Source organism: Populus alba, chromosome 10, assembly GCF_005239225.2.
Source record: "Populus alba chromosome 10, ASM523922v2, whole genome shotgun sequence".
Lineage (NCBI taxonomy): Eukaryota > Viridiplantae > Streptophyta > Magnoliopsida > Malpighiales > Salicaceae > Populus > Populus alba.
In genome coordinates, this window is record NC_133293.1 from 18,723,448 (window position 1) to 18,990,146 (window position 266,699).

At 34.4% G+C, this 266,699-nt stretch overlaps 25 protein-coding genes, 3 long non-coding RNA genes and 1 other non-coding gene across 49 annotated transcripts; 10 read left to right on the forward strand and 19 right to left on the reverse strand.

Annotated features, from left to right (window-relative positions):
• Nucleotides 1-21,510: 21,510 nt before the first annotated feature.
• LOC118059699 (uncharacterized) lies at nucleotides 21,511-24,211 on the reverse strand. Of its 2 annotated transcripts, XR_012170950.1 has the most exons (6): nucleotides 23,647-24,211; nucleotides 23,250-23,369; nucleotides 22,985-23,121; nucleotides 22,825-22,861; nucleotides 22,668-22,736; nucleotides 21,511-21,767 (listed from the first exon to the last, which is right to left on the reverse strand). It is a non-coding gene; the product is annotated as an uncharacterized lncRNA (long non-coding RNA). The 2 variants fall into 2 exon arrangements; XR_004689350.2 differs by having other exon boundaries at nucleotides 22,985-23,369.
• Nucleotides 24,207-25,784, forward strand: LOC140956017 (uncharacterized). The gene is made up of 3 exons (XR_012170951.1): nucleotides 24,207-24,717; nucleotides 25,204-25,291; nucleotides 25,464-25,784. It is a non-coding gene; the product is annotated as an uncharacterized lncRNA (long non-coding RNA).
• Nucleotides 25,785-41,844: 16,060 nt separating this feature from the next.
• Nucleotides 41,845-47,036, forward strand: LOC118059700 (actin-related protein 5). 3 transcript variants are annotated; one of them, XM_035072636.2, is made up of 12 exons: nucleotides 41,845-42,131; nucleotides 42,247-42,317; nucleotides 42,415-42,539; nucleotides 42,753-42,797; nucleotides 43,507-43,609; nucleotides 43,740-43,849; nucleotides 44,355-44,464; nucleotides 44,554-44,644; nucleotides 44,729-45,160; nucleotides 45,398-45,525; nucleotides 45,830-46,169; nucleotides 46,294-47,036. In XM_035072636.2, the coding sequence occupies exons 1-12, from the start codon at nucleotides 42,031-42,033 to the stop codon at nucleotides 46,798-46,800; spliced, it is 2,163 nt and encodes a 720-aa protein (XP_034928527.1). In that variant the 5' UTR covers nucleotides 41,845-42,030; the 3' UTR covers nucleotides 46,801-47,036. The 3 variants fall into 3 exon arrangements, with proteins under 3 accessions (XP_034928527.1, XP_073268176.1, XP_034928528.1); XM_073412075.1 differs by lacking the exon at nucleotides 41,845-42,131 and having other exon boundaries at nucleotides 43,563-43,609; XM_035072637.2 differs by lacking the exons at nucleotides 41,845-42,131; nucleotides 42,247-42,317 and having other exon boundaries at nucleotides 42,447-42,539; nucleotides 43,502-43,609.
• A 621-nt stretch (nucleotides 47,037-47,657) lies between these two features.
• On the forward strand, nucleotides 47,658-51,297 carry LOC118059701 (protein FIZZY-RELATED 3). The gene is made up of 10 exons (XM_035072638.2): nucleotides 47,658-48,452; nucleotides 48,621-48,743; nucleotides 48,900-49,004; nucleotides 49,092-49,271; nucleotides 49,400-49,462; nucleotides 50,063-50,257; nucleotides 50,377-50,478; nucleotides 50,584-50,646; nucleotides 50,779-50,847; nucleotides 50,948-51,297. The coding sequence occupies exons 1-10, from the start codon at nucleotides 47,949-47,951 to the stop codon at nucleotides 50,999-51,001; spliced, it is 1,458 nt and encodes a 485-aa protein (XP_034928529.1). The 5' UTR covers nucleotides 47,658-47,948; the 3' UTR covers nucleotides 51,002-51,297.
• Nucleotides 51,298-51,361: 64 nt separating this feature from the next.
• On the reverse strand, nucleotides 51,362-53,764 carry LOC118059702 (uncharacterized). 4 transcript variants are annotated; one of them, XM_035072642.2, is made up of 6 exons: nucleotides 53,625-53,764; nucleotides 53,419-53,505; nucleotides 53,231-53,293; nucleotides 52,987-53,067; nucleotides 51,780-52,035; nucleotides 51,362-51,690 (listed from the first exon to the last, which is right to left on the reverse strand). In XM_035072642.2, exons 1-6 carry the CDS (start codon nucleotides 53,700-53,702, stop codon nucleotides 51,578-51,580), a joined length of 678 nt encoding a protein of 225 aa, XP_034928533.1. In that variant the 5' UTR covers nucleotides 53,703-53,764; the 3' UTR covers nucleotides 51,362-51,577. The 4 variants fall into 4 exon arrangements, with proteins under 4 accessions (XP_034928533.1, XP_034928532.1, XP_034928531.1 ...); XM_035072641.2 differs by having other exon boundaries at nucleotides 51,780-52,038; XM_035072640.2 differs by having other exon boundaries at nucleotides 52,966-53,067.
• Nucleotides 53,765-56,348: 2,584 nt separating this feature from the next.
• On the reverse strand, nucleotides 56,349-59,785 carry LOC118059704 (scarecrow-like protein 9). Its single transcript, XM_035072643.2, has 2 exons — nucleotides 56,895-59,785; nucleotides 56,349-56,770 (listed from the first exon to the last, which is right to left on the reverse strand). Exon 1 carries the CDS (start codon nucleotides 59,204-59,206, stop codon nucleotides 56,993-56,995), a length of 2,214 nt encoding a protein of 737 aa, XP_034928534.1. The 5' UTR covers nucleotides 59,207-59,785; the 3' UTR covers nucleotides 56,349-56,770; nucleotides 56,895-56,992.
• A 3,295-nt stretch (nucleotides 59,786-63,080) lies between these two features.
• On the reverse strand, nucleotides 63,081-68,608 carry LOC118059705 (telomere repeat-binding protein 3). Of its 4 annotated transcripts, XR_004689351.2 has the most exons (11): nucleotides 68,333-68,608; nucleotides 67,188-67,333; nucleotides 66,253-67,096; nucleotides 65,921-66,136; nucleotides 65,751-65,819; nucleotides 65,576-65,655; nucleotides 65,034-65,275; nucleotides 64,498-64,815; nucleotides 64,349-64,412; nucleotides 63,601-63,960; nucleotides 63,081-63,360 (listed from the first exon to the last, which is right to left on the reverse strand). XR_004689351.2 is itself a non-coding variant. In XM_035072645.2 (10 exons), exons 2-10 carry the CDS (start codon nucleotides 67,266-67,268, stop codon nucleotides 63,745-63,747), a joined length of 2,124 nt encoding a protein of 707 aa, XP_034928536.1. In that variant the 5' UTR covers nucleotides 67,269-67,333; nucleotides 68,333-68,608; the 3' UTR covers nucleotides 63,488-63,744. The 4 variants fall into 4 exon arrangements, 3 of the variants coding, with proteins under 3 accessions (XP_034928536.1, XP_034928535.1, XP_034928537.1); XM_035072645.2 differs by lacking the exon at nucleotides 63,081-63,360 and having other exon boundaries at nucleotides 63,488-63,960; nucleotides 65,751-65,813; XM_035072644.2 differs by lacking the exon at nucleotides 63,081-63,360 and having other exon boundaries at nucleotides 63,488-63,960.
• Nucleotides 68,609-85,124: 16,516 nt separating this feature from the next.
• LOC118059706 (expansin-A4) lies at nucleotides 85,125-86,805 on the forward strand. Its single transcript, XM_035072647.2, has 3 exons — nucleotides 85,125-85,353; nucleotides 85,660-85,978; nucleotides 86,212-86,805. The coding sequence occupies exons 1-3, from the start codon at nucleotides 85,206-85,208 to the stop codon at nucleotides 86,519-86,521; spliced, it is 777 nt and encodes a 258-aa protein (XP_034928538.1). The 5' UTR covers nucleotides 85,125-85,205; the 3' UTR covers nucleotides 86,522-86,805.
• A 2,824-nt stretch (nucleotides 86,806-89,629) lies between these two features.
• On the reverse strand, nucleotides 89,630-89,771 carry LOC118060239 (small nucleolar RNA snoR143). The gene has a single exon (XR_004689409.1). It is a non-coding gene; the product is annotated as a small nucleolar RNA snoR143 (small nucleolar RNA).
• Nucleotides 89,772-93,700: 3,929 nt separating this feature from the next.
• Nucleotides 93,701-100,155, reverse strand: LOC118059707 (protein INVOLVED IN DE NOVO 2). Of its 2 annotated transcripts, none has more exons than XM_035072648.2 (8): nucleotides 99,998-100,155; nucleotides 98,008-99,280; nucleotides 97,624-97,805; nucleotides 96,710-96,799; nucleotides 96,316-96,603; nucleotides 95,546-95,755; nucleotides 94,699-94,934; nucleotides 93,701-94,297 (listed from the first exon to the last, which is right to left on the reverse strand). In XM_035072648.2, the coding sequence occupies exons 2-7, from the start codon at nucleotides 99,245-99,247 to the stop codon at nucleotides 94,701-94,703; spliced, it is 2,244 nt and encodes a 747-aa protein (XP_034928539.1). In that variant the 5' UTR covers nucleotides 99,248-99,280; nucleotides 99,998-100,155; the 3' UTR covers nucleotides 93,701-94,297; nucleotides 94,699-94,700. The 2 variants fall into 2 exon arrangements, with proteins under 2 accessions (XP_034928539.1, XP_073268126.1); XM_073412025.1 differs by lacking the exon at nucleotides 93,701-94,297 and adding an exon at nucleotides 95,194-95,281 and having other exon boundaries at nucleotides 94,698-94,934.
• Nucleotides 100,156-108,883: 8,728 nt separating this feature from the next.
• LOC118059709 (AP3-complex subunit beta-A) lies at nucleotides 108,884-117,781 on the forward strand. Of its 3 annotated transcripts, none has more exons than XM_035072649.2 (11): nucleotides 108,884-109,301; nucleotides 109,910-109,986; nucleotides 110,124-110,373; nucleotides 110,552-111,178; nucleotides 111,991-112,164; nucleotides 112,998-113,124; nucleotides 113,200-113,309; nucleotides 113,900-114,100; nucleotides 114,380-115,341; nucleotides 116,156-116,422; nucleotides 117,149-117,781. In XM_035072649.2, the coding sequence occupies exons 1-11, from the start codon at nucleotides 109,086-109,088 to the stop codon at nucleotides 117,495-117,497; spliced, it is 3,360 nt and encodes a 1,119-aa protein (XP_034928540.1). In that variant the 5' UTR covers nucleotides 108,884-109,085; the 3' UTR covers nucleotides 117,498-117,781. The 3 variants fall into 3 exon arrangements, with proteins under 3 accessions (XP_034928540.1, XP_034928541.1, XP_034928542.1); XM_035072650.2 differs by having other exon boundaries at nucleotides 109,162-109,301; nucleotides 109,900-109,986; XM_035072651.2 differs by having other exon boundaries at nucleotides 109,162-109,301; nucleotides 109,900-110,373.
• A 100-nt stretch (nucleotides 117,782-117,881) lies between these two features.
• On the reverse strand, nucleotides 117,882-121,705 carry LOC118059710 (uncharacterized). Of its 2 annotated transcripts, XM_035072652.2 has the most exons (10): nucleotides 121,164-121,703; nucleotides 120,988-121,060; nucleotides 120,746-120,862; nucleotides 120,341-120,668; nucleotides 119,783-120,194; nucleotides 119,587-119,686; nucleotides 119,438-119,497; nucleotides 119,180-119,263; nucleotides 118,737-118,844; nucleotides 117,882-118,630 (listed from the first exon to the last, which is right to left on the reverse strand). In XM_035072652.2, exons 1-10 carry the CDS (start codon nucleotides 121,190-121,192, stop codon nucleotides 118,322-118,324), a joined length of 1,620 nt encoding a protein of 539 aa, XP_034928543.1. In that variant the 5' UTR covers nucleotides 121,193-121,703; the 3' UTR covers nucleotides 117,882-118,321. The 2 variants fall into 2 exon arrangements, with proteins under 2 accessions (XP_034928543.1, XP_073267965.1); XM_073411864.1 differs by having other exon boundaries at nucleotides 119,587-120,194; nucleotides 121,164-121,705.
• A 257-nt stretch (nucleotides 121,706-121,962) lies between these two features.
• Nucleotides 121,963-125,000, reverse strand: LOC118059711 (16 kDa phloem protein 1). 2 transcript variants are annotated; one of them, XM_035072655.2, is made up of 5 exons: nucleotides 124,834-124,998; nucleotides 124,083-124,148; nucleotides 123,355-123,493; nucleotides 122,784-122,919; nucleotides 121,963-122,335 (listed from the first exon to the last, which is right to left on the reverse strand). In XM_035072655.2, exons 1-5 carry the CDS (start codon nucleotides 124,898-124,900, stop codon nucleotides 122,279-122,281), a joined length of 465 nt encoding a protein of 154 aa, XP_034928546.1. In that variant the 5' UTR covers nucleotides 124,901-124,998; the 3' UTR covers nucleotides 121,963-122,278. The 2 variants fall into 2 exon arrangements, with proteins under 2 accessions (XP_034928546.1, XP_034928547.1); XM_035072656.2 differs by lacking the exon at nucleotides 121,963-122,335 and adding an exon at nucleotides 122,384-122,705 and having other exon boundaries at nucleotides 124,834-125,000.
• Nucleotides 125,001-127,853: 2,853 nt separating this feature from the next.
• Nucleotides 127,854-130,674, reverse strand: LOC118059712 (16 kDa phloem protein 1). Its single transcript, XM_035072657.2, has 5 exons — nucleotides 130,492-130,674; nucleotides 129,726-129,791; nucleotides 128,786-128,924; nucleotides 128,222-128,357; nucleotides 127,854-128,053 (listed from the first exon to the last, which is right to left on the reverse strand). The coding sequence occupies exons 1-5, from the start codon at nucleotides 130,586-130,588 to the stop codon at nucleotides 127,997-127,999; spliced, it is 495 nt and encodes a 164-aa protein (XP_034928548.1). The 5' UTR covers nucleotides 130,589-130,674; the 3' UTR covers nucleotides 127,854-127,996.
• Nucleotides 130,675-133,307: 2,633 nt separating this feature from the next.
• LOC118059714 (serine/arginine-rich SC35-like splicing factor SCL30) lies at nucleotides 133,308-137,633 on the reverse strand. Of its 7 annotated transcripts, none has more exons than XM_035072660.2 (9): nucleotides 137,415-137,587; nucleotides 137,021-137,066; nucleotides 136,760-136,930; nucleotides 136,595-136,672; nucleotides 135,184-135,348; nucleotides 135,052-135,089; nucleotides 134,300-134,372; nucleotides 134,029-134,211; nucleotides 133,308-133,653 (listed from the first exon to the last, which is right to left on the reverse strand). In XM_035072660.2, coding segments are annotated over exons 2-9 (831 nt in total). In that variant the 5' UTR covers nucleotides 137,023-137,066; nucleotides 137,415-137,587; the 3' UTR covers nucleotides 133,308-133,532. The 7 variants fall into 7 exon arrangements, with proteins under 7 accessions (XP_034928551.1, XP_034928555.1, XP_034928550.1 ...); XM_035072664.2 differs by having other exon boundaries at nucleotides 137,013-137,066; XM_035072659.2 differs by having other exon boundaries at nucleotides 137,484-137,581.
• Nucleotides 137,634-140,176: 2,543 nt separating this feature from the next.
• On the reverse strand, nucleotides 140,177-144,516 carry LOC118059766 (uncharacterized). The gene is made up of 7 exons (XM_073412026.1): nucleotides 143,530-144,516; nucleotides 143,256-143,331; nucleotides 142,342-143,161; nucleotides 142,078-142,181; nucleotides 141,332-141,471; nucleotides 141,105-141,240; nucleotides 140,177-140,995 (listed from the first exon to the last, which is right to left on the reverse strand). The coding sequence occupies exons 4-7, from the start codon at nucleotides 142,137-142,139 to the stop codon at nucleotides 140,971-140,973; spliced, it is 363 nt and encodes a 120-aa protein (XP_073268127.1). The 5' UTR covers nucleotides 142,140-142,181; nucleotides 142,342-143,161; nucleotides 143,256-143,331; nucleotides 143,530-144,516; the 3' UTR covers nucleotides 140,177-140,970.
• Nucleotides 144,517-144,657: 141 nt separating this feature from the next.
• LOC118059716 (receptor-like cytoplasmic kinase 176) lies at nucleotides 144,658-147,491 on the reverse strand. The gene is made up of 6 exons (XM_035072666.2): nucleotides 146,992-147,491; nucleotides 146,383-146,708; nucleotides 145,959-146,094; nucleotides 145,704-145,846; nucleotides 145,484-145,607; nucleotides 144,658-145,295 (listed from the first exon to the last, which is right to left on the reverse strand). The coding sequence occupies exons 1-6, from the start codon at nucleotides 147,041-147,043 to the stop codon at nucleotides 144,829-144,831; spliced, it is 1,248 nt and encodes a 415-aa protein (XP_034928557.1). The 5' UTR covers nucleotides 147,044-147,491; the 3' UTR covers nucleotides 144,658-144,828.
• A 5,636-nt stretch (nucleotides 147,492-153,127) lies between these two features.
• Nucleotides 153,128-156,422, reverse strand: LOC118059717 (triosephosphate isomerase, cytosolic). The gene is made up of 9 exons (XM_035072669.2): nucleotides 156,262-156,422; nucleotides 156,052-156,127; nucleotides 155,744-155,867; nucleotides 155,524-155,608; nucleotides 155,248-155,380; nucleotides 154,628-154,722; nucleotides 154,162-154,240; nucleotides 153,470-153,552; nucleotides 153,128-153,371 (listed from the first exon to the last, which is right to left on the reverse strand). Exons 1-9 carry the CDS (start codon nucleotides 156,298-156,300, stop codon nucleotides 153,321-153,323), a joined length of 765 nt encoding a protein of 254 aa, XP_034928560.1. The 5' UTR covers nucleotides 156,301-156,422; the 3' UTR covers nucleotides 153,128-153,320.
• Nucleotides 156,423-164,360: 7,938 nt separating this feature from the next.
• Nucleotides 164,361-168,268, forward strand: LOC118059718 (DNA replication complex GINS protein PSF2). The gene is made up of 8 exons (XM_035072670.2): nucleotides 164,361-164,531; nucleotides 164,606-164,680; nucleotides 164,811-164,925; nucleotides 165,098-165,194; nucleotides 165,275-165,305; nucleotides 165,386-165,472; nucleotides 166,286-166,438; nucleotides 166,709-168,268. The coding sequence occupies exons 1-8, from the start codon at nucleotides 164,484-164,486 to the stop codon at nucleotides 166,727-166,729; spliced, it is 627 nt and encodes a 208-aa protein (XP_034928561.1). The 5' UTR covers nucleotides 164,361-164,483; the 3' UTR covers nucleotides 166,730-168,268.
• A 7,160-nt stretch (nucleotides 168,269-175,428) lies between these two features.
• Nucleotides 175,429-178,788, forward strand: LOC118059719 (uncharacterized). The gene is made up of 3 exons (XM_035072671.2): nucleotides 175,429-176,033; nucleotides 177,052-177,268; nucleotides 177,799-178,788. The coding sequence occupies exons 1-3, from the start codon at nucleotides 175,821-175,823 to the stop codon at nucleotides 178,287-178,289; spliced, it is 921 nt and encodes a 306-aa protein (XP_034928562.1). The 5' UTR covers nucleotides 175,429-175,820; the 3' UTR covers nucleotides 178,290-178,788.
• A 2,255-nt stretch (nucleotides 178,789-181,043) lies between these two features.
• Nucleotides 181,044-183,725, forward strand: LOC118059720 (glucan endo-1,3-beta-glucosidase). Its single transcript, XM_035072672.2, has 3 exons — nucleotides 181,044-181,570; nucleotides 181,964-182,550; nucleotides 183,278-183,725. Exons 1-3 carry the CDS (start codon nucleotides 181,106-181,108, stop codon nucleotides 183,501-183,503), a joined length of 1,278 nt encoding a protein of 425 aa, XP_034928563.1. The 5' UTR covers nucleotides 181,044-181,105; the 3' UTR covers nucleotides 183,504-183,725.
• A 3,902-nt stretch (nucleotides 183,726-187,627) lies between these two features.
• LOC118059721 (uncharacterized) lies at nucleotides 187,628-188,862 on the forward strand. Its single transcript, XM_035072673.2, has one exon. It carries the CDS (start codon nucleotides 187,801-187,803, stop codon nucleotides 188,473-188,475), a length of 675 nt encoding a protein of 224 aa, XP_034928564.1. The 5' UTR covers nucleotides 187,628-187,800; the 3' UTR covers nucleotides 188,476-188,862.
• A 3,066-nt stretch (nucleotides 188,863-191,928) lies between these two features.
• LOC118059723 (uncharacterized) lies at nucleotides 191,929-195,850 on the forward strand. Its single transcript, XM_035072675.2, has 10 exons — nucleotides 191,929-192,201; nucleotides 192,302-192,350; nucleotides 192,999-193,105; nucleotides 193,604-193,649; nucleotides 194,036-194,170; nucleotides 194,304-194,393; nucleotides 194,510-194,641; nucleotides 194,751-194,834; nucleotides 194,990-195,054; nucleotides 195,333-195,850. The coding sequence occupies exons 1-10, from the start codon at nucleotides 192,089-192,091 to the stop codon at nucleotides 195,517-195,519; spliced, it is 1,008 nt and encodes a 335-aa protein (XP_034928566.1). The 5' UTR covers nucleotides 191,929-192,088; the 3' UTR covers nucleotides 195,520-195,850.
• A 2,666-nt stretch (nucleotides 195,851-198,516) lies between these two features.
• LOC118059724 (uncharacterized) lies at nucleotides 198,517-199,724 on the reverse strand. The gene is made up of 2 exons (XR_004689354.2): nucleotides 198,987-199,724; nucleotides 198,517-198,880 (listed from the first exon to the last, which is right to left on the reverse strand). It is a non-coding gene; the product is annotated as an uncharacterized lncRNA (long non-coding RNA).
• A 705-nt stretch (nucleotides 199,725-200,429) lies between these two features.
• Nucleotides 200,430-203,566, reverse strand: LOC118059722 (actin-1). Its single transcript, XM_035072674.2, has 5 exons — nucleotides 203,407-203,566; nucleotides 202,455-202,524; nucleotides 201,777-202,170; nucleotides 200,814-201,427; nucleotides 200,430-200,709 (listed from the first exon to the last, which is right to left on the reverse strand). The coding sequence occupies exons 2-5, from the start codon at nucleotides 202,512-202,514 to the stop codon at nucleotides 200,644-200,646; spliced, it is 1,134 nt and encodes a 377-aa protein (XP_034928565.1). The 5' UTR covers nucleotides 202,515-202,524; nucleotides 203,407-203,566; the 3' UTR covers nucleotides 200,430-200,643.
• Nucleotides 203,567-205,175: 1,609 nt separating this feature from the next.
• Nucleotides 205,176-208,315, reverse strand: LOC118059725 (very-long-chain enoyl-CoA reductase). Its single transcript, XM_035072676.2, has 5 exons — nucleotides 208,265-208,315; nucleotides 207,981-208,072; nucleotides 207,819-207,858; nucleotides 206,172-206,926; nucleotides 205,176-205,498 (listed from the first exon to the last, which is right to left on the reverse strand). The coding sequence occupies exons 2-5, from the start codon at nucleotides 208,047-208,049 to the stop codon at nucleotides 205,430-205,432; spliced, it is 933 nt and encodes a 310-aa protein (XP_034928567.1). The 5' UTR covers nucleotides 208,050-208,072; nucleotides 208,265-208,315; the 3' UTR covers nucleotides 205,176-205,429.
• Nucleotides 208,316-213,395: 5,080 nt separating this feature from the next.
• LOC118059726 (KIN17-like protein) lies at nucleotides 213,396-215,003 on the reverse strand. Its single transcript, XM_035072677.2, has 2 exons — nucleotides 214,885-215,003; nucleotides 213,396-214,801 (listed from the first exon to the last, which is right to left on the reverse strand). The coding sequence occupies exon 2, from the start codon at nucleotides 214,746-214,748 to the stop codon at nucleotides 213,543-213,545; it is 1,206 nt and encodes a 401-aa protein (XP_034928568.1). The 5' UTR covers nucleotides 214,749-214,801; nucleotides 214,885-215,003; the 3' UTR covers nucleotides 213,396-213,542.
• A 12,191-nt stretch (nucleotides 215,004-227,194) lies between these two features.
• On the reverse strand, nucleotides 227,195-228,919 carry LOC118059729 (CASP-like protein 4D1). The gene is made up of 3 exons (XM_035072681.2): nucleotides 228,695-228,919; nucleotides 228,377-228,515; nucleotides 227,195-227,750 (listed from the first exon to the last, which is right to left on the reverse strand). The coding sequence occupies exons 1-3, from the start codon at nucleotides 228,862-228,864 to the stop codon at nucleotides 227,553-227,555; spliced, it is 507 nt and encodes a 168-aa protein (XP_034928572.1). The 5' UTR covers nucleotides 228,865-228,919; the 3' UTR covers nucleotides 227,195-227,552.
• A 10,167-nt stretch (nucleotides 228,920-239,086) lies between these two features.
• LOC118059730 (dof zinc finger protein DOF3.6) lies at nucleotides 239,087-241,039 on the reverse strand. The gene is made up of 2 exons (XM_035072682.2): nucleotides 240,705-241,039; nucleotides 239,087-240,517 (listed from the first exon to the last, which is right to left on the reverse strand). Exons 1-2 carry the CDS (start codon nucleotides 240,753-240,755, stop codon nucleotides 239,555-239,557), a joined length of 1,014 nt encoding a protein of 337 aa, XP_034928573.1. The 5' UTR covers nucleotides 240,756-241,039; the 3' UTR covers nucleotides 239,087-239,554.
• Nucleotides 241,040-266,699: the final 25,660 nt, after the last annotated feature.

A 266,699-nucleotide genomic window follows, 5' to 3' on the forward strand; every position in this document is an offset into this window, starting at 1 on the left:
ATATATTAAACCCAAAAAACTTGGATTTGACAATCAACTAAACCCAAGAAAACATGAATTTAGCAAACATGAGAGATCCAAATAACTTGGGCTAATGGTCAGCCATGCTCAATGCAGCATGGGTCTTGCAAACTTAGATTTGTCAAAAATATTAGATCCAAAAAACTTGGGCTTGACTGACATACAGGCCTAAGAAAACACAAGTCTAACAAATATGCTAAACCCAAAGCATTTTGATTCAACCATTACCATGCTTTAAGACTATATGATTGATTCTAGACAATCTCTTAAAATAAAAATATTGAATACATGATAAATTTCCATGCCTCTTTATCTATAATAATCATTCATATTAATGTAATGATTTTTCTATACTCATGAGTATATACAGGGTCTCTTAAGAGACCTACCATACTTATTGCCTCATTAATATATGTAAAGGTTATTTTGTGTCTCGTTAATGTTGTCTAAAGTAGATGACTTTTCAATCATTCCCTTTTATTAAAACGACAAGGTTCAAGGGGTTATATATATATATATATTCCTTGAACCATCCAAGTAAGGGTTAATAATTTTTTTTATCTTGCAAATTAAAATCGTATAGATTTTAGAGTATTGACCAACTTAAAACTTAAGAAAAAAAAACATATTTGTTCCCTGAATTTAAGACTCTGTCAAGTCATTTGTTGCCTTAAGATATTTATTGCATTTATCATATATACTAACTTTAACATCGATGGGTCTTTAAGTTTCATCGATTGGAAATGTTTTTTCAGATGTTTAAACTTTTACTACAAGCATGGAATTCCTAAGAACAAAGAGAAGAAATCCAAATACTTGAACATATTGATTAACCATTATCCCAAACACTAAATAACATGTTATTTATATATCTTGAATTTTGGGACATAACCAGTTTGGCTAGAGTTCCATATTTTCTAAAACTTTTTTAAGACCATATATTTTGGAAAAATAATGGTTTCATTTTGGGGTGTTTGGTTTTCCATGCCACGAACCATAGTTATTTATATATCTTGAATTTTGGACATAACCAGTTTGGCTAGAATTCCACATTTTCTAAAACTTTTTTAAGACCATATATTTCAGAAAAATAATGGTTTCATTTTGGGGTGTTTGGTTTTCCATGTCACGAACCATAGCTCAAACTAAATAGAGCCCGCTCTACGTAGTAGGTTGGTTCATTTTTTTTTCAGCGTAAAAAAAATACTAACGTGATGCAAGTGTTTCTTAAAAAATTAAAAAAAAAATCTGAAAGTCAGATCGTTGACTTGACTGTATTTAATAAGCTCAACTATTTTAAATAATACGAATAAAAAAAGCAACAACAATAAACAAATCAACAAAAAGAATTAACAGCATAAAAAAATGCTATGAAACTCAATTATAAAACAATTTAATATTGAAGGGAAAATTGAAAAAAATTACAAATATATATATAAAAGTAAAATAAGGTTAACCCTGCAACCCTGGGCATGATATTAGTATAACCCCATATAAATAAAAGTGGAAAAAAAAAGCACAAAAACTAATTCCTAATAAATTAAATGTTGAAAAAAAAATCAATTTAAAAAAAAAACCTAAAAAATAACTAAAATCAACATGTGACCAACCCTAGAGAAGGTAAACCCTAAAAATAGCACAACAAAATTAAGGGATGGAATTGAATAAAATATACAAAAAAGGATTCAAACACAAAATAAATATCAATAAAAATATTAGGGACTAAATTTGACATAAAAATAACTTGAAATCAAATGTTGAGTGATGAAACTTAAAAAACAATTCAATTAGGAAAGAAAATATACATAAAAAAATAGAGACCAAGCTTCATATATATATATAAAAAAAATAGAATCAAATAACAAGGGATGAAATTAAAAATAAAAAATGAAAGGACACCTTTATATTTTGGCAAGGAGAAGGGAGAGAGAAAAGTCCATCAGAGCCCAACCATTGCTCCGTTGTTTACCAACAAAAAGATCATGACGAGACCCTTCAAACACTGCCCTCGAGGGCTGCATTTGGACGCGGGATGACGCTACACCCATCAAATTTTTTTTAAAAAATAATATTTATATTTGTCAAAATACTAAATTGCTTCTTGGTAAATTTGATAATAACTAAAAACCAATTTGAAAATACAAAAAATACCCTAAATGCAAGCTGACAAGATATGTTTTTAAAGATAGTATAGTCCTTCCACTGTGATTTTAAATATAGAAAGACCGAATTACTCATGTTAGCCTTTTAAAAAACTTTGTTTGTAAAGGTATTATAATCCTTACACTATACATTAAAAGATAAGAATATTGGATTATTTCCCAGTCAACTTTTTAAAAAATTTGTTCTTAAAAGTAATATTATACAATGTATTTAAAATATAAAAACACTGAATTGTCCCCAATAAATATCACAACAGCTAATGGCTCTTATATATATATATAAAAAACCAATTACCCTTAATTTGTTTTTTTGTTAAAATGATAAAATAATAATCACATTATTACGGTGAAAATATTATGTATTTGGAGACACATTTAATTCTTAGTTTTTTGTTTTCGGTGGTAATAAATAAATGCCTTGTATATCCTAAAATAATCGCGCTTTCTAATCACCAAAAAAGGGGCATGGCCTTGGTAATATCATTATCAAGTGGCTGGGGGGGAGGGACCTCCGAGGAAAAGGAAGATAAGATTTTCCGAAATGATAGCACTTAAAATTAAAGATGGTCAAACTGTAAGTGATAGGTGATTACGCAGTCCAAAATGCAATGTATTAGTCACAGAGAAAGTGGTCCAAGATCCCAAAAACCCAGAAACTCCATTGTTGGAGCGTGATATCTGCATACCATGCCCATGTCCTCGGAGCTGAGGAACTCGAGGGAGGGGCCCCTCCCTTCAATAATTGCTCGAGCCTCCACCTCCTACCTATCCCAATCCAAGACCACGCCACTCATCCCATAAAACAACAGCCCCCAATTGGGACCCACCCAACGCCATAACGCTGTTGGGATCGCGTTTCCGAATAGCGCCGTCCAATAGAAGAGCTCCACTTTGTGTAATATTTATTTCCGGCCGCTTGATCAGACTACTCACCCTTGCGTGTCCATGATGTGACCGTTGAGCGAACAGGGACCTGGAGCGCTGCTTTTGCTGCGGGGGCTTTTGAAAAACCAGCGGGTCACGGATCGGGAATGGGCCCACCATCAGTTTAGCTGTTCTTGATAGCCCACACAAAGAAACGTTTTTTGTGGCTTCTTACATGCTTCTCCCCGAAATTAACAGTGGAGCGCGCCCACAGTTGTTGCCTTGAAATATTTTTAGTGCATGGGGATGTGCTGCTCGGTAATGTGGCAAGGTACGTGAGTACATGAGGATGTGTCTGCTTGGTAATGTGTTAAGGTATAGCAGTTGTCTTTTGTTTTCATTATAATTTTAAAAGAATTTATACTATAGAAAAACTATAATTTATAAAATAAAAATTTAACCTGTCACACCGCTGCTGCAGACGCTAAAACTTTTCTTCTGGTTCATCTCCGTCTAGTCAATAAAGATATATATAATTAGGATGGAAATCAGTGCTCCCTTTCACCGATGAATGATGATCTGCAGCTGGAAAAAATAATTGCTTTTGAGTACCAAACAACCGCCTTTTATAAAGAAATAACAGAAACATCGATTTTTAAAAATATCTTATCAAAACAATAAAAAATACACATACATGAAATTATAGTTTATGTGCGATATTTTAAAATATGCTTCAGCAGATTGAGTGCCGATCTTTGACACATCTTTATAAGACAGACATACAAAGTTTGTCGATGATGATGCATGGTATAAAACAGCTTCCTAAAATTCATTTAATACACTGAATTCTGGCTTGATCAACGGTTTTATAGAGCTTTGATTGAAATGCTGAAGATAAAAAAAAATTAAAAAAAATCTATGAACACCCACATTCCTTTAGTATAAACTCAATCCTCTATTTTTATTTTTATTTTTTGTTCATCAGAGACTCCCAAAGAACATGGACCGTTGGGACAAACGGTGCGGCTAATTCTTCCTTGTTATTCTATGATCGAGAAAACATATGATTACTTTCACTTGAAAAAGGCCAATGGATCCACGGCCAACCATGCTATACTATTTTTGAATAGCAAAACGTGAAAAGAAAAGGTGAAATAAATAGTAGTGATTTTTAAAATATACTTTACGCCGAAAAGAAAAGGCTTGGGAAATTTAATTGAGGCTACTGTGGATTATAGATATGGACCTGGTCAAGAGAAGGATAAAGTGGAAAGTTTGCTGAGAGAGCTCGCAAGTCTCGCATTGTGGCTAAGGGAATCAATATGCAATCATAAATGGGGATTTTGTGTGTCCCAGAGAGATTGATTCTTAACATTTTCCACGTTCGAGTACAAAATTCGATCTACTATTACCACAGCTGTCAAGTAAATTTTGTTCCAAGAATCAAGTGAAGATCATAAATGATGACTTGGATTGACCATGTTAGAGAGGTGTGGGAAATTAATTTATATTTGCTACACTTGAGGAGAAATATGCACACTAAACATTTACTTGTAAAATATTTTTTAATCTCCAAATACTCAGTAATGTTTTTGTATGATAGTAAATTATTTAAGATGGACACAAGTTAATTCAAATATCTATAATAATAATAGTAGTAGTAATAATAATAGTAATAATAAGAACAACAATAACAAAGATGGTAATATATGGAATAGAAAATAAACCAACGTTACGCATGAAAAACCCATCAAGATTCATATGACCCAGATAAAAGTGGGCGAGGATTTGCGGGTTGACCTTGTTCCAGGAGCTATCATGTCCAGATCACCTCTCCACTAATTAATTAAGATAAGGAAGGAGACCCTCTTATCCTTGTTTTCTTTTTGTTCTTGATGTCTCCCTTGGCACGCCAAGCTAAATTACAATGATTAATATCGAAATCTTAATTTGTTTGGAAGATATGCTTGTTTGATTGCGTAGAAAGTGCGTGTAAAGAAGAAAAAATTAGGAGGAAAGTAAAGTTTTTGTTTGACCCTAATGAACAAGCAAGACCAGGGAAAGAAGAGAAAATGGAAAGTAATAGAAAAATAAAGACACCTCTAATAGCCAAACTATCAATTATCAACCCATGAATTCAAACTAAAAAGACAGTGAACATGATGTATTCCGATTTGGGATTTCCGGCGCACCACCACACTTTCTTTCTTCTTACGTTTTTATTTTCACCCCTCTATTTACTGTAGCACTAATATAATTTTATTTGATGTGGTATTTTTAATTAATTCTTCTAATCAATATCAAGAAATAAAAATAGTGCTTCGTTATTATTGTAACAGGAATAGTAGATGGCACAAAAATGTTTACGCAAATCAGTGAAAACATTTTAATTTCTTGTTGCAAACTCAGGATCAAGGCGGTATCATAACCCAGTAAACTATAGATTATAATGCTGAAATGTAAGCAAATATTACATTTCACGCATAAGGTCCCGTTTAAACCTAATTAGTAAGATCATTTACCGTGAATTAGGCACGTGCACTGAGGTCAATTATCATCATCCAAACGGCGTCGGTCGAAGAAAGGTGAGAGACATTTGCTACGTGAACTGCGAACCCATGGGTAGATCAATCGGGGCATAGTCAGCAATGAAGCCAGCTTTCTATTTCCAACGCAGCAACTACTGCCCTGCTGTTGCTACGTAAATCAGCATGCTATACTCGGTACTATAATGGAAAAATCATGTAATTTCCGATCTGTATTACACGCCAAAAAGTTTAAAATTCTTAATTGCGTGCTTCCTTATTTTAGAATTTGAAGCTCTATGATTCCCGAAGGTTTCCATTTTATAACTAGTAGCAGTCAGAACCCATGATGTAAACACCACACTGCACAGCCACGGTATCAGGTATCAGCCGACAGGGGAGGGGAGCCCAGCTGTAAATGATCTCCATAGACAGAATTACCCCCATACTACTTGCTAATTTACCACTCACATGCCTCAGAGATTTACCCCCCTACCTCTATTACTGATGTTCACGTGAAAAGTACAAGAACAACCCTGAACAGGATAAGTAGTCAAAGTGGTCCTTGCCCCGGTCAGTGGCTCAAGAATGCAGGATATTATCGTCATTTGGAGAATTATACTGGACATTGAGATTCGCGCCCATTAACTTCCCTAGCTATGCTATGACAAGGAAACCCTATTTAGTAGAAATGACGATGCATAAACAGTGCTAAGTGCAATCTTTAATTTCTTCAAAATCAAGCTTTATTGACTGCCATGGCAGTTAATGTGGAAAAATAATTGAAGAAAAAGGCATCTCTTTTGCGCTCTTTTTGGGCCATTGAAGGACCTAAGAAAGATACTCGCTCCCCCCACTTGATCCATCTTCTCACTGAGATGACTCTACTAATTTCTTTAATTCTCAACATCCATGATGGTGATACATTAAAAATTAAAAAAAGTGAAGTAAAAATAGTAACTGATGCGGCCAAGCACACCGGATCCACAATTCCACAGAGACACACCTGCAATAGCTGCTGCAATGGTTGAATGGAATCTCTGTCTCTCTCACAAAGTCCAGAGAGAGAGAAGAAACTAGAGTGAGGTGAGATCCCACCCTCCACTTCAATCATTAAGACAAAGAGAAAATAGATAATGGACATGGAACAATAGTGAGAATTACGCATGGATGAACTCTCTATCATATTAATCTCTAACACTGAAACTAGCAGTAACATCAAGAAACCATCTCCTTCTAAGGAGTTTCCAGATTCCAAAAAAAACAAAACCAAAAAGCAAAAGAATGCAAAAAAAAAAAAAGAAGGCTAAAAAATCTTTTTATACATGTATATATATCTTGCCCTTCCTCTTCCTCTTGGATGCCAAGAAAATGCCTTGAAAATGGGTTTTTATTGAAGCAAAACCCAAGAAACCATCTCATTGAATGAAGGAGATATAAAGTTAAGAGTCCAAAAAAGGAGAGAAACTTCGACCAATGTTTCTCTCACTAGATCCCTTTGTCTTTCCTTTCTTTCTCTTCCCAAACTCTTTAAGCATCACTATAGTCTCTCCAGCAAATAAGCATCGTCACACACCTCCTCACGATGTAGAACCTAGCTCTTTGTTCTTTAACAAGCCTTGCACACTTTCTTGTAAAAGAACATCTCCTTTGAGATGAATCCTTCATCAGAGAAGAAGTTGAGGATCTGCTTCTTGATGACCCCTCTTTCTTGGACAATTTCCACTTGTCATCAAAGTAGAATTGTTGTGGTTCACTTGCACTATGAGTGAGAGTAATAGCCATGACAATTAACCAAAAAATTACTTCTCGAGAATACTTAAAATTCTCAATTCCCTCTTTCAACGGGTTTCTAAGCAAGAACAGAGAGAGAGAGAGAGAGAGAGAGAGAGAGAGAACGAGTCACAGGAAGTTAAAACAAAACAGTGAGTTTCTTGGAGTATTGAGACCGCGTCACTGAGGCAGGTTAGTGGGTTAGGGGCTCCTATTTATAATAAATTAAGAGTGAATAAAAAGGGTTGCAAATGGGTGTGCAGCGGGTATCACCCGGGCCTTCTTTGCCTCGGGAGGCCCACCATGTAATTTTTTTTATTGTTTAATTATTTTATATAAAATCCATTTGTATTTTAATGAGGTTGGTTCCCAATACACACGTCATGGGACATGGAAGGGAGAGAGAGGGTGAAGGAAATTTAATGCAGGAAATCTCACTGATCTGTGTGGGGCTGTAAGCCTGTAACTGTAATTTTCTTAGTAATTAGAAAAAGGCATTTTTTTTTCCCTTGGTGTGAGGAAAAAAAAAAAAAAAAAAAAACTTTTGCCTCGGTGTACATCGTGAATGCGCCTGATTTTCACTTGTATTTTTTCCGTGAATTGTATATGAAATTTAGACAATCCATAATTTGTGTTTTTCCCTACAAAGACAGTGTTTTGTTCATGTCGCCTCGAATTTTTTTATTTTTGGTGCGTCTATGCAGTTATCATCTCAATCTTGTTTTATGATGGCATTTTGTGTTTGTGCTGCTTTAAGAGCCCTGCGAAGGAGGTAAAAATTGGGGATGCATAAATCAGCTGAGAGGAGCATGTACCAGGAAGTATTTATTTTTAATTTTAATATTGATATGGGATTAATACATTCATAAATAATCATTAATACATTCATAAAATATAAATTCTAGCAAATTTCTCTGCTTTCAACTGAGTCGATCGAATAAATAGACATGATTTTACGGAGCACGATTCACAAATTGAAAAACATGCAATCGATGGCCTTCCGGCGATTTCTGACATGCCTATCATCTACAGACCATCAATAAAAAGAAAATGGTATCTTGCACGCAATGAAATCTACAAGGAGGGGAGGTTATGTTTTCTAAAATGCTCTCTAAATTGTTGTTTATTTGAGTAAAATATTAAACTATTTTTTTAATATGTTTTTTTTATAATTTTATATATTGATGTTAAAAATAAAAATATTATTTTAATATATTTGGAATAAAAGAATAGTTTTAAAAAATAATGCAGCACGTTACCGAACCTTGTAACGAATTTTCTTAAAAACCGGCCAGGAATGCAAATTTCGAGGTTACAGGCATCCATAGCTTCGGTTACTATAATCCAAGCCTATTCAACAACTAAAAGGCGCTCAATTTGCATGATGTCATCCATTTTATAGCCTTTTCAATGGATTGGTTTACAGCTGCAGTGCTTTCATATCAAAAATCAGAACACAAAAATTATATATATATATATATATATAAAGAAAAAAAGAAAAAAAATTGAAAAGGCACCTAGTTAGTATTTAGCAGTCTAAAGTCTAAACTTTAAATTGTAAACTTTAAAAGCTCTCGAAAGGCCCTACAGGGCTTAATTCGTCGCTTCCAATTCGATAACCCTTTTTTTTTGTTTTGTTTTTTTTTGGCATGCCGCTCTTTTAACTTTTCAGAGAGGGGTGTGATATTTTTGTCTTTTTTCCACGCTTTTGGGTTGGTAAACAGTCCATTTTTTTAGGTGGTGATTGATATTTAAATTAATAATGTTTCTGAAAATATTATTTTAATATTATATTTTTTAAATAAAAAAACACTTTAAAAAACAATATATTTCACACTTGAAGACATAATCTTAAAACAAACTTGGCTAGGTTCTATGCAGTGATGTAATAAAACCCAGTACAAGTTATATTTTATCTCAATTATAGTTTTAAAAATATTTATTTAATAAATACCTATCATTGTTTTACATTGATCTCACTAAGAATATATCTAAAATTATGATACATTGTGTTTTTTAACTCATCTATTAGGATTTTATTAATAATATCTCAAAAAATCCTCAGTATTTACCTACAATAATAGTAGTAACAGTAATAATAATAATAAAGATATAAAAAAATAAAATACATCTATTTTTTTTCTCCTTTTTCGTGTTTTTTTTATATTTTTAAGAGTATTTTGTTTTATCAATTATAGGAAAAGGGTGAAGAATAAAAAAGACTTGTAAGGATTTTTTTCGTGTCATTTTTTCACCAGAACATCCAAGATTCAAGTATTCACTTTATTTAAAATAGAAATGAAGAATTGTTTATTCAAAGTATTTGTTTTCCCAGGTATATTTTACAATCTAGCCCTCTCACGAAGGTGGACGTATGGTAAAAGAAAAGGAAAAAGTGAAGCAGTCCAGATTTTATCTTCTTAGAAAAAGGACAAAAGATCTTCTTGATTTTCACCACAAGATCCAGAAATTCACAGGTGGCAACTCATCGTAGAACGAACTTGAAGTGGTGTCGAGTACAGAAAGAGAGTAAAGATTTTTCTGAGTACTCTAATGAGTATGCATGGATTGTTAAATTTGACTCTAGTCGAGACTGACAGAGGAGTGCAGTTTCTATACTTACCTGAGTGCACGAACCCACCGACCACGCACCCAAAACCACCTAAACAACACGGAGCATACTCCGACGTCCCACTAGTTTACTCGCACTCCAGTTCTTTTTTCATTATATATAATTATGTCTTCGAGTACAATATCACAGAGATTTTGATGTTTTATATTAGATAGAGTAATTGATTTTTTGTTATAGAATTCTTAATTAGAGTCACGGAGCAGTTATGAAATATGAAATTTAAACTTAATAAAATACGACATTAATTTTTTTGTACGGACGTATTAGTTCAAATGTTGGACCAGAGTGCAATGAGTGAGCAAACTCCACAATCAATAAAAATTCCGGAAGTTTTTTTTTTATTTGCATTTTACTAGTGATGAAAGCATTGGGCACCATGACAAGGTGGTTTTTTTTTTTTTTTTTTTTCTAATATTCCAAAATTTGAATTTCAGCATTTTTACTGGAATCGAGGACCCAGAATGTGCACGCAACTTCATAGATATAGATGTGTAGAATGTAGATATAGAATAGCCAAAATTTCAGCCTTGACTTTCTTTTTCTCTGTTTTGTTTTTTGTTTTTAATCTAATAGTTCAATCTAATAGGCACAACTACATCTTGGATGTTGATAAAGACTCGAGGGATACTGATAAATCCTTATTTAATAAGTCTAAAAAACCCCTAAAAAAACCACATTCCTTAGACCCAACCACGGAAAAGACCTAACCTTTATTGAGCTCAACCAAGGGAATGACTCAACTTTTTTGGGCTCGACTCAAGAAAAGAGCTCAGTTCAATGGGCACAACTACATCTTGAATCCTATTCTCCCTACAATCTAAAGATATATAAAAGTTATCTAAGAGCTCATCATGTTTCAATTTATATCGATGTCGTGTAAGGGATGAAGTATAAAAATTCTCTAAGGACCAATAATCGTACTTCTATTAATGCATGTAGCTATCTTTGTCAGCCTTTTCTAATATAATATATATTTTAAGGATATTTTTCATTAACATTGATATTTATATGAGAAATGTTTTTCTATAATATTAGTATATATATATATATATCAGAAATATTTTTCAACAATAAAATCATTAATACAACACTATGTTTTAGCCTTTCATCTTCGCTTCCGGCTATCTTGGTTAGAAAAAACAATTTAAATTATCAAAACTAGTAAATTAATTAATTAGCCAAATCATAAATCTTGGACCCAGATTACTTGGATTTCACGGGACTGAATCGAAATGCAATCCCGGGGACTTTCTAGAATTCTGCAAGAGTTAACTGACGAAATAAATACAAAATCTTCATGCCCATGGAACCAGTTAGTGAAATGATTATGTGGGTCAGTGGATGTGACCGTACACAGTAACTGAGCCAACATGCTCTTCACTTTGGGTAACCTAGTGCAGGAAATCAGCTCCAATCTACAAAGACATGACGAAGAAGGGCTCATGACCCAGTGTCTGATGGCTGCGTGCTTTCTATTTCAAGCTCAATGATCTGTACAAATACAAATGGTGGCCCCAATTGTTCCATGGCTTTATCATGCGTGGCTACGGCCGTAAAGATAAAAAAATAATGCATCAAGGACCATCCATGAAATATGACAGAAAGCACATTTGCAATTTTAGCGAAAGTGTACCTTATATTTAATGTTAAGAGAACAAAGTTATGATTTTTTTCTTCTTGAAATGCCTGAATTCGTTTAATTTCAAGCTTCATTATAGTCTTCAGTTTCTTTTAATTTATTTTGATAATTATCCAAAACTTACTAAAACAATAAAATAAAAGGAATGCTTAAAATATATTGGGCACTTCATTTGTGTAAAATATACAGGAAGACTTGAATTTAAAAAATACCAATTTAGTATCAAGTATATGCAGTAGAGGGAAGCATTATTCTTCTTGAATCGCGTCATCTCGTAGGCTGGCGTGATCACATGGTGCACATGATGTCGATAGAGCCTAGAGGCCAGCTTTTTATAGATTGTTTACGCACCGTATGGTAATTTAGTTAGGCTAAACTATACTCCAATCCCCTTATTTGTGTTATATTCAGTTTCAGTTTCCATAGTTTTTTAAAAAGTTCAATATGACCCTTTTCCATTAAATAACCAACCACGATTTGTGGTGGGATTTTGAATTTTCTTGATTTTCTTTGGACATATAAGGGTTTCTATAAAAAAGTATTACATGTATGATGTTGAAAGTCTTTTTGAAGTATTGAGGTTACTCGTGCCTCTTTGCACAGGTGTTGATCGGCACTACGGAAGCTTTGTGTCTCGGGTCACAGGGATCAAAAGCCCTTATCGACCCTTCTTTTTCGGTCAAACGTCAACGTCTATACACGAGCGACAAGGAGAGAGAGAATCTGGTGCGTACACGTGTAAATAAGGTAGAAGGTGATTTCCTAGGCAATTTGTTTTTGGGCATTGTGAACAGAAAGAAAAACTAAAAAGGTTCATTGAATGGAAATTAGTTTGATAAATTTTGGATGTTGTCCGGTCAATGGTTCCAACATTTTTTTAAAAAATGATCACATGTCAGTCATATAGCAAGAATTCTAGTACGGGAGTCATGATAAATTGATCCAATTGCATTTGAAATTCGAGAATTGTTTGAAGTTTGAACTGAATTATGATTTAATATGTGATTATATCTTTGTAGTGTAGGTTTATATGCATTTTTAAAAAAATTAATTTTTTTTACTGTTTTTAAATCGTTTTGATACTCTTAATATTAAAAATAATTTTTAAAATAATAAAAAAATTATTTTAATATATTTTTAAATGAAAAACACTTTAAATCATAATCATAATCACAATCAAACATACTCTTATTCCTTGAATGTTATTTTACTAATGGTAAAAACATATTTGAATTAGCTATATATTAAAATTAAGTTAATTCTAGATCGAGATATAAGTAAATCATTAGAACTAAAATATATATAAAAGCAGTATTTAGCAGATCAATTACATGCTCACTTTCATATGATTTAGGAATTGGGATCCACTTGTAAAATGTAAACACCATATATCTTTCCCTTGCATGCATGAATGTGAGAGAGACCGTTGCCTTAGAAGAACTGAATAATCTCTCAGACTTGAAGTCCTTCTCATTGGTTTTGAAATAAATCATTAACCTGGGTAAGTTGACATTCAGACAACCCTTAGATTTTCTTCCTGTGACATTTCTTGTATAAATCAGCTCTTTCTATGCAGTCTTGAGGGTCAGGTTGGAGACAAATTTAAATACAATAGTGGAAGAGATTCCTATGTCAACAACTTGTTGAAAATTAATCTCTAAAGAGTAAATCGTACATTTGAGGACATTAAATGGCCACCTTAAGAAATGCAATGAGCATTTCGAGGATCCTAATGTGCCCGTGTTAATTCTTCAGCTTAAAGTTGCAGTTTGTCCCAATCGAATGTACCTGTTTGGATAAGAACATACATATGGACTGGTTTAGTTGGTGTTCTCACTAATATATAGGTTCGGTTAAGTGCATCTAGACAAACAATTATAACTGGAGGAGTTCGGTTTCAGTTTCAGGCGAAATCGTTGAATTAACGGTGAATAAAAATTCAAGGTCATCTTGGACAAGCTGAAAAACCGATCCAACCCATGCCTCTGTTACAATCCTGGGACTATCTTTGGATGTACAGACAAGAAATTTTCATTGCTTCCTACAATTCCGACGTATGTGTTTTGCTCATTTATTCATTGCAATTTTATTGGAGAAGTTCCTAAAATGAAAATCCCGAAATGTAAATTCTTGCTTACAGATATGAAACTAAAAAGTTATTTAGCCTTTAAGATAATTGTTAATTAATTTATAATTTTTATTTGTGTCAGATCTAAATTTTTTAGGAGTTTTGATTGATTATTAAGTCTAAATTTTTAAATTTAAAATGTTCAAATCTCTAAATACTTTAGATTTGACATAATTACAAAACCTATTTTATTTAAAAAGATTTTTATAAATAAAAGTCTTAACAAAAAAATATAAAAATTAACTCATCACAGTGTATTACTAAAATGGAGCACAGTCTTATTCTTGTTTATAACGAAACCTTGACTAAATCCCATGAATCAGAATTTGAAGAGAATTGAAAGTACATAGTAGTCTTTTATTTACTGTTGCACTTTGCTTCATCCCAGATTTTATGCTACTAATTGTTTTTTTTCTTAATTAATCAGAAGTGTTTATTGTTAGTTTGCATGTACCTTGACTAATTCTATAAATTTTAAAGTTAATAATTATGTAAGCTTACAATAATCTTGAAATTTATGGAACTCGAAATTAATAATTTTTAAAAAAATAAATTTAAAATCTGATCAATTAAAAATACCTTCTTAAAATTACTATTGTCTTTGATCAACTGGGAGCTTCACCACCGAACTCCCAATTAATCCCTTTTTCCTCGGTGGATGCACTATCAAATGTCGAGACTGCGTATTGAGCTGCGTTCTCAACTTTTTGTGAATACATTGCGAAAATTAAGGACCAGCTCTGACGAGGAAGGCAATGTTCATGGGTGCACATTTACCCTGAAAATACTCATCATCAGTTTTTTCCACATAAATTCCTATGGTGTCATTATTTTTCTTGCGATGATTAGTTGATGTTTCTTTTTCTTGATAAAAATGATTAGGTGAGTTGAGCAGTCAAAGCTCTCCTCAACTACAAAATGGATGCCAGCATGCTAAAGAATTCAGTTTGTGACAACGCATGAAATTGGAAACGGCTAAAATAAGGAAGGAATAGTTTAGCCTCTTGGGATCATGAGGAGGCTAATCAACTAACCAATCAGAGCCTCTTGTCCTTCTCGGTCGTGCCCTTTAATGGTTTCCAAATCAAGGTTTGAGAATTGGGACCACTAACAATGCTTTTGACTTTGCTCGGGCAAGCTCGGGCATGATTTATCTTCCTCTTTCTGGATATGTTTTCTTTGGACTCTCTTTCTAAACAATAGTTGACTGTTCCCCTTGTGACTTCTTTTATCATCGTGCAGGAGTGTCTTCACCTCTGAAGTTACAGTAATGTTCTAAAAGCAAAGGTAAAAAAAAGAGGAACAAACTCGGGTATCAGCTTTAATGTGCTGCGTTTCAAGTCGTGTAATTCCATAAAAACTTCGAATTTTAAGTCAGTGGACAAACAGTCTTCCTGCACAACTTTTCCGTTTTGTCATTTGTTTAATCAAAGCGGGATTAGAATCTCACATGCCTCCATGACAGTATAGCCTGCAAATTGGTAATCAAACCTCTTGTTATGTATTGGCACTAAGCACTTGGCCGTGAATGTCAAAGTTAGTTCACACAACATCTACTTTGCAAAGCTGCAATAAGATAAAAAAAAAATTTGCAGAACTTTTCCAGGCCTTGATCAAAATAATTTTTGTCCCAATTTGGTCAAATCCTTGTGAGTCAATTTGAAAGAGAGGGTCATTAAGGGAACATTAAACACCATTACCCATGTCTTTGTTCAAAGGAAATTGTTTTTATTATCGTTCCTGTCGGAGTCTTCGTGACGTAGAATATGATATTTGGAGCAACACAGTTGTTTTAGACAATGAATGCTGCCTGTATTTTTTAAATTTAGGTGTCATACTTGATTGATTTTCTAATCAGATGATTAATATGGATAATGATCGGAGGAGATTTCCTGCCCCTTTGAACTTTTTTCTATTGATGATGATGGCCTTGGAACTTGGAAACAATTATCTTTCTCAAGTTATGCCTATCTGATACGAATATTGTTAATCGAACTGCTTCTGCTGATGTTCAACACAGCAAAACATTGGCTATGCCAGTCATTAGGTTTCAACTTTTATTTTCTGTTCCAACTGAATGTATGAATTAAATCGTATGTTTGATTACCACAAGTACCAAACAACGTTCTTGTTTCCGACAAATGAGAAACCAAGAAAAAATATACTTGACTTCCACTCAAATGGATCTTCAGTATAGTCCCTGGAGAATCTTGCTCACAATAATAACTGAGATCAATGATTAGTCTATCTGCAAACCCAATAGGAATCTCTTTTCATGCAGCTTGCTTATAAAAAGACCTGGGCTGCTGCCTTGCATTAAAAATGGAAAAGAATACAGTGGGCTCTTCATCGATGCCGATGAAAATCTATCACCAACTCCACTGCTGGAAATTAAAACATTTCTTTTTGAAAATGCTATATGAAACAAAATTGCAAAAGCAGGAGCAGCTCCCTTAAAGCATGCCATGTTCTAAGGACAGGATGCATTCACTCTAAACTTATCAACCCTTCTCCCCCCATTGGTTTCCATGGCATCTTTATTTTCTTTGTGATTATCTGACTTGACCCGAAAAAATTCTTCTCAAATGTAAATTGCTGTACCATACAAGCACAGAATTAATTTTCTCATTCTGCACATGAACTCGTACGTCAAAATTAAGAAATGAAGAGAAGGAATCTGGGATCATGGAGTAGTTAATGTTTCTGTCTTAATATAGCTTAATTAAGTTCTGTAGTTGATTGAGAACTTTGTCCTACTCGGTCGCATCCTTGGCTATTGATTTTGAATTTATTGTTTCGTCATCTAGCTAGGATAATAACATTGCTGCTTATAGTCTATCCTTCTTACTAACCCTGCATTGTCAAAGTCTTCTTTGTTGTTATTTTAACTTGAAACATATTGGTATTGTTAAATTACAGTTTGGTGGGTGCTCTTACTGATTGAGATGATAATATCACATGCATCCACGAGGACTACATTGTTTAAATCTTCAAAGTAGAGCCTATTTGATGTCAAAGTAGAGGCTTCGGTACTTGCCCTATCCTTTTCCAAAATAAATTTAAGTTTCTCATTGCTATAAGAATCTAGATGCACAAGGAAGATAACTCGGAGGGAGACAAAAATCAAGCAGGATGATTCGATGCATTCCGAGCCTCCTATTTCTGATATTCTATTCAGATATAGTTATTCTCCTTGATTGTGCTAGCAGAGGACAGTCAATATAAGTATATATTAACTTCATTTCTGTCTAATCACAGATTTTTCCCCATCTGGTCAATTCAACACATTGTTTGTTTTATGATGAATATATCTGTCACATGATCACATAACCTTCAAAATAACTAATGGCTTTGTTTACCGATGATTATGTGCAAACCTTGAAAGATTGCCTGCTACACTTACTCGGACCTCTTACGACTAGATATATATAGCGGGGTGAGGATAACGGCTTCCATTATGTTTTAAAAAAAACCACTTAGATGTAAATTTTTAATTGCAGACCAAATCTACCAGAACATGATGTGAAGCCACGGAAGATGCATGATCTATATGATATAATTTGTGGTTATGGAAATATATAGATTTTGTAATCTGATTGATATACAATGGCGATCGGTTGAGATTTTGTCCTCCTGCATTTTTACAAAGAAAGTATGAAATTTGTGAAGAGAAAGAAATATATTTCTTGATGTTTTCCTTTCTAATTTAATTTTTTGCCGACTGATCTTATTGTGGCATTTCAATGTTGTAAGTTGCAGAAGGCTGAGTAGATAATCAGTAGAAAAGAAAAAAATTGAAAAACAATTGATCTTTACTGTAATCTAAACAATCAAAGAAGACCAAGTTTTATGACTGCTAACATTTTCTTGCAAGCAATGACAGATTGAAGGCATCTACGGTACCTCTCAGAAACAACAAGCATGGACATTTATGCATGCGATCTGGTCATATACCTGCATGCATTCGAGCCACTGTGTCCCAGTTAAATGAATCAGTTGGATGAGAATGCCTTGTTTGGTCTAGCAAGCTGATGCTCTTACAATTTATAACTAGGTTTGTTGCTTTTAGACAAGTTATCTTCCTCAGCAAAACAATCTGCTTTTGTTCCCATGGAAAAAGCAATGTTCTTGCTGCTAGCTACAAATCCCAGTCCTTCTACAGACAGGCAGATTTTGCTTGCGGTAGAAGTATCAAACCAATAAACAGGAAGATCTTCTCGCTTCATATACAGTAACGATTTTGTTCGTTACTTCATTCTTACTCAAATAGATCATATCTTCAAGGACAGCAACTCCTCTATAAGTTTCTTACTTGAATGTTCAGACCAATTCTTACAGATTAGCTATGTTTGTGGTTTTTTTTTTTTTTTTTTTAACTGAATATGAAGGCTTTCTTCCACAGAAAAATCAACTCTAGTCTGATAAAATGAAAACCACAATCAAGGACTAATGGTGGAATGGGAGTTGAAATTAAAGAACAATTAGTAATTGTGTGATTTTCGATTTCAATGCATTTCCAATCATGGGTTCCATATAAGTAACAGCATTTTTATAACTATAATGAACTGATCGTTGCAAAGTAGGGGCAACTCCCTTAAAGCTTGCTTGCCATGTCTAAAGATAGGAAGCACTCCAAAAATATTCATCCTTTTTTATTCTTTTTTTTTTGGTGAGGTCTTTGATTTAATTACTCTCTCCTGGCAAATTTTTTTAGTTTTGGTTTGTGATTAATTAGCTGATAACTTGACTAGTCAAAATTCTCTCAGATGCTGCATATACAATAGCATGCAAGCACGATTTGTTTTTTTTTTTTTTGTGTGTGGCATTTAAAGCTCATCTACCACATGGAAAACAAAACCAAAATAAATTTATAAAGGAGAGAAAGCATCTAGGATCATGGGATATTGGTCAATCTGTTCTCTTAAGCAAGCTAACTTGTAATCTATACTTGATTAACCTACATTTTGAAGTCTTATTCTATTCTTTTGGTTCCAAATTTATATATGGTTTTGTCCGACACTAACTTTAATGTTCACGAGCACTAGTCTAAATTTCATCTTTTTTTTCCCTGCTCATCGAAAGCATTGAAATTGAAAAAAATAAATAAATTCAGAAACTGAACACTAGTCTAAATTTATTTAACAATGTAATCTTTTAGCTAATTGAACAATGATCGTGTCCGATTTTCTTACGGGAAGACTTAACTCAATCTTTTTTTGTCTTTGAACATGTGGGATAAGAATACCACAGGCGCATGTGATCTGCTTGATGCAATGACGTTATGTACCGCATAATTTTATAGCAGAGAGAGAATCGTTATGGGAACATGAGACATCATTCCCCGTATCTTTGTTCAAATCAATTTCTCTTTTTTTCATGTTTTTCCTGGCTGTCTGAACCGAAATGTGTTAAAAATATGGCGTGGAGGAACAAGAAATCGTCCGGGATGATTCGGAGCAAACTAAATTATCACTGCATATTTATTGCTTGATTTCGTGATCTTACTATTGATTACGATTAAGAATTCAGGATTTTGTTCTCCTTTGTCAGACAATCTTGTACAAAGATCATGGATTTAACTTTGAAAACAAACATCATGTCAAGATGCTTTTATATCTTATCTCCAGAAAAAGAAAAAAAAGAAAAAAAAAAAAGAGATATTTTGTATCTAACTCGAGCCACAAAATAAAGGGAAAAAATAAAGTTAAAGAAAAGCAACCAAAAATTATTGGGTTAATTTGTCACTTGACCAAATAAAAGCGAGATTATTTCAGGTAGGCCCATTAAACGCTGCCTAGAATTATTGTTGGGCCGTGTGGCGCTCTATCAAAAAGTCTATAAAGCCTCAGAGACCATTGAGCTGCCAGAAGCTCAACAAGGATGCGACCGCCGAGAAACGCCAGAAATCCTATAAATCATGCCCCAATTGGGTTTCTCTGATTCTTTATTTTTATTTTTATTTTTTTATGAATGTAATCGAAGTTCGACTTATTCGAGAGTAGGAATAATTTGAGAAACCTATTTGGAACATGATTTTTCAGAATCATGGCATTAATCCAGCAATTAACCACTAATATATGTAAATAAAGATATTTTTATATATAAAAAAGGACAATGAAAAGAAAGAAACGTCCCCAGTTCTCCAATACGCAGCCCTCTGAATAGAAAAAACAATTTCAAAACATCACGGTATAAGGACAAAAATGGTTTGTTACTTGACGATTTAACATTTCTGATAATTAAAAACATATTTTAATCTGGAGGTGCATTGAGAGATATACATTTTTTGAAGGTTTAGATTTAGCGAAATTGTTCACTTAATTATTATTTTTTTCTTAGAATGACCTAATCAATAGCTTCATTCGTTATTTTGTGTAAAATTCGGTGCATGCAATTAATTATATTATATTCGTTACCGCATGTTTTAGTTTAGTTACAACTAGTTTTCAATTCAACATTGAATTCCCCGAATCTAATTTCATACCTCGCCCTAATTTAAATTTAACTATGTTAAGAATTGTTCTAACCTATCTTTTATCTGATGCATGTCTAAGAATAATTTGAATGGCTGATTAAATTGATTCAAGTTTTGTGGTTTAAATTGTAAAATCTGTGAGTTAGATTATGAACTTTATTGGGTTTAAAAATTTATATTTTAAAAGATTTTATATTTAATGACATGATAAGAAAAATAAACACTTATAAAAATTAAGTATCAACTAAATACCAAGATATATGTTTAAAACTGTGATTATTTTATTGAAAAATATAAAATCAAATTATGAAAAATCAATTCAAAATTAATAAAGTAAAATGATAAAATTGAAAGTAAAAAAAAAATTAAAAGGTAGAATTTTTTACAAAAGAAAAAAAATGTTTTTTTTTTAAATAAGGTAATTTACTGTTTGTATAACACTAAATAAATACTAAAGCACTGTAATGTTTTCCATTTCTTTTAGTGGAGAGAATAATAAAAGAAGTGTTGAATTATGGAAAATTTAACTGTACTGCTTTATTTCTCGTAACTTCCCTGAAAATCTTGTAACAACGTGGAAGCCATAATTTTTCATCAACTTTGTACTAAAATGGTTCTGCGTGTTCGGAACGGGCTTCCCTCGAGTTTTAGTTTCCTCCATTTTCTTCGATCAGTTAATTAGGTTAATGATGTCTCATATAAAAACACAACAACACAACTAATAATTAGCATAACCTCTTTTGATTCATCTTCTTAATGTTTCCTCTCTAGTTTTTTTTTGTTTTTTTTTTCCGGATCAATATACACGTAAATTGAAAATAATGTTTTTCTTAAATGATTCTAGTGACACATTCTTCGTATTAGAATCATACATTCAGAAGATTTAAATAAGTTTAGCTTTCAAGTTTGAACCTAGAAATCTAAGAAAAAATCTCCGTCAATCCTTCGAGATTTCTCTTTTCCTTATCACAACATTAATTCCATTTTGAAATTTCGAATTCGTCCATGCTGCTTCGAATATTTCTGCGTTTTCTTTTCTCTTTTTCAAACAATTATTAGACATTTGCTTGTTATCAATTACGCTCAAATTGACATAAAAAAGACAGATTTTCCACCATTTTTAACTGCTAGCTAAGAACAAAATAATGATGATAGTAACTGAATATTTATTAAAATCTATCCATGTATATTGAATTAACATGATGTTATCTGCTATGATATTGAGCGGATGCTATCCGACTCACCAGTTTCAAGCCAATTGCTGTAATGCAAATGCAAGAAGAACAAGAAATTCATCTTATGAAGGTAAACATTGCAAATAACATCATTTGACTTGAATCTCATGCAAATTACAAAAAAATCAGCTAAATATTAGGGTTTACTAATTTTGTTGTTTATTCTTTCAGATAACACATCAGGCTCAATCCAAACCCTTGTTATAAACAAAGTCAATGCGCGAATTCAAGTGTCACTGGGCGTTCAACTAGATGATCTTGAGTTATTGACTATCACTCAAACATTCCGCAGCCGAAGCACTTCACTGCACACCTAGAACACAGGATTGTCCAACGTTAAAAACAGAACACCCTAAATTGTCCAAAAACATAGGTAGCATCAAATATAAAGCAATCCAAATACAATACAAACTTTCTGAGATTAATTGTTCCAATTCCATGCATGGCTTTAGTTAAAATATTTGTATGCTCAGCTGCATAGTGGAACTAATTTGAAAAGTAATCGGTACTTGCAAGAAGATTTATGACAATTAAGATATTTGATGTATACAGAATTGGTACATCAGGAATGATGTCATCGAGATCCATCACTCACAAAATCACTTACAATAACATGGTTCCTTTCAAGATTGATCATCAGATAACACAGGTTTCTTACGATGAATCGATCGAATATGCAACATATACATGAGATTAAAAGCCTTGAGTACAGTGGATAAATATATATACAAGGAAGACAATTGCAACCAAAATACTGGAAAGAGAACAAAAGGAGAAGGATTTATGTGGAGTAGAAGAATTTAAGACAATATTGAAATGTTTATAGAAACAGTTGTTTCGGTAAAAAAAAAAAAAAAAGGGTTCTGGTACCGATTAAAAGCCTACAGGGGAAAGTGGATAATCCACTTCATCATCTAGCTCCTACTATAGAACTACAATCAATGCTGCAAATTCTTTCTTTACAGCCAGATCGATCAACTCAAAATAATTCCCATTATTACATATGGCATGAGCAATTTCCTGAGTAGTGTACATATCAGATTACTTGAGCACCTCCACAAAATATTATACAGCCAATTGGTTTATCTTTTGCACATACATTAACTATTTACGGCAAAAACAAAAATCAAATCTCAATCTAATTAAGGTATATCTGATTCCCATGGTATCTAGAATATTTATTTTGCTTTAGAAAGAAAAACAAATATAGTACCTTGTGAAAACTCGTATGGGTGTAGTAGTATATAACAAGTAGTCTATCAAGCTAGGCACAGGCTATTATCTGAAAGAACAAACAACAAAATTAGTAAACCCTAATAAATAGCTTAAAATTAAAACGGATATTTTCTTGAATATTTTATCACACACACCCCGAAATTTTGAGAAATCAGAAGATCTTCCCTGAACCTGGAAAAACAAAACATAGTTTCCAAGAACATGGTTAGAAGAACACACGGTAATTCCTTCTTTTAATGCTCAAATGTACAGCTACAATATTGGTGATAAGAAACTGAAAGGCAAAATACATACGAAAATTCACGTCATCAAGCTAGAGATTTCCATGAAGAGGCAACGAAACAATCAAAACTCCACAAATTAATCTACATGTACAAAAGAGCAACAAAATGATTGTATGTGTGACTTGGTGTATTCAAGCACATCATATCCTGGGAATAATTAAAAGCTTTGTCAGTAATTTGAACACTTGCAAATATTATACACTGCTGGGAATGATGATCAAGATCTAAAGAAAGGACGATAAGAGAAGAAACATATATAGAGAGAACAAAAGAACCTCCATGTATTCAAGAAATAAAAGAGGCCCACGATGTCTAACGATGTACAGGTTCATACCGAAGTACAGACATACTTAATAAGATCAGATCAAGTGGTGGTGGCAGTACCAAAAAATCACCTGAAAAAAGTAAGTCAGATAAAAGCACTCAAAAGGAATCATCACAACAAATTCAAATCTCTTCAGTGATGAACACAGAGATTTACACCCTATTACCAAAACCCTGGTGCAAGTTCGGGTTAAACAACACAAAACCCTAACAGGTATCAATGACTGAAAATAGCCACAACAAATTAAGTAGTGAACCGAAACATAAGCTCCGAGAATGCTGTTTAATAATTTAACTGAGTAAGAAAAAAGGTATATATTTCAATTTCAAAGTATTTAGTAAGTTTACCTTCATCTTTGGGAGCCGGTAAAGTTGGAGAAAAGGAGATAAATAAGCCATTTATTGCCGCTGCAGCATCATCAAGATTCCCAATTCAAAGGGCTATTGGGTTGAAAAAAAGGGACCACCAAAAGCCACCATCATCACCACACACTAGCCCTAATAAAGCTTGTGAATCTTGATGATGCTCCATAGGCAAACAGTGACTGGTTTCGTTAATTTCTTTTAGATCTTCGCAACCATCATCATCATCACCTCACTATCCCCATGCAAAAGAGATGACAAAACAAATGGGAAAGACCAGAGTAGAGAGCTATTTGGCTAATTAGGACTTTTTTCTCTCCTACCTTTATTTTTCTTTAACAAAGGTAACCCTAATCCAAACCCTAAATCTATCCAATGAGGGGAAAGTGAAGGGAAAAAAAGCATACGAACGATAAATTAAAAAAAGCTTTAAAAGTTTAAGCCCATGTCCAGGAGTGGGAAATAAGTTAGACCCACTTGGTACAAAAAGCTATTACTGGCGCCTGTTCTTAAGCACAAACCGACAAGTGCTAAAGAAAGATTAAGAGAACACGGAGAAGTATTTACTCAACATCATAAAAAGCCTCAAGAAAAAGACTCAATGGGAAGACAAGGGAAGGAAAGGAGAAGATGGTTGAGTGCTGAAACACTGAAGGGTGTTAGGGGTATAAATAGTCTTAGTGGAGGCTCACTAGCTAGGGTTACCATGGGGAATGAATACTAGAGGTGCGATGATTATTTGGTTGGATTTTTAGGGCGGGTTGTTGGTGTGCCCACAACAGTTATCCATCGTAATCCACGGTACCAAATATACCAAAATCTTTAAACCTCACTGACCAAGTCATTCTTTCTTTTATGATCAAAGGAACAATAGCCACTTTGAGAATGAGAAAATGAACTTCTGACCGCCAGTAATGGTAGATGTTGATAAAGGTTGCGTCTTCTACAAGCATTTTCAAGTGGGCGGCATGGGGGGTGGAATTGACAAGGCCATGACCAGTCCTCGCATATCAAGTGACCCGGGAAGGTGGAGAAGGGGGTCTCCTAGGGTTTCAGGTTCCTTGTTTTGATCCCTCACTTGCTATTTTTGGCCCTTTTGAAGCTTTTCTCCGTGACTAAGTCTTGCAAAGTTTATGCCCACTTTTGTTTTTTGTTTTTTTTTTTAAGTTCTATCTATCTACAGTCTAATTTATCCAACAGGCCAAGAGCACTTAACTAGATACGTAAAGTAATACTTGTTTCTCTAGTGCTCATTTCATCGACATATATATATATATACCCCCCTCTTTCAGGCTCCGCTTCATCATTGAGATTCAGTGTTTTCGTGGGTTATATAATTTAATTTGTACTCCCCTTTTCATGTCTGTATATCTTAATTCCTTTTTTTTTTTATGAATATATATATATATACACACACACATATACATATACATATATATATGTATACACACACACACTTACATGGTTTTTTAAGTAAAAATATGGACGAGATGCTTGTAAGTTCTGATCTTTCTGTGCATCTACATGCATATGTAACTTAAGATTTGCAGATTTGCTCCAGCCTCCAGCTGATATAATGTTCAAGTAGACGTGGAGTGATCACTGCCGTGTATATTGTGATAGACGAATGGTATGCTTCCAGTTCCTTTTCTCATGGTAATTATTTCTTGTTTGAAGGGCTTGTCCATACATTTCCTCTATGTGCCCTCTAGCTTCAGGGATATGGGGTCATCGTGGAATTATTGAATTTCAGTAGGCCCCTCAAAGTACATTAATTAATTTACTTTCGCATTGATTTGCAGTCGACCGGAGTATCCTAGTCTTTCGTGAAATTATTCCCCTATCCACCGGCCTCTTTCTCACTGGAATTTTCATGTGATTTCTACCGATCAGGTGTTTCTATTTGAAAGGCCTGTCCAGGATATTTCTGTTTCTATTCAATTACCACTTATTCAGAATTCTCAGTTTCCATTCACACGGTACGGTACGTGTTCTCGGTTCCAGGGCCTCCACCACCTAGCTAGATTGTGCAGATTTCCTTCGAGCCAATACTTCAGACATTTTTGTGCAATGTACGTTTATTTAAGCATATATATGTACTAGTCAGATATCAAATTAGTAAAAAAAAATATGCGTGAAATCTTTGTCTTCGTTCATTAAAGTTTTTGAAACAATAATTTTTATTTTAAAAAAATTAATGATTTTTAATTAGAAATCATTTGATGATAAAATCAATGATTTTTAATAAGAAATTATAATAAATAAGAGAATGAGTTTTAAATTATTAAAAACAATAATATCTATTTTTAATCATGATAAATATTATGTAAAATAAAAGTATAAAAATAGAGATTTATCTACCCCGCATTATATATGATAAATACCAAGTGGAATGAATTTAAGAAGATCATTTCATGGGAAATTTTTTATGTTCATTGTATGTATATCGTTCTTGGCTTCCACTTTGCATACCAACTTGCGCACAATTTCTAAACTTACGTCTCTTTCCGAGGGACCCGAATTGTAATGTTCTAGATTTCTTTCGCTTACGATGCAGCAAGTATCACCATCATCGTCAACAAAATCACAATGTGAATGGTGACTTGTATAATTACGGGTTTGAATCTAAGCTTTGAGACATTACCTAGGATAATGAAGAAAGCCATTTTCAATTTAATGATAATTAGTTGCTCTGTAGGGTTTGCTTTGTCATTGGCATGGCTAACCAAAACAAAACATAATATTACAGCAGCAATAATAATTGTATGTTTGAATTTTGTGAGAAATTGTAAGAAAATTAACTTTTTTTCAATTTTTTTCTTAAATGAAAATCATTAAATTGCCATCCATGTGTAATGATAAGCTATAATCCAATTATTTTTTCTGAACAATTCAGCTTATCCAATTAGGCCTGCAAAGTACCAAGTGATTTGATTGGATAACTTTCACCTTATCATCCATTAAACTTGCATTGGTGAGGAGAGAGGATATATTGGCATGTTGATTGGGTAAATTATTATTATTATTAGCTTGGGTATCCGAGCTAGTTTGTGTACATCTCGACTAATCTCATGAGCCCAAAAGTTAACGATTATGTAAAGCTCCAATGATCCTAAAACTTGTAATACTCGGCCTGGTAATCTCTATGAAACAAACTTAAAACCTAACTAGTTAAGCTACACCCCTTAATGTTGTTTATATTGTTGGTTTACATGATAATATAATAATGACTAGCTAGTGGAAAAGATAATTTATAGCGTGAATGTAATTATGTATTCTTATTATTATGGTGTCCTGGTATATTTTTTATTGGTTTATAATAATTGTTGACTCATAGATTTGTATATTTTTTTTTGTTATTATTTTTCTTTTTATATTGTAATGCAACTTGTTGTTTATAAAAAAATACTAGCCGTGTCATATTTTCTTCCCGATCTTGATTATTATCAAAACATGAATTCTCAGGAATATGATATAATCAACATTATTTGTAAAAGACCAACTATATATGCACGTGAGTTCCTTTTTTTCTCGGTTATAAACCTCTATAGGTATTTACTAGAGCTTATAACAAGTGTGTATTAATTGATATTATACGGTAGAGTATTGTTTTAAAAGTATATTTAATTTTAAAATATTTAATACTTTTTCCTACCAAATATTCTTTCAAAGCGCATCCACGTTCAGGCTGAATGGCAATGTCAAAGAGCCTCCTCCTACAATACATGGCTGTGTGGTACATTGGTAGTTAAGAGGGTTCTCCCTGGGCCTTTATGTCCAAAGAAGACCATCAACGCTAGGAATTAAAAAAAACACCTGAGAAAGAGAGAAAGGACTTGATGACTGATGTGACAATGTTGATGTTGCTGCCTGGCGTACGGTGTCTTAAAAACAGAGAGGAACCAGTGTTGAACACAGTGAAAGTGGAGCAGTTTACCCATATTGCTCAATGCCAACTAGCAAGCATCCTCCTCGTACGTACAAACTCCTGCCTTCTCTTTCTCGTTTTTGTTCCTGCTTTGTCGACCCTCTATGTCGAAGCAGTGTTTTGCCCTCCTTGATCCAATAATTATTGTTGCTATATAAATGTTTAGCAGCATTTCTACAAATTCTAGCGACGCTCTCTCCTTGAATTGTGTTTGTTTTCATGGTTCTACAATGTTGTAAAATGTTTTGTTTTTTTAAAAAAATTATTTTTTTATTATTTATACATCATTTTTATATATTAATGTCAAAAAATTAATTTTTAAAAATAAAAAAATATATATTTTCAAATAAATAACAACTTCTTATCACAATTTCAAATATACTTAACATATGTTATGTTGGGAGATGTTATGGGGTGAGGTTAAGTTTTTTTTAGTGGGATTCATAAAAAAAAACATCAAAAAGCATTTATTTGTAGTTTTAGTAGGATGTTTGGGCCATGATTCAACTAGAGTTTTCAAAAAAATTAAATTTTTTTATGTTGTAAATTAATTTTTTTTGGTATTTTTAAATTATTTTAATATATGAGTGTAAAAAATAAGATTTAAAAATAAAAATAAATTATTATTTTAAATAAAAAATACCTGTATAACTTTTTCAAGTATCCTCGTAATAAGATGAGAGTTGTGCTTAAATAGGTCATAGATATAAATAATAATAAAAGAAAACATAAACCCACCTCACCTGACTTCCAAATACTACATATTTTCCTCCGCGGACCCCTTTTCCATCATGCTATTAAATATTCAATTTTTTTCTATCATGTCCTTATTTAAATTTTTATTTTAAACAGTTATAGAGAGAGAGAGGTCACAAGTTCAAAATTTTAATTTCTAACGAGGGATATAAAGTTCATGGCTTAAAAAAATCGACTGATGATAGTTGATAGGAGATGGAATTGGACATGAGATGGATCTTTATCAGTACTCAACCACTATAGCCTGGTTGATGTTTTATTTTGCAAGATTTTTTTTAACTATGATGCATTTGTTTCCATGCGCGCTTTTGGATTTGTGCCTTTCTTAGGCTCTATTACTCTTGCCTATCAGAGAATTGATTACTTCATAAATTACAGGGACTTAAATGTATATACTGTAGAAAAAATAAAAAATAAAATCATAGGCTAGCTTGGATTTTTCATTCAAGTTCAAATGCCGAAAAATATGGGATGTGTTTAGAGGATCTTGGAGTTTACTTCGTTAGATAGTTTTGGATAAATCTACAAGTGATACATGTATTAAAAAGATAAGTTTATAACCCAATATATAATTTAAGTTAAAATTAGATTAATTCTTGTACATGTAAACTAAATGTAGAAATAAATGTCCACACTTCTCTTCAAACACATATAACTCCAATTGTTCATATATTAACCATTATTAATCTAATATTTTTTATTTTATTTTTTTTATAAATAATTGATTGATTTATTAATGGAACATTCATTTAGATAATAACAGAGAGAAACACAATGAATTTTTTTAAAAAAATTAGAAACAAGTCTAATTACAATATATTATCTATTTTTAAAAAAATACATTCTTTTCTTGTTATTTTTTTATATTTTTAAATAAAATAAATTTTAAAAAAACATGGTATGAATGAAAAGGATTAAGTTATAAATAGATTTAAAACACAATAACTGACTAATTAGTTAATTCATTTTGCAAAAACGAAATAGACTGATTTAATTTTATCTATGTCTTTAAACTCTGTATAGCTGGAGAACTTGATAACATTTTCCCTGGAAATAAAATGACAAATATAATTATCGTCACTAGTGGTCAATCTTTACTTGCGAAGAACCAGTATATAAATATCCTTGTTTAGGTAGCTGTAACTATATGCAGGCTTCTAGAGACGAAGTACAACTTATTAATCAAATATCAGCTGCATGCAGGCTTTAAATCATGCAGCCCATGAATCTCGCAGAAAACTGGAAGGAGAATGCATCAGCCATAGCAGATGCTATATCTAGGGATAGGTTAGTTTTTTTATTTTTTGGTTTGCTTAGGATTTGATTGTTAGTTATTGTTCAGAGTTTTTGGATTTATGTGTAAATTAGGGTTAATTATTTTTCAAAAAGTAGCTCTTTTTCAAAAAATAATAATTAGAAAAGTATCCCAGGTTAAAAAAATATTTGAGAAATAACATATTCAATGCCTTGTAGAAAACAAAGCAACAATTTAAGAGGTCACACAATTGAATACAACTTAACCTGTTAAAATATATATTTTTATTTTTATTTTAATTTATAATTTTAAATGATATGTATCGTCGACAAATCAAAATAATTAATTTATTAATGTCATTTCAATAGAATTATTTGACTTGTCGGATTAATTAATCATTATAATAATTATCAATTAAAAAAATTAGTTACGGTCAAATTAAAATTCAATGGGATTCCTTAATTACTTAATAGGTTAGCTTTAGTTGTAGTGAATTTAAATTTCAATAGGGTTACAAACTTAATAGGGTAATTAATAATCATGAATATAATTTTAAAATAAAAATGATGTTATTAAATCTGTTGTTTTGACAAGTTAGAAAATAGATAAATATTGAGAATAAAAAACATATAAAATAATTTTTTTATCTAGTATATCGGTAATGTGCTGGTAAATAATTTTATCTCGGAAATATAGTGATCAAATTTAAGTTTATATTTATATGATATAAAACTGATTAGAAATATAGATAAATATTAAGAATTAAAAAAAAAGATAAAATAAATTTTTATCACGTGAGAAAATATTTTTACCTATAAAAGGTAAAAATAAAATTTAGATTTATCTGGTAATTAAATCACTAATTTTAATAAAACAATTAAAGATTAAAAAAACTAATGAATTTAATAATGATCTAGGTTTAATTTATCTGCGAAATAGTTTTCCTGACTCAAATTTTCACAGGTAACGTACAGTCAGTGTATATATAAGCAAAATGATTTCCAGATACAAATTACTAGAGGCTAATGACAAAAATTAAGTTTTTAATTAAGCTCTCAAGCTTATTTCAAAATCATGACTACAAAATTTTTTTTTCTTTAAATTTGTTCTAGTCATTGGGTCTTGGTTCCGAAGTCCTTCAATATTTTTTTTTTTATGTAATGGCTATATTTGTAAATCTTTGTTTCAATTAAAATATATTTTATTATTATTAAGTTATTCTTGTTATAGGGTTACTTGTCATTACAAAGCCTATTAATTTTTATAATATATATTTTCTATTCAATACTAGTTAAATTTGATGATTTTTTTAATCATGTGAAATACAATTTGATAAATATTTAATAAATATTATTTATTTTATCTTTATATCGAGACTATTATTTATTTTTAATAAATAAATAAATATTATCTTTATAACAATTTTTTAATTAATTTTGAACTGCATTATTTTTTTTTTTTACTGGTTTAGTTTTTTTAAAAAAAAAACCCTTGAAAAAAAATAGTTTCGCTAACGTGCGGTTCATATACTGGCATTAATTATATTACTGTTTGTAAAAGCAAAAAATACGATATTCGAATAATATCAATATAAGTAACAGGTTGTCACTACAGATCCAGAATTTTTGGGTAGTCGTGAAACTCTCGCCAACAAAATCACATCCTTCATCGACAGATGAGAAAGATTGGATTTACTTACACGAGTATCTGAGAGATTTAGACAGCAACCAGGAGCTGTGGGGTTTTTGCTCATCCAGGTAAAAGGCCTCGTGTATCAACTTGCCCATTTAGGTCGTCTTTATATTACTTGCAGAACTCGTGCATTAATTATGTGGCTGTATGTAGTAAGAAACGGTTTCAGCTTTCAATTCTGGCATTCGATTTGATGGCGCTGGTTTGAGAGCAAGCTCTGCTTCTAGCTGCCAAAGATGATGCGGGAAGCCATGCATGCATCTCAGCTATTCTATGATAGTGATTGCGCTTCTAATTTAATTTAAATTTACTCTGCTCTCGCCTCCCAGCAGTGGAAGTGACCATTTTCTATCGTGTTGTGACATGATGGCGTTAAATCATCCTCGTCAAAGGAAATGTCTTGTGGAGTAACAGGTTCCTCGGACGATCCATGTATATCTCTCGGTCGCTGCTAACGAGAGAGAATGGAGACGTCCACCAAACCTGAACTGGTTAGCATTAAAGCAAATAGTTTTCTTCCTTGGATGTGACTAGATTGGTTGATGCATGATGGACCTGTATTTAGCGTGATTTTGTTATTCTCCGGATAATATTGATTCTTAAGAGTGTTTTTTATTGGGAATTTATTAAAATATCAATTTGATATTTTAAACATATTTTTAAAAAACACAGTACTTACAAACTCACTTTTAAAGATTAGTTCCCCATCGCTCGTTGATATTATCACATGCATCAAGTTCATTCGCATCCATATCCCAATTTTAATATACTCACCGCGAGAGAACTCATGTAATGTAATTTATTTACTGTGTGTTTCTTGCAATCAAGCAAAATTAGGAGGACAAAAGTATTGAACTACACTAACTAGACAAGACAGATAGTTATCATGCCCATTGCTTAAATACATCCTAGATTATTGCTTGTTTGGTATTATGTTTTCAACTCTATTTAGATGCAATTCAAAAATGTACTTTGTTTTGAAAAAATATAAAATTAATGTTATTTCTAGTGTTTTATAATTATTTTGATATTTTATATATAAAAAAAAATCAAGAAAAAAAATATTTTAAAGCTTTTTTAAATAAAAAAACATATTGCATTACAATACTAGACAACTTTTTCATTTAAGTTTTGGTAAGCATGGACCGGAACAAAACAACACGCTATATACTGACATAATACCATTATCCCGTCTCATGTATATAAACATTTAAATGTTAGTCTAATTATTTGTAAATTCTAGAAATAATTAATTTTTTTATGAATTATAAGAAATAATTTTAATTATCTTTAATTTGAAATACTTTTTTATATATAATTTAAAAGTTAATGTATTTTTAAGGTGCAAACTTTAAGTTTTCTTTTTATTGTCCCCACTTGTATTTCTGTCATTTGAGTGCATGAATATTTAAATGACGTTTGGTTAATGTCACGGAACAAAAGAAACAGAGACAATAAAAACAAAATTATGTATGGTAATGATATATAAAATAAAATGATTGTTTCTATATCTTGTTTGCTATGGTGGACATGATAGAATAAAATATCAAAAATTTTATTATATCATTAACATGTATTGTTTTTAAAATTACATATTTAATTTTTTTATTTTTTATTTTAGTTTATATTGAGTGTTGAAATTAATAATATTATAATAACCTTAGTTATAAAATCAAAACTAACTTGTCAGGTTGACCTAGACCTAAACTGGTCTGAGTTTAAGAAAGAATAAATGAAATCATATATCATATCTTGTTCTGTCTTATACATGTACCAAACAGATCTTTAAATATTGATAATATTGAGGGATGTAGTTCAATTGGTTATGTTATAAGTTTGCTCCTTAAAAATCACCAGTTCGAGTCTCACAGATCTTAAAGCCACTGGAAGCTTACATGGTCGTTAACTTCAGAGTATGTGGAATTAGTCGAGATGCGTGCAAGCTAGCCTAGATATCCACATTAATAAAAAAATATATATATATTAATGTATGTAAAGACCAAGTAAATGTATTAATTAACTTCAAGCATCTATTCTGGCATAATTACCATAATAGAAAAAAAAAATAATTTAATTAAAGACAAGAAGGTTCGCCTATGTGTGTCTAAAGAAAATTTAAGAAGTGAGACATGTATTTACGGGTAGGTGACGTGGTCCAAACCATCTTCGCAGAAATACCAAGCCATTAGGTTGTCGGGTCTATAATTTCTTACATGGGTATTAAAAAAAAGTCATTGGTAGTATTCATTTATTTTAATTGGTTGGAATTTTTATCAATACCTTTTTTCAATCATTCTTCTTGTTTAGTATAACATATTTATTTGGTAGGGTTTTAATTTAATATGGATTATTTTTTTTTGGTCAAAGAAGAAAAGAATTTAGTGTTGTCAGAGTGAAAGTAACTCAGAGTTTTGGGCCAGGGAATGGTAGAGCACTCGTGTATTCAAAGAGGCATCGTTTTTTTATGATAGTCCTTTTGCGTGCTAAGGCGTGCTAAGTAGGAGTTTGTTATTGAATTTTGTTTAGACAGTGATGTAGTGTGAGAATATAGAGTAATAACTAGAAAACCATGTCAATGTAATCTGTTTTTTTAATCCTGGGATTTTTTTAAAGTGATTATTAAATGATCAAAATTAGAGGTAATTTAATTCGAATTCAATAGATATTATATCAATATAATTATGAATAATTATTGAATAAGTTAGCCAAATCATATTAAATTATTTTATCTATAAATATAAATTAATATCCTCTCATACTTGTTAACACGTGATCTATAATGTATGTCAAATCTTAATCTTTCAACTCAAATCAATAACCAACATTGACAGATGACCTTTTTCAATTTTGAAGTAAAACCCAACTTATATAATTAATTAACTATGTTGTAGGTTATGTTAAATTTTTCCTTGAATATAAAATAAGTATTTAAATATTGTTAATGGTTTTTTAATAAAAAAAAAAATTAAACCATGTAGAGGTTAACTTGATGTAATATAGTTGACTTTACAGTTAAAAAAAACTTAGATGACCCGTAAAAACCTAGTTTGACTTAAAACAATTTCAAGATAAATTATTTTTTTAATATTAAAATAACAACATATTAGATTAATCTGGGTCAATAAGTCAAGTCCACAACCCAGCTTATAGGATTACAATAATTTCATGTAAAACAATTCAAAACAAATTATAAAGCTTGATTTCCAATCAACTTAATGTTGAATGATGAGATAGAAAAAAATAAATAAAAAAAAAACCTAAAAAACAACCTGAGTTAACCTGTTAAACCTACAGAACATTAAAAACAACCTGAATCAATTTACCAAACTCGTGACTTGAGTTATAAAACCTTGTAAAAAAAAAAAAACATGATTTAACTCGGATACTCCAGTCACAAGATTGAGATAACCTTTTAAATATTAAATCAAAACAAATTGTGAAGCTTAATTCTTAATCGACTCTGCCGGATCCAATGTTAAACAATGACAATTGTAAAAAATCTAGTTAAAAAAAAAAAGTCAAGTCAACGTGAGTTAACTCGTTAAGCATTATTCATGAGCATAAAGCTGAAATAACCTAATGAAAAACAAACTAGAATAAATCATGAAATTTAATTTTCAATCAAACACTATTAAATGATCAAATTAGAAGAAAAAAATCAAATAAAAAAAGAAATAAACTAAGTTAATTGGGTTAACCTGCCAAACTTGCGACTCGAGTAATGAGATAGGGACAACCTAATAAAAAAATAAATTCAATGTTGAATGATCTGTGACCTAATTCATGATACTGAGATAACATTCTTGAAAGAAAATTAAAAAAATAACTTGATTTAGCTAGGGTTAAAATTTCAAAACTTGCATGCAACCCTTATTATAGGACCAATATATTCTCACACAAAGCAAATCAAAATATATTATGAAACTCAATTCTCAATCGATTCAATGTTGAATGATGAAATTAAAAAAATTAATTGAAAAAAAAAACATAAAAAGTGATCATAGTCAATTCAGGTTAACCTGTTATGTATTATTCTTAGGTCATAAGGACAAAATAACAATAGAAAGCAAACAAAACAAATCATGAAATATGATTCTCAATTAATTCAATATTAAAAGATAAAATTAAAAATAATTTTATTAAAAAAAATTAAATTAACCGGGTTAGTCTGTCAAACTTGCGACTCATGTCATAAGAGTGAGATAACTCGATAAAAAATAAATTTAATATTAAGTGATTTAAAAAAAATCAATTGAAAAAAATCATATAAAAAAAAAACTAATAAATAGTATTTTATAAGAAAGAGTAAATAAAAATCCCTCAACTTTTTTTTTTTGTTTTGTTAATATTAATGTTGATATTGATGCTATTTATCATTCGAATGGAAGGGTAGATAGTCTTTTATCTCGTGGGAACTTTGGACTCGAAAGTCATTGGGTTGGGTTGCGAAAATGACAGTGTTGCCCGTGGCTATGGACCACTAGAGAAGTTAAGTATGGGCCTAGAACCTAGAGCTGCCTGCATGAGAGTCTCGAGTGGCGGCTCCACCATTTCTAGGTGGGCCAATGATCTCGATAGAGTCGGAGGACCAATAATAGACCTTCCAAGAAAAATCAAACAAGGAGGAGAAGAAGTATCGACTATCGAGTTTATATTTTATACAGGGACACCAAAATGGTCTCAATTTGAAATACTATAATTACACAGCAAGCATCAGACATTTTTTTAAAAAAAAATTCTACTCAATTGTCTGTACCAATTCTAACTCCACAGACAAATATATATCATATTGAAAAGAAGAAGAAAAACATTTCCCCATTCAAATTTACGAACCACAAATCACTCGAGCATTCACAATGAGTGCTTGAGGTAAAAAAGACTGGATGGACTATAATTTTTTTTATAAACAGAAGAAAAAATGAGTAAGAGAATGCTTTTTCCTCGTTGAAATTGATTTTTTTTTCTTGAACTGAAACAGAAGATGATGTTCTAGAGTCGTATCATGGTACAACCTATCAATTTATTTATAAATGGGAGTACAGATTACAATTTGCGGTCCCTAGAAGAAGGAACTAGACCCAGGAACCACCTGAAGATGCATGGTATCCGATGCCGTCGTACAAGAAATACGAGCTCCGAACCAAAGAATCCGCTACACACTCGTACACTGGACACCATTGCAACAGGTACCCTTTAATCAATGAGGCTCGCCTCATGCAAGGTACAATAATTGAACCCAGCGACAGACAAATGTCACAACCTTTGAAATTTCTAAACCTCTCTAGTTATTCCTTCCATGGATCAAGGGCGCCAGCTTTGAGGGAAAAAAATAGCATCATTTCTGGATACTGGGAAACATCGCTGTAAGTTCACGGCTAATTAACATTTATGTAATTGAAACCAGTTACAGAAATTGTTACAATTGCTTCAGTGCTTGATTATCAGCAGTGTCAGACAGATATGTTCAAGAAATGCATTGATATATGGAGCTTAAAGACGGGTTTGGTATTCCTTGCTAGTCGATGAACCTCAAACAAACAAGTCCTGTGGAAATGATGAGCTCGGTGGAAAAACTAGATAGGTTCTCCTCGGATTCCTGTTTAAGAGTTTCTATTTACGTTGATGTAGTTATTGAGATGGTGGTTCTGCTACCTTCATTAATTTCTGATAGAATATTGGCAGTGAAGGGAGTATTCATGATAGTGGCAGTATAACGGTGGTGGTGAAGTAGGATGGAGCCATTGCGCTAGCGGTAATTAACTGCGACGGTGTAGATAGGTCAACAGCCAATCTTTCAGCAAACTTTTGATTCTGAAAAAATGTAAGCAGAACAAGGCCTTGTTTTGAAAATGTCGAATGTTATTATAGTGGCCAGCCTATTGATCCAAGCACAAGAGTACTACTGTAGTCAGGGCCCAATAATACCTGCCTGAGATAGGTAATGAGTTGGGGCATGGGGATAGCAGTTTAGCTCGGCCTCGAAGCCATTCAAGGGCCTATCCTTGATGGAGGTGAACTTCCACTTTCACCTAGACAAGAAGACCATAAGGATTGAGGAGCATCATCAATCCTCGAGTGACTTACAGCAGTGGCTTTGCTATTGAGAGCTACCATGTAAGAACACTTGACTTCACAGGGGAGAAAAAATAACCAGTTGAAGCATGACATTATCACACATATTCAACGGCAAAACATATATGATTTACACTTGAACCGATCAATCATTGCCAGGTGGTTAGGTCATTCACAAGGGACTCCATTTTAATGTGTTGTACAGTTGTTGCCTTGTCTATCGATGTATGTTTAAACCTTTTCCCAGTGCCCAGAGTCATCCACTCTCCAGGAGAGCAGGTTGGACTTAGACCTGAATTTCTTCTCAGCAGAAATGGGCACAAAGATGCTTGATATAATATTTACTCGTAAATGGAATTGGATTTCTGACTTGGTGCTACCCAATGTCCTGCCTAGCTGCTGCTCCGCAAATTGCTTCACGCAATATACAGGCTAGTGACTCAGAAGGGTTAAGCTTAACTGGTCTTTTGAACCCCAACCTTGCCAAATGACACGAAGAATTATGTTGCTGCGTGGGAGGGCCACGCCTCCCTCCAAATATTACTTAGCCCCCCTATTATATTCTACTTACTTCCCTTCCTACCTCTGTCAAAGGAGCAAAAACTTTCCTTCCTCTACCAACAACGTGATAATCTGGATTTATTGACACCGCATTCGAAAATTCATAAAAAAATCTGGCCCGAGCAGAAAAAATGCTACTGCTATATCTTTTGCTGATCCTTTATGGAGTAGTTCCTAATTGTGATGATTCCCGGTGGACAAGTAAACACATAAGACTTGTGATATGGAACTAGTCTAAATCCAATGCTAGTGGATATTCCCACCTTTTTATAACCTTAAAACCAGCTCAGACATGGATAGATAATCAATCGAAACATTCATTGATTTCCATCCCACAAAAAAAGAAAAAAAAAAAAAGAAATACAGTAACACATCCAGAAAAAAACAACATAGCGTGAGTGAAGAGGAACCATTATATATAGCAAGAGTGATAGACATCCATCGTATGAAAGTTTAAGAACCTGAGAAACAGAGTGCAAGAATAGAACATGTTTCTAATTACTAGCCTAGCTAGCTACAATCCTGCTTACAAACAAGTAGTTTTCCTTCTAGGGACTGGTAGTTTATCTTCAACTAGAAAAGATGATGTAATCCAAGGATCTCAACATACTACAAGTATACAAAACAAGTTACGTAATTAAAAAATAAAAGCCACCTTACTTCACAGTTGTTGCACACAGGTAGCTAGCTGGTCAAGCACAAGCTTCCCTTCTTGGTGCGATATTCAGTAAGATTGCTTCAAGATCGGGAGGCTGGAAATATCCTTCCTTTGGAGGGTTCCTTCTTTGCTTCGCATAACAGGGTTTCTTCTTGGGTGGTGGCGGGCACACCAGAGCCGCTGGTATCTGATATTCGCTGCGTCTTGGTGTCCTGCATCCTTCATCAACTTCCATGATTAGTTCAAACAAGATTGAATTCGTAATCGAAGTGAAACTTTGTTTTACTGAGCTGTTTGTGGTCTGAATCTGGAGTCTAGACTGGTTCCGCTACTGCAGTTTTGGGTAAGCATGCCTGCCTGTCCTTTTTTAAGAGGCTAAAACAGCGCGCCAGCTTGCTAAGGACGGTGTGCTGTTTTAAGTTTTAACCTTTTTATTTTTGTAGTTTAAAAATATTATTTTAATATATTTAAAAATCAATTACTAGCATATATATACCCATAGCTTGCACGAACCCAGGTCCTAAAAGACCCAACATTTTTTGCTTACATACCATGTCCCGATTGTTTTTTTCCTTGGAGCTAGATAGGTTACAATGATTCGAAAATCCACATGAAGGAAGGTAGTTGCTTTTTTAATTACAAGATCGACTCAACAATATTTATTAATTTGACTTTGATGTATATGGAAACAAATATAAATATTGTATTGCTTGTAATAATTTTTATATTGTTATGTTATCACAGTACCAGATTTTTTAGATTTTAAAACTAGAATTTCAATAATTTTATTTTTTTTTTCAAAGTTTTAATGTTGAGGTCTTATGATGCAAAATTTTTTTGCTTGCATTGGAAGCTTCGTGGAAATATGATTTGTTTATTTAAAATGATGATGCGCTCCTTCGTTTCTAGAATGTTCAACTTTGTTGGGCGCGGCGCGAGAAGGGTCAAGGAATTGATGGATTTAAATCTGGACCGCACCTTTGGTCTTTTTATATGTAGCAGGGACTGAGGTTATGGGCTTGGTAGGCCAGGCAGGTACCTGGGCCCATGAGGGGAGTTTATTATGGTGGGCATAAGGTAGGTGCGTGTACACTGAGCATTGGTATTTCACCGTGTCATTTTCGTAGAAAACGTCACCTGCATGGGCATACGCTCTGAAGGAATGTTGGTGTTATTAATTTTTAAAATGTATTTTATTTAAAAATATATTAAAATAATATATTTTTTTAATTTTTTTATATTACATGTCAAAATGATCTAAAATATATATAAAAAAATTAAAACAAAAAAATAAAAAATTAATTAATTTTTTAAAAAATATATTTTTAAAATGCAAAAATAATCAAGTAGTTGTTTTAAAAAATTGGTTTAAGAAAAACACTATTAGTTGTATCCTTAAAAAAATACGTATTTAATTAAAATTATTGTGGGGTAACCTTTTACATGCAAAAATAAATTAAAAGCATGTATTTATCAATAAAAAAACATATTGTTTAACTTTTACATGACAAATGTTTGAAATGCTATTATTTATGGAGCACGATATAAAAAGTAGAAGTTATTTGAGTACCAAAATAATTTTTTTAAGTGGTTGGAGAAAAAAAAAGCTATCAAAATACTAAATTATGCCTAAAAAAAGAGTGACATAAAAGTTGAATTCAAATGTTGTTGGAATCTTCAAGTTTTAGGCCGTGTCATAGTAGCTCTTGTTTTTTATCTAATCACAGGTAAATAATAATTGTTTGGTTACAAGATAACTTAAATTTTTTTATATCAAACACATATATAATTGTTTCAAACCTTGATTTTATAGAAGTTAAAATTAACATGTTTTTCATGGAGATTTGTTTTTTATTTATCTTACATGCAAAAAATCATTTCACAGTAGTTTTAACTAAATTCATATTTTTTAAAACCTAAAATTATTTTTAAAAAACCCATTTTAAAAACTTTTTTAAACTTCAACTACAAAAAATAAAAATAAAAAACACACTTTTAATTCTTGAGTTGTTACCTAATCATGGACCTGCTTTTTTTAACCCACTTCCAGAGAGCTGTGATCGCAAGCAATCAGGTGCTTATACTTGGGCTAGAATAGTAATTAAGTATCTTGTACTAAGCCCATTAAAATATACCTCATAATTTATTTTTGATTTGATTTTTATTAATAAATTAAAGATGGTACTTAATAAGTCAATTTGTGTTAACTTTGTATTTTCTTGTTCTATTTTTTTAATTATATTTTTTATTCAATATTAGATTTAAAATGGACGATTAAGAATTAAGCTTCATGAATTAATTTTTATTTGTTCCATGTGGAGTTATTTCAATTTCATAATTAGAGTTATAAATTTGATAGGTTAACTAGGGTTAAATCAAATTATTTGTTTATTTTATTTTTATGAGGTTATTTCAATCTCGTAATCCATATAACAAGTTCAACAAAATTACTCAAGTTGTTTTTTATATTATTTTTAATTTTATATTTTAATATTAGATTGATCCAAAATTAAACTTCATAATTTATTTTTATTTAATTTTTATGAGGTTATTTTACCAAAACCTAACACAATATATATATATATATATATATATATATATATATATATATATATATATATATATATATATATATTGACGAGTATGTGATCTAGTGGAGACCTAAAGAAACATTCAATTATCTCATTTCCTATAAATATAAAATCAAGAGAGCCGGGGGCGCGGGGGGGGAATCAGCTTGCGTGGCATTCCTTAAACTAGACGTAAAAACACTCCAAATCTGATTGAAGCCAACATGTCCAGAGCCTACGCGAGCAAGGAAATCAGTGCATCGATTACCAGGGTGGTTCATAGATATATCGGGTGATGCTTTGATATATAATTGAATTTAATCCAACTTCTAATATTATATAAAATATAAATCCGATCAATTCAATAAAAAAAAAAAGATCGAACGGATATATTAAACTGAGCTTAAATTGCTGTGAATATTACAAATATTTACATGATAAATAAATTAATCCTCTTATTATTGCAATTATATAAGATCCCTAAAATACATACCGAGGATAATGATATTATCTATTAAGTGGGTGTTAGATGTTTGAAATTTCTGAAGATTTTATTTTGAGATCAGTGTTTTCTGGATATATATATATGATTTTTTAACCGGTTCAGGTAATTTTTTCTCCTGACCAAATAGCCATGGCTCATCCATATTGTATCAATTTTATCATCCCCCCTCCTGAAAAACCACATCAGTCCTCGTCTTTTAGAGAGGAAACCGGTTCTGGTCAAAACCGTGTGGTTTGCCTTCCCAACCAAACCGGTTCATGTCTGCCTGCTACTTCTTTTTGCTACTTATCATGAACTAAACACAGAAACGGAAAGCATAGAAGAAGCTTCAAAACCCCCCAAAAAAACCACTTGCAGTGCGAGAATAAAAAAATGCCTTTTGTTTCCCAGATAAAAAGACAAACAGATTACAATCTCTACTCTTCAACTACTCCTATAGTAATCGACAATGGTGCCTCCAATTTTCGTATTGGGTAATTACAAAAAGAAAAAAAAACAAAAACCCTAGCTCTTATCACACCGAATACATTAATACTAGTTTTTTTTTTAGATTTCTGCTCTAATTTTGTGATTTTGTGGTTGAAACAGATGGGCGGGGGAGAACGATCCTCGAGTTATTTTCCGTAACATTGTTCAAAGACCACGCCACAAAACCACTGGTAAATTACGAATGAACCTCTTTTTTTTTTTTCTAGAAATATATATATTTTTAATTTGTTTTTGTTTTTGTTGTTGCTGGTGATGGTGGTGGTGTAGGTGAAACGGTTAGTATTGTTGGGGATCATGATACTACATTGTTGAAGTACTTCGATTGCAGTCGGTCGGGGCCTCGCTCCGCTTTCGATAGCAATGTTGTTTATCAGTTCGAGATTATGGAATATGTAAGCAGCTACTCAGTAGCACTATTTGGGTTGTCGAATTTTATTTACACTAAACAAATTGTTAAATAATATCTCATTGTTTTTTAACCTTTATGGCAAGCACCAGAGAGTTTATTAAAAATCTTACAGGGTAAAGACGTATGGTTTGCTAATTTATCCGCTTAAATATGTCAGGGGTGGGCTTTACTAATAATCCAATGTTTTGTTCTGTAGATTCTTGACTTTGGTTTCGATCGTCTGGGAGCAAATGGATCAGAGGTATAATCAGGAAGTTGTTTGATTAGAGGGATTAATTTTTTCAGGCTTCTACAATGAATTGCATATAGTTTGTGCATTACTCGGTCTGTTTTGAGAAGTATTCTGTTCTGCTCAGCTGCCTAAATTCAGGTTGGCAGCAGCTAGTCACATGTAGTCATCTGTGATTTCTTTGATTCTTATTGGTTGTCAGCACTTTGTTTCTCTCTCTCTTTCTAATCTTAATTATCCACAATGAAATGTGTGGCTTGCATGCTCGATCCTGGTTTGGGTGAGGGAATATGTCTGCCATTGGTATGGATAGTTTATTTTATATTGTGAATCACTTTTTTTTGAACTTCTTTTCTGGTTTTAAGGAGCTAGGGCAGGACTTGATTAGAGTCCCTCTCCCTCTTACTATGCAGAGGAGACCGCGGCACTAGTCTAAACACCCATTGGTCACTTTTTTAAGTCGACTTCAATGGAGTTGAGTGCGCCACACCATCCTGAGTCAATTGTGAGAGTTTGAGATGATATCTGACATGTATAATATAAACTTCACGGCAGAAGCATTTGAAATGACTTATTCAGATGTACTTGGTGTTACCACAGTGCATGCATGGCAATTAATGCTTTAGAGTTCTGAGCAATTTATATATGCCTTTTCTGTCAGATTAATCAATGCATTCTCAAGACTGTTTCTTAATTTTTTGTTCATTTGAGCTCAGAACAGATTGATCATCCTGTCCTGATCACAGAATGCATACTCAACCCTGTTCAATCTCGCAGTAAAATGGCGGAGCTGCTTTTTGAAACTTACGGAGTTCCATCTGTAGGTCGGATATAGACTTTTGACTGTCCGTCATTAGAAAACTTTCCAGCTCCTTAAAGGAAATGTTTTTAACTCTCATTCCATGTGCATGACTATTCTAATTAACCTGGATTATTTTTGTTCTTTCATCACAGCGTTTGGTGTTGATGCTGCATTCAGCTATAAGTATAATCAACAGAATGGGATTTGTGATAAAGATGGGCTTGCTATTTGTCCAGGATTTACAACAACTCACGTTATTCCGGTATTGCTTAGTTGGAATATATTTTATCATAATTTATTTGTATTTGCTATTTGAGTACATAAAACAGCTTTGCAAGGTTGCTGGTGCACTGCAGTTATAAATTGTTTAGTCTTAAGTTTTGGCTTGGGATTCTTTTTTAAGTGTCAATAATATGGAGGCTGGTAATGCATATCAAGATTGAATGGAACTGGAAGTAGAAATCTCTCTCTCTCTCTCACACACACACACACACAGACCTACAGTGTTTGTGTCATTGCATTAATATGAGCTGCATATGTTTCTGTTGAAAGATGTATATTTATTTCTAACTGCTGCTGTTTCAGTATTTCTTTACCATAAACAGTATCACTAAAGATGCTTTGTCAGACATCTTTCCATTCATTGTATCAATGTTCGTTTGAATCCCAAGTATTTCCAATGTTCTGGTCCCCATGATTCAATCTAACCCCCTATTTCTAATTGCTTTAAATTAATGGCATAACATGAGGTGTGTTTCTGTTCACAGTTTATTGATGGAGAGCCTGTTTATAAAGGGTGCTCCCGAACTAATATTGGTGGATACCATGTCACCGATTACTTGAAGCAGCTCCTTTCACTTAAATACCCTCATCACATGTGAGTAATGTCCATCTGGACTCTGCTTCAATCTAATCAGTGCAGTTTATAATCCTTTTATGCTATGTTTTCCTTTGTGCATGCAATAGGGCTCGGTTTACATGGGAGAAGGTTGAAGACCTGAAGATGGAGCATTGTTATATTGCCACAGACTATGCTTCAGAAGCTCGATTGTTTCAGGCAAACTCAATCTACATCATCTTTTGTTTCTTCCTGTTTTCTTTTTGAGATGGATAGCAGTTAACTTTTGTAGTTATGTGACAGAAAGGGACCAAGGAAGCTGAAGAAAAAACGAGGTGTTGGCAGCTCCCTTGGGTTCCACCACCAGTTGAGGAGCCTCCATCAGAAGAAGAGATTGCCAGAAAGGCAGCTATAAAGGAAAGACAAGGTCAACGGTTGCGAGAAATGGCTGAGGCCAAAAGGTCAACGAGGATAAATGAGCTAGAGAACCAGTTGCGTGGCTTGGAATTCCTTTTGCAGCAGCTGGAACAAGTGGAAGAGAGTGAAATTCCATATTTCCTGAAAGATACTGGCTATGTTTCCAGGCAAGAAATAGAAACTGCTCTTGCCAAAGCAACGCAGTCATTACGAAAAGTAAAGGGTGAGCCAAAGGGTGAACAGGCTGAAGTTGAAGAAAAGACTGATGAAAAGTATCCTCTTGTCAATATTCCTGATAACATGCTGACCCAAGATCAGGTATGCCTCTATACCAATTGGTTGATCATATGCTTTTCTGTTGTGAAGTTTCTATCTCTGTTGTTTGTAGAATAGAGGTAAAAAATGACTTCTCATATCATTGTTGCGTCTCATATTCTTGCAAAAGTAACCTCATGCTTTCAATCAGCTTGATATAAGTGATTACATTTGTCTTGATGGTTTAGTGATTGTTAGCTTTTCTCCATACATTCACTCTTTGATCGCCTTTCTTTACAGCTAAGAGAAAAGAGAAGACAGATGTTCCTTAAAACCACATCTGATGGCCGCCAACGAGCTAAACAGAAACGTGTTGAAGAGGACCTGGAACGAGAAAGGAAAAATCAGCTAGATGAACAAAAACGCTTGTATGTACCTAGCCTCTTGAATTGCTTCTTTAATTTAGTTCAGCTTAGCTTTTAAGGAGAAAGTATTTAGGTTTGGTTTTATTGTTAAGCAAACAAGAGAAGGGAAATGGGAAAACTGGATCTGGATTCAAACTTGATGCATGGTTTTTATGTGCAATTTGCTCACTTAACTGCATGACTAGCACTTTGAATTCCATAAAACCAATTTTTGTTTCACATTTTGTAGATTTTAGTGATACTAGCTGATTTGCTACCTGCCCATGTACCTTCTCTCGGTATTGATTATTTTGTTCTTTCTATGTAGAGAGAACCCAGAGCTTTATCTAGGAGAAATGCGTACTAAATACAAAGAACTTTGTGAGAAAGTTGAGCAGCGAAAACGACTCAAGACAAATGGGAACCACTCAAATGGAAATGGTATGTCTGGTGGTGTTGGTCGCGGTGAGAGATTGAATGCTGCCCAAAGAGAAAGGATGCGCCTCTTAACAACAGCAGCTTTTGACCGAGGGAAGGGTGAGGATAATTTTGGTGCCAAAGATGAAGATTGGCAACTTTACAAACTGATGAGCAAAGATAACGATGATGATGATGAGGGGCCAGATGAGGATGAAACAGAGCTTGCCCGTGTATCTTCCAGGCTTCAGGTAAGATTTATTTATTCTGGTATATGGACCAGCTGCTTCATTGTTCTTACTTCTCACGTCCTGTTCTTGATGATTCAACTCTTGTACGGGGAATTGCATAACTTATTGATTATTGACATGGCAGGAGATAGACCCAACATTTGTTCCCAAGCCAGAACCAGGGCCCTCACAATCAGCTGCTGACATGCCACGGTCTCGTCCTCTTACCAAGGAAGATTTCCAAATTCTGCTCGGGGTTGAAAGGTTCCGATGCCCTGAAATTCTGTTTCATCCCAACTTAGTTGGAATCGACCAGGCAGGCCTAGATGAGATGGCTGGGGTCTCAATGAGGAGGCTATCATCCAAGGACCAAGTCTTGGAGGAAAGACTGACCAATTCAATTCTTATGACTGGTGGAAGCTGCCTTTACCCTGGTCTGAGTGAGCGCTTAGAAGCTGGAATCCGAATGATTAGGCCATGTGGGTCACCCATAAATGTGGTCAGAGCACTCGATCCTGTTCTTGACGCTTGGCGTGGGGCTTCTCTTTATGCTGCTGCAGTTCAATTCCCACAACAGACATTTAGTAGAATGGATTACTTTGAGAAGGGTGAAGATTGGCTTCGCGGATACCAATTTCAATACACTTTATAATCATTTTCTCACACTCGCGTACTTGAATCTTCATATGAGATGGCTGCAAATAGATCCCCATTTGAACAAATTATTGGACCTTGGCAGTTCATTCCATCTTTTGTTTCTGCCACTGCTAAACAATGACAACGCTTTTGATTTTATTTTTTTAGCTAGTTCTATATTTGCTCTGCCATGAACTCAAGTCTTTAACTTTGATATTTCAGTTATCAACTCAAACCTTCATATTATCTCCAGTGGAATTGTTTGCCCAGATTGTCTTCTAGCTCGGCCTTTCAAGGGAAAACAGTTTTTGTTTTCTTTATACTTACCGTAGATGCGGGCTGGATTCTTTTACCAGTGATAGCAGTCAAGCTTCCATCCTAGATCGGTTCGATTAAAAATTCCAGAGAGGATCAGTGGTTTGGGCCTTGGAGGCTTTGTGGCATTGCAGTTTATATTTTGATCTTTAAACGCACCCAGCCTTCTCTCTTGATGTTAATTCTTCCCTTGAAAAAATTGATGACATTATTTACAAGAATAAGATTTTATACTGTTGCAAAGATATCACAAAATTAATGTAATTTTAATTTTACTCCAAAGATTTATCTCATTCTATATTAAATTGATTTCATACAAGGGAGAGGAATTTACTATAGCTTTTTACTAGCATTTTTGATATTGTAGGTTTTAAAAATGTCTTTTTTAAAAAAAGTATATTAAAAAAATATATATATATTTTTTAATATCAGCACAAACACTTAAAAAAATTATTTTTAAACAATTATTTTTAAAAAATACTTTTAAAATAAAAAACAAATAAATTTTTATTTCAAACAAGAGAGTACAAATACAGCTCTAATAAAAATGAGCTCGACTCTAACAATTGACCGTTGGAATCTTTCACCATACACATTAATAAATAAAAGAACTTCAAACCCCCAAAAAACCCTTTTCTTTACCAACTCCGCTCCTATCATCCCCTACCCAAATTCGACCGTTGCAAATCTTCTTCCACGCAAAAGAACCCTGAAACAAAAACCCTCCATTGAAAAGCCCTCTCTTTCCTTCCACAGGGAGAGGCCTTTTCAATAATCTTCACTGCTCATCAACAAAATCTAAAGAGAAAGAATACCATAGCTCAAGATTATCGAAAACATCAAGCAAATATGGATTCTACACCAAGAAGAAAGAGTGGCCTCAACCTCCCATCTGGGATGAATGAGACTTCCTTAAGACTAGAGACCTTTTCTTCTTCAAGTTCTTTTAGAGCAGTCACATGCGTATCATCACCAAGAGCAATATCAAGCTTATCTTCACCCTCAAAAACCTCTTCTTGTAGTGATAGATTCATACCTTGCAGATCATCTTCAAGGCTACAAACTTTTGGGCTCATAGAGAAAGGATCTCCTGTTAAAGAAGGAGGCAATGAGGCGTATGCAAGGTTGTTGAAATCTGAGCTTTTTGGGTCTGATTTTGGTTCCTTTTCTTCTCCTGCAGGTGGTCAAGGAGGGCTGGGTAGTCCCAGCAAGAATATGTTGAGGTTCAAGACTGATCATTCAGGCCCTAATTCGCCGTATTCTCCTTCAATCTTGGGACATGATAGTGGGATTTCTAGTGAGTCTTCTACTACTCCTAAGCCACCAAGAAAAGTCCCCAAGACACCCCATAAGGTAAGTACAGAGTTTTTTTTTTTTTTTCCAGTTTTTGATTGGTTTTTCAGAGAATCGTGGATAAAGAAGATTATTTTGAATCCCTTTTGTTTTAATTGCTTTCGATAAAAAAATATTGAAGATTCAGTCCAAGAAATGGTAAATCATTGAAGGTTAATTTTGCTGCAGGTTTTGGATGCCCCATCACTTCAAGATGACTTCTATTTGAATCTTGTGGATTGGTCCTCACAGAATGTACTCGCAGTTGGGTTGGGAACTTGTGTCTATTTATGGACTGCATCAAATAGTAAAGTAAGTTTGACATTTCAAGGTTCTTAGCATGTTGACAACCCCAATAATTTACTTAATCCAATGGAAGATTGTCTATTAAGTAATCTTTAGATGCGATTTGCTATTTAAAATGGAGGCGACCATGTGTTTCAACCTTTTTTGTTATCTTGTTCTCAGGTGACCAGGCTGTGTGATTTAGGGCCTAATGACAGTGTATGCTCCGTGCAATGGACCCGGGAAGGCTCATACATATCAATTGGCACACATCTTGGTCAAGTTCAGGTAGCTCTAGCTGTCTAATTAGTCCCAAATCTTGCATTATTACGCAATTCATTTCGATTGATGATCTATTGTCAATGCTTTTTATAGGTGTGGGATGGAACACAGTGCAAGAGGGTCCGAACCATGGGCGGGCATCAAACAAGAACAAGTGTCTTGGCTTGGAACTCTAGGACACTAGCATCAGGAAGCAGGGACCGCAACATACTTCAGCATGATCTTCGAGTTTCTAGTGATCATGTTAGCAAACTTGTTGGTCACAAATCTGAGGTAGAGTCGACTTGCATAAATGGTTCAGCTCAACAATTCCTGACTTCACACCCCCAAATTATATGGACTAAAATTACTTGCACAAATGGGAGTAAGAAGCCCTTCTAAATTCTTGTCACTTTATCCAGGTATGCGGCTTAAAATGGTCTCATGATGACAGAGAACTTGCATCAGGTGGAAATGATAACCAGGTAAAAGATAGCTTCATTTTTCTTGCTCACAATCTAAATTTGTTTTCATTTCCTCATTAACTAACAAATATTCTAGTGGTCAGGGCTGTCAGCGTATCAGATTTGTTTAATAAATAGATTCGGATAGAAATTTTATGAATTCAAATCAAGTTTTCCAATTGTTAATCCGGATCTAGATCCTATCGGATTCGGATATCTGTCTCATTTAAAATCATGCTTTGATGTAAAATGAGTTTCAAGTACAGTACATTGATAAAGTATGTTATGATCCTATACAGCATGTTATTTCTTTTTTAAAAAATCAAAATATCTCACTAAATGATTCTAATAAAAATTTATATTAAAGTTCAAACCTTATTTAAATTAGGCAAGAAGTACAACAAAGCTAAATGAGAAAATAATAAAAATCCTAATGTTTTTCCAAAAAAATCGAAATAGATAAAAATTCAGATTGTATCAAGACATAAGAAATTAGAAACATAAGCATAATAATGAATCGGATTCAGGTCATTGACGACAGCCCTACCAGTGGTTAGTCCCTTTTTGTTTGAGTGTGTATTAATGTGCATCTCATCAAATCAATGTCCTGTTGGTGATCAGCTCTTGGTATGGAACCAGCACTCGCAGCTACCAGTTTTGACATTGACAGAACACACAGCTGCTGTCAAGGCCATTGCTTGGTCACCCCACCAGAGTGGTCTCCTTGCATCTGGAGGTGGAACTGCTGATCGATGTATTCGCTTTTGGAACACCACCAATGGTCATCAGTTAAACCATGTTGACACAGGGAGCCAGGTTTAGTTATTCTCTTCACTCTGTTTCATTTTCACTAGATTATGGAACCAACTTTCGTAGAACAAATTTGCAGTTTCCTAAAGCCCTCTTCTTACTGATTTTTTACTGGCTGACTGCAGGTCTGCAATCTAGCCTGGAGCAAGAATGTTAATGAACTGGTCAGCACTCATGGGTACTCCCAGAATCAAATCATGGTGTGGAAATATCCATCGTTATCCAAGGTATTAGCTAGAGCTATTAGTTAATTCTTTGTAGTTAATGGGCGCTCTAGTTCAAGATTTGCAAGATTCATCCTGTTAACAATCCGTTTTCGGTTTGTGGTATAGGTTGCAACTCTAGTTGGTCACAGTATGCGAGTCCTCTATCTTGCCATGTCTCCTGATGGTCAGGTACTGCAATATCTCCTCCATTTCTAAACATTACTTTTCAATTTTGTTTCTTTATTCATGAGTACACTAGCAATTACAATTTTTGAAATATCGAATAAATTTGTAATGTCTAAAACTCTGTTCATCATGTAGACAATAGTAACTGGAGCAGGGGATGAGACGTTGCGGTTTTGGAATGTCTTTCCATCTATGAAAACGCAGGTAAGCAAGAGTGGTAGCAGAATCCATTTTACAGGTTGTTGTAACCTGCCTGCCTGCATCTGTATTAAGCATTTCTCCTTTACCCCTTTTGTGGTTGCAGACACCAGTGAAAGATACAGGACTTTGGTCATTAGGAAGAACCCAGATTCGGTGACAGCACCACGCAAATCTTAAGCTAAATTATATTATATTGTAAATGCATATACTCAAATTCCAGAGGATGCCACTACGACGTGCAGGAAGGAGTTTAACCTCTTCCTTTTCTGCCCGAGTTTGTTGATTGGTTTGCTAAATTATACTGCTGAGTTCGAACAGGATTTGTATAGTGTATTTGTTTTTTTTCCCCTCCCACACACCTAAATAGATTACAGTGTTGTGACGTCATTCTGAAAAAGAAAAGATCGTATAAAGCAATTCTTACAAGTCTCAATTTTATGGTTTTTTTCTTCCTGTTGTCTCTCATTTTAGTGTTTGAAATTGATTAAATCAAACTTAATAGCAAAAACAGAAACACTGTTAACGAAGAAGAAAAGTTTTTATGTGTATGGATCGTGGTAGAGTTCCACTTTTCCTTTCACCAGCAAAAGCTCTCGATTCACTTTTCCTGTGTTAAACCAAGAAACAAGAGAATAGAGTTCCACTTTTCCTTTCACCAGCAAGCTCTCGATTCTGTTTTCCTGTGTTAAAACCAAGAAACAAGAGAAAAATCGCCTAACAAAGAAAAGCCTGCCTAAGACCGTAGACCTAGACAAATCAAATAAATCTCTCTAGATGATGACCTCGTGGCCTTGGGCCTCAACCATGAAGCCTTTCTGAAGAGTGGCTTGCAAATCCGGCTAAATTCTGCAAGGCAAACAGTTAAATGTAAGTAAGAAATGTACTGATACCACATCTACTGGTATCTGATCTCTGCTCCATAAACATATTCCCACCTTTGTTATCCTCACTCTCTAGAAGCTTAATTACTAGGTGTCCACCTGGTTGCAATATACCATTATCATCTGCAGTGCACACAGCATCATTTAACAGCCTGTCTGTTCTAATATCCTCATCAAGATGAGCTGTTGCTGCTCGACCTACAGCCAGACCAAGTGCTTGCATTCCTAACTCCGCAGATAAAGCTGCATCTCTAGTTGTGATACCAGAAACCAAGGGACACATGTCTGAGAGTACCACGGAAAAACCCTTCTGCTGCATGACACACAAATCAAACCCAAATCAGTAGATCTGCAAAGACAGACAAGATACATGGAGAAAAGTTTTGCTTTCAGAGAAACCAAGGTAACCCATCAAGTTGAAATTCAGGACAATTCATCCTGTTAATAATGGAGATAAAAATGGCCAATAAGAATGCTGTCTATCACATCATAAGTTTTAGATTAAAAAAATGTGTATATAAGGGTCCATGAACATGTTTATTACATGGAGAAAAGTTTTGCTTTCAGAGAAACCACATCAAGTTGAAATTCAGGACAATTCACTGTTAAAATGGAGATAAAAATGGCTCATAAGAATGATGTTTATCACGTCATAAGTTTTAGATAAAAACAAATGTGTATATAAGGGTCCACAAACATGTTTATCACATGGAGAAAAGTTTTGCTTTCAGAGAAACCAAGGTAAACCATCAAGTTGAAATTCAGGACAATTCACTCTGTTAATAATGTAGATAAAAATGGCTCATAAGAATGATGTTTATCACATCATAAGTTTTAGAATAAAAAAAGTGTGTATATAAGGGTGCATAGAACATAGATTAGGACCTCGTGGAACCTTCAAACTTTTAGAAGGTTAGGAACCGGTTCAGGGTGCGATGGTAAGCCTTATTTCTTAAGAGCATCAAGAGTTCACTGGAGCTTAATGGAAGTTAATTAATTCCCTTTGTTGTTTTCAAATCACCTACCTCGAGATGATCATACATACGAAAACAAATAGCGCAGCTCATTGCATCTATTTTGTAAATGATTCTAAGAATAAATCCTAGTTCATAAGAGCAAACCAGATAAGCATTCTAAAAACAAATTAATAAAAAAGAGGTGGTAGCAATTCATATAGAGAGGAAAGAGGTAAAAAACTTGACAAAGATGTGAAAATTAATATACATAATTAAAGTAGTACCCGAGGAGAGAGTGCCCTAACTTGGTTTTTGGGAAGTTTCATAACATCAGCACAAACAGTTTGAACCCTTGAATCACAGTAAAGAGGAGGGACTTTCACCTTCTGTTCTGCATATCCCCACATTTAAAATCAATCAAACGTGGTATGGTATAATTCACTTATCAAAGAAGCTCAACTTTAATCTCTTCAATTCCAAAAAAATAACAGTTTCAACACAATGACCAAAATAAAAACCTGAAATACAAAGAGCAAGTGAAGAACACACCTTGTGATCAATACCCACAACAGCCCCACCATTCTTTAGAGGACCCAAGCTCTGGCAAGCAACCTGCAATGATATTGTATGTTATATAAAAACACCAAGAACAACCTTAAATGAACAAAAAAACATAGATGTTGTCCAAAACCCACAAAAGAAATATTGAAATAACACTAAAAAGAAAGAGACGAGACCTGGAGCCAAGCACCAGGAGCACAACCAAGGTCAAGAACATAGGAACCTGGGGTTATCAACTTGTGTTGTTTTTGTATCTGAAGAAGCTGATTTTTTAATTTTTTTTGCAACAACAAGCAAGAAATTGTGTGCAAGTGAATTAGAAGAGAAAAGTGAGATTTAAAAGAAATGAATGGAGTGTTAAGTTTGGTAAGAAGGTTCAAACCTTGAAAGCAGAACGAGCAACATATCCAAGGCGTTGAGCTTCTCTGTAGAAGAAATCTGGTGTTCCTGCTCCACTCATTTTTCTCTCCAAAACCCTGGTTTGCTTTTGGAGGCAGACAAGGGTTTTTGTCAATTATTACTTAGAAATAAAATTTTAAACTCATAGAAAAAATAATATATCCATTTTATGGGCTTTGTTATCAGAACCAGTTGTCCGACGCAGGGGTAGTAGACTCCTCCTATATGTTTGGGCTCCCAGCCCACCTTTATACATTGGACAGGTCCACTGGGCCTTTTTGTTTTTTGATTTTAATAATTAAAATATTAATTTAAGATTGTATATGAGGTTGTTTTTTAAAATATTAAAAAAATATTTTTTATTTTTTAAAAAAATAATTCTTGATATCAACTTATTAAAAAAATTAAAAATTATATATAAAAATTTTTTAAATAAAAAAATTTAAATTTTTAAAAAACACAAATGTGTTCCCAAACGTTCCTTCTGAAAAAAGTGAATGTATTATGATGCTTTTTAACATGGCTTTGGAACCAATTTCTCGTTTCATAAAGGATAAGAATATATTTTTTATCCTTAAAGATGCAAAGTGAATGTATTTTTTTTTCCATCAAGGATAACATGCCTTTACTTAGGCTCCGTTTGTTTGCAGGAAAGTGATTTCCTTTTGGAAAGTGAATTCCAGGGAAAATAAATTCCTGGAAAGTGAATTCCGGGAAAGTATTTTCCGATGTTTGGTAGTGCTGGAAAACACTTTCCAGTGTTTGTGTATGGAAAATGAACTGGAAAAGAATTAATTTTTTTTTTCAAATTTATCTAACACTTACAATTGTCATAAGATCTTTTTATTTTTATCAACATGAAAAGAATGTTTAATTGAACTTTGATTTAATAAAAAAATTAAACTCTTTGCATTTTAATTCGCTGCTACCAGCGAATTATAATTCAATGCTACAGTAGCAGTGAATCGCTGCTACTGTAGCAGTGAATTATAAATTATTTTCGGACACAGAGAGAGAATTATTTTCGGACACAGAGAGAGAAGAAGATGTGTTTTATCAATAAAGGAAAGTGTTTTCCTTTTGATAAGCAAAGGAAAACACTTTCCTGCGGGTGAAAGTAATTTCCTTGTTGACCGGAAAGTTAAGGAATTAACTTTCCTTTGACTAACTTTCCGGATGGTTGACAAACGTTGGAAAATGAGGAAACTGAATTCCTGGAATTCAGTTTCCGTGAAACAAACAAGGCATTAAAGATGCATCGAATCGAGTTCTCATCAAAAGAACAAAAAAGATGTACTGAATTGTAATTAAAATCTTAGAATTCTTCTCCATCCTGCAAAACTACTCTGTTCCATTCCAAATTAAGGAATTTGAACCTGAACTTCTAGTGGCTTGGCATTCCAACATTTTTATACCCGAGCCTTTAGTTTTTTGTTGAGTGGACAATAACCACGACGGGCTTATATCATAAGCAAAGAACACTTTAAAATCCATACAGGAGTAAGACCCACATATCTTCTTGATATATTATCATGTTATTATTAATAATATAGATGTCTAGACAGACTTTAATACACCTCGATTAATCTAATGAGTCATGAAATTAATAACTTATACAAATCTTTACTGACTCTGGGGTTTATGAGACTTGAACCGATAATCTCTAAAAAATAAATTTAAAATTTGATCAATTAAGATATACTTCTCATGTATCAAATTGTTTCTTAAAAGATAACAACTATGTGCATCATCGATCGTGCATGTCTTACAATGTGCATTTTAGATTGCCGTAATGCGTCTCTTCATGTTGAAATGCATGAGATCAAGTAAACCCAAGATTTAGTAAATACATTCTATTATTCTCATTTATCATGTCTTTAATAACATGAAATGGATGAATGGAACAATAATGCTGGGTTTACTTCGATGTCCTTGTTATCTAGGTGGTGGTCTAGTGGTAAGAGCATCAAGCAAAATATGATAGCCACTGGAGGCTTCCATGGTCGTTAACTTCAAGATTAGTCGAAAACATCCATGTTAAACTAAAAAAAAAAATACCGTGTATGAAGTCAAAACTTCCTTAATATACTGATGAAACTTCCCGAAGTAGAAGATCTCTGCATAAATACTAGAAAAATCAGATTAAGAAATTCATTTTAACAGTTGACCTTCCATCCATTGAGTGGAGTAAACCCTTTTTCTTCTGTTTTTCGATTAGATTTATCTCCAATCATTCTCGTTTCCTACCCTTCCACATCAAACTCATGTAAACTTCTCTGACAAGCAAGTGGTTTTCACTTGTGAATTGCAATAACAAACAGGGTGGTGCTTTACTTCAACCCTACACCACTCCTCTTCGTGATAGCATAAAAAACTACGAATGCCTCGAAAATGGAACAATGTGAATGCAAATTGGCTGTAGTTGAAGGTGACATTTGATTGGGTCAACTGATAGATGTGTACTGATTCAACTAGATAGAAAACGACTGCCAAGCAGCAGACAACGATGCATGCATTTTTAACTTAGGTGCTGATTTTATGCTGTAGAACTTTAATTAAAGATATGCTCAAATATCTGGGAAACGGGAAGGCATGAGTTAATCGGAGCCATTTCACAAGACTTTTGCTAAATTAGGCTAACATGGATCTGGTCAGATGAATCAGTATGCATTTCTGTAGATGATGGGTAAAACTGCAATACAACATCTTATACAACAAAAACCAAGAACAGGAGTATTCTTGGTAGCAATTTCATTATTATATTTAGTAGTGTGAAAATGCCACACTTAAGAAGATAATATGCACAGGGATCACTTATAACTACAGAACCAAGATTGCTGCTTGAACAAAAAAAATGTCCAAGTACAAGAAGAACCTGGGCAGTAACGCACAGACATTATCTTCTTCGACTGCAGAGACTCCTCAAAATCATCATGATTTCCACAACCCACTAGCGCTAACTTGAACATCATCACTGATTACAGATATCTTTCATTTAATTATGACACTTAACTATAGTTCAGGTGGTTTTTTGTTAAGTTTTGCCCTTTTTGTACACATCCACCAAGATATAGACCATTCTCACTTGTCATATAAGTTATGTCAGCCAAAACTCTACTCCCACCATCCCTGCCGGCAAATAAGTAAAATCATTATCAATTTCTTTTCAAGTTCACTTCCAGTCCTGAGTGACTAATGGCGAGGTGATAAAAAGAAAGATGAGATTCTGTTTTTAATGGGAAAATGCCAGAACCTTAATTAACAAAGTTGATAGGCACAAGGGCACTATGTCAGCGACATGGAGGAGATTCGTGCCACCCTTCCTGTCCACAAGTAAATCTCAAAGCGTGATTAAGAATCAGGCTTCCAAGAAGAGAGTGCATAAACAATCCGACCCTTCCACCCTTGGAGCAACCACCGGCTATCTTCATCGATTACAAAATCCTTGTGATGGAGAGCTTGCACCCTCTCCTTTGCTGTAGTAAAAATCTCCCGATTCACAGGGAGCTGCCTGAACCCAGCCCTTTGAATCCGCATTTTCCACTGCTTGTATGTCTCTGGCCTCTCGATCCTCTCTGCACCCTCACATGCAATGACATTCATTGCCTCCCACCCAAAAATGTCTCTCTCAAAAAGAACCCTCTCTGGAACCTCACGAGGCACATTAGCCTCCAGCATATCAAACAAAGTAGAGAAGTGGAAGAGGGCCTCTCGAAAGCGTGTGATAAAGAATGGAGCACTGTAGGCTCCATTCACAACTCCATGTATGAAAACATCTGGATTCATTTTCCTGATCAAATTGAGAACAGTATCTCTAGGACTCTCCACCACCACAGTCTCATCAAGCAAGTTTCTTAATCTAAACAGAGAGTTCACAACAAGCACCTCATTTCTATCAATCTTGAGGTCCTCAATTTGAATGGTGTCCCACTTTTGTGCTATAGCATTGAACTCGAATGGAACCTTGAAAGTATTCGCATAATTTTCTAAGCGGCGTCCTGTCTCCTCTACCCTTTCTGCTGGTCGGAAACCTGGATTTGGGAGATCAATCCCGGTAATCCGCAGCTTGGGAGGTCCTCCAGGTCTGGATGAGAGACGCTGAAGAAGGCTGGGCCATTGGAAACCATACATAATTCCGAAATCAACAATGTGAACCCTCGTTGCATTCTCAGCTATATTCTTAATTGTTATATTTGAGAAGAAATTAGACAGCTTCCTAAATGGACAAGCAGTAAGTACCATATGGTAAGTTTTCAAAACATCGGCAGCTGATGTCGGCCTGGAAATAAGTGCTTTGTAAATCTGGGTTCCTGAGCCAGCCAGACGTGCCTCGAGACCATCAGCAAAAACATTGGCTAGTCTCTGCATTGCATCCCCTGTTGGTGGAGCATTCTGTCTGATTTGCTTCAGCAGGTCAATTGCACCCCTCCGGTTATCTGCTGCAACAGCCTCTGCACAAAGGGTCAAGAGAGTTCTCAAATCCACCACATTCCTCTTACCTCCCTGCCTCTTAGCTCGAGCTTTTCCTCCTTTTGCTTGTCCATTCTGCTGCACAATCTTGCTTTCCCCATTATGCAAGGCCGCTTGAATGGAAGATTCATCTCTTCCACAGTTGAGCAATACCATGTCAAAATCTGCTGGACTTGCAGTTGATTCAGAATAAACTGCAGACTGCTTGTTACTCCTAAATCCCTCTACAGCCAACTCCTCAAGATGAGGACTCTTCTTTCTCCTCAAACCATCCGTGTAGTTCACATTTTCATTCTTTTCCTCTGTCATAGCTAACACATCCTTGGCATCTTCCTTTGGGTCTTTTAGAAACAGACCATTACTCTCCAAATCAGTGAACAGATCGCCGTTTACAATGAACTTATTCGCCTCCTCAAACCCTTTCTTAAACTGCATAACAGACTCACTCTCCCTAGATATCTCAGCAACCATATTAGGACCCTCTGGAGAGTCAACATATCCATCAACAGTAACAGTACTGTTACCTGAACTATAGGATGACCGGGAAGCAAACTGAGAAGCACGTCTCGAGAACTTGTACCCCCCAAGATCAACCAAGTTACTGCCACTACTGCGGCTTGTACTGCTTGTATAATTACTGCAATTCAAATCATGATTTTTATCTGGGCTTTCACGCGTTTGATCAAAACGAGGTACCTGGTATTTGGGTGAAGAAGGATACTTCTTCCCAATAAGCTCATACAATGATTTCTCCGCAGCAAGAAGTGCCGCTGAAGATTCTTGAAACATGCATGTCTTGTCCTCCATTTCCTCTTCCATAAGCATCTGGCTAATATATTTCAGAACCACATCACTGAAATCAAAATCTTCATAAGAATCTACCTCTTGACTCATGCTTGGAGACACAGCTGGCTGATTTAGTGTTGAATCAGGCCGCAGATGAGGAATATTTACATAGTTTTGGTTGACACAGTTGTTTTCCGACTTGAACACATTAACAAGATTCTGATCCAATAAAACAATTTGGCTTTCATTGCTAAGTTTCAATTCATTTACAGAACCATATAAACTTCTTATGGGTTGATCCATGATCATCAACACCTCAAAAATTTCCCAACTTCCAGCGCACTCCAAAAAGCTAGATGTTTCAGCCCGCAGAAACAATAACACCGCGCGCCAAAAGGCCAAAATATAATTATTCAGTTTATATTCTCAAAATAAACAGCTGCCCCGTAAGTAATAGCCGTCACTAAGTACGGAAGTCTAGATTTTTATACCCTAATACCACCAGAAGTACACACATAAATGGTTGAACAATCAAGAAAACACAAAAAAAAAAATGCAGGCAGCGTAGAAATCATCAAAGCTTTACTCCATAAGAAAAGGATGCTTTTCTGATCCTCAAAACAAAAGCTTTGAAATCAATCAGCACGGCTTTTAAATTCTTGGAGAAAAGAAATAATGAATAAATAGAAAAAAGTAGCTGAACATAGCCAAAAAGAGAGATAAAAAGTTCCAGTCTTGCAAAACTAAAAGACCAAAGAGAAAGCTAAGAAAGCGAAAAGTCCTAACGGTGGTGATGATAAGTTGGCTGTGGTTTGGTTTGGAACAATCTAAACCAACCATAAGCCTGGCCTTTTTTATTCTTCAGCCCGTTCACTGTGACTCGTATACTAATTTTTTTTTTTCCAGCCAGTAATTTCTTGTTTTTATCAAAGACTTGTTTTGATTAAAATGCTTGTCATCGTGTACTGTATCTTTTTCTTGCAAAGAAATTGGTAAATAGACTAATCATATATTAAGTAATATTTTATAACATGTGGGGAAAGTGGGGAAAGTATGTAGTATTTTTTTTTCTTTTTTTTTAATTTTTTTTAATTTTAAACTAGTTGGAGAATTTAGTTTTATAATTTTTTTTTAAATATTATAAATTGCTATAGTATTTTTTTTCTTTTTTTTTTAAAAATGATATATTGAACTGGTTGAGAATTTTGCTTCATAATTTTTTTCTTTAAAACAATGTGAATTGCTATAATGTTTCCCCATATAATTTTTGTTTTGCTACAATATTTCCCCTTATGTTTTTTTCCTAAAATTATCTTTGTTGACTTTTTTTTTAATATTGAGTTGTTTGAGAATTTAACTTCCCCCACATGTTTTTTTATTTTTTTATTTTTTTTCCAAAACTATCTTTTTCTTTTTCATAATTATTTTTGTTGATTTTTTTTTTTAATATTGAGTTGATTGAGAATTTATCTTTGTAGTTTTTTTTTCTTTAAAACACTATGAATTGCTATAGTATTTTTCACATGATTTTTTTTTTCATTATTTTTTTTTTAGAATAGTCTTTGTCGATTTTATATTTTCCATATTGAATCGATTGAGAATTTAACTTTTTATTTTTTTCTTTAAAATATTGTGGATTGCTACTTTTTTCTGTTATGATTTTTTTCAAAATTGTCTTTATTATTTTTAATATCGAGCTGGTTAAAAATTACAACTGTAGATTTTCTCATTAAACATTATAGATTACTACAATATTTTTTTATATAAGGTTTTTTTTCCTTTTTTTTTTTTTTATTATGATTTTTTAAAAAATTATCTTTATCGATTTTTTTAATATTAAGTTGGTTAAAAATTTAATTTTGTAGTTTTTCTCTAAAAACATTGTGAATTGCAATAGTTTTTCTCTATATAATTTTTTTATAATTTTTTATATAAATTCACAACAACATACAATCCGCATCATCACACCAGCATGACAACTAGTTGTTTAGTAAAGCTTGTTTGATCCCGGTTAAATTAAAGCGTGTTTGGTCTATGTTTTTCTCATTTTTAATGTTTTAAGGTAAGGTTATACAAGTTTTTACATGATTATTTGAAGAACAGCTTTAACTCCATTATTTAACTTCGATTTAATGATACTGGTATCGATACATGACAAATAATATTACGTAATTGCAATTGAGTGGTTGTGATTGCAAATTTTTTATTAGCTCTGGTTAAAAAAAAACTTATTAATTAAATTGTTTTCCAGTTTTTTCTTGAAAAGTAGCAGCAGCCTTCAAGGTGTAGGTGCGTATGCTTGAAAAGTACTTCTCTTTTTCCATTTTTCTTCTTTATTCTGCCAATTGATTATTTTTCCGAGAACAAGAAAATTAGAAAATGTTTTTCACCTACGACCCTTTTATATATATATATATATATATATAGGAAAACAATGGTTGGCAGCTCAGACTCGAGCTTGTTTTCTTTGATACAGGCCTGTCAACAGATTCCTGCGTGTGAATAGTGCACACTTAAAGTTCTCCTTGTCCTTCTCTTCGTATTTGGTATCTGGTAGCAGACCGGATGAAGGGCACCGGGCGCCGGGCCGTCGGCAAGGCATGGAGCCGGAGACCATAACAGCATGAAACACTTTTACGCCTGAAAATGATTGATGAAAGGGACACCGATATCAACCAACAGTTTCCCTTACATTTGGTAGTTGTTATTAGTTAATAATAAATCACAGTTTAATTTTGTTTTAAAAAGGAAAACTGCCTCTAGCAGATTCCTTTTGTCGTCACATTTTTTATATTTCTTCACCTATCATTGACTCGTGGGTTCACCGTATCTAAATATTGGCGTTTTATAGGAGAGAAAATGACATAACAATTATAGAAAATTGAAAGAAGTATCTAACTAAGAAATGTCTAGAGCATATAAGACCTAATTGATAAAATTATTTGATTTGGAACTCAATTGATAATTTTACATGCTAAGGGTAATTTGACCTTTACACGCAGATAATTATAGAGAAACAATTTAAATAAATTAGAAAAAGAAGATGGTAGCGGGGAAAAAAAGAGACCAGCAGAGAAAAATTGACGGGACAAAAATGTATGGCATGGTTAGCTGGGTCGGTCTTTTTTCAAGGTGATACAGTCACGTGCCCAGTCTTCAATCTCTTTATCTCTAAGATAAACCAGAAAACTCGAAGAATACTCTTAACTATTTTCTTTTTTTTTAAAAAAAAAAGGTAATAAAAAGATCTCTCGCATGTTGGGCTATGCAAGTTCGATTCGATTCATGCTTAGGGCTCTCAATTCTTATCGAATCCAAAATAAAGAGAGCTTGATTAGTGGTGCGCTCGGGGGATGAAAACTCAGCTGCAGCATTATGAGGTTTGGCATCGGTTTGGATAAAAGATAGATATTATTTTTTATATGAAAATAAATTAAAATAAATTATTTTAAATATAGCATATCAAAATAATTAAAAAAAACCACTACAAAAATTAATTTAAAACTTTTTTAAAAAATAACTGGACCGTAATATCTAATAAAACCTTAATGCATGGATAGCCCTATAAATTATTTACAAATTACAATGGGCTTGTTTAGATAAAATGGCCTGGCATTGTAGAAAACTTTGCAACCAGTGGCCATCTGGCCCGATGATAAAAACTTTTTTTAAAAGAAAATTTAGGTGGATATGATTTTACTTTTCCGTGTGAAATATACGACGGAAGTCTACAAACCTTTTATTTGGAAGAGAGAGAAATTTCATTATTCTAGAAGAACCTTTTAGCCATAATCAAGATTATAATGTGATGATCTACATAGTATTTTATATAATATGCATATATTCATAAATATCTTTATAAATAACTAAGATGTTTATATAACATATATTAAAATTTAGATATTTTTTAAGATATTTATTTTAAAAATATCTATATTCAAGAGCATAAAAAAAAGTTAGATAATTAAAGTTCATCTCTATCTCGAGACAATACAACATTCAATACAGAGACCACCGATATTATTCACTTGATCCAGATCCAGATTCCTAGCCTTTATATCATTAAAATAGGACATGGTCGTACAATAAATTAATTTATCTAATGGGAAACATAGAAATATAAAAAAGTGGCAAATAAAAAAAGAAGAGAAGAAAAGTACAAACAGCCAGATTGGACTATCAAGTATCAAGACGCAGCATGTGACGTACACGTGCCTTTGAAGCAGTTGTTATCATTATATTATCCATTTACATACTAGCCGTTGGTTGCCCTTTAAACATTTAAATATTAGATACTTTGACGGCACGAAACCTGTCAGTTGGAGTTAGGCCGCCTCTTCGGAGGCAAAGCCTTTGATTAATTCTTGGTGCATAAAAGTTGTTCGTTGTCACATGGAGGTGGCGTGCGGGGACACAAAAGTAGATGCTTCACTCTCTGGATCAACTTAAACTTATCTTCGAAGCTGAAAAAAAATGATTTGCTGAAAAAGTGTATTCGAAGAATAGAGAGAGAGAGAGAGAGAGAGAGAGAACAATATCAAGAAAATTCACCAGAAGCAACACAACAGCCATCACAAGAAAGCAACAAAAGACAAGAAATAACTCCTTTGAATTTTTATGTTCTTCCAAATTTGAAAAGAAAAGAATTACAGAAAATAAATCAATGAACGCAAGAAAAAACACTGTAGATTCTGTTAGAGTACCTTTATTCCATCAAATCATTTACAAATGCCAACCTCTCAGAGTTTGGAAAGGTGGCAATGAATCAACTGAGTATGAAACTACTACATAATTTTGAATAATTTGTACATCTCCTGTTCGTGTTAACATGTTTCCTTCTTTGTATATCATATTGACTGGATATCTTCAACTCCATTTCTAACAGCGTGAGCGTCAGTAATCTTCAGTGTAGCAGTCTGATTCTTGCTATGTTGCTTAGCTTGATGTTGGGACCAGTAAGCATGTGCAGCCAACACCCTGTCCAAGAGCTCCTGGGGCACGGGCTCACCCCTTCTTTGCTGAGGGGCAATCTGCGCTGTGTGAACCAATGTCTTCCATTTATCCTGCACAAACCCAGCAGGGCCACCACTATAAGCTACCAACAAAAAGTTGCGATACTGATAATCACAAACCTTCGTGGATGCAACACCTCCTCAGAGGCATTATTTTTAGTACTTGGGAATTAGGATTGATCAGGGAGGGTGTTCTACTTATAATAACTAGGTGGGGGAGGGATTGGACAGCCTGAAAGACCACAACCTATTTACAAAGTTCCAAGAAGGAAAGTTCGCATGGCTGTACAGCCTGCCTCCATAAATGAAACCCAATCACATCACATTCTCAATTCTCAACCCAAAACCCCATTGACACCGTTCATTTAAGGAAATATTACATCTAATCCTACGAAATGATAGTATCAATTTCATATGGAAAACTAAACAAAATCCTTACCTTCAAATCCACATAAGTCCGATGGTCTGCATCTTCAAAAGAACACAATTTAACATCACGCCACCTGCATATGAGAATATTGTTTAACTTCAAAAATGTATGCACAACACACCTTGATCAGAGGTCCAGCAAATAGAATAGCACCATACCTTCCAGTTCCTAGTTCCTCAACTGCATGCACTAGTGCTTCTACTTCTGACACAGAGAATGGTCTCCTGGTTCGACGCTGTACAAGTTCAGATCGCTTAGATTTCTGGTTTAAAGGAACCATAGCAAGTTCCTCAGCATTCACCGGTGGAACTGCAACCAGAGCTCTGGAATCCAACAGTGTATTGTCAGTTACTATGTCAGCATGGAAGGAAACTGATTCACGATTACTTTCAATATTGGTGTCCAAATTAGTCAGTGGGGGAGGATCAGGTAAGGCGTCAGAAACTCCTGAATCTACAATAGGAGTGGCTGGCGACCTGGAAATAAAGTAAAAAACAAATTACTTAGTGTAGCAAGCCTAATATAATGATAGATTGGTTTACTATTTGCTCAACTCAAAGTAAATAGCAGCACCAAAATAAATTGTATTTTGTAAGACAAGGAAGCACTATACAAATGCCAATACCTGGGAATGGTAGCTCATCATTAATTGCCCATCAACACAAATTCAATACAAAAAACACATTTCAATTACCTCGATATAAGTTGAGATGTGTCACATGGTAATAGTGCTGGAGGATCTTCAGTGCACAAAGGTGGGGAAACTTGCACAGGAGTAGGCTCCAATGAGAAACCCAGAGTATCAAGATTCTCATTAGAAGCGATGCCAGTCTGCAATAGGGTTCTATTGTCATCCCTAACCTTCTTTCCATGAAGAAGTACCCCAACTCGTAAACCACCTCCAAGTATAGCACTTACAGCCTCCACTACAGTTCGCTATGGAGAGTCACATAGGAACAAAATACAACATCAGGAACTCAGCAAGACATTAGCAATACTTTAGCCCAGAAAACTTGCTTAAAATTTCCAATGCCAATAAATAACATAATTACAGCATGTATATATACAAATGATATTCATCAAGACATCATCTAAGGCAATAATCCTAATGTATGGCAAAAGAAAATAAAAACCAAAATGGAGTGGCAATTCTGAAAACATTCTAGATGCACGTAACATGTACATATGATAAGTGAACACTCGCAGACAAAATGGAAGACTGCAAATCTATTATACCTTCAGGGAACCAACAGTTGCACTTTCTGGTACCTCAATCAAAAGCTCTGGAACTCTAAAGGACTTAATACTGAACTTCACTGTGCAAAAGAATGAAACACGCATAAGAACCTCTGGATACCAGGAAAATAGAATAATAAGTCATTATACATCAATTCCAAACTAACTCTAATACCTTGAGAATCCTTGGAGTGGAAGGATGCTTGATGACCTATAACAGAAGATGATACCCCATTAGCTGCATCTAATAACTACAACTATTTAGGAAAACTCCAGGGCAGCAGAAACCAGGAAAGTCGAGAAAAAACATGGTTAATATTAGTAACAAGGGAGAAAATGACCAACCGTGAAACATTATGGAAGCACCATTCTTGTCTCCAGTCATATTCTTATCAGGTGAATTGCAAACACTTTCACTGCTGAACCCTCCATCAGAAGTCACAACTACACTATGATCAGTAAACTTCCTCCTCTTATAAAAGGTGTTAAGTTGATACCTTTCACGACTGTAACATAATTTCCTCTTGAGATAGTGAGACTTCACCCCCCCTTCTAAAAATGCTGAATGACAAACTTCAATATCAGAATACATTTATCTCCATCCAGATATGCAAATATACAATAATCAAAGAGAGATATAGAGCATGATATAAACAAGCTACCACATTGCCGCTTACCAGGTTTGGAAAATTCACAATCCTTCAATTTTGGAGCTACTTTCCAGTATTTGGAAGTCAGCAATTTCCTTATTCTTCGATCACCAATTCGTTGTGGAGGCCTAAAAGCCTTTGACTTTGTTAAAGGTTTATTACACCTAGTAAAGTTTTCATCATCATCTCTAATACCTAATTTAGTACCATTCCTGTGCCTTGGAATAGAAGCACTAGGAACAGGGTCCCTGCATGATGGCAATTCAACATTGTTGACTGAATTGATCAATGCAGGAAATTTCATGCACATTTCCATGGGATCATTTGAACTGCAGGGATCAACAATCAAACCTCTGGTATCTAGCCTGTCACACCTTTTCTGTCTACTTAATCCATTGTCCACATAACCATCACAAGACATCCTAGAATCAGAAGAGCCCTCAACTTTACCAGGGATATTTTCACATGCACTCTTACTTTTGCAAATCACAGACTTCAAATCAGCACCACCATTCTTTGAGGAATTGGAATTCGTGATCATTGAAGAGCGCTCCAGAAATAAATTGCTCTCGGCATGTGGAAATTCATTTAGAAGGCACTTTTGATCACTGTTTGGCGAGGAAAACTGAGTAAAAAGAGCACTTTCTCCACAACTTCCATGATCAAGGCATTCTGCTTTCAATGGTCTATCATCATCTTGCTCAAATTTCACACCACCACCACCACCAATTATAGGTTGATCATTTGCTTCAGATGCATTACTGGAAGCTGAACTTTCACTCTCCTGCAATAGCTTGCCTGCTAGGGAAGCAAGCAATTCAAATGCACATATTTGACTATCCTCAACTTTCATCTTATTCAACCCCCTCCCCTGGAACCAATAACCAAGACACAATGGTTAAAAGAGTGGTTGTCATGAATGGCAAAGGCTAGGCAAACCTTAAACTGCAATAAATACATACTCTAGCTGATCTCGGAGCCCTTGGAACTGGGGGCATATGAAAGCCATTGAAACCATAATATTGTCTCTTCTTCACCACCATATCTTAAGCATGCATGGCAATCAGGGTTCATCAAACAAAAAGCATCACTGCTCAGATCCGCTTATCTGTCAGAAAATCCAGGAAAAATAAAAGGAGATGACTCAATTAGAAAATCCATATTGCAAGAGTAAAAAAATAAAAGAAAAGAAAAACACTCTTGTTCCTGAACAAAATGTTGTAACTATAAGATTCTGACATCAAAATTTAACAAAAAAAAACAATTGCATTGCACATTTAGTTTTGGTTACTCACAGAAACACATACTAACAAAGTCACCCCTTCAAAATGATTAAATCAAAAATTGTTATAGCTAAACCACCAGTGACCACCAAAAACAGAGATCCATATTACCAATGTTTCATAACACGCAGAGAATAAAAAGTATATATTCAAGAAGAAAAAATAATGCACATTGCAGACATGGGTCTATACTTTACATCGAATTGATCTTCGGTTTTTTTTTTTTTGCAGGGATCAACAGTGATCTAAATTAAAAAATGAAAAAAAAAAATTCTTCTCCGCTGGAATTATCATACTAACGGTATGATCCCAAAAAACCCAAGTAGCGATCAATCACAGTAGTATAAAATTAAAACATGGGCAGCAATCATCTACACGAAATTAGGTCTTAGGAATAAGAATCCGTCGTCCTAATTCCAAATCCAGAGCTGGAATTCAATTTCCATAAAACCCTCCCATAAAAACAATTATCCATAAATCCCAAATCCTCCATCAATTTGCAAAGTTAAAACCCTTCAAAATCTAATTATAAATCGTAGTAGATTTTATTTGTAAAAACACTGAAAATAGAACTGTATCTAAATTCCTTAAGCCACAAACACCACTGCCGTGATCTTGAATTCTGCAGAATCCCAATTCCCAGAAAAACTCATTTCCACCTTATCTAACCAAACCTAACTTCCACGATTAGACCCCGATCTCGAAAAAAAAATCTCACTAAAACCCAAACCCCTTAAATTTCACCGTGTGATCAGATTCAACTTTCTCAGACACAATTCAAAAGAAAAACAGAGAATTCAGAGGAAATCCAATTCTTCACTCACCTTGTATTATAAACAACGATCGATCTTCGTGTTAGAAACCTCTACAGTTATGTACAGATTGAATAAAAAATGAAAAAACAAAACGAAAACTCGCTGTAGAATTTCACAAATCCCGAGATCGGAGAATTCAAGAAACCCAGAAAACAATGTCACCCGAAAAACTATTCAATTGAATTCAAATCTCTCTCTTTCTCTAGATTCTTTCTCTCTGGTTTTCTATTCTCTCTCTCTCTAAGAAATGGCAAGGCAATAAACCACCAAAAAACAGTGGCATAAACCTCCCCCCTTATATCCCTTTATAAAAATTTTACCACAAAACCGGACCAACAAGTTAATTTACGGGCAATAGGAGGTCATCCACATAAACTCTTCTCTCTCCGTGAATTTTTCAAGCCATCATGGGTTTTGCTACACGTGGCGATGCTCTAAATCATGTCGTGAGTTTTAATTTTTTTGGGGATAAGGAAATGAAAGAGTTTTGCCATGTGGGTAGTTATTAAAGTTTGATGTGGGCACTCTTTTTTTCTTTATTGGTACACTTATCATGTGGGCCTACTGTATTTTAGGCCCACGTGCTTGAATTTGTGGTTCATGTATCTTTACCATCACCACCGAGACGAGGGTGTTTAAAAATATAATTATGATTAATTTTTAAAATATTTTTTATTAAAATAATATTTTTAAAAAAAAATTATTTTTAATATCAACATATTAAAATAATTTTAAAATACATTAACATATTAAAATAATTTGAAAATACAAAAAATTATTAATTTAAAATAAATAAAAAATAAAATAAAATAAATTTTTTTTACTGTTTTTAAAATATAAAAAAAAATACATCGTCATGCTTGCAATGCTTGAAAATTTACTGCAATTAAATTTGCTTAATCAATACTGAGGGTTTCAATGTGCTCGTAAAGGCATTCCATTAATTATCTGTGAAGATTGACTGTACATGGGACATTCAATTCATGAGCGTGCAAGAATAGTTATATTAATAATTAAGATAATTAAAATATTATTATATTATTTGAAACTTTAAATTTCATTTCAGAAACGCGATTTGTACAATTAACACTGCAGAGAAGGTTAGGCTATGGCTAATTGAGTCATGTGGCTATTAAAAAAAATCGGAAACTGTCATTTATTCCTTGTAATAAAAATAAAGCATCCAAATGAGGGAGCTGTCTGTCTAATCATTTCCATGCTCACGGGCTTGCGCTCAAGAATTGGAAAGCTAATGTTTTTCCTGCCTCCCCGTGGCATTATATAAATCCAGCCAAACGAGACCCATTACTACCGAATGATCGCATCATTTCCCTGTCCGAGGATTTTCTTTCCTCCTTTCCTTTTTGGCCCTTTGCAGTGGATTTCCTCCTCGTTTGAAAACAATCGTGCATGCATTATCACTGTGGACGGTCTGTGTTAACTCGGACTGTTGTCTTTGTTAAATTTGTTGTAAAAAAGTTTACTGGTGAGTATATAATACTCAAGTTAATGAAACAATAATATTGATTGAATTTGAATAAAAAAATGAAAATAAATCATGAAATTTAAAATCATCATCATAACTAAGTATCATCATTTTATTAATATTGGTATTTTAGCAATTCTCGGGTTAATTAGTTAATGTATTGATGATGTCTTAAAAAATCCATATAACTTAAAAGCCAGGTTGGATTTTTTAATAAATGGCTAATTTTTTAATTATAACAATATGATCTATTATTCCCAGTCAGAGTGACTGGTAGCTTATGCCTGAAGCCTAGTAGGCCAAGATAACTAGTAGCCGATACATGCAAAATATCATCTTTTGTAAATATTAAGACTCTTAAATGTTTAAGTAAATATATTTTTTAGATAAAAAAAAATATAATAATATTTTAGAAATACAAACTCTCAAAATATATATGCTAGAAGTATTAAAAATAAATAGATTTTGAATTTTTTACTTTGGTGGTTTAAGAAGTATTTATAATACTCGAACCTTGTTATTTTGCTATAGTTGACGAGTTAAAGAGTCCTTCCACTCTTAAAATTAATTTTATAGTGAGCCATGTTCGATTTATTTTATCTGGCTAAGGAATAGAGATTTGGTGAGTCATGAGAGATTTTAATATACTTAATGATGTTGATGGAGTATAGACTTGTTTAATTAAGTTTATTTGATCAGAAATAATTTCTTTAAGATGTTTATAAAATACATGGAGCTGTTCAAGTATTATATATAAATTTGTTGGCCTAATTAATCTGAGAACATGCTGGGCTTGGACAAATATAAAGAGTTTGACCATGATCAGGTACAGTGTCAAATAATTTGAAAAACTTGTTCATGAATGTTTTTCTTAATATGATATTTTTAAAAAATACATATAACAATTTACTGATAACATCTTGGTTAATCGATAACAGTTGCAAAAGCATGGAAGTTGGAGTGATTACTATTCTTTAACCAGTAAATCCATCCTCGAAAAATTACACGATGATGGTGGAGGATCGGCCATCTCTGGATTCGAGAACAGACAACTTTGCCAGGGATGAATTTCCTATGACACAAATAGCATCGCTAATTAAGCTGGTCAACGTGGATTAATAGCGTGTTTGGTAGTGTAATAGCGGTTGCTTTTCAAATAATTTTTCGTACTGAAATACATATTGATGATATTTTTTTATTTTTTAAAAATTATTTTTGACATCAGCACATCAAAACGATCCAAAAAGTACAAACCGCACTTAATTTTAATAAAAATAAAATTTTAAAATTTTACAAAATATAGGTAGAAATGCAGCCCTAAACACTACCTAAGTGTGTGATTGCTCAACTCGTACCAAAAATAAAGCGGGCCGTTTGGTACTGCGGTCCAAACGGCTTTTTGCACAATTTCAATTTTTTTTTTTTTTTTTTTTTTGCTAAAATTGAGTTCGGTTTGTATTTTCTAGATCGTTTTGATGTGCTGATATCAAAAATGATTTTTAAAAAAATAAAAAATATTATTGGCATACTTTTTGGCACGAAAAGCTATTTGAAAAGCAACAGCTACCACACTCCCAAACACCCTCAACGCACGCTGCCTTCATTAAACGTCTTCTAATTAACCTCCCCCTCGCCCCAGCCATACCTACGTCCATTGATTTCTAAAAAATACTACATATATACACACGATATTTTCCCTCCTTGTTGAATTGTCAAGAAAAATGACCACCTTTTTATACAAGCTTGATTAAAAAATAAGTCTGGTCTCCTTTGTTGCGATTCAAGATTTGTATCTTAGAGAATGTTACAGTTTTTGTGGAAATAAATCGATCGAGATGTGACAAAGGAAGCAATGAAAAAAGAATTTTAGTCTTAACATGTAAGCTAATGAGAAAAGAATAGTTATTTTCAATTAATATTATGAAATACACAACAATATTAAAATTAATATTATGATTTTTGTGTGAAATAATCGATTAAATAATAAAATCGAATTCAATCGATCGATTGATTGAGAGTGAGGATTGAAGTTTGATTATGTTGCGCTTCAAAAACATGACATAGTCAAACTATGCTCTTTTGCAAAATATTTTTAAAATTATATTAATTTTTTATTTTTTAAAATTCATTAAGCTGAAAAAAAAAAAACTTAAAAAATCTTTTAATACCATCAACTTTCATTGACTCCCACACAACTCCCTAAAAACTATATCCAAATCAAGGCCCGTATGATTACAATGATTCCACAATTTCGTGGAGTCCATGGTTTAACTCACACTAAGAACACAATTTCGTGTGGTACATGGTTTAACTCACACTAAGAATAAATGAACTAGTCATTGATATAAAACAAATTGACAGGTATCAAATTCAAAATGATTAGGGAATAGGTTGATTTATTAGATAATTAATTAATTTTTTAATTTAAATTATTTTTAAAATCGAGGTATTTAATAGTTTTATATAAAAAGAATAAATGATTAGTAATTTGTAGTAGGTAATGTTTGATAAGCTAAATCCTAATAGTTAGTATTTATAAAATATTTTTTTGATATATTTTAAACTCAGGATACAAAACATGAGTTTAGTGATTCTTCTTGTTAAATCTATTTTAAAGAATTTTTAGAGTACATTTTACTTGTAACAGGAGAACTAACCAGCGTGATTTTAATTATTTCAGTAGTTTTCATTAGTTTATACTTTGCAGGTAACCACGATCTCAGCAAATGCAATGGCAACAAACGATGAGTCAGTGAATACTGACGGCGTCAGCTGGGAGAAAAGTATAGCGAAGGGTAAGTCCCACACGCCTCTTTCATTTCCATTTTTTCTTCAATGTCCAATCCGCAGGACAGCAGAATTATATGTTATTGTTATTATTAAAGGGATAAATGAGAGTGATATTATAAATGGTTCAATGATGGTTTGGTAATGAGATGAGAAATGTTTTTTAATTAAAAATATATAAAAAATATTAGTTTTTTGAATTTTTATTTTTAATATCAGCATATTAAAATTATAAAAAACATAAAATAATATTTTTAAATTTTTTTAATAAATAAAAATAATTTATTAAAAGAAACTTATATAAAAAAAAAAAAACAGTTTAAAACACTTTTCCGAACTACCTCTAGTAGCTGATCAAGTGAATTTGTCAAGGGGATAGTGATTTTGTCGATCCACCCACTTATAATGGTACACCTCAACTAAGCGGAAATGCAATTGTTTGAGAGACGTGCCGTTGCAAAGAAAAGATGCGGAAAATCATCACTCTCATTTAAGATTCAATTCTTCCGAGTTTACGTGGAAAACATTTCTTACTATAAATAAAATAATTTAAATGTAAATAGTTTACTTGACTCTCAACGGGAAAAAAAGTCATTTTAGAGAATATTTTAAATTATTTGATTCTTTTAGAATTTCCTGACATAAAATTACTTTCTTGATTCTTTAAATTATCTGAGGATCCATTATCCTTCTTTTTTTGCCCAAAATTCTTTGAAAAAATTCAATTAATTAACTAAATAAAATCAAGCCCTTTAAGAGTTTTGACTATACAAAATTGGGTTCAAGAAAAAATACAAGCCTAGTAGTTTTAATTTTCTTAAATACGCAGAAAATTCTGTTTGTTCAAATTATTTTAAAACATCGCTTTTTTATGCATGGTGGCAATCAAAAACCTAGAGAACATCGAAGCGAGTGGACCAAAGAGGCTTTACCGATTTATCCCGTCAAAATGGGGTCCGCCTTATAAGTGTTTGTGTCTGACACGGACTTGTATTGCCGGTTTTCTAGGGTCAAGAAGGTAAGTTTCTCACACGTGCCAGTATTTTTCGGATCAAGGAAGAAAGCTTGGGGGTTGGGGCTCTGGTTTAGTTGGGATTTTTGGTTATCTGATTGGATAATGGTTTGTGTGGAAATTGTGTGCCCGTGGTTAACGGGATCGTGTCAGTTCGAAAAACGAGTCCTCGTTCTTTTTTCTTGGTGAGAGGCCTGAGAGTTTCGAGCCAGACAGAAACGATAATCCTTCTCATCTCCAAAACTCATCTATCATTTTTATAACCTTTAAAAAGAAATTTAAGTTTTAACCGGTAAGCTATCCGATGTCTCTCAATCCGTAATGTCCACGTAAAATGAGTTTCGTATCAATTGTATGTCAATAAATTTATCCACGCAACATGTTAATTGCATTAGGGATTTTGAAATTATTTAGTTTCGTGTTATCATAATATATATTTTTTGTTTGAAAAAATATTAAAAAATTATTTTTAATATTAATATATACATGAAACGATGTAAAATTTTATGAAAAAAATATATTAACATGTTTTTTTTTAAAATATATTATGAAAAAAATTTCATAATAATATGAAAAAATAAAAAATAAAAAATTTTAAGTTAATTTTAAAAATATTTTTAAAATACAAAAATAAACATGCTTTTTTTTTTTTTCTCTTCAATATAGTAGCTTATGCATTCCATAGCTTGTGCATTCCACAAATACCTGTATTATGGTCAGGCCTTATTCAATTTCAATAATCTGCGCGGGTTTCGGTTTTATAAAAAGAAAAGTAAAATAACATGTATAGCTCAGATCGAATATAAATCTTACAAAATTATTATAATCCATGATCATCGAAGATTAATGTAAATCAGAGTTCCTATAACAACAACTATTGAAAATTAAGGTTGTTCGCAGATTAAATAATAGTTCATAAGATCTATCTAGTTATTCGATTGTTGCGATAAATACACGGAAAAGGAAATGTAACTGTATAGGGTCATTTCTCACATATATATATATATATATATATATATATATATATATTTTTTTTTTTTTTGTTAAGTGACCTTGTTGCGAGATATATGCGCATATATACATATGTGATTTTTTTTAGGGACCCTTTTTGTAAATTAAATGGATCTAGATCTACCATGAAGGAAATTGTTTTGCTTGCACAAGTTAATGAGAATAATCGGGTACAACTGCAACAACTCTGTGTTGTTTATTCTAAAAAAAACGTACGGGATAAAGACATGGATCTTCCACTACAAGGGAATCTCCTGTAAGATATACCCTACCAGCCATGGAAAAGACATCCGGTGTGGCCGGGACCATCTCCCACGACCAAGTCTGGATTTAGGGTAATTAAGAATTTTAACAATAGTTACATAATAGTTTTAGAAAAGTAAAATGTGTTATAAAATATCGGAAAATATTACAGTTTAAACGTAATTATTATTAAAAATAATGGTTGTTTTAAAAATTCATATCTCTTTTAATTTAATTAAAATGTATAAAAAATAAATGCTAAATTTTATGAAGATTTAATGGTTAATAAATGAGATTCAAGATTCAATGATCAACAAAGAATAAAACATCCAAGATATACTGCTATGTCTTTGACACACCCAGTACTATTAAAAAGATTTCAAAAAGATAATTCTAACTATATATTAAAGTACTACAAGACATGAACATAATGTTTTAGAAGTTAATTTAAGATTAATTATGATCTAATTTAGTATTCTTCTAATATATTGTTAGAATCGTTCTAACAAGATATTTATAGCTGCATTGAGTGTGATTCATTTTTTTTTCTTCCCTCATTTCTTTTTTCCATCTATCTTATTTTTTATTTTTTTGATTACTAAATCTTGGATCTTGAATCTTCATAAATTTTGTAGTTAATTTTTATTTAAGTTAATTAATTTATAAAAAAAAATTGTTTTGAAACATTCATTAAACAATTTCTATTTAAAATAATAGCTGTATATAAAAATAATATTTTGAAATATTATTGTGTATAAAATGTGTTATTTTTCTAATACTTTTTCAATCACTGTCATTGTCCCAAAACTTTTAGCCACGCTATTTGTTTTTTTTTTAAAAAAAAAACCTGGACTCATGTGTCCAGTGGCGGAGGGAGGGGGGCTGGCAGGGGCCCCGACCCCTGCAAAGAAATGCCCCTCCCTTATAATATATTTATAATTTTAATAAAAATATATGAAATGTTTTCTTAGCCCCCTAATTTATACCTTGGCCCTCCCTAACTTTTTTTTCTTGTTCCGCCCCTGCATGTGTCCGTAAATTAAGATCTAAGCCAAGACTAGATGAGCCAATACATGATAGCGGTTACCATAGACATTCACATGATACATTATTCACAGACAAGGAGAGTCCACGTGATTTTAAAGAGGCTAGCTACAACTACATGTGATGCGTGGTGGATACAGCATGTCTACGTTAGGCCAGCTAGCTGTCTGACAAGAGAGACTAGCAAAGGGAGAAAGCCATAGGGTGGCTTTGACAAAGGTAGTTGTAAAAATGGGAGGCCGACAGATTCACCCAGTTAGATATTACAGGACAAACATATCTTATAAAATAAGATATCTACTTATCCAAAGTCTGAGGGTTTAGGTTAGTTAATTGTAAATGTCAATTATGAGATAAGTTTGTCTCAAATACTTGTAACTTTCAAGTATTTTATTACAAAACAGGCTATTGCCCGTGTCATTCCGAGATGAAAGTGCATAGTAGAATCAGATCTGAGGTTGCCCAGCTTGTCATAAAAAACTATGCATCTTGTTTTCTTTAAAAGCTATCAAGTTCCTGTTCTTCAATGGGAGCAGCGATCCAGTTTATTAACCTGTTGCATTTCCAATTTAGCTGTGTGGGCTTGGTTATGTTCTTGCAGGGTATTTTATGACGTGTTTTTTTTTTTTTTTGCATTACTATATTGGAAATATTTCACAGCATAAAAGGATGATTAATTTAATGCATTTCTAATTACAATGCATACTGCATAAGAATTTCCGAATGCGTTATCAGCTACCCCCCAATGGTTGCGATGTCGAATTTTCATCAAATATATTTTAGTGTGTTTTAAAAATTATTTTATCCTGAAAAAAAAAAATTTAGTATTTTTTTGATAATTATGATATGTTAATATAAAAAATAAAATTAAAATTAAAAAATTATTCTAATATATTTCCAAATAAAAAATAATTTTAAAAAACAGGAGTATAAAACATTATAATAAGGAATATGTTTAATATAATTTAATTAGGAAAAGAATATAAATTTTGCACAAAAACAGGATGAAGCATCAGCTCAGGGCCTGTTTGCTATTTGTGGATTTTACTCGACCAAAATGATTGGATTAGGTTGGCATTACGTGAGAGGCCCTTTGTTTCATTGACGAATGTTAGCCCACCATCAGCATCACCGTGTTGCTTCCAACTGAGCTGCCTCGCTAGCTTGGGCCTCGGGGCCTCTTTGCGAGGCTCTTTGCATTGTTTGACAAATCCACCGTCTCGTTTACCTTTTTACGGCAATACATCCATGTCTAGGTTTTTGCTTCGTGGTACTTAGTTTTCCAGGCTCGAATTCTTTTCTGATTAGGGCTGGAAGTTGGGATTTCGTGAGATATTTGACCACCACCACTGTTCATCAACTCTACCAACTCGCGGCCCTAAAACATGTTAGACCTAGGTGGAATATGGATTTTAGAGGTTTTTTTAATGAAAAAGCATGACCCAATTCTACTGCAAATTATTTTTTTGGGTGGGTAAGGCTAAGTTAAATTAATAGTTGCTTGTTTATATTTCATATAGCATAAAAAAAGCGACGGATATTTTTTCATAATTTTATTTTTTTTGTTTATTTTTTTTAAAATTAGTATAGAAAACAAACATCGTTATAAAAAATAGTGATTTTTCATGTTGTCTTTCTGAAACAATGATAATTATCATTTTTAATATGTTTTGAATGTTTGATGATTAATCATATAAGATGTATATTTGTTAAAAATTTAATGACAAATAAATCGAAATAGACTTATATAAGACCGGGTTTTTTTCTTTAAAAAAACTAGGCCTAACTGTAGATTGACATTAAAAAATAACAAGGAGCCAATGGTTTGATAATTTGTCGTTCTACGATTATATTATCTTTAATTAATCATGCCTGGCTTCAAATTGATGATGGTTCTTCAATGTATATTTAAAAAATAATTCTTTGTTGTTTTCAAAGTAGCTATTTTTTTAAAAAAAACTATATAAAATAGCACTGACATTTAAAACAATTCATCACTGGATTTTTTTTTTACCTTCTTTTAATTATTTAATTGGATTTTTTGGTTGATATAGATAATTGATTGCATGGTTATTTTTTACATTTATTTAAGGTCAAATATATTCATGAAATATATTTAAACTTAAAAAATAAAAATTCATGTAATATTTAAAATTATAATTTACAAATTAAATTACGCAATTGGTTGGATTTTCAAAATTAATTAAGATATTAAAACAAATTTAATATGTTTGACCTTTGTGGAAAATGAAACTGGTAGAGGCTTGAATTGATTGACTTTATGTATTGAATAGTGTCGAAGAACGGCCCATCAAGTCTCATTTTATTGCTTGATCTCATCTCTACAGAATCCGAGGCCATTACGAACAAGTAGTCTCAACTCTCTAGGAAGATTCAATAATTAAACACAAACTTATAGCAGAAAATAATGGATACTCAACACTCCGCATGCCATTTTTTATTTGCATATGAATAAGTGTACATTCTTCAGGTCAGAAATTTCAAAGCACAACTGTTCTAAATTAGCCACGAGTCACGACGACTGGTTTTATTTCGATCTGCATTCAAGGCCAGGGTACCGGTTTAGTTTGAACTTGAACAATATCTTCTAGGTTTAGGAATTGAATCAATAATGCTCATGACAACTGCTATTTAATGTTCATTATAGTACAAGCCTGTTCCGATCGTGCTCGACATTAATGGAATGGTTACAGTAGTTTTCTCAATCCTTCACCTGTAATTTATCCTCTGAAAAGATGAATTAAAGAAAAAGATGCTTTAAATTCCCAACTTGTGTGTACACAGGGCTTGGCTTCTCTCTGTCTTTCCCTTTTTAAGGACTAATGATGTGTGGTTGCCTCTTGCGAGGAAAGGAAGGCATTTTGCAAGCTCTAGGAATCATGTGTTCTGTCTTGAGCAAAACGCTTGCCCATGTTGCCTCTGCAATTATCTGTTCTGCGCGGAGTAGCCCTAGCTAGGACTCGGTGAACTGTCTAGTAATACGAAATCTTAAATAGCTCATCAGAAACCTATCTCGTTTTACTATTGAAAACTAGACATGGGAGACCAGAAGAGAAAAGAAAAAACCACGATTTTCGATTTCAAAGATTTCTTGAAGGAGCGATTCAAGAACGAATCATATGGGATATTAAAAAAAAAATCAAGGGCATGGATGTTGTATGTTAATATTATATTATTACTCATCATTGTTGTTTAAATCTTCTCAAATGGTGGCAATCAAAGACAGTATAAATTCTGTCCAAATGACTGCCCTTTGACAGTAGCCGTAAACATAATGAAATGATATCAGATGAAGAATTAATTGGACTCCAACCGTATAGACGAAGTTCATTAAACTGAATTACACTCACGAGCAGAAGCAACAATAAAAAAGAATGGCCCATCAACCATAATTGTTCAAAATTTCCTTCATTTAGAGCACTGACACGGTTGGTTCTGCTTGTCCTTCCATTACCATTTTAGGTAAAGCTCCCATTCTGGTGCCGCAGCAATTCAACATCCCGGTTATATATCAAATAATAGTTACTGAACGTTGGCAGGTTGATAAACTTGAAACTTGAATACCTAAATTGCCTCTCAACTTACTGGATGGAACTACATGCTCGGAGAAGATGTGTAGAACTTTAGCTGCTCTGCGTCAGAGCTACAAGCATCCCACTGTCCCAGGAACACTGATGGAGTTGACTCAAATGGGGTCGGGCTAATGGCTACCCGCAAAAACGTGTATGATAAATTTGCATGGAATAATATGTCACAGAGACTGCGGTTTCTCGCATCATCATTTCAATAATTACGGTGCCAAAAACACCAAATTCAAATTGCAAAAGAGGAGGATGCGATTTCATTTCCTGCAGATTAAAGAAAGTATATGTTTCGAGTCCTTGACCATACACCAATTATGCTAAAATGCATGGCCCAGATCACTAAAGGCCCTTCCATTCACGTGCTGCTTGTAGAAATGATTCGGTTGGACCTCTTGCCATCGCTGATGGTGGTTATGTTAGTTGGTTTGGCAGCTACTCTTCCCTGAACATTAAAGCAGCGAAGCACCCATATAGTTGAGAGTCAAATGTAAAAGCCATGAGGGCCCTCGTAGGAGGCAGGCAGAGAATTAAAGCATGACATGTAGGGGCCATATGAAGGGAAAGAAAAAGGAAGGGAAGAAAAGAAAAGTCGATGGTTAGTGGCGGTGCTCGCTAGAGAAACTCGAGATATGATTCCACGCTTGCTTGCTCGGCAGACTTGGAACATTTTTAGGGATTGCGTAAAGCTCAATGGAGGATTGCTTATAGGTACGAGGGTTCTTCTTAACAGGAGACATGAAAGGTAAAAATGGTCCCTTGGTCCGATAAAATGGTCCGACAAAGAGCAGGCAAGTTTTCTAGAAGTTGCAAGCATGGGCGATTAGATAGTAGATTGTGCCAAGATAATTGACCTGATGGTAGTTATGCAATGATCTTTGAAGCTTTTGTACAGAGCCTATTAGTGACCAATCGATCAGTTTGTAATTCACAGGACTCCGTTTTGAAGTGTTTGTAAAATCATGAGTGCTGTCCAGGTTTTTTAAAAAAGGATGTTGATCGCTTGGCCTGGGTAGTGATTGTATACTAATCAGTTAATTTAATATAATAAAATAAAGTCTGAGTTTTAATTTTTAATTTTTTTTTATATAAAGTTAATTATATAATGCAAATAATATCAAGTAGTTGGTACTAATAGGCTTTTTAAAATTGTGGTATAGAGTATTTTTTAAAATATTTTTTTATTGAAAGTATATTTAAATATTTTTTATAATTTTTTTTAATAAAATAAAAGAGAGAAAAGGAAGTAAAGTGAGGAAGACATCCAACAAATTATAAGATATATGCGATAAAGTGTATGAGATATTTATAAAAAGATTCTTAATTATTCTCGTACTAATAGAGAGAGTAGTTGTAATTTTTATATTACTTGACAAAATATATACTTTTATAATTGCTTTTGAATGTAGCCAAAATTGGATGAAATATGAAATTTTTTCTGTGATTAATTTTTTATTTTATCCTATTCTCTTGAGTATGTGTATTATTATTTTGCATGGTGGGATGTTAACACATTAAAATTATTAAAAAATATTAAAAATATATTTATTTAATAGTTTTTCTAAATTAAAAATATTCTTGAAAAACAATTAAAAAAAATATGTGCCAAACACCTCCTCAGTCAGGCTTGTATCACGAGAGAGATTTTTAGTACAATTTATAGATATAAGTTATCGTATCACAAAAGCAAGGTAGCATGGTTATTCTCATTTCTTTAATTCTTCCATTGTAATTACACTTCAATCCTCCCGACATAAAAGAGATTTAAATACACTTTCTCGCAGCAGTGTTATTGACATAAATATCTTCATTCCTTCAAGAATGTAAATACTTTATTATTCTTAGAATAAAGAGGTGAAAACTATCTTAAGATTATAATTAATCCTCAAAGAACTTGGAGATAATAAATTCAAATGATGAAGGATTAACGAAGCAATTCTCAAAACAATGACCATCCTAAATTAAAATATAAATCCAAGAGTTTATACTGGTCGTGTAAGCTATAAAGGTCAACGGGAGTTTTAAGTTGTTAATAATCAAGAGATTATTAAGTCTCATCGAGAATATAAAAATATAAAAGCTTACATAGATAGGAATTGGTAATTAATAAATTAACCTGAAAGGGCTATATAAATCTAAACTACCAGGTTTATATATATTAAGCAATAAAGTATGCGGATTTATGTAGATACAGTACTTGCGTATAGATAAAATAAAGGCGTTAAATTGCACAGCAGAAAAGGCGATAAGTAAATTATGTGAAGGGTAGATCTTGTGATGGGTAATTGCGAGAAAAATACATCATAAAGTTATACAAAAACAGCAGTAAATCTGATATAAAGTGAAGCATATGATTAATTTAAAAATATATTTAAAAATAATATTATTTTTAATTTTTAAAATTATTTTTAATACCAGCCTTATCAAAACGATTTAAAAAATACCAGAAAAATATTAAGTTGAAGCAAATAAAAATTATTAAAAAATTTCATATTTTTTTTAAAAATATTTTTTAAAATATAAAAACAAACATAATTTAAATTATAAAAAAATATATATAAAAAAGAACTAGAAGGATGGAACTCGAGAAAGTTGTATTAAAATCATGCAACTCTAATTTAAATACCGGGCATTAAATCCATTATAACGACTAAATAAGAAAACCTCACGCTAGAAAAGTTGTAGTAACTTCTGTAATAATTTTGATCACAAGATCTCCCAAGTTCAAAAGGGTAGAATTAATATCTATCATGCTTGTGAAAATTGCCTTTTCAAGTATGGTCGTGCCACCTGTTAGCTTCCGATTGAACAATTTTCTCACACGTGTAGGGTTTGACATTATGATTAGCACGGTCACCACGTTTTTTAAAAAATTATTATTTTTGTTAAAAATTAATTTTTATATATGTATTGAATTGTTTTGAAGTGCTGATTTTAAAAATAATTTTTAAAATAAAAAAATATTATTATAATATATTTTAGTATGAAAAATATTTTTAAAAAATAATCACAACTATATTTTAAATAGACAAAACATGAACAGAAAAAATTTTCGTTTCTTCTTCTTTTCCTTGTTTGGGCTGGGGAGGATCAGGGAGTTTAAGGGGAATGAGATTTCACTGAAAATAAGGTTTTTTTAAAATGTTCAAGAAATATTTTTTTTATATTTATATAAATCTGATAAGTAAAGTCTTGAATAATCATTTTTATAAGGCGATAAATATATTCTATTTATTTCTGAGTTCTTTTATTCAATGAAGGCCACCGGCTCGTGACGTGGGGCATATATTACTCTATTGAATGCTAATTATGTCCGCCAGACCCTCTTTAATTATAAATACCAAACCTCAAATGAAAGCATTGAATCGCTGAGAGGCTAGTGATTATACCAAAAACCTGCTTAAATTGCTTCCAAACTTGTAATTAATTGTCCCATGCTTTTCTTTGTAATCGATCTAGCTAATGATATATACTAGTCGTATATTTCACTTCAAAAAGATCAAATCAATTGGTATTTATAATCCCATGCCAAATGAAAAGTAATCAATAACAACTTGCCTCGCCTCCGCCACTAACCGCTAGCTAGTGGAAAAAAAAGTTACAGCAAGATTATCCATTCGAAAAGAACAATATCTTCAAGATTCGCAAATTTCTCAATGCACACGTAGGAGTTCCTTTTAACGCCTTCGTCCACAGGGTACTGGCTTTAGATCAGCAAGTAACCTGAGAAATGCTACAAGAAGCATTCTTTTTTCAAGAAAAAAGAAATGCTTCTGATAACAATGGGGTTTAACTGGGTCGGTTGAAAACAACATTGTAGTAGAAATTAGCTAGTTAGGGTGACATAAATGAAGATGTTGGGTGGAGAGGTGAAGTACTGGTGGGCAATTTCACATGCAATGAGTTGGGGTCTCGTTGCATGAGCTAATACAATTTAATCTTGCTAGGTAGAGGGTGTTACGGGTGACAGGTCGGTGTGTGTTGTTGAACAAGAGCTTAATTATTTCGATGACGTGGTGGATCTTCTAAGATTTGGTTGATATGATCAGATTGGACATGGAGTTTGCGTCATCACCCAGCATCCTTAATGCCAGACCTGTAAAGCACACCGTCCTAACAGTTCTTAAGGTCTCGCTGGTTGGATTTAGTACGTATCTGATGTTAGGTGGATGGATTGCTTGCTGCATCCTAAACTTATTGCAGTTTTTCATTTTTTTAGACATTTTTCTTAAACTTGAACGTTTGAGGTTCCAATTACTTCAAAAGATTTGCACGAGACGGTATATCAATCACGTTGCCTTTACTTAAATCTCTCCTTTAATGATAAAGATGATGATGACCTGTCTAAACTGGAAAGGGGAAGGATTTATTCAAGTGGAAATACTATAATAGTCAGAGTTTTAAGAAATCAAAATTACTGAAAGGGATCAGCATGGCAAATCAATCAACCTGCTTTCCTACTGGGTGCGGGCTGGAAAAACAAGGCAACTCCGGTAAAAGTTGACTCCAACGTAGAAAAATACGAACACCGTGACCAAGAAGACCCAACGTAGAGGCGGAGTCCAACTAGCGTACGGCTAATGCACGCCGTAATACGTGGACCGATAAATCCGGGTATCTGGGTCCCACCTCCCTCCAACTACGGCCCTTCGAGACTTGCCTTTTCTGTGAAAATCTTCAATGAGGCGGGTGCGGTATCCTTCAAGGTTTACAGGCATCGCTTTATTTTGATGTTGCCAGTGGATAAGAACTGCATAGAGGAAAAGAAGGAACCGCTACCCTTTCTCTCGTCATTCTTGACTAGTTTTAATTGCTTTTTATGGTATCCTCTGTATTCATGATAAATAGAGAAGATGATGGCTTGCACCAGCCCTTTAAATTCTGTGCTTACGATTCCTAATGCAACGTTCTTCAACTTCACACGGCTGTTTACGGGTCATTTTCACATCAAGCTCTTGCATGATTAACAAATGAGCAGAGCTTTAGCTTTCAACGTGAATCAAAAAACACTACTTGAAAGTAATCTTACATGATTCCTAATGCAACGTTCTTCAACTTCACACGTAATTGTTTTTCGAGATTTCTATTCTACACACAGTACTTAAAAGTACGGTGTGCAGAGTTTCCACATTACACGCTTGATTTGTAGTCTAAAGCAGCACGCGCTTAATCTGGAGTATCATGTTACATTCAATGATCCGTAAAAGTTTGTAGCCCCACTGTTTCCTCCAGATTCAAGCCCATCAATCCCTTCCGTCCGAAATTTCAATGGAGGGAAAAATCAGAAGTCAGAAAAAGACAATAAAGTTAGCAATTTTTAGACAAAACTGTAATCAATGGCACAAATTTGAAATGAAGCAAAGCGGTTTCATACCAGCCTTGATGGTTGATCCTCTTGAGTCTCGTGTCCTTCATCGGCACCCCACCAAATGCCCTCACCGTTTTCAACCAAAATACCACGAGGGTGTTTTTGTAAACAAACTAAAGTAGTTGAAATTTGACGGACGTTGAGAAGGGCAACTTGATGCCAAATCAAGCACTAATTAACGGTGATTATAATTTGGTTTCTCTTTTTTGACAATGCATGCTTTTTGCCTCCATAAATAGCAGTCCCCTCCCCGCCTTCTCCTCACACTCCCCCCGTCCCAAATCCCCATCTCTAGAAGCCTCTGCATAGTCTAGCGACAGGTGGAAGCAATGGCTATTAGGGCTACCGTTTGTGTTGCGTCTTTGGTGCTGTTTTTGACTCTTGTCGATGCAAGAATTCCTGGTGTTTACACTGGAGGAGCCTGGCAGAGCGCGCACGCTACTTTTTACGGTGGCAGTGATGCCTCTGGAACTATGGGTACTGTCATCTTGAACCGTTCATGCTAAGTAGTTAGCTTCTTGAATTTTTGATATGTTCGTGAGTTGTTTCTACATTTTGTATGGCCCCTCCCATGTTTTCTTCTTGCATTTCCCATGACAGAACCATAAACACAGAGCAAGCCCACACCTTTCCCTGCTTTTTAACAGCACTGAACTCTGTTTTAACCAAAATCAGATTTCAAAGGCATTTAAACGCAATTAGCACACGCCAGTACCACACATTGCAATGAATATTAAAATTCCATTTTAAGGAAATTAATTGATCTTATTTCTTGTTGTTCAGGCGGTGCTTGTGGATACGGCAACTTGTACAGCCAAGGCTATGGCTTGAATACCGCAGCACTAAGCACAGCCCTGTTCAACAATGGCCTTAGTTGTGGTGCTTGTTTTGAAATAAAGTGCGGTAATGACCCACAATGGTGCCACTCTGGTAGCCCGTCAATTTTAATCACAGCAACAAACTTTTGCCCTCCTAATTATGCATTGCCCAGTGACAATGGTGGTTGGTGCAATCCTCCTCGTCCTCACTTCGATCTCGCTATGCCTATGTTCCTCAAGATCGCGGAGTATCGTGCTGGCATCGTTCCTGTCTCTTACCGCCGGTAAACATACAACCTATCTATCAGTTTAGTTCAAATAAATCTGTCTGGACTCTAGACTATAAAATGTCATTGCATGATTTCCTATGCTAGTATGGAATGACTGGTCTTTCAAGATTTCTAAGCGTGCAATCTTCTGAAACTTCTGATCAACTGTATTTTCTGAAGAGATCGGATAGAGTATCTACTTTGTCCCCACCTCCAAATTACTAAAATGCCATCTGTTTCTTTTGTAGGGTGCCGTGTAGAAAACGAGGGGGGATCAGGTTCCAAATCAACGGTCACCGTTACTTCAACTTGGTTTTGATCACCAACGTTGCAGGTGCGGGAGATATTGTGAAAGTGAGCGTGAAGGGATCAAAGACTGGATGGATGAGCATGAGTCGTAACTGGGGTCAAAACTGGCAGTCAAACTCAGTTTTGGTTGGTCAGTCATTATCTTTCAGGGTCACCGGCAGTGATAGACGCACCTCTACTTCATGGAACGTTGTTCCTTCAAGCTGGCAATTTAGTCAAACTTTCGTTGGAAAGAATTTTAGGGTTTAATTTAAATTTCCCACTTCATATTTCGCGTTTTTTTTTTCCGTGCCTTTTCTTTCCCAGGTGAAAAAAGTGAATGAGAAAAGCGTGTCGGTGGTGGCGGTGAAAGGGAGAGGTTTTACTTTTTTTTTAAAGGGTGGTTGTTTTGTTAATGGGTAAAAAAAAAGGTGAAAAAGTGACTGTAGTAAGGTAGGAAGCCGAGGTGGCTGCAAGGATGAATGTAGCCCGCCGCTTTTGTTTACCATGTGATAAATTTATATCTATATATATACATACAAGAATCTTGTTTCTTTGTTTTCCGAAAGTAATCTTAGACGTTCAAATTTTATAATATGGTTTATTTTGAGCTGTTACATTTCCTGCAAGAGTCGATAAAAGTTGCGGCACGCAATTGAGCTCATTTGATAAAAGTAATTTGATGGTAGTATTGGCACAGCCTTCTTGTCTATAATGAGCACAGATTTCCCCCCCCCCCCTTTTTTTTTAATCTGACAAAATGAGTATATTGACCTTCTGAGTTCTGAAGTAATAATCTATTACTAAAAAGTTAGATACCTATCCTACGCTTTATGTGAGAGAGCAAAAGGAATCATTGTCTTCGCTTTGCTTTCCCTTTGGTTGCTGAGAAAATGATGTCAAAAGAAAGAAAAAACCAGTAAAGATTAGAACCTGTGGTTATTGATCACAGTTGAAGTATATTAACCAAGTCAAGCTGAAACTATTCCATAAAAAGGTGGTCACAGTTGAGGATAAGAATTTAAAGGCTACTGCCCTTCTTTTTTCTTTGAAAGGCTATAGCTAATCCTTGGTTTTTTTGGTGGATCGCCGTGATTGGGGGCTCTCATTTTATCCTTTTCGATTCATTTGGCTGTCACTTTGAATTGTAGCCAACAATAATCAATCGTTGTGGCTTCGGATGTGAAACTATTATCCTCTTATTTCCCCGAATAAAAAACCTGTAGAAATTATCTTGACGAGGTCTTTCTTCCAAGGCTGTACAGACAACGTTAGCATGTCTTTGCATCATCTGCAGGAAGACATTGTGCTACTCCTTCTCGATTAAAATAATGTATAAAGTGACAGCCTTAATAAAATAGACACACTCTCCCGACGGCGCTCTAGACATTCAATAAGTTGATGATAAAAGGTCAAAAAGATAGAAGAGGTTAGGTTAGTCATTTGATTGTGAGAGAAAAAGTGACCGGGCTGTGCCATTTGCAATTCCCAAATATTAAACATCAATTTTTCTTTTTTAACAGTTTTGGGATGAGCGGAGAAAGTTTTTCTCATTGAAACCGCATTAAGGAGAACGAAACTGTTGAATTTGAGAAGAAAAGATGCAAGACTACAAGGGGCGCCAAAGCTGGCTCTAGCCTCGAAGGATCTCGAAGGATGGTAAAAACATGAATGATTTCTTTCCTTCGGTGGTGATGAGTGAGGTGACAAACAAGTCAAAGATTCTATTCTGGTTAATAATATTATCTTACACTGATGTCTGTCTTCATTCTTCGCGCGAATACGAGAAAGTAAAAAAAGAAACCATAAACAATAGGACAGCTTTTACTTTGATGACAAAATGGATAAAGACGACTGGGGTGTTATGAATTGGCCCAGGATTAATTTTCTTGTTCTTGTTGTTAGTACACAGCCCTGGTCATCAAACAGGCAGGCCTAACAGATTTAACCCACTTCTTTTTTACAAAGGTTTCGAGTTTTTCGTAGATGACTTGAACAAGTAAGATCCACGTTTGCAAGATGCTACAAATCCTTCTTTGCCTTCCACTTTCCAGGAGAGCCCATTCCATTTTCACTTTTGTTTGAAGGTAAGCCAAGTGTAAGCAATTTATGTAGCAGTTGTGAATCTTTGGCTTTACTGTTGCATTTTTCCTAGCTAATTCTGAGTCCCCTGCTCACCTCTTTCTTCTTGACCTTCGTTCTCATGAAGGAGCAGTAGTGAATCTTTTGCTTAACTGTTGCATTCCCAGCTAATTCCAAGTCCCCTGCTCACCTTTCTTCTTGACCTTCGTTCTCATGCAGGAGCGCCCATATCCGTCATTTTAGTCCGTGCAAGTCGGAGTGGGATTTCCCTCCAGGAAGGTGGGAGTCGTTAATGTGAAATATTGCTAAGCCAATAAAGAAACCGGGTTTGGACCATTGTAGTGGAATTACGAATAAACTCAATTAAAACAATAGAACCACGATGGAGGTTCACAAATCAATAACGTTTTAGCATATTGTCACTGATAAGGCAAGCATCAGGATTACAGACGAAGACTTTCAGGTTCACAAATCACAACGAAAATTACAAATGAGTATGATCGAATGAACTCGCTTAGATTTTAAAGGGAGCTTCTTGTTACGAAACACAGCAATGCATTTATACTGGTATGGTATTTCTTCATGTGTGGAGCAGTTTTGTCCAGGAATTGTATGTGGCTACATCGTCCTTTATATGTCCAAAAGACGTCCATTTGTCGGGGAAACCTTCAAATGTTCTTAAATTCTCGACCAAAGTTTCTTCTAGTATCATTTCGACTGTTGAAAGGGCTTTTGCTCTGCATCAAATTCTCAATCTTAAAAGTTGCATTTGGAGGCAACGGACCTCTAGTTTTCAATAGTGTTGGAAAATGCCTATCAAGAATTTATGAACCACGTGGCAACACAACAAACCTAATGTAGCCGATGCCCACAACCATGTACACAATAAAATCCAGGAAAACGCTCTATTAGATTACATGTAGCTATGTGCATAAAAACATAATACTCAAACGATCTGAGGTATGCGTCTCCAAATTTTCTCAATGAAAGAAATTTAGCACACTAAATGAATGTACCAAAATCAAGTTGGGTCAATGATCCTGTGCTTATGGTATGCCTTCAAGATGCAAAAGGCCCTTCAGAAACAACTTTTTTTTAAGATGCAAAATTCCACCCATGTTTTATCATAAATCTTACTACATGCGATAAAAAAAATGATTAGATACTAAAAAACAAAACAAAACCAGTATTTCATCCGCATCTGCTCGGATTTAATTAATATCTTGGGTTGTATGGATTTAGGGGCTCCCGACGATTAACCAACAAAGAAACCAACATTAAAACCATCAAAGTAAGAAATGTGAGATGGAATCAGTAGACAAACGGGATTAACAGCCCGTCATCTGTGGATATCATCCCTACGGTTGTCTGGCCGCTGCCTAATTACCTCACCAGTTTCCAAAAAGCAAAATTTTTTGCTCTTGAAAAGAAAGTGAAGTAACAAGGCTTTCTCTATTGCACGGTTGTTAAATGAGAAAACTAACAAAAAATGCTTCCCCATAACTGAAACAACACATGCCTATATAAAAAAAAGTCGTCTGATAAAATCAAATCAATGCAGAAGCTAAAATATAATATAAATTCGACATGCGGGCTCATATCAAGTGTAAAAATTAAAAGATCTGTCATTGTGGAAAACCCAGGAAGAAAGAATGGCTAAAAAGGAGGAAAAGGAGACAAACTAAAGAGAAACCAAAGCCTGACTCTCAGAGCGGCGGCTTCTTCTTCTTTTGTGCTTAGCTATTTCCATCTTTTTTTAACCTTCAAATCCGAACGCGTTTTGTTGAAGATCCCACTTAAGCCCTCTCTCATTATAATCATAACCCATACATGCTTATAAATAGACCTGTCGATTCAAAAAAATTGAATTCTTAACCCTAGGGTTTTGCCACAGTTGCTTTCGGTGTCGGCTAGAGATGGGAAATGGCGTGAGATGGGATAGGCATTTTCCTTTTTTCAGTTTTTTATAGCTGCAAGTCCGGTACCTAGGGTTTCACAAAGCTTAAAGCCCGCTGTTTATGTTTTACAACTACGGTTGTATGGGCTTTGGGCCCTTTTCTGATGTTTTGTAACTGAGGTTGTGTGGGCTTTTGGCCCGACTTCCTACTCTTGGATGAGGAGCCAACCGATATACAACAGCCCCGGATCATGGCTCGAGAAGGTGGCAAAACAAATCAGGCTTGCTGCGAAGCACTGTTTCCCACCTTACAATCTTGAGTTACAATCAAAACGAGGTGACATGAATTTGGTGCTGTCTAGAATTACGTTCTAAACAGGTGTTTGATAATTATTATTTTTATTTAAAATTATATTTTTTATATATATTTGAATTGTTTTGATTAATATATTACTATAGAAAATATTTTTTTAATATATTTTTAAAATAAAAATACTTCAAAAAAAACTATCAAATACATGTAAAAAATACATCAGAGGATGCATCCGATTATGGATTGCTAACCTAAAACCTAATCAAGAAGACTCTGGTCTCCATGTGCCAAAGGTGAGATAAGCATATTCTCACAGTGAAAACCTACGAGGAAACGGGGAAGATGATAACCGAGATACATGACCAATTTCTTTCTCTGTTCAGCAGATTTCTATGAGGATCCGGTCACGTGGGACTAACGTGGTTACATTGGAATCTATGATGCTGAATTCTGAAGGAAAATGTGAAGCACTGCTAGAATACAGATGATTTAGCTGGTCGTAGACATAAAAGTGTTACTCCATCTAGATAGTTTCAAAGCTGTTTTTTAATACATGAAACAAGCTGTAAAAACCATTTTTTACCTCTGTCGATATCTTTAGATATTATCCGCAGCAAAGATAGCGTCTTTTTGGAAGTGACTGCCCATGCAATGGCCAACAAAGAAGCAGCTGATGCAGCGACCACATCTATAGCCGTTTTACCCTTTCATTTGTGCAGAAGAAGTTTTCGCAACATGATCACCTGCAAGCAGTATCGATTTATCTTTGACTAATTAGTGACGGATTACCGAAAGGAACCAGTTTAATTTTGGCTATCCGCAGTTGAAAGGAAACTGCCAACAGTTTAATCCATTGTCTCACTGTTTGAATGTAAGAAGATAATCTTGTCGATTAGCTTTGCAATGAGCTAGAAAATAGATTGTGCTTTAGAATTAGAAGTGTTAATTGAAACGTATATACTTACAACAGAAGAACAGGTAAAAACATCTGTACTTTCTTTTACGTTTATGACTCTTCATTTGCTTGATCACATACTGGATGATTTCTTTCATGGTGGCTCTCCTTTCTTCACTTTAAGTTCCAGACTTCAGGGACTGCATACCCCTCACTTGGATTGTACGTACTCGTTCAATTCCAGTAATGCATTTGTTAAGATAGCGTTCGACTTCTCCATATTAACGAAGATGTTCTGCAGCCTTATTAAAATTGGCAAATATAAGGGCAAGAAACGCAGACAAAGATGAAAAGTCATACCCTGATGGATTCTTTGCGACCATCCTGCAGCTCTTTGTTCCTCATAGACTCCTTAGCTATCAAAGTGTGATCAAGGCTTTCCATATATTGCAAATGCATCTTCCTTTTCCTTTAAATCTTTTCTCAGAGCATCAATCTCAGTATATGAATAGCTTGAACTCTCTATTGAATTCTGAGTCTGCAAGGTTTCTTTCAGCTGCATTGTCAGAGTTCAAGTAAAAACTCTTTGAGATTTGAAATAAAGCAACAGTAGGAAATGCACGAGGGGTTTAACCATCTCTGAGGTACTTTAAGACCCGGCCCGGTGGTCTGCCCGGTCCAAGAATTCCGGGTTTTGACCGGGTCTCAAAATTTATTTTTTAATTTTTTTTTTAAAAAAATCAAAACGACGTCGTTTTAGCAAAAAAAAAAAACAAAAGTATAAAATCAAGCGGGTTTGAAACATGAGATGATTTCAACGGAACTAATAAAAAACCCCTTCAAATCTCGGAGAAAATCACATGCACCACCACATCATGGTGACCTTCCCCACACCATTCACCTTTCCTTTTTAGTCCCTGATCCGGCTAAAATTAAATCGAAGTTTTATTTAAGTTTTAGTTTGTTTTCTGAAGCTTATAATGTTTTGAATTATTATATTTAAATTTTATTTTATCAAATCAAGTATAAAATAAATGTCAGATTTATTTCCTTACACTAAAAAACTCTATATTAAGTAAACCAAAATAAAATACAAAGTTCAACTTTAAATCAACTTAACGAAAAGATATCAGTTTTAAAAAAAAAAATAGTGAAAAAAAAGAAGAGAAAACTCACAACGCAATATTAAAATCCACAATACACTGTGAGTGAAAGGTTATAGTTATTTCACAAGCTATTTTTTATTTATTTTTTAATTAATTTTCTATTTAACAGGAGAATAATTTTTGGAGGTGTAAAGCGTGTTTTGCGTGCCAATTCAATCCATATTTGTCATATCATTTTACAAAACATTTTACGTTTAATGAGATGGTATCATGCCATTTTGGCCCACCTGCTAGCTCATGCTCATTACTTTCATGATATTCTATTATATAGTTTTTTTTTCTAATTAATTGTACTAAAAAAATATCAAGAAAACTTAACTATCTCATATTTATTGATAAATTAAATGTGCATTTGTGATATTAGCGGCATGGGTTTGGTTTAAAGATTCATGGATGGTGAGTAAATAAAAAAATATATACTTGTAAATTCCTTTGAGAGTATACTGAAATAAGCAAATTTTGTTTTTGTAAAATTTATGTTATGCCGAAGTTGACTTGCCTGTAAACCCGAGACCTGTCCGCATGTTTGCCTGGGAGAGTGCATAAAAAATTATTTTTTTTATTTTTTTAAAATTTATTTTTAACAATCAATCTAAAATCATAAAAATTAAAAATTAAAAATTTTAAAAATGCCAAACCATCGGACTGCGCTCCGTGCTGTCTAGAGGCCGGCCAACCCTGTTTCACGCCTCTGGTCTTATTGCAAATTTATGCAAGCAGCGAGATCGATCATGGAAATTTTTTAACTATAGAAGCCGTAGAGGAGCATTTTGAACTCTAATATTCTAGAGGTAAAATACAGTTTGGACTTGTTCACATTTACTGTAAACAAAAGTAATTCAAAACCCCAGGCCCAACCAACTACAGCTGCCCATATAAATTTTTTAGTACAAGAAATAATTACTAATTAACAGACAAGAGCTTGTGTTCATGTTTTACTGCTCTTAATTAAGATGAACTTCGGGTAATCTTTAAGCATTTGACAGAGAATGAAAAATTGCATGTAAATTATCCAGATTTACCTTTGCAGAGATTTCTGGGTTCAAGCATACTTCTACACGTGTTCTTGTCTCGTGACCAAGTTTGATCTCATGTATAAAATGATAAATAAAACTCAATTTGAATAATCTCAGCTAAATCATAATTCAAACATTCTAAATTGGCCAAATTGATGAAAAGACAATTTGCAATGATGACTGCTCGTGGTCATTATGCTAAGAAATTATTGCCCATTAAAGAGTTCTTAAAATACAATTTCAGCAATCAAAGGATGTCTGCTGTTTTGCTGCATCTGCAGGAACAAAACTCACAAGCACATACACGGTTAGAAGAATGTGACCACTACTATCCTGCCTTCAGAAAACTGTAAGGTGCATGCCTTACAGCAAACACTGAGGGAATGGACAACTGAAAATGCACATTCTACTTTTTGAAGACCAGGAGGGTCAAACTTAAGACAACATCTTTATGAAAATTGTCTGACACCAATTTCGCATGTTAGCACATGACAATTTATTCCGAGTAAGACATCCAATGAGAGCGGAAAACCAAGTTCAATATGTTACACAGAATAGGTATCTCGTACCTTAAACCAGCCAATCACTTGGCAGATTGATTTATTTCCTGGTTTCCGGATAACAGGTCTTCCAGTTTTGGGCTCGTCACTCCATCTCGGCAGTTGATTAGTTCTTTCCTGTACATACCAACAATGTTTCTAGAATAAAACTAATGCCAAAATAGGAAGCTAAGAAAAAAGTATCATGACCATTGCGTTCAAACCCTATTAATGACCTTTAGGGGTGCCTAATCATTAAAGCTAGATAACTGAGACAAATGCAGCATGCACAACTGGTTTGAATTTTTAAATGGTTACCCACGTCTTTGCTTGTAGTTTTTATTTAAACAAAAAGATAGATGATTTTCAATCAATGAGCATTCCTGCAGGATGAGCTCTGAAAAACATCTCATTCTCTAAATGCCAAATTCCAGTGCTTCCTCTTTTCCTCAGATGCATTACAATCAACATGAGAGTTGAGACAACAAGGACATTATTCAGTTGAGACAGAAGTGAAACATGAAACAGAATGTACCAACCTTCAACCTTCCCTCTTGCGCTTAAATGCTTTCCATCTGCTCAATAAAAATGAGACTCCCTCTCCCAGGGTAGCCTTCTTCCCTTCTTTGTAGTTCCACAACTCTGAGATAATATATCTGCCACTGGGGTTGTATTCATTTACCTGAATTAAGGATGTCGTCACAGACATGCAAGCTTCATCACCCATCTCATCCCTCAGGCGGCTTAATTTTTCATCTTCTTCATCAATTATTTCCTGCACCAACAATTAAAATTTAGCCATTCATTGTGAAAGGAAGCAACCATCAAGGTGCAGCATACTTGGCGAAGGGATGGGAAAAACCACAATGAGAAAGAAAATAGAAAATATCAGAATAAAATTATTAGAACATAAATTCAATTCTTCAAATGTAAATACTACAAGGAAACTTTTTAGCATCTCTTGGATTTCTTGATATTTAAAATAGTTTGACAAATCAAATTGACCCGATTAACACATTGTCATGGCCGCTTACTTTTAAGACAGAAAGCAGACATTCATACACCATTCAAGAAAAGTGCAAGCTCGTCATAGATGGTGAAGGAAAAATTCAGAGGAAAATTCTGAAACGAGACCACATTGAAAGAAAATCTGTTCAACAAAGAGGAAACTCAATTGCTGAAATTAGATTAGTCCTAGCTCACTATATAGAAGTATTCAAAAGGGAAATGGTGCCAAGTTGTAGAGAATGTAAACTGTAGGCCCACAAGAAATATATCCTACTATGCTTGCCAAGCTTGTTTCTTGCATTGGAAACATAAAATGCATCGAAATATGCAACATTGCTCAATATGTAGCACAAATAAATGCCAATTAGGAAGACACACCTGATGTTTCCCATCAACCATAACAACTTTGAAAGGATGCCAATCTGGATCTTTAAGATATTCCTCCCACAATGAGCAAATTTCTGAAGCTCTATCCTCTGCTTCTTCATTGTTATATTTTCTCTTCATTGCTTCAAGGAATGGTTTACTATCAAGTTCTCCCATTCTCTTTACACCAATATGAGCTCGATTTGATATTTCTTTCAAGCCCTGCCAAAAAGGGGATTGGTGATATCTAACAGCCAAGAGATAGGAACAAGTACAATGAATGAGAGAGCTTCAAAAAATATCCGCTAGGCATTTAAATAATGAGTAGAATTGTGTACTCAACATGCTGGAAAATAGAAATTGCTCATAATGAGTAACATTTTGCATTGTCAGATGATGAAGTTCGATATTAACTGAAACAAATCAAATTAGAAAGAAATGAACCAATGCCAGCAACCAAACAGTTCCAATCCTTAATTGATAATTAAACAACTCATCATCATCATGGATTTTTAGCACTACCAACCACATGAGGGAAGACAGGAATATTCTTGACCACTCCATTCCATCCCAGGATATTTCAGCATCTACAATCCCCTAAACAACTATATGGGTTGAGTAGCGTCATCATAATGAAATGGAATATGAACCCCACCAAATTATGTTGTCACAGCTGAGAACAAAATATTCCTAGATGTATGATTGTGAAAATACCTTGTCTTCTCAGTTAAGAATGAAAAGTCATGGACTTAAGTAAACTTGGAAGAGTAGAAACTACTAACATTAATTAGTTCTTTGCGGGCATCCTGAAGCTCGTCATTGCTCTTGCGTTCCCTTACAATAAGAGTTTGGTTAAGAGCTTCTAAATCATTGAGTTCTCCTTCCTTTTCTCTCAAATTCTTTATTATCGCATCCATCTTTCTCAGAACTTCTACATCACCATCATCCTCCATGTGCTTCATCACATTTAAGGCGCCTCTGAGCCGCTCTATTTCCAACTCCAGTGCTTGTTTTGCATCCAGTTGCTTTTCCAATCTAATGATTCTATTGTGAAGTTCCTCTTTTTGTCTCTGAATGGCATCAAAAATCAAAGACATAACTTCAACATGCCGTGTTATCAACATTGATAAAGATATGCTCTGCTATTTATTAAAGTACACAAAAGAATAAACCAACCTTCTGATCTTCAGCTAGTTTTAAGACATCCTCATCAGCCTTTTGTTGCTCCAAAGAAGCTAACTCAAGTGAGCTGTTTCTAACTGCATTCTGAAATAACAAAAAAAAAGGCAGAGATGGCAAACTTGTCGAATATTTGAGCAGATAATATCATAAGAAACACTTCAACTGATGCTAAAATAACAAATATAGTTACTGTGTGAAACAGCCTGTTGTAATAAATTACACCAGAGAATGCATGATACGTTTGGACTATTAAGCTAGGGATCTAAGTACATTAACATAATCAGAAATGCCACTCGAACAAACAAGAGATAGGGAAACACTATGCACAGAGTCCATCTAGTAGAGTTGCAGAAAACAATTGTTTGAAAATCATACCTTGTGAGTGGAAAGGAAAAGATTTATTTTTCTCTAAAGCATTTATTGAACAGAGACAATGGATAGAACCATGGAATCCCAAAAATATGACCCCTTGAGGAAAAAGGATATAATCAACTCCAACTCCAAAGCATGCAAAATTATTTAGAAAACAGCGAGGATGCTTCAATCAATCAGCACTAAAGAAAACTGTATCTGAAGTAACAGGTTGAGGTGAACTCTAGTATAAAAAGCGATTAGTTTTCAAATTTTTTGGTGGGGCCAGGACTTTAGTTGACTGTGACAGCATGTTTTTCCATTCAAGCTTTGATAATATCATTAACAGAATGCAGTGTAAGCAAGATTGATCATTTTATATGCTCTTCCTCTTCAACGAAACGATGAAATCAGGTCCGCAATAATAAATAGTTGACACCATTTACCTTCTATTTTCTACTATTTATGATTTTAAGTTATTGGTTTCACCTCTTCACATGCCAGAACATGAGAATATGCATACAAGAGTCATTCCACTCAAGCACCAAGGAACGCACCTTTTCAATCTCTTCAGAAAGAATTCGTCTGTCACTTTCATTTTTGGCTTCACGCTTCTCCAATTCTGATCCACGCATCTCAAGCTCTTTTTTGTGAGATTCTAGTTGCAACTTAATCTTTTCATGGTCATTCAATATCTTCTGAAAGTGATCCCTTGCACCCGTTTGAATTTTTCTTATCTCTGCAAATGATCATATGCATGCAGCATGAATCAATTTGTATACAGCAGCATGGTACCGGAAAGAAATAAGCAACTATTTCCTGCGGATTGTGCACACGAACGAGTGTAACAGCTTAAAACCTAAATTATTAATCAAGAAAAGGTTGTATTACTTTTTACAAAGTAGAGAAAATATTGCCTTAAGTGGTATAACAGAACACACCTTCATTATAAGCATGAAGAAGCTTCTCTTTTTCTTGAACCAACTTGTTGAGGGAGGCTGAAGTCTCAGAACATCTCAACTCCATCTCTTTCAAGTACCTATTCTTGGTCTCAATAACATTTGTGAGATTGAATACAAGCTTGTCCTGTTTTCGGGCTTCTTCCTCTATGAGATCAGAAATTGTTCTAACGTCACCAATTTTTCTTAGGTGTTCTCCAATAATATTGTTCGAATTATAATCATCAGAACGTGCAACCCAACAATAGATACCAGATTTTTCCCCACTATTAGCAAACCATTCCTTTTTCCCTTGTTGATCTGCCTCATAAGCCTTTTCAAATGAAATGGCATTGTGCAAACCAGGCCAGTCTTTGTTGAATTCCACAACGGCAGTCCCTGAATGACCACGAAAATTCCACAGAGGATGAACTCTTGTCGGGTTAAACCCTCTACTTTTCAACTCATCCCTGAATTTAGACCCACTTTCTCCAACAAATCGCCCATCCTCAGCCCTCCTAGTAGGTAGGTTAACTGCAATACCTGTCCAGGGCCACACAAACTTGTCGTTCTGACTGCAACTACTAAGATTTTCAGTCTTGCCTGCTGGTTTTGATGAACTGCCTGCAGCTGCTAGATCCTTTTCCAAGTACTTAACTAATGCGAGGTGATCAGCCTTCTCCTTGGCAGTCCTTTTCTCTGACAAACTCTTTCCCACCCCAGTAGCATGCTGGAGGAGGTCCTGGTATGCGTAATCACGCTTTCTCTTCTTGGTGGGGCAGTACGGACAAGTAAAAGTCTCATCTGAAATTTTCACTTGATGATTTCCATTCTTCAGTTCTTCATAAGATTTATCTTCACAGTTATCCGTTTCAGATTGGCTTACATCCATTTTCTCCACATGGCTACAATCACTATGAGGACCAGTCTCACCCACAGGTTTTGATGTTCTGCCTGCAGCTGTTAAATCCTTTTCCAAATACTTCACCAGTGCCAGGTGATTAGCCTTCTCCTTGGTACTTCTTTTCTCGGACCTACTCTTGCCTACCCCCGAAGCATGCTGCAAGAGGTCCTTGTAAAGGTACCTTTTCTTCTGGGGGCAGAAGGGGCAAGCAAAAGTCTCATCAGAAATTTTCACTCGGAGCTTCCCGTCCTTCAGTTCTTCATATGCTTCATTTTCATACTCATCCATTTCAGAATCAGATCCGCTTGCATCAATCTCCTCGTCTGAACTGTGATCCATTGAGCTTCGCACTTGGATGTATCAAGGGAGTACCTGGGGTGCAGGGAAATGTTAAGAAATACCCATGATGTGAATAGAATCTTTTTCTTACTCTTTAACAGCAGAAATCTGGACAAAGATACATAACGATATCATAAATATCATCAACATATGCCCAAGCAGAAATTCAAAAGCCCAAATGTAAAATGAGTGGAAAAAAAATATATACATGCAAGACATCATATGGCAAGATGTCAATTTGTCAAATAACTTTTAATAAAAAATTGTAAAGGTCAAATAATCACAGAAATTACTAGTAATTAAACTCCGTTTGCTTAACAGGGAAAAAAATGTGAAAAATAAAAAACATAAAGTAAAGCACTAAAAATTAGATACAGACAGGAAATAAATGGCAAAGCGCATTTTATTTCCTTAAATTCCAAACAACTTTCTCTTATACATAAACTTTCTTAGGAACCAAACAGAGCTCGGGATAAAACAACGCAGGCTAAAACAGTTTTTTAAGGACACGGAATATATAACAACTGTATCTCAATCACCGTGAATAAAACATAAAACATGGATAATCAGCAGATCAGTGAAAAGAAACTCTGGGATTGATATTTAAAAAAAAAAAACACTAGTAAACACTGAAACCAAATCAAACACCGAAATGATAACACATTTATGGTGCTTGTGAAAAAAATTGTAAAGAATTAAGTCAGAGTGAACGCTGAGAAAATAACGTAATGGAAGCTGGGGAACCATTACCTATGCAAGATCAGAGCTCGAAATGGTGAGATTTTGTGAGTTTTTAGTTAAATTCCACGAACGATGAGTGTTTTCAAGGAGATGGATTTGGGTTTTTGAGTGGAGCTTTTTAGGAAGAAATGACAAGTGTGTGTTTCGGTTAGGACTTGAGTTTCGTCCTAGCGCGAGTGGAGTTTGTCTGTTAAGGCGCGTGATGAGGGCAGATATGGGAAAGCGAGTTTTTTTCTTCTTTTTTTCCTTTTTTTTTTTTTTTTTTTTTTTCCTTTTAATAGTGTTAGTTAGTGAGTTGGGTTAATTAGTGGACCATACATTTTATTTTTTTTATTTTTCTCGGAATTATACTGTGAATTGGATTAGGAAGTGACACGGTTATTAGAACTAGCTTCGGTCTTAGGTTTGTCAGTAAATTTTAAAAAAATATTCATATATTTAATTGAGTCAGTTAAATTTTATCAATTCAGTCCAGATTTATCTGTGTCAGTCACCAATCTAATTTAAAATAAAATTCAATTCAAATTACATTTTAAATCGATCTTAACCATGCAAATAACAGGATTTAATAGATGATGAATGGACAATTTCGTTTTATGATCATAGCAGTCTTTGTTATGTTATTGTTTACTTTCGAGGTTGGGTGAGAAAAATATAGTGTGAATATTATTAAGTTTTTAGCATCATGGCAAGAGAATTCCCGGTTTGGTTGCTACTGAGATGCTGACGTACACTAAAATAACGGGAAGAAAATATTTAAGTGTTGTTAACTTTTTAAAAAAAAAATTACATATATATATATATATATATGAATGCAGCTTGTATAAATTAACAGGTTTAACTAAACAACTGATAAAAATATAATTTGATTTCAAAAAAAAAATTAAAGTGATATTTTTTAAAAAAATATTAAGACGCCAACATATAAGATTAATTTGAATTAGCATATCAATTTCACAACTTAGATTACAAGACCATAATAACCCTGTATAAAACAATTTAAAATAAATTATGAAATTCAATTTTCAATTACTTAATACTAAATAATAAAATTAAAAAGAAAAAAGGAGTTAATCTACCATATTTATAACCTGATTAATGAGACTATAATAATCTCATAAAAAGTAAATTGAAAAAAATATAGGGTTTAATTTTTAATCAATTAATTATTGAAGTATGAAATTGAAAAACAAATTAATAAAAAAAATGACATCAAAAATATCCCGGATCAATTTGAATTAACCCATCAGACTCATAATTTAAATCATAAGACTAGGATAAACTCATATAGACCAAACCAAAAAAATAATTCAGGTCAATCTGGTTATCTCACCGAACCCACAACTTGGGTTATGAAACTGAGATACCTCCTATAAAACAAATCAAAATAAAATTATGAAGTACAATCTTCAATCAACTGATTGTCGAATAACTAAATTGGAAAAACTATCAAGTCTAAAAAAAACAAAAACAACATAGTAAAATGATCAGAGTCGAACCAATGTTAACCTACAAAACTTGTAATTCGAGTCATGAAAGCATGATAATCTAATAAAATATAAATAAAAATAAATCACAAGACTCAGTTCACAATCAACACAATATTGACGGATGAAATCGAAAAAAAATATTAGTTTTTAAAAAATAAAATAATTGAGTTGATCAAGTTAACTTGCTAAACTCGTAATACAAATCATAAAATCAAGATAACTATAAAAAAAAAAATCGTAAACAAATAACAAAGTTTAATTTATAATAAATTAAATATCAAATAATAAAATAAAAAAAAAAACATGTATTTTTTTTTCTAAGAAGAACTCTTTTATGATAAGTAGTGCTTTGTAAAGTGGTGAATAGTAAAATCACTTGCTCTTGTCTAAATTCTAACCGTGGTTGATGCAATGGGGTTGTGTTTAAATGAATGATGGATTTCAGGCAGTACTGGAAGAGATGGATATGCAATCTAGATATGCTAATCATGAACCTGGTGAATTATCCATTGATTTTATGTGATTTTTACCACTAGCTTTTTCTCGTTAAAATATTTAATTAAATTTAATCTATTTACCTGTTAACTTGACACTGTAGAAATATAAAACGTCAAAGCGGTTCATGTTTTTAAAATTCAATACATTAACTTACCTTGCTGGGTAAATTCAGTCTGGAAAATACCATTTTGCAATTATGCAACCTATAAGTTCTTTAGTAAGTCGATTGATGCCTTAATGAGATGAATGCTCGTTTTATTTGAAATTAGTATTTTTAGATATGATGCAGGGTTCTACGTGTGCTGAATGTTTTTGCGCTAGTTTAGGTCCAATTTGTTTTTATATTTCAAAAGCGTTTTTGAAAAAAATTGAATTTTTTATTTTAAATTAATAATTTTTTTTATATTTCAAATTATCTTTGATGTGCTGATTTCAATAATAATTTTTAAATAATGGGACAAGTCTAGATTTGAAAGAAGGTCCGCCAAACCAGAATAACAACTCATAATGATCATGATTCTTCATCTGACCATTGAATTGAGCTTGAATATTCACAGGAGTTTTTGGAGGTCATTCTTCTTATAACAGCTATTTGTCTCACTATGCGAACCGTTATATCTTTAGATATTAAAAATCTCATCAAGGCCCTTGATTTTGACAATTTAAAAATTTTCCTTGTTATTTTCAAAATTGATTGACTAGTTTCACTAACTATTATGAACTAATTGACTAATTGAGGTAGATGACTAGAGTTTGACCATGTTGTGCTTCTTAAGAACATGGTAAAACTATGTTATTTCACCAATTTTTTTTTATTCTATGTCAATTAACTGTTTTTTTTAATTTATTGTGCTAATTGCTCAATTTATCCCTGTATGTCAGGAAACATACTCTTAAATATTGTGGCATTCTCGGCTTTTTTTATGCATGATTTTTTAAAATGATATAAAATGAGTATATTTTAATTTTAACACATTTAAATTAAAAACATGCTAAATAAGGTCATATTGATAATAATAAAATAAAAACAACAAAAACAAAAAAGTGGAAGTAGCACCACTTCTTTTGAAAGTCCTTTTGATTTCAACATGTTTAGCATTGTAGTAATGATTTTTTTTAATGTGATTTTTTGTTTAAAAATATATTTTTTATTTCTTAAATTTATTTTCAATATTAGAACATCAAAATGAAAAAAAAACACTAAAAAATAATTTTTTTATTTAAAAAACAACATTTCTGCTACAAAAATAAACAAGTTCTCATAATTTTGAGGTTTTTTTCCTCACGGAAGTGACCCGTATCGGAGTTGAAGTCTAGGGTATCCTCACAAACGGAGTTGACCGAAAACAAACATTTCATATTTCTAAAACAAAATACAAAGCAATCAAGGTTAATTATATATAAACATGTAATCTTTCCATAAAAAAAAAAACAAAATAATCAAGGCTAATTGTATATAAACATGCTGTTTATCTAGAAAAATAAGCAACATAACTCGAACACGAATTATCACACTAGATGAATCTTCCCTTTTCACCCAATAAAACAATATCTCAATCATAATTTCAGTATAAAGTCAAGCTAAATATTACATGTCGTAGATTTTTTTTTTTGCAAGAACAAAAAAATAGGGGAATAAAGAAATATCGGCTCCATGTGTCAAGTTTTGTTAATTTTATTCAATAACAATTATCCTAAGAGTTTGTTCACCTTTTCTTAGAGAAAGGGAATTATTAGATACTTCCATTGGATTATTCCACCACTCACATAGTATAAAACCCAAAATGATAGATTTTAAGAATGTATAATTTAATTGGTCAGTTCTGAGTTTATTTTTTAAAAATTATTAGTTTTAGTATCATTAATTTTAGGGTTAACTACTAAAAATTTACATGATTTAACTTTAAAATTTTAAAAAATTAATTAAGATAGGTAAATTAGTATGAACACTCATAATTAAATAAAATCCTAAAATTATAATTATAAATAAAATATTATGTGGTGGGGGATACGAGGCTCGTTCTGGTGTTGTTGTTTCAAAGAAAATAGAATGGATTTTTTTTTTCTTGGGTTGGCAGTCCATGTTAGACGCATGATTTAATGTGTGGGGAATACGCGCTTAAAAAACACGAGTGTGGGGAATACACGCTTGAAAAATATCGTGGCAGTTAATTGCGGTTGTTTTTTATATAATTTTTTATGTCAAAATACATGTTAATAATATTTTTTATTTTTTAAAAATTATTTTTGATATTAGTATATCAAAATAATTTAAAAACACTAAAAATATATTAATTTAAAGTTAATAAAAAAATAAATAAAAAATAATTTTTTTTTAAAATATAAAAATAAACAAATCCGATGTGAACTTGGTCAGCAGCTAAACAGGTGACTTGATCTGTCATTGCATTTTACAGGGGAGGGGCCCGGAAAAAAAAATTGTTTAGATAAGAAGAAAAACAGATAATAGTAGGAGCACTGAGTCACTGGCCAGTGTCAATTAGAAGAAAAAAAAGGCTTATAGTAGCAGCACCGAGTCACTAGCCAGCGGTGAAATTCGAGGTCTGTTTGGTTAATTAGTTTGTTTGAAATTATGATAGCCGGCAATAATTCAAAGTATTTTTTGTTTAGAAATACTTAAAATTTTTTTTAAAAAAAAATTATTTTTGATATCAGCATATAAAAATAATCTAAAAACATAAAAAAAATTTCATTTCAAGCAAAAAAAAATCAAATTTTAAGATAATGCGGTTTATACGGCGTTCCCAAACACCCCCTAATGCAAAAGTTACTTTTAATATATATATATATATATATATATATATATATTTAAAATATATGACAATAATATTTAAAATTAGCATATCAAAATAATAATAAAAAACCCAAAAAAATTTATTTCAATTAATTTTTTTTTTTTAAATCATGAAATATGTTTTCAACCGCAAAAGCAAATAGCCTTTTGAGCCTCAACTTGTTAATACTTGTTTGTAAGCATGGTAAATGTTATATTTTAAAATGTTTTTTACTTATAAATATATTAAAATAATATTATTTAAAAAATTTATTTTTATATAAGCACATGAAGAAAAATCTAAAAATATTTAAAAAATAATTTTAAACAAGAAAAAATTCTAAATTCAGGGGCAAACCACAAATACCAAACATGCCCTTAATTTGACCATCGGGCCCACCGTAAACTCGGAAATGAAAAGGCAGTGATAGCATACGTTCGTATTTGTTTGGACTGTAGTGACCAATGAGGGAGCAGGCCTGGCCTCTTTTCCCTACGTGGACAGTCAACGATCTTGGATGACGAGTTTGACCTCGGAACAGTCCCCCTTTTCTTTTCTTCTTTTTTATCGTACCGTGAGGATTAGGATTTGCAATGCTGTGATCAAATTTACTGGAACTTTTATCATTTTACCAGTTTCATTGATAGTGAAACCTTGTATTTATTATACTCCTTAAAAGCTTAGAGTCATAGATTGGGTATTGTGCATCTTTAAAATTGTTTTTTTTTTTTTTTAAATATTGATCCCTGCTCAATTAAAAGCTGACCTGGAAGTGTCGTTCAACGATTAAATTGAAAAAAAAAAAAAACATAGATGATCAGGGCACGTGGGTTTTCCTCTCGAAGTCGTACAACAGCACATCACTTGGTATGGATTTTTGCCAACAAGATCAGGCACCCTGACGCTATCTTGGTTGGATACAGGAATGAAAGTTTTGCCATCGAACTGGTGATTTGTTTTTTCATGCCTGTGTGTGAAGATTTAAAAACGTAGGAGAAATATTTAGTTGCTCGGCTAATGTTTGATTTTATAAAATAAAATTTAATAGTATTAAATTGAAATAATTAGATTTTAGGGAACCGAATTTGATGCCTGAACAAATATTATGTCATTTTTTTCTTTCTAATATCACGGACTACTTGTATGGTGAGGGGAAGATTTTATGTGTTTTTTCTCTCTCCAGTCACTCGACATTTTCTTTAGATCTGATCCATTCATATTTCCTGTATTTAATATTTGACTTTGTAGCTTGTTTTGTTTATTTATACATATAATTTTCGTAACATCAACATTTGATTGATGTTCAGATTAATAAAATAAAATAAAATTATATTGATGTAAAATAATCAAATTTTAAATAATAAAAAATAAAATAAAAATAAATATAGTTTACCATGGTGGATGAGCATCTTGGTTAAGTTGGCATGTGGAGGAGGCTCGCCTTGTCTCTGATAGCTAAAAACAACCATCCATATCGAGTTATGTTCATCGGAGCTGTGTGTGTTGATCGTTGGCTTATAATTAGGCAGAGGCGTTATCCCCCCTCTTTTTTCTCTTTCCTATGTGGAATTTGTATTGGTCAGCAAAAATTGTCAAGGTGTCCTGCCTTTTTTTTATGTCAATTTTTATCTTTAATTTTTTTATTGTAATTTAATGCTTCGGGTAATTTTTTTAAAATTTAATTCTTTAACCTTGGATTAATTCAAATTTTATCTTATTTGTTACAAGTGATCTAGGCCTTTCACGTCAATGTTATCGTGAGTTGAGATCCATTTTTTTTAGAAATTTTTTTATTTTTTTATTTAACACTAGATTTGTTGGAAATTAAGCTTTCTGACTTTTTTTGTATAGGGTTAACCTGATCTCATGACCTGGATCACGGGGTTGATAATTTTTCAAGGTTGACCTGGTTGTTTTTATCATTTTTTATTTTTTTCCCCGACTTCATCCTTTAATGTTTTGTTAATTTCGAAAACAAACTTCATAATTTTGCTTTTTTTTTTTTTTTTTATAATTTATTCTATTATCTCGTTCGCATTATCAAACTCACAGGGTTTGGTGGGCTTCCTAATTTTGCTAGTGTGTTTTTGGGTTTTTTTTGTTATTTAATTTTTTGTTCAATGTCATCCCTCTATATTTAGGTCATTAGAAATCAAACATTATTTTTTTATTTGTTTTTTATAAAATTATCCTAAACTTTATAACACGGGTTATGAGCAGCGAGTCATTGATTGTTTTTTTATTTTTTTTCTAATATCTATATTAATCACTGTGTTATTTAGGGATGAGTTTTATAGTCTTTTTTGCAAGTGTTCTTTTGGTGCTTGTAATTACGATCACTTTTTCCATACAAAATTAATTAATTTATTATCATTATTTTTTTATATAAAATAAAAATAACTTATTAAATTTAGCTAGGTCGATGACCTAAATTATAATATTTGTATTTTTACTTTCTAAAATACACACCGACAAACAGGAGCGGAAAAAGAAGGGTTGACAAGGACAGGGGCCCTGCAAGGAATTTTTTTTCCAGCTCTTCTTTTCATAATATTAATATATTTAGCCTAAATAATAAAATAATTAATATTTTAATGCCTTTTTTTTTTTTTTCCTGTTCCGCTCCTGCCGACAAAGCTTTGATATTTCTTTGACATTTTTTATTTATTTAGCTGCGGTATAACGGCACAACGTGTACTACCTATCGAAGAACTAGAAATTAAAATGAAAGATATCTTTTTTAGTGTATATGTTTTTTTATATGATAAAAAACGACTCTCAACTAGAACGATGGTGATAATAATGACGAAAATTAATAATGACAGTGACAACGACTATAATGACGATAGATAACAGTGGTAATCACGAGAAGAGTTTATAATATGATACTTGTGATAGTGGCGACACCACCGTGGATGACTGTGTTGATCTCGGTGGAAGAGGTGGCTACAATAACAACATCAATATGGCAAAAATAATAATAGATTTTCATGAAAAATAAATAAATGTGCTGCGTCCCCTGACAATGAAAATAAATGATCATAGCAGTAATGGCCCCATACCATTTTTTCAATAAAAATTAGAAGGGTATTTTCTAGTTTATATGTCAATTGAAATTAATTTAATTTTAAATGATCTCAAATATATCACTATTTATATTTAAAATAAATTTAATATTTTTTTCTCGAGTACTAAGGTTAGAATATAAGAAACCAATGAAAAAAAATCTCTCTCTTATAACTGATTCAATTTTTTTCAAGGCTGCTTGAGATTGTAATATATAATATTTTTTTTATTTTAAAAAATATATTAAATATTTTATTTTTATTTTTAACTATTCATACAAAAACCATAAAAAATATTAAAAATATCAATTTAATATTTTTTTAAACTAAAAATATATTTAAAAAAAACATATAAATAGAAACAGAAAAACTCTTGAATACAGTTAGTGGTGAAAAACCAATAAAATATATTACTTGACTGTCATCATTCTTGTCGTCTACCCCGAAGCTATAGTTTATTGCAAAGAAAGAAAAATCCATTTTTAGAAAGTAGCTCCTCCTCCGCCTCCTCCTCCTCCTTCTTCCTTTTTTTTTTTTAAAAAAAAAAATTTAAAATAACTCTAAAATATGATATTTTTTCAAACAATCGTCCAACTGTTATCGGTGAAAACACAGAAGATAATCTATTTTTTTTCTTATTCATCATTTTAAGTCATAAATTTCATAGTGATTTAAACTTACCATGTAAATGAAATGTAATTAGTTTCTGCATATCCAGCTTAGATTCGAGTTAAAAGATTTTCTTTGCTCTTCAAATCATTGCAAGGATTAGTTGTTACTAAAAAACTACTAAATCATTGCAAGGATTATTCTACATAACCAGCTTGAAATTTAATTTTTCTGGATATAATATAAAAATAATAATATATCTGGACTTTATGAAACTACTGTTTTTTTTTTCCCCGTTAAAAAATGGGCTTCACGCTCAAGTCTATCTACATCAAATGGCACCAAGATGAAGCATTATGGCCCACAATCAGGTCCCCACGGCCCAACAACACCCATGTAGTTCAATTCCTAAATCCAAACAAGCACTCACTCAGGCCAGGCAGGATTCATATTCTCAAACAAGTCTCCACCAAGACTCTCATCCAAACAGGCCACTTCTCCAATTCCAAACTCCGGCGAAGAGACTGTCTATTCACAATCCAGTTTTACGTCTACAAGAACCAAATCACCATCTTCCTGTACAATTCATAAATTTGAACTTTAAAGCAAAAATCTTAAAAAGACTGAAAAACACTAAAATATGTTTACACAATTTGGTGCCACAGCTGACACACTGAGCAAGGCATCAACACTCATGTTTCGGTTCGGCACCGATGCTCACTTATACGACGATCCAGAAGACGTGAACATCGCACCCTTACTCGATAGCAAATTCGACTCCGAGAAATGCGAAGCTCTTAAACGCCTCCTCGCTCTCATCGCTCAAGGCTTCGACGTTTCCAATTTCTTTCCTCAGGTCCGTATAAATTACATCTATCCTCGTTCTCTAGTTTAAAAATTGTTAAAAATCAATTGGAACTGAATTTTCAATGCAATCGCACTAATTATGCTTACATTTTTAAATTGCGACATGTTAATCTCTGTTTGGAAATAAGAATTTGGATATTGAATCTTTTATGTTTTTTTTTTTTGGAATTTTAAGTTATCAGCTTTACTTGTTTGAGTGATGAGTGGTCAATGATTCGAGTTTGATTTTTGAAGAAACGAGAAATTCGATTGCCTGGGAATCTATTTTCACGATTAATTACATATTCTAGATGTAGATACCCATTTTAATTTAATTATAAACCAAAACTACAGGGGTAAACATGAGGTTTTCTCATTTATCATTTCATTCGAAGTTTAATTTTAAAATATATATTTTTAAAATTTTTCTTATAACAGGAGTGCAATCCAAGACTCATTGCTTCTGAAATGTTGTGTCTGGTTCTACTGTTTTACTGTGTGTTACTCGAGTAATTAGGACTGAATTTTGGCTCGAGGATTTAATTACATTTTCGATACTCTATAAACGGAGTATATATCTTATCTCATCTGCTCTTCTTTAATCAAAGGGAATTTCAGGTTGTTAAAAATGTGGCATCTCAATCACTGGAAGTTAAGAAGCTGGTTTACTTGTACCTGCTACACTATGCTGAGAAGTACGTAAGCAATCAATTTTTATTTCTATTATGCTTCATGCTTCTCACATCTGAGGATATAAATTGAACTTATGCAACAATAAACAACCATGTAAGGTGGACAGTGCATTTTGGCATTACTTCAATTTTATTTTCAGGCGTCCAAATGAAGCATTGCTATCAATCAATTCCTTCCAAAAGGACCTGGGAGATACAAATCCACTGGTGAGAGCATGGGCATTGCGTACTATGGCTGGAATTCGCTTACATGTAATTGCACCACTTGTTCTGGTGGCTGTGGGAAAATGTGCCAGGGATACAGCTGTTTATGTGAGAAAATGTGCTGCCAATGCTCTTCCTAAGTTGCATGATTTGTGCCTCGAGGAAAATTCCTCTACGATTGAAGAGGTTTGTCTTTATTAATTTCGAATTCTTCCGTGACATCGCTCCTTTATCTGTGTAGTAAAATGTGTAGGAAATTCATTTAATTTGTAAATTGGGAGCTTGTAATTTATCTCAGCCATGGAGGTGCTACATATTACCATTATGTTTAGTTGATGAGTTCATAGTTTTCTGTTTTATGCAGATTGTTGGAACATTGTTAAGCGACAGTTCACCTGGAGTAGTTGGAGCTGCTGCGGCGGCGTTTACTTCTGTGTGTCCAAATAATTATTCTTTGATTGGGAGAAAATATAGAAGGTTATGTGAGATTCTTCCCGATGTGGAAGAGTGGGGTCAGATAGTATTGATTGGAATACTTTTGCGCTATGCAATAGCAAGGCATGGCCTTGTGAAAGAATCCATAATGTTCTCTTTGCATGGAAGAGAAAGATCCCATTCTGAAAAGGATGATTCAGATGATGACTTTGCATTTAAAAATGATGTCAGTGGCACGAGCGGGGAGTATGATTCTGATTTGGCACGGACGATCTGTAGATGTTATATTGAAGGGCCTGATGAATACTTGTCAAGGTCAAGTTATGCTAACAGGATTTCCTTTGAATTCAATGAAGCAAAATTTACGTCTGGCAGAAGTAATGATGAGGTGAAAATCCTACTTCAGGGTACATCTCCTCTGCTATGGAGCAACAATAGTGCAGTGGTTGTGGCAGCAGCTGGTGTACACTGGATCATGGCTCCAAGGGAGGAAGTCAAAAGAATTGTTAAACCACTTTTGTTTTTGCTGAGATCATCTAACACTTCAAAATATGTGGTACTTTCCACTTCCTGTGTTCATCTGTTTTATTACATGTTATAATGATCATTGATGTGTGTACATGCTAATATATAACTCTTATGCTTCTCTGCTTTTGTTTCTTATAATGCACACCTATTTGTCATCACCTTCAAGAAGGTAATCCATGAGGTGTGGGCTGAGATTGTGCTGAGGTGCTTTGGTTGCTTACGTGAGTGTGAAAATCAGTGAATTTGTTGGAGAGAAAAGGGAGAACATTGTGTTTCTGGGAAAATGAGATCCATAAAGGGAATTTTATTAGAGCTTTGATTAAAACCCAACTAATGTGTAGAATTTCTGCTTTTTTGCTTGCTTGTTAATCGAGTGGGATGGTAGATGGTATGGTTTTTTCATTTGCTAATTTGGCATAGATTCAATGTGATTACTAATCAACATTTCAGCATTTAAGTAAAAACATTACATTGATGTTTACAAATAGGTACAGTGCTTGTCCAAGGGAGCTTTTTGCTTTGATATACCCATCAGCTATTTTGCTCTTGACATGCCTTTGTTTTCTAACTTTTGGTTCTTTGTGGCGCTACTGTCTTGGGTGATCCATATTATAGTCTTACATATAAAATGATATGGATAATGTACTGGAAAGTCATTTAATGTGCTATACAAGTAGGTGATTCATGATACCATATATTTTTCTTGGAAGATCCTACGGCATTCAAGATATGCATGGATGTAAATGTCCTGATAGTACATGGGATTTTGTCAAGTGTTTACTAAAGTTTTAGCTTTAATCAGTACTAAGGTAAGAATAATTATAGTGATTACCTTTGCAGGTCCTTTGCAACATTCAAGTGTTTGCTAAAGCGATGCCTTCTATCTTTTCTCCGTACTTCGAAGACTTCTTTGTAGTTTCTTCAGATTCATACCAAATAAAAGCTCTGAAGCTGGAGATTCTTTGTTCTATCGCTGCTGATTCATCTATCTCATCCATCTTCAAAGAGTTTCAGGTATTTCCCCACTTTTTAATCTGTCTGATGGTTAGGTGTCTTCTCCTAGGAAGTTTGCCAGTTTGACTTTTCATTCCCTTGACATGATGATAGAATGTTAAATCACATTTTTGCGATATTTCATGTGCTTTATAAAATGCTCTTGACCTCAGAATTTCCTCTTACATAACTTAGCCTTTTGTTTATGGGGAGAAAGAAGGGTTGCTTATGGTGTTTGCCATTTTATGCAGTTCATTTTCATAGTATTTTCTTAATGACCCTTTGCTCTGTTTCCTTGTACCACTGTCTTAATGTTTGCATTTTTAGGATGCTTTAAGGCATCTTTAAAGTGAGTGCTAAGCTGTCTAAATCATGGTGTTTCTATATAGTAATGTAGTGTTGAGGTTTGAATTTGCAGAATAGGAGTAGTGCCAAATAAGTCAGATGAAATTTAGCATAGGGTTGTAAGAGTACTTGTATCACTTGCAATCAAAGCAAGAATTAATTACAATGCTCAAGCAGGTAAATAGCATCTTAATCTTTGAATAATATTTCAAAAGGAATGAGAAAGAACTTATGTGATCACAATTACATCAATGTATTTCATGGACTTGTTGACATATTCACTTCTTCACTCCTCAGTAACAATAAAATAAAATAAAAATAAATACATAAAATAAAAGGAATCTCATGACATACTTGTGCGCACATGTATGCACGAAAACATTAGAAGTGGTAGGATGCTTAGGCCTCTATTCATTACCTTTTGCTTTCATTTGCAATTTTTTGTGTCATAAGGATCAACATGGTCTTTCAGTGCTTGAGGTGATGCTAATTCTTTAGTTTATTGCCAGGATTACATTAGAGATCCAGACAGGAGATTTTCAGCTGACGCTGTTGCTGCTATTGGTTTATGTGCAAAACAAATTCCTAGTATGGCAAGCACATGCTTGGAAGGACTGTTGGCTCTGGCTAAACAGGGTCAGTTTCCACAGATCTTTCAAATGAAAAAAGATAATCTATTTATTGTTTTCTTAAGCAACAGCCTTTCTGCAGATTTGTCAACCTGTGACCCTGGGTCCACTAATGGAGAAGCTGGTATTCTAATTCAAGCTATAATGTCAATTAAATCAATTATTACACAAGATCCCCCCACTCATGAAAAGGTATATTGCTCTTTTCCTTTTCTTGCCTATCTTCCTTTGACTGTTCATTCTGTTGAGATATTATCATTTATAAAAAAGACCGATGCTAGAAGCAGTATATGTGGTTAGTGTTTGCTGTCCTGTCTTGTGTTACTTCTCACATCAGCACTCACGTGATTCTTTCAATTTGTTGCTTATGCTAATTTATGTTTGGATTTGGAAGATTTTATTCTAATTATTAAAGGGAGCTTTGTGTTCAAGTTTTCCATGGATGTTAGTTTCTTCCTTCATTTGCTTGCCATCGGGGTGGGGAAGGTTGTTTGGCTTCTACACTGTAGTTTCCTCCTGTTCTCTACTTTTCCACTTATTCCGCAGTAAAACTAGTTTCTTTTTAAAGTTGAAAATTTCTACCCTTCAGGCTATTGCTTCATGCCTGCCAATTATCATCAATTTATTCAAACTGTATTATTCCTCAATCAATTAGCTCAACTGATTCTGCACACCATCGTTACTTTACACTTGCATGATGTTATGGCATATTTTTGAATCACAGGTTTGCTTTTAGATATTTTCTTTTACCATTTTAAAGTGACGTCCTTTTGCTTTTAAAGGTTGTAATCCAGTTGGTCCGCAGTTTGGATTCAATCAAAGTGCCAGCAGCCCGTGCAACAATAATTTGGATGATAGGAGAGTACAGGAATTTAGGGGAGATAATCCCAAGGATGCTAACCATTGTACTGAAGTATCTTGCTTGGAGCTTTACTTCAGAAGCATTGGAAACAAAGCTTCAGATTCTTAACACTACCGTTAAGGTATATCAAATACTTTTCTTGTACTTCTCTCAGAAACTATGATGGACTTGTGCCTTATAGTTTGCTGTAGAGAGATACCCTTCCCACATATTTGTAACAAGTTGCTGGGTATGCCACATGTAAATACAAACCGGGACTCAAGATTTTTTTTTTTTATCTTATTGTATTTCTATTACTCTCTTAAATTTGTTGTAACCTCAATGTGAATGAATTAATTTTGGTCTTCTGAGTTTAATGCCTTGAAGAAAACATTCTATTCAAGTCACCTTTTTCCTGTAGGTGCTATCAGGTGCAAAAGGGGAAGAAATGCAGACATTAAAAAAACTAGGGAGCTACGTGATTGAACTAGCTGAATGTGATTTGAACTATGATGTTCGTGACAGAGCTCGCTTTTTGAAAAAACTTCTGCCATGCAGTTTAGATAGTGGAGAGCTGGAGCTAGGTACGAACTGTCCACCCAAGAAGCAGGACCTGCCACAAGTACTTGCAGAATGCATGTTTCAGGGACAAGCTAGAAAACTGTCACCTGAAAGTATGGATTATCGTGTCTATCTTCCTGGATCTCTCTCACAGATAGTTCTTCATGCAGCTCCAGGATATGAGCCTCTCCCAAAACCTTGCAGTGTTCTCGATCATGAGCTTGATACAAATGTGATTCATGGTGTGGACACACTAGGTGAGGGGGCAGATGGCACTGACTCATTATCTGGATCATCATATGAGGAAAGTGCTTCTGATTATAGCTCTGAACGTTCTATGACTGTTTCAAGTGCGGATGGTGGCGGTGATGAGACTAGTTCAACAAGTGAGGTTGACAACACTGATCCATTGATTCAATTGTCAGATACTGGTGATGCTAACCAAAATCAGAATGGAGCCCCTCATTCTGCTTCTACTGATTTGGAGGAGCTGATGTCAAAGAGATCTCTAGAGACATGGTTAGATGCGCAGCCTGGTTTATCAATCCTGAGCACATCGGAACAAAGTCAACTCCGTAAATCTTCAGCTAGAATCTCCATAAGGGATATTAGCAGTCGAGTTAAACCTAAAAGCTACAGACTCTTAGATCCTGCTAATGGAAATGGATTAAAGGTGGATTATTCATTTTCACCAGAAATTTCAAGCATATCACCCTTACTTGTTAGTGTAGAAGTTTCCTTTGAGAACTGTACCGATGAGACCATTTCAGAAGTAACCTTGGTGGATGAGGAATCAAGCAAAGCTTCAGATTCTTTTGAGAGGTAACTTTAATCTTTGCTTGTCTAAAAATTGAGACTCGTAATTTATTTTAATTTGTTTTTATTGGGGGTTAACCCGGGTTGACTCGGGTTATTTTTTAGTTTTGTTATTTTTTTTTCAATTTTATCCTTCAACATTAGGTTTATTGGAAATTAGACTTCATAATTTTTTTTTTGCTTTCTATGGGGTTATCATAATCTCATGACCCGGCATGCAAATTGGCATATTAATCCAGGTTGACCTGACTCAATCCAATATGTTATTGTCTCAATATTTATAAAAAAATATCATTTTTAATATTTATTTTGAGTTAAACAATTTTTTTACCGATTATCTGAGTTGTCTTTGGACCAACCAAGTTGATCGGGTCATATTGAAACAATCTCCACACGGTTTAAAATATTTTTTCTACTAGAAAAAATATTAGTAGCATCTAGATATATTTTTATGTTAATAACTTTTTTGATCCAATCCGCAGCATAACGTGGGCTAGTGATCTAGTTGATTTCTAATTCCAAGTATTCATGCAACTAGGAGTTTTTTGGGTATCCTATTATTGTAAATGTGGATTATTGGCTGGAACTGGGCATTCTTTTGTTAGATTTGTGTTTGTGATTAGTAGACTTTCTTGGGTTTCCGTCATGTTTCATACTTAAGTGGTCAGGGGTACCCAATCAACTTGATCTTCAGGCAACCATAGGAAGTCTGTCCCATCTAACATAACTCCAAGGTTTCTTTGACCATATAACATGCCCTTCTGTTTTACTGGATTTTAAGCACTAATTACAGCCACCTGTTTTTATCTCAATACTGCAGCTCACCATCTCATAAGGATGTGCCAACACTGGTTCCTATGGAAGAGATTGCTTCACTGGAACCTGGTCAGACAGTAAAAAAGATTGTCTATGTTTGTTTCCATCACCATCTATTGCCTCTGAAGCTGGCGTTATATTGCAATGGCAAGAAGCTTTCTGTTAAGTTGCGGCCTGACATTGGATATTTTGTGAAACCACTTCCAATGGATGTTGAAGCTTTCACAAATAAGGAATCTCGTCTCCCAGGAATGTTCGAGTACACCAGGAGGTCAGCTCATTTTTTTTGGCATATTATTATTCTTCATAATTGATATTTAGAGAGATAAGGAAATGAATGACTTATATTTCATATTCAGAAAATCTGCTTATGCTTTTTTTTTCTGCTTTGTCATGTTAGCATCATTTTTGTATTGGTGATCTAATTGTTTTTGGTTGTGAATCTAGAAAAGTTGTCTAAAACATGCATGGACAATTTTTTTTTTTTTGCTTTGAACTTTTGGATTTAGAAATACATTGTTGGTTCTCTCAAAGATCAAACATATCTCCTTACAGTTCATTTTGGTAAATCAAAAGTTCATCTCACATTCTCTGGGAGGATGCAAGAAACAGTCTATTCTTCCTGGACTTTGAGGGTTTGATGATTGTTAAAGTATAATGATATGAGTAGGAGACTTCTATTATCTTGAAATTTCACCACCTCCTTCCTGATGTAGCACAGTCAAGATGGAATAACACAAGAAAATATATGTGTAATGTCGTTTATACTGATAGATGCTGTAAAATGTCATTACATGTTGAAAAGCTTCACTTCTAACTTCCCATGACGAACTGAAGCAATTGCAAAAGGCGTCGTACACACACATAGAAGAAAGGAGATTCTTTTATATTGGAAATTTCTTTCTTTGAGTGACAGCACAAGGTTTTATCTTCCTTTTCTTTTTTAAACCTACATTGAGCATTCTTAACCAAAGTGGATTTTTTTTTAACGTGCCAGCTTCACCTTCGTAGACCACATTGGGGAGCTCAACAAGGAGAGTGGTGACAATGCATTAGTGAAAGACAATTTTCTATTGGTCTGTGAAAGCCTAGCATTAAAGATGCTTAGCAATGCAAATTTTTCTCTCGTATCTGTTGACATGCCAATTTCTGCCAAACATGATGATGTCTCTGGTTTGTGCTTACGATTCAGTGGTGAAATTCTGAGCAACTCAATGCCTTGCTTAATTACCATTACTGCTGAAGGTAAATGCTCTGAACCGTTAAATGTGTTGGTAAAAGTCAACTGTGAGGAAACTGTATTTGGCCTAAATCTGTTGAATAGGATCGTCAATTTCCTTAGTTGAGTCCTCTTTTTATTTGCTTGTAATTGTTGATTGTGATCAAAATAGTGAACTCATTGATCATTGGGTTTGATAAAAAAGGTGAAATACTGGGAATTTGATTGATGCCATTGTGTTAAACTGTAATTGAACTTGCTAATTTCTGTAGCTGCTCACAATACTTTGAATATTGCCTTCCAATTCTTTTATTTCAGACAAATGTATAGCTTCGAAATCATTTATGCAACTTGAAATCGCTTGGATCCTTGTCATTGTTATTGTTGAAAGGTTTTCTTTGTTCTTATTGATATGATACTGTTGTTTTCCCTTTGAATTTCATTTGCTGTTTCTGTTTCTTATGGACAAGAGATTCGTTGTCTCTATTAAGCCAAACCTTTGTTCGTGGAATTTTCCCAGTGTGATAAAAGCATTACTAGCTCGGAGAACCCCAAGTAGTCCAATGTTATGAACATCCTGCTTTACTGCTTCGTAGAAGAATGTGCTTTCATATAGTTGGTCGTCGTTTGGCATCGTCATTTATTTGGTCTCGACATATTACATTATGGCTGTTGTCTAGTATTGATAAAGGCTAATAACCTATTTATTTTCCTACACGAGATCATACAAATTTATAGAATTGACATCAGTTTTGGCTGTCGAAATTGATATTCATTTGCTAGAAGTCTGAAATTAGGTCAGTCATTCTAAATATTTGAAAGGAGCTGGTTAGATCTCAAGCTAGTTACAACTTATCCTTGCTCTTTTGCTCTTTGAGATACTAGGCACTGATAACTCACGTGCAGACATTAGCAGTTGTGGTAGGACTTCTCACTTTCTGTTAGCGAGTCTTAAAAGGGCAGCAGGTAGCGAAACTCTGATTCATAAGGCTGAACTTCTACCATCTTTGTCAACGGAAATTTTGATTCTCCATTTAGGCACTCCATCATAAGTCTTTTCAGTGATCCAGAGCGTGGCAATTGGCTATAAATCCATTCTAGTAATGATTCCATGTCATCTGCAAAATCTCGCATGTGCCACTGCAAAAGCTTAGGCACCACAATCTTCCTCTTGCATGTAACTCCCACTGAAGCTTCCAGATACTCCACCTTTGCTCTTCCCAATTCATTCACCACTTCTTCTGGGGTATAGATCCTCAGCTGAATATCAGATCCCATTTTGTTAAAAAAAAACTTACAGGTCTACACTCGTGGCCCGAAGTAGATGGATTTTAGAGATCAAGTGTTAAAAGCATTATGCACTTACTGCGGGCGAGGACCAACTTCCTCGGCAAAGAGCGAATGTCACATTTGGTTCTGGATACCCCAGACCATAAGCATGCCGTAATAGCATTTCCTTCTCATCCGCATGGCCCTTGTAAGCGAAAACATAACCTTATCAACTATTATATAAAGCGAAGGCAGGAGATGAGTGTGCATCATGGCCGGAAATCGGATGTGATATCCATTCCGTTGCTGTTGACCTTGAAATGGAAAATCTAAGCCTTGCGGTTTTAGCTTTCTTTAGGGTGTTGTGAGTGTACTATATACTCAGATGAGAACATTGAAGTTTATAGGATCTTTAGCAATTAAAAAAAAGAAGAAGATGGATTGGAGGAGGCATGCAATTTTGAAAATTCTGAAACGTGGCAGGGAACCATCAATCTATGTCCATGCACAGAATGAATAATTAGATAACTATGAACTTACGTGGTTTGGTTCACATGGATGCCGGAGAATAAAGTGTTCAATGGCTAAAGCATTCAGCACTATCCCACCCACATTCACTGCAGCCTGGATTAGCATAGTCCCATTAATTTACTAATGGTTACCGTAACTGGGAAAAAGAAAAAAAAAGAAGCAGGTGGTCATAGTTGAGCACAATGCCATGTCAATGTTTGTGTAGCCGAATATTGGGCAATTCAGGCTTGATTTTTTAATCCATGGTTTGTCTACGAATTGACATACCTTGTTCATAGTTGCCAGCAGATTCTCCTGTGACGAAGGTAGCCCATGTTCTAGAAATCCCTGAAATTTTATGACAAGCAGAATCTCATTAAATATTTGACAGACATTCCTCTCATTTGCTAGATGAAACTTGAGATTTCTTACAGTACATGCATTATGCAGGCGTTGTAGATATTGATCCAAAATGCTAGCTTCTGCTTGTAGGTCAAGAATGTCAAGTCAACGTTACATAGTCTACGGATTAAAACCCTGGAAGAGGAACAGAAATAGAACATGTGAGGAACTCTGAAATTTGAATTATCGGTGTCTAAAAAATCATCATGCCCTGAGAAAATCAGTAAGCACCTCAATTTTCCGGCCATTGGTAAACACTCTGATAAACGACGAACATCTAACGAGTTTCTTTCTACCTGAATGAAGTTCTTGTAAGGCCCAATGTCCCTGACAGTGCTATCTAAATCTGGCATAATGCGGTAAGGGTCGAGGTTTGATTCATTGTGGTTGAAAGGAAAGATAGATGCTTTATAGTTGAACAAGGTCTTTGGGCCCTTTGAATTCATGCAGGATAGGCTAAGTTTTGGAACAATAGCTAATTCTTCTGTATCTTGTGGTGGTGCCTGGTGTAGCTCAAGGAATATTCCTATTAGGCTTTTGACAAGTTCTTCTGACAGTTCATTTGGATTCTCATTACAAATTTCTTTGCAGATATGGTGTTCATTTTGTATTCTTCCTGTATGCCTCCTTGGTTTCTCATTTTCTGTGCAGTACAAGAACAGAGGAGACAATAAAAAAGTGGATTTTCCTTGTATTTTTTTTTCCCTTCGTATACTTTTTGACAAAACTTAGAAAGTAAAAAGACTCAACAACTTGAGCCAGGCTCAAGGAATGTTCATGCAAGCTTACTAGTGGAACTTGTAGACAACATGCTTAACATTTCTGCTGCAGAACCTACAGAGGGTCTTCTGAATTTCATTTTCTCTTTTTTGTATTCGTCATAATGTTGTGATCTGGATAGCTGATTGAAATCGTCTTCGAGCACTGATCGATTTTCCAGTCCGCTTGGTGGTAATTGATTTTGTTGCTTCATTTTCTTTAGCTGTTGCGGCTGCCTTTTCCATTCCTTGTTCTGCTTCCTCTCCTGATACAAGTTGAGTTTCAGCTCATCAACTTTTCTTTCAAGCCATACGATCTCCTCCTCCACCATTGCCAGTTCTGCAAGGAGGCTCTGAACCTGCACACGCACCAATCCTCTTTATGACATCAATTCTATAGAAAGAGTAATAGCAATGTCCACTTAATTGCTCTTACTTGGGGTGGTATCAGCGTGGCAAGACATGGATGTGACGACACTGAACCATGGAGCGCACACTGCAGAACCTTGTTTATTGCCTGTTCCTCGTCTAATTCTGCTTGCAATTTCTCGACCTGCAACGTTTACAAGCCAAAGCCACCATTAGTAATCCTTTAATGACAATTTTTTGGCTTCTACTCCTATATGCTACACAGAACAAAAGGCTAGGTGGAGAAATGATCGAAATAAATTTCTTCACCTCCTCCTCGAGATCGACTCTTTTCTGTTTCTCATCACTCTGTTGCCCAAGGTAGTCTTCAAATTTCATTGTTCTTGCAAGGCCAAAAAATGAAGAGAAGTCTACAATCTAAGAACAGTGGCAAAGGAAGTTACAAGAAGAGGGTGCCTATTAAAACAGAGAGATAGAAGGTTCACCTGGACAGTCGGACAGTCGTGGGTGCCATTAAGGAAGTTGGAAGATATCAAACGTTGAAGTGGAAGTGAAAAAATGGGGGGATGGAGGATGGCAAAAAGGGATAGTGAGAATCTGCGGTGGAAGAATCTTTAGCTGTGATTGGTGGCGGTGGTAGCAGTCGTGGTTGTTAATGTTATTAGTGAAATGCATGACCATCCCATGATCCTAACACCATTCATACAGGTCATCCATTAATTTCGACCAATTTGTAAGTGCTGTAGTGGCAGACGTGAAACCCATGAACAATTCGAAGCACTTTTTCGAAAAGTTTCTTTTTCCCTTCCATTTTCCTGCCTTGTAAATTACTGTAAGTAATTACTAATTGCTGTAATGATTTATTTTAATGAGAATAAAACGAATTGCACAAATAAATAAATAAATAAATAAACAGAGAGAGAAGACAAAGAGCGAGCGACTTTATCTAACAAGACAGTGACTGATAATGATGGGAATTTTATTTCATTTCAGGGAACTCAACAATTCCTAAGAAGAATCTAAAGTTTTCCTAGCGAGTGATCAAGAGTATAATAACTTTTGTTTGTAGATCTATTTCAAAATTATATTTCATTTTAAAAATATCAAATTCAATAATTTTTTAGTGTTTTTTTATGATTGTAATTAAGTGGATATCAAATATAAAAAATCTTAAATACAATTTTTTTATTTTTTGTGTATGAGCATATAATTAAGTATGAGATTCCATGCCGATAAATTTGCAGTTCAATTAACACCTCGTGTTCTCTTCTTCTGATAAGTCTCTTGTTAAAGCTTCTCTTTGATAACCAAAATAAATAAATACAGTAAAATAAAATAAGCGATTCCATACAAATTCAAGTAGCAGAAAATATCAACAACGACAAAAATCTTAAAAAGAAAAGAGAAAAACGGGAAACTTCCAAAGAAACACTACAATGCCATGCAGCCTTGAGCTGGAGAGACTCTCATGTGCAGTATACGAGGAACAAGATTACTGAGTTCCCGGTTTAGGGTTGCAAAGGCTTCCAAAAAAAAAAAAACAAATCATAGAAGCTAGTGCTAGCTTAGGAAGTTCATCTCAAACAGATTAGCAAGAGACCTAAAAACTGCTTTGGTTCCATCCGCCGTACTGTTCCCCGTCATAATCCTTTTCCTCCTACAGAATACAACAATCAACCACAGCATTAATCAACCAAGATAAACAATGGCAGGCAGCATTGCATAATGTACTTCTGTTATTCAATTTTTAACACTGATTTGATTTGATTTTGATTTTGTCTAGACTTATAGCCAACAATGCTCATTGATTGTTGCTTCATGCATCGCTTGGGCTAGCTAAACTTTATGGTGCTTATAAGATCTAAAGGAGTATCATTTTCCCCCTTTTATGAATCATTTTCTGGGGCATCATCATCTGTTAGCTACCATAAACCACTATAGAATTCTAGAAAATCCGTTAGTCAAGGTGGAAACGGGCTTAGAAACATTGATGCTAGCATTCGATGAGACAAAAACGTTTCAGTCTCCTGCTAATTAAGAGAAGTGAGAAACCAAGAAAAAGAAAACACCGTGCACTTATGCAGGAATAATATATATATATATACCTTGAGGGTAAAAGTGACACCGACTTGAATCTCTCCAGTATATGATTGCGTAGCACTAACCACCCTATACTTGCAGGGATGTAGCTCAGCAGATCCATTTTCCACGCCTGATGTCAACAAATCCTTCACATAGATCCTACATGAACAAAAAATGGAGAAATAAACATAACAATATGCCTAAAATACCTTCATTTATCAATATTACTGGATTTATCTGTGAATAAAAATAGTAACTCTGTTCGGATTCTTCTATTAATTCATTTTTCTTGTAGACACTTTCTCATCCCCGGTACATCAATCAAAAGTCTGCCCCTACAGCATAAATTGCATAATAATACTTAAGAAGCAACCCTGAGGCTTTTCATTTGTCGAATTTAGTGACCTGGCTCCTATGACACCTTCCTCCTTTTTGTTCAAAGCAAGCTTTATATGCATGATTTCTAACGGTAGATCAAGTGCATAAAACGACCCGAAATGTATTGCCTCAGTAATTAGCTTTATATGTGGGGGGAGATTTTTGAAACTCAGAATTGTAATCGGTAAGCTAATTCTAATTACTAATATGTCTTACGTGGCTTCACCAATGAAGTCGTCGGCAGAGAAGGTGTCTTTGTCCATGATTTTAAGACTGAGCTTATATTCGCCAGCTTGTCCTGGATACTCTACCTTGAATGTGAGCCTCTCATTCCAAACTGGATGACCACCTTGACCTGGACCGTTGATATGTTCACAGAGCAAAAGTTAATTTAAACAAAAACCCGGTTGTAAATATGGTGCGTACAATTAAATTCTAGCCTTACCTCTTTCTATCTGTATGATTGTTTAAGATTCTTGATTGCGTTTCCTTTGAGCAATCATTGAAATAAATAAAGGTGAACTTAGAATATGATTGCACATGAATGAGTGAAAAACTATGGTAAAGTTAACATCGCATCGCTTTTGCTTGCAATGCTAAAAATGCAGGCATTGTTGCTGTTCGAATATAATAGTTGCATATAATGCCTGGATTCATTCATGTACTAGTTGCTGCAATTATGTAGCATTTTCCTTCTGTTATATACTTTTAAAGGTAATAAAGAACTGCATATCCCATAGGCTACAGATATTGACTGGCTTAAACTCCATGGTTGGGACAATGCCTGCATTGATCAGTGACCAACTAAGTTTTGTGATTTGGAATTGGTCCAAGGAAGGATTATTGGTTGTTTTGACTTTTGAATCTGATAAGTGTATATATGTATATATAATAGAGTAAGATAATTATTAAATATCAGTTTGCGTAAGCAAAGCACCAATTACCTCTAGCTACACTGCTCTTGCGCTCTTGGCTTTTGTATTGCACGATAACATATAGATCCATATCACCTGCCATCATATCAAATATACAGAAATTAGAATCTTCAGTTCACAAGCATTCAGAACTTTAAAAAAGGAAAGACTTTAGTTGTCAATGTATTTCATTTTCCAGTGAGAGGATTCATCCCTGCACAGGTCTCTGCCTTTGGCATAAGTATGTGTGTTTAATGGTCAGATTACAGAGTGGGCGTTGATCCTCCCCTCCCGGTAACTGGATTGTATCTATGTCCCTACACAAGTCTACCAAAGACAGGCGATGGCTATTTTCACATTATTTCACTAATATATGTTTAATTGTTCATGATATACGGTTATGAATGGCAATTGTTCATCATTTCACTGCTATGGTCTGCTCTTCCATGTTGCAGCCCATTTGATAAAATCACAAAACCACCTTTATCTGAATTGGAGTTGAAACTAGACATAAAAATGGCAATTCAATGAAAGAAATGAGATTTCTGGCCAAAAATAGAAAAGAAAAAAAACCCCAAGAAAGTAGGATGAAGAACGAGAAAAAACCAGATGGAGCCAAATATCACGACACGCATTTCGGTAACCAGAACAGCAAGCACCAAGAAAGGGACGATGACAGGATCAAAAACACAGAAAAAAAAAACATGATATTTGACATAACTTGGAACTCTAAATAAAAGAAACAAATAGACAAAGAAACACAAAAACATGGAGATTGTACCTAGGAAATCAGTATCTCCAAGGCCTTTTGCATTCACCAGAAGCACTTCCAATATCCCACTAGCCATCTCTCTGTTTCTCTCTCAGGCTTTGAGGTAGGATAATTCTATAAGACTCCGATTCAAGGGTCTTTGGTGATGACTTGGTTTAAGCCTGGTATTTATCGAAAAAGAGTCCATCATGGACAAATATATAGCACTTGATGATACAATGACGGACTTTGAAGATTCAAGAATGACCAACCATTGCCTGTCTTCGGTCAAATCATTTCATTCTTCTTTTTTTTTTTTCTTTTCCAAATGATGAGAGCTAGTTTTTGTTTTTTATTTGAAAAAAGATATTCTTCTATGTTAACTGAAATTTAGTTTTTTTTAGCTTCTATTTTTACATGTTTTTAAAGGTGTTTTTTATTTAAAAATAATAATTTAAAAAAAAAAAACATTAAAATGATCCTATGAGTTTTTTTATATTAATATATCAAAACTATTAAAAATTATTAAAAAATATTAATTTAATATTTTTTCAAGTCAAATATATTTTAAAAAATTATCTTTTAATTGGAGTAACAAACACCCCTTATCACCAGACTTTAAGTATTCAGATGAACGATTATTGAAAGCTACAAGATACAAAAAGACTTATGTCAAGTGGCGGGTGTGGGGGTGCCGTTACCGCTAAAATGATGAAACCTATTAAATAATATTCATACGTAGTTAGAAGATAATCCTTTCTTTCTTTCTCTTCTAGTTTTTCATGGGCCACCAGTCCAATTCATAGATCTAGTTGCTCATTTATATTAAACTGTTTTATATCGAAGGACGTGGATATAATAATGGCTTAATTAATTAACTATCAAAGCAAGTTTGCATTTGATATAGACATTTTTTACCTCTTACAAATTTCTGCAACGATTTCTATGATTATTTTGAATGGTTATACTAATTAAAACCAGTTATGAACACCGATAATCCGCAGGAAATTGGATGGCGCCGTCCGATTATATGCTATGGCTGCATGCTTTCTAATTTGACTATAACCGCATGTTTCCTTTGACTTCCATATAAAAACCACCCTCTCTCGAAAAAAGGCCAAAAAAAAAAGAAGAAAAGGGAATGTTCTAACTTCTACGAAGGTTCTTCGGGATGGCTGCCTTGAAAGGTGTGGGAGAGGCCGACTGTTTCTGGAAGCGCCTTTTGGAAATTGCTTGATTCGAGCCTAAACTTCGTTTTGAAAGTTTTTCACGTCAACGCGTCATTAATGGCTGCTGCCATTTTTCTTTTTATTTTCATTTTCGTCATTGCATCATCAATTTAATAGCGCGTGTTGGATGGATTTTTTTAATTTGGTCACAAGAATTTGATGGGATGAATTCTCTAAATTACTAGCTTGAGATCGAAAAAAATAATTGGGAATCCTGTTTATAATTAGAGAAATAGATGCATGATTCAAGTTTCCAAATGTAATGTTATGTTTCTGTATAGTTATTTTTTTTCTTCCAGGGTTTTAAATAACCATAACTTAGATCAAATGTATTTTAATTTTCGGTAACTGAACAATGTAATAGAAATGTTTTACTTAATTTTTTTTTATATAGCAAAAAGTATCAAGTCATTTTAGCAATTAGCAATCACTACTTTATTTATTGTGCTATTGTTGCTGCGGGATGAAAAAAAAATGTAAAAATATATATTTAGAATATGAAAAGCTTTTTAATGTTGTTATAACAGTTTAATTAACCTTAAAAATTCTTAACACAACTTTTTTTTTTATCTAAGTTTTAAATTAAATAATGTATAAATTACACCATATGATTTTGTTGATTAGTCAAGTTCAAGTAAAACAAGACATCTTGTCAAATTAATCCTAATAAATATATCAAACTTGCAACCCAGAATATTAACTCTAATAGATCAAATTAATTATTTTATTTTATTATATAATAAAAAATATAAAAATTGATTTATCAGTATCTCAATAATAAAGTCTAAAATTAAATAACCCCTCATTTTAGAATTAAAAAATATAAAAATAAAATAAAAAACCAATAAAATAACTCAAATGAGCTGTTACAACAAATCTCATGTGCGTGACTTTAAGGGAGGCTCACAAGCTTTTTAGTTGTTTTATTAATTCTTTTTATATTGTCCCGTCTAAAACTTAAAAGTGCTCGTTATTAATTTGACAAACCTCAGGAAGTTGGCCACGTACAAAGAGGACACGATCTCAGGTCTTTACCTCCTCTCTCTAATTTTTTTAGATGGTTTTGATGTATTAATATAAAAAAAAAAAATTATTATTTTAATATATTTTCATATAAAAAATATTTTAAAACATTATTATTATTACAATAACAAACATGATCTAAGTGATGGGATAGATAATAACATCTAACAATTCTTTAAAAAAAAAAAAGCTTTTAAATTTTTAAAATTCTGACTTACTTTCCAAAGGTCTTAATTGCCCTCTATTATTGTTGGAAAGATGATTGCAAACATGTATTTTTGTCAATTTCCCCCATCTATCTTCTAAAACAACGAAATTGTTTACATAATATCAAGCTAAAAGAATAACTAATAATATACTATTAGTTATTTTATATGTTTCAATTTTTTTTTTTAAAACAAAAATAGAATAGATAATAAATCCATAACACACCAAAAATAATAAAAATATCTTCATATAAAATTCATTGATATTATTTATATATCACTAACTATTTCCCTATCACTATAAAATTACCACAGCTCCATCCAAATTACTAATACTTTTTTCTTTGATTTGAAAATATACATCCTTTCAAATCAATATGGACTACCGCCTCCGAATCCGTTTGGCTCCCCTATATGTGACCATCCCGAGGTCATTAAGATAGAAAAAAACGTTAAGAGTCTCAGAGATAAAATGCACAAGTCTTTTTTAAAAAAAAATATTCCGTGTTGATAAAAATACATGTGCAATGATAACACTTACAAGGAAAAAATAATCTTGTCCAATCCGAGATAACAAATAAAAAATTCCGTGTTGATAAAAACACATGTGCAATGATTACACATACAAGGAAAAAATAATCTTGTCCAATCCGAGATAACAAATAAAAAATTTACAAATCACAAAGTGTTGCAAAGCATGGGGATTCATTTATGAACAGTGGCAATAAAATCGAACTAAACGGAGCTTTGCTTCCATCCACCATAATCTTCTCCAGCATCTTCCTCTTCTGCCTGCAGAGAATCCAACAAAACAAGGTGCATTATTTTTATTTTTATTTTATTCAAGTTTTAGTACTGTCCAATTGATTTTAATATATATATATATATATATATATATATATATATATATATATAAACCCATCATGCATCGATCATCTAATCATCAAACGTATGGATTACCTTGAGGGTAAAGGTGACGCCAACTTGAATCTCTCCACGGTAAGATTTGTCAGCATTAATCACTCTATACTTCTGAGTCTGTAGTTCAGCAGTTCCATTCTCCACTCCTAATGCCAACAAATCTTTAACGTAAATCCTGCATAAAAGAAAAGGATTGGAATAAATCTAACAAGATTCTTTCAGAACTGATGCTGTTAATGGATTTATTTTGCTTGTGGGCTATCCCGTTTGATAAAATTTAAGAAAAAAATCGAACAAGTAATTTTTTCATGCTTCTTTTACTTGTTAGTATCAAACTCTTGGCATGGTGTCAGGCAAATTTCTCAACTAAATGAATTTAATGACAAGCATTACTTAGGTCTGGCTCCTGCTAGTTCAAGTATATTTTCCTCCATATTCTCTGTTAAAGCTATGCTTGCTATTTGCAATCAACCCAAAATGCATCGCTCCACACTAACTTGCTTTATATATATCATATAGAAATCAAAAAAATACTGAAAATGGAAATTTTAATCTATAAATTAATATACATTCGCCACACACACATATGTAACAGTGTCTTACGTGGCTTCGCCGACAGAATCATCAGCAGAGAAGGTGTCCCTGTCCATGATTTTAAGAATGAGCTTATAGTTGCCACCTTGCCCTGGATACTCTACCTTGAATGTAAGAGTCTCATTCCACACTGGACGCCCACCTTGACCTGCACCATTGATATGAAGCTACTTAAAGAAAGCACTTCGTCTGTAAAACAGCTGTGCATGCCTTGTACAGTTACAATCTGTCTTTACCAGGGGCTTCTCAGTTGAACAATATTCACTAAAATAAATCTGGATCAATCATGGAATTTAGAAATTGCATGCTAAGAGGTAAAGAATATTATATAGTATAATTGACATTGCAACATTGCCTTCACTTACAATGTTAATTTTAATCTATAAATTAATGTCTGTAATATTTGCTGTCAATACAAACCAAAGTATACCCTAACCAATTTATTGGCAACATGAGCTGTGAATTGTGATTTCATTAACATTGCTCACATCCTTTCCAATAAAGACATTTTAAGTACAACTATTCCTTACTACCTGTTGGCAATAATGGAGATTAATTCTTCTGTAATCCATTTACAAAGATCAATGAAGAATTGCGCATTCCTTTAGGAGACGGCTACAAATTTGACTGTCAAAATAAGACCTTATTGACGCAAGTTGCTGGGGAAATTTCTACACTGGTTGGTCACCATCTAGCACAAGGAACTTTCGTGATTTGAAATGGGTCAAATCAAGAAAATAATCCTTAATTGATTTGTTTGAGCCTAATTAATTGTTCTCAAAGTCTATCTGTCAAAGGGGTAGATAATGCTTAGAGGCTAGTGCATGCCATCAACAGAAGATAGCATATAATAAGATTAGATTAGGGTTTTTTTTTTTTTCAATTTGATTTTCTTGTGAAACTAAGATATATTAAAATTCACATCAGTTTGAGTAAGTAAAGAACTAACCTCTTGCTACTTTGCTCTTGCGCTCTTGGCTTTTGTATTTTACCAGAACATATGGGTCCATGTTAGCTGCCATCGTATCAAAATTAAAATCTTCGGAGCTCACATTCATATATAACCGAAAAAATAAAAAAATTTGCAATTCACTTTTAATGAATATTCAGTGTTCAAGGAAAAAAACTCAATGCTTTTCTTTTCCAAGTCATGCTAAAAGAATTGGTATATACAAAATTGAAAAGTTAATGTTTAAAAAGTGGAGTCCCTTTTTAGCCTATTCATTAACGTTTTTAATGCCAACCCATTTAGTGCATGTTTTTCGAATTATGTTTTGTTTAAAAATATTAAATTAATTTTTTTATTATTTTGATTTGCTAATATTAAAAATAAAAAATAATATTGAAGCATAATATCTTTTCAATTAAAAAACACTTTTAAAAAACGTTATGCATTATATTACTAAAAATACACTTAATAAAATCTCAAAACCATCTAAATTAATTTGAAACGGATTTGTTGAGAGTAGATATACAAATGGCATAGAAATTTAATTATGAAAAATAGAAGAAAGAGTTTTCTTGCTAAAAAAAAAATCAAGAAAAAACAGAAATTTAATCACGATGGACGAAATGAAATCAGAAACTACTCCAGATGAATTTGGAGTGCGAACAAGATACACACTCGTAGAAGTGCAAGAACACGATAAATCAAAGATATTAGAAACAACTGATCTACTCAAGATGAATTTGGAAAAAACAAAGAAGATACATACTCAAAGAGCTGGAGCAGTAACATGATAAACCAAAGAAATCAGGGTTTCCAAGGCCTTTTGCCTTCACCAGCTTCACTTCCAATATTCCGACGGCCATCTCTTTGTTTCTCTCTGACTTGACGATTCTATAAGATTATATATTATCTCAGTGCCTTCTGCAATACTTGTATGTTCAAGCGTGGTTTATATCGAAAGAGCCCATCATGCATGGACGAACATATATAGTCGATACAACGACGACGGGCTGTATTAATCAAGATTGACCGGATCATAGTGGCTGTCTTCGGTCAAATGTACGAAAGCAATATAGTTGTTGTTTTGTTCCCTGTTCCATTCTTAATCACATGGGCAATTAGGGTTTAAACTAAACTATATCAAGTGGCCGTTTCCTTTTTTTCTTTCGAAAATAATAAGAAAGCATGGTGGCAAATAAAGCAAGACGTGTTGTTTTTATTTGTCTGCTTGAGTTCAAATTGATAGAAATTAATCAATAGCCTGTCAATACATTTCACATTAAATTGCTCAAGTTTAAACCTCTCTAACGCCCTCTAGTAATCAATACCTTTAAGTTTGTTGTTTTTTTATAACAAATACACACAATTAATGGTCACCATGAAGTCTTACAATTAATTAATTAGATTTATATATAAACTGATCCGAGAGTATCAAAATTAAAATATTATATTCATAAAATTATGACTTATTTGTGAAACACGGATATTCCTCGCACCATTAATTAATTATTTCTTATGGATAACAATATATTTTTTGTTAAAATGAGATTAATGGCAACAAATATGAGATTTGAAATTGCTCTCGATTTGAATAGATAAATCTTTTTTAAAAATAAAGTATTTTGTTAATTTTCTCTGGTTGGTCTCTTGTAGAGATCAATTCGAATCCGTTCATACCATAGATCAGTTTGATATATAGTGATTCAACGACGTATACGTATAAGAGAGTCGTCTAACAAAATAATGTATAAATTAAAGATAACTCATAATTAAGGGGAAAAAGACAAAGCAATAAAAAAGGAAAATGACGTTTCATTAATGAAGAAGTGTTCTTCACGACGGCTGCCTTCGTGGCATGAGAAAGCATCGACTTTTCTGGCCATTAGACTAGTTTCCTGCCTGCCTTAGAACTTGTCTACAGGCCTAGATTTTCTTAACCTAATTCAAAGTATTTCAAGGCCAAGTTCTTGATGATACATCATCAGTGGCTGCTACCGCGTTTTTTATGAATTTTACTTGTTCATTAATTATATATGTGCCTTCAAAAGTGACACCGTTTGACTTCTTGATAATCACGCCGTTTGACTTCTTGATAATCACCAATCTTATTGTCGATGGCTTTTACCTACCTAGAGGTTTTTAATTCAGTAGCCTTTTATAGGGTGCAACTTGACAGAATTTTTAATAAGCTTTACACAAACGTTCTAAAAACAAAATTAACTTAAAATATCCCGGTTAGCTTTTATATATATCAATTAATTTTATAAATTTTAAAGTTAATTATTATATAAATTTTTTCATAACTTTAAAATTTATAAAAATCAAATTAATAATTATAAAAAAATAAAATTAGAATCTGATTAATAGATTTACACCTTTCAAGTTAGAAGCGCTGTTTCTGCCGATGCAGGCCCATGAGTTTCTTAATTTAGAGCAGGTATGGAAAGCAATCATCGTCCAACTAGAGCTTGCTTGCCCAGTTGCTACTCCCGATGCATTTTGAAGGCACATATGCATTTACCATAGTATTGTTAGTGTGTGGGTCAGTGTGGTAGCGGTTGTTTTTCAAATAATTTTTTGTGTTGAAATACATGTAAATGATATTTTTTTATTTTTTTAAAAAATTATTTTTAATATCAGAACATCAAAACGATTTAAAAGGTACAAACCACACTCAATTTTAAAAAAAAAAAATATATTTAAAATTTGTCAAAACCCAAGTTAAAACGCAGCCTGAACGGGCTGAACACAACCAGCTTGATGGAGAAAAAGAGAGCCGCAGCGATGACAAAAGGAACACTCCTGAGTTGCAAGAAGCCCTCTAGTTTAAAATTCCTCAATTTTTTCTCAAGTTCTCGACTGGATTCGTGACACTTCATTTAAAATGATCCGACAATAAAAAAATTCCCAACTCATTACTAACTTTTTTTGAACTCCTCTTCTTTTGAAATTCTAACTTCTTGAATTCTAAAACGCCGTTATTTAGAAGGATGAAATTGCTTATAAGATCTCTTCTCATTTTTTATCAGTTGATTCACCTGCTGCTGCATAAGAATTGATTTGAGATCGCTTGTGCTATCAACCGATTCCTTAAACTGGTTGTCATGAAGTACAGAATGGCCTAGATAGCTTGGGTCTCAAGTATTAATGAACAAATTAATGGGTTGCAACAGTCCAATACCTGGTTTCTACTTGTTCCTCTGTGTCTTGTGACTCTGGTTCTTTATGCACACACACGTATACGTCCGCGTGCTTTTTTATTTTTAATTTTAATTAACATTCAACAGTATAACTTTTTTTATTCAGAAAGAAGATATTTGCAGAATTGTTTTAGATGGTAGGTCAAGGAAAAAGGAGAGGGAGAGAGGCAATCGTTGCGAATTTACTTGGATTAACTAAGTTTCAGGGTTGAGTTGAGAGAGATTAATGAGCTGGAGTTCTATTTATTATAATTTTAAAGGAGGTATCGTATGTCTAGCCAAATCAACAGAGAAAAATAGAGGAATTTCAGACTGAAGGGAAGCGTGACCCATCATAACACACTAACGGCGCAACTGGATGCATTCAAATATCAAGATCATATGGAGATAAAATCTGGAAAGCTGCGTTGCATCAAGCCAGTTGAAGTGCATAAACGATTAAATCAAAACATAAGTTTACGTGGGTTTTGGAAAAAATTTAGATATTCCAATTCATCCACTAGAGGCAACATAGGCCTACTACCATCTGCTGATGCATGCTGAAAACCATGTTAATCCTGGCACACATCAGACTCATGACCATAGACTAGATTCTACTTCATTTGCCTTATCTAGTATGCCTTGGTGACAAGTCAGCCGACCTAGATCTTGATCCAGAAGGTGACCTTGATGCTCTACCAGGTGACGGCCTCCAAGCTCGTGCTTCCTCGAAATCATATGCCGATTTCCTACAATCAACATGTTTTCAAGTATAGCTTAAATGCACATGCCTCTTAAGAAATTTGGGTCAACTGATAAGCATAAACAAATTTCAGAGTGCATTCATCCCCTACTAAATTAACTTTGAACTGAAAGAAGACATATTAACTGCTCGGTTTTATAACAGGGTCTAAAACCATGAACATTGAACAGCATTCCTATCATTACCAGTCTGGCATTGTGATTCTCATAAATAATTAGGAATTTTCTGTTATGAAAGCATCATAAAACCCATGCTTTTCAATGCCTGTGGTCAATCACTTCTGCATGACAGCCCACTACAAGGGCATGGAATGACCTAAATACATGGATGACAACAGTAGAGAAGAGAAATCTACACTTACTCGCCAAACCCATTGCCATTTTCATTAAGATCATCACCATGGCCATAGGCTGGAGAATACGACCTGCGGCTGTGGTCACCATCTCGCTCTGGTGGAGGACCTCTCGGAGATCTTGGATGGCCTGCATGCCTTCTATCAGGGGAAGCGGAGTAGTCCCGCCGTCTCGGGGCAGGAGAGTATGACCTACCAAAGTTAAAATTCACATCTATCAACCTGTTTCAGATGTAGATTAGGACAATATGATGGCAAATTTGTAACCATGGAAGCTTACCTGGAGCGATATCGAGACCTAGAACTGGGATAATGGCGAGGGGACCGTGATAATGAACGAGAACGAGAACGTCCTAAAACATATTTGATACAGAGCAGTGATTAATTTTGTAGCAAACCAATTCAAGATTTTAGCAGAGGGAAAAGAAAGGACACGAAGATTAACACCAATGCAGTAGTTTGATTGATAAAGGAAATTTGCTATCCTCATGTCATCTCGCAAGATTAATAAACCTTGATAACTCAACTTGAAGCTCCCCACCAGGATATTTTCTAGGATGGTTTAACCACAAATTCCTTCCTCATGCGCCAAAAATTCAAAAATAAAAAATAAAAAATCAATGCCACTTTTCTGAAGAAAGTGAGCATGTTATAGGCTAGTAATCTTTTATAGACTGATAATCATAATCCTACAAAAATAGCAGTGGATCCATGTTATGAGAATCATTGATGATCCATTGCTTCAACATCACAATCACCATTATTTCAAAGACTTCAATTTTTTCCAAAGAACATATTTTTACTTTGGAAATATGCACGACTTCCAGAACCATTCACAAAATGCAGAAGAACCATACACAAAATGCAGAAAAACTAGTCTTCAAGCAATACAAGAAACAAGTCGTGCACAGGGTCATTATCAATTTAGTCAGCTGAGCTGAACACAGTCATTTGCGGACAACAGAAAATGTGGACAAAAACTTCAATAAATCATGGTACTGGAAAATAACACTATAATGAGTGATGGCTTACCATAATTGGAGGATCTTCCTCCTTGACTCGATGGTCCTCTGTGGAATGTACAAAGTAAATGTAGAGAATCTAAAAAAACTAATAATTATAACAGTAAAATCACATGGTTTATGCACAAGGGAGAGATATTACCTAACCCTAGCTCTGTGGCGCATCTCCTCGGGCCTTTTTCTTGTCTCTGCTGCTAACACCACAGATATCTGCCTCCCCGCAAAAATCTGCCCATTCATACGATGCTGAGCTTCCATAGCTTCATATGGATCCACAAACTGCACAAATGCAAACCCTCGAGGTTCCCTGCATATAAGACACAGCAAGGCATCAATCAAAGTATGGAAAGTTGTGTATGAGCAAGCACGACTTTCTGAGAAGAGTGACTTACTAAAACAGCTTGCCTAGGGATTGTCATAATATCACTACCTAGTACCTTTCCTTACAAATCTACAGTCTAGCTCCAGAGCACTTACACATACGCGGACATGATTTTACTGAAAGCAGGCTTAATGGCTGGCCTTTTCTTTAACAATCAAGTATGAAAGGCAACTTCAAAAGAGGCAAGTCACTTGAAAAATCTTCACATTCTTGTAAATATAAGATGCACTTCAATTCAACGTTCCCAAACTTAAATTCTCCTCAAGTTGCCTTCAGTTGTCAAGAATCAATCTTCTACCTCGTCAAACTTTAGTGGTTGTTTTTTTTTTTAATCTCTCTTCATAAAGGAACATTCTTCATTGAACATTACTCTTGAGACCAATATGTTAGCGAATGATAAACAGTAGGTCTTCATCAATGGTGGGGCTTGGTCTTGATTTTTAACTTCAAACCAACATACCCCCTGACAAACCAGTTCAAAATTTAATTCACTGTGAAAAAAAAAAACCAGTACCCTGATAAATAGTTTGGAAAGCAATTCAAGTATGCTTTCCCATCCCTATTTACATATCGTAACTGAAGTAGCTAGCGTAATTTAGGAACATAGAATCAGGAGGTAAAATCCAAAAGAACAGCATATTTTCCCTTTCCAGTAAAAATGAGGGCTGGTAATTTACACTGCGATTAATAACTCCCAAGATTTCTCCTCATGTTACTATCGACTAAAACAAACAAACAACAAAGCCATAATCCTCAAACATTACTATCAACTGGAAAAAAAAAAAAAAAAAAACTTTATTGAAAGTCAAACACACATAGAAGAACTCCACACCATTTGTGCTCCTATTGACTAGTTGATAACCATTTCACCAGTCAAAGCACTACTGCTCATGCTTATTCTCAAGCTTGGTTATTTAAAGGTAGAGGCAAATGACTGACTCTAACAGGATTGTGAATAGCTATCATAGGCATTGCATGAATAGAATGAATCAATAAAGTATTTCTATAAAAATAGATAGAGAAGAGAAGTAAAGTGGTAAACAAGAAAAAAATACGACCTACACTGTAAGTAACAATGACAGAAACATAAAATAATTGAATAAAACCATGGCAATATCTCATTACCGATTTAACCAATTCCCCGTATGAAAAAAAAAAAAAAAAAACTCACCCTGTGTAGTAGTCCTTAGGAATATAGACGTCTCTTACGACTCCGAATCTCTCAAATGGCCCTCGAAGTTCTTCTGGTCTGCAAAAAAAAAAGAACTCGATAGGGTATCTCTTAAAAGCTCAAACCCAGTTCACCAAAACAAATAAAGGGTGAAATTTCAAATACCTGCAATCAAGAGGAATGTTCCGAACCAGTAGGCTTCCACTATTTTGGTCCTTGCGTCTCCCATATCCACCACCACCTCCATATCCTCTTCTTGGTGGGCTTCTTACACGCCCTCCATATCCCCTCCTCGGAGGACTGTAGTATGGTGGACTATATCTCCTCATTATATACCTATCAATTCAACCACATCATAATTTATGTCAATCTAACACATAAATTGCATCTTTTCAACAAAAAGAACAAAACTTCTTGCCCCGTTACATATTCTTCTATTATTGGAGTAAAATTAAGCCAGCCCGTTGTGTACCTAGTAAAGAAAAGTAAAAACAAAAAAAAATCAAACTATAAACCACAATTTAGTTCTAATCCCCCCATTTGTTTTCTGCTAGTCTCATAATCAATTGAAGTTAACTGCACTAGTTGAGTCCATTAACTTGAATGAACTAGATAAAAAATAAATTTTACCAGTCAGAAAGAGCAATCGACCTTCGCTTTTTACAGTATCAACTAAAAAACCCCAATTATAAGGACCATTTCAGCTTCAATTTTGGTTTTCAACAACTTAATTATGAGCTAGGGTTTTAAGCTTCTTTAATGAGATTTGGAGAAAAAATAAAATAGAAGAAGAAGAAGAAACAAAAGATTAAGTTATTACCTGTACAATGATAACTTTTACGATGAGAGACAAAGAAGAAAGGTTTTACTTGGATCTGAAGGTACTTACTGTAGTAAAATCCGATGATCTTGTCTTTAATTTTTGTCAGGCTTTTATTTCTGAAGCGAAATCAGGAGGGGATTTTCTTATAAACCCTAGATGGACCGGAATAGTGGCGGGTCAATCCGGTTTTTTAAAGGATTCAGGAGTAGGAGGCGTCCCAGATAAATCCTACTTCATGGCAGTAAATAACAAAATAGTCCCTCTAGTTGTACAGAATAAATTGGAATGGTACCCCTAGTTTTAAATATTAAGAAATTAGTATTTCTCTTCCGGTTCTTTTGTAATTTATTTTGTTATTTTGTCTTGAAGATATATAAAAAGGAAAAACATGAAAATAATACGAAAATATTAATGAGAAAAACGAATCATTTTAAGCATGGTCAATATTGGTCAAGGGACTAGTAATTAATTTTTTTAAAGTAAAGAGACTATTTAATGTATTTTATAAAACTATGAATTAATTTATAATTAAATATTACTCTAAAAAGCGTGAGTTTTTTACTATGCAAGGCTCCACTATTCATTCTCTCAGGCATTATTGTGGATGGGCCATGCAAAATTTTTCTTTTCTTCAATTTGATCCTCAAAATTTTTCCTAGTGATTTAGTTCTAATCAAAGACTAATTGATTTTAATTTCTTATAAAAAGATGGAATTGAAAAAAAAGGGACTACAATGAAAAAGAAATCAATTCATTCTTATTATTTTTTTAATCCTTGATTGAGAGAAAAGAGAGAGAGGTCACCAAATTCCAGCAGAAAAAAAAGAAAAATGTTGTTGGAAGCAATTTAAACCACAAAGCAAATAATATCCGTGTCAAATGATTCTATCTAATGAAAACAATTAATATTAAGTGTTTTTTACCTCTACAATTCATGAAAAAATAGATATAAACTCAAGGTAATTTTTGAATTCGGGTTGATTTCTGTCTTTAGGGCAAGTCATAGATAGGTTTATTACGATTTCTATATGTTTTACAGGGTTTTTTTTTGTCAAAATGGGTTGAAAAACGAGTTTTTGAGTAAACTAATCCAAGCCCTAATTTTCTAATCACCATAGTAGGTGAAATCTGGACAAAACAAACGATGTGTCGTATGTTTTTTATTTCAAAAAAAAAAAAAGATTGGACGATATCTCATCCACATTAGTTACAAACAAAAAAAAACTAAAGGCCCAATTGCGCAGGCCATGACAAAATAGGCCAAACGGGATGGTCTGGGGCACCTGGCATACCAAGCCCAGCAACGCTTGACCTTTGCTCCTTTTTTTTTCTAATGTTTTTTTAATTAATGATTCTTTTATAGTTTTTTCTCTATTTTTTAAAATTTATATCTAAATTAACACTTCTTTTCTCTTTTATTTTGTTTGGAAAGCCTATTTTACATGAAAAATTATTTTTTTTAGTTATACATTTAAATTTGAAGAGTTTTTTCTTATTCATTTATAATTTATTTTTTTTATCTTTTGTATAGATGAATTTTATTTTTGAAAATTAAAAACTATTTTTTGATAATATCTATAACATGTGCAGCTTCACATGATATTTTTTTATTTTATTCAATCAATTTAATTTATATCTCTATTTCTATTATCGCTTGCTTAAATAAAAAAATATTTCAATAAATAAATTTAGCACACACAACCCGGTAAATGTTTCGTCTTCCAACATTAAACATCTTAATCTATATTTTTTCTCTTGATTTTTTTAAGTTTTAATTTTAGATATCGTTAATGACTTTTTATTTATTTATTGGAACACATAATTCTTGATTTTTTTTATTACATATATGCATAAGATTTTTTATTTGAATTAAGATTTTTAAAACAATAAAAATACATTAAAAAAACTTATGTATACAATTTTTTTATAAAAAAATAAAAATATGTGTCATGCGGTGAACTCGGGTTAATTAGTCTAATCACTCTAGGGCTTTGATTTTGAAACGGGGTCTTCTGTGGGTCAATGATGAGAGGCAATATGGGTTTATTGGTGTGTATAAACCAACTACCCACCGAAGTTTTTTTTCGCTCACCTGGTAAACATTCATGAATCGTGCACTGGGAATTTTTTTTTTCACGGTAATTTTTTTAATTCGAGCTTGAAATATATCACCCGAATCATTTCTAAAGAGCAAAGAGAGTATTGGTGTAGAGAATGAAGAGCGCGGATCTGCGATACAAATTTTAACGATTCTGGCATTTGCACTCATGATTACTGGAAAGATTGTCGTCGAGAAATTAAATACAAGTATTGATCTAAAAAACAACTGGAAAATATCATGCTACCGGACTGGAAACTGACTCGGCGGAGGTTTCAGGTCTTCGGGTCATCTGACCAATTTGGTTAATAAATTGACCCTTTTTCAATAATATAATATAAATACATTAAAGGGTGATTTCTCAGTAACATTTTGTAGATAGGTGGTTTGGTTCATCGGGTCATCCTAGTAGATTAATGACACTCTACGTTAAAAATGGTTTATTAATTATAAACATGTCACAATTTCAACACAACTTTTAATTAATAAAAAATAATAATTTAAAGACCTAAATTTCAAATTAACAAATATAATTCAAATAACTAAAATACAATCTAAATTTAAAATCTTGAATATTTAAATGACAACAATCACAATGTCTATCTAAGAAAACACAGGTTTCGTCATTTTTTGAATGAACATATCAGGTTTCTAGGTATCTAATGAAATTTTGTTCGTTCTTTCTTTTTACAATTGACCCGGCCAAGTTTAGCAGAGTCACTCAAGTCATCAAAAACCTTGACCAGATCAGATGACTGTCACGGGATCAGTTTTGGCTAGTTAACTAACAACCCAGACTAAGTTAGACTCTGGATCTCGTTCTCCGAATCAATCTACAGCCGGATTTTACAATTATGCTCCAGACTACACATGCATAAGATCAACGATCCCTTTCTCATTACGAGCAAAGATGGAAGCACGTTATTATTATTAATAAATAAAAATGGATGGTCGTAGGTTACATCTTTAATTCTTTACAAAATATAGCCAACACTGCTGATTGTGTTGTGTACAAGATCATTGAGTCCTTTCTTCATCTCATGTGTTTCAGGCTATTGACGACCAAAAACTCTCCGAAGAAATCAGCAAAATGAGCCCATTCATGAACCCCCTCAATTTTTGCATCATGTATGAAACGAACTTCCACTTCTGCAGCCGCGCGGCAGAAACAAATTCTACATTATGCCACAACGAGCATGCTTGGAGACACCAACTAGCCTGGTCGTCAAGCATTCTTGCACACCAGGGAAGAAAACAAGTCTGAAATACCATCAGAGAAGCAACCAACCAGAGACCTCAAGGCACCAGCATGCAACCGCAACTTTCTCTGATTGCAAGCTGTCAGAACTCATGACTGGAGGACTTTTTTGGAATTCATTTCTTAGCTGACCACAAGCTGCACTTGCATCCAGGTCCCCCTTGTTCGACACACACTGGCAGTTATTTTGCGTGACTCTAGAGCAGCTGCAAATGCTTGTGCCTGCCGAGTGGAAAGGTAAAGCAAATGAAATGGTAATGCGTGATTTGAATACTCAAGTGTTCTTACTGACAGCAGGGGAAAACCGTGTGTTTATGACTGGTGTGCATACCGCCTTTTTGTGTGGATGCTTGTAATCAGAACCTTGAATTGGATTGAAAGAATCAGATTCACATGATGACCACGTTCCCACAGGTGAAGTAGGTCGGCAAGTTCTTTAAAATGCTCTACTCTATCATTGACCCCAGCTGCCCTAACAAATTACAAATGTATGTTACAGGATAGAACAGTCCTATCAATTCAAATGAAGCAGAGAAATATTAAATGAAATTTCAGTACCTAAAAGCGCATGCTCAAAGGATACTTGTCGAATGGTTTCAAGGAAGTGCTCCTTGCAATCTTTCATAATTGCTTCTAGAGGGTAGGATTTTGCATTTGGAACAATTGATTCTGTAAGTTTCTGGTTCGGAGCATGTAAGCTGGTGTATACGAGGGAAAAAATGATTAAATGTCATCACAGGCTAACATAAACTTTTGGCGTCAAAGGGATCCATTAAGAGAAAAATGCATCAAGACATGCACATCACTGGAAATGGCCCAATTTACTCAGAGACAGATGACAACATTTACAGTGTCAAAGAATTATACAACCATATATTCTCTGTTTACTCTTACATCTGAAACCTATGTATAGAGATCCGCTGAAAATTTACAATAAACGGGAGGCCAGTTGTTTCAGAAGTAAATAGTATATGAAAATGGCAGAGCATTCATGTAGGCATCTACAAGTATCTTTGCAGCTCTCATCTTCACTAATCTTTGAACTAGCAAAATCAATGTCAAGGGACTCATTTTTTTCAGTCAAATCTTATCTTAATTCTTTTAGGTCACCGTTTCCACTTCCAAGTAAGCTTGCAGAGAAAGATTATTCTGGTCAAACTTATCATTGATCATGGCGGGTAAAACTAACCAAATCAAGAAAGGGGACACACAACAAAGACAATAGTAGTCATTAAAATAATTAAACAAAAGATAGAATAGAAGCAATGGGATAATCGTTGACAAAAAAATTGAAAAGGCACCACCTTATTCGAGCATTGGTGTGCTTCAAGTTCAACATTGGTTCACCCATTCCCATGAACACCATATTTGTCTCCCTGTGCTCGAATATCTCCTCGACAGCCAAAACCTGAGTGTATAAAGCACTAAGCATGACTTTGAAAGGGATGGAGTAGTTACAGAACTACCAAGTCTATATGTTCTCAGTCATACAAACAGTAAAACACTCTCAACAGTCCCACTTGATAGTTGGGTTTGAAGAACAATTGCACAAGACATGCAGCACTGACCTGCTCAGCAACTTCATGCCTTTGAAGATTCCTTGAAAAAACACCCCTTCCAGTGGCACAAAATGAGCAGCGCAAAGGACAGCCTACCTTAACTATAAACGTAAAAAGGAACCACGAGAACCACGAGAAAATTATCAGCAACCCGTAATGACACCATGACCAAGAAACTTTTTACTAAGGCTAATCCTTGATATGGAAAGTACTTGAGATGAGAAACAGGCAGAAAGCCGCCTTGAACCTTTCTTATCTTCAACTGAATACCAACAGTTTCAATCAATCTGTTATCGTCCAGTATCATCAACAACTGCTTGATCATTAGCAAGCTTGAGTGTATGACACCATACACTTAACTTCAAATTAGAAAGGGGTGAGTGCAAGTGTTCGCTTCCCCAGAACTATAATTACATTGAAGGATAAAAAATAGAATTTCTTATCATATGATACAACATTCGAGACCCTATCATATGATACAACAACATTCGAGACCAAGTATGTCACGCAAATAAAGAATATGACACATAGCAGCAGTAAAATTGCCCTGAATATAGCTTTCATTTAGCAAGAACCATGTAGCAATGTTAAAACCACCTCGATCAACAGAGCTAAGTTTGGAACAAAATCAATAACAGCACAGAACGCCAAATTACAAATCAAGCATAACAGCATATCAACCTTAACCGTGCCATCAGCTGCGGTTACAGTACGAAAAATTGGTGATCGCCCAACTTTCCATCCAGCTTCTTGAAGATCATTTCTAATTGCCAGTTTGTTTGTGTGGTGCACCGCACAGACAAAGGAACCAGCCTGAGGCACTAATTCCCTAGGAAAAAAGGGGACAAATAAAACTAACGTAAGCTACAAGAACACCAAAAAAGAGCTGCCCTAAATTAATTTATGAGTTCAGTACTGCTTACATTGACTAAAATCCTGTGTTTCTTTTACTTTTCTCCGGTATATTAGATGGTGGAGCTGCTTTCCTCTACAGCGTTGCTATTTATATATTTTTTCAATAGAAGAAGAAAACAACGAAATTGAAATATAAAAAATTGAAGTCTTAAAAATAAATAACTAAAACTCAATTTATTTTCTCTTCAATTACTGAAGTATCACAACTAATTACTTTCTTCTGCTCCATTTTCTCAGGAACCAAACAGAAAACAAGTAGCTTTCAGCTTTAATGATGATTACCTGGCCGAGTTCGAAGGCGATTTTCTGAAGCTCAGGCTCGGACATGCCGAGTGGGTCCAAGTGAGAGGCACGTGATGGAGCGGAGGAGGAGGCGGTGGTGGTGGAGAGGCTTCGAGAGGATATGATGGTAAGGGAACGAGGTCGCATGGCACGTGCTATTGGCACGGAACACACGTGCTGGAGCAGAGACATTGAGGTGGCAATCATGATCGCCGGTTGTCGCCCACGTTCGCTGTCTCCGTTAACACAAAACTCGAACGCAACGTAATGATCCCTTCATTGTAATTTAATTTTAAGACCTTCATGTTTCAGTGAAGTTATATTTTAGTCCTGATAGTTTTGAAAGCAACATAATGATCCCTTCTGAACTAAGAATTCAGGGACTTGAAATAAACTCAGTGCTACTCTCATGTTAAGAGAAATTTATGATTTTACTGTCATCAAACGAGTAGTGGATGAGTTTGTTAGGAGAAGTTGCTGGCTTTGCGTTGTCATCATAAGAACAATTGAAAGCATTTGAGCTTGTAAATGTTACCAAAAATTGCAATTTTGATTACCAGGAGTTAAATGTTTCCATAGAAAAATGAATTTCTCCCAAGATTAAACAGTTTCTGATCTATTTCATATTGCCGGGGGACATTGCAAGAACAGGGCTAATTCCTGCTCTACTCTTGGACATTTGGTCTTCCAGTAATTACAAAATCAGGAAACTTAAGAGCCAAGAAGTAAGAGCTGCATCTACATTTATTAACGTTGTCATGTTTTTAACCATAATCGGTTTGCAGGGTCACTTGAGCTTGTTGATAGTCTCTTGAGTTTTGATGGTGAAAAAAATTTACCATGCTTTCTAAGTTTCTTTGCCTGTCGTTCGGGCGTGGGACAGCTTGCCCGGTAGGTGCAGATCCGGATATACTTCTTTATTATTTGTACAAGGGTCTCGTGTCCCAATATGAGACTTGATTTTCAAGAACAATTGAGTTCCAAGCCAAGAGAATTTTGTTTTAGGTGAACATTCAGTGGACCGGGGCCAAACCTGGTCCCTCTACCAACTTGTAATCACAACCATGCAAATTCCATTTCAATCCTAGAGTTTCCGGTGCTTCTTCAAGTTCCTTATCACCCGGTAAGTAAGCGTGACAAAAAAACTGTCATATTTAGATGTTGAATTGAAGAACTGTACAGTAAATTTCATGTTTCGAATTCCATGCTTTACGGGATACAACGCTCTATCAAAATAAATCTGTAGTTTCCTTGGGATCAATATACAACGTAAAGCATGTACTGCACATTCTTCCTCTTTTATGTACGACGAGGTGAAATATATGGCCCGGCATAAGAGGCAGGTTTTCCACTGGAAACTTCGTTGACATTTTTCCTGTGATATTTAGGACCATTGCTTGAACTTCGATTAACTCTTTGGGGGTTTTCACCACGAGAGCCCTTGGATCCATCGTTGTCATTGGAATTATGAAGTTGTTCCAATGCTTTTACCACTGCTTCCATGTTTGGCCTGTACTTTGGCTCGGTTGATAGGCATTGAATTGCAAGGTTTGCTGCTTTCAGAGCATCACTAGATGAATACTGGCCTTGGATGCGAGCATCCATAACTTGGAAAATTCTGCGCTTGCTGCTAAGGTAAGGCTTTGCCCATTCAACTAAATTGTGTTCCTTGGAGGGCCTGTTCTTGTCTATTGCTCGTCTGCCAGATAACATTTCAAGGAGAACAACCCCGAAACTGTATACGTCACTCCTCGCAGTTAGATGACCTTCATAAAGACAAACAGAAGTGAGATGAAAGCAATAAAAAGCCATAGTCGTATAAAATAAGCATTTCTTTCAGGAGAATAAGGTTGAGAGCATATTGCATAGGATTGAGTTGTTCCACTGTTTGACACTGCGGTTGAAGCAGGGATGACAAAAGTGAACATGACCATAGTGGTGATTTGAAAGATACCTGTTGCCATGTATTCAGGAGCTGCGTAACCGTAGGTACCCATGATCCTTGTAGATACATGGCTTTTACTGCCTGTTGGCCCATCCTTGGCCAACCCAAAATCAGAGAGTTTGGCTCTATAATTCTGTCATTTCACAATGTACAAAGAATGTGTAAGAGAGGTGCAAGTAAAGTGAAAGCTCATGAAGCAAAACTCAAAAACTGAAACATTTTCACACACCGAATCGAGCAGGATATTAGAAGCCTTAAAGTCTCTATATATAACTTTCGCCTTATCACTGTGAAGATATTCTAGACCCTTGGCAGCATCAAGGGCAACCTTCATGCGGAGATTCCACGAGAGTGGTTGAAAATAAGAAGCCCCTGTTCCAGTAAGAAAAACTATTTCAATGATTTTTATCCAAGATATTCGAGGTCATAGAAAATACTACAACTTGAGTTGAAAGGTCGATATCGGATGATATCAACTGCTCACTTCTGAAAAGATGATTCTCCAAGCTTCCCTTGGGCATAAACTCATAAACCAGAAGCCGGTGGTCATCTTCTAAGCAATAGCCGATCAATTTTACTAGATTTGGATGATACAGCTGGCCCAGGTAGTTTATTTCTGCCTGCAGTTGAAGAATCAGCACAAAATCTATTAATCATACTATCTTTAAAAATTATCATCTATGTACTAAAACTGCCAAGAGCCGGATCATTAAGGATGTTCTAGTGAATCTGTTTCAATTCTAACTTGGTTAATCCAGCTCTTTACAAGAAGCATTGAATACCAGTTCATATTGGACGATTGATTGTATCTTAACTTGTCTCTGGACATTTGTAAACCTTTCTACAAAATTCAAGAAAGAGTTTTAGAAATAGGCAGGCAAGGAACGAATGGAAAAGGGGATACTCACCAACCATTCCTGGTGACCCTGGGAACTCTCCTGGTTAAGCCTCTTTACAGCAATAACTGTACCTGTTCCAGGCTTGGCAGCTGTCAATGAATGCTCATCAATCCACCCTTTGAAGACACAACCAAAACCACCTTCCCCCAACACACTATCAGGACGGAAGTTCCTGGTGGCTGCTTTTAATTCACTAAAGGAAAAGCTCTTCAAATTTGAGGACTGCAAGATCTCACCCTGTGTCCGAGGAGTTGAAGGCACTGTGGAAGAAGAGACCTTGCTGCTTGACCCACTCTTGTCGTTCCCACTTTTGCCAGCATATTTTGTGTTCACCCCTGGATAATCAACGCATCATATCTTATAAATTCATCTAGATGTCTACAAATGCAAAGCAAGAAATGAACCGTCTACTTACAAAAAGACTTTGGAAAAGAAAATAAAGGAAAGGAAAAATGTCCTGATCGATAGCAAATTTGCCAAGAAAAATAGAAAAATTACTACAGATTAAATCTTTCAACGAAAGATCAAAAAAGGAATGAACAAAAATTACTACCTTTTGGCAGACAGTGAGAAAAAATATCCATCAAGAACAAGATGTGTGTGAATTTGTGAACATACCGTTTCGAGGAGGACTCTCAGCTTTAATTCTTGCACTGAAGCACGACCCCATTGACACAAAGACGTCGAAAACCCTTCACTTTGGTCACAGGTTGCAGCTGCTAAAGATTGAATAACTATTGAAACCCAGCTCAAGAAAGCTTTGATAGAAACAAGGCAAAGACAAGCTTGAGACAGGGAACAAAGAGAAACAAGTCAAGTGTGAAACCAAGAGCTTTATATGTAAAAAAAAGCTAGCTGTAGCCTGCCTCTCCTATGATCATGACAAACTAGAAGCAAAGTTTGAATGATTAAAAGAAACACAAAAAGGAGAAAGCTAAACAAGAATGAGTAAGAGGCAAAGATGGACAGATTATGGTGTTCTTTTGTGTTTTGTTTGCCTTCTGGGAAAGTTCTATTTATTAGAACTTCGCCAGGGACAAAAGTGAAAGAATTGTCTTGGCCTACATTTGCGTTTCCTTTTATCTATCTACCAGGGGGAAATAAAGGACCTAAAAACGAGAGAAAAAAAAAAAGATTCTTTTATCTACGAGTGGAATAGAACTCGTCACCGCAAATTAATTCCAATTATATATTTATTTTTTAACCTTTTGGTAGGATGTAACGGAATCTTGATATCGTCAAAAAGTCAAATGGGGTGTTTTAAAATACTTCTCAAATTATTTAATCCAACATTAAAATAAAAACTAAATTTAAAAAATTATTTTAATATATTTTTAAAAAACATCATAAACATTATTAGCCTAGAATTATTAGATGTTGCTTTCCAAAATGATGTTTGTAAAGAATTTAAATTTTTTATTTAAAATTAATTTTTTTATGTTTTTTAATTATTTTAATACATGAATTTTAAAAATATCTTTTAAATTTTAAAAAATATTTTTTTAATATATCTTTTAAATAAAAAAAATATTTTAAAAAACATCTTGTCCACGTAGGAAATACCCCAAATCCATCAAATCTAGTAGTAGGCTTTTTATGTATTGATTTTCATAGGCAAATGGTAATAAAATAGAAGAGGGGGATTAGAAAATGGCATTAATTACGGTCGGCTTTCTTGTCTAATGGTCAGAAATCCTGTCCCTGTGTACAGACATGCCTGATTTCAATTATTCCTAGCCGTTGGATTGGCCTCCGTAATTTATCAGACAACCAATGAAGCAATCCTTGTATTAGTTGATTATGTTCAAATTGGGTAGCGTGTTTATTATTTGCCAGCAGGAATGATGGGCGGTCAGGCGAGCTTCTCGATCTGCCATGGTGGGGCCCTGTTTGAGAAATCAACATTCAGCAACTCTTTAAAATGTCTATGCTTCCACACGCGATCGAGATTTATCGTACCCATACAATTATTGGCGGCGTTTGTTGTAATTCCCGTGAAAATGAAAAGGATAATGAGATATTGCATGGAAAATTATGTCGTGAGACATTGCTATTTCTCCTGAGATTTATTAATTAATACATCAGTAAATGCCTCCTGGAGAGGAAAAATAAAACTAATTATATTAGATGGTACGATAATATTTGTTTAGGAATGAATGAATGATAATAATAATAATATTTGTTTATTATAGATAAATTTTATCTGTGGATTTTGCAGTGAGAAAGGACACACTTGATATATCAAGTAATATTATGAATTATTATATTACACTGAATAGAGTTAACAAAATTATTGAATATCAGTTTATTTCGTAAAAAATAATATTTGAAAATAAAAAAAAATATGAGAGAAACATGCGAACAAATAACAATTGGAATTGCTTTGGTTTGGAAGATCTATGATTTATATTATGATGCCAGGTGACGGGTCTTGCAAAAAAAAATTGGAAGGAGATTTCCCTCCTAATTTCTCCTTTAGTTCGGATCATACAAGAAACACGTCGATATTTAAGGATTCATCAACTGTATTTGATGAAACGGTCGAATTAAAAAACAAAAACTCCCTGACCATGGAATTGATATGAAAAATGTTTTCGACGTATAATTGAGAACATCGATGTCAAATCGGAGATTTGTCCTGAAAACAATCACTCTCCCCGGAGTAAATAATTGGCTTTCTTTTCATATACCCCGGTGACGGCATCTACTACAAGCATCCGAAGGGGATAGATAGTACGTTCATTATCACCGGGATTTGAAAAAAGCAAAGAGACTTTTACCGGCATCCTTTAAAATATCTTTTAGCTGGTCAAAAGCAAATAAATAAAGTAGGCGTTCTGCTTGCTTTATGCAGCGCAGTATATCTATCTATAAAAAGATGACAGTGGACGGGAATTGAATGTGAAAAAGAAACCAGACAAACCCGTGACTGTTGCGCCTCTGGCCAACTTTGCTGTTGACTTCTCACAAAAACAATAAAGTAAAGAGAACTTGTTTTTCTCTATGGTTGCGATTACAAGATTCACGTACGCGTCACCAGTTGTTTGGTATCCATTGACCCTTTATCCCCGTCGAGCAATATTTCTCTCCAGTCTTTTTTCTTTTTTTTTTTCTTTTTTTTTTTCGTTTTTTGAATAGCTAAAAGTCCTTCAAGCCCTTTTCTAGAAGTTCACTGATGAAGCACACATACAATGCACACACTCACCCGTCCAATAAAGCACTGCACGAGAATCCCACCTTCATCAAATTGGTTTGCCCTGTTTGCAGCCGGCAGTGGATGAATTTATTAGCATTATGGCAATCACAAGCTTTATATCTCTGGGAAATGCCATCACGCTAAACGAGAAAGGTTATTTTGTTTTTCAAGATACGCATGGAGGGCTAATAGGCTTGACCCAGGCCCTTGATATGATACACTGTAGTAGTTCCGTGTACACATATTTAAAAAAAAGGACTTTTTTATGATATCCCGAAATCCAATACATGTAACAAAAATATTGATTAGTATTTGGGATAATAGTTTATTAATATATTCAAGTGCTTTAATTTGATTTTTAAAAAAAAATCTAGTGAATTACATGTTAGTAATAAAAGCTTGAATAGCTATAAAAATAATTCAAATTAGAGGATTCAAAGATACTCCAATAATAAAATTAATATATTTTATAGAAAATATATAAAATAACTCGAGGCAATAAATGACTTTAAAAAGTTTTAAATTTAAGAAACAAAGATATTACTATTTTTTTAAATTGATTGATGCTATTAAAATTTATGTATTTTTTATCCTAGAATATGAAAAGTTATAAATCTTTTATACTACTTAAACTTTGTTGTTTTTTAGATAAGAAAAAAATTGAAAATCCTCTACTTTCAGCGACATTAATAAAAGATAGGTATCTCTTGCATATCATTAATAAGACAGTAAGTATATTAAGTCTCTTAGGAGACCTTATATACACCTATAAATTTAAGAAAATTATTATTTCAATATGAACGATTATTTTGCACGACGGTTTATCACGTCTTTTATATTTATATTATAAATAATCGTACATAATTAGACAATGTAATTTTGGTGCCTGATAATGTTCAATTTTTTTAGATTTGATATATTTGCTGGACCTACGTTAACTTGGACTTGGCTAATTACCAAGTTCAAGTTCTTCAAGTATGACATATATATTTGTCAGATCCACGTTACCTTGAGTCTAACTGACTACCAAGGTTAAGTTCCTCGGGTTTAGCATGTTTGCTAGATCTATTTTATTTATGGATATGGTTAACTATAAAGTCCAAATTCTTTTAAATCTAACATGTTTACATGCTTATTTTATTTAAAAAGATTTTTATAAATAAAAATCTTGACTCATCGCTTTTATTTCATTGATGTCATAGAAAATGATAGAATTATAATTTTTAGATTGAAGAGGGCAGTTCGAAAAAAAAAAGGTAAAACTTTAAAACAAAACAAAGGAGAACTTGAGAGTGCAAACTATGTATTTCGTACTAAACAAGTCTGTGATCGAAGGATATAATAAAAAAGTTCAAAATGTTTAGACTCGAATGTAAAAAATTTCAGAGTCTCGGTGCCACCATCACCTCTCATGGCCCATAAAGCCTGGAAGAAAAAACATCACGTGTGAATTCCTAACACGCAATGAGATGGCTAGTTGTGTAATCATGATGCAAAGGTCAAATATAGCATGCACAATGACTCTTCATGGCCATCGATGTGGTAGTCTTTGACTAATCTCTTAGGCAGTTAAGGATAAGCTCATCAACTGCTGCTACTTTTGTGTGTGTGTGTATATATATAATGTGTGTGTGTTGAACAATAACCACACAAAAAAAAAAAAAAACCCTAATATTTAATCACATGAAATATCTATTCAATGGTGTTTCCTAAACTTATTTATTTAAATAAATAAATAAAAAACAAAAATTAAATGATTAGTTAGAAAAAAATACGACAACAACTGTTCTTTTTTTTTTTTTCATTTTTATTATAATAATATCATTTTTAATTCTTGTATGATAAAAAATTCAATTGATCTCGGTAACCCTGGTTATTCGACCTAACCCGTGATCAGAGACATGATAGGAGTTGACTCTCTAACATAATTTTAAAAGTATGAAAAAAAATAAGTATCAAATATGATATAAAAATTCAATGACATTAAATAATAAGGGATGAAATTGCAAAAACAATAATAATAACCAAGAAGAGAACTCACAATAAAAGGAATTGCAATAGTAAGAATGAAATAAAATTCAATGAAAAAAAAAGAATTAAAATAGAATGATTAGGTATTAAATCAAAAAATAAAACTAATTACAAAAATTAAAAGCAAAATAAATAGGAATAAAGGAATGAAAATCCAATTTGATAAAAAAATATATAAAAATCAAATAACAATTAATGAAATTAAAAAATAAATAAATCAAATTCTATACAATTAAATGAAGAACTACTTTGCAATTTTTCTAGGTGAACACAACTTTTGAGGTGGAAGAAAGAAAAAAAAGTGAGAAAAATTATAGCCAAAGCCCCTCCATGCCATGAAGGTCAACACGCGCCGACTCATTATGCAAGGATAGTGTGATGCTTTGAACACAACCACAGAAGGCTACCAACCATTATCGAGAAGCGCTACATGTTAAACATTTTTTTTTTAATTATAAAAAAAAAAATCAAAACACTCTTGACCCCACAAGATAATTTCAAAAAAACCGAAGTTAAAAACCTAAAATGCTCATTAACGTTAGACAAAAAAAAAAAAAAGCTTGACCTCAAGAATTATACGGTAATTATACTAAACCTCAAATATTTCATGTGTTGTTTTTTTTTTCCCTCAAGGACATTAAAATAACTATACTGTATAATAAATATCTGAAAATACAATCCTACCTCAAGTATGCGTTCATTTTTATAATCATTAAAGGGCTGATAAATCGTTTTACCGTGGATTACGGAGTTTTAGTTTTATTTCTAATAATTTAGTCAACAATTGACCCCCCCTATCAGAACAGCCTGGAGAACTATTATTCTATGCGGCAGATGATCTAATTATCAAATGAAAATAAACTAAAAACTAATATAGTGTCACCTGACCCGTCGGGTTAAAGCTCAACTTGAAAAGAACAGAGAAAAAAAAAAATACAAATTTCCATTTCTATTCGTTCAAGCTTGACCTCGAAAGATACAAGGATAAGAAAACGCAATTTTCATGCTCAGCTACCAATAAACAATAAGAGCACTCCTGAAATTTTCCCATATCCCCTTTTTTTTCCGCCATCAAACGAGTTCCAACAGACTTACAGACAGCATGAATGACGTGACTGCTTATATAACAACTATTCCAATGGTGGTTGTGTTAAATAACCAAATAAACCCACTCCTAGACAGGGGAAAAGATCAGGTCTCAGGACAACCAAGAAAAGACACGAGAAACTTAAGCCTACCTAGGACGAGGCGGGAAGAAGACGAAGTGGAAATATTTTTGGTTTATTAGGCAATATAAATTGGAAAGCAACAGAAAAACACCCACTGCAGTAGTTTAGTGAAACATCAGATCTTGGGTAAAGACTCAAAAGGACACCACACTATGATGTTTTCCCACGCCAGTCTTACAGAGTATTCCTATCATTTACAACCTAAGCCACTTCAAAAAAGATGAAGGGGCCAAATATAAAACAAATAAATGGATTGTGCATTCATGCAAACATGTCAAAGGCATGGAAGAAACCAAGAAGTCAAAATGTAAATGGCATTGGGAAGGAAATAGTTATCTTTATTCAAACATAAAGCCGGTTAAAGTGCTGATATCATTACACAAGATTGAAAACTTATTTCCTCGAAAACATGTCCAAATTGTACATGATGGATTCTATACCTCCCCAAACATAAGCATCAAAGAGTCGCCCCCAGTGCCCTGGTTCTGTGCTCAGGCACTTTTCTTCACTTCAGCAGACTTGATAATGTCAATGAACTCCGGCTGATGATGAAGGCACAATGAAAGGGAAATATCATGAAAATCAACAGGTAAGGAAAAGTCAAATGAAATTAAATTAAATAACTAGCAAGTTTCGCTACCTTTAGGGAAGCACCACCAACCAAAAAGCCATCAACATCAGGTTTTGCTGCCAATTCCTTGCAGTTTGCACCATTAACGGATCCTGGATCAGGCACCAAATTAATGAAGCATAAACAAAAAAAGGGGAGAAAATTAATCATCATTCTATTAACTCCCTCGCCACTCCGTTAAGAAACCAAAATGAAAGCAAATATTATCCAGCAGCATGAGAAAAGCACATTATCGTTTTAGATATTGGTTCAGGATACCACAATATCTTCTACCTCTGAATGCAAACAAGGCATGCTCAACTTCGCAATAAGGTTCGGGTTCAATCAGTTCCCTGAGTATTGTGATGGTGCCCATGCTATTAATAGATAGATCAAGGAATGCATATTGATCCATCTGGACCAAGCATGGTGCACAACCCCTTACACTTCACCAAGCACGTTTCAATGAATTTGTGTTGAAGAAAAATGCATAGCATGTTCTCTACTCAGTATTTTATGCAAGCATCTGCGTCACTTTACAGAACGCAGTATTTAATAAGACTTTATTTTTATTTTTCCCAAAAACAAGAGCAATACAAAAACAAAACAAAAAAGTACTTAGAATTTTCAACCAGTGTATTCATCTTATAGGTCTGCAAAAAAAGAACAGAACAAATCAAGAAAATAAACTGATTGCAAGTAGCATTAACATACGAAGATACCTCCATAAATAATCCTGGTGGTTGCAGCAACTTCAGGGCTGGTATTTGCATGAAGCCATTTCCTCAGTTCAAAATGCACCTATTACATTAAAAAAACCAAAATTTCAAAAAACTAGTCATGGGAAACCAACAGGCAAGACACAGTCGCAGATTAACTGGTGTTTAGCATGCAGGAAATAACCTGAGAAAACAGGCAGATAAGAAACAACATAACAGTTACGGGACAAAAACACCATTTGCCTGCTATAAATCAGCTAATACTGTGAGACTGAAAGTTCATAGAATCATAAAAGATTCTGAGTTCTAAGAAAACATAAAGCTCATCATGTTAATATGAATTATTCATGTTTTCATGGTACAGGAAATAAACAATGGGTGTTAAACGCTCCTTTTTCTATCTCATTGGTGGAAAGCTCAGTGCATATAATGAGTGTAACTTAAACAAGAAAACAAAGCTTGGACTTGCCTCCTGTGCCTGAGCAGGACTTGCAACCTTTCCTGTTCCAATAGCCCACACGGGCTCATAGGCCAAAACAACATCAGCCCAATTGGATACTCGCGCTGCAATGAAAGCAAAGTTTAAACAATTATGGATACTACTATAAACTCTTTACAGTTAGGATATAGTGAATGTAACGAGATAAATAAATGAATCAACATAGTCATATGTTTCAAATTGATGACACGTCTACTGAAATAATGAAGGTATGCATATATGAAGCCCCTTGATATGATCAAAATCCAATTAAATGAACGATAAATACAGCAGAAGTTTTTAAAACGTTCATTTGAAGGTGCATTGCAAAACTTGGAACCAGGAGGAAGAGACAGTTGATTTCAAGCTCATCTAAAATGTGTGGCCATGTGATCAATTACCTCCCTTAAAACAAAGAACATCGCATCACTGTATACAAGAGTACAGTGTTTCAGTTAGTAACAAACAATGATTCCACATGCCCAACTAGTAACAGATTAACTTAATCAACAATGTTCCACCACTGTATGAAGGCCAGAACTTCTTATTTGGAAAAATTAAACATGTACAACATCATAAATCCAAAAAAGCATGGTTAATATATGCTATACCTGCAATTGCTTTGGTTTGTGCAGCGACAACCTCCATGGTAGATCCTGCTTCCCGCTGCTCAAGAGTCTCACCAACACAAGCTATCACCTTCAACCCTTGAGAAAGTGCATATGCAACCTTGTCGCCCACAAACTAAAGGAAACACCCCCCGGAGTGGGAAGTTATTACATGATTGAAACTTTAAATAGATATGATAAAAAGAAGCACTTGTGAAGCATTGACAGTACAAATTAACCACAGATAAGTTATTGCTATACCATGTGACACAAACTTACCTCATTTGATTCATTCAGGAGACTTCTCCTTTCGGAGTGACCAAGAATGACCCAAGGAATACCCAGATTCACAAGCATCTCAGCACTGCACACAAGTAAGACCAACTTCAGCATTTGGAAGTTCAAATCCCACAGACAATAAATATTCATCAATTCCATATGTCTAATAGTCAGCACAAACAAAATACTAGGCCAGCTAATACAGATCATTAGCACATACCTGACTTCACCGGTGAAAGCACCTCCTTTCTTAACCCAACAATTTTGAGCCGCGACATGAAAATCAGGCCTCAGCGAACTTTTCACCAGAGGAAGAAACACGTATGGAGGGCTTACAACAACCTCTGTAGAAGATCATACCAGTTCTCGATGCATCAGTAGGTTAAAGGCAGATCATGATTAAAAATCATCAGTTTCTTGTGATTTTTGTAAATCCAATTTGGGTAATTACCTTTCAGTTGTGCAATCAGATTAACAGCAACACTTGAATTAAACTAAAGAAAGCGAGAGTGAGAAAGACACACTTACCAACAACATCAGATGAGGGCACTTGAGCATCATTGAGAGTTGACACTATCTTCTTCACTTCTTCGGTGGTTCCAGTCTACATCCAGAAAAAATTAAATCACCAATTCAAATAACTGATTTGATTGCTTTAAAAAAAAAAAAAAAAAAAGCTGATCTGAATCAGATTTCGATATCAATAACGGAATAGATAAGAATAAAAACGAGACTCACGCATTTCCAGTTACCGCCAACGAAAAACTTCCTGCCCATTGTAGATTGTGGAGTGACTGGTTTTGATTTTTAGTTTTTGTTTTTGTTTTTGTTTTCAGTTTCGGGTTTTTGTTTGATATTTGTGGAGTTTTTATGGTGATCCACAAATCTGTGGTTATATTATTTACTGTTTTAGCCTCGAATCTGTTTCGAATATGCTTGGAGGAGATGGATTTGATAAGGGTGGTTTTGGAAATTGAAGTGAAAAGGGTGTTAGGATTAACGAAAAAGCTTGGCAGTTTTGTGATGCTTATAGGCCCATGGATTAACACGTCATGGTAAGCTGAGGGATTGGGCCATCTAACAAATTTTGGACCACTCGTGATATTAACATGATAGGAATCGTGATTGAGGTGTATTGAATTTTTTAAAAATAATTTTAAATTTTATTTTATTTAAATTATTAAAAAATTATCATTTACTCAGGATTATTTTCATTTAAAAAAAAAAAATTCCGATCAATTATACGAGAGAGATGGAGAGATGATAACGTTACCAAGATTAATTTTTAACGTGTCGACTCTGAATATGATTTGAAATTTTATTAAGATTGATTATTTCAATTGTCTGTATCATTCATTCATATTTTTTCAAGTATTAAAATTTAATAAATAATGTGGAAATTATTTAATTTCTACTAAATCTTGAAATTTTCAAATAACCTGTAAATTCTTTATAAGGTTTTTTTTACAGACAACCATAGTTGTTACGAATGCACCGTGTTTGATTTGTATAATGCAGAGTGATACGAAAACCGATACTTGCAACGTTAAAGTTGAACTTATACTGTACTAGTTATATTACCTTTTTTAAAAAAAAAAAAATGTGATGGCTTATTCCACGCGTTTTTTATGGCAGATTTTTTTTTAAAAAAAAAATGATTGTGCTGGTTTATAGCTTATAGCCTTATACTGCTTGTTTTCCCATCAAACACTATAAAAAAATGATATAAAAACTGGAAATAAAAAAAATCAATCTAAATTTTTTTAAAAAAAAAAAACTTAAGTTGACCAGCTATGCCATCAATTGAATCCATAATCCTACTGCCTACTGGATATAACAATTTTTTATTTAAAAATTTATTTTTTATATAAACAGACGATAACAACATGTATGGGATATTTTCGTACAAAAAACAATTTGCTCATTTCCAGAAGACAAAGCCTCTTCCTTTAATTTCCTCTTTTTTTTCAAGTACAATGATAAAAAGGAGGATTTGTTGCCTAAAGTCAAACAAGTATATAAAAAAACAAACAAACGATTATTTTTTAAAGATCAGGGGTCAAGAATATCTCAAACTAAATAAGGTTTTTTTAAAAAAAATATATATAAAAATTAGATTCTCACCATGAAATATATGATGGACCAAAAAATAAGACTCAAGCATGTTACTCGAACTAATTTGAACCAACATGATAAATTCATGATATAAGTCATGGGATTGGGCTATCTTCACCAAAAACAAATTAAAAAAAATAAAATCTCCAGTAAATACAATGTTTAATGGTGCATCTAAGAAAAATAATAGTTTAAAAAAAGGATAAGAAAATACAATATCAACCCTAGTTAATATCTCACACTTTTCTTTAAGGCATGAGACTAGGATCTTCATGTCAAAATATATTATAATCCAAACTATAGATCAGTGAGATATTGATGAATGAAACTGGAAAAAAAAAAAAGTTGTTCAAGGAATGAGAACAAGATTAAACATAAAAAATATATAAAATGTCAAGGAATAAAATGATAAAACAAAAGTCAATTAGAAAAATGATATAAAAAACAATAGTTAGAATAACAATGACTAAATCTGGTATTAAAATAAAATCTCAATAGATGAAATTAAAAAATAAACAGTAATTAAAATAATGATAGTCAAATATAATGTAAAAAAAAAATCAAATTAAATCTCAAGGGTTGAAATTAAAAAAAAAATAACAACTAAAAGAACGAGGGTCAAGTCTAATAAAAAAATCAAATAAAATCAATTTAAATGGATGAGATCAAAAAGAAAATAATAAAAAAAAAGATTTAAAACAATCAAGGATTAATAAAAAAAAACGAGAACTATGACTAAAATAAAAATAAAAATAAAACAAGAGGACATGTTTTTTATTTTTTGCTTGGTCAAAGCATGCCTCGATGCCATAAAAAAAACAAAAGGGAAGACAAAACCCAGGCACCACCAGGCCATAAAGAACCATGATAAACGTGACAACTTAATTGAAGTGTTGCCACTCATTAGAGTCGACGACATGATGATTTGATGTTTTTGGCCACCAGAGAACATAGCACGCGCCACTTGCATGTGACGACTCTTCTTCATGTACATGCTTGTTTTCTTTAAACGATTAACATAATTTGTTTATATTTTTATTTCTCAAAAAATACCAAGCAAACCCTCACTCACACTGTATACAATGAAAAAACCAAGATAAAAAATCCAAAAAGCCCCTGGATGGTAGCTTGTAAATTTTTTTATACAAGGTTATGCAAGTAGTTATGCTATATATATAAAATAAATTGACAAAAAAACCCTTCCATGATAGCCTAGAAAATTTTAGTCATAAGAGTTTGATAGTAATTACAATATGCATCGAAAAATTAAATTGACAAAAAACCCTTTAAATGCAAATTATTTTTTGGTTTTCTTTCAAGAATGTTATTATACTTAACTGTTATAATTCTATTACAGCAATCTACAATAATATGTCTTTATTGCTACAGTCACCGTTAATATTTGTTGGTTTAAGTGGGTATTTGGTTTTGTGGTTGCGGGTGAGATTCACCCGCAAACGCAAATTTTTATTTGGTAACAAAACAAAACCTGCTTTTTAATAGTAGGGCCTATTGAATTTTAAATTGAAACCGAGATTTCTGAAAGAAAAACGCTGGAACAGTGGAGCATGTTCCACTGTTCCCTAAACTTTTAAATCAGAGTTGGTTTTTTTTTTCCCTCAAAAAACCAAGAAAAGTTTACACTGTACAGTGTGAGTGAATTTTAATTCACTCGCACTGTTCCCTAAACTTAAATCAGAGTTTTAGTTTTTTTTTTTTTAAAAATTTGGAAAACCCAAGAAAAGTTTTTTTTTTTTGAAAAATCAGTGCAATTAAAAAAAACCCAGTGATTTCACTCGCACTATTCATGTAAACGTGAACACTATTTTTTTTTTTTTAAAAAAATTAGTTTAAGGTGAATTAAATTTACTTATACTGTAATCTCAATTTTATTCCTGATAATATCTTACTTAATTTTATTGCATGCTCAAAAAATCATAAAAACTGTATTTTTTGTCGAATAAATTTTGTACGTAATGAAATTATAATTTTTTTTTTAAATTGAGTTTTAGTTGAAAAACTAGTATTTAATATTATTTAATAGCACTACATAAATTAGAAGAATATAGCATGATGGCGTAATATTTGTGGAATTTGATCGCAATTCCAATTATGTTATTGCCGTGTCAGACCAAGTTAAAAAAAATTCATTTTTATTTTTATTTTAATTCATGTTTTATTCAAAAAATTAGAAGGAGATCACTTGATGAAGTAACAAAAAATTCAGTTTTTATTGTTGTGTGCTTGAGAAATCATGAAAAATATAATTATTTATTTCATGATGTAGTAATGGTAGTTAAATCTACAATATTTAAATTAAAAGTATTTTTTAATTATTTTATAACCTCAATTTGAAAAGCTTTTTTTTAACCAAACACATTAAACTATTTTTTGTTCAATCACAGTTTTAACCAGACATATATTTTTTCAAACCAACTTCAACTAAAAGTACTTTTTAAGCGTGCTTTGACAGTGTGGTAGCGGTTGCTTTTCAAATAGTTTTTCGTGCCGAAATACATGCCAATGATGTTTTTTCATTTTTTAAAAATCATTTTTGACATCAGCACATCAAAACGATCCAAAAAGTACAAACCGCACTTAATTTTAGCAAAAAAAAAAATTCAAAATTTTACAAAACACAGGTAAAAACGCAGCCCCAAACTCTACCTTTATCAAACAATTTTTTTAAAACTATAACCACAGTAGCAATTATAATACCAAACACACTTTATAGACGGTGCTGGGTTTTGTTTTTCTTTAATCATTACCGCTTTATTATTATTATTTTTTTTTCCCTTTACATCTCTCCAGACATACGAGCGAAGTCATTGATTCTCTCACGTGGTCGACCATGTTATCGTTCGAAAAGAGCAGGCCATTGACTACACGAGCTCGAGAAATTGGGCATGACTTGTTGAGTAGAAAACCACGTGGTTGGTGGGATTGATTTGAGCGTTTTTTGCAGTGTGATTATTGTTATTTTTTATATTTTTATATTAAAATATATATTAATAATTTTTTATATTTTTAAAAGATTATTTTTAATATTAATATATTAAAATAATTTGAAAACACTAAAAATATATTAATTTAAAATAAAAAAAATAATATTTTTTAAAAATATTTTTAAAATGCACAAACTAGCGACTTTTATATGTCCTGGTTGGCCGCCGAAGTGTGACTTTTTGAAATACCATTTAGTTGACACTCGAAAATAAAACAGAAGGCGACACCTCGAGCTGCCAGGACTTTGTGATTTTGGATATGTTTGCGGTGGAGTATTATAATATCACACCATATAATGGCAGCCACATTCTTCCCGTGAAAAATAAATCTTGAATGCAATAACAATGCCTGAATTTCAAATATCCAGTATTAATTTAAAATATCACAGGTCAGAAGAGTCGTGGGAGGTTTCGATTTATATCGAAACAAGGCTGAGCCTTTGGCCCCTGGTCCCGAGAGCCACCTCGTATGCTACATGGATCGATTTATACCCGCACAACCTTTGATTAACAACAGCAAGAGGTAAAGATCCAGCATGGATGCTAAAATTGATTTCCTCCATCGACGTCACCGGTGTCGAGATACGCGGATTTGTTAGTTTCAATACCGAAGTCTGGCTCAAGAGACGACGGCACGATAATAAGATGGAAATATGAAGAGGATGAACTAGCACCGAACAGAATTAGTACATGTCGCCGCCTTCGGAGGAGCACCGTCAACCAAAAAGCTCCTAACACCAGGTTGTGCTACCAATTCCTTGCAGCTTGCACAGAAAATGGAGAGAAAAATAAACACGACCCCACCTCAATTCCGTCACCCCTTCGATGAATCGAAGCGGAGATCAGTTTTCCAATCAGCACTTGAAAATGCAGAAAAATCATCTTCTCAGACATTTTGTTATGTTAGAATAAAAGCCATTACCTTCATTATTGATATTTTATCTAACAATTTAATTTTTTCAGTTTAAATGACTAGTCAATACAATATAAATTTCAAGTTCGTATTTGTGCCATCTACATTTTTTAATCAATTAAAAAGAATTAATGCAGAACGGGTTTCCCACTGAATTAATTTGGGTCGGGTTTAATAGAAAGATCAAACAAGGGGAGGACCATTGCAGTAACTAGGCTGCGTGCAAACCATGATTACATGGATCAGATCAAGTACTGCATCAGGACCGAACATGGAACCACCGCAGGAGTTGCAACCTTCCCTGCTCGGCTGCCCACACGTGTTTAAAGACTTTTTTATTCAATGTTTTAAAAGTGATTTTAAAAAAAAACTAATTTTATTTTTATTAATTTTATTTTAAATTACTAATTTTTTTCGTATTTTCAGATATTTTAATATATTAATATTAAAAATAATTTCTTTAAAATAAATTTTTTTATTTAATATATTTTTAAACAAAAACAAATACTGTGAAATATAATTATCATTCTACCCCTCGGCACCCTGAGTCAAAAGGTTAGAGCATCTACCAGGCCAACTTGACACGTCTTCTGCAGTACGAGGGAAGATAAAGCAAGATTTGCCCAGGGGTGTTGTCTTGTGTGCCCGTGGTTTTGGTACATATGGAGTACTGGAGCTAGCTTGACCTATTTTATATTGTGTTAAAGCGTGGTTGAAGTTATATTTTATTTAATTAAATTTTTAAAAAAATTATATTTAATTATAATATATCATAATTTTATATGGATAAATGATTTTTTTTGATATATTAGTTACGGAAAAGCTAAAACAAAAAAAAAAATACCACAATATCAAATGCTATTATCCTAAACCTCGCTTGTGTTTCATATTTTTGCAAGTCCATCATTGTTTGTATACTAGTGGTTTTCGTACGTGCGTTTTCTATCCAATAAAACAAACGCGAGCCCCTCCTCAAACGGATTCCTCCTTTTACTCTGACCCCTTTTTTAAAGGATGTGTTTGGTATTTTATGTTTTAAAAATGCATTTAAAAAATATATATATATATATATATTTTTTTTTTTATGTTTTCAGATTATTTTAATGTGTTAATATCAAAAATAATTTTTTAAAAAATAAAAAAAATATTATTTTAATATATTTTAAAATAAAAAACACTTTAAAATATAAACAGTACAATAATTCTAAATATATTTAGCTTCTCCGTTTCAGGGCTAGCCACTCTATCACCTGACTTCTCATACCAGAACAGAGCAAATACAATGAGTTTCCATATGAAATTTGATTGTTTATACATATTTCTTTGCTTCAACAGAACAATTGTTAGACTACTAAAGATATTCTTGAAAAAATTAAATAAACTTATCTACTGACATTAACAAAAAAAAAAAAAAAGCCTTTTATATCATCCAGCGTGATGCATGAGACCTGCAGATATTTTATTCATTTTTTTTTTGCCAATACGGGTTGCCCTTTCGCTTGAATCTTAAGCCAATTAGCCCTCTTATTTCCTATTAACAGCCAGAATCAAGTGGATGATGGGAAAAAAAACTAAGTATTTACACTGTTTAGGCTGAGATTTAGTATTTTAGAAAGAGAGAACCTTGTCTCGTTGCCTCTTCGAGCTCTTGATCCATGAGTTAAAAAAAGCTCTTGTTTTACAGACAAATCTTATCCCTTTAACCAAATGGGTAAATTATTATGGTATTACACTGATAATTTTAATTTTTTAAATTTTGACAAAACTTTATCTTGTTTAAGTAAACATTACAATTTTTTTTCTAATCCATTATATCTTTGATATTTTAAAAATCATTTCCAAGTCATTTTGAAAATAAAAAATATCTATAATATCTACATTTTTTGTATAATCACCATGGTTAATTGTAATGCGTCATACTCATAAACAAACTTTTTTCTATTTTCCTGTTGTTTTTGTAATAAAAAGGATGTATGTAATAGGCATGATATTTTCTCCAAAACTCGTAACTGGAATGAATTATATATGGGTTCGGCCTCATCCATTTACAAAAATTACGAACGTGGGGGTCCATCATCTTTCGACTGGGTCAACTGAGTCCAGGTAAAAACTTTTTAAAAGCCAACTCAAAAAACAACCAAACTCATTGGACCAATGGGCCCCCATCGATGGTTGCTAGGGGAACCCAGTGATCCAATGGCCGGGATTTGAGCTCATTCGAGGAGGGCATTCAACAAAAACATTTGAGTCCGTGGCGGTCAAGAGTTTTTCAGTGTTCACCTAAGTGAATTGTGTAATTTTTTTTCACGTGCCAATTTTATCTTACATTTAGGGATTGCAATTTAATTTAAATTTGATAGATATTAATAGATGAATATTTTTTGGATAGATATCTTACCTACCTGATAGATAATAAATAAAATATAAATATTATTAAACCCAACTCAAAATCTGGCATAATCTAACTTGAAATATATATTTATATTATATAGATATATTTATATTTATAAAATATATAGATTTGTGCCTTTTCTTACCACTGTTTTGATACGCTTTTTTTTTTTTTTTTTTAAAAAAAAGAAGTTGTTTTCGGAATTTTCATTAACCACGTGTAATTTAATCTTTGCTCATGACCAAACAGGCTCTTATTCATCTGATCATCTAACTTTAGGTGTTAAAAAACAATACCATCTGGGCCACCAATCCGAAGCCCAAACTTCCTCAACGCCCGCCAATTTTAAAAATTAAACCCAGTTTTAGCGCCCAGCCAAAATAGAAGTAAAGTTCACACCTCACACCTCACAGTTGACACTTGACGATCCCTCCCTCCCTCTCTCCTCCCACATCACCACCCCTTGCCTCTCCTAACCTGCGATTGCTCCAAACAACTATCTAGCTAAACCCTCGATCCGCCCACGGTCGCAGAAATGGCTGGTCAATCTGACTCTACCATGTCTCTATTTTCTTCTGAAGAGGTGCCTTTCCTTCTCTCTATACACGTTAAATCTGTGGTTTGTTATTTATGCTTGCCTGCTGTTTTGCTGTACAGATTGAATTTATGGCGGAAGATGAAATGGTGGAGATTGTTCCGAATTTGAGGATGGATTCTCTCAATTTTATTTGTGTAATGCCTCCCTCTCCCCCTCTCTTATACGCACATAAATACTTGTATGCGTTTTTTTTTCCCCTCTCACTTTCAATTTAGTTCGATTTAATTTTTCCTTTTGTAATTGATTGATTTGGTGTAATGGCAGGGGGATTATGGACCATTTTATCCACAACTGGCAGCTCAAGTGCCGCTTTGGTTAGCTCTGGCCTTGAAGAAGAGAGGGAAATGCACAATCAGGCTTCCTCAGTGGATGTCAATTGGTGCGTTCTGGACCTTGGTGATATTAGTTTCCTGCTCTTCTTTCAATCAGATGCAGCTATTTATTCCAGTGTTATCTCAGGATAGGATTTTAACTGTTCTTGCTGTATTTCTATCAGAAACTAAGTTGTAGATTGCAATCTTTCTCATTGTTCTTTTGGCTTTGTGGACTAGAAAATTTGACTCGGGTTTTGGAAGCAGAACGGGACTCTCATGCATTCCAGAATTTACCCTTTCATTACGTGGAAATCTCAAGACTTCTTTTCGACCTGTAAGTACTGAAACACTCCTATTTACTCCGCATTTCAGTGATGACAATATTGAATGTCAACTCCATTTTTGCGAATGCAGTGCACGTGAGGACATTCCTGACATGTATATGGTGAGCTTTGATGATTCCTTCATCTCTTTCAGTTATGTTTTTGTGTTTTTGGCATAAATTTCATATTTACCTGTTCATAGGTGAGGTCACTTATCGAGGATATCAGAGATGTAAGATTTCATAAAGTGGAGACTAATTTAGAAAAGTTTACTGCATCTACGGTGACGGTATGCTTGCTGTCTCTCTTTACCATTTGAAAGTCGTATATTCTTGTAAAATCTGATCTTGGCTTATGCTGGGCAAAAGTGAAGAGTAAATTGTTAACATGCACGTTCCGATAAAGTGTGCTATTTTTATTTGGTCTCAAACAACATGAATGTGAGCTAAACCACTGCATCTAACTGGGACAATGATGGACGTCAATAAATTAATTAAAGTGCAAGAATCAGAGCACTTGGTAGTGTGCCTAAGTGCATCCATGGGAGTAATATAGAATGTGAAATCAGGGATGAAAAGCACCCTTCTTATTTCAAATACTAGTGCTCTGAAAAAATTACTTAACCAATGAAAGGAAAAGAGATAAAAAGTACCCCACCTTTTCCGCTTAAGTAAAGATGTAGATATAAAAGAAGTTTGTCGCACTGAAAATTGATGCCGTTGTCTTGCATTCTTGAGTAGCCTCCTAGCTGCCCCCATGCAACCGGCAATCAACTTCATAGTTGAGTAGATGTTGAGACTTTTAACTTATCATACAACAGTATCTTATATCCATTCTGGAAAGGAAGGATGAATTGTTCCGAGGAACTTCCATCAAGAATATAGGCAGTGGGTGATGCTGTTAACAGAGACATTCTCATCTACTTGTTGGATTTATCAAATGGTGTCAGCTTTTGCGCATGCCTATTAGTAGGATTGTTGGAAAGCTCTTTGTTAATTCTTGGATTTTGATTCATTCTTCATCATGTTGTGATATACTGTACCTTTGTTAGATCTTGCATTCTGCTGCTCTGTGAAGTGATGTCTTGAATTTGATATTGCAGTGGAAAAATATGTCTGCAATGGAAGTCAATGTAATCCGTGCATTTGCTGGGAGAGCTCTGCAGGCATTTTATAAGCATGATAATGAACAGCAAACACCAGATACAGATAGAACGTTGGATAAACAGCCACAAATACCTACTGACAGGCCAAAAGTATGCCATTTCTTAATATCATATTTATATGTCTGTGCATTGGCGGACTAATGTGTTCATTTTATTTCATTATTATGAAATTGAGAAATGTATTGGTGCAGTGGTAAATGATGGTCAAACTTTTTGAGCAATGCTCAGTGCTTCTTTACCTCCTAACCATTGAAATGAAAATTGTGTAACAGTGAAAAAAGAATTGGTGGACTATTATTTCAAAAGTGCGACGCCACCGGCCTAGGTTTCCTTTATTTAACTAATTTTCTTGTTATGCAGCGAAATTTGAAGCCTCGATAAGAAGTCATCATCTTCACGAATTCCCTTCCTATCTCAACCTGAAAAGAGTACATTCTGCAGGTGACCACAGAAGGTATTTCAGTTTCTTTGACCTTTCTCACAAAAATCATGTCCCATGCTCATCGTAGTGATGAAATGACAGTAGATTTTGCGCAGAGCCTTTTTCAGCACTATATGTATAAGCTAATTTTATTTTTTTCTTATTAAGCACAATAACATGTGAAGGTTCCTCGATATGTAGAATCCAAATGTCTCCCTCCATGTTCACAGCTATACAAAATGTTTTTGTCAAATTGTGGGTCTTTTTTCACATGTATAACTTTGTGTAAGGCAATTATAGGAGGTAACATGTCAAAATTGATTTTCTGGGATGTGAATATCTTGATGTTTAGATGAAAATATTTACATTTGTTAAAGGTCTGACATGGCAGTGAAAATGTGGTAGAAGGTAGCTTGATAGAGATGACTGAGATGCATATTAGGAAGTTTGAATCAGAATTGCGTGCTTCCAAACTCAACCTTGTCATGCTAAATCTGGTCATAATGTTTAGGTTTCTATCTAGTCAGCATATTATAAAACTGAATCTATAGTCTGACCGTGTGGGCATTAGGATAGAATTTTCATTTGTTGTAAATTGTTTTGATTTTGTCCCATGTTCTGAAACAACCAAGGGTCACGCAAGCAATGGTTCGGTGACTGATTGCGGTCTTAATCTTGGTTCTAGATTTTCAGATGAAAGTTGCCTGAATGCTAATTTGGATTTATTTTGGTCATGCATTTTTCCTGGAAAGAGGTGCCATTATTCAAATTGATTTCAAAACTTAATTTGAGAGTAAATATTTATTATTTTTTGTGGGCTAAAGAAGTTTGGAAAAGCAGATGCTAGGTACTCATGGAAATGCACTATTTGTTTAGAAAAAGCTCATTTTCTTGGAAATCCTTATTGGCATTTCACAAGACATTGTCTACATATGCTACAAAAAATTCTGTGCTCACTACCATTTGTTAAGTCCTGTCGGTACACATCTACCTATTTGCTTTCTGTTGGGTTGTATCTTGTTCCTAGATACGCCTCAACGCTTCCTGCTCTAGACTTTGTTTGATGACTTTACGCTTCCTAGGTAAATTATATGTTCTAAAATAGACTAACTAGATTGGTGGCTGCTGTGACGCTGCCCGCAGCACCAAATTTCTTTAATCTAAAAAAAAAAGAAGTTCAAGGGACTATTATATTTTTTAAAAAGTGAAATTTAATAACTAGGTTAGATTTTGATAATATAATAAAAAAAAATGAGGTAACGACCAAAAAAATATATTTTTAAAAATATTGCTCTTGGCAAAGCTGTGAAAAAAAAAAAGATAAAAAAATATCAACTCTTGTTAACTTTTTAAACCTGTAATTTAGATTATTAGACATGAAGTATTATACATAAAAAAAATCATGAAACTTAATCTTTAAAAAATAAAAAGTTGGAGGATAAATTGAAAAAAAAAATTACAAAAAAAGAAGAGAGGGTTAAAACTAAAATAAAAAATAAGTTAAAGTACATCAATAAATTTTCAATTAGAGTTGAATTGAAAAAATAAAAACATTAATAAAAGAAATTTTTTTTTAAAAAAGAATGAAGACTAAAATAAAATAAACAATATACTATAAACTTGGATTGAACGATAAAATTAAAAATAACAAAACTTTAATAAAAAGACCAAAAAAAAATTTTAAAAAATTGAAAAAAATAAATGATCAAGTTTAAAACATTAATACATGATACAAAAAAATTGAACCTGTAGAAATTTTCAACATGTTTTTTTTTTATATATATATATAAATTGAAAAAATCATGCATGCATTCAATCAAATAAATCAATAACCATCATGTAATTTTTTTTAAAAAAATTATTAACGATAAATAAAAATAAAATTAAAAAAATTAAAAGATAAATATAGATCAAAATATTTAATATTGCAATATAGATCATTTACCTTGTTGTGTTTAATGAATTTGATTTTAAAATCAATTTGTAATAGAAATCAACATAAAATTTATTAAATAAAAAATCTTCTCGATCTCATATATGTTTTTTAGGTATTTTTAAGGTGAAAAAAACATCTAATTTGAACTCTTATCATATGAAACTATTTAGCACAAAAATTAATTGTTTTGGTGATCATAATAGTTGCAATGATATGTTTCTTAAACTTGGCAAGCCCTCTTTTTTCTCACCCAAAAAAAACTTGAAAATGATGAAAATGAAGTTTGATATTAAAATTAATATTTCTAAAATTAAAAAGAGCGATCACTTAATAGTTAAAAAATTGAGAGATTATAATTTAGTTTTCAAACAAATTCAAAAGCCATAATTTATTTTACTTGTGTTTTCAATTTAATTCTTTATCTTTTAATTTAACCCTCTTAAAAAAAAACATGTCATTGAATGATAAATTGGGCTTAAAAGAGCTCAATTGTGTAAAATAAAAATGAAAATATATCAAATTTAAAATTTAGAAAAAAAATCATTGGTACAATCTATATTAATCTGTGAGAGTGACTAGTTGGCAGCTACAATTTTTTCACCACATCAATTAGTTTCTATGATAAAAATAAGTAACAGGTCCGAGGCATCTCCCCTTTATTTTTAACAATAATACCTGTCAATTATCCACAAAATGCACCTAAAATCGCAAAAGAGAATCCTTTCATATTGAAATTTAAACGGATAGATATACGTAGGTATATTCCTTGAGGTCCAACTAGTAAGAAGCAGAACACGCCTGGCGTCCGAGTTAAGTTCCGGCCCGTGGGGCAATTAAAGCAGTGCTTGTTTGCATATGCTGTGACTCTTATGGGCTCCGTTTATTGTCAGCTCAATATATCAATTACAAGCTAAATGATGGACAAGGTCTGGGCCTGTTGGATGCCTGACATCCATAAAATGGCTCATCTTTTGAAAAGTTTGTGTGGAAACAGAACCCTGGACCTGGAATGCGGGTGGGAAGACAGCAGTCATCATGATTTTCTTTTGGTAAATTAGCCTTAAATTAGAGGGAGTCTAAAAGTTTAAGCCTTTAGGTTTTCTTGTCGGGGAGTGGGAGATATATAACATGGCTCCGCACTACAGTTTCTAGTACTGCTGTTTGGAGAGTTTAATGCACGGGGAGGCCAGCCTTTAGGATCCAGAAAAGCTTGTTTAAGTAAATGATGAATGGATCTAATTTTTCGAACCATTAGGTGCTGGTACTGGAAGTTGGCTGTGGCTATTGGAGACTGGCCTGCTTTCGCTTTGCATCAAATCCATCCAGTTAATTTTGTTATTAGATGATGAATAAAATATTGTTTCTCGTGCACCATCAGAAATTAGTTCAACATATAATGCTGGTCTGAGTTGTGATTTATTATCCTTTTCGCCATTGTTTTGGCAATTATTAGATTCCTTCTCTCCTTTTTTCCTGGTTTTTAATTAAGCCATGATTAGATTCTCCTTAAAAGTCGACCCCTTTAGCAATTATTAGATTCCCAAAGAGGCAGGAAGAAAATTCTTTATTGCACAATTGAAAAACCATTGCAGGGAATGCTTCCAAAATTTGGGAGAAATGGATGGTTCTAGCGATGAACGGGTATGACACTGATTGGCTCGCTAATATCTCTAGCCACAATCCTAGGCTAAGCATGTTATGAATTGGAGTGTGAAAATGATCCTCGATTTTATCATAAAATAATGGTATCATTTTCCTGAACACGGAACATTTTTAGCGTTTGACCTTCAAAATGGGTCCAGAGGCCATCGCCTGGCGTGGACCAGTAGACACTTAGAAGTCAGAATGAGCAGTCAAGTTTTTGCAGCAATTTAATAAGCGATGGTGCTAGTCACATAATGTATCACATTTTTTGTGCAAGTGTGGTTTGTTTTGGCCTTGAGTAAGCCTCTATTTATAATTGCGATTCAAATGAAAGTTTGTTAAAATTAATTTTTTATATTATTTTGATATTTTGATTTTAAAAGTAAATTTTTAAAAACTAATAAAAATATTATTTTAATATATATTTGAGTGAAAAATATTTTTTAAAAAATCTAAAATCAGAAATATTTTTTTTTTGATAGTCGATGATCATTAATATTATCAGAAAATGTTGATGGTTAATTTCTTATCATGACATAAGATTGTTGTGAAATCATAAAATTTAGTCCTTTATGATGTTTATCTATCTCAAGTGATTTTGACTTTAATATCCACTTTTTTTTTTTAATTAATGCTTTCTTATATGTTAAATTTTTATCATTATTGCATCCTTTTGTTATCACATTCTTTTATCATTTCATGTTATTAATGCTGATAAAAATAAATATATGATATTATATGAAATAAAAGTTCTTTTAAAAAAAAAGCAAGTGAATACATCTATTTAATTTCACTTTTACTTTGTCCATCCAAAAAATGAATTGTTTTTCAAAAACAATTATTAAGAAACTAATTACTTTTTACAAAAGTATTGTTTGCAAAACAAACACATCTCTAGTTAGTTTTATAAAACAGAAATTAATTTTAATAAGACACATCTCTAGTTAGTATTAAATATGAAAGTAAAGTATGGGAAGAGATTGTTTAGTAGTGGAATAATTTTTATTTTTGTTTTTCGCTTGAGAAAATATTAAATTTATATTTTTTTGTGGTTTTATTATGTTTATGTTAAAAATAAAAAAATCTTAAAAAAACATGCAGTAGTAATGTCACGAACAATTTGAAAGCAAAGTTTAAACAACTTATTACTCTTATGCTGGCGCCTGCACCTCCCAAAAGAAGGCATCCACAGGTAATCTTACCAACCAATTACTTCAAACTTACCAGTTGACAGCAGCCTAACACCAATGTAAAGATCTCTCACGAAGTTTTAACCATTTTTCTTCTCTTACCTAAAATGGTCCTCTTGCCACGTGAACGAAAACGAGTGAGGTCCATAGGTGTTCAAACTTCTAAGGACAGACCTCATAGGATTCTTGCCGGGTCTTAATTGGCCGACCAGCTTTTTAAAAGCTTGAGTTGGGCTGGTCATTTATTGGCCAATGATTAATTGCAATTTGCAGACGTGGCAAGTGCCCTAATTCATTAAAGAGGCAGATACTGCCACTAGCCTGCGAACCCGCTATAGCCCCGCGCGTGCAGGTCAGGGGAACCTTCTTTTATTGTGCTTTTCTTAAACAGCTCCGCTTGAAAAAATTGGGAGAAAGGAACAAGCATCATTGGTAATTTTCAGGAACTGTATATAAATAAAATAATAATTTATTTTTGATAAAAATAGAATTAAAAAAGAAATACTTAAAAATTTATATTCAAATGAAATATTTTTCCATTTTGATAAATAAAAGACCAATTTTTAAAATTTTATACTAAGTTTAGAAAATACATTTTTAGGTTCTTCACAGTTTTTCTTTACGAGTTTCTTCACTGTTTTTCAAATTAAAAAGAAGTTAAAATTTTCAACAAATATTATATTAATATCTTTATAATTGGAAAGTGTCATAAATTTATTTTTGTATTAACACTGTAGTACTAGATATTTACCTTTTTTTTTTAGCTAATAAGTATAATGTTTTCAAGATAATTTTTAAATTTAATTTTAATGCAATAAATATTTAATTAGATTATCACAAAATACAGTTATACGATTATTAAAAAAATATGGTTTCATTCTTAAGAAAAATAGCTATAATCTTGATATATTTTTTATATATTTTTAATAGAAAAAGATTCTTTTTTATTTTCAAAAAATAAACACATTTTTCACAAAGAAAACTAGAAAATAAGAAGAAAACTGAAAATGAAAAGGAAAATTGTATATTTTTTTTTGTTAATAAACAGGCCCCCAATATCCTTTCCTCAAAATAAAAGATTTTCAATAATCAACTTATACCTTGTTTCTTTCTTCCTTTGCTTTTGAAATCTCAATAAATGGGTAATATTAAATTTAACTATCAAGATGTTTTTCTAATTAGTTGTGCTTTGTAATTAACTCCTCGATCGGTTTGAATACTTTTAAAATAAGTAAAGAAGAGTAACGGTTTCCCTTTCTTACCATATAGTCGATGACAAGCTGTACATGCGAAGGATATGGTGAATGTAATCTAATTTTAGTATACTGATGAATATATATTGACTTGTCATTTTTTTATTACTATATATTGATTTCGACCAGTTTAGTTTATTGGGTGCATATGCACTCGTGTGAAGACCGAAGGTTTGGTGGAGAAGGGAAGAGTGAACGTGATTTATCATCTGCAAAGCGTCATTTTCAACGGGCAATATTTAACCGATTACGTGTATAAAAACATCATCGTCATCCTAAAAGTCTGAATCATGGATAACAGCTTGTAATAACGTTGGTTTTCAGTTCCATCGTCAACCAAACCCTCCACGGTACACAGTGGTTTTATTTTAGGTTGAAGCTTTGGAATTTTTTTTTTAATTATTGATATCAATATCCAAGTTTAAACAAATCTCGATTAATCCTATAAATTTTAAAATTAATGATCATATAAACTTTTAGTAGTTATTATATTAATAACCATATAATTTAAATCTAAAATCACATGAAAAACAAACCCTTAATCTTAAATTTTTATCATTAGATTATTTACTAGAAGTTTGACTTTTTTTGTTCTTTGATAAGTTGGACATTAACTCTATGTTATTATGTTATTAGATTGAGTTCAAATGAATTAAAAATATATTTAAAATAGCGATGGAGTTTGTTTTTTAAATATATTAAAAAAAAATTTTTTTTATTTTTTAAAAAATATTTAACATTGACTTTGAAGTAAAAATAATTAAAATTTTGCGAAACTTCGATCAAATATCCCTTAGGGAGGGAAGGGGAAAGAGAGCCAAGTCACCGGTCAATTATTGGGGAGCGGCTGACGTAAGAAGAAGTTATCCGTGAAAGTTACGTCATTCTCCATTCAGGCAATGACCGTGAGTACTTTTTATTTGTTCAGCTGTTTCATCCAAGTTGCATGGTGACTTGCTCCTCGAGCCCGAAATGCTGTTTCCTTGTTAAAGCATCGTACTTTCCCTGCCATTTCTTGTTATCACTTCTTACTAAAAAAAAAAAAAAAACTTAGAAATCATTCTGCAGTTTTATTTTTTCTATAAACAATGAATTTATTTTTTTTCCGGTCTAGCTTCTTCTTCTTTTTTTTTTTCCCTTCAGTTTTTTAAATTTTAATTCTAGTTTTTTTTTTTTAAAAAAAATTTATCATTAAATATCTTTTTAATAATCATTTATGCAACTTTTAAACTGATTAAATCAACTGTATTATATTGAATTTTTTTTTATAATTTAATTTTAAACTCGATTTAAATAATGATTTTGATAAATATTTTTTTTCTTTATATCAATTTTATTATTTTTTTAATTTTGCTTATAAATTGTTTTTACCGACCATCAAAGTTGTATTTGAAAATACAAAGTTAATGGAGTCATGTTAAGACAATTCATACATAATTTAATTTCAAACCCAAAACCAGGTAAAAAGTTGGCCCGAGAAATCTTTTCATATTTGTTTTATTATTTTTCTTTAGTTTTATCTAATGATAATTTTAACAGTCAAGCAGGGTGTTTTTGAACCGACAAATTATATCATGACAGCTTTTACACATTTTAATAATCCATGTTATGTAAGAAGTCATATAGTAATTTTCAATACTGATGCATTGAATCAGGTTTGATAAAAACACAAAGTAATTCTCTAATATTGTTACAAATTAACATGAATGACAGCATACTACAGGCTATAAACTAATATTATCTAGAACCACTATGTTCAGTTTTTCCCCTTCTATGTTATCTAACCCCGTTCGAATTGATAATTAACAACGCAACCAAATATCTCGATGGATATCTGTTATTAAATTTGTCGACGTGTTCATTGAATGATGACGTAAGAGATACACGAAAATGATCTCGAGGGTTTTACGAGCTTTTCGTGCTGATGGATATGAAAGCACATTTAAATTTTATTTTTTCCGAAAAGCTAAGTTTAAAAGGTTTCTTTAAAACACGCCGTGATCATGGAATTTGGACCATAATTACGTATTTTTAGCTTAATTGGTGATGCAGCATACACCAGTCATGACTTTCTTGTATTTTTTGTTGGTATTTATATTATTATTTAATAAGCATTTCATCTAATCAAAAATCAAAATTGAAATACTCAATCATAAAACTATAAAAAATAAACGCATAATATGTAGTTTTTTTTTCATAATAAAAATTATATAATGAGACAACTCATCATTTTTTATCATTATTATGCAAGTATCACTCTAGATTGTCTGAGGATATTTTTGCCTGTCAACTCTTGCCCTCCTCCTTTCGAATTGCAATATATTTACAATAAAGAATAAAAAAACCTTCGAGTAAAAGAAATATACGATAAAGATTCACTTGCAAAGGAGAAATGTAACGGGTAAAACCGTAAAAGACTCGAGAGAATCAATTCATAATTTCGTTATCATTAAAAACCGAGAGCAACAGCGAATAAAGTACTTAACTGCGTCCACATTCCGAATCGATTCATCATTAATTATCTATCCTCTTTATCCACTTCATCCCCCCTGGAAATCCGAGGAGTTACTTGGGCACAAAGCAAAATAATATCTAAGGATATTCCCGTAATTCCATCCCCACCCCCCTTTCTCTCTCTCTCTCTGTATAATGTCTGAGGATATTTTTGCCTACCATCTCTTGCCCTCCTCTCAAGCTCCTCTTCCTCTCTCCTCTCTCCTTCCTTCTGGGTTTTAGCTTCACCCCAAGAGAGAAGAAAAAAACTCAATCCTCTTCCTCTCCTTACGCCTTTACCTCAACCAAAATCTTAAACAAATTCAAAACGGAATCGTTAGGCCTCGTTTTTATGACCACAAAGCGTGGTCATATAATTAAGCATCGCGTTTATGTTTCTATGTAAACATACAAAATTAAAATTTTATTTATAGATTCCATAATTCGGTTCGTTTTGTTTCCATACTCTTGGTGATTTTGAAATAGCGAAAAAATATTCATATATAAGGGGAGAAAACGGTATTGTTCTGGATTGATGATGTGTGCGGCGACGGCAACAGGAGATTGGTGGGCGAGAGGGATTGTGGGAAAAATAGGAGGAGGATTTAGCCACGAGAGTGAACATGATTTGGCTCTCATGGTTAGCGATTTTCTCGAGAACGGCTGTAGCTCCGGTGCCGATTCCAGGTGTAGCAGCGATAGCGATTCTGGTCTCTCTGATCTTCACCACCTTGGCGACAAGATTTCGGTAATTTTTATTCACACTTTTCACCAATTTACTGCCTCCTCACACTAGAATTGCATAGAATCATTCATAATTGTTTAGAATTCATTGAAGTTTATAGATGAAAGATATATATATATATATATATATATATATATGTTTTTTAATTTTTTCATATAAAATGAAATCGAGCTCAATTCATAAAGAATTGAATTGTTTTAAGTTTATTTATCTTCTTCTTTTGCCTGTGTTGTATTCGTGGAAGTCTAAGAAATCGTTTCTAATTATTTTTTAAAAAATAAAATTGTTATTTTTTCTTAGTTCTGTCAGGTTATATTACGAGGAAGAGAGATAAATTTCACTGGTTCTGTTTTCCTTCGAAAAATGGAGGAATGAATTGGAGTACTTTTTATGTTATAATTTCCACTAAAATTGAGTTGAATTTTGCAATTTGCGAGGAAGAGAAAATTTAGATTTGACAACTGTAGAAATTTGTCTCTCGAGAAATGATTCAGCTCACGAATTCGTGAGAATAGTAAAGTGCCATTTTTATGTGTCCGTGTCAAAGGACTCGTTCTATATAGCATAACTCTTGTCTCCCTCTTCTCGGATCACCACCAAATTCTAGTTTTGCAGTCTAATTTCTGTGATTGCTTGTAAAATTAATCAAATTGGAATTTTTGTACCAAAAAAGAAAAAAAAACAGAAATCTCAATTACATCCTGTGAGATCATAAACTGAAGTGCATGTGAAGAATAGCTAATCTCATGTCTGTCTGTGTGAATCTCCTCTGGTATACCGTGATGGCTGTCTCTGGAATCAGCAATTTTATTTAAATGGCAACTCTTGTTTTTTTTGTTTTTCCCCAGTATGGTTTCAATAGGTGCAGGTGACGACTTCCTCGCGAATCTTGGAATTGTATTTAAATTACAACATGCAGTCTATCTACCAGAATATATTGATGCATTTTAACTCCTGTTCTTGTTCAAGATTTTACTATTTGATCATATAGAATTTCGCTGATTATTTGCTGCTCTTGCAGTTTTACAAGCGCACTGTAGCCCAATATGAGAGTGACTTGTTGTCCACAGTTCATTCTCTTGTGAAATTGATCAAGGAGTCAGACCTTCATCATGTCAAGTCAGGTCCATGTAATGCAAGCTGCATCAATTTTTCTCTTGTGAAACTGCTGAGACTTTCAGGATATGATGCTGCTGTTTGTGCATCCAAATGGCAGGGTAGTGGCAAGGTGCCAAGAGGTATGTGATCTTGTTCTTAAGCTGTAGTTCTAACATTTCTTTGAGGGTCTATAGGTGCAGAGGGTTATTGTGACTTGACTAGATTTAATTGAGGGAATTGCCACCTTCATTCACCACTAATTTCAAACCTCTAAGATGCAATGCAAATGAGAGATTTGGCGGCTTATTTTTTCTGAAACTGTTAGCTATTATAAAATCTTATTTCTGGGAAGTCTTTGATTTGCCTAAGCACTTACTCTTCGCATTTATTTGATGATCTTGCATGTTCATTGGGCCTGAACGACCCTTCATAGTTGAACATTGTTTTCACTAGATAATCCTGACCTCAAGTTCTAATATCCAACATGTGCCCCCCTTAAATGATTTAATCTAGATTTTATGGACAAGTTGTTGTTTTGTGAATCTTGTGATGGTCCATTTGGAGGGAGGACCTTCTTGTGATCTTATTTGGAATATGCCTATTTTATCTTGTTTCATGTAGCTCCGTTTGCATTCTGTTTCTGAGAATTGGTTCTTATACTAAATGGCAGGGGATCATGAATATATTGACGTGTTCAACTGCATCAACGCTGGAAGCTCTGAGCGTGTTATCATTGATGTTGACTTCCGAAGCCACTTTGAAATAGCCAGAGCTGTGGACTCTTATGATAGAATATTGAAGTCGCTTCCAGTCATTTATGTAGGCTCCTTGACCAGGTTAAAACAGTATCTTCAAGTCATGGCCGATGCAGCTAGATCTTCTCTCAAGCAAAATTCGATGCCTCTTCCACCTTGGAGGTCTCTGGCTTATTTGCAAGCAAAATGGCACTCACCGTACCAGAGACAGTTTGATCTAGGTGAACAGAATTTTAGCAGTATTGATTCTTCGGACCATAAGCAGTGCAGTGGACATTTAAAGAGTCTGCCGTCCTCACTCCAATTTGAAATGGAAGGAGAACGATTCGTGAAGCCTATTAAAAGTGATAATAACTGGAGGGTGAAGTTTGAGAGGCGGAGACACTCCTTATTCAGGGCTCTTTGAAGTGTATAGAGTTTTGTCCGAGAAATGCAAATTCTTTTCCTTTTCTGAGAGATTAATTGTATTGCGGCTTTCTTTCTTTTTCTTTGTTCCATCGGATAAATAAGTGGGTACCAAAATGAAGAGCCATTTCGTACAAGGGGACACAAATGAAAATTACACGCCATTTTGCCGAAGATATCTTCATTTTCCTGTTTCATCTCAAGTTCGGAGATCAAACATCTATTTTGATTTTTCGTTCGTTTGCATCAAGTGACAGTATCTTGTTTTTGGGCGCTAGATTCCTCATGGCAGCAACTTCAGCCAAATAGAAAGTACTTGCTTCACCAAGGTGCATCTTTACATAGATTGCTGTTTTGTTTTTGTTTTTTTTTTTTTGTCTTGTATACATTCCTTGCCTTCTTTTTTATGGCCAAGGAATTTTTGTTACTTTTCCCCTATGAATATGTATTTGTGCTGAAAAAATCCGAGTTATGCTACGAATTAATACTTTTTTGCTTCAGATGTTTAGTTATACCTACTGCTCTTTTTTATTTTTTCTTCTTTTGTTGCCTTGTTACTTCTGGAGATGGCATCCTCAACTTATGAATCGTCAGCAAATACCATGTGAAATCAGAATCGTTTGGATTTTCTAAGGGGTGGAACAAATGTTTCTCTTACGCGTTTCCCATGTGCAATTTTTAATAATGATAGATATAATAAATTCCCTGCACATGACCCAGTCGTATTCAGATGGCTTTCAGTTGACCTGGGACTTCGTTTTCAGAATGATCATCAGGTCTTTGTTTATTCTGTTCGGTCAACTAATTTAGATTCGAATCAGCTGTACAAGCTGTAAGCTGTAAGTATTTTTGACCGTATTACATGGCTTCCAGTTGGTTTTATTTTGGGAAGAGAATCCATTGTTGTGCTTTCGCAACTTCATTAAAGCATCCTTTCTGTTTACGCTTTTGTGCCGTCTTGGCTCTGTTGTGAGGTGGTCGTACAGCAGTTCAAGTGTCTGGTGAACCCGCTGCCTGCATTCGATGATGTACGTATCACTAAGCGTCAGCTGTTGATTTTAGCGAAGGATATAGGGAGCTGATTTTCACTGATTTTGACTGATTTAGTCGACCTTCAAGTTTATTTATGTGCATGTGGGTCATATAGAGGGATTACCTTATAGAGCCTGCCACTCTCCATGATCCTTTCCTCAGCTACCCATCCCGGCAGCAACCACCCATGTGAAGGTGATGTGTTGTCAGAATAGGAGCGCGTGCTCCCTGGTTGTGGGGCTCTGCGGCGATTTTGCTGAATTGTAGCCAAGGTGGTCAGTGTAGCAGGAGACCTTGATGAGTAAGTACCATTAATGGTCTCCTGCCTTTGATCTCCAATCTGGTTTTCCACTGTACGTTCCTGCTTTTGATCTCCATTTCTCCCCATGGGACGTTCTTGCGTTTGATGACCATTACTCTCCATCTCCAACGATAAGAGTTGCACAATGGCTTGAGACCAAGTGAGAAGGGCTTAAGTAGCGGGAAACTCTCCCTGGTCCTTCCACTTGTGTACGGGATTATATGTCAACCACTCCCTGATTTTCCCCGTTTTATGAATGTGGTATGGACAATTTGAATTCTTTTCATTTGGGTCCCTCAAGGCTCATTTAGTATGCATAAATATTGTTCTAAAAAAACCACATAAATATGGAACATTTTTTTTTTTCCTTTTAGTGCTCTTTTTGTGCGTTTGTGTAAAAAAGTTTAAAAAAAGACATCTTCTTTTTCATGAGAGGCCATGTTCAAAAATGAAGGTTGTCGATTCACTATTCATGTTAACACTCAAAGAAAGGAAGGAAGAAAAAAAAAATCACCCTCCATGGAACAGAAACGGTCACTTGTAAATTTCAGATTTAAAAGTAATGTTTGGTTACTAATTACTATTTTAGTATAAAAAAAATGAGGATAACTAAGATAAAAGAAAAGGATGAAATCTTACTTGATACTAATTTAAAAGGAAAGATAAATATTTATATATCATGTTTGGTAAATAATAAATATAATAGAGTAAAAAAAATATTTATTTTATCTTTGAAATGTATTATCATAAAATTTAATAATATGTTTGAAGAAATAATTAGAGATTTTTTTTTTCTATTAAGTATTAAAACTTTATTTTGAGTGATCTAAATCAAATGCTAACCATTTTAACAATTAAAAAAAAATGTTAAAAATGATATATAATTATCTTAAGAAAATTATAGCTAAAAAGCTCATATAATTAAACTGTAATTTATCTAAATATATTTAATAATAAAAAAAATAATTAACGAATCGTGTGTGAAATAAAATATTTAATATGAGATAGTAATTTCATAAATCTAACGTATATATATTAAAATTAAAAGCACGTAGGTTAACATCACATGACAACAAATCCTACAAGGAAAATGTGAAAATATTATAGTTCTTGCCTATTAATTTCTGTCCGTTACATTGATAAAGAGGGCATATTTATCGAGTGAAAGATATATAAATCTCTACCATGCCTAAATTTACCTCTGAGAAGGAAATAGCCAAATATCTTTCATTCCAAAAATCTGTAAATCTTCGTAAGATTGTCAAACATCCCAGCTGGTCCTACCTATTTATAATTTTACTACTTATCCTAATTAACTGGCTCTACGTCTTCTCTGATTAAGACAAATATGTGTGTGTGTTCATATATAGTTTTTCACACATCCTTTAACCCCTTTATTTATATAAACATATTCATAGCTTCCTACATCTCTTCCTTGTCTCTTGGGAGGAGGAGAACAAAGAAAGAAAGAAAGCCTTAAAAGCATGACCGCGACTACCACGACGTCCATCACAACCGCCCTCCTCCACCTCTCCACACTCCTCCACCTCTCCACCACAGCCTTTTCGATTGGTGTCAATTATGGTACCCTAGCCAACGATCTGCCATCACCATCTCAGGTGGCCAACTTCCTTAAAACACAAACAATTATTGATAGCATCAAAATCTTTGACACCAATCCTGACATTCTTCGCGGTTTTGCCAACACAAACATTACCGTGACTGTAACCGTTGGTAATGGTGATATTCCAGCTCTTGTTGATGCAAATGCCGCCAGCCGATGGGTTGCTAACAATATCGAGCAATTTTATCCACAGACAAGGATTAAACTCATCGCTGTTGGAAATGAAATCTTGTTTACTGGTAATAAGGAGTGGATTTCTCATCTTGTACCCTGCATTAAGTCCTTGCATCAGGCTCTTGTTCGTGCTGGGATCAACGATGTTAAGGTAAGATATTTCTTTCTTTCTTTCTTTCTTTTTTCCCATTGTCAATACATGGACGATATATATTCATCAAAAAAGTCGATTGTTAATCCGTTATTTTTTCCATTTTTCCTTCAAATATATTTTCCTGGTAATTAATTCTCTGTCCTCTGGGAATATGTTCGTTCATGATTTATATTCATTCACAAGAATTCATGAAAATAATATCAGAAAATTCAACATATCATTTTAAGGCTATATATACCTTCAACTACAATACAAATCAAATAAGGTATTTTAGTTATTTTCAATTCCGTGTTGAGTGTATCCTCATTTATTCTTAAATATATCTACAAACATCTCCTTATTAAAATTAGTATTTTTAAGTATTAATTTTTTTGTAATTTAATTATGCAGGTGTCAACTCCTTACACCCTTGGAATCTTGCAAAATTCTGTGCAACCGAGTGCTGCCCGGATCAAGCCTGCCTATGGCAAAGTCGTATTTGCACCCATGCTCGAATTTCTACGTCAAACCAAATCACCCCTTTTGGTCAACCCATACCCTTATTTTAGCTACTCTCCGAGCATGGAAGACTACATCCTTTTCAAGCCTAACCCTGGTATCCATGACGACAACACCAACATTACCTACACTAACATGTTCGTTGCAATGATGGATGCAGTTTATTCGGCAATAAAAGCAATGGGTTACGATGACTTGGACATTGTTGTGGCCGAGTCCGGTTGGCCCTCACTTGGCGACCCGAACCAGCCCATGTGTACGGTGGAGAACGCGGTGTTATATAATAAGAACATGATTAAGGTTGTTACTTCGGGGGAGGGGACTCCTTTAATGCCCAAACGGCGGTTCGAGACATATGTTTTTGCATTGTTTAATGAGAATCTTAAGCCTGGAACAGCCGCAGAGAGGAATTGGGGCTTGTTCAGGCCAGATTTTAGCCCGGTTTATGATGTCGGCATTTTGAGCAATATTGGAAAGGTATGAAGTCTATACGCCACTTTTTTGCTTCTTTATGGAAATCTTATTTGCACCTTTTGGGCAGTGACTTTAATTTAACTATTTATATCTATGGATAATAATAATAACAAAAAACCCCGATATATTAATAATTCTTATTGAGACATTGCTTTGATCACTTGCAAGATTAACATGGATAGGAGATCGATATCATTTGTGTATGAAAATAACAAAAAATTGCGTATATATGAAACATAATATTGACATTATGATAGGTAATCTAAAAATGTCATATCATATTCGATAAAACTGGATTTGTTTTTTTTTGAAGAAGTCTAAATAACATTCTTCACTTGCTTTTCCCTTTGATCTGTCGACTCTCTCTTTGTTTCGCTTCTTTGCAGCTATCAGTATTCTTAATTCCTTCACTCCTTGTAAAAAAAAAACTTGATTATATTTATGGAATCACACGTTAAGATCAAGCAGATCCTCGCTATTTGCAAGGTTATGCCATTACATTTTATTGATTAATTTTCGTCTTTTATTTTCTTGCATTATACAGTCCACTGGCTCAAGCCCATCACCTCTAAAAAGCCTGTCCACTGGCTCAAGCCCATCTCCTACAAGAAGCCCATCTACTGGTCCAAGCCCATATCCTACAAGAAGCCCATCTACTGGTTCAAGCCCATATCCTACAAGAAACCCATCCACTGGTGCAAGCCCGTCCACTGACTCAAGCCCGTCACCAACAACAAGACCATCTACTGGTTCAAGCCCATCACCCACAACAGGCAAGACATGGAGTGAGCCCAAAGCGGACGCTAGTGACAAAGCATTACAAGCGAGCAAAGACTGCAGCCAGGGGGCGCATTGCAAGCCTATTCAAACTGGCGGTTCCAGTTTCAATCCAAACAATATCAGGTCCCATGCATCATTGTTAATCCCACTCATTATGATTTGTTTTGTCTATATATAGACAGATATCAACATGCTTGAATCTACTTATAAAAGAAAATAAATTTAAAAATGTAGATTGAAGTAGGATCAATCATTTGGTCTTAAAACATTTATTGTTTTTTTTTTTTTAATACTTGCAATTTGATTGTAATATCAATAATTTATTCTCGGTAGCATTTAAAACAACGAGCTAAAGTTTATAGATGTAACTCTCTTCAGAAAAAAAAAGGTGAAAAAGGAACATAATATGTTGGTTTTTAAAAAGAAAAATAAAAGGAAGAGTTTTTTCGGTGTATTGAATGCTTTTGAAATTGTTAGATGTACTTGTATAAACAGTGTTGTCAGTGATACAATCTATGTTATCGATCGAATACACTTGTATTAAGGTACATGTATCCAAAAAAAAAAAAAAAAAAAAGCCAATTTTTAACGTTACAAGGCGGGCTCACCTGGAAAAAAATCATGAAGCTCTCGAGGATCAATCAAATCTCCAAATAATTGGTCCACTAGCTGTTGGACTATCTACTTTGCATCCGTTGAAATAGAGGGAGAAAAAACAGAGAGGCATCATTAATCCTGATCCATGGGTTACCTATGTTTACAGTAAAAGGTACACAAATTCGGAAAAGCAAAATTTAGAAATTAAGTTTTCGGGGGAGGGAACATTATACCAATCATGGAGAACCAAACGTTCCATGAGAGAAACACCCAACCTGATCTTGTCGTTCTGCAATTATAAATGAGAGCCAAGAACCTCCATTAACCTATCCTGTTTTTGTTCTAATTAATTATGTTTTTTTTTTCCCGTATCATATATGATTCATTGATGTTGATACTTGATACAAATGATCATACCAATATCGATATAATAATTTTTTTGATTATGATATTGCTCTCCCTTGATTGCGACCACGTCCGAGATTAAAATGAAAGATAACCTTAAGATCTTTTTCAAGAAGCTGCCTTTGCTGTGTTCTTTCCCCCCTAATTTTTCACCTTGCAGCCTTGCAGGTGCATGCATGATGATGATGGACCGAAGTGATTACAGTCATTATTATCAATAATCGTAATTACAATGCTTATCACAGCTTAAAACAAGAAATTGATTGATCCGAAAAGAAAAAGGAAATATCAAATATTTATGTGTATTCACTTCGAGTTAAATTCATCGAGACTATTAATGACAGTACTGCTTCGTCGCCATAACCATCCGAGCAATCATGAGATAAGCCAACTGGGAACCATATTTTTCCTATAATGCTCTCAGGTTCTGTCCGAATAAACGGAGTTTTCTAACTTGTACCAATATTGTTTGTCTTTGCGATGCTTAAAATAAAAGAGAAAGCTTGTCCTTACAGTCGTGCAGTGGTGACATGTTTTTATTTTTAATCTCTCTCTACTTGGTGTTTTCATGGAGAGGTGATGGTGATTGCAGAGAGGAACATCTGCTTGAAAATAAGAGTTTGCCTACTCTCTCTTTTTTTCGGGAATCGTAGCCGTTGCTTGTTTTGAGAATGACTTGCAAACCATTCAACTCTACCTATCCGCGACCGACACCCATTTGTTCAATTATTGATAGGTTTTGTATCAGTTAAGCAGATGTAGGTGTGATTGCATGCTTAGAGATGGATGTTTGGGAAGTGGCTGATTTTTAAATAGTTTTTTGTGCTGAAAAGTATATTAATAATATTTTTTTTATTTTTTAAAAATTATTTTTGATATCAGTACATCAAAATGATCTAAAAAGTACAAATCACATTTAATTTTAACAAAAAAAAATTAATTTTTTTTAAAAAAAACAAGTTGAATCTCAATACCGAAGAGATTAACTTTTATGATCTCCGAGCCATCTTTATTGGGATTTAGGATGACAGTACTCGCCACCTACTTATATCTCAATTATGGTACATGCAATTGACGCAACGAAAGCTTAAAACTTGGGGCCCAAACAATGTATATAGGACATGGTACTGATTAGTTGATCCCTACAACTCCTGTCAATTGAACCTAGGACTCACATGTAGTCATGATTATACTTGACAAATCACAAAATAAAATAACGTTTTAGTATTTGTTCAGAAAGGAAAGTGTCGTTACTGCCACAGAATTATGACTTTCATTGAAGGGACGAGAAATGAACGCAATTGATCAATGATGAAACCCTGGCTGGTTTTTCTGGTTTGGCCCATGGGGTGGTGGCCCTCGCTGCGAGAGTTATTGCTCTTAGCTGGTCTTCTCTCTCAGCACCTCTGGACTGAAATTTCTTTCCCGTGAAATGATTAAAGGCAATGCTGCCTTTGGAAGGAAACAACTTTAATGGGAAGACATGCAATGGGTTGTCAAAAATGAGGTGAGCGTCATCTCTCTATCCCTCTCAGAACATACAGAATCAACGGCAACCACCTCTTTCTTTTCAGAAAAAAATAGTTCATTTATTAAGCTTTTTCTCCGAACAACCTCCACCAAACAATTGTTAATGGGTCCAGTTACAGCCCATGGCTGATCTAACCACTGTTCCAGTTGCGCACTGGGGTTCTGTTGAGTGTAATTGACAGCAAAACCAGTGTCTGTAACCGTGTCTTTTGTTGTATTCAGATGGCCACATGCTGCCTAATGTTAGTTCAACATCCCGGGTACATTAAAATCTTGTCCGAGGAGATAAAATTATAGTTAAAAAGTCAAGAGAAGGATTAAACAAATTAAGGGGTGTGATTATGATTCTAGGAAACATATTATCTTCTTGATTAAGGTGTTTTTTCCAGTTTGGAGTTGCCAATAATGTGGTCCTGCCCCTCTGTTAGTGAGCTTATGAGCCCAATTTGGGAATAATTTCCCCTTGTATCTCTCCTAGCGGCACATGTTGCTGTACTCATGAATCAGTACAGATGTGGGGTCTGGCAAAAGGGTTTTTGTGATGGATGTTATTGAGCAATATTAAGTCTAAAAGGTTGTGAAAATCTCTATACACAGATCGTGATAGAAAAGTGTTATCAATATACTCACTTTGCTATGTATATCATACGTAAAGTTTAAAACATGTGATGTTTTTATTATTCATAAAAACATTGTTTATCTTTTTATATTGTACTGTGAATTAAATAGTGTAATTTTTTTAAAAAAATGAATTTGATACCCAATTGATTCTTTTTTTGTAAAGGAGAGTTAAATTAAAAGAAAAATTGCTAGAGGGAAAAAAATGAAAAACATAGGTGACAAACTGAGAATATCTATCAAAAATTCAGTTAAGTCCTCCATCTTTTTCATTTATTAGGTTATTGGTCCCTATCTTACAAAATTTAATTTTGATACCAAATATCATTTTATTCATTTTCAATTTTTTTTGGTTGGAAGAGAGAGATGAGAATATCTATACCGTAGTGTTCTTTCTAAACCAGTGTTTGTAAACTAGATTCTAGTTTAGAAAGATAAAATGTTAATTTGTTGGTGAGGAATCTAGCTACAAAAATAATTGGTTTTTTTTATCAAATAGTTTTATATAATAAGGAATCTACATTCGAGTTAATTCGCATAACGATCAAATGGTCCTAAATTTACATTGAAAAACAATCAATTTAATTTAAGTTAATTCTCACACAATTTGATTTAAAATTTAAATTAAACAAAAAGTTAGGTTGTAAGATTTCCAAATTAATCTATTAAACCAAGTTTAATAACAAACCAAAAACTATTAATACTTTTTATAAATTTTTGTATATTTTAAAAAGCAAGTCCAAACCACGGTGGACCACGTACTATTAATCTACTAATTACAAAAGCAATTGGCATCAGTCTTTTCGGAATTACGCGTACACTATTTATCCATTCCATACATTTTATATGTGCAACCACATAGCACTTTCATGAGAAGCATCGTGTGAATAAAAGGTGCACAAACAGCAAAAAGTTGAGTGAAAAAGAAGTGGCAGCATCATGATCAGAATTGTGTGATCAAAATACGAGGGCAGCCAATAATTTTTCTTCCAGTGGCTCACTCAAGAATTAAAATATAATAACACGCAATATTAGGACAATCAAACTTAAGCGAATACATGTAAAAGAAACCTAATTTTTAATGAAGGGATGGCATACATAACAAACACTGACAATGATAGCATAATATAAAGATGATTTAATTTGTGGAAAGTGGTTAGCCTCCTTTTGACTCTTAATAACGTTCCAAATACAAAAGAAAATCCAGACAAGAGAAAATTCATACTACATTACATATCTTGAAGAGCTATAGAGTGGTTGGCCATCACAGACAACAAAAAAAAAAACAAAAAAAAACGGCCTCCACCAAGAAATTCACAAACCTCATGGAAGAGAAGGAGAAGAAGAAACACAATAAGAAGCAAAAACACCAACACCCAAACCAGCAAACCAGCAAGCCATCATCAGATTTTTCTTTCAAGGCTAGTTCAGAAGTGAAGGGTCTTCGTTTTGGGGGCCAGTTCATTGTAAAATCTTTCACAATCCGGCGAGCAAGGCCTCTTGAGCTGCTAAAAGTCCTTTCCTATCCACCAACGAACAAGAACAGCAACACCAGTAAGGCCGCTTTCCCTTCAACAACAGCTTTTCTGCCTACAAACTTCACTATATTAGCACACCATGCTTGGCATACCTTAACACTTGGTCTTGGAACCAAGAAATCCAAAGTACTACTATTTGTCTTTGAATCCGAGTCCATGAAGTTGGCTGTTGACAGAGTGTGGCCACCAGAGATACCACTTGGAGAAGTGAACAAGAAACTTATAAGAGGCCTGAATGGATGTGAAATGGCGAGGTTTAAGTTTAGAAAAGGATGCATTACTTTTTATGTCTATGCAGTTAGACGTGTAGGCAACCTGGGATTCTCTTGTGCAGATGATTTAAAGATGATATTACAGTCTGTGGTTGCCCTCAATGATTTCTTGGATCACACTGCTATGCTTGCCATGCCTCATCAGAGAAGCATCAACTATGCATCACCCCAGGTCGCTATGGCTCACTAGGCATGCTTATTTTTGCTCCTGCTTTTTAAAAAAAAAAAATAGTTTTAGGCCTTTTCTTTTGGTGATTTTAGTACTTTTTTTTCCTTAACGATGGGGGGATTGGTTTATTTGTGGGGGATCGCGTATGTGATTTTCTATTTGTTCTAATTAACAAAAGGAGTTTTTTTTTAGTCTAAATAAATACTGGATAAATTCGAGTTTATTTGGTGGTGAATTCAATGTCTCAACCTGCAAGTTGACGTTGCAGTTTGAGCAGTGCCACAGCTACCTGGCATATCAAAGCTCTTTCAAATGGAAGGAGTGTATTATTATTGTACTCTTGTGATGAGTCTTGCACAATATTCATGGACAACTTATTATTTATTCATTTCCTTCTACCATTTCTGTTGTCTTTTTTCAAATTGCTGCTAACAATATAGCCAAGAAAATTATTCTTGGAGAATATTCCTTTACAGGCAATAATCTACATTCTACAGTATTTTAATTTTTGCTCGAGTGCTCCTTGACTGACCTGTGCAAGTGTTCTAAGAAGATATTATTGTGCTAATTTTGCACATTACGTCGTACAAGAACCTTTTAGATTTTGAAGAAAATCTTGACGTTATGTAAAATGACAAAATGTGAAAGTAGTTAAATAATACCACTGGAATAGTAAGTTTTAACTCCAACACCAACTGTAGGACTGCAATCTGCAAGTGTAACTTCGACATTTGAGCTCACGGGCTGGATCTAAGTTCTAACAAAATGATCTTGAACACAATTTACGAGAAAAGAGTAATGTTTGAGTCCTGGAGAGGGGAAATTTTGGATTGAATGAGCCTGTCACGCTGCAGAGATGCTGATGGCAATTACAGGGTTAACGAAGGATATCGGCACGATTCATCTCTATCCATGGCTCAATGCAGGGAGCTATGCAGTTACTGAAAATATGAAAGGATTGAGAAGATAATAAAAAGCTGAACCTAACACTGATCATTCGACAAACTCAAACCCATTTGTCATGTCAGTCACAATCCGGTCGTGTCATTTCACCATAACGTCAAAAATTTCTTCAAGATCTAAAAGGTTCTTAAACGAGCATTATATAGCAAGTACTAAGAAAGGGTTAATTTACACGGTGACCGGAGAATTCGTTGTTTTAACTTTTATGGGCTTGATGATAAGGATATATGGTGATGATGTCGGGTCAATAAAAGAAAAAACAACCTCTGGGGCATGATAGAAAGCAAAACAGGGAGCAGGTTAAGGGCCAACCCCTCCACCTCTACAAAAGCATTATGGTCTACAAAAGTGGGGTAAGAGCAGAAACTCCTTTTCTTTATCACACTCCTCCTTCCGGCTTTAATCATACCATGGGAAGGCCCATCTGTAAACCCCCTTTTTTCACAAGAATCATGGACATCTCTTTCCTCTGCTCCAGAAAAAAGAAGAGTGCAGCTTCGCAGTGTATTTACAGTTGAATTACTCGTAGACACGTGTACGTGAGAGGATCGAGTACTGCATCAGAAGATGTGTCATTAGGTACTCTCTGCTGTTTCATCACAGGCATCGCCGGGCCTCACATGGTATCTACAGAATTTAAAATGTCCTTGCAGTTTTTTTCTTCTTAGCTTCTATGGAACCAAGAACCTAGAGAAGAGCAGAATCAAATTAAAACAGGGTGGCGGTGTATATTCAAAGATTTTCGGTGTACTTATGCTGGGGATGGATGAGATGGGATGGAATTGCATGTTCATGCATCGTTCTTTCATCATCCGTTAGTGAAGTAGAAGCAATTTACAAATGCAGGAGATGCTTGAAAATACATTATCGCTGGTAATGGTAAAAGGAGAAATTAAGTAAATAGTCTGATGCTACTGGTTAGAGATAAATTTAGATGGAGATATTATTATCACTTTTATGATTCAAAAATTTTATTTTATTTTATATTTTTTAATAAAATAAAAAATAACTAATAAAATACTACTATTTTTTTTTAAAATATCACAAAGTTTTTCACGGGAGAATGCAAAGTGCTTTGTATTTTTTTTTTAACCACAATCTCAAATGTGTTTAGCAAGACTTGCATTGGATGTTCTATTATGGTTGATTTTCCAAGGGAGTGGCTGGTAGTTTTTATTTTTTGCTCAGCCACGTGGAAAAAAATATTTAGTTAATTAAATTTTTTCTGTTTTTTTCACCTAGTCTGCAACATTTCAAACTTAATTTTTATAGAATATAAATAATATATTTTTTTACGAAAATTTAAAAAAATTATATATATATTAAAAAATTAAATGACAACTAGAAATATTTTTTAAAAAAACAATTAACCGGAAAAGCTATATCAACGCCGAACACTAATGTAGTGGTTGCATAATTAGAGCATCGATATGACATCTCTTCAGCCGAAAGAACACTACGGTATTTGTGCCTTGGATCAATTACAGGGCTTGACTTATAGCTAAATACGTTGAAAAAGCTGTCAAAGAAATGATACTGCTATTAACTTGACAAAATTGCACGTAAACAACATGATTTGATGCCAAACATTTTGACTCCCGCTTCACTCTTTTTAAACATATTAATTTAAAATAAAAAAAATTTAATTTTTTTTTAAAATATTTTTAAAATATATTATCAAACACATCCGATGGTGTCCTTGTTTATTTCATTTTTTTGTGCTCCTTTTAAAAGAGTTAAAGTTTTTATGTTTTAAAAATATTTTTTTAAAAATTTAAATATTTTTTACTACATTAATGTTTTTTATATTTTTAGATTATTTTAATACACTAATATCAAAAATAATTTTTATAAAATTAAAAAATATTATTTTAACATATTTTTGAATGAAAAAAACTTTAAAAAATAACCATGAATACACTAATTGGTTAACGACTTCCACTTTTCCAGTGTTATCATCTCTGTTTTCTTGGATTTAAAAAAACAGTTTTAGAAATGAATAATTCAAGTGTAAATGGTTAAGTTAGAGCGTGATTATTTTTATAATAATTGTTTTTTAAAATATTTTTTTGTTTAAAAATATATTAAAATTATATATTTTTTATTTGTTAAAATTTATTTTTATATCAACAGATTAAAATAATTAAAAATAATAAAAAGTTAATTAAAAAAAAAAAAAGTTAATTTTTTTACCAAAAGCAACTTGGCACTGCAAAAACGGGACATAAACCTTAAAAACGTAAGAAACTTGGTCTCTCGTATAAAACCGATATACATTTTTTTTTTTTTAAAGCCCACCATATCATTTGATCAACATAGCCATCCGGTGGCTAAAGATTATGGAGTTTTGGGCCCAGGTATTCCCATCTCTTTCGGTCCAAGCTTCTGAAGGTGGGCTTCACAACAATAAGCGACGCCGCTGGGTTTTGCGAGTAATACTCGAAATACAAGTGCCACCGTGGGCTTGAACTCAGACCACAAGGTTCTTGCGCCGTCTGAGACTCTGAGCTAGACAGACTTTGTGAACAACTTGATATAAATTTTCTTAATTAACAATTGTTCTATTTGTAATTGAGGAATGCGGAGTAAGGACGTGATGAAAATATGTTTGTCAAAGTAGTAGTGGAGGACTCAGAGAGAGAGAGAGAGGAGAAACAGTAGCTAAGAGAGAATGGGGTTGCTATGGACGATTGCAGAGGTCTTGGTAGCATTAATTTTGATCATTGCCTCGTTCTTGCTTACTGCAATCGTATCGGAGGCTTATAGAAGAAGACACAATAACACGTATCTCCTCTCCTCTTCTTTCAATTCTCTAATGAATCAAATCTATTGTTTTTATGATATCAGATATAATCCGTGTTGATTGACTAATTTTTTTCTGTAGGCATGTTGACGATCATGCTATCTTCGAGGATCCGAATTCCTTGAAACAGGTAAAATCAAGATGCTTCATTGGCTTTCAAAAAGTTTAATTGTCGCTGTTTGTTTTGTTTTGCCTAATTTAGGGATTTGGTTGGGTAATTGGCAGGAAATTTTGGGTATTTGTTGGCCTTTTAGTTTTTTTAGTAGAGGAAGTACAGAAATAGATTAGCCCAATGTTATTAACGAAATGCCGCTTTAATGGTGAAGAAACAACAACCTTCACGGCGTAAATATTTTATCCTTTTGTTTGTTTGTTTGGATGTGCATTATATAATATGAATTGCTATTCGAGACCCGATGCTGCAGCTGTTTATCGAGGTTCTTTTATAGTAATTTTCTATGGTCTAGATTGGTTTTAACTCTAAAATTGATGAATTGGGAAGCTTTTCTGGTTAGGTTACTTAAGAAAGAACCAACATATAACCCTTTTTACTCAAATCGAGTTGTGTGTTTTGGGTTCACTCGGCTCTGATTATTCGTACTAACACTTAAATGTGAAATGTATCCTTGCAGAAAATGAGTTATTTTGAAGTGGAAGTAGTGGGATTGTTATAATTAGATCATTATTATATGTTGCTAGCATATGTGCAGTGCCATCTAATGAAATATGAAAGAGATTTTTAGTGAATCTGATTATTTTTTAAACCATTTTGTTACAGGTTCCATGTCCTCATATTCATGATCCGGCCGAGAAATATTTATCTTTGGTTATCCCTGCATTTAATGAAGAGTATAGACTTCCAGGAGCTCTTGATGAAACCATCAAGTAGGTTGAAGCAAATTAATTGTAGTGTAGTATAGTGGTCTTGTTTTTTAATTTTGGAGTCTGTACTGAGCAAGAAGAAGAGGCTCTGAATATTATAGCATTTTAGGTGCATTGCATTTCCACTCAAAAGAGAAGATTGATTATTCTTTCTCGTTTCCTGATATGCAAAATTCAAGGAATAAAAATGATAGAGTCAGACAAAGACAATCATTAAATAGGAACTCGGTGATAAGGAAACTCAATTGTATACATGGACCTGCATGAGCAATATGCTCTTGTTGGTTGGCAACTTGGGCATGCAAAAGAGTGTTCATTTTTTCTCTCAATCCATTCTGTGCACATCTTGTTTTGTTGCATGGTATAATAGAAAATGAGGATTAGAGATGGGGAATATTGTTTCCTGGTAGAGATCTCATAAAGTAATTTATTGGATTGATAACTATCTGCACTAGAATTAAACTATAAGATTATAATGTTATTTATGTTTTCACTCTGTAGTTATCTTCAACAGCGTGCAGCAAAGGACAAGTCATTTACTTATGAGGTACCTTTGGTTCTTAACTCTGCTGGTTTATCTGACTTATTTCACAGCTAGTGATCAATGATAGTGTATAACATACAGCTGTGAGAATCATCAAATGAATGAGATTTTTCTGATAGTGGTTTCAGGATTTTTTGGTGAAAGTAGCAGTACTGTAATTGGAAATGAAAGATGTTAACTTTTATCCCTTTCATCTTAATTTTTTAAAAAGTACTAATTAGGCTGAAACCTTTTGTTAAATGCTGTTCTACACCTACACCAAATTTGAGCACTATATAGTGATTGGTGTTCTGCCATGTGTTATTGCTGTTATGAACTACTGAGGATGTGTTATGTTCCTAGCATTTTCTTTAGCTCTACATTGTCTGAATAGATAAGTTTCTGGTCAGGTGGTGATTGTTGATGATGGAAGTGCTGATGCGACAAAACGAGTTGCTTTTGACTTTGTAAAGAAATACACAGTGGACAATGTAAGGATTATCCTTCTTGGTAGAAATCATGGCAAAGGAGAGGCGATTAGAAAAGTGAGTATAATCTAAGCTGTTCTTTGATTCAGCTATGTAAGCTTTAATGCTGTTGGTGGACCCATGTTTTCTCCCGTGTTCATAACAACAACTCATTGAAGCTTGTTACCTATGTGAAAGCATTGTAAAACAGGGCATGCTTCATTCACGTGGTGAACTACTTTTAATGCTGGATGCTGATGGGGCAACCAAGGTTACTGACTTAGAGAAACTAGAAAATCAGGTTCGTTTTAGCAGTTGCTTTGTCTAGTGGGTAAAACCTTGCAAATTTCTTTTTTTAAGAAGAAGAAGTTCAGCTATTGTGAAACTTCACTGACTATCTAATGTTTTGCCTATCAGATCCATGCAGTTGCTACAAAGGAGTTCTGTTTAGGAGAGTCAGCAGCTAGTGATTCAAGTTTTAGAATATCTGATATTCCACTTGCTGCCTTTGGTTCCCGTGCTCACCTTGAGGAGAAGGCTTTGGCTACAGTTCAGTCTTATTGATGCTTCTCACTAATTCACATGTTTCTTGATTTTTTGCTTCAGCGTCCTTATTTTATAATTGCCTTTAGTTGATCTGCTTGCCTTCATGTCTCAGAGGAAGTGGTACCGCAATTTTCTTATGAAAGGCTTTCATCTTGTGGTTCTCTTGACTGCTGGTTCTGGAATTCGTGATACACAGGTAATTTTCTGCAGTATTTACTCATGCCGGCATATGTGGTTGTTAGTTCGACACTAGCAGGCTTCTTCTTTTTTTTTGTCGAAGCTTGAAGATCATAAACAGTAATGCTGTAGATATACCTTCTTTTTCTTGATGTGGTCTTTCATGCAATCCAGTGTGGTTTTAAGATGTTCACCAGGGCTGCTGCCAGAAAGCTTTTCACAAACATCCGGCTGAAGAGGCAAGTATAAACTCTTAAAGATATCGAGTAATTGTATCTTTTCTGCTCCTATCTTCTAAAAATCATTAGAAGAAAACACAGGTATACTGATATTTATATCCCCACATGTTACTTGTTGCTCCTTGCTCTATCAAACTATCACCCTATGTGGGTACCATAAAATCTAATGAATTCTGATTTAACCTTTTTTCTTCTTTCTTTGCTACTCTGCTTGCTTTTTGTACTTTGGCTCTGAATCTATTAACAGGGACTGACACATCAACATGTACTTTGTGCAGATGGTGCTTCGATGTTGAGTTGATTTTCCTATGCAAATGGTTTGGTATCCCGATGATTGAGATTTCTGTAAACTGGTCTGAAATTCCGGGATCCAAGGTGAATCTTTTAAGCATTCCCAACATGCTCTGGGAGCTAGCACTCATGTCCGTGGGATATAGAACTAGAATGTGGAAAATTAGCAGCTGAGACTTTTCTTTGGATTTTATTTTTGACAACTGTTGCGATCTTCCGGGCGTTCTTGGCACTAGAGTGATTCTGGCACTTGATTAGTCAAAAGCTTAGGGTATACGAACCATGGAATACGCTGTTGCAATGAACACGATTCTAACTCTGCGGTTTCAATCTGTAATGCTATTTGTGGAGCACATCTTTTCGTTCCATTTAAAGAACATGATATTATCGTTTCAGAACTTAGAATCATATGATCAAATTATGCAGTTCATTCAATCATATGAAACTGGGGGATGTTAGTGGGGTCCCTTTCATTTTTATATAAGCTGGCACACATCAAGCGTTACGTTTTTGCAGATTGTAGACAATTCTGTAATGAATGACACGACGCTCCCTTATTCTTGTCGCTGCTCTTATCTAGAGGATGAGATTTTTAATTCTGTTCTTAGTGTTACGAACCGGAATCTTATTGCAAGCTTTGCTCTTATTCAAACGAATCACGATTGTGAAAATCCAGACGACTCATGGCACTAGAATAACCTTGAGCCAGAGTTGCTCTGTTTTTTTCTTTTGTGCCCCATGCATTAGCATACGATCACATACTTGCCTAGAGGTTGGAGGTTTGTGTGGGTGGCTGTAGCTTGATGCGGTGGTAGGTGTGGTGGTTGCTAGAAAAAGAAGTGTGTGTTGAAGAGAGTGAGGATACTACTTTTAATCAAACCTCAACCGTAAAATACTTTCATTTTCTCAGCATCCTTTTGTTCTTTCATTACCAGTGACGAATTCAATCAACAAGAGCCATCTATCATAAATATTCGCTAGATCAATAAAAACACCATAACCAAACGATCCAAATCTCCTTCAACTGCCGCATTTTCAGAACAAAAATTCAGTCATCAAAACCAATATCAACACCGGCCAGAAATTGATATTGAATTCATCAGCAAACACTTTCTTTCCCAACCTGAATGGACCCAGAAAATAAAAGGCACACGGAAAAAAAATTGATTCTGGGTTTTTACTTTTTGTTTGCATCTTTCTTTTTTTCTAATGGTGGCAAATTATTATTCATCACCTGAAGATGTAAAACGCGAAACGGGTTACGAAGTGGTGAAAGTCTGAAAAGCAAAGGCTAAGGTCATAGATTTTGTGTGCTTCAGTTCCTGATAATTAATCTTGACGATGACATGTTTGGGGGTTTGAGAAAGAGAATCAGGATCAATGAAAAGCCTAACCAGCACGCTCCATGTTGACAAGGCTGATAACTGGGCTGAACCATGAAAAGAACAAATAAATATATACAGGCCTGGCCCGGTCTGATATCTAATTTTAAGTCTGATAGGAGGCCCATTCTTTAGGGTGGTTTGGGCGTGAGTGGCCACAAATTGCAAAGCCCAAGTCTGTCCAAAATCCTCAGTCAGGCTTTCTACTTCCTCTATCTTTAAATATTCACCTACATTTCATGTCTTTTCCCTCTCATTGCATACGCAAACATGCACTTTTAAAGAGTAGTTGGTGTTTGTTGCCGTTGATGGAGCAGTCGCATGTATTACGTACACCACTGAGAATTCCGGGAGAAAATCCAAAGTGAAATATTCTATTCATGGATGTCAAAGAACATGGCTATGCTTCTAAACAAAAGCAGCAAGATGGGTAGCCCTCTTCTCCATTAATTCAAGAGGCAAGCTTCCTTCTTCTTAAAAGAGAAAATCAAGACTGCTCGTTTGGCGCTAACTGATGTTACGCCAACAGAACTAACTGTACGTTAATACTCCATATCATTTGTGTTAATTTATACCATTCTGATGCCATACAATTATTTATTAACTCTTTTATTTGTTCAAATTGTCTTGAATCTGTTGCGTTTTTCGCCATCAAGTTTGACAGAAGAGATAACAAATGGAGATCTTTGGGCTCCGGATAGACGCACCATGGGTGTTATTTCACGGGCTGCCTTCGAGGTTGATGATTACTGGAGAATTGTGGACATTCTACACAAGAGGTTTATATTTTGTCTATTGGGATTCGATTGATCTATTTGTCCTCCTATTGTCCTTTGAAACTTATATTATGCTGAAGGATTTCAGTTTCTTCTTGGCTGCCAATTCAGGTTGATGAAATTTGATAGGAAAAATTGGAGAGTCTCCTGGAAGACTGCTTCTATGGGAACACCTGCTAATAACCTATGGACCTCTAAGAGTTGCTGAAGAGTTTCAGTGTGATAAAGATGCCATTAAGGAGATGGTTAGCTTCCAGTTTGTCCATGAGAAAGGGTCGGTGTAGTTTCTAATTAAGAAATTAATCAATGTACAATTTTTTGGGTTGTAGCCTCCAATTTTTATACCTTTTTGGTTTCACTTGCAGGTTCAATTGGGGATCGAGAATTAGAAAACTATCTCAGAGAATACTGAAGCTACTTGAAAATGGACTATTTCTCGAGGAAAAAAAAGGGGGGCAAGCGCTCGTAAGTCAACACGAGAGATTCAGGGGTTCGGTAGCTTCTCCCAACGATCCTCTTCAACCGATGAAAGCCTTAAAGCATCCGACTTCAGGACATGGTTGAGGTGTAACTCAAACTATAGCCATCAACACAATCATGCAGAAGATGACGAGTTCATGGACTCAAACGAGAAGCTTCTGTTCGAGGAAACAATACAAATCCACGAGGATACCAGCCAGCCAGCCAGTACTGGGAAATCCAGTGAAGATTAGCAGGGAGGAATGTAATGCAGAAGATCATCCATTCTGCGACAATCTTCATCATACCACAGTATCCCTTCTTTCTGCCTCGGAGTGAACTTCCCAGACTGTTTTCCTTCTTTCCTTTTTCTAATGGTTTTGGAAGGATGTGAAAGGAGGAGATTGTGGAAATATGTGAAGTAGGCAGAGCGTGCTTATCCTTGTAAATGCAGTGTAGCTTAGATGGCAAGGTGTTGTGTCATTTTCTGTGCGGCTTATACAAAAAATACAGCTCTTATCTTGATGCTTGATAAGAGTTAGCATTCACATATATTGAAAAGAAGCTAAAAACTTGATATCTCAAAAAACATAATAACATGGCACCCCAAAATATTCCCAAGTATTTTTACTAGGCCAATCATCATTGTAAAGAGGAGCAAATCAACCCTAAAAAAAACCCCACGTTTCCCTGGACCGCCCAAGTGATCAGTGTTCTTAATTAAACAGACGGCATATTTAGCAAAATACAGAAAACGTAAAAGAATATAAATGTCTTGTAGAATTCAAGAGTTTGTTCGCATCCCTTCTGTGAAATACAGACACCTGTATTGTGTGGAAAAAAGCGAAGAAATACTCACTTTGTTCCAGTCTCTTTCTCCTTGGCAGCAGCATCAACACTTTCGACTGGAGGCAGAGTCTACAAGAATAAAAATTAGAAGACTCGACTTAGACATTTTATCGAACAGGTTGTGAGCAAAGAAAATGTAAGATGCAAAGAGAGAAATGAAGAAGAATATTGTTACAAGGTTGGGTTTGTAGATGCTGTGGACAACTGAAGCGCCGGCAAGAAGCGAAACGATGGCAACAACGAAGGACCACCCTAGTGAAGGAGTGCCCGTGGGCTGCTTTCCTGCTCCGAATTTTTTACTCATTCTGGATTTCAGAAACTACCAATGGATTCTTGGACAGCAGGTCCCAACTTCTTCTGTGAAGTTCTAAGAAGATGGATCATGGTTTGGGCTACTACTTGGACTTGAGGATGAATTGAATTCGGCCCAATCATAAGTCAGAGCTCCCTCTCTGTGTCCCCCGAGTTTTGCCTGCGTCAGGTCCAAACTGAAAACTCGGATTCTAAGAAATAAAGACTCGGCTAAAATGTCAAAGAATATTTGTTAAGATGCATAAATCATTCCTACAAAATTAATGAAGTAGATGTATTGTGTTTTTGAGAGGTAAAAACATGTAATGATTTCTTTTAAAATTTTGAACTTCAAATATTAGTGAGCGAGTAATATGATTAGTTTTTAAAAGAGCATTGCTATATATATAACAAATTAATTTCACTTTTACTTTTTTAATTATTATTCTTGAGCAATCATTTAATCTTTACAAGACTCATGATTCACCATTTATCTTAACCACGTATGTTTAAGGAAAAAACTGGCGATTGCTCTTAGAACATTCGTTAAGGAGCAGTTATATTTTTACTATTAATTAGTGAGTTTTGAATTTCAATTTTAATTTTAATCTAATCACTGTAAATTAACCATGTATACCTTGCCAGCCGTTGGATTTTTATGTGATTAAATGAAATGTCTGAAATTAAATATTATATAATTATCCCCATATTTAACTAACAAAAACCAGAAATACCTAATTTCTTATCAAGTATCCTAAAATCATTTATATATTCATACGAAGTTGTAGCCCATACTTTTGGTAATATCAAGAATATACTAGGCTTCTTTCACAGTAGGATAAGCCTCACTTGTTACTCCTGTCACCCCCGTGGTACATGCTCGCTGGGCTTGCAGGATATTCAGTAAGCCCGGGGATTAGTTGTGGTGCGCGCAAGCTTTACCAGAAAAAAAAAATATATATATATATAGACTAGTGTTGATGTGACATGCGTCGATATTGGTCACACTTATAAAGCAAACCCCTCACGGATTTCCCAGGTTTCTTTTACTGTGATAGTAATTGTTTTTTTTTTTTTTAATTTAAAAATTTATTAAAAATAGATATTTTTTAATTTTATTTGCTAATTGCCAAATTTATCCTTAAAATTTTGAAGGTGACAGTACTTGTAAGTTGATGTCAGGCTATTAATGAGATTCGGTTCCATGTTGTTTCTACACGTGGAATATTGTTGTCATGGACTCCTCAAACAACTCATGCAATTTAGGCAGGGAAGCCCCCTAAACCCATTAACAAACTTAAGGGTTTTAGGGTGCAAAAGATAAACATTTTAACAGTCAAAACATCTAGGAATATTAATAATGAAAGAATTGGACCGTTCTGGCAATCAACTTCTCGCCTTTTCAAAATCATCACTGCAACATGAGAATAAACATAGATGGATAACAAAGCTAGAATGAAAAGGATGGCAAGGTTCACTTCTATCCGAGAAATCAAGCAGTTTTTTTTCTTTTTTCTTGGACAATCCCATGCTTTAAGCATTTAGAAGCATTTCCGATGCACAATTGATGGTCCAGACTCATCATACTCTGCCTTCGCAATCCACATCTGCAATCAAAAAAACAAGCAAGAAAACATTCCAGTCAGAAATCAATGTCAAATTAAGCTTATAGAAAGAACCATTCATGTATACATCATAGATTTCAACTAACCTGCTGGAAGGTGCTAAGGGATGCCAAGATAGAGCCACCGATCCAGACACTGTATTTCCTTTCTGGTGGTGCAACCACCTTGATTTTCATGCTGCTTGGGGCTAGTGCTGAGATTTCCTTGCTCATTCTGTCAGCAATTCCTGGGAACATAGTTGAACCACCACTGAGAACAATGTTACCATACAAGTCTTTCCTGATATCAACATCGCATTTCATGATGGAGTTGTATGTGGTCTCGTGGATGCCTGCAGCTTCCATTCCGATCATTGAAGGTTGGAAGAGGACCTCTGGGCAACGGAATCGCTCAGCACCAATGGTGATAACCTGCCCATCAGGCAACTCATAGCTCTTCTCAACTGTTGAGCTGGTTTTGGAGGTCTCTAGCTCTTGGTCGTAATCAAGAGCAATGTAAGCTAGCTTTTCTTTCATGTCTCTCACAATTTCCCGTTCAGCTGTGGTTGTGAAAGAATAACCACGCTCAGTGAGGATCTTCATCAAGGAATCAGTGAGGTCACGACCAGCCAGGTCAAGACGAAGGATAGCATGTGGAAGGGCATACCCCTCGTATATGGGGACTGTATGGCTGACACCATCACCAGAGTCCAGCACAATACCTGCACGGCAAAACCACAATCATCAAATAAGGTATCATAGAACAAAAAAAATGCCTTCAAAAGAAAACTCAAGATTTCAAAGAAATTGACCATGCCAACAAAAACAAATAGAAAACATCCACCTGTCTCAACCCAACTGAGGAAAAACAAAAGGAAAAGAGACAAAATAGCAAGGAGAACACTCTGGATAAATCTAGATTGACGGAATACAAGTTCCAAGCATCAACTTAAACAACAGATTCATTTTTAGCCCTCTTAAAAAATAATCGGTAATGGAAATTTTGGCAAATAATCTACATTTCCATTTTGAACCCTCTTTAAGTCTCAATCAAATCACTTAACAACTTACCAGTTGTACGACCACTGGCATACAAGGACAAAACAGCCTGAATGGCGACATACATAGCAGGAGTGTTGAAGGTCTCAAACATGATCTGAGTCATCTTCTCACGATTAGCCTTGGGATTTAAAGGAGCCTCCGTTAAAAGCACTGGGTGCTCTTCTGGGGCAACACGAAGCTCGTTGTAGAAGGTATGATGCCAGATCTTTTCCATGTCATCCCAATTGCTCACAATACCATGCTCAATTGGGTACTTCAAAGTTAAGATACCTCTCTTGGACTGAGCCTCATCACCAACATATGCATCTTTTTGGCCCATGCCAACCATCACACCAGTGTGACGAGGACGGCCAACAATACTGGGAAACACAGCTCGCGGAGCATCATCTCCGGCAAAGCCAGCCTAAAAGCAAATATTAAAATCAATTTCTCCCAGAAACAATGCACAAAAACAAAGAAAGCAACTAGTTTAGAAAATTAAATCTGTTTAACGCAGATTTCTTCATAGCAGAAAAAACTACCATAAGAAAACATCTTCCTACCGAAAGCAAGTAACACTAGAAAGAAGTCTAATAAAATTTCCAACAACTGGGAGCTTATTTTCTAGATCATGCTAAAAACAAAGTTTCAAATAATCCTTTGCCAAACTTACACTTTCTACAAACACAATATAGTCGAATCACATACCTTGACCATTCCAGTTCCATTATCGCAAACGAGTGGCTGAATATCCTCGGCTTCTGCCATCTTCTAATGCCTGCAACACCAAACAGCAATCAACAAAAAGGTACGAACTTCTTTTATCAACCAAAGCAGATTCATCACTTCATTTTCTCTTCTTGAAGATCATCAAAATCATCTCGTAATAAGTACATGACACTGTTTATTCAAATTATTAGACAGAATCAAACCAGATTTTGCAACTAGCATAAAGTAAAGTAAAGCGACACAACAAACGAAGCAGAGGATAATTTTTTTTTTTTTTTATAGTAAGTAAAGCAACACAAAACAAATCAATCACACCACATTCATTAAAGATTCGTAGCTCATTGCACAAAACTAAATACTTAATATTAACGAGGATGAAATAGCAAATCAACCATCGTGTTTCTGTCTTTCTAAAAACTAGTAAAAACAAAATATTTGGAATTAAAAAATAATCAGAAAATGGACAGATAAATCGCATCCAAATCGAAATGCATCGAAGCATTTGTGAATATCTGAAAATAAATGATTAAAGAGAACAGGCAAATCTCGTGAAATTACGTTCTTCTTTAACGCAACATACCAATTGCATGCTAAATTAAAACATAGACATCCACTGAAAAACGCGAACGCAACAACTCCATTTCCAACATTATGATTCTAATGTGTTTTACGTTCTTCGTCGCTAATTTCCCAATTTTCTTTCAGATTTTAGACAAAAAAAGTAAAATGATCACAAAATCAGATCCAAACAGACGATCAAAATTAAAGGAACAAAAAGAAATGATTTTTCAGCATGAGTCGCAGCACATTACAAGATCCCCAGCTTTATGAAGCAAAATGCAAAATAAAAAACAGCACAGATCGAGGCTGCTAAATAACAGATCGAGAAGAGAGAAAAGCGATTGATCGAAAAGAGGAGGAAGAAATGGACCTTGTTAAAGGAGAGGAAGGATTTTGAGAGAGATAGAGAAAGCTAGACGACGCCCAGCACACAAACAAAATAAAATGTTTTTGAGGTGGGTTGCCTAGCCTTCTTCTCTTTTTGAATGAGAAAGGAGGAAGCTCAAAATATATGCAACGCGAGATGCGTTGTGAGCCGCTAGATTCTTTTATTTTTATTTTTATTTTGTGGGCACAACTTACAGAGGGGAACGCGTCATGCGCTCTTTTTTTCTTTTTCTTTTTTAATCTTCCCTAATCTAATCCTATTCCTGCCTGTCTGGAGTTATTATTTCTTGCTCGATCCAGCTCCTTCCGGTTTTCCAGTCATTTTCTTTTTGTTGCTCCTCCGCCGGTTTTCTTTATTTTAGCCTCCTCTTTTTTCTTTTTTCTTTTTCGTTCTTGCCGGGAGTACACTACCTTAATTTTATTTCTATATGGGGATTTTATGGTAAGATTGATAGTGACAGGCACATTGACCTAAATTTTGTCGGGGTCTGAGCCACGTCAACTATAATCGAATTTTTTAGCACTGATATCGTGCTGCAAAGATATCTCTTTCAATATTACAAAGGAGATGATTGATTAGTGCTCATCCATTTACCCTTTTTTAAGTTCTTTTCAATCCTGTCAGTACAGTCCACTATTTGAGCATGTTAGAGTTGGACATGTGCATTTCTACTACTACTTTTCCCTTCACGAGTAAAAAGGTAGGAAATTTCCCTTGATTATGAAATGGCAAGCCATGATTCGTGGAAGAATCAAAGATTTGTGTTGGATAAATAATATAGTCCAGCGTTTACTTTTTGCTAAAATGGTCATTCCAAGCTAGCTGGAGCTACCTTTTCCAGCACATAATAGTTGGAGTGCGCTTCAATGGCTCGGACGGACCCTTTCTTTTTACAGGGACAACGCTGCCAGTCGAAGCATATGAATCACAAGGGCGGGTGCGTTTTGGGACAAAAAAGCTGGAAATTCTGAATCTCTTGAGTTTAATCACCTTATATTCCCTCCCAGCAAGGTGCATACTGTATAGGCATTAGAATGTCACCAGTAGCAATGATGATTTGGTTATAGATCTAGAAACCAAAAACCAGTGGTCAACGTCTGCTAAGTATCAATAATCATATCCACCAGAACTCCGAGCTTTACATAAACATCAACTAACCCGAATACAATACAAAGGGATCGAATGAATTTGCATATAAAAGATGTAGTTTTGGCACAACAATTCGCAGTTTTCTCATGAATAGATTCAGCAGCATAAGACATCTGCTAGATAAATTAGGCGATTCACACATCGCCTGTCGTATGCAGGCTTCTCTTGTGGATCTTAAAATGGCGTCCTCTTACAAAATAAATCTCTTCTCCTATACTGGTGTATCCTCTAATATGATCTGGATAATAAATTCCCACCCACCACTCAAAAACTGCTATGGCCTTAATTGGCATGAAAAGCAGGAGAGGACATCAGCCCTCCATTGTCGTGGCTTATACCCTGCATGCTTTGAAAATTTGTATTTAATGAACTGTAGTTCAATGTCTACATCGAGACCATGAAGTTGGGTTTCATAATGCGGCACCTAGCAATGGTCAGTGTGCAAAAATATCACTTATCAGCCAACCTAACCCATATTGCAAGTTGAAGACATGGGCCATGGGTTTTTGCAAGATCCATCGAATAACACATCCCACTTTGAATGGAAAAACAGAAAAAAGAGCTAAAGAAGTACCAGACTCATAACCAAGCCACCATTTCAATAAGTGAACTAAACCAACACCATTAAGTAAATCTATTCCAGATAATTCGAGACAGGAAGAGAAATAAAGGCTTGTGGAGAGAAGTATCCCCATTGCCAAGTGTCTCCGTTAATTTATGTTGTCTACAATAAAAGACTTAAAGATCTTCGAGAATTCAATGAGAACGTGCGCTCCACTCTCTATTGGACAGCGGCAGAGTCTCCAGAAATATGATGCACCAAAGCAGCAGGCTAGTGGCTGAGATACCAGGTATTCTACAGGAATGGGGGCAGTATAACCCACCGGCGTGGATATCTGGGTCTTCCGTCCTTTCCATCAAATAGCTGCAGAGGGCAGGATGGGGTGTAAGTAACAATAAACGAATGCCAAAAACAGCAACGAAAGGAAACCGCTTTTATATCTAGTTGTTTTGAGATGAGTTGATCCATGACACAAAACCATGCGAAGACAAGACAAGGAAGCAGAAAAAAGGTCGAGATGTTGTGCATGTGTTTCCTTCATGCCCGAAATTTCACTTCCAACTATCTAGTCTTGATAAAAGAAACTGCCTTTCTATTACATCATTATCCTTCAGTAATATGAAGACTATATATTTTCCAGGGAAAGACGAAACATTGTGATGCAGATCCGATTAAAAAAACTCAGCAACTAGTGAACACCTTATCTTGATGAATGTGAAAGGATCAGAAAGTTTGAATCAGTTAAATCCATCTCAATTCTGATAGGCTTCACGCAGGCCCACCCACAATACATGCCTAAAACGATATGCATGTATTGACAGGTGCACATTATAAGTGTGATTACATGCGCATTCAGAAACTAGTAATCTGATATTGTCTATATCGAACCATCTTTTATAACCTATAAGATCTTACTGCCACAACAACCCAAGGTTGGCCTATGTGCAGGGAAAGAGTAATGATTTTTAACTTCTTGTGTAGAAAATGCAAGAATATATATGAAGCTACTAGTTCAACCAAAATTACAGAAAGTTACCTTCTTCAATCTCCGATGCTTTGCAAGGGCCCAGTTGGTCATGATGGAAGTGGCAACCACAAGAAAAAAGTAGCCTGAAACAGTCTGTGTTGCAACGTTGAAACCTAACCACTGATAAATCTCTGTTGTGTAATTTGCACATGTCACAATATTGAAGAGAAACCCACTTGGAATTTGATAGCCACCATTCCCACCTGGACGGCGAAGATTCCTCAGCAACATATGGCAATACAAGTTTGCGAGTTGACAAACCAAACCAAATCCAAATCCAATCTTCATTTGAAGATCACTAACAGGGGTGTAAAGGGGATGGTTCACATAGTAAGCGATAAAGGAACCAAAGGTCCAATAATAAGCACAATTTCGAAACACATTGGAGAGTGGCGAGGTTGCATGGCTAAATCGGTGCACAAAAAATGTTTCCATGATGCGTTTGAAATAGTGGAAGCACCAGTAGTACAATGCATATGTCTGAACTGGGTGGATGATTCGCTCCCCCTTGTAGCCAAAAAACTCGTAGACTGGGAAGTAGTAAAAAACAGGATACAGCACCAAAGGACCCAAGTATTCACAGAAAAAGAGTGTGCGGTAGGAAACTTGCGGGCCCAGGTCCTTGAAAACAACAGTTAAGTTGCCCAAATTCCCATCACTGTATTCTTTGAGGTTCTTCTTGTAGCTAAGGACAACAGGCCTTTCCTTTGATCCCGGTGGAAGAGGTAGGGTCAGCCGCTGTCTTGAAGGGTAGAATTTTTTGGCTGTTGATGTAAGACATGAAGAAAGGTTATTGAAATAAAACTGCATCTGGTGCTCCAACTACACACACAAACACTCCTTATTTACATATGGTTCCTTGGTAAGAAAGTAGGGGCTCGAGTAAAAAAGAAAAATAGACATAAATTTGAAATTTGGCAACAAAAAATTCAAAGTTCAGAGCCAATCTCATGCTTTGAAGATCTCTTATTCTCGATTTCAAAGAACATTTGCAATTGATATATTTGCAACTCTGATCTTGTGAGTTTCATCGTAATGATGTATGAAACATAAAATCAAATAATTTTCAGAAGCTTTTTGCATGAAAGAAACTACTAATATAAAACCCAACATGATTTGATGATTTGGAGAATAAAAATGAGTGGTGAGCCTACTGTACAAAGAAAGTAAATAAATAATTAAGCAAACTCAAATCCAAAGACAGAATCTTCTTCAAATACATACCACAAGTCTAGTTTTTCAGCTATTGAGTTAGTATATTTCATAAGTTGCTGTTAGAAAGAACATATACTCGCACCCTAAGCAAAATCTACATACACTTCACACAACCATAAAGCAGAAAGAAGCAGCATGCCAATTCCAAAAATCGAAATTGCAACAGAGGAGCAAAGATCTCAAACAATGCATCACAATTCATGTTCTTCTACAAACAAACCATACCCGGGACATGAAATCAAAGAGAGAGAGAGAGAGAGAGAGAGGACTTTGAATTCTGTTGGATTTCCTATCTAATCAAAATTTGTAAATTAAATTATAATATGAGTTTCGCTTCTTCACCTCCAATTCAAACGCACACCGTACTAAGGTCCCGATAGTAATTTAACACCAAAGTTTCGATCTTTTTACAAAATGAGAGAAGCAAAATAAGGAACTTACTTCGCTTATGAATAGCCTCTTGCAGATCAGCCACTGTAGCCTACAAAACAATCAAAAGAGACAAACTTACAAATCAAAACCCACAGTTCTTTATCCTAGATTTTCCTATCAACCAAACATACTAGTAATAAATACAAGACATAAAATGTGCAATAAGCATACCGAATCACTGAGCTCAAGGCCCCCTTTAATGACCTCTCTACCACTGCGAGAAGCTACAGTCACCTTCATTTTGAAGATCAAATGAGAGAGATCTAGTTCACCAAAAGACAAAAAAAAAAAAAAAAAGCAAACCCCGTGAATTTGAAAGGATTCTGTTCAAGATTCAGACAGAACAAGTAGCTTAGAGTTGGTACTTCGATCTCTCCGTAAAACAAAATATAGAAATGGCAGTGTAAGCAAGTACTTGTGTATTAAAGGAGTTTGGTTGGGGCAGGAGAGCTAACCATGTGGATTGATGACCTGCACACCCTCCCTAATTGATGATGCATGTAGATTCCTATCAGGAATTAGTTTATTGTTGGGGGTTGATTGTGGGCCAGTGCTGAATGTTGATCGTCCCCGTTCTTGCCATCTCAGCTTTTAAGGAATCCGACGGTGGATTTTTATAATAACGGTGTTCACCAATTTTTAGCGCACTTTTCTTCGTAGTTGTCGGATCAAGGATCTGACCTCCTGAAAAAAAAAATCGTATAATTGGATAAGTTATCCATTTGAGTAAATTATTTTTGTTTAAATAAGTTATCCATTAAAAAAAAAGATTAATTAGATTGAATCACTAATTTTCTAAATCGTGAAAGCTAGTACTATATCTTTTCTTATGCAGCTCACATATATCATTAAAAAAAAGTTAATTTAAATACTTGGCTTACAATTTTACAATTTATTTTATAGATATTATTTTTAAAAATATTATTTATTTAAAAATATATTAAAATTTTATTTCTGATATTAATATATCAAAATAATTAAAAATAATTATTTAAAAAAACATGATTTTTTTTAAGAACATGAATTGAAAGATAAGCACGTTCTTATATGCGAACGTGCTTCTAGAGTAATCAATGATTAATACCACCGCTAGCATTCCACGACTGTTATAGGTAAAAGAAAATAAAAACATAATATAATAGTAAATTTAAAGGGTGAATCCGTTTTGTCTCTCTCCCTTTTATTTTTTCATCGTCGTCATAATCTGCCGCTGTGCTGATGAAACAAAATTTCATCCTTATATTTTTATCAAAAAACACGTGAATCAACAAAAATATATGTTTTCAGAACATAAACACATCCTTCTAAAAAATATGTTAGAGGCTGGTATTAGTTAGATCCGGCCATGATTAGGTTTGATAGCATTCTATGTTCTAAGCATGATAGATTTACTTATTTAGCAGTGTAGATATAATTACTTTTTAAATAATTTTTTATATTAAAATACATATTAATGATATTTTTGTTATTTTTTAAAAATTATTTTTTGATATCAGTACATCAAAATGATTAAAAAACACTAAAAATATATTAATTTCAAATAAATAAATTTCAAATTTTTTTCAGAAATACTTTTAAAACGTAGAAACAAAAATGCTTAATTCTAACCAAACTTAACTATGTCGAGGCTTAGTGGTGTGATAAGTCTAGTTGTATTAAATCTGGCATTGGCTAAGCTCAAAAAATACTTAGGTCTAACACCATTAAATTTATAAATTTTTATATAAAATTATAGAGGAATTAATTCTTAACAAATAGACTTTATTAAATAAGTTTATACTAAACCAAATCATTCAAATGTATTAAATTTTTTCATAATTAGTCATGTCACCATTTTTTTAGCTGTATAAAATGAGTGAAATATAGTTCACAATATAATTCAAAATATCACAAATATAAAATTACTTTTTAGTCATTCATCTTCATAAAAAATAAGACTCATAGGTAAATATACCATGAAATCTTCAGAACAAAAGTTCACAATCCTCATTCTCTACTACATATATATTATGAGAGCATATATATCTAAAATATTATTGTATTCTTTCTTTCTAAAAATATATTTATTTAAATATCGAAGAGTTCTTATATTTATATATAAAAAAAAAACATTGACTTATCAAATATCAATTACAAGCTATCAATTATCTTAATTAAAAAAATAAGTAATATTATTAAAATTAATTAATTATCGAACTCGAGAATCTTATTTTTTAGTTATTTGAATTTTTAGGAATTCATCATTTACCTTGGATTTTTCAGCTAAAAAATAAACCAAGCTTATACTTCATCTTCTTTACTTTGGATGATCAATAGGTGCGTCGAATCTCACTTGATAACAAAATCCAAGTCAGAATCACTTTGAGAATGGTAAAAAATATGGCAATATTCATTTCTTTGTTACCCTTTCCTTTTCAACGGAATGTAATGGAAAATCCCATTGGGTAATTTGAAGATCTGCGAGTCCAAAAGAGTATAAACAACATCTTCACACACCGAAAGAAAACTTATTAAAGAACAGAGATGGAGAGAGATCAATAAATTATGGCATAAGGGAAATATTATGAAGAAGACATCAGCTGAGAATTAGCACTTTTACAGCTAAAATCATAAAATTTCTTAACAGTTTTCTAAAAAACACACCATCAAAATTCATAAAGTTTGTGGTGTTCATATTCCAAAATTCATCAAAAAACACACCCTTTTCTGATTTTTTTTTTAAAATTAAAACACGGTCATTTTATTTATATCTGTTTTTTTTTTTTTTTTAAATCAATTCAGATTAATTTTCTTAACCATGACCTGCCACGTCTGCCCGTGTCAGATTTTATAACCAGGATATTTTCTTATTTGCTATATTGCTCGAATATTTATTAATTATAGTTTAGCGGCCGTTCGCTGGTGTTGGCTGGAAAAGCATTTAATTAAAGTAGCGGTCCCAATCGCTCAACGCAATTGACGAGTAACTGACTTGATGTGTTCAGCCGAATAGACATACTTCTTCACACATGTCTGTTGAATGTTCTGCTAATAACAAACTACTAACCACTGCCAAACTTCAGTGTAAATATCTCCGACAGTCAAGTAAGAGTAGCAGCACAGATGCTCTGCCCCCTCGGGAGAGACGGGAGTTCTTTCTTTTTCATGGAACAACTTTAAATCAGGTCAGATTGCAGACATTTTTTATAAAAACCTTTTTTCCGATGCACGCATTGTACGAAAGGGAGAATCAAGAATGGCTAAAATGTTAAGAGAGGCATTAATGGGGTAACAAGATTACAACGAGTACAGAACATGAAACAGCAGCTATAATTCCTTTTCCAAGCACCTGATGGTGCAGCCAAGATTACTACAGATACACAACATGAAGCAGCAGCGGTATTTCCTTCACCACTTCAAGAATTCAGCATTTTGCGCAGCAGTTGCAGCGTAGCTGGTGATTAAACGAAATGCACTTAATCACTGTTTCCGTTCAAAGAGTGAGCATCGCTGGCGAGGGGCATTAATAGATGAGAAATCCGAACTGTTGCCTCTCATCAGTTGCAAAGGGAGTTCACAGATGAGAAATCTACAATAAGTCACTTGCTTAAGAAAGTGTGAATATTTCGAGCCATGGAAACTCGTAACGAGCTATATGGCCTGCCTGTCTCTATCGATTTTATGTTGGATTCCCAGTAAGATGAGAATTCAACATGTTGATAATTGATATATGACCTTACACGAGAATATTCAAATGAAATTATTATCTGTTACCATGGAAATTCCTGAGGTATTTCTTTACCTGGTAGCCAATTTCACAAGCCCAGGACCTCAGTTGGAGAAGAAAAAATGAGTTGAACAGGGGCTTCATGGAAGATCTTCCACTGTAAAATCGCACGGGTAACATCTCCCTAATCTAACAAGCCCCCCCATCACAGTCACAGTCCACGTCTGAAAAACAACATAGGACTAAAGATAAAATGGAATACAAATGGCATTGCTTTAGCTTCTTAAATGAATAGTTTCCACTAGTGAGTTTACAGTCAAAGCAATTTACAGGGAAAACCTAGAGAAGACTTTCCCGTTATTTTATTCTTTGGGTTTTGCTTCTTTAGGATATCATTCTCAACTGTTGCTTGACGATCCATGTAAAATGGGAAAAACTTCGGATGATTCACCTCTTTCTTTATTTCTGCTTGCTTCTCTATCAAAAAATACTACTTAGCAACCTGACTAGTGGGAAATAGTAGACGCGTGTTGTCAGCCAAGCATCATAATTCTTGAGGTCAAGGTGTTAGAAATCAATCGATAAGCATACACAAAAAATAAAAATAATTCAAATTTGGGCCCCTGAACTCAAATGCAACCACGAAAGTAAAATATGCATAAAACTCACTAGGCATGTCGTCTGCATGTACCCTCATGTTCTGTTTTGAGCACTCTTCCATCACAAAACTCCCTTCTGCATCTGCTACTAGGCACAAAACTTCTCTGCATTCACTCCTAGCAACCTCGCCTCGCACTGGACCCTCTCTCCAATCAGCAGAACCACAACTCAAGCTCTTTTTGATCAACAGTTTCACTCATGTACCTTTTTCGGACATTTTCGTCACTACCCATGCCTGCTTCCAGTCCCATTCCGCTGCCAATCTCATCACCTCAGCATCAATATCTTTACACAACTAACAGTCCTTCTGATTGCTCCTCTCCTAAGCCTTCTTGTTCTACATCAACTTCTCCAGCCACAATTACCCACTCTTTGCACAGTTTTAGAGAAGCTGAGGGATCAGTTCTCATCCACTAAATCTTTTAAATATTCCAATCTCGGCAGTTGCCCATATGCATCTGCATTGCAATTTTTCCCATCCCTAGTATAGTATTGGAACGTAGAGCCATACAGTGATCCAATAAACCAAACATTCTTCTAATGATGAATGGTAAACATGCGAGAGAGCAAAGAAAAGGGCCGTTCCACATTTCCAGCCATAATAGTTGTCGAGCACTCAACATTTCTTCTCACATATGTACAATGCTGTCAATCGAGAAACAAAAAAATCATAAGGATGAGATTCAGAACAAAAGGGCAGGCGATTCTGAGTTTGAAGACCCAATACCCTCCGAATGAGTTGTGAGCATCAGGATTGCAATGATTATGTTGTTAGGATCAAGAAATCTATGTCAAACATTCAGAAAAAAACGATGATCACATCAATTGGGCCCCTGAACTTTCAAGGGAGTGAATGAGATGACAACATAAAATAAAAACAGATGGATTAAACAATCAAAGCACATGGCTGCCTGATGCTTGGAATCATCTGCAACGCACTGTGAATAAAAGGGATAACTCTTTTGATGACCTCTTTACCACAACTAGAAACTACAATCACCTCCATTTTGTAGATCAAATGAAAGAGACCAAATTCATGTAAAGTCGTATAGAAAGCACAAACTTCAAGTTTTAAACAATTCTCTGCAAAATTCAGAGACAGCAGAAAAACATAAACTACATGGGGAACTTCTAGACCAAAATCTCAAACAGATATAGTAATGACAGTAGAAATCACATAGCCACAAAGAAAGCGAGTAAGATTGGGTTTGGGGAGAATGTGAACACCCAAGAAAGCTTGCAGATAAACAACTTTCCAAAGTCATTAATTAATCATGGAAAGATACATTACATGTTCCACGAGATCAATAAATCGAAAACTACAAGAGCAATTTCATATCTCAATTAAAAAATTTGAACAAAATTCACTACGCAAGTTTGCAAATATCCTCATATTCAACAGCCTTAAGCACTCTCCCGTCATAAATTCCCTTCTCTATCTGCACCTTGGCACAAAACTTCTCTGTATCCACTCCCAACAACCTGGCATTGGAACCTCTATACGCCCCATTCACTATTTTCACTAAACCCCCTATCTGCGGGATCACGGTCTCGAGCTCTTCCTGATCGACCCTCAACTTATGCTTACTCTCAAGCATCTCAATTTCAGCAACATACTTATCAATCACTTTCCTCACTACCCCTTTCTGCTTATAATACCCTTTATCTGCCAAAGCCTTACTCATTACCTTAACAATAATCCCTTCGAACAACCAATAATCCTTCCTGTTACTCCTTTCCTTCGCCTTCTCTTCCTCTTTCATCAACTCCTCCAATGCTGATTTTCCACTTTTACCTCCATTGCTACTTTCCTTACTCCTTTCCGTCTTCCTCTCCTTATCCTCAACTTCCTCAAAAACCAGTCTAGAACTAGAACTCTCCCCTCTATCTTTCCCAACATTATTAGTCTTCAAACCAAGCGCGAAACCAACCTTCACACCACTGTCCAATTTCAACTCCTTTGCTGGCCGCACTTCACCATTATCCACATCACCACTCTCCACACCGTCATTGTTAACAGTAAACAACTCTCCAGCCTTCTCAATCTGCTTCTTAATCTCCCTCTCCTGCTTCTCCTCCTCGGCTAAATCCGCTCTAACTCTCTTATTCTTCATGTTCTCCTTAAAAATCGTCTCTGAATCCCTATCAATATAAGTAATGAACCACCCTTTGGGCGTTTCCTCAACTTTACACTTGCCAGTTCTCCCCAGATACTTGACAAATTCCGTCAACGTCGCCCACTGCGTCGAGTTCATATGAATATGATGCCTGTCATGAATATACTCATTATAAACCACGGTCGCCGCGACACGAGAAAACCTATGGCTCCGTTTCATCATGTCAAGGAATTCGTTTTCGAATTCTTCAGAGTAGCCGTCGATGATTCTGTTAGGGTTTTGACCGAAGACTTGCATTTGCCGCTGGTGGCTCTCGCTCATACAGTGGCACTTGAATCCGTTCTCGTCTCGACATTGTTTCTGGCACATTTGACAGTACCATCGGAGTTTTTGAAGACCTTTCGCTTTGATTCGATTCGCGATTGCTTTCGGTGTGAGGAAATCGTTCTTACCCATTTTTTAGGGTTTGATAAATTGAATTCGAATTGGAATTGGAATTAGAGAATTACCTGGAAATTTAATAAAAAAAATAATAAAACACAAATTAGTTTTTCTTCTAGAAGAAAACTAAAACTAAAATTAAGCAATTTACCTCTAATCTAAAAGCGAGTAATATTGGGGGGCAAGAAGAAGAAGCAAAGCTGATGAAAAGAAACCGACCGGGCTTAGGATTTTGAGAACGCGGAAGTTAACTCGCATACCTGCGCGTCTGATTTTGAGAAAGGCTAATTTGTCAAGAGATCCCTGAGCGTTTGATCAAGCCCAATTCAACCCCTGATTTCTCATTTGTTTTATTTTGGTCCCTTATACAAAGGTCAAAAATGCAGATTTAATGTTATTTTGGCTTGTTTTGTCACGTGTGTACTGGAATTTGTTGTATTTGAACTGGGGCTTGTACAGAAGAGCCTCTAGCGCATATACTGAAGATGCCTACCGCATGTTTGACAAATTGTCTATAAGGATCAATATTTGCTCCTTGTATTGTTTGAGAAAACTCATTTTTCTTTACCCTTTTGCCTTGTTATAGAAGGCCTTCTGTGTCGAGTTTCTGTGCTTGGGATTCGATTAATAATTCTTGGTCTTGCTGGAATCTTGTTCCTCTGTTTATCCAAGTCCTCTTTTCTGTTAGCAAATTTTGTTCGTTTAGTTACTCATAAAAAAAATTGTTAAATTGTAATTAGGTTCTCAGTTATTTTATATATATATATAAAACAAGTTTGCAGAGGCGATTGACAAGATAGTGATGGTTATGGAGGATGATAGGGAGGAATTTAAATGTATCGGTGATTTGTTTGATGTTTCCGTTTCACGAGGAATTTTGAGGCTCGAATTGAGTTGAGATGGTGGCAGAGTGAGTTGAGGTGATGGTGATAGGTGGTGAAGATGGTGTTCGGTTGTGTTGACAGAAGTGAATTACTCCACCGTTGAAATATTTTCTGAAGCTACAAAGAGATTTTCCAAAGAGTGGCAACGGGGAAATAGTTTCACTTTTCAGGAGGACATTATAGTTATAGTTGATGGTTCATGATTAAGATAATATTAATGATGAGACCACAGCCTCAGTTGGGCTGCCGGCGAGCCCAACCGGATCTCCCTCCTATCTTTTTCTAGTCACCTTTCTCCTTTTCTTTTTCTTTTTTTATTTGTTTTGTTTTTTTACTGTTATTTATATATTTTTAGCCTATTTATCTTAAAATATCTGTATCTTGATTTTTTAATATAGTATTAAAAAAATTAATTAATTAATTACGAGTTTAATATTTATTTTTCATTCCAATCAATAAAAATTAAGTATAAGGTATTATATATAAAAGTTTATAGTAAAAAAAATTAAACTATTAAATAAAATATTAAAAATAATTAACAGTCTTTATTTTCACCAATAAATTACAGCTCCACAAATTATCCATAAAACTGACTTGGCATCAACTTTCTTGGAAGGTCTCTTTATTTTCACGCCACTCTCTCTAGTCCATAAATGTTATAAACATATTTACGAAGATGTGTTTGTTTTGTGAAAAATAATTTCTGCATTATTTTTTGGGCAAGCAAGCACTATAAATTGTAAAAAAAAAAAGAATATTCAAGAAGTTGGTCGAACTCTAATGATTTCATGGCCCATTCTTTACTTTTCTGCTGACTGTGCTTTACGGGTCTTTTGAATCGTTTATAATCTTTTCATTATATTCTCTTTGCTTTTTTGGTCTTTTATAGACTGAAGCACAGAAGATAAAACATTAGAGTTGCGAAGCATAGGCGTAGGCAGATCTTGAGAGGCATTTTCGTTCAAAAAATTATATTTTGAAATAATTTTAATGTTTTTAAATTATTTTAATATACTAATATTAAAAATAATATTTTAAAAATATATATATTATTTTAATATATTTTTAAATAAAAACTTCTTTGAAATAGATCTCGTGGCGTCAGAAAATATTCGAGAAATATAGTGCTCGGGAAGAGAATAGACAAACTCGGGGTTGCTTTACCTAGCTGTGTGGTTCGTGATATTTTCTTAGAAAAGGCAAATCTGTAATGACGGGGGCGACGCGGTGTTACGTGTTAAACACAGGCAAATCTGCAAGTAGTGTTTAGGGAATAAATTATTGGTCTTGTTTTGTCTGCTAATTACGCAGGCACAGCTACGTAAATCTAATGACATAAGCCCGTGAACGACATCGATTGAAACCATCCACGCCATCATTTCAGCGAAAGTATAAAAAATATGAGTTCTCTCAAATTCCCTGCAGTTTTTTTTATTATTAATAAAAATTTAACAAGTTAAATTATATGTTTTTTAAAAATTATTTTTTATAGTATTTTTTTATTTAGTTACACAAAACCTTGAGAATCATTGTATATCAAATTAATTTTTAATGATTTTTCTTATATTTAAGCTCTTATTGAATAATTAATTTGTAAATTAAATGTAATAAAAATCTGATTGACAAAAAAACACGCAGTATACTCAAGCTCAATATAATTTCTCAGTAGCTACGATCCACGCCACCAAAAAAACCACCCTCAATTTCCAGGATGTTTCCTTAATTTTTAGGTCGGTTAATTACCTGTCTATATAAACCACATGCATTAAGAGAGTCTCTTCACTTCGAACAAAAAAACCAAACTGCTCCTGTAGACATACATAAACGCACATCGTCTTGGGTATCAAAGAGGTGCTCGTGGTTTATAAAGCCTGCCGTGGAAGCCAAGACTAATTCAGAGATCCTAGCGGAAACATTTCGGTAAGATATATTTTATCTGCTTGCTATTTATTTATTATGATTATTGATTCATGTGTGTTTTTTTAATATATTTTTATATACTTCGCATCTAGTGAAATCAATTCAAGTATGATTCTTATTATATTTAACGAGTGGTTTAATGATTTCGCACTCTGCAACCCTAATTCCACCTCCGCTTCCCCCTTTCTTTTCCCAAGGATAACATCTCCGAAGAAGGCATGCATGCCAGGTGTCTGGTAATCACAAGATGAATATCATGTGTTAGCATACTCTCAAACACACGCATACACACCCGCTCTCTTAATTCATAAACAATATCTTTGTCGTTGAATGGGGAGACTACGTCCTTTTCTTTCTTTTTTTCTCCTCTTTTAATTTCAATCTGGGAACAAATTCTCTTATAAATATAGCTTAATTTCGGATAAAAACATAATATATTATTTGGTGATCAATTCTTCTCTTTTTGCGGTTTGGGTCTGTTGAATTTCACACAACACTATACGTGTTTATAATTTTCCTGGGGAAGGAAGATTTCAATATCTGATCAAAATGGTGTGGTTACATGTTTTATGACGCACTTGCTTGAGATTAATTGAGCAACTTTATTATTGTTTTGCTTCAACAGATATGGGATTAACCAAGATTAAACATTCCAGTCATAGCGAACATTTTCTCTTGTTGAAGCGTCCACGAGAGCCTTATGAATGTGACGGATGCAAAGGACTGGGGCTTGGCCCATGCTACGAATGCGAGCACGAAGACTGCAGCTTCTATCTTCACGAGGAATGCGCAAATGCTACTCCATCTGTCTTCCATTCATTTTCGAAGTGCAGCTTGAGATTTCACTCCAGAGCCCCGCAAGGGGATGAAAGATTCTGTGATGCTTGTGGACAAGATGTATTAGGGTTCGTGTACCAGTGCAAACATAAGAGCCCACACGATTACCATCCCAGCTGTTTAAAGCTCCAGCGTACCTTAACAGCTGATGATGGCACGAGGTTACACCTGAGGGAGAAGCTGCCATCGAAATGCTTAAACTGTGGAAGTAGGAAAACTTCGAACGGAATCAAAGGCTGGTCCTATGTTTCTTCCTGTGGTCAATATTGTTACCATGTAGCTTGTGTGAAGGACATGATCTTGAAGAAGTGGAAGATGGGTTATTTCCTTCAAGATGGAATCGTGAATGAGACGGATAATTACCTTGCACTTCAAAGTGCCATCCCAAGTAGAGAACTAGAACTCCCAAGTGGGAAAAGTTCAAGCAAGGCCAAGAAAATATGGAGAAAGGCGAAGAAAGCTATCATGCTTATTATTTCTGCTTTGTTTGGAGATCCCACGACTCTGATTTCAGTTCTTGTTCAACAGTTGCTCTCCGATTAAAGCGTAATACAGGCCTCATCGATGATTTTTCTTTCGTTTATAGCTAGATTCTTGTAATTAATGTTTGTTTGAGTGCCAATGCTATCTTTGTATCTTTGTTTCTCGTGAATATTGTTTCTCTGTGTATAGGTTTGTCTTGTAGATTGTCTTTCTCAGACGGATCTGAAAATTAATATTGTAATTAAGTATCTATGTAAGATTTCAAGGAAAAGCTAGCTAAGCATGCCATGTATAATGTTTTCCATTGGACATGTGACTATGCATGTCAGATTCAAAAACATGCATAATGTTTAATGTAGTTAATCAAATAATACTCCACTCTTTGAAAATATTTAATCGAATCAATCTTGATTGCATGCCGTTCATGAGAAAATAGACAGTACTGCTGCTTAAAATTATAAATATCATCATGTATTTGCCGTGCACAAGAGACATGCAAATCAATAATCAAGCATAGTATTATATAATTTGTTCATCAAGTGGTGCCCTGCAATATTATAGTGATTTTACTTGTAATTTATGCTTTCCAAATAGGGTTAGGATTAAGTATGCATCGAATATTCCATCTGACGACATGGGTAGAAATGCTTAGAGTTGTTAGGCAACATAATCGGCTTTTTTTTAATAAAAAATATGAAACTCATTAAACTAAATTAAAAAAACTTCTACTTTTAGATCAAAAGTCAACTAATATATAAGGAGATTCTTTGGAAATATAGATAGAAACGGACATACATGTCGTAATAAGGCCCGGTGCTCTAAAAATATACAATGAAAATTTGACTTAAAACTAAATATTTAGGATTTAGATTCAAAATATAAAAACTATTTTACAAGTGTACAAACAATTGACAGACTCTCTTTCGATAATCCACCAATAAATAACGCTATCACTTTGATCTCTCACTCGGTATTTCTTTCAACAAATAGGAGATTTAAAAGCTAATTTTTTAGTGATCTGTGTAAAACATTTATTGAACACAATTAAAAGTCTATGAAAGATCATATATACAATAATACAAGAAACAATTAAAAAAATCAAAAGACAACCTTAAATTAAGTAAAATATCAGACCAATATTTAAAAACTGTAAAAAAAAAAACATTAGATTTAGTAATTCAATTATTAGATACGAGATTATTGCAGACAAAATGGACAGCTAAGGAAAAACCAAAGCCAATCTTAGTCACAACAGGCTTTACTTGATCACTTAATTCTATCATCTGATGTGGTATATATCATCACATGATTTGACCATCCGAAATTCCTGGATGGAGACAAATCAGCTTGCATTGAATTGCGTATGTAAGCCTGCCTCCCAACCCTCCAACTCGTGACTCACCAGTCAACACTTGCTTTATATATAAGCTAATTTAACCCCCCAAGGCATGGCTTCCCTGTGCTTGATATTTAGTTGAGTGCAACGTCCAGCAATAACAAGACAAGCAAGGTTTTTTTTCCTTGAAAAATAGCAATTGAAAACTATGACCCCTCCTTTCGTGCAAGTGTAAAGTGCAGAAAAAGTGCTTTTTTATTCTGTCTTGCGTGTTAGTTGACATGGATAATAATTTTCAGATCACTCATTTTAATACTGTTCTAGCGGAAACACATTTAATTTCTGAGTTCTTATAAGATCTCGGTATAAATTAGGTAGCCCATCCTAAATATATTTTATGAATAGGCAATAAAATAATTAATTAAATTACACACAACTTGCAAGACAGGTCATTCTTTCCCTTTCATTAATATTTTACTTGTCCGAATAAACATCTTCGCGTAATGGAATAGATCAACGCCAATGTCGTAAGATATTAGGCTGGCCCATCTCCTTATGATCAGGTAAAATACCAGGAAGGAACCTTTAATAAACACACTACATTGCTGTGCACGCATGCGCGGTTCGATTTTTTAGTGAAATATAAATTTCCGCTGTGTTAAAAAGCAACCAAATAAAATGGAATCAAAGCTTAAATTTATAAATGTTAATTAATCTGTAAATTGAATTAATGTAATAAAAAATTGATTGACCAAAAAACACGCAATATACTCGAGCTCAAAATAGTTTCTCAGTAGCTACGATCCACGCCACCAAAAAAACCACCCTCCATTCCCAGGATGTTTCCTTTCTAGGTCGGTTAATTACCTATCTATATAAACCACATGCATTAAGAGAGGCTCTTCACTTCGAATCAAAAGCCAAACTGCTCCTATGTACATACATAAACGCACAACATCTTGGGTATCGAAGAGGTGCTCGTGGTTTATAAAGCCTGCCGTGGAGCCAAGACTAATTCAGAGATCCTAGCGGAAACATTTCGGTAAGATAATATTTTATCTGCTTGCTATTTATTTATTACGATTAATAATTCATGTGCGTTTTTTTAATATATTTTTATGTACTTCGCATTTAGTGAAATCAATCCATGTATGATTCTTGTTTTATATAACGAGTGGTTTAATGATTTCGCACTCTGCATCCCTAATTCCACCTCCGCTTCCCCCTTTCTTTTCCCGAGGATAACATCTCCGAAAAAGGCATACATGCCAGGTGTCTGGTGATCACAAGATGAATATCATGTCTTAGCATACTCTCAAACACACGCACACACACTCGCTCTCTTAATTCATAAACAATATCTTTGTCGTTGAATGGGTAGACTACGTATTTTTCTTTCTTTCTCCTCTTTTCATTTCAATCTGGAAACAACTTCTCTTTTAAATATAGCTTAATTTCCGATAAAAACATAATATATTAATTATTTAGTGATCAATTCTTCTCTTTTTCGGTTGGGTCTATTGAATTTCACACACACTATACGTGTTTATAATTTTCCTGGGGTAGGAAGATTTCAATATCTGATTAAAATGGTGTGGTTACATGTTTTATACGCCCTTGCTTGAGATTACCTGAGCAACTTTATAATTGTTTTGCTTCAACAGATATGGGATTAACCAAGATTAAACATTCCAGTCATGATAGCGAACATTTTCTCTTGTTGAAGCATCCACGAGAGCCTTATGAATGTGACGGATGCAAAGGACTGGGGCTTGGCCCATGCTACGAATGCGAGCACGAAGACTGCGACTTCTATCTTCACGAGGAATGCGCAAATGCTTCTCCATCTGCCTTCCCATCATTTTCGAAGTGCAGCTTGAGATTTCACTCCACAGCCCCGCAAAAGGGTGAAAGATGCTGTGATGCTTGTGGACAAGATGTATTAGGGTTCGTGTACCAGTGCAAATATAAAAAGAAGACACACGATTACCATCCCAGCTGTTTAAAGCTCCAGCGTACCTTAACAGCTGATGATGGCACGAGGTTACACCTGAGGGAGAAGCTGCCATCGAAATGCTTAAACTGTGGAAGTAGGGAAACTTCGAACGGAATCGAAGGCTGGTCCTATGTTTCTTCCTGTGGTCAATATCGTTACCATGTAGCTTGTGTGAAGGACATGATCTTGAAGAAGTGGAAGAAGGGTTATTTCCTTCAAGATGGCAAAGTGAATGAGACGGATAATTCCCTAGCACTTCAAAGTGCCATCCCAAGTAGAGAACTAGAACTCCCAAGTAGGAAAAGTTCAAGCAAGGCCAAGAAAACATGGATCAGAAAGGCAACGAAAGCTATTATGATTATTATTTCTGCTTTGTTTGGAGATCCTACGATTATGATTTCACTGCTTGTTCAACAGTTGCTCCCCGATTAAAGCGTAATACAGCTCCCCGATTAAAGCTATTTTGGCTTGTTTTGTCTCGTGTGTACTGGAATTTGTTGTATTTGAACTGGGGCTTGTACAGAAGAGCCTCTACCGCGTATACTGAAGATGCCTACTGCATGTTTGACAAATTGTCTATTAGGATCAATATTTGCTCCTTGTATTGTTTGAGAAAACTCATTTTTCTTTACCCTTCTGCCTTGTTATAGAAGGCCTTCTGTGTCGAGTTTCTGTGCTTGGGATTCGATTAATAATTCTTGGTCTTGCTGGAATCTTGTTCCTCTGTTTATCCAAGTCTTCTTTTCTGTTAGCAAATTTTGTTCGTTTAGTTACTCATAAAAAAATTGTTAAATTGTAATTCGGTTCTCAGTTATTTTATATATATATAAAACAAGTTTGCAGAGGCAATGGACAAGATAGTGATGGTTATGGAGGATGATAGGGAGGAATTTAAATGTATCGGTGATTTGTTTGATGTTTCCGTTTCACGAGGAATTTTGAGGCTCGAATTGAGTTGAGATGGTGGCAGAGTGAGTTGAGGTGATGGTGATAGGTGGTGAAGATGGTGTTCGGTTGTGTTGACAGAAGTGAATTACTCGACCGTTGAAATATTTTCTGAAGCTACAAAGAGATTTTCCAAAGAGAGGCAACGGGGATAGTTTCACTTTTCAGGAGGACATTATAGTTATAGTTGATGGTTCATGATTAAGATAATATTAATGATGAGACCACAGCCTCGGTTGGGCTGCCAGCCAGCCCAACCGGATCTCCCTCCTATCTTTTTCTAGTTACCTTACTCTTTTTCTTTTTCTTTTTCTTTTTCTTTTTTTATTTGTTTTCTTTTTTTACTGTTATTTATATATTTTTAGCCTATTTATCTTAAAATATTTGGAGAATCAACTTTTATTTTATTTTATCAACGTCACCTTGGTGATTTTATATGAAAACTGCAAACAATCTTGTGGTTCCCAAAAGGTAAATATTACAAGCAATTTGTCTATTCTAACATCTTTAAAAGCACGGGTAATTAACGTGGAACACTATAAGATTTAACAGTTTTACCGATAAAATTTTTTCATCGGTGTAAGACACATATTCCATCGGTAATTAATTTACCGATGAAATCACCGACGGATAATTTCTGTCGGTGAATCTTTCGCCGATAATTTTTTGTCCGTCGGTAATTCTGTTGGTAATAATATTATCGACGGATTTACTGGCGAAACAGATGCGTCGGTAAATTTTTTTTATTACCGACGGATTTACCAACGGATTTATCGACGGAAATTTCCATCGGTAATTATTTAAAAACATTTTAAAAAAAATTCATTTTATAAAATTATAAAATAATTAAATTAACATAAATCAACATTGTATAATATATACTCAAAATGCTTGGAAAAAAGAATAAGAAAATCAACTCAAACAAATTTGCAACAAATAAATAAAACAAAAAAAATAATTCAACTAAAAAAATTCATATGAAAAAAATGAAGTTGCAATTGCTAAAAAATTTAAAAATCCTATAAATAAAAATTGATCTCATATGAAAAAAAAAATCTCACAACAACATTTTATACAATTATTAAGAACAAAATCAATTAAAATTAAATAAAAAACAAATATAGTGAAAAATCATGAAAAAATAAGAAAAAAGAAAGATCTTACCTTAATATACTTGCAAGTGAAGCTAAGAAAAATAATAATTCGTGAAGCATATTAATTAAAAAAAACTAAGAGGATAAAAAAAGAAAGAAGAACAAGGAAGAAGAAGACATACCCGAGCATGGAGGAAAAGAGAAGGAGATGAGGAGAGAAAAGAAGAGAAAGAAATAGATATTAATGTTTTTTACATATAGTGAAGAAGAAGAAGAAGAAGAAGAAGAAGTAGAAGTAGAAGAAGAAGAAGAAAAATAGAAGTAGTAGAAGAAGAAAAAGAAATAATGAGTCTGTCTCTTGTGAAATAAACGGATTCAGGTTTTTTATTAGGGCGCGTTACCGATGGATAATTGAATATTAATATTTTTTAATTATTCCGTCGGTAATATTTAATTTAAATTTTCAATTTCGTAAAAAGTTTTCAGAAACCGCCAAAAATTACCGATGATTTTTCAATCCATCGGTGATTTCGTCTGTAATATTTAAATGAAAGTTTTAAATCAATTGAATTTTTTCAGAAAACCGCCAAAACACGCCGACGAATTTTCAATCCGTTGGTGATTTTGTCCGTAAAGTAAAACAATTAACAGTGCAATTGGAAGATGAACAGTTCTGGAGCTCTCTGTAAAATACCGACGGAATTTTCCCGTCAGTAGTTCCCTTTGTAATTGACATGATGAACAGTGTTCACATTTTCCCGACGGACAAAATCCGTCGGTAAAAAATGACACGTAATCTTTTTATTTTTGCTTTGCTTTAATTTTTTTTCCCACGGTAATTCCCTCGGTATATACCGAGGGAATCTTTCCGTCGGTAAAATCCCTCGAAAATATTTCCGTCGGTAAAATCCCTTGAAAATTTACCGACAAAAATATTCCCTCGATATTTTCGTTTGTATTTATTGATTTTCTGGTAGTGAAATCCTAGAATAAATAGTTAGTGAAAAATCATACTCAAAACTTTCTTCTGAATAAATTAGAGTATGAATGTATGGGAGGACACCGGCTGGGCTAGGGCATATTATCTGAGGAGACTCTCCGACAATCATTTATTTCATATCCGTCGTTTTTAGAGTTTTTCTATAATCTCCATCCATCCTTTTTCAAGTTAATTTAAACATGGAAACCTTCCAATAAAATCGAGAGATCCATCATGATCTAAACGTTGTACCTTGTCACCATAGAAATCAAACACAAGTTTGCCGTCACCGCTTGTCTGGGCGCCGTTCCCCTTGACAATATGGTTTAAAGTGAGAGCGATTTGCAAAATCGTGTATGCTAATCCAAACGCAGCTGCCGCCAGCATGTATCTGCGATTTATAAAGAGTAAGAGATATTAAAAATCACTAAGAAATCGAGAGGAAAAAAGCCAAGAGGAAGAGAACCTGTATGATTACGTATGATAGCATCAATGCTAGTACCTAGCTAGTTATGCACAAATTCAGATGATTCATGTAAAATGGGAAAACCTTCAGATGATTCACCTCTTTCTTTATTTCTGCTTGTTTCTCTATCAAAAAATACTACTTAGCAACCTGACTAGTGGGAAACAGTAGAGCTGCGTGTTGTCAGCCAAGCATCATAATTCTTGACGTCAAGGTTTCGATACATACATTATCTCTGAATTTCCTTGTTGATTTTATGTTAGGTCCCTGTCCCTGTCCATGCCCATGCCCATGTCCATGTTAAGCATCATCGTTGCATTATCACCTCAAATTTAAAAATAAAATAAAATGGTTTCCTATATATATATATATTTCAATTATGACGACCGAAAGTTGAGAATCTTTGAATATGTTGGTTTGTAGGGCCATAATTTTCAACCATGAGGACACGTCTCTTGAAACATTACGAGAGCAACTGTGCGCTAATAGAGGAAACTTCCATCTCCCCAGATCATTTGAAATTCAGGTGGATGCCAGGTCCAGCAAGAACAAGACAAGCAAGGGAAGATAATAGCTGAGAAAAATGTGACTCCTCGTTTCATACAAGTGTAAATTGCAGAGAAAGTGCCGTTTTCTTTTTATACTTCCTACTCGTATATTTGAAAGAAAAATGTCACCAAATTTCCTGTCGGTGCTATTGCTAAGAAACTGAGGAAGTGTTCAGATTTTCTTTGATTTTTTTATTATTTCTTTTTCTTTGGACAGAAGGGAAGATAATAGCTGAGATATTTATTTAGTGATTTGTTTTCAAAATATTTTAAAAAAAATTAATTAAAATAATATATTTTTAAAAAAATTTAATTTAATCCAGACTAATTGAGAACGAAGCCCAACAACTAAATAGCTCATTGTAAGATTCGAGTGGTTAGAAGAACACCAGACTACAGCTTATCTAACTCAGCCCACATAATAAAAACTCGAAAACTCTATGGACCCGTGGAGTCTTCGGTAGATCTCAAGGCTGTGGAAACCAGATGAACTCTTTGGTGTTCTAATTCAATGGTCTATTCAGTGGATGAGGAGTTTTGCTATATTCTTTAATTTTTTAGAGTTTAAAAAAAATCTATTAAATTTTTGAACATATTGATATAGGGACTGCATTTTTAAAATCATATTACAAAAGACTTAATCTTGATTAATGTGTAAATTAATTTAAAAATATTTTTATCACTCGAAATCTTAATTCATATTGTAATTAATGAGTAGCATCGTTAATTATAAACCAATTCATTTTTTCCAATAAGAATCCACACACACACACACAGGTAGGCTCATGAAATTTACTAGTGGACTGTTTAAGGGTATTTTTAAATTTTATAATTTCATCAACATCGAGCCAAGTAAGCGGGGATAACATGAAAGTATCCTGTGAATAAATGGATGCCAAGTGTGTGTTATTTCGAGTGCCAATTTTTACAGAAACGAAGTTTATTGCAGAGAAAACAGGGCGAACATGGCTGGGTTTCCGGACCTAGTCTAGACCCAGTCTGGTGCAGCCACATGGCTAGGTTTTCCAGCTGCCTGGGCCTGAGCCTAATGATTATTATTAGCTAGAATGACAGATTGTTCCGAAGTTTATGTGCTCAATTCTTCTATAAAAAACCTAGACATTAACATAACATTGATTCAGTAAACTGTTTAATAAATTGAGACTCTCCCCCCCGAAACTATATGCTTTAAATTAGCCAGAAGGAAACTAGGACAACATATATTACATTTTTGATAAACAAAATCCAAACGAGGACGCGAACGATGATTTCTTAGGACTTGAACGGAAAATCAAAACACGCTATAAACACGAATCCAGGCGCTGATACAATTAAACTTTCTTTGGGAGTGCGTATGATGAGAAAACGGATGATATAGCCGTGCACACAAATCCGAGGAGGAGGAGACTAGCGGATGCATAACCTTTGTTGAAAAACTTATCACCTCCTAGCCCTGCAAATATTGGCTTCATGTCTTTTGTCGCTCCAAATGCCGCAGCAGCACCCGTGGCTAGTATGTATGATACAACCTGCCCAAACACAAAACAAAAGTGTCCAGTCATCATCCGGGAAAAAAAATCCAACTAAGAAATGTGCATATCAAAAGAGAATTATTTCAGGTGTCAGGCCAGATCTAGTCCTGAGACTTGATTTTGCCGGCAGGATTATCTCTCATCAGAATTTAGAGGCTAGTCTGGGCTGCGACTTCCAGGATCTTATCCACTAATAAACGGGCCAGTATTGGTTTAGGAGAATCAACTTTTATTTTATTTTATTTTATTTTATCAACGACACCTTGTTGATTTTATATAAAAACTGTACACAATCTTGTGTTTCTCCAAAGGTAAATATTACAAGCAATTTGTCTATTCTAACATCTTTAAAAGCACGGGTAATTAACGTGGAATCCTAGAATAAATGGGTGGTGAAAAATCATACTCGAAATTCTCTTCTGAATAAATTAGAGTATGAATGCATGGGAGGACAACGGCCGGGCTAGGCCATATTATCAGAGGAGACTCCCCGACAATCATTTATTTCATATCCGTCGTTTTTAGAGTTTTTCTATAATCTCCATCCATCCTTTTTCAAGTTAATTTAAACATGGAAACCTTCCAATAAAATCGAGAGATCCATCATGATCTAAACGTTGTACCTTGTCACCATAGAAATCAAACACAAGTTTGCCGTCACCGCTTGTCTGGGCGCCGTTCCCCTTGACAATATGGTTTAAAGTGAGAGCGATTTGCAAAATCGTGTATGCTAATCCAAACGCAGCTGCCGCCAGCATGTATCTGCGATTTATAAAGAGTAAGAGATATTAAAAATCACTAAGAAATCGAGAGGAAAAAAGCCAAGAGGAAGAGATCCTGTATGATTATGGATGATAGCATCAATGCTAGTACCTAGCTAGTTATGCACAAAATTGCAAGGCAAATTCTAGCAAGGATCATGTATATATCCGATCACTTACCGATAAGAATACATATCCTTGAAGCGGACTTTAATCTCGCCGATTCCTGTTTCCAAGGTGTCAGTATTGGTGGTCAAGATGACAAGTGATACCATAAGGAAAGCAAAAGTGAGGACCCTCAAAAATAGAGCGGTCATTCGAGGAGCCATGGATGGTGGTGGGGGGGCCATGATCTCTCGTTTACTGCAAAATTAATGCTAGCTATAGTATTAATTTCAGTCTTTAGCCAATGAAGAAGATGGTGCAATCGATGCTCAACATTCATCTCGATTTATAACCAAGTTGATAGAGGCTAGAGCCACTGCAAGGCCACGATTCCATCGTTTACTTTGACTTTTGCCTCACCTAGTATACCCAGCTAGTCAACGAACCCAAGTAGTCAACAAAAACATGAGTTTACTTGGACGCGGAATTCGGAATGTATTTAGCTGGCATCGCTTGGTTCAATGACCCCAAACAAAACGTAGAAAAGAATCTATTAGCCTAGAAAAAACTCAGTTCAAATTTATTAATATTTTTTTATTTTTTTTAAATGATATCATTTTTAGTCTTTTTTATAAAATAAAATAAAAATTGAGTTAGCTCAATAACTTTTAACTGTACAATTGTTCAAATCAATTTTAAATTCCCGTAGGAATAATGATCTTGAACTTAGCCTACAACATGCGGATTAATTAAAACAATATCTAAATTGATCACTTTTTTTTTTTTTTTGGTTGGTTTATAACGGTGCAAACTTTCATTTCCAACCGAATGTCATGTGATCACGTCTAAGTATTGTCAGCTATCTCTAGTAATTTGGGTGTAGGTTTATACTATAAAGTCTGGTTTCATGCGTGTTCGTCCGATATCAAAGCAAAGGTTGTCGGCTGTGATCACCACATCAGAATCGCGTTCTATCAGTATAAGGTTAATTAAAATATATATAGATTAGGCACAAGTTGTCTTGATGTCTTGTCGTTTTAGAATTTACCTCTTAACTTAGAATCGCTTGCAAATATTTTGGCGCTCAGTTTTGTACTTAATCCCGTCGATAACATAATTATAGATAAATTATTAATGAAAATATCAATAAAAAAATTTATCAGTAAAATTGTTAAATCTAAGTAATGCTCAAAACTGTACAAGATATTGCTCTTGAGAGATGAGCCGTCCACTTGTTGTTTACCATGGGTTGCTGGTCTGGCCTGAAGCAAACATGGGAAAGAAAAGCCTTTTTCACGCCGTTCTTTTTCTTGACAAATTAGCGACGATATGTATCATTTAAAAATAAGCGATGATTTCTTGGGGTATTACTATCTACGCTTCAACCAGGAATTAGATATCATAGTTTCTCAGCATGTTGACCTGGGATTCTGTTGTTTTAAGGTTAAAACCAAGTGGAGTTTATAAACAATAAGGATAATTAAAAATTTGACTGATCTAATAAATTGATCTGAGAAGACCCGGTCAAAAACCGGCTACAACTCATTAACTATTTTTTTTATTTTTTTATCAAAACAAAATTATTTTGATTTATAAAAAAAATTAAAATTGATCTAGTTAAAAAAACAGTGACCCGATCAAAACCTAATTGAACATCAAATTTAAAAACACCAGTAGAAATTATAGTTGTTATATACAATTCAACAAATAACTAAAAAATCCAAGTAATTTGAGTTATCGGTCTGAGATTTTTTTTTGTCTTAATGTTAATGCAAACTCGAGTTATCCAAAACATTAAAAACTTGACTAAAAAACTAATTAATTTGTTTTAAGTCAATATGTTTTATCTGGTTCAATAAACAATATAATATAAATTTTAGTGCCGAGTTAAGCACGTGATAAGTTTAACATATGACATGAACAAATAAATTGTGGTAGATGTTTTATATTCTATTCAAGCCATAACTTCACTGTCGCCCTGGGCCCTTCCTTGCTAAACGATGGGCCGTTTGGTATTTCTTCTTTAATAACCAGTAGCCATTTCAAGTTTTCAACCCTCTATAAATTAGGAGTTATAGCTCATGTTTTAAGTTTATTTTTTAAAAATTATTAATGTAAGTATTTTAAATTTTAAAATTAATAAAAATTTATATGGTTATTAACTTTAAAAAACTGTAGAATTAGTTGAGGTGCACGCAAATTAATCTGGACACTCACGTTAATAATAATAAAAAAGAGTTTTCAACTCTCTAATTGCATGATACATAAATTGTATAAAAAAATATGCGGTCCCATTGGTCTCTCATACATGCATGTACCATCATGTGTATTTCGTCTTATTTTTTATGAGGGCGTTCCCGTTTAATCAGGATTTATGACAACAATGAAACTCGAACTTGGAATTTCAACCCCCCTTCAGTAAAAACTACCTCCCGTCTATAAATTTAATAGTAAGAAGTGTTGTTTTGGAGCATATTTATAGTTTATTATTAATTAATAAATGTTTTTATTATTTATTTAATGATTAAGTTTGTCACTTCAGCGGAGCATAAAACTTCCCACCATCGTTTTTCTTGTAAGAAAAAAAGGGGGCCCGATTAAAGGAGATCCATATGCACCCATCAAATTCAGACTTTTTTTGTTCGTTCCAAAACAAAACCCAGTTTGGTGGGCTGAATTGGGCCTGAACGGCATGGTTAATTTTCTCTCATGACTTGAGTGCCCTCTCCGGTCACTCCTACGCAATTTTTTTTTTTTTTTGAAAGATCCTCCCACGCCATCTTGAGCAATTGCTTTAGCTCCGTGAACGCGTTAGATCAGCCTCCGTTCTGTTCCATGGAAACTTAAGATTCTCCACGAACAGTCGTCCAATTGATAGGATAGGATGGGTCAAAAGCAGATGATAGAACAGAAAACGTGAGAGAATTTTAGCTTCTCCGAGTTGCTTAGGGTGCTGCCATTTGCACCTTTTATCTTGAAGAATGTGATGAGCTTCGGTACAATCTAAAGCCGGCCTCAAATTGATTAAACAGCCTTCTCTTTAGCATGGAACCAGTGTCTTTTGCCTGTCAAATATGATTTTAGGACCACTTTTCTGTATCCCCACAACCTCACTACGGGTAATTTAAGCTTCTAGCCAGGACTCCTCCCCATTGATCTTGCCGCCGGTTAAACTTTTTCGATTCACGGGGACCCACTCACCCAAGATTCCCATGATGCACACCACTAGTCCATGTCATGATATCCAAATGGGCCTACTAGTTGGAACCTAACCGAGTGCAATTCACCTAAATGCTTGATCATACTGAAAAAATGAAAAGAAAAAAAATTTCACACCCAAACATATGTAAAACGATCTCAACATATATAGGGAGGCAATAAAAAATAGACCAAATAAAATGTAAATATATCTTATAATTAAGAGAATAACCTACGAATTTAATAACTTAGATTGAATGACAATAACCCCTTTTATTGATTTCTTCTTGTTTTTATTTCCGTGTATAAGATTTCTTTCAGTTTTCTTTTTATTATCAGGCAGCCTGCTCTTTTCGAATCTGATTTGCAAATACAATTCTCTCTTTGAATAAAACTTTAATGTCTTCAGGTCTAGGAAATTAGCCCTACATGTAAGATTTTATTTCATCCTTTTGTTTATTTATTACTATCAAAGCCTGGTATTTTCAGATATAATTTTCGGATATGATTCTCTAATATTCGAATGAGAGTTTTGTAAATGTTATTTGATATTTTATTTTGTTATTTAAATGAGATTGATGTCCATTGACAATGTTGGGGAGACTAAAATCTTTCATTAATGGAGCGTGGTAATGCAATTCTTTTCTCCATTGATCTATATGGTAGAAAGAGATTTGTCTACGTTCATGATTTGAAAGAAACATGTCAATTTTTTTTATATATAAAAAAAAATAGTTTTGAAAGTTCATAAATCTGTATTTTTCATTCATGAAAAGATAAAAAATTGCCTTGAAAGACATTTATGATTCATCAAATCTATGAAGAATTTTAACATATTTTTTATAACAAGGTTAATCAAGGGAGTAATTCACTTTTTATAAACGTGATATTAATATATATATATTTTAAATCATAACAACAACATCAACATATAAACTGAACAAGTCATTTTCTTGTAGCTCAAATCAACAACCTTTGCTATTAGTATACTAATTGCGGTTGATGAGTTGAAGAGTGAAGATCCATACTTTAATTTCAAGTAACATTAACTTTGGTCGGAAGTATCATGTACATTGACATTAAGACGACTTTAAGGACAACTGACATGACATGGCTGTAGCTAATAGTCAAAACAGGGAAGGTCTCGTTGAAAAAAAAGTTTATGTCTGTCGATTGCCCTATATCATTATCAATTAATCATGTAATCACCTCAATCAAAGGTAGAAATTTGATGAGTAATAGCACCAATAAAGCTCATAAATCCTCTCAAAGTTGTTAGAACTCTCGAGTCTCGACACGCGAGAACCGAGAGAGAATGGCGCTTGACCCGTTCCCATTTTTTCTTTTTTCCGCTACCAATTCTGGCAACGAGTAGCTCAAGAGTTGGGCTAGATTAAAGAGGCGATCGCGTTTCTTTTTTCTTTCTCAAATCCAAAAAAAAATAGTGCAAGATGATGATATATCCAGACTACTTTTAGGACTAAAGTGAGTGGCACGTCGACGTGATGTGAATTTAAACAGAGGCAAATAATCAAGTAATTAAGACCCCAATGTTGTAGCCACATAAGAAAGAGTCACGGAGTTATATCAGCCAGGGAGTGCTCTGACCGACCTCTTTAATGGCAATACACTTTCTTAGCAAGTTCTTTTGAACCAATGCTTTTTAGGAACAGACAATATTTACACATAATATATCCACAATTTTGCCTGTCAATTAATTACCAGAGACGACAACACTTGATCTGATCTTTTGAGAGGGATAATGACAACGACCAAAACCATATAATTGGCTTCTCATTGGTGTAATCCTCGGTCAAACCTTGTGGGCAAAAAAAGCATCCCCATGCACTACAAATAACTACAGTGTAAGATGTTTGCTTGATTAGCAGCATCGAATTTTCATATAATCTAGCCCTAAGGTCCACAATCACTTGTCAGCTAGCTAGGATAGCATGAATGGGAATTCTATGCAAGAGCTTTCAGTAAAGCCAAGACACACATGCATTATAACTTAAGCATTAAGATAGTTAATTAATTATGAGCATCCATATAAAAAAAGCTAAATATCTGGTGGCTGAATATCTTCGAAGAAAACTTGAGCCATCCTTCCTCATAAAGGCCTGGACTCTAATATGTAAATGAGACATGATATATATATATATATATATATATATATATAGCAATGGTCCTCCAAATATAACATCTCTGAACATTGCCTTATAGTATATGTTTGTGCAAGTGCTGCTTAATCTAATATCTTTCACCTATTCGTTTTTCTTTTCTACACCAGTCCAAGATTAAGAAAAAAAAGATAACCACCAATTAATCTTAATCATTTTTATTTTAAAACTACCTTGCTAGCATTTTTTTTTAGTATTTAAAATTAGTTTCGACTTTACAGCTTGTAATCCTAGAATTAGTATAGAATCTTTCCGTTACATGCGGATAAAGATAGATTCAAACAAAAAAAATCTGTATTATTTAATTATTTTTCACCTAATTGAAATATTGAATTCGTGAAGCACTTGACAACTTAGGGAATACGCCACCAAGAAAAGGAAACATTTGATGGTGGAGTTTCTTTTAAGCTTGGCTGTAACGATCCCTGGATTTTATAATTTTGTGAAATCTTATAACCAACTAAATACTATTTTGTAACTATAAGCATAAATAAAATCAGTATTATCTCTTAAAAGAATAATGAAATGACAAAGGGACGTGTTTTTTGTATAATGGTGCATATACTTTGTGATATTAATTATTGTTTTTTAATTGTATATGCTTCTAAATGGGATCTCCTTTTTTGTGTTGCCCTCCGAGCATAATATCCCCGCCAGCACAATTTCAAAGGGCATTTGGGATTTTTTTGCGGGCATGTTCTCCTATACTAGTGAAGATAATTACAGATCATGAGGGTTTAGTTAAGTGTAAGAAACAAAAATGTGTATGCATTGAGGGGGAAAAAAAAAGAGTCCTTGTTCGGGAGATTGGTCAACTATGTGGTTCTATGTCTATGTGTGTTTTCTCTCCATATGAAGACATGTATGCTTGCATAATTATTGCAGGATGCAATATATATATATATAGTAGAATCATTACAAAGCTGTGTTTGAATGAAAATTAGTGCTTCTCCACGCAAAATTCCAATAACTTTTATGTGGTAGATGATGTAAGGAAGAGCAAAGAGTCCCAATGAGATCTTTAGCCCCGAACACGAACAAAACTATGTCAATTAGGCCAAGATTAAAAATAAGATGAATAAGAAATATATAAGATACACTTTTGCCTACGACACGTGTCTTAATTAATCACTAAACCATGTCTCGTCTTTGTAATTAACTTTCATTCCTAGCAAGCTTCCCCACTCCCATGGTTCATAAAGTTTACGACACAGTACTGCTGCTGGTATTGGTCAATGACGTAGGTGCGCATAAACATACTAAATAAGAGATAGGTATGTGGTCTTTTTTCCCCGATTGTTGACGTGCTGCCTCTTGCTAATCATAAGTTCACGAATCGAATCAGCAGACAAAAACTCAAGAACAATGATGCAATATTCATCAGAGATTGTTTCTCAGTCAAAATCCACTTCGAATATCCACCTTTTCATTCTTCTACTTATTGGAGATACTGTTTTTAATTTCTCTCGAGGAAAAACCAAACTTCGGAGAAAATCTTGGAGGAATGTTTGATTTTTCACATAAATTAACTTTTTTGATTCAATGATCAGAGTTTCCATGGGAAACTAAACAAAAGTAGCTTAATTTATGTTAAAATAAATAAATAAAAATGACTCATTATTTTTTATTTTTATCAAAGAACTATCTCAACCTAATATTCTAAGCTGTTAAGTAAGGTTCTATGATATGATTTATATTATTCTCTAGCACACTCCCTCAAGTTAAATCTATTTGGACTTGAAACTTGCACAAGTGTATATTACTTTATGTTTGATTTTTTTATCAAATAAATAGGGATGATGAGATTTGAACTCGTAACCACTTGGTTATTAAGACTCTAATACCATGTCAAATAATCATCTCAACCCAATAACTTAAACTGTTTAGTAAAATTCTAGGATATGATTTATATTATTATAACAAATCAACTAAAAAATAAATTAATTCTAATTTTCATATATAATTCTAAAAAAAGATTAAAGTGCTCTCCCTTGATGTTTCTTTGTCCATATTCCATAAAAAAAATTAGCTAGCACGATTTTAGTAGTTTAAGCTTGTGTTAGGCTCGACACAGAGATTAACAACATATACGATAATTCATCATGGCCTATATAAGTCATAGTTCTACATAATATTCCGGTACTTATTGAATAAGAATTTTTCTCATTTCTAAACAGTTTATATAAACAAAAGTATGTTTTAGTTGTTGATTTTTTCAATAATTAGCTCATAAGTTTGCGAATCTTATAATCAGAAGTATACCATTATTAGCATAAGCCCACATGATTTTTCAACATAATAAAAGACATTTAAGTTATTGTTTTTTAGTAAACTCGTACTTTCATAATTCTTAAAAAGAGTAAATAATAATATATAAATTAACATAGAAAAATTGAAAAGAGTTAGTATGTGGGTCCAGCGTCATCGCAATAATCCATGGTATTGCCAGGCTAAAGGAAGCAAAAGATTACGAGCCGACGCAAAACTTGAGCGTGACAAAAATAGGCAATGCTGACGACACTCTACAGTCCTCTTTTTCAAAACATCTGCTTTTCAGACAAATAAAAATTTCAAGTATTTTTTTAATTTTTAATTAATATTTTTTAGATTTTTTCTTAATTTTAATATGCTAATGTTAAAAATAAAAAATAAAAAATTATTTTAATATTTTTTAATTAAAATATACTTTAAAAAAATACTATATACCGTAATATATATATATATATATATATGTTCTTGCTACTGTAAAAATAATAGTGATGATAAACAAAGAAATTCAATTTATGAACAACTTTATATATATATATATAGGACTTTACAGCTTGGAATATCTATGCTTCCTTTTGTTTTTACCGAGGTGAATGTCAATGGGTTATTTAAATATTTGTTTGAGAAAAAAAATCTAGCTTAAGTTAATTATTCTTTTACTTTATATATAATTTGAAAAATAAAAAAATTTGGCACTCTCTTCATTTTGCCATTCTTTTCTTCTTCTTTTTTCTTAAAAAGAAAGCAACCTCTGATTAATTTCCACAACGAGAATGACCAAGAATCTAACAAATTGCATGATCGAGCACATGGGGAAGAACGTGAGGGGTGAAAGACTGGAATCTCAGAGACTGGTGAGGGAGAGAGGGAAAGAGAGATTTAAAGAAGTAAAAAACAATGCATCTCAAAAGCGAAAGCTGCCATGGAAACAGAGAGAGCATCCTCACGCCTCAACAAAAACGTTAATACAACATGCCGTTGCTTGGATTTCCGAGCTCCTTCTTCAAATCTTCTTCTCCTTGTTTCTTTCTTTTCTATGTTTTCTTTATCTCTTTTTTTTATCACCTACACCCTCACCTGGTCACATTTCTATCGACAATTTTCGGGTCACTCTCGTCATTCATCAAAATCCCTCACAACCAACCGACCACAAAAGACCCCATATCCACAATCACTGTTTCAATCTCATGAGAGAGGGAGAGGGAGAGGGAGAGGGAGAGATTTGCTTTTTTAACAGATTAGAAATAGCTTTATTCCTTTATGGTAAATAGCCTTGGGTTTTGCGAAAGCAGATCTAAATCCCAGATTCCAATATTCCCTTATACTAAGATTCAAACCCAACAAAGATTTTCAATAATGACGATCATAATCCCCATAAAACACGGTTGAGATTACAGACATTATGTTTTTGTTTTTATAATATTGGTCAGGGAACAAAAAATCAAGCAAAAGTCGAAGAAGTTCTAGCAGTTTTTGTACATTCTTGCATAACTTTTGACCCTGTCTAGAGACTAGAGACTGTAGTCTTACGTTAGTTTTTCGCAAACAAAATCCAAGAATCCTATACTAGATCATGGGGTGTCTATGCGTGGATTTGGGTGGAATTTTGGCGTTTCTTTCTTTAGCTCCTTCTTGTCCATATATATCTATCTCTAGCACTCTCAGTTTCTAACAAGCACGGATACAACAAATAAGTACTTCTCAACCGGTCAATCACCCATAATTGTATAATCATTTTCAGTCTCCACACAAAACAAACAAATAAGTACGTCCGAAACCTTCCAAAACGATATTCTTCTTTACCACTCTCTCTTCTCAGCACTCACTCCGTCACTTTTGTGTCAAAATCTAAAGAAGTTGAGGGCACAAAGCTTAATGTGCTCAACAACGATTTTTCTTGGGCATGTGAAAAATAACTTGTCCCAGGTAATAATTCCTAAGACTTTATGAGGGCAAGGAGACATTTAGGAATTTGAAGTTGGGGAAATGGATGATTAAAGGAACTGAGGTTACCGGGAAATTAATGAATGACTCACTTCAAGTTCGATGATACGAGGTACTAAGAAAGAAAGAAAGAAATCTTTATGACTAAGAAAGATCAAGGAAGAGTCAGGGAACCATTCAATCCAATCCAAGAGTTTAGGTAAGTTTCCACCATACGATTTTATATTACTAAAACAATTTTGATTTAAGATTTGCACAAACTCATCATGCACTATCTGGTCTGTATTCAATTTAAATTCGAAAAAAAGAATGGAACGGTAGCTAGATTCAAAACTCATGATTCTTAATTTGATCAATGAAGCTTTGATAACATGGTAGGAAGCACTTGATTTTTATATCTCTCCAAACACAAACTGTATAACATAATCATCAAGAACTCGCCGGAAAAAGGGAGATTGCTCACTGTGTTGGCCTTAAAAGGCCAAGAAGACCCTAAACAGTGTCTCATCAGTGTACGTGGCTGTTCTCTTTCTAGTATTATCAGCATAATGGGCACAAGAAAGAGAGTTGCAGACTTGCAGGGTATGGAGACCTGTATACATTTCCTGAAAATAGTGACGCTCGTCAAACTCTGAAGCTACTTTCACTTAACAAGAATAAAGGCCGAATTCCTTCGCTAGAGTGGTTCGTTTTAGCATGAAAGACGGGTTCGATAAAAGCAAACTCAATCACGAGGACAAGGATGCATGAATTTAATGCAAATGATGATGATCATCATGATATTATTAGACAATGTACACATTGTTCTTCCAAAATTTGGGGACGATGCTAAAGAAAGAAGAAAGCCTAACTTTCACAGATTGAAAGAAGAAGCAAATTGTTCAAACAAAGAAGTTTTTTTTTCACATATCATATCAACGAAAATCGATCCCTGAGTACACTGCGTTGCTTATATTGATAAGCCAATTATAATAATTTAAGCCATTCATGTCAGATATCCAACTCCATGAAAACATATACCCTACTTTTGTAACATAATCCCATAGAATAGAATACAAGGAAAAAAAATTGCTAACAGAAAAATAAACTTCAAGACTAGAAGCCCTACCATTTCTAAGTTCTTTAATTCAGTAGATCATGAATAGACAAGTTCTTTGATCCATCCTTCACATCGATCAGCATAAAGATTCTAGGGATCGGAACTTGCAGAGTTAGGATAATTGGTTGAAACTTGAAACACCTCTTTTTTCTTGGAGTTAATTACTGATAGCTTTAGTGAACCTGTAGTAGTACAATAGAAAACACCAAGATTGGGTGGAGTTTTGGATAGAAAAACACATCAAAATCATAATAGATGGCTTGTAGAAGAAGAAGTGAAACCCGGAAGATCAGTCCATGCATTATTCCCACCCCAGTATTGATCGTTTCCTGAAATTCCCAAAAAATTTCTTGATAAATTCAACCCTTGATTCTCTTCCATTTTGACCGAAGCTAGCTGAGTAACCCCAGTACTGTTCAATGGCCTCGACCGAATCTGACCAGCATAATTTGATGGTCCAATCCCTCCACCCTCAAATGAGTACAATCCACTTGATGGTTCCAAATTAGATAAGAAAGGATATTGCTGAACTTGATGTTGCACTTGTTGCAATCTCCACTGCTCAACAAGTCCACTAGATAAAACAGATCCACCAACACTATTTGAACTAGTACTATTTTCCATCTGAAATTCAACACCACCACCTCCACCAGCTGTTGCCCCAACTGAAGGCAGGATTCCACCAAAATTTAACCCCATATCTGGGGAATTATAGTCACCAAGATGATGTAAAGGTGGAAAAATTGGTAACAGTGGTGGTGGAGTGGCCATGTTCCCTGTAATATCAGTAGTGCCACCATTAGAAGAAAGTCCACCACTTGAGCTAGACCCGGCTTTAGCTGGAGATTTTGATCTACCACTTCCTTTGCTCCTTTTGTTCCTTCTACAGCCACCGCCAACCGGCACGTTCCTTAGTGCACCTCCTCTAGTCCAATATCGCCTGCAAGTCTTGCAAAAGTGGCGAGGCTGGGTGAGGCTATAATTATTGAAGTAACAGAATTTGGTATTTGATGATTCACATCTTGGACATTTAAGGGCCATCTCAGGTAGTGGAATCTTGGCTAGCCTGGCTCGATCAGTCATCGATCCAGGCCTGATTGAGCCAGGGGTAGTGCCACCACCATCGCCACCACCTGTAGGTGGTGCTGACGGCGGTGGAAGTTGAGGATTTTCATTCCCAGCTCCAGCAGGAGGTTGATTATTATGTTGCTGCAAAATCAAAAGTAAAAAAAAACAAAAGAAGGAAATCAAATATTTAGTATATTCAAGAGGAGATAAAATAAAAATAAAAAAAAGTGAAGGATAGGAATATTATTTATCTTTTGAATTGCTTTTTTGGAGAGGAAGCTAGCTATCTAGTCGCAAGTAGAGAGAAAATAAGAGGGGGGGAAACTACCTGCTGCCAGTTGGGTGGATCTAGATAGACCGGAATGGATGAGAAGACCATGGTGCTTGAGCTTTAATTCTCTCTTTTGTAAAGTTTGATAGGGTTTTTTGGGGGGGGAGATATGGTGGAGAATCACATCAAGAGAAGAGAGTTGCAGACAGAAAGAGAAGGAGATGGAAAGATAAAGGAGGCGTCTGTGTGTTTATTTATTTTGTTCTTTAACCATCTTCCTCCTCAAAATTCTTTCTTTTTGTTTTATTAAATTTCTTAAAGCTTAGGGTTTGAAAGGAAAGGAATGAATAGTTTTCGTATCTTAACCCGTAAGCTTCTTTCGTTTTTAATTTACAGTGTCCCCCAGACCTCTTATATAAAGTGTTTAGTGGCCATGCAGAGAGCAGTGAAGTTTAATATTTTATATTATTTTATTTAAATATCAAGAGAATTAAAAAGCTAAGAAAAGCAAGTCTTGGTAAGGGCATCCTTGGTGGAACTGTCACTGTCGAATGTACCTTTTTTTCCTGGGTCTGTCCCCCTTTTTTTTTTTTTTTAATTTTCCTTACTGTTATTTTTGCATGGCAATTTTGTGATTGTTTGTTTTTCTTAATTGTTTCTTTACGTAGATTATTGTTATAATAAAGAGTTTTATATGTCCTTTATACTCTTTTTTTTTAATATTACCATTCACATTCAACTCCCACCGGGGAAAAGTTTGCTCCCAAGCCCGGCCAGTGTTTTTGCTGAATGCGTGGTTGTTGTAGGAATTAAGCGAACTATTATATATATAGGATGGTACTTATCAAATAGGAGTATCTGATTATTATAGTTATAAAAAATTGTTAATTTGAATCTACTAAATAATGTTCTCGAAAATATCTGAGCATCTCGATCCATTTTCAAGTAATTCACTCATTTTTTTTTTTTGACATTTATGGAAAATTCAAAAGGAAATTCACTTTTTTTTTAATCGGAATTTAATTTCAGGTCAATTAGTTGGCTACAAAAACCTCAATTACAAATTATTCTTGCCGTAAAATTGAAAGTTTTAAAAAGGGAAAAATTACAAGATAGCATTATAGGGTCACATCACTACCCGCTTGAGGGACCATAAATTCTTTTTTTTATTATTTTTTTCTAGTAAAAAAATAAAAAAAATAAATTGTGTATAGCGAAATTGAAGTTAGGATCAACGATACACAGAACACTATTAATAAATAGCCGGATGGCTATAAATGTATACAACTTTATGACCCATGCGTTATTGTTTTTGAAGATTCTTGACTTTGTGTTTTCGTTAAATGAGTAATTGTTTTTAATAAAAAAAAAATTACTTTTCTATTTGCTAATTAGTCCTCTCATTTTGAATGTAATAAAGAACATATTTAAAACTTGATGGAACCACATAATTTTATCAACTAAATAATCTGCTTATGTCGTCTACATCCAGACACCGCATAAGGATAATTAACAGGTCTAAGCATTCTCTGAACTTTCTGTCAAAAAAATATAATTGTTAATGTCCAGAATGTTTTTATTTTTATCGTTAATTTACGCATGATCTTTAATGTCACGATCACTTCGTACGGGCTCTAAATTCATTAACAAACATATATATAATAACTACACATATATATAAAATTGTGCTCTTCAAAGAAAGATTACTGGGTGTTTTTGAAAGTTTGGTATTAGTTTGGGTTTAAATATTTTTTATTTGAAAATATATTAAAATAATATATTATTTTATTTTTTAATATTAACACATCAAAATTATTTAAAAATAAAAAACAATTTTTTAAATAAAAATACAATTTCAACTGCATTTTCAATCACACACCCGTATGTAGCCATCACGTGTAGGATACTTGGTGGGTAAGACCACTTTTTTTTTTTGATAGTAAGGGTAAGACCACTTAATTAAGACAGATGAAAACATGATAAAATTAGGAATTTTTAAGATTAGAAAATTTCATGGAAAATTAATGGAAGTCTCGGACCAATACATATCAATGGAAACATCAGAATCCACATGCAGGTGCTTGTCAGTGGATAAAACCACATACGACGGAGGGGTGATATTTTTTTAAGAAAATAATGTTACGGGAAAGTAATTTAATTTAAAAATCAGAAGTTTTCATCGAAGACTCATGCAAGCCGGGCCAATTTATCTCACAGAGATCAATAGATGCACCACAATTAATCCACATACAGATGCTCATCTCAAATTCTAAGGCCCTGGTAAAAAAAAAAAATCAAAATCCGCTATGTTCTACCACTAGTATTTATCAATGGCAAGAGTTTTTTTTAAGGGAAAAGAAAGATTTCTAGTAATATCAACTGAATTTTTGCATCGAGTTCATTAATTAGTTTGGGAATTTTAGTGTGGATCTAGTGATGATCAGCACTAGGCTTCACCGAATCAATTAATTGCAAAAAAAAAAAAAAAAAATGGAAAGGGAGAAGCAAGGAGTGTATGCATCTCAAACTAGTCAAAAACTACTTTAAGTCAAAAAAAAATTGCCAATCAAAGAGATCACCAAGGCGCCAATCAAGTACTTTTATAAACTCTTGAGGATGGATTGGAATATATTCCTTTTGGAACAACAGGACAGGTTTTGCTTTACTATTGATAGCCAATGCAGCAATCATAAGCCCTAAAACTAATTTTCCTTGGGTTAGGTTATCTTCACTATGTAGGTTAAGGAAAGGATGCTAGTGGTGGTAGTGGCGCCCAAGCCGCCGGTTGTGGGCTGAAGAGACTGGTCGTCATCAGATGCTCACGGTCGGGACATCATTGCTTTTCGCTCGTGCCACGTAGGATCCTCACTGGGTCCTACAGCACCTTCTTGTCTATATTAGCCTACCAAGAATGTGCATGCCCCAATCTCTCTGTGAGCTATCTCTTCGTACGTATATGATATGATATATATGCTCACATTTTACAGCAATAAATCTCTATCTGGGTCGGTGAAAAAGTTGGTCTCGCCAAAGGGTCCCCGCGTGAAGCATGAGGCCAAGATCATTTATATATGTTGAATTTTCGTGGACTAAGACATTGCATCCTCATCACACACACACACAGATATATATATATATATATATATATATATATATTATATATATATATATATGGCACATCATTTCGTAGATGGAATTTCATGCTCTGATATCCCACACGAGTGTACGTCTCTTAGTGGAGGGGATGTTTGGGCCAAAAGTATTGGTACCAATACCACGAATTGGTATATACATGATTCGATACCTTCTTATATTTATCGTGAAACTGTTGACTTGTTGTCTGGTTTTTTTTTTTGCCGGCTAAATAAAAGTTATTTCGAAAACATATTCAACAAAAACATGTAATAGATCATGTTATCTAACACCAAATGAAAAGAGCAAAGATATAAAGCCGATCCTCCCCTCCTTTTCTCTCAAAAAAACAAAAACCTAGTTTTTTTTAAAAAAAAAACAACCATTTCGCTGTTGCCTATGATTCTCACTGGCACATCCTCTCCTCTCTCTCTCTCTCCAATCTCTCTCTCTCTCTCTCTCTCTCTATTCATTCATGATCATATTAGATTACCTATTTTCTTTTCTTTTAATTTTGTTTCTATAGATTTAGGTCTTGGATTTATATCGATGTGATCGTATTTCCTTCTTTTAAATAAAGATTTGGTGATTGTTTTCTAACTAGATGAGAAAAATTAATACGGATCAATGATTTTAACTCTCTCATCAATAAGGCCTATAGCCAGACTCCTTCCACCGTTAATATTTATGATGGTTCAAACTTATTTGTGTGCATGAGATCAATCCAATCGCTTCCTAATTATAATTTCTTTTCTTTTTCTGAAACAGCAATTTATAATATAAGGAAAAAAAATCAAATTAAATTAAGAAACTAAGGTGGTTAATTTATTCATGGAATGTGGTGTACCCTTATGACGACTTTGATGAATCGATCCCACGGTGCGTGAATGTACTTGGATTTATGACTGATTGGCTGTGCGATGTTAAATTTGTCAAAACTCATATCATGACCATTTTGATTTCAAATGTGGTCCAAAATAAGAGGAGGAGAAGAAAAGGGATTGGTTAAATGGTTGCATTATTATGCATGGACAATGTCCTTACAATCGCTTTTCCCTTCAATCGTACACACATCCTGCATCTCTGAATAATCATGCTAGGGCTAGCGATGCCCCCCTGCGGAGGTGGAAAGATGGCACCGAGCTGAAGAAACTTTACCTGCATCCATGTACTGTGTAGCCAGCAAATTGCTACATATCACATTCTTTCTCTATACATTAGCATGCACACATCACTTTCAACATCCATGTATATTCGAGACGCTAGAGATCTTTTCCTTATCAAGCTACGATATTGCAGTAAAGCATATGAAAGAGCTTAGCTTAATACTGACGCATGCGCGTAGACCATAATAGGGAGTGCGAGTGTGATTTCATACAGTGACCCGAACGTCGTAAATGGTAATGCGCGACTGATGATGAGAAGCAAGGGGCTATGATGCAAGCCGGAAGTGGCATCAAACCATAAAAACAACTAATTAAATAGAAAGTTTGGCTGGTTGAGATGTCCTCCTGTGTAGTCTTCTTGGGTGATGTCAACGTAAATCCCCAGAATTTTCTTCTAGTTCATCGGTGTTGGTGTACTCTGCTTTTGATGAGGTCTTGCACTTTAGAAGCAGTGGCATGGGTTTTGATTGTAATATAGTACTGTGATTTTGATTATAATCCTGCTTGTTGCGATTCTCCTGTTGCCTATTCATAGCCGTTCCCTGTACTCTTTTGCTTATCAAAAACAAAATAAAATAAATAAATCCGCTTGAGTATTATATACGTGTTTTTACTTTCAAAAATGATTAATTTATGGCATTATAAAAGAGTATGGCATTATTCTTTTACTTTTTGACAATTTGATAGCGTAACTTATCATTATAAAAGCACTTGCCATTATTTTACTTCTCGAGTTTTGTAAGGTGTAATTCTGCTTATAATTAAGTACGGAGGGATGATGAATATTAAAACTCGACAGTCTATCCTCATTGTGTAATCATAGCTCATCGATGAGCCTTTTAATAAACGAAATTTCAATATATATATTAAAGATTGAAAATTAAATGGCTCTCTCTCTCTCTCTCTCTCTCTCTCTCTTCTCTCTCTCTCCCGTGAGATGGAATTAGATACCACTCTTAAGTGAAGAGATATGGACTCGATGCCAGACAAGCTTGTATCCCATTTTTACTTTATCTGGCTGGCAAAAAAATAATGGACACCAGAGAGAGAGAGTGTTTTATATATATGTATAAAATGAAAACACTTTTAAACGCGATTTATGAGTGGAGAGTCACTCGTAAAAATCAAATCATAAAAGATAACTCGCGTACTTAATTACATGTAAATTAAAAATATATAAATAATAAAATATCCTCCTTTTCTAATTATTTTTTTTTACCACTTAACTATTATAACAAGTAAAGCCGATGCAATTTAGCTGGTGGGCTAAGTTGCAAAGAAAGACGAGAGAGTGTGTTCAAACTTCTGGGAATAATGTGTCGGGGCCGGTATTAGACTTTTAACATTTATTATAATGATAAACTGTTCAACACTGGCAGCAGTACTAAGGCTGAAAAAGAAGAGACGATGTCCCATATTTTTCATTGGCAAGAGCGGTGGTCCACATGTAGACCTCTCCATCTGCAACCACCGCAGTATCTTCGGGATCAGTCTCGATTCCTTCGAAAACATGGACATGTATGGACACATTAATGCATATACTTGTGTGAGTGATGCAAAAGTCTAATTGATTGAGATGGAATTCGATGTTTATAGCCACTCATGATATGATGACTTCATGACTGCAGCCATGCTTGCTCTCTGAGATTCAAAGCCTGGTTGATAATTAAGGATATATACATACATTGATTCAATTCCATTTTGTTGCTAATCTTATCTGCGCATATTTGAATATTTCAATACCAAAGCTAACTGATTATATGTAGTGATAAGCCCACAAATGCTTTAGCGATCTTATTTACTCCAGCAAAGGACCCTTTTATGTTTTTGGTATATAACAGCAAAGAAACAAAACTAAGAAGTATGGTGTTTTTTTACTATATATATATATATATATATATATATATATATATATATATATATATATATATATATATCCCTTCAAGCAATGATTTTTCTTCGGATCATCAAACGTTTTTTTTTTTTTTTGGATGATTTGATCTTTAAGTGGGCAAAATTAAAGGTGAGTTGCTTTTGATTTGTTAATCATGGTAAAATTAAAAGTAAGAAGAAGTAAAAAACAAACATGGAGAAACTAGATAGTCATTTTAAAATTGACTTGAAAAATTGAATTTGATCCTCTTATTTTGCAACTCATCTATTTCAGTCCCGTTTAGTTTTTTTTGAATAATTAACCTTTGGTCAAATCTTCTTTTCTCCTATCTTTTTATCTTTGGTAGTGAGAAATAAAAAGTTATTTGATTCTAGTGATAAAGATAAAATATTGGTTAACACTGATTTCAATTATCAAAATAATCGATATTAGTTTCAACAAATTTCATTCTATGAGATAAACTCCACTTTAGTGTTTTTTTATATTTAAATTGTCTAAAAGAGTAGATTTAACATCTAGAAGTTTTTCAGTTCCAAGTTGATTTTTTATTTTATTTTTGAACTATTTTTTGGGGTATTTAAAGGTATAAATATGCTTATTTAGATCTTAAGGGAGTTTTTTTTATGTGTTTCTAAATCAAAAAAAGGTTGAGAAATGAACTTTTAGGCATAAAACACCCATGCCTCAATTTTCCGGCAATTCTTAAGACGCCAGGATCTATGCACAGCAGGCTAAGCATCTAGGCTTTTTTTATCTTGGCCAAGGCACAATAGGACTTTTTTGGGTAATTTGTTTTTTTATATATATTTTTTTAATGTCATGCTTTAATATTTGGTTTATTTTAGATTAATATTCATGATTTATTTTGTTTTACTTTTTATAGAGGTATCGTGGTTTTAAATAAATGTTCTACCATTTTGTTGACGCTCGACTCAGGGAGCATCTATTTTTGTTGTTGCTTTTTTTATTTTTATCATCTAAGTTGCTTTTAGACTCACCAAGGCAATTGGGTTAAATCAAGTTAATCCCTAAACAATTTAATTTTTTATATATACTAAAGAACATGTTAGCAACACCTACCCTTTTTGTCTTAAAAGAAAAGTACCTCGCTCGCAAAGTTGTGTGGGTTGACAATCTATTTTTTCTTTATGCTAAAATAACTGGAGTGCACTATCAAAGAATCATCTCAATCCAAAAATTTAAATTATTAGATAAGATCTCGAGAATAATTTTATATCATCTTCTAAACATTTAATGATCCGACCCACGACAAATAAGAGGCATAAAAACAAGTATAACTTGAAGGGATATTGGAAGTGTGGTTATATTAAAAAAACACCAACTTGATTCATTTATTTTTTTTAGAGTTCGTTTGGTATTACGGTAGAAATTATTTTTTGAGGAATTTTTTGTTTGAAAATGTTTTAAAATAATATTTTTTTTTTATTTTTTAAAATTTATTTTTGATAATCAACATATCAAAATGATCCGAGAACAAAAAAAATTAATTTAAAATAAATAAAAAAAATAAAAATAAAATCAGATTTTTTAAAAAATTCCCTTAAAACGCAAAAGTAATAAGGCTCCACTGGCATTATTAATCGCAATTCCAAATAGTAATTACACCTGTATTTCAATGGTAAAATGCACCTCGATTACTTATTTTTCTTTGCTTTCTTTTTAGCAAGATGTCAAATAACAATACCACCGTATCTAAGTATATAAACACCCCCACCGTAGATATAAAATATATCTAATAACGGATTGCCTATATCTTATAATTGAAAGTAGCTCATTATAATATTAAATTTCTTAGGAGATAGCCTTAATTAATCATACAAATAAAGCATGCTAAAATATTCCAAGCTGTATTTCTAATGTTTTCTGAACTTTTTTTTTATTTTTCAAATTGATGGTTTTTTACTATACTTCAAAGCATGTCAAAAATCATTAAAAACATTTTAACAGAATTAATTAATTTTAATCCAAAAAACATTTTGGAAAAGTATTGGGAATAGACTCTCAGAACTGGTGTAGCAAAATAAATACTCAGATTTAATTTTTTTTCCTTAATTCACATTATTGAAACAAGCATTTAATCACAACTTCGTCCTCTCACGGGATTTTTTAGGAGTGAAAGGATAAAAAACAGCATGCTTTTTTATTATAATTTCTTTGATATGCAAAAACAGTATTACCCGTGGAATTCTGGCTTGTCGATTTTTTTTCTTTCCGCTCATAAGCTGATATATATAGTCCTATAAAGTAGGGGGATGAGGGCTTCAAAATTAAATCCAATCCCATATTTTCCACTCAGCTGTTGATCTCAAATATTTTTCATCTATGAAAAGATGGTATGCGTTTGAGAAATTAAGATTCATCAACGTTGTGAAGGGTTTGTTTATTTTTTATTAACAAATGTAAAGAGAATATTTATTTTATATCAATTTAATAGCAATTAAAGTGCAATAAAATCTACAGAGGAAGAGATTGATAATGCTGACCAACTGATGCCAACAAGGTTAACGATCAGGCTTGTAGTATGACCAGAGTGCATCTTTTAGTGCTTCCAGATAGTGTAGCAAAAATGCAACAATTATTGAGAGATTTTCTGATGTCTCGAGCTGGTGGAGACCAACCCAGATGGATTAATTGTCAAAACACTGCTCGGAAAAAAAAAAAAAAAAAGGAAAGTTAATGTCTCGAGAGGGATCAATACATGTTGCAGATCAAATCTTGATGATGATCATCTTGTATCTGCAACGTATATGGCTTAATAAAACTATAATATATATATATATATATATATATATATATATATATATAATTGTTTATAGATTGGTGGTGTCGGAATCTAATTCCCCTATCTAATCAATGTTTGGTACAATATCATCTTTAACTCATTTTCATGCAAAAAGCAACTCTTCTTGTATAGATACATAGTTGGAAAGGAAGCTTGTTTTGCAGCTTTTGCCACCCATTATTTTGTTCCCTACTTGTCACCTCTCTTCCCCACACCCCCTCCTTCCTCCTAGAGCGTATATAATAATCATATAAAACATCGAATTAAAGATTTCTTAACCCTTTCCGAACCAGTAATTAATTAATTAATTAACACTGTTAAATATTCATATGTAAAGTATGGAAGCTGTAAATGGATATCAAGAAGCTGACAAATCTCACTCGAAAAGGGTTTCACGTGCTTATCTCGGTGAAGAATATTCTTTCTTGAGCCTGGATTGCAAAATATTTTTTTCAAGACAGCTCAACTTGGTGTTTAATTAAATATTTTAACAGCTGCTAATTAGTTTTATTGAGTGAAGTTTTAAACATTGAAAAAAAAAAAGAAAAAAAAAGTGGTCCATCCTGCATTATCTTTGTCGCACCCCAAAAAAAAAATCAGCGCGCGGCAATCGGCTGGCGATTTTTCTCGTTGTAGCGTTTGCTTTGAATTCGTTCGTGGGAGTCGCCACCTAGTAATTTATTGAGGGCTACTAGGAAACCTGATGTACTGGTCTTGTCAGAGATCATGGGTAAGGGACTGGTTGTGGTTAGGGAAGGTATTAGCACCCCTAACACACCCTACCTGAGATAAGCTGCTTCGTGTTCTGATGTGATTTGAAAATTTAAAATATTAATTAAATTCTTAGGCTTGAATAAATCAGTTATTAAATCCCCGAATATATGTAGAAACTTGTCCTCATATTTTCATGGAAAAATACAACTTGATTTTATTTGTCCTTGAGATATTTAACCATATTTAAATTAACAAATAATTCTTTTTGTCCTTTTTTAATTTTTATAATTCAATAACATATAATAAAAATACAACCACACACATTCATATTTCACTATTTTATTTTTTTTGTTTTCTTTTCTTTTCTTTTTCTTTTCTTGTCTTTTCTTTCCATAATACAAATACAAATACAAATTCAAAACTAAATAAGAAATTACATCAAACAAAAATTACATTAAAATTACAATAACAGCCCTAAAACAATATGGAATTCACAGGAACACCTTTTGCACCATTGAAACAGTGCTGGGAGCATTTTCAGGGCAACTGAACGCTGGTGGCGCGTCTTCCCACGCGCCACAGTCACTGGCGGCGCGTGGGTTCACGCGCCGCCATGAAATCTGGGCAGCGTGAGGGGCTGTAATGGCTACCTCTCCTCTTCCTTTCTCTCGCCGGCGGTGACCTGCAATAACAGAAAATGCACAACACAGTCGATTTTAGTTTTTTTTTTTCCTTGTTTTCGGATCTGGTCTCGGGTTCTTTTGGATCTGCTTCGCTGCAGATCGGTCACCTTCTTCTTCTCCTCCGTTTCAGGTGGCTAGCAGTGAAGAGGAACGACCGAGAAGGGAGCGTCGCTGCTGGGGCTGTTCGGTGTTGGAGGGGGCGCCGCTGCTGGGGGCTGTGGGTCGCTGCTGAGTTGATCAAAGAAGAAGATGCTGCCGAGAGAGGTGCTTCAGTGCTGATGGGTCCGGCGGGATGGAGACGAAGGGGCTGTCTTGGGTTTTTTAATGGCTAAAGAGGGTGAGGGAAAAAATGGCCGAGAGGGAGAGAGGGGGGTTGTGAGCGGGGGCTGTTCGTTCCTTTTTGTTGGAGGAGAAAGGAGGCCGTGAGGTTGATTTGTAAGGGGAAAATGAGATTGATTGGGGGCTGAGAGAGCAAATCAAAAACAGGGGGGAGGAGTTTGGTGGCTTCGGCTGTGCAAGCTGAGGGAGAATGGGGAAGAAAAATATTGGCCGGTGGCTGGAAAAAATTAAAACCAGAGAGGGGGGGCGGCTGCAAAGAAAATGAAAATGGCCAAGGGGAGATGACGGGAAAAATGGGGGAAAAGGCTGTGGCTTTCCTCCTTTGTAAAGGTTGGGGTCGCCCCCTTCAAGAGTGGCTGGTCTGAGGGAGATCAAAAAAAATTTGTGGCTGAGACTTTCGGTTTTCAGAGGGAGAGCGACAGATGAAGGAGAGGGGACAGTGTATGGGTCTCCGGCTGAAAGAAGAAGAAAATGGAAAATCCCCTCTCTCCTTCGGGTGCAGGGGAGAAGAAGAAAATCCCAAAGGGATTGGGGACCGTGGCTGCTGCCCACTACTGCCGGACCCTCTAAAATGGCTCCCATCCCCCTCCTTTTTGCAAAGCTGGGATGAGATGAAATAGAAATTTTCAGTGTGAGGAGGGCCTCCATTGTCGGCGGGAAACCAGGAAAAGAAGACCATGGGTGGGGGCTAAGTAATTAATTTTTTAGCCGAAAGAGAGGGATTAAATAATAGTATTTGGGCCAGGGGCAACGGCTAATTTCGGGTGAAGAGAAAAAAAAAATTCTTAGGTTTGCCCCTCCTTCAAAATTCAAAATTCCCTTAGGCAAAAATATTGTTTCGGCCTCAAAATTGGTCCCTTAATTTTCTTTTTTTCTTTTTTTTTGTAAAAATTGATTTTTCTTGTTTTTTTTTGTATTTTTTTGAAAACGAGCAATATCAACGTCGACTCGATGAGGAAAATCAATGATTTTAAAAACGACGCGTGAAAAGTCGAACGCGTTTGAAAATCCTTTTGAAAAATTAAATTCTTTTAGACGACGTTGAAAATGCTAAAATGACGAAAATATATTAAAAAACATATTTTTTGGATTTTCTTTGTTTTCTCTATTTTTGGATTTTTTGAAATATATAAAAACATGGGTCAAAAATTGGGTAGCAACAGATGCCCCCTCTTTACAATGCTTACGAAGCGAAAATCCTCAAAATTTTGCATAGTAAGCTTTGTAAAGAAAACAAAAGGAAAATGATTTCATTATCTTGGGCGACCTGCCCACACATACTCACCCTAGTCTATTTTCACGGGCGACCGACCCACACTCTCCCAATAGTCTATTTTCACGGGCGACCTGCCCACACATTGGGTTTACCTGAGATCCCATCTGGCGACCTCATTCAACTGGAACGAAAATATTGCGTAACTCGGTTAACCTGAAATCCCATCTGGCGATTCCCTTTAACCAAAGCTACATGAGATCCCATCTGGCGACCTCATTCAACTGGAACTAAACTGTGTAACTCGGTTAACCTGAAATCCCATCTGGCGATTCCTTTAACCAAAGTTTACATGAGATCCCATCTGGCGACCTCATTTAACCAAAACAAAAGAATGTGTAAAAATGGTCTCATTGTACGGGTGACTAACCCTAGGAAAAAAGTTGGTCTCATTGTACGGGTGACGAACCTAGTGCTGTTGGTCTCATTGTACGGGTGACGAACCCTAGTGCTGTGCTGGTCTCATTGTACGGGTGACGAACCCTAGAAAAATGGTGGTCTCATTGTACGGGTGACGAACCCTAGAAAAATGGTGGTCTCATTGTACGGGTGACGAACCCTAGAAAGATGCTGGTCTCATTGTACGGGTGACGAACCCTAGAAAAATGGTGGTCTCATTGTACGGGTGACGAACCCTAGAAAGATGCTGGTCTCATTGTACGGGTGACGAACCCTAGAAAAATGGTGGTCTTATTGTACGGGTGACGTAACCTAGAAAAATGCTGTGAAGTGCGGTCTCATTGTAATGGGTGACCTACCCACGTGGAAAAAATATGAAGTGTGGTCTCATTGTAATGGGTGACCTACCCAGATAGAAAGAATGTGAAGTGTGGTCTCATTGTATGGGCGACCTACCCAAAAAAATGGAAAAAATATGAAGTGTGGTCTCATTGTAATGGGTGACCTACCCCAGATGGAAAAAATATGATGAGTGGTCTCGTTGTGATGGGCGACCTACCCAAAATAGAAAGAATATGAAATTGCGGTCTCATTGTAATGGGTAACCTACCCAGATGGAAAAAAATGTGGAAAACTGCGGTCTCATTGTCATGGGTGACCTGCCCGAATGGAAAAATGTGGAAAACTGCGGTCTCATTGTCATGGGTGACCTGCCCCGGATGGAAAAATATGATGAACGGTCCTATTATGATGGCGACCTACCCAGATGGAAAAAATGTGATATGACAAGTGTGAAAAATAGGACTTACCTGGCGAAGTCCTGAGGGGATGACAGAAGAAGGGCTGGAAAACTTTGGTGCTTCCTGATAAGTCCCGATCATAGGATTTGAAAACTCGGTGTTTCCTGACTGCAAGGGTTTGAAAACTCGAGGCTTCCCGATTGCAGAGGTCGATCTTTTCATTTCTTTGGATTTTCCTAATGGTAGGGTTCATCCCATCGTCCTTTTATTCCATGATCAAAACCAATTCTTTATTATCATCACCACCATGCTTCTTTCTTTTCCACCATCTTGCTGGACCTCCTTAAGGATTTTCCTGTAACAATTCAAAAATATGTGCAATTTTTTTTTTTTTTTTTTTTTTTTTAGGTTAGATGATATGCATTGCATCCTACCTGATTTAAATATAGGTCCCCCCCTCCTTGATGCTTCCATCATCATAGGGTGCCCTTGTTTATATCCAAAGCTTTCTTTGTTCTTCCGAGGCATTGACTCATTCATGTACTGCCCCATCCACTCAGCTGTAAATGCAATGCCCATCCCGGGCTGTCTTCGACAATTACTGCTCGCATCTCTCATCAAGCTTTACAATGCCCCCAAGTGTGGTACTGCTTGATTCATCATGAAGGATTTTCTCTCCTGGCTTCTTCTGAGAATTATCCTCTGATTGATTGTGTGCATATTGCGAATCCGCAATCAAGATTGTTAATCAGTCATGAACTTGACTCATAGTTGAAAACAAGTGACTTCTTCAAAGTACAGTGTTATCCATCAGCCTTCCTGGAACTCATTCAGTCATCCAAATCATGGCAATCTCATAGCTTGCGCCAGTTACAAAGCGCTTCATGCGCTTGTATGCTCTAGTGTGCTATCTTCTCATGGACTCCTTTCAACTATCTTCTAATCAGATTTGTTGAAAAAAATTCCTCGCAGATGCTCATCAATGATGGCTAGATAGACTGTCTAGTCACCCATACTCATTGCGGTGAAGTGCTCATTTCTTGGCTTAAAACAAATTGTCCCACATAGTCGTGCTTCGGCGTCGCTTATCTCCGGGGGTGGTCCTTTCTGACATTTCATTCAATGCAGTTTGCGTGATAACGTCTGTCGATAATCCATGTTTTCAAAGGATGACAATATGAGATTGTCCTTTAAGTGCAGCCATTGGTTTCCATGCACAGTCAGTCTTGGTGGTATGCATTTCCGCCATTCAATTGCTTTCATTCATGTATCCTCATCGATTGCTAGCCATGTTTCGAAAAGATGATGAATATGAAAGAATGTGGTCATTCAGGTTACATCTTTGGTCTCCATTGCTGAAGGGTTCCTAGAGATGGGTCTATTTTGGAACGACATTGCCCCCAGTATGATCTGAATGTGCTCGTTCATTGATTATCTGTCTTTGGACATCATTGTCTTCAGTTCACTGATTCATCATTTAATCATCTTTCATTGCCTCGATAGCTGATGCTAAGCAACTGCTTTGTTTTTCCTTTTTCAAGGTCTACTGTATTGCCCCCAGCTGCTCAACTTTTCAAGTAGTGTCGAGGATTTCAATGTCATTTCTATCAACGATTTTGGCATACAATCAATGTTCTTCTATGTTTGATAATCTTCCTTGTTCTGGAATCAACTCTCATACTTCAAAGATTTATCTATTCAAAGTCTAGTTTGTTGAAATGAAATGCAGAAGATGTCCTTTTTGAAAATCTTTTGAAAATCAAGCTTTTTGATCAAAGACCCAACACACGTTATTCGAAATACACAGTCCTTTGATTGTCTTGTATTTTGAAAACAGAAATCGACCGTTGTTAGGATTAAAATGGCTTTTTCCATGGTTTTTGTATCAATTTGAGTCCTTGATATTGGGTATATCATTTGATGGTCTGTGATGAGGTGACATTTTTATGAATTCAAAAACAAGATGCTCAGGCTTTATCAAGAAAGTTGTTTTTTCTTAGCATTTTATTTTATCAGCAATGCATAATAACCAATAGCTTAATTCATGAAGTCACGACCCTTATGGAAAAGCTCTTCAAGTTTTGAGAGCGCCATTTATCGGTTTCAAATTGCTTGCTTGATTAAAAAGGACTTTTAAAAGCACGTAATGCAGGCTATGGTTCATGGCTATGAAAGAAAAGGAATCTCAAAGGCTCAAAAGGTGTTTGAGGGTTTCAAAGACCTAGGATCAACATCAATTATTCATCAACTCTCTTCTATTGTTGTCTTTGTAGAGGAAACGACATATAACCTTGTTAACCTCAAAGTTTAGACTTTTCTTAACATAAGTTATAATGCAAATCCACCTTTCCTTGATGAATAACCAACCTTAATCATCTGATAACATCATAGGCTTTATAATGGATACCAAAAGTCAACGCTTATAGCTTAATCTCCCTTTTTTTTTTAGTATTGACTTTTGTTGTGCCTTTCCTTGATTGAAATTTCTTTTGCTCTTCATAGACTTGATAGGCGTTCTCCTTCCTTTACCTTTGACTTGTATTTAAGTGAAGGTAATTTCAACTTCCCCTTTTTTTTCGTTCTTTTTTTTCATAGCCTTCCTCAAAACTTTCTTATATGCCCAGTCTATGTGTTTACTTTTAGCTCTCTCTCAATCATTGCACTTTTGTTCTAAGCCTTTCCCTTTATCCATTAATTATATCAATGTCTCCAACATATCTCTCATCTGCCCCCAGTATGGGGTGTGATCCTAGTCAGGGTTTTTATGAAAAGAATATTTCTATCTTCAGCTCAAAATGGGACTACAAGGGATATAACTTTTAGAAAGTGAAGGGATATCAAAGATGGCTTTTTCTCATCAAGCAAGGTCAGTTAGAACCGATAAATTTTGACCTCATCTAGTGTAATGATTTGGACTTGTAAGAATCATGATTCACGAGTCCATAACTACCGAATCCACTACATGTTCATTATGCATACTGCTAAAACTTAGCTATATGATGTGTGGTTTAGTTTCATGTAAGGGCTCAAAATTTGTTTGGTCACCTCATGTCATTTCAACAAGAATCGAGTCATTTCTGCAATCAAAACACTTTTAATCTTCAGGATTGATTATCCTTTATCGCATGTTGGAGTTTGATCAAAATATTTTATCAAAATAAAATGTTAAACATCTGTTGATTTCAAAACAACAAAGAGACAAAGCAAGACATGTTTCGTTGAAGGATGAGATGTGATTCAAAACAAAATGCAGAATTCCAAAACAATATGATTGACTGTTCATCACCATTCTTGAATCAGCTTTTCTGGCAATATTTGCGTTTTGCCAAGCGCTTTCGATCAACATGTCATTCTGAAGATGTTCGGGGGACAAATATAGCCAATGACACCCTCCTTCACCGACTCCAACTTGTCTCTTGCTCACAACTTTCAGACTCAATTCTTGCAAATTCTTGAAACTGTTCACTTGAAATGGTTGAGGACCCCACATGGACATCACATCTCTTGTCTGGATTATACCACCTAGAAAATTGGTGGTTGCATGGGATTTGTCGGAGTCAAGCAAAATTCTGGAATCTGGCAGATGCTGGGTCGACAAACTTAAGTGGTAGAAGGAATGTCAATCTTGGCAAAGACATTTGAGCAATTGATGCTACCGTGAGACCTGGCTAGACCACATAATTAAGGTTTCACACCGTCAAAGTCATCTCCTGATTCACCTCTCATCATTGTTCTGGAATCCATGGCAGATCCTTCAAATCTTTCCTCTCTTCATAGCTTGTTCAATTCTTCGGCAAATCCTCACAACATCATTTCAATCTTCCAATGTTGTTGTGGTTGGCTGCGGATTGTTAGAAAAACTTTCCAACAGCTTGGTAATCTTGGCAGCGCCCAGAAACTTGTAGTATCGCCACTACCGACGTGTGGAATCATGTCTTATCTCTTTTATGGGAGAAAATGATGGACATGAATCTCCTCTATTTCTTCTTTGATTTCCTCTCGAACGGTGCAACAAACAAGCACCAATAGAGGAAGTCCTGCTCTGTTGAAGTTTCAGTATTCTTCATGTTTGTTAGTCTAGGCATGTCTCTTCTCTCTACTTTTTGTTTTTAATATTGACATTGTTGGAGAGAAATCATAGATGATCTGAAACTACTGTATTCCTTCTTGGATTTCCCACTTGCGGATCCACAAACAGATTCCTGCCGAGAGAGCTCTGCTACGTTGAAGTTTGAAGTCTGCTCATATTTTCCAGACCAGGTCTGGCTCTTCAACCTACTAAGATGTCTTCGTGCTGAAACTGATGAGAGAAATATTTGTAAGCATATGCAACTTATAATCCCCTCTTGCATTCCAATTTGCAGAGCCATAAATGGATTTTTGTAGAGAGAGCTCTGCCACGTAGAAGTTCAGTGTCTAATCATGGTTTTTCAGACCAACATCTTGTGCTGCTGAAATGGAATTGAGCTCATAATTGGGGTAGCTTCAAAGAAGACTAATGCACCATGTACAAGAGGCTAGTAGTCATTTGGTTCCATTAGATGATGTGGAGGGCTGTCGTAACCCATTTTTTGGGTCCCCAATGAAAAATAAAATAAATAGCCAAAAGAGGTTAGAAAAATAATAGGAGGCAGAAACGCTCGGAAAATAGTCAGAAAATTGGTCAAGGAATTTAAAAATACAAGGATTGAATTTTTGACAGTATATTCTTGAAGGATGGAAGCCTATTGAGAAGGAAAATTTGAATTTTGAGGAGAAAAGCCCAAATTTTGGATTTTTATGGACTTAATTGAATTTTTATGGACTTAATTGGTTTTTTTTATTTGAATTTATAGAAGATTTGATTGCAAGAAAAATTGATTTTTAAGTCAATTTGGGGCTTTAATTTGGAGAAATTTAAGTTCTGGGGCCAAAATATATTTTTTGGGAATTTATTGGGTCAAATCAGGGGCTCAATTGCATAAATATTGAAGTTTAAGGGCCAATTAGGGACTTTAATTGTGAAAATCCGAAACCAGGGACCAATTTGGGAGAAGGCGCAAAGATAGAGGGGCTGTTTGGAATTGTTTCAGGGGCTTAATTGAAAGAAATTAGAAGTTTATTGATCAATTAGGGGCTCAATTGGCATAAATCAGAGTCCAAGGACCAAAGTGAAAAAGGCGGCCAACAAGAAGGGCGGGGACGCGAATTTGGAGGACTGATTTGAAGTTTGGCCATTTAAATGAAACGGCGCGTTTTATTCAAAACGACGCCGTTTCATACACAAAAAAAAAAAAAAAAAAAAAGGGGGGGGAAAGCAGAACGGTGGTCGTTTTGAACGACACTGTTCATCATCTTCCTCCCCCCGGTTTAGCAGCAACAGAGATGAAAATTCGAAAATTCTCCCGCGTCTCTCTCCTGCCGCCCCGACCACCACCGAAAGAGCGACCAGCCGTTGCGTGATTGAAGGCGCACTAACCATGGTCTCCCACCCGTTCTGCCCCTATAAATATAGAAGAAAACCGAAGAAAAAAAAAAGAAAAAGAAAACCCGAGAGAGGACCGGAAGAGAGAGGAGAGAGAGAGGACCCCGAGAGGAATAGAGAGAGAAAGAGAACCCGAGAAGGAGGAGAAGAGAGAGCAGGCACGAGAGAAAGAGAAGGGAATACTGAATTAAACTGAAAATAAAAGAAAAAGAGAGAACCGAAACAGGGAGAAAGGAGGAGAGAGAGAGAGCGAACCGAACGCTTGGAAACAGCTGCAGCGCCGCCGCCCACGAGCCCACGCCACCGCAGCACCACCACGACGCGCCTCCTCCACGCCAGGTACATTTTCTTCTTCCCCCTTTGTTTTCGAAGCAGGCGTTGCCTCCTGCATGCAAAGTTTTGCATGCAGGAGGCGGGGGGGAAGAAAATTAATTCCCCCCCCGCTGGGCCGAGGGTGTTGGGCCAGCCCGATGCTGGCCCAACCTTGCAAGTCTGGGCCGGTCCGGGCCCAGACTGTAGAGATCTTGGGCCGAGAGATTCGGCCCCAATTGCGTTCTGGGCCGAGGTCGGCCCGTGTGTTTTTTTTTTGGGCTGAGCCTGGCCCATTTATTTGGGTCAGCTCAGCCCCATAATATAATATATTATATATTATATTTTATATATTTGATATGTTATAATATATGTATATATATAAATAATATAATAATTAAAAAAACAATTTTGAAAACATCTTAAAATATTGTGATTTTTCTGCATAGTTTTGTCAAAATGGTTTAAATGTTGGTTTGTATTTTTATACCGTAAAGATACAAAACCAGTGTTAAAAATAGCCGGTTTTTTGTCAAAATATCAAAGATTTTTCAGAATAAAAAATGTTTTTGCTTTCAAAAAAATTCTAAAAAGTCCCTAAAAATGTTGTTGATTTTTTCTGCATATTTTTATCAAAAGTAGATTAATATTGGTTTGTATTTTTATACCGTAAAGATACAAGCTCGGTATTAAAATATCTGATTTTCGTCAAAAAGCATAAAAAATAATATTTTCCAAAAAAAATGTTTTTGTTTTAAAATACGGCCTAGTCTCTCCAATATATATATATAAATATTATAATATCATAATTTTCACACAACAAAGGAAATTTTCAAAACAATATATGTATTAGCATGCATTTTGGCTTTAAATAACCAGTTTTATTTAAGCCATGAGAACTAGGCCAATATTTAAAAATTCTAAAAAAATCTTTCTGTTTCTTTTAGTAAATTTGGGATTACGAATTTATACGTAAAAGTAATTCCTAAATATTATTAATAAAATTTGGTATAGACGTTAGAACGATTAGGAATTTTACCCGATAAAGAATAAAAGACCTCCTTTACCGAGGAGGATTTTTCTTTGAACCAATAGACAGACCAAACGACTAGAAGTACAATAACACCTTAGTTTTTATCAGACAATAAAACAATGCAGCTTACCTTAGGTAGGGCGGTATTTGGGGTGCTAAATACCTTTCCCTTTACGCAACCAGTCCCCGTACTCAATCTCTGAGACCAGTTAGGTTCCTAGTGACCAAAATACTAGGTGGCGACTCCAAAGAACAAAAAAAAAATTTTTGCCAGTCGAACCCGCATAGATTTGGATTTTTTTTTTGGGGTGCGACAGAATGGCGACTCCGCTGGGGACCTTGTAGACTAAGCTTTGTTTTTGTCTGATATGTTTGTGTTTTTGTATGTTTATTGTTAATATGTCTTTCTGTTTATTTGCATATTTGTTTTTTTATTTTACGCATATTATTTATGCATTGTATAAAATTGTCTCATGCATCACTTGCTTTTATTTTGAGAAGCACACACAAGCCTTAAGTTAAGTGGGGAATTAGCGATTTACCCTAAGACTATTGGTCAGGGTTTAAATGCGTGAAACACCCAACTCATATTCTGAGTGCTGCTTGGTAATGGTGGGCATACGTGTCTTTAACTGTTCCTTGCAACGCCCCATACTTCTTTACGAAGAACGTCACTGGGGCAGAATATGAGACCTTCAGACCAGATAGAAAAAACTACCCACTCTAACTTAATAAATAGAGCTTGTCCTCAGGTTATGTATTATTTTGCAATATTATACTATCGCGCATCATTATGCATCAATTTTCATCACGCATTTTATCATACGCATTCCAGATCGTGAAATATAGGTCCCCTATCCAGAGTCCACCAAACCCGGTCCAGATCAAGAATGGAAAACGAAGAAAGAGCTCAATTAGAGTCGCACTACCAGACCGAGTTGGAATCTGTGAAAAAATGAAGTTTCTCGACTGACCAATCTGCTTGAGCACCATCAGTTCATGTTCCGGGGGCATCTCAGAACTTGGGGGCAGATTCAGTGACGGGGCAGCACTTTGCGCCTACCATTCCCATTTAGCCCCCTCAAGCTCACATCATTGTGGAAGGGCCTCCCGATAATAGGTCCACCGGATTTATGAACGATGACAAGATATTAGCCTTGGAAGAAATGTTAAGAGCAGTCGAGGGAAATGACTGGTTTGACCCCATGCGAGCGTCTGAAATATGCTTGGTACCAAACATCACGGTACCAAAAAAAATTTAGGATACCGGAGTTTATAAAGTACATTGGGTTGGAATGCCCAAACACTCACCTTCGATCTTATTGCAATAAGATGGCTGAGGTGATTCATGACGATAAGTTACTGATATACTTTTTCCAAGACAGTCTATCGGGGTCAGCGCTAAGTTGGTACATGAGGTTGGATAATGCCAAGATCAAGAAATGGAAGGATTTAGTTGAGGCTTTCCTTAAGCAATACAAGTTCAATTTGAAAATTGCTCCAGATCGAACGAGCCCTTATGTCAATGGAAAAGAGAAGCCAAGAATCAGTAATGGCTTATGCGCAAAGATGGAGGGACGAGGCCATGCATGTGCAACCCCCTTTGATAGAAACGGAGATGGTGGCTTTGTTCGCCAATACATTCAAGGCACCCTACTATGACATTTAATGGGTAGCTCTTCTCAACATTTCTATGATGTTGTACGCATAATGGAAAGAATAGAGCAAGGGATTAAAGCTGGACGCATAATTGAGCCATTGGAGACAAAAGGTTTTTTTCGGAAGAAAATTGAAGGGTCCCGTTAACAACTTCGAAGGTGGGTCCATGACAAGATAACGGATTCATATAACCCACAAATACCTACCTCCCAGGTGGCCCACATAAACTTTAACAAACCTTTTTCCCCTAATCGAGCAAATGGCCAGTCAAACACCCAAAACAACCACCAAAGACCAAACCCAAGATACGTTTCAGAACAACTACCGCCATTACCCATGCCTCTGAAAGGACATATATGCCAAACTACTGAGCATTGGACAAAATAGCTCCTATCTACATTACACTACAGCCACCATTCTCCATCTGGTATAAGCCGAGTTGACTTGCGAGTACCATGCTGGTATTCCTGGGCATTGCCTTGAAACGTGCTATGGTTTTAAGAACAAGTTGTTGAAGCTCATCAAGATAGGATGGGTGTCATTTGAAGATACACCCAATATCAGTTCAAATCCATCGCCAACATGACAAAAGTGATAAGGGATAAAGGGTTGGAAAACCTTGGTCAAGAATCGTCATAATGAAGAAGGCGAGATCAAAGGAGAAGACAAGGAAACGCAAGTGGGGAAGGAAGATGAAGCATTATCTCGGTTGACTTTCCACACACCAGAAGAAGTTTCAGAAGCGGGTTGACCCAAGAACTTCTCGTAGTTTTCAAAATGTAAAACAACTTTATTTGCCTTAGCATGCTTTTGTCTTTGCTTTTATTTTTCTTTAGTGAGCATTCAGAGCTCATTTTATCAACCAAGATTTTTGTGTTTATTCTTTGAGCCTACTTTTCTTTAAATAAATGATGAGATTTTGCACTTTTGGAACAAGTTGAGTGGTTACAAACAAAGTATCATAAAATGGTTTAATATGAAATTTAAGAAAAGCTACCCTTGAAATACAACCTCACCTCTGGATAACATAATGAATTGATACATCACCTGTAATTTTTCTTTCCCAGATAAAAATAGAGTTTATCAATCCTAAACAATGTGCATTTTTGAAAAAAACACAATTTATTGTCCTTTCACTCTCTAAATGAGTTTTTTTGTTGGTGGTTTTGTTTTGAGTCGAAATGAATTTCTTCTCTATATAAAAACCTAGACTAGGATCGCACCCTACACTGGGGGCAAGACGAGATGTTTTATTGAAAAGTTTTACAAAAACAGCTAAAGCATTTGACAAAAGCATGACAGAGAGGCAAATACAAGTCATACATTTTTGAGAAAAAGGACTACTTTGAAGAAAGTCAAAGACTTCTTCTCCAAGAATATGATAAGGCAACACGAGAGATAAATCCAGCATACGACTTCAAAAGCAAGTTCATGTTAAGAGGGAGTATGAACTAGAAGAAAGAGGCTGGGACCTATGTTTCAAAACCAGGTATAAATGCATGCATTTGCATCTAATCATAAATCATTGCATATATATTTTTTGGATCGTTACAGGAGGAGATCTTAGCGCATTCCAACAAGATTATGGACGAAGAAAAGAATCATTGAGATGATTCTAGAACAACAAGAAGAGAAGATAGATGGTTTTTCAACCCTGCCAGCAGGAAGAACGACATCGATAGCATTCGTAAAGAAGGAATCACCAAAATGGGATTCCAAGTTGTTGAGATCGACAGAAGGATCTCGTATTTCGATGGAGGTCGCCAGAAAGGGACCTCATATTTCAGCTTTGAATAAAAGGAATCGTCAGATGGGATTCCAAGTTGTTTGAGATCGCCAGAAGGGGTCTCGTTTTCGATATTCATCAATGGAGGTCGCCAGAAGGGACCTCAAATTTCAGCTTTGGTATAAAAGGAATCGCTAGATAGGATTCCAAGTTGTTTGGCTAAAGGAGATCGCCAGAAGGGATCTCATATTTCGATGGAGGTTCGTCAGAAGAGACCTAATATTTTCAGCTTTTGAATAAAAGGAATCGCCAGATGGGATTCCAAGTTATTTGAGATCGCCAGAAGGGAATCTCATACTTCGACATTCATCAAGGAAGGTCAACCAGAAGGGACCTCATATTGAAACCATTTCTTAGAAAAGCATGGAGTTTACAGAATTCTTCCCCTTGGGTTCGTCACCCATACAATGAGAACCATCATTTTTCTCGGGTTCGTCACCCATACAATGAGACCATCACTTTTCTTGGGTTCGTTCACCCATACAATGAGACCATCATTTTTCTGGGGGTTCGTCACCCATACAATGAGACCATCATTTTTTCTCGGTTCGTCACCCATACAATGAGACCATCATTTTTCCTGGGTAGGTCACCCATACAAATGAGACCATCATTTTTCCTGGGTAGGTCACCCATACAATGAGACCATCATTTTTCTTGGGTTCGTCACCCATACAATGAGACCATCTTTTTTCCTGGGTAGGTCACCATACAATGAGACCATCATTTTTCTTGGGTTCGTCACCCATACAATGAGACCAATCATTTTTCCTGGGTAGGTCACCCATACAATGACCATCATTTTTCTTGGGTTCGTCACCCATACAATGAGACCATCATTTTTCTCGGGTTCGTCACCCATACAATAAGACCATCATTTTTCTTGGGTAGGTCACCCATACAATGAGACCATTATTTTTCTGGGTAGGTCACCCATACAATGAGACCATTCTTCATCTTTTTTTTACCTGGGTAGGTCACCCATAATAATGAGGCCATTCTTCCCTCTGGGTAGGTCACCTAAAGAATGAGACCACTCTTTCCCTTTTCCATTCGGGCAGGTCACCCATCATAAAGAGACCACACACACATTTTTGTATTGGTTATGAGTAAAGGAATCGCCAAATGGGATTCCAGGTTAAAGAAGATCACTAGATAGGATCTCGGATGGATTTTCATGTTGATCAAACTAAAATAAGAATTCAGAGGATCGCCGGATAAGGATCTCGAGATGACTAAGTTTCGATCATGGTTTTTTGGGGCTAAGGAGGATTGTTATAAAGGACAAAGTTTCAGATTCAATCAAGCTTTGACCGGAATCAGTTTCGGGAGTTCCGTTTCGGGGTTTATCTTTATAACACTTACTGCGCAAAATCCATGCTCCGTAAGTATTATAAAGAGGGGGCATCTGTTGTAACCCATTTTTGGGTCCCCATGAAAAATAAAATAAATAGCCAAAAGAGTTTAGAAAAAATAACAGAAAGGCAGAAACGCTCAGGAAACAGTCAGAAAATTGGTCAAGGAATTCAAAAATACAAGGATTAAATTTTTGACAGTATATTCTTGAAGGATGAAAGCCCTATTGAGAAGGAAAATTTGAATTTTGAGGAGAAAAGCCCGAATTTGGATTTTTATGGACTTAATTGGATTTTTATGGATTTAATTGGATTTTTATTTGAATTTATAGAAGATTTGATTCCCAAGAAAAAATTAATTTTTAAGTCAATTTGGGCTTTAATTTGAAGAAATTTAAGTTCTGGGCCAAATATATTTTTTAGGAATTTATTGGGTCAAATCAGGGGCTCAATTGCATAAATATTGAAGTTTAAGGGCCAATTAGGGATTTAATTAAGAAAATCCGAAACCAGGGACCAAATTGGAAGAGGCGCGTAAATTAGGGGCTGGCAATTTTTTCGGTTCAGGGGCTTAATTGAAGAAATTGAAAGTTTATTGATCAATTAGGGGCTCAATTGCATAAATCAGAGGCCAAGGACCAAAGTGCAAAAGGCGGCCAACAAGAGGGGCGGGGACCGAATTTGGGGGACTGATTTGAAGTTTAGCCATTTAAATGAAACGGCGCGTTTTTACCCAAAACGACGCCGTTTCATAAAAAAAAAAAAAAAAAAAATCGAAAACGACGCCGTTTTGAAAGACACTATTCATCTTCCTCCTTCCCCCCGTTTTAACAGAACAGAAGACGAAAAAATTCGAAAATCTTCCCGCGCCTCTCTCTCTCCTCGCCCCACCACTTTAGCATTGGCCGACAGCCGTTGCACCGCACTAACGATGGTCCCCCACGGTTCTGCCCCTATAAATAGGGAAGAAAACCGAAAAGAAAGAAAGAGGAGACCCCGAGAGGAATAGAGAGAGAGAGACCCGAAGGGAGGAGAGAGAGAGAAAACCGCCTGACCCGCCGTCCGTAAGCCAAGCTGCCACCGCCTCCGCAGCAGCACCACCAGCAAGCCGTCGTCTCCGCCGTGCCAGGTAAGCTTCCCCCCCTGCACATTTTTTTCTTTTTATTTCGTCCCCTGCATGCAGAGGCGTTCTGCATGCAGGGGACGGGGGGGAAAATAATTCCCCCCCTGTGTTGTTTTTAATTCTTCTGGGCCAGATGGTGTCTGGCCCAGAACTATGTGGGCCGGGCCAGAGTGGTCCGGC

Excerpts from the sequence above, each read along its gene's own strand:
- LOC118059714 (XM_035072660.2), bottom strand. Across the intron at positions 135,349-136,594 it reads CCTAAGGACTACTACACAGG|GGAACCTCGAGGGTTTGCAT; the intron begins GTGAGTTTTTTT and ends TCTTATATGCAG. Across the intron at positions 134,373-135,051 it reads AGGAAGATCCTCCAATTATG|GACGTTCTCGTTCTCGTTCA; the intron begins GTAAGCCATCAC and ends AATATGTTTTAG.
- LOC118059723 (XM_035072675.2), top strand. The coding sequence starts at position 192,089 with ATGGGGTTGCTATGGACGATTGCAGAGGTCTTGGTAGCATTAATTTTG. Across the intron at positions 192,351-192,998 it reads ATCCGAATTCCTTGAAACAG|GTTCCATGTCCTCATATTCA; the intron begins GTAAAATCAAGA and ends ATTTTGTTACAG. Across the intron at positions 193,106-193,603 it reads GCTCTTGATGAAACCATCAA|TTATCTTCAACAGCGTGCAG; the intron begins GTAGGTTGAAGC and ends TTCACTCTGTAG.
- LOC118059706 (XM_035072647.2), top strand. The coding sequence starts at position 85,206 with ATGGCTATTAGGGCTACCGTTTGTGTTGCGTCTTTGGTGCTGTTTTTG. Across the intron at positions 85,354-85,659 it reads TGATGCCTCTGGAACTATGG|GCGGTGCTTGTGGATACGGC; the intron begins GTACTGTCATCT and ends CTTGTTGTTCAG. Across the intron at positions 85,979-86,211 it reads GTTCCTGTCTCTTACCGCCG|GGTGCCGTGTAGAAAACGAG; the intron begins GTAAACATACAA and ends TTTCTTTTGTAG.
- LOC118059707 (XM_035072648.2), bottom strand. The coding sequence starts at position 99,247 with ATGGATCACAGTTCAGACGAGGAGATTGATGCAAGCGGATCTGATTCT. Across the intron at positions 97,806-98,007 it reads TCTTCATGCTTATAATGAAG|AGATAAGAAAAATTCAAACG; the intron begins GTGTGTTCTGTT and ends GATCATTTGCAG. Across the intron at positions 96,604-96,709 it reads AACTAGCTGAAGATCAGAAG|AGACAAAAAGAGGAACTTCA; the intron begins GTTGGTTTATTC and ends GATGCCATTCAG.
- LOC118059711 (XM_035072656.2), bottom strand. The coding sequence starts at position 124,900 with ATGGCTAGTGGGATATTGGAAGTGCTTCTGGTGAATGCAAAAGGCCTT. Across the intron at positions 124,149-124,833 it reads TGGAGATACTGATTTCCTAG|GTGATATGGATCTATATGTT; the intron begins GTACAATCTCCA and ends ATATGATGGCAG. Across the intron at positions 122,920-123,354 it reads GACTTCATTGGTGAAGCCAC|GATCTATGTGAAGGATTTGT; the intron begins GTAAGACATATT and ends TTGTTCATGTAG.
- LOC118059710 (XM_073411864.1), bottom strand. The coding sequence starts at position 121,192 with ATGGCACCCACGACTGTCCGACTGTCCAG. Across the intron at positions 119,498-119,586 it reads ACAACGCCTGCATAATGCAT|GGATTTCTAGAACATGGGCT; the intron begins GTACTGTAAGAA and ends ATAAAATTTCAG. Across the intron at positions 118,845-119,179 it reads ATCCATGTGAACCAAACCAC|GGCCATGCGGATGAGAAGGA; the intron begins GTAAGTTCATAG and ends TTCGCTTACAAG.
- LOC118059718 (XM_035072670.2), top strand. The coding sequence starts at position 164,484 with ATGGCTGGTCAATCTGACTCTACCATGTCTCTATTTTCTTCTGAAGAG. Across the intron at positions 164,532-164,605 it reads CTCTATTTTCTTCTGAAGAG|ATTGAATTTATGGCGGAAGA; the intron begins GTGCCTTTCCTT and ends TTTGCTGTACAG. Across the intron at positions 165,306-165,385 it reads ACATTCCTGACATGTATATG|GTGAGGTCACTTATCGAGGA; the intron begins GTGAGCTTTGAT and ends ACCTGTTCATAG.
- LOC118059722 (XM_035072674.2), bottom strand. The coding sequence starts at position 202,514 with ATGGCAGAAGCCGAGGATATTCAGCCACTCGTTTGCGATAATGGAACT. Across the intron at positions 202,171-202,454 it reads ATGGAACTGGAATGGTCAAG|GCTGGCTTTGCCGGAGATGA; the intron begins GTATGTGATTCG and ends ATTTGCTTTTAG. Across the intron at positions 200,710-200,813 it reads CCCTTAGCACCTTCCAGCAG|ATGTGGATTGCGAAGGCAGA; the intron begins GTTAGTTGAAAT and ends TTTTGATTGCAG.
- LOC118059705 (XM_035072644.2), bottom strand. The coding sequence starts at position 67,268 with ATGGTGGTGAAGAAGAGACAATATTATGGTTTCAATGGCTTTCATATG. Across the intron at positions 67,097-67,187 it reads GGGCTCCGAGATCAGCTAGA|GGGAGGGGGTTGAATAAGAT; the intron begins GTATGTATTTAT and ends TATTGGTTCCAG. Across the intron at positions 64,413-64,497 it reads GAGGAACTAGGAACTGGAAG|GTGGCGTGATGTTAAATTGT; the intron begins GTATGGTGCTAT and ends TCTCATATGCAG.
- LOC118059700 (XM_035072636.2), top strand. The coding sequence starts at position 42,031 with ATGCCTTTTGTTTCCCAGATAAAAAGACAAACAGATTACAATCTCTAC. Across the intron at positions 44,465-44,553 it reads CTTAAATACCCTCATCACAT|GGCTCGGTTTACATGGGAGA; the intron begins GTGAGTAATGTC and ends TGCATGCAATAG. Across the intron at positions 46,170-46,293 it reads GTGTATCTTCCAGGCTTCAG|GAGATAGACCCAACATTTGT; the intron begins GTAAGATTTATT and ends TTGACATGGCAG.
- LOC118059704 (XM_035072643.2), bottom strand. The coding sequence starts at position 59,206 with ATGATCATGGATCAACCCATAAGAAGTTTATATGGTTCTGTAAATGAA.
- LOC118059716 (XM_035072666.2), bottom strand. The coding sequence starts at position 147,043 with ATGGGGTCGTGCTTCAGTGCAAGAATTAAAGCTGAGAGTCCTCCTCGA. Across the intron at positions 145,847-145,958 it reads GGAGAATCATCTTTTCAGAA|GGGCTTCTTATTTTCAACCA; the intron begins GTGAGCAGTTGA and ends TTACTGGAACAG. Across the intron at positions 145,608-145,703 it reads CTAATATCCTGCTCGATTCG|AATTATAGAGCCAAACTCTC; the intron begins GTGTGTGAAAAT and ends GTGAAATGACAG.
- LOC118059730 (XM_035072682.2), bottom strand. The coding sequence starts at position 240,755 with ATGGTCTTCTCATCCATTCCGGTCTATCTAGATCCACCCAACTGGCAG. Across the intron at positions 240,518-240,704 it reads ATCCACCCAACTGGCAGCAG|CAACATAATAATCAACCTCC; the intron begins GTAGTTTCCCCC and ends TTGATTTTGCAG.
- LOC118059717 (XM_035072669.2), bottom strand. The coding sequence starts at position 156,300 with ATGGGCAGGAAGTTTTTCGTTGGCGGTAACTGGAAATGC. Across the intron at positions 156,128-156,261 it reads TTGGCGGTAACTGGAAATGC|ACTGGAACCACCGAAGAAGT; the intron begins GTGAGTCTCGTT and ends TTCTGGATGTAG. Across the intron at positions 154,723-155,247 it reads ACAAACCAAAGCAATTGCAG|CGCGAGTATCCAATTGGGCT; the intron begins GTATAGCATATA and ends CTTTCATTGCAG.
- LOC118059725 (XM_035072676.2), bottom strand. The coding sequence starts at position 208,049 with ATGAAGGTGACTGTAGCTTCTCGCAGTGGTAGAGAGGTCATTAAAGGG. Across the intron at positions 206,927-207,818 it reads AGAGGCTATTCATAAGCGAA|CCAAAAAATTCTACCCTTCA; the intron begins GTAAGTTCCTTA and ends TTACATCAACAG. Across the intron at positions 205,499-206,171 it reads AGCATCGGAGATTGAAGAAG|CTATTTGATGGAAAGGACGG; the intron begins GTAACTTTCTGT and ends TGCCCTCTGCAG.
- LOC118059701 (XM_035072638.2), top strand. The coding sequence starts at position 47,949 with ATGGATTCTACACCAAGAAGAAAGAGTGGCCTCAACCTCCCATCTGGG. Across the intron at positions 49,463-50,062 it reads CAGGTGGAAATGATAACCAG|CTCTTGGTATGGAACCAGCA; the intron begins GTAAAAGATAGC and ends GTTGGTGATCAG. Across the intron at positions 50,258-50,376 it reads ATGTTGACACAGGGAGCCAG|GTCTGCAATCTAGCCTGGAG; the intron begins GTTTAGTTATTC and ends GGCTGACTGCAG.
- LOC118059719 (XM_035072671.2), top strand. The coding sequence starts at position 175,821 with ATGATGTGTGCGGCGACGGCAACAGGAGATTGGTGGGCGAGAGGGATT. Across the intron at positions 176,034-177,051 it reads ACCTTGGCGACAAGATTTCG|TTTTACAAGCGCACTGTAGC; the intron begins GTAATTTTTATT and ends CTGCTCTTGCAG. Across the intron at positions 177,269-177,798 it reads TAGTGGCAAGGTGCCAAGAG|GGGATCATGAATATATTGAC; the intron begins GTATGTGATCTT and ends ACTAAATGGCAG.
- LOC118059729 (XM_035072681.2), bottom strand. The coding sequence starts at position 228,864 with ATGGCCCCCCCACCACCATCCATGGCTCCTCGAATGACCGCTCTATTT. Across the intron at positions 228,516-228,694 it reads AAGGATATGTATTCTTATCG|ATACATGCTGGCGGCAGCTG; the intron begins GTAAGTGATCGG and ends TATAAATCGCAG. Across the intron at positions 227,751-228,376 it reads TTGATTTCTATGGTGACAAG|GTTGTATCATACATACTAGC; the intron begins GTACAACGTTTA and ends GTGTTTGGGCAG.
- LOC118059726 (XM_035072677.2), bottom strand. The coding sequence starts at position 214,748 with ATGGGTAAGAACGATTTCCTCACACCGAAAGCAATCGCGAATCGAATC.
- LOC118059709 (XM_035072649.2), top strand. The coding sequence starts at position 109,086 with ATGTTTACACAATTTGGTGCCACAGCTGACACACTGAGCAAGGCATCA. Across the intron at positions 109,302-109,909 it reads TTTCCAATTTCTTTCCTCAG|GTTGTTAAAAATGTGGCATC; the intron begins GTCCGTATAAAT and ends AGGGAATTTCAG. Across the intron at positions 112,165-112,997 it reads CCATCTTCAAAGAGTTTCAG|GATTACATTAGAGATCCAGA; the intron begins GTATTTCCCCAC and ends GTTTATTGCCAG.
- LOC118059712 (XM_035072657.2), bottom strand. The coding sequence starts at position 130,588 with ATGGCCGTCGGAATATTGGAAGTGAAGCTGGTGAAGGCAAAAGGCCTT. Across the intron at positions 128,925-129,725 it reads CAAGAGCAAAGTAGCAAGAG|GTCAAGGTGGGCGTCCAGTG; the intron begins GTTAGTTCTTTA and ends TCAATGGTGCAG. Across the intron at positions 128,358-128,785 it reads GATTCTGTCGGCGAAGCCAC|GATTTACGTTAAAGATTTGT; the intron begins GTAAGACACTGT and ends TCTTTTATGCAG.
- LOC118059766 (XM_073412026.1), bottom strand. The coding sequence starts at position 142,139 with ATGGTGTTCATGGGAATGGGTGAACCAATGTTGAACTTGAAGCACACC. Across the intron at positions 141,241-141,331 it reads CTTTGAGCATGCGCTTTTAG|CTGGGGTCAATGATAGAGTA; the intron begins GTACTGAAATTT and ends TTGTTAGGGCAG. Across the intron at positions 140,996-141,104 it reads AGCATCCACACAAAAAGGCG|GCACAAGCATTTGCAGCTGC; the intron begins GTATGCACACCA and ends TCCACTCGGCAG.
- LOC118059721 (XM_035072673.2), top strand. The coding sequence starts at position 187,801 with ATGGAAGAGAAGGAGAAGAAGAAACACAATAAGAAGCAAAAACACCAA.
- LOC118059720 (XM_035072672.2), top strand. The coding sequence starts at position 181,106 with ATGACCGCGACTACCACGACGTCCATCACAACCGCCCTCCTCCACCTC. Across the intron at positions 181,571-181,963 it reads CTGGGATCAACGATGTTAAG|GTGTCAACTCCTTACACCCT; the intron begins GTAAGATATTTC and ends TTAATTATGCAG. Across the intron at positions 182,551-183,277 it reads TTGAGCAATATTGGAAAGGT|AACAAGACCATCTACTGGTT; the intron begins ATGAAGTCTATA and ends CCCGTCACCAAC.
- LOC118059702 (XM_035072639.2), bottom strand. The coding sequence starts at position 53,702 with ATGAGTGGAGCAGGAACACCAGATTTCTTCTACAGAGAAGCTCAACGC. Across the intron at positions 53,294-53,418 it reads CTCCTGGTGCTTGGCTCCAG|GTTGCTTGCCAGAGCTTGGG; the intron begins GTCTCGTCTCTT and ends ATATCATTGCAG. Across the intron at positions 52,039-52,965 it reads TTAGGGCACTCTCTCCTCGG|CAGAAGGGTTTTTCCGTGGT; the intron begins GTACTACTTTAA and ends TGTGTCATGCAG.